Genomic DNA, 277927 nt, shown 5'->3' with positions numbered 1-277927 from the left:
GAGCTGTCCTGTGACATGTTCCGACAGGCCTGGGCAGTCCGAGACGGCTGTCCCGCTGGGTGCTTCCCCTTGGTGTGTGTGTGTGTGCGCGCGCGCGCGTGTGTGTGTGAGTGGCCAGGCAGAGGGCACAGTGGGCCTTCCCGGGTTCCATCCCTGGCACCCTGTGAGCAATCGCCGAGTCCCCCAGGAGCGATCCCTGAGCACAGAGCCAGAAGTCAGTCCTCAGCACCAATGGATATGGCAGCAAAACAAATTGCATGTGTGTTGCATGCACGTGTGTGTGTGTGTGTGTGTGTGTGTGTGTGTGTTTGGGCCCCTTCTTGTGGTCGCTCAAGGTCACTCGTGGGGGCATTTCGAGGCCCTGGGACTCTTTCTTCCCAAGCATGCCCTTAGCCCTTGTAGCTTCTCTTGGATTTTTTCCTTTTTAAAAAATTACTTTAAGAGCATCATTCTTGTTTTCCTCTTCGGCTTTTCGGTTTGGTTTGGATTCGGGTTGTGGGTGGTTGGTTTTTTTGGCCATACCCCACCCCGCGTTCCAGCCCTTAGAACAGCTCTTCCGCCCCTGTTTATTTTTTTAGCTCTTGTTTTAAGAGATCAGAGTATTCAACCATAGTACTAGCTACTGGTTTCTAAAGCACCCCTGAGAAGCTGGGCCCAGTATTTGGTGTCTTTGGTTCATCGATGCCCCATGGCAGACGGCAGAGGAAGCAGTTACCCTGCCTCATAAACTGGGATATGGTGCTGAAATTGTGGGGGCAGGGGTGGAGGTGGAACGGAGGAGGTAGTGGGGGTGCCCAGCTGAGTCGGCGCCTGGGGGCAGTGCTCTGCCCTCACACCCCGGCCACCGGCTTTTCTGGTGTTTGGCTTTTTGGGCCACACCTGACAGTGCTCAGGGGTTACTCCTGGCTCTGCACTTAGGAATCACTCCTGGCGGTACTTGGTGGGTGGAACCCGGGTTGGCTGCGTGTTTGGACGGCAGACACCCTCCCGCCTGTTCTACTGCTCCTGCCCTACCCCCTTCTTTCTTGCATTTCCTTCCTCCTTTCGTTCCTTCCTAACTGCCGCAGCGGTGCTCAGGCCTTACTCCTGGCTCTGTGCTCAGGGATCACGCCTGGCAGGGCTGGGGGGCCATAGGCAGCACCTCGAATCCAGCCTACGGCAGCTTAGAGCGAGGCCATGTCTTCTGCTGTTCTCTTGCTCTCCTGATGGACTTCCCTCTCACACCGTTCGAGGGTGGGACCAGCTCCCTCTGGGAGTTGCTGTCGCCCTGTGCTGGGTCAGGGAGGTCCCGCCTCCTGTGAGCCCAGCCCGTGCTGCCACTGCACCTCCCACCCGCCCTGGACACCCTCATTGCCAGCTCTGCAGGTTTTGTTTTCTGGGGGGGCCGCGGCCTGCAGTGCTCCAGGGCGGCTCCTGACGGCTCATGGGTAACTCCTGGTGGGGTTCGGGGGGGCCCTCTGCAGTGTCGGGGATCAGATCCAGGTCTGTGGTGTGCAGGCCAAGGCGAGTCCCTTCCCCGCATGCTGCCATGTGGCCGCCTCGCACGTTTCTGGGCCCCTTGCGGTTGTGTGGCTTGTCCTGTGTCCATAGGTGCTTCCTCGCTCGCTGCACCGGGGGCAGTGGCGCCCACGCTGTGGGCTCGGCTCGCTGGATTCAGAGCCAGCCGCCGTTTCCTCTCCTGTCTTCAAATGTGCCCCGGCCATGTGCATGGAGGGGGGAATAAGTCACTGGACAGCCCGACGCGTAACCCAGTTTGGAGTCCATGCTGAGAACTCGGACTTGCAGTGCTCCGACAGTGATCTAAGTGTGTGTGTTTGGGGTCCACACCCAGCAGCGCATGGAGGCTACTCCCGGCTCTGCCCAGGCCCTGTTCCTGGGGGGGCTTGTGGCACGTGGTACAGGGGTTTGCGCTGGGGGATGTGCCTTTGAGCTGTATCTCTCAGGTCCCTATTTCAAAAATATTCATAAATATTTGAGAATCAGGTCAGAGGGTTCAGCTGGGAGGGTACTTGCTTGGTGACTGGCATCCCATATGGGTCCCCCAGCCTGCCAGGATTGTTTTGTCTCTGCAGAGCCAGAGGTAACTCTTCAGTGCCGCCCAGTGTGGCCTCAAAACCAACAAGAAACCTTTGAATGCGGTGTCTCATCTGATAAAATAGCAACATAAAGAGGTTTTTGGTTTGTTTTGTGCCACGCCCAGCAACGCCCACGGGTTGCTCCCATTCTGCACTGAGTAGTCACTCCTGGCAGTGCTCGGGCAGCCATGTGGGATACCGGCCATCAAACCCGGGTTAGCTGTGTGCAAAGCAAATGCCCTACCCGCCGTACTATCACGCGGGCCTCCAGTAGCAATATAAAGGTGAGGAAATATTTGCCCCTGCAAATATTGCTCCCTCAAAGCAACAACAACAACAACACACCAAATAAAAGCCCGCCGACCTTGAAGAGACATCACGTGCGCTGCACGAGCAGGCCGACGCTGTGTTCCACAGCCTGGAGGTGCTGGGTGAAAGAGAACTGGCCCTCCCCAAGGGATCAAGCCCGCTGACACACCTCGGAGTCAGTCGGAGAGCCGTACTCGTGAGCTCCACCCAGCGAGCGGGACGCGGTGGGAAGGCCCTTGCCATACAGGCAGCTGGCCTGGGTTGGGTCCCCCGAACCCCGCCAGGAGTGAGCCCTGAGCCCTACCAGGTGTCGCCCGCAAACCAAAACACAGAAACCAAAGAAACAAAAATAGAATTACTGCAGATTTGAGGAGGAGCCAGACGCGAGTGTCTTTAGAAAAGTACCAAGCCCAGTACGGGCTGCAGGAAGGTCTGGGCATGCGTCTGCCGAAGGTAGTTCCATCCGGACAGGTGAGTCCAGTGTGGCTCACAGTCCTCAGGAAGGGAGGCGTTTCTGTTGTCCTCTTAAAAGTCATGGCAGCCAGCGGGGGCTGGGAGGCAGAGTGGGTGGCACTTGCCTGTGTGAAGCTTCCCTGGCTTTGATCCTGCCTGCTCCCTGCCCGTGGTCCTAAAAGCCCACAGGCGTCATCCCCTGAGCATCAGCAGATATGACCTCAAAACTTAGAAACCACAGCAGTAGGGCCCGAGCAGCAGTCCACGGGGGTCAAGCACTTGCCTTGCATGTAGCTTAACCTGGGTTAGGTCACCATCACCAGACACAATCCCCAGAGCACTGACCCCGGCATGAAGGGCCTCCTGGGCATCCGCGGTGCTCAGAGTCACTCCTGACAGTGCTCTGGGGACCATATGCTCTGGGACTGGCTGTGTGCAGGGCCGGCGCCTTCCCGCTGTGCTCTGTCTTCTAGTCCCGGGAGCGTTCATTTTGGAAATCCGGATCCCTTTATTCCACTGGCCTCGGCTGAGCGTGGAATCCCACCTTGGAGACAGTGTCAGGGTCTGATGGGCGTTTGCCTGTGTGGCAGTCTCAGCACACCTAAGAGCCCACCTCTCCCCGAGCACAGAGCCAGGAGTAAGCCCTAAGCACTACTGGGTATGCCTCCCCCCATCCCCCCAGACAAGCGAACAGACAAACAAAAAGAGCCTGGCTTCACCTTTTCACTTCTTGGGATTGCTTTGGCTCCCAGAAAATCCTTCACTTCTGCCCAAGTTTCCCAGTGCAGATGAGCCGCCGTGAAGAATTGGGCTGGGATCTAGGAAAGGCGCAGCAGGTATGCTGGGCCAGACAGACTGGGCAGCGCCCTCGACTGCAGGCCCGCTGCATGGCGGGAGAGGGGTGGAAGGCCGAAGTATCATTCTTCCTCCCCCCCCACGGGACCTGCCAGGTCTGCCCCAGGACCCTTTCACATGCTTCTGAGTGAATCTAATCTCTCGGCGTCTTCCTTCCAGCCGCTTGATGGGGCACCTGGGAATGTTTGGGGTGTGTTGGTTGATTTGGGCTGGGCCACATCTGGCGGGGCCCCTGTGCCGGGCCAGCGACCCTCAGGCTTCTGTCTCCCTGTCGCATCTCTTTAGGACGACGTGAGGCACAAGGTGCATCTGAACACCTTCGGCTTCTTCAAGGAGGGCAGCATGGTGGTCAACGTCAGCGGCATCAGGGTGAGCGACCCTGGAGCCATATCGAATTCTGAACAGGTAAGTGCCCACCCCCGGGCTGTTGCTCGGGATAGAGCTGCCCTGGGGGCCCCAAGCAGAGCCACCCGTAACAGCTTGAACAGCTTTAGCTGTCGGTGATTATTTTGTTTGACTGCAGCTTTATTCCAAGGATTAACACATAGCGATCAGGACTTTGGAAATCTGAGGGGAGGCCAGACTCAAGAGCCGCTGTGCTGGGCAGGAGGATGGCTGAGGGGTTCCGGCGCTGACCCCATGGGGTCCCCTGAGCATTGCTGGGTGGTGCCCGCAAGCCAAATAGACCCCACCGAGAACCTCTGTCCCGCGCTTTGTGCAATGGTGGCTGCGGGGTCCAGAGCCCCGTGGACATGTCCTCCTCTCCCTGCCTAGGTGGGGTTCAGCCTGGATCGCACGAAGAACGACGGCTTCTCCTCATACCTGGTGAGCAGCCCGCATTCCTGCCCTGACCTCGGGCCCGGCCCCTGGTCCCCGACCTCTGGCCTGCCCACCGTGCGCCTTCCTTTCCAGGACGAAGACATGAACTTCTGCGCCTTACAGAAGGCCGTGATCTCGGACACCCACCTGATCCTGAACTTCCCCAGAAGCGTGTAAGGACCGTATGGTGGCCACGGACGGGTGTGGGGCCAGCTGCAGGTACTGCCGGTGAGGCTGGGGCCGGAGTGTGGCTCCAGGGCCGGAGCACAGGCTCCGAGTGTGGGAGGCCATGGTCCACTCCCCACACCCTGTACTGTGAGCATCACCGGAAGTGACCGCCCCCCAAATTCCGAACATCCAGAAACCCATGATGGGAGCAAGGAGATCCGAGTTCATGGGGCATCTGGGTGAGTGTGGCAGAAGAGCAGCCACCACGGATCTCACGTGGCGATGCCCTGGATCCCGCACTGGGATGCCACGGATCCCGCACAGGGATACCACAGATCTCACATGGCAGTGTCTCAGATTCTGCATGATGGTGCCACAGATCCCACACAAGGGAGTATCATGGATCCCACACAGGGATCCCATAGGTCCTGCACAGTGGTGCCACAGATTCTACCTGATGATGCCACAGATTCCTCATAGCAATACCACACGGTGATGCCACACAGTGCTGCAACACAGCAATACCACGGATCACGCACTGCACCCTGCGGGAGTGTGGAAAGACTACAGAGGAAGGACCTCAGCAGGGGGCAGCCGCTGCCTTCCCGCCTCCCCCACCCCCAGTGGATTTTGCCCGGCAGAGGGGGAAGGACCGAGCCTTTCTGGGCCCAGAGCTTCCTGTCCCGGCAGGGCAGTGTAAAGGGGAGTGCGTGCCCTGTGGTGGATTGCGTGGCTGTCCCAGGCCTCGGGGTCTGAGGCACTAGCACTGCCCATGCAGTGGGAGCTGGAGGCCGCTGCAGCCTGAGCTCGAGACCCCGCCTTGGCCCGCGCCCTGCCCTGCCACCCTCCCTTGCCGTCACCAGCTCTGCCCCGCACACACGGAGGTCACTGTGCAGGACTCGCTGCTCAGCACTGTGGCACCTGCCACCCTCTGAGCCCCTGACCCTTCTAGGGACACCCAGTGATGGTCTGGTCTTAGGGGGGATCTAGGGTGACTTAGACCCCCAGTGGAGCTTGTCCTGCCACTGCCACGGGTCCCAGCTCCCCTCCGTTCTTTCTCCCGTTGGCCTGTGCGGACAGTGCCTGTGGCGAGTGGGCTGAGATGGGCCTGGACAGCGCGGCCAGTGATTGCAGTGACCATCGCCCACCTGATGTCCATACTCTGGCCCGGGCACTGCCCCTGGGGCAGCTGCGCCTCTCGGCCTCAGGGCGTCCCGGTGTCGGCGTCCCAAGGGGCTTGGGTGGCCACTGCGGGAGTGTGGAGGCCCCTCAGAGAGGCGATGAGCAGAGTGGGCCGTCGGAAGGGGAAGTGGTGGACGCGGGCCCCAGCAGGCCGGTGGCCTCATTTCCCTTTCCTTGGACATGTTAAGGCCCCTGAGGGCTGTAGGGGGGAGTATGTCCTGTTGTGTGGCGACCATGTTCCTTCACGTGAGATCTCGGGGTATCTCCCGGCCCCTCCCACCTGGGTCTCAGCATTTGGGGACCACAGAGTCTCCCTGCGGCCAGCAACGACCCCCTCAAGATGCTGGTGCAGGTAGGTCCCTGAGTGCCCCTGAGAACTTCTCTCCTCCCTTCTGGTTTATACATAGAGTGCAAGTGGAATCCCCGCCAGGAGCTGGGACTCTCTTACCCAGGATCGTCGTGAGCAAAGACCCGAGGGTGCTGGGCCAGGGCCAGGGGCCTGTCGCGGGCAATCAGACCGATGGAATGCCAGGTAAACTGAGGCAGCACTGTTGGGCTATCTTGCACCGCCAGGTCAGAACAAAACATAGAGGCTGGAGCCATAGGATGGTGTGGGGGTGGAGGGGTGCTTGCCTTGCATACGGCTGACCCAGGGTTGATCCCCGCCATCTGATAGGGTCCCCCGAGCCCTGCCAGGAGTGAGCCCTGAGCACAGAGCCAGGGGTGAGCCCTGAGCACAGTCAGGAATCAATCCTGAGCACAGAGCCGGGGTGACCCCTGAGCACAGAGCCGGGGTGACCCCTGAGCACAGAGCCAGGGGTGAGCCCTGAGCACAGAGCCAGGGGTGAGCCCTGAGCACTCAGCCAGGGGTAAGCCCTGAGCACTCAGCCAGGGGTATAGCCCAAGACCAGAGTGGGAGAGCAAACCAACCAGCCATGATCTCTGCGTTATTTGATGGCGAGGTTGTGTAGATGCTCCAACTCTTCCTTCCTCTGAAGACAAGTGCGGGCGCGTGGAGACGCCGGGCCGAGAACACGTTTCTCTTGTTCCCGCGTTCCACTGTCAGACTCGCACTGACTTCTGTGCTGCTCTGAGCTTGCTGGTGTAGTCGGGGATGCTGGATTCAGGGTTGTGCTCGGGGCTCTCTGGGCGCTCTTGCTGACTAGAGATGCTCCTTGCCCGTCACACACCCCAGGAAAGCTCTGGGGTCGCCACCCACCTTCCCTGGGGAGATCTTTCTGCACATCGAGGCTGTCAGAAGTGCGGCTGTCTCCGGCTTCTTTGTTCCCTGGGTCGTTTTTGTGTCTAAAACTTTCCTTCTGACAGAGTCCCAGCACTGGACTGTCTGGGTCAGAGTGACCCCTTGAGGATATGGATACATCTTTTCGATTCTGTACTAAACCAGTTTTTTTAATTTGTCCTTCCCTTGAAAATATATACAAAATATCCATAACGCCCCAGGTATGGTCAGTACTATTACTATGAACCAGATAGCAGTGATACTTTTTTTTTTTTTTTGCTTCTTGGGTCACACCTGGCAACACTCAGGAGTTACTCCTGGCTTTTCACTCAGGAATCACTCCTGGAGGTGCTCCGGGGACCATATGGGATGCTGGGAATCGAACCTGGGTCAACCGCGTGCAAGGCAAACGCCCTACCCGCTGTGCTATTGCCCCAGCCCCAGTGATACATACTTAAAAAAGACGTGTGTGTGTGCTTGTAAATTTTTTTTTGTTTTTTGGGTCACACCCAATGATGTTCAGGGGTCCCTCCTGGCTCTCTCTCAGGAATGACTCCTGGCAGTGCTTGGGGGACCCTACGGGATGCCGGGGATTGAACCCGGGTCAGCCACATGCAAGGCAAACGCCCTACCGCACTGTACTACTGTCGCTCCAGCCCCGGAAACTGTCTTTTTCTCTTTAAAAGGTATAAGGATTGGGGAAACTATAGTAGGTTTGCCTTGCACGGGGCCAGCCCAGGCTTGACGTCTGGCATCCCGTATGGTCCATGCTCATCCCATATGAGCACCAGCAGGAGTGATCCCTGAATGCAGAGCCAGGAGAGACCCCGGAGCATCACCAGGTGTGCCCCCCCCAAAAAAAATAGGAAGGCGAAGAGGGAAAAATAAAATAAAGCATAAAAAATGAAGCGGGAGACTCACCCTTCCCCCAGACAGACACACACTGAAGTGAGAGACGGAAAGTGGTTTTCGGAAAGTGGTTTCCGTTCACGCTTCCTCCCCAGCTGGCCCGCCAGCCCCTCCTCTTGCACTAAGCCCTTGGGCTGGGCTGAGGGCTCCCCCTAGGGGTGATTCACTAGTAGGTCTCTTGGATGTAGTTTTCTTTTCATCTATTTTTCCCTGTCAAAGTTAACGAGGCAGAAGTGTAAAAAGCCCAGAAATGCATTTCTGGCATGGTGTCGAGTTCTTTTGTTGCTTGCTCGAGCCTTACCTGGCCGTGCTCAGGGGGCTGTACGTAGTATTGGGGATTTGAACCCACTTGGCCACATGCAAGCTAGCTCCTTACCTGCTGTGATATCTCTGCAACCCAGTGTAGGGAGCTCTGTGTGTGTGTGTGTTGGGGGTCAGGGGGTGGGACAGGCATACCTGCTGGGCTCAGAGTCTGCTCTGGGTTCTGTGCTCAGGGGTCACTCCTGGTGCTTGGAGAATCATGAGCGGTAGAGATGGGCGGTTCCCTGCAGGCAGAGCTCACAGCACTGTCCCCTGGCCCTGGGATCTGCCACTCAGCACCGGCTGGTGGTCACCTGTCCCGGGAGCCTCAGCTCACACTAACTGGCCCGCAGGCAGGATAGTCATTTCCTTACTGTTGCTCTCTGTTCTCTGGGCCACACGGGTTGATGCCCAGGGCTACACCCGCTTCTCTGCTGGGGGCTGAGTAGATCATGGCGCCCGATTCCGAACCAGGCCTCCTGGGTGGTGCTCAGGACTCGGGACCATATGGGGCGCCCAGGACTGAACCTGGGTTCGCCACATCCAAGGCAAATGCCCTTCCCACTGTACTACCGCTCCAGCCCTGGGCCCCTCTTTACCTTTTGATTCTGACACTTGTTCCCTTCCTGCAGGACAGCTTTGCTCTCGTCCCCAACCTCCTTCCCCCGCCCCCACTCCCCCCGCGCAGACTGTCCGTGTCAGCCCAGGTGCCCCCGTGTGCCGTGGCACCACCCCGGGCAGTTTTAGCCACCTTGCCGTGGGAAGACAAGTCCGCTATCTGCTAATATTCGCTGCTGGTTTCCCAGCTGTGTCGGTGTCACGTGCCTGCCTGAGAGGGCCAGAGAGTGGGGAGGGCACGTGGCCGGCCCGGGTTCTAATTTCTAGCACCACCAGGAGTGAGCCTGATGGGTGTGTTCCTTCCCCCCCTCCCACAAACAAGCAAGCAAAGACCTCGGATAGTACGGCCCGTCCCACCGCACGGCGTGTCTGATCCCAGGGGGCGCACGTCCCTGAGGCTACTGACAAGCCACGTGTGTCTGGTCTCGAGCATGACGTGACGCACTCCCGATCCGTGCTCTGCAGCTGCCTGTGGGTTTGTGGGTCGGGTGACCCCAGGGTGACTCAGCTTTTTTGGGTGGTGACTCGGCCCTGGACAAGCTGCCGCTCGTGACAGGACATTGCAGTGCAGTGGCGGCCGACATTGCATAGTAACTCCCGTCATGTGTCTCTGCTTCTAGACAGCGAAGAGTCGAAAGGAAGCACAGAAGACACGAAGGTAAGGGCCGGCCACCTCGAGGCTCTGCTTCCTGGCCACGTGCGTCTGCCACTGAATGTGTGTGTGCGTCTGTCCGCAACCCCCACGCATGTCTACCCTCGTGTGGTGGCTCCGGCGCCCACTGGGGCGTGGGGACCGCAGCATCGACATGGAGACGATTGCAAAGGGGTGCTGAGGTGCTGAGCAGTAACACGGCGGGGAGGGCCCGGGCCTGGTATGCGGCTGACCGGGTTCCATCCCCGGCATCCCGGAGCCTGCCAGCAGTGAGCCCTGAGCTCTGCCGGGTGGGGCCCAAAAACTAACCGAAAAGGAAAGGCTGGCAGGTTTCCTTTTCCCAGAACTGCTGAGGATTGGTTGGGGTTTCAGATTTAAGAATACGGGGCTTGGGGCTAGAGATAGTACAGAGATAGTACAGCCACGCAGCCCGGCTTCCATCCCCAGCGTCCCAGATATTCCACTGAGCCCACCAGGAGGGATTCCTGAGTGCGGAGCCGGAAGTAACCCCTGAGCATCTCTGGGTGTGACCCCCCCAGAACAAAGAACGTGGGGTTTGGGGCAGGGAGGATATTAGTTTCCGGCGTGGCCCCTGACACAGGTGCTTCTGTCTTTCCAGGCAGTGGAGAGGAACGAGCTTCCTGTCTTCAGCAATAACGGGGCGCTGTCATTCCAGGTGTGTCTCCAGGAGCAGATGGGCTCCCGCCGTGCCGGAGGGTCTGGAGTGGGCCTGTGGAGGGCGGTTTGTCGGGCCCCTTGAGGACAGCAGCTGTCGCCACCACAGGCCTGCTGGGATGGGCTGCCCGTGCCCCACCAGCAGATCAGGAGATTCTGAAGTAGATGGAGGGGCAGGAGCCAGGGGTCTGGAGCTGAGTCTGAGCACTGAGCCCGGAGTAGCCCGCGGGCCAAGAGTGACACTGCAGTTGTGACCCTGATTCAGTCCCATTGAGAGAACTCGGAGCGCTGGCCAGGGTTGCACAGAGCCAAGAGTAGCCTCTGAGCACTGCTGGGCGTGTCCCCCCGCCCCTCCCCCAACACACACACCAGACTGAGAAAAAAAGCAAGAAACGAAGACCTGGATTTGGTTGGGGTTTTCTCTGAGGGGAGTGGGCACACCTGGCAGTGCCCAGGGTACCCTATGGGGTGCGGGGTTAAAGGTGGGTCGGCTGCATGCAAGGCCGTACTCCCCGCTGCGCCATGGCTCCAGCCCCTCCCTTGACCGCCACCCCTCACCCCCTTGACGCCTCTCAGAGACGCAGGAGCAGGATCTCCCTGGGCGAAGCGTCAGTGGTCATTTTGATCATGCCGTCCGTCTCACTATTGTTAGTTACGATTTATTTCTGCAGAGAGTCACCGGTGGTGCTCGGGGATGGCACCGGGACGGCCACGTCCCGACTAGTGCCCTGCCACCGCCCCGCTCTCTGGCGCTACCTTCACGTGCACGCAGTCCCGGTGGTACTGAGACTGTTGGCTGTGTCCTCAGCACCATCCCTTCCTGGGCAGCTGCCCACTGCCCACCCGGCGGTCTCTGCAAACAGGCCAGAGCTCATCCCCCACAGACCGCCTGCTGGCTGCTTCCTCCTGGCCCAGATGTCCCCTGCTCCACGGGGCTTCCTTCCCGCCCTCGCTCTCCGGCTCGGCCCCGAGACTTGGTCCCCTGTGCCCGCACTTTTGTTGGACGGGCAGGCTCTGATCTGTTGGATTTCTCGTGCGTGAGCGTCCCCAGTGAGGGAAGGATGCCAGGCGTGTGCCAGGGACTGATGGGACACCGTCACAGGTGTTGCCCCGCAGTTCCAGCCGCACGACTGGTACCGTCTGCTCTGTCAGTGGGCATTGCTTTTATTATTATTATTGTTGATTTTAGGCCACTTCTGACAGGGCTCAAGGGATAGTATGTGGTGCCAGAGGTCGACCCTGGGTCAGCTGTGTGCAGGGCAAGTGCGTCTGTATGTACCAGCTCTCTGGCTGCTTTACCTGTTTCAGTGAAAGTATCAAAGTTACTCTGGCTGGCCTTCAGGGATACAATGTTTCAGCACCTGGCCCTTCATGTGTCTCCTTCCCTCCAGGGGTCAGGCAGTCTTTTTTTGGGGGGGAGGGTTGTGGCCACACCCAGTGTGCTCTGGGCTCAGGAATCATTCCTGGCATGCTCAGGGGATCCTTTGGGGTTCCAGAGGTCAAACCTGGGTTTGCCGGGTGCACGGCAAACACTTTTCCCACAGTACCATGGCCCCAATCCATTTGAATTTTGTGTTTCCATCTTGTCCAGATTTCCTTTCCTGCCTGCCTTCTTCATTGTGTCCATGCAGTAGGGAACTGCAGTCCTGTTGAGTACAAATAGGATCAAACATCTTTGTAACCACCCTGGCTGTGACCCAGAAACCCAGGCGGCGCTCGTGCCTCCCCAACCTGCACAGGAGCCGCCCCTGAGGCGTGTCGGTGTGTCGGCAGGTCGTTCCCACACCGCTCAGTGGAGGTGACCCTTCCGGACTGGAGCGTCACCCAAGCAGTTTCCTTTTTACTGCCCATGTAGAACTTTTCTAGAATTGATCGGAGGCCAGAGTCTGGAATCTGATCCACGTATGTTATAAACTCTGTGTGTGTGTGTGTGTGTGTGTGTGTGCGCGCGCGTGCGCGCATTTCACTTTGTGTTGAACTTCATCTGAGGCCTGGAGACGGGAATCTAGCACAGTGGTCGCAGGCGTCCTCATAGGCACCTTTTAGCGGCTGGCGCAGCCTTAGCCTGGGCATCGGGAAGGAGCAGAGCCTGTTCCTGGGGGCCCTGAGCTGGACGTGGCCTCAGAGCCTGCAGCCCCCCCCCCCCCCCAGCCACTCCCCCAGGGCCTCAGTCTCTTCAGTAGCCCATGAGCTGCCTTTCGTTTTCGGGAGCAAATAGGAGTCGCCGTCAGGACTAGGTTCCGTTCTGGTCTGAACAGAGCCTCCAGATGGGGGGCCGTGGGCAGTAGGCCCATCAGCTACAGGGTCTGTACATGCGAGGGGCCTGTCAGCTGCAGTGTGTACACATGGTGGGGCTGTCAGCTGTGGGGTCTGTATTTGCGGGGGGGGGGGGGTGCCATCAGCTGCAGTGTGTACATGCGAGGGGCCTGTCAGCTGCAGTGTGTACACAGGGTCTTGTCAGCTTCTGTGTGTACGGGGGGCGGGGGGGGGCGCGGCGGGGGCCATGGGCAGCAGGCCTTGCAATGCTCAGTGTAGAATGTGGGATGGGGGTATAATGGTGTCGTGGCTGAATCTGCTCTTCCACTCGCTGGAAAATACTCAGATATTGGGGAATCCTAGAATATTAGACCATCTGCCAAGAGCCTCTTGCCCGGAGCAGTAGTACAGCAGGGAAGGCGTTTGCGTGGCACGCGACCAACGGGGGTTGTTCCCCAGCACCTCTTAGGGCCTCCTAAGCCCGCCAGCAGTGACCCTGGAGCTGACAGCGAGGAGTCAGCCCCGAAACAAACAAAACCAGCCAAAGCGAAGGACCCACTCTGGGCGGATTTGTTCTGTAGTCTGGTGTTGCTCCGACCTGGTTTCTTCCAGAGATTTCAAAATTGAGCAGCGGGTCTGAGGGTCTTTGAATTTTGTCCTTTTTCACTTTCAGTTTTATTTCAATGTCACCAACGATGACCAGGAAGGCCTCTACAGTCTTTATTTTCATAACTGCATCAGGAAGGTGCAGCCGGTTGGTGGCAGGAAGTTCTCGTTCAGTCTGGATGTGAGTACCAGGCAGGGACCGCTTGTGGGCCAGGGGTGGCCGCCTGGTGCGCTCTGCCGGGCCCGTGTCCAGGACAGAAGGCAAGGAAGGGGGCTAGGTCCCTTCCCTGCCCGCAGCCAGTCCCCAGGGAAGGGCCCGGGACCCAGACTTGGAAGGAACATGGAATTTCATATCGGTTTCAGATTAACATCAGAGAGAAAAATCCCGACAGCTTCCTGTCCGCTGGAGAAATCCCTCTCCCGAAATTATACATCTCCATGGCCCTTTTCTTCTTCCTGTCCGGGACCGTCTGGATTCACATCCTCCGCAAACGACGGTAAACCCTTGCTCCCGAGCTCTGGAGCCCAGAGCTCTGGAAGGGTGTCCCCTTCCGCCCCTTCCCGGGAGCGTGGGGGTCTGGGCACTCGCTCTCCGGCTCTGTCGAGGGCATCGTGTAGCAACACGGGCCCGTCCACTTCTGTGCTTGCTTTTGGAAGCAAGTATCTCTCTCCAGCCCCAGCGAGCACTGGGGGTGGGGGGTAGGGGGCACTGCCTTAGGCTCCCCTGGCAGCTTTTCGGTCCTGGTCTTGCCACTCGAGGGCGTCACAGCCCACTGTGGAGCTGGGGTGAGGCCACACCTGCAGCACCCTACTTGTTGCTGGAGCAGGTGGGCTTACTGGGTTTGGGCAGCAAGTAAACCACCACCAGCTCCCACTTCCCCTCGTGCCCTGGGGCCCAGACCGTGACCTCCCGGACTCCTCCCACTGGCGACGTGCTCTGAGTGATGTGCTCTGAGTGCAAAGCGTCGTTACCCTGTCGCTCCTGCCAGCCACCGGGGAACAAGCTGCTGCTTTCCTGGTGGAGGTGCCAGGTACTCCCTGGCATGGTCCCCCGGGCACCCCCAGGCGTCAGCCCCGGCACAGGACCCTGCACCCTGCCAGGTGTGGCCCCAAAAGTCAAAAGAGAAGAAAAGCAGATTCCCAAGATGGGACATTAAAGGATTTCCTTTTCTTCTTTTTTCTTTTTTCCTTTTGCTTTTTGGCTTACACACAGCACTGCTCAGGAGTTATTCCTGGCTTTGCACTCAGAAATCACTCCTGGGGGTGCTCGGGGGACCATATGGGATGCTGGGGATCGAACCCGGGTCGGCCACATGCCAGGCAAACATCCTACCTGCTGTACTATCACTCCAGCCCCAGAATTTTCTTTTCTGTCTGTGTTATTATTTGGGGTTTGCAGCTGGCAGTGCTCAGGGCCTGTTCTGGCTCTGGGACCAGACCCGTGCAGTGCTTGGAAGGAAACTGCCTCTGACGAGCACAACCTGGCGCCCCGAGCCAGCGAGCCGTCTCCCCAGCCTCCGTGTCAGTGCAGAGAGATTGGGCCAGGCCGGCAGTGCGTAGGGCTCTGCACTCAGGAGTCACTCCCGGTGGGGCCCAGGGTCCAGGTGGGGGCTGGGGATCGAACCTGGGTCGGCTGGAAGCAACAAGCCCCCTCCCCATTTGGCTTTGCCTTAATTGAAAGGCGAGAAGCGGGTGGCAGAGGCTTTGCTTGAGTGACTCTGCGGAGTTTCTGTGTTTTGGGGGATGGGCTGAAAGGTCTGGGGGTGGGGTGGGTCATTCCAGTGCTGAGGATGCCCCTCCTGCTCCCCCCCGGCCCTCTCTGACTGGCCCCTGCCTGCTCTGGACCCGGCCTGGGCCCTTCCCTGCTGGTCTCCGTGTTTTCTCCTGCCAGGCCTCGAGCCTCATTCCTGTCATCAGTGCCCACGAGGCCCCTCACCCGGGATGGAGCCGGGACTCCTGCCCATGCTACCTGTGTGTGTGTGGCGGGTGCTGGCCCTGCCTCCCACCCTGACCCAGCTCTCTGCTTCCATAGGAACGAGGTGTTTAAGATTCACTGGTTGATGGCGGCCCTGCCTTTCACCAAGTCTCTCTCCTTGGTGTTCCACGCGGTACGTAGCGGTGTCGGTCCCCGAGGGGACGAGTGGGGCGAGAAGGGCGGCTGCGTCCTCGTCTCCCCCGACACACACATAGACCTGAGCTTTTCTAGGACCCTTTCAAGTCTTTGGATTCTTTCTCTCTTTTCTATTTTGTTTTGGTTTTTGATTTTGGGTCACACCTGGCAATGCTCAGGGCTTACTCCTGGCTCTGCACCCAGGAATCACTCCTGGCGGTGCTCGGGGCCCTATGGGTTGCTGGGAATCGAACCTGGGTCGGCCGCGTGCAAGGCAAACGCCCTCTCTGCTGACCCGTCTCCCCAGCCCCTTCCTCGCATTCTTGCCCTTACTGAGCTTAGGGCACCGCCTGCGCAATTGTTCCCTCGACCTTTCTCCCGCATGTCCCCGGGAGCCAGTGTTCCCGTCCGAGGTGAGGTTCGCTGAGAATTTCTCTCGTTTGAGGAAAATTTCTCTGACGGTTGCTGCCCTGCAGCAAGGCTATGGCTTGTGGTGCAGGCCCAGCTGCTCTGCGGTGGGCTCTGGTCCCCGATGAGTCAAGGGGGGCTGTAAGTCCCCTTTTGTCAACCCGGGGCTAGCGGAGACATCAGACGGCGCCTCTGTGTCAGCTGGGGCCACGCGGCAGAAACTTCCCCTTCCTGCCTGCCTCCCTCAGAGGTGCCAAGGTGCCTGTGACAGTTTTTCCAAGGAGCGTTGCGGAGGCCGGTCCATGTGTCTGGTCCATCCAGCAGGTCACGATGCTCCCTCGCTTGGCCTCTGAGTGGGGCCCCGCCCAGTGGGAGTGTGGTGTTGGGGGCAGTCAGGGTAACCTCGGCCTACCAGGGGCAGTTCCCAGCCTTCTCCCCACACCCCAGTCCCTGTGGGGCGGGGTGGGGGGGCTTCCCAAGCTCCCTGACGTTTGTGGGTGCCTGCGGGGCTTCCCGAGAGTGGACAGTGCGGGGCAGTGGGCCGCCTCATGCTAGCCCCTCCACAGGGCTGCTCTGGGCCTCTCCTTGGCCTGCTTTTGGTTTTAGAGTTTTAGGGCCTCCCTTGGCACAGCTGGGGCTCTGCTCAGGCGTCGTCCTGGCCGGGCTCAGCTGGCCCCGCCCGCCCACTGACCAGCCGCTGTTTGCTCACAGATCGACTACCACTACATCTCCTGCCAGGGCTTCCCCATCGAGGGCTGGGCCGTGGTCTACTACATCACTCACCTGTGAGTACCTGGGCAGAAGGCCCCAGGCTGTGGGGGGACAGGGTGGGGGCGGTTTGCGCAGGCGGGAGACAGCCGGGCTCTGTGTCTCCTCCAGCCTCAAGGGGGCGCTGCTCTTCATCACCATCGCGCTCATCGGCACGGGCTGGGCCTTCATCAAGCACATCCTCTCTGACAAGGACAAGAAGATCTTCATGATCGTCATCCCGCTGCAGGTGAGGGCACAGGGGCTTTACAGAACAGGCCCTGGCACAGGGCGGGAGAGCATCTCTGCTGCCCACGTTGGCCCCGGGACGGGCAGGCTGCTGTGTCCAGGCCCTCTGGGGACCCGTTGAGGGGAGTCACCCCACACCCGTCCTGGTGAGGAAGCAGATTTTCTCTGCGCGCAGTTAGGGGTGAGGGGTCTGCATGACTGAGGCTGGGGCGGGCTGGACCCTGGGAGCCTCTGGCTGGGCTTTGCACAGTGACATGGTGCCCCGCTCCAGGGAGGGGGAACCCAGGTTGGGAGAACGCGGGGAATCCTGGGGTGGCCCGGGAGTGTGGAGGCGGCCCGGGCCCTGGGCAATGCCAGGAGCCCATCTGTGTCCTTGGCTTAGTGCATCCCGCGGCTGTGCTGGGGTGGTGGGTGCTCGCTGGGCCTCTGCTGCTGGCCACACTGAGGACACAGTTCCCGGCTGTCCGCGGAGCCTGAGGCCTCGGTGTCTGCTAAGCCCCAGCCTGAGGTCCCCCCAAAATGCGTACCTCAGGACCTCCCAGCCAGCCCCTCTCCTCCCGCCCTTCCTGGGGGTCGAACTTGGGAGAGGGACTTGGGGTCTCAGCTGTCTGGCGGGCTGGACTGGCGACCACCGTGAGGCCATCCTGGGCCCATCTCCTGGTTGGGGCTGGCTGGACTCTCTCTCACCTCGCGGCCCGACTGATGTCTGGAGGTGGCTGGGAGGTTCCTGTGGGCCTGCATGGCCGCATCGAGGAACCAGAGCCCACTGTGACCGTGTTGTTTGCTCTGCTGCTGTTTCATCTGGCTTGGGGCCATCCTGGGCCGTGCTCTGGGGCTGCCCCTGGTTCAGTGCTCGGGGATCAGCCCTGGGACCAGGGTCAGCCCTGTGAGCATCTTGGTTTCTCTGGCCTAAAACTGCTAGTCAGTGGGAGAGTAGAAAGTTCTGGAAGAGTAGATGGGCCTGGAAGTAGAGCTATGTCCCCCATGCTCCCCTTGATTTCCTGTGCTCCCCACTCAGGACTCTTCTGTGCTCCCCCTCTGGGCTCCCCCATGCTCCCCCCGGGCTCCCCGTGCTCCCGCTCTGGACTCACCCGTGCTCCCCGCCACTGTGTGCGCAGGTGCTGGCCAACGTGGCCTACATCATCATCGAGTCCACGGAGGAGGGCACAACAGAGTACGGGCTGTGGAAGGACTCCCTTTTCCTGGTGGACCTGCTGTGCTGTGGGGCCATCCTCTTCCCCGTGGTGTGGTAAGTGCTCCCGGATCCCTCTGGCGAGACGGCAGCCCGGGGACCGGAAGCCGGGGAGCGGGAGGATCCCCCAGGGGCCTTTTCCGGCCGAGTCCGTGGGCACAGGAGGAAGTATATGACCCCTCTCGCTCGCCAGCGCCCCCCCCCCCCCCGGGGCCCTGGGCTCTGGGAAGGGCCCCGTGGGTCTGTGTCCCCATGACACTGTCCCGTGCCCCGGGACCTGGGGGCTATCCGGCCCCTCCCTCTGCCACTGATGGGACTCAGTGCCGCCTCTGGCCCCTGGCAGGGAGCACTGCAGCCGCAGGGATGGCTGTGGAGCAAGCGTCTCCCTCTGTCGCCTGCAGCCTGTCATGGCGCGGCTAAGCTTCGTTTTCTCTAATTGTGTTTCAGGTCAATCAGACACTTACAGGAAGCCTCAGCCACAGACGGGAAAGGCAAGTCCCCTCTTCGGAACAGGGGGGTAGAGTTGGCTGGAGTTGATTCGGCACAGGAGGGGGATGTGGGGGCTGGCTGTGGTGAGGCGATGCCTGTCGGTTCCGGTCATGCCTCAGCCTCCTAAGGTGACCCTCATACCCATGAGGGTCACCTTAGGAGGCTGAGGCTGGAGGGCAGACCTGGAAAGTAGGGTCGTGTGCAGGGAGCAGAGCTGGGAAAGTGGGGCCATGTGCCGAGCTGGAGAGTGGGGCCGTGTGTAGAGCTGGAGAGTGGGGCCGTGTGCAGGGAGCAGAGCTGGGAGAGTGGGGCCGTGTGCAGAGCTGGAGAGTGGGGCTGTGTGTATACTGCTTTCCAGCTGACTAACACACGTCCAAAATAGCCATGGCCTGGCTCGTCAGAACCCAGTTTGCAAAGCGCTGGGCCAGCCTTTCCCAGGGGCTGCAGTGTGACCTGTACACCCTCAGCCCTGTGCTGCCCGGGGGTCCTTCAGCGGAGACTGGGGCGTGGCGGGTTCCTTCAGAGCGTTGGTGCATCTCGGGGGATTGCAGGCATGGTGGGTTCTGACCTCCCGTGAGACCAGCGCCTGGGAGAAACGGTTCCCTCCCTCCCGGTGCCCTTGTGGTGCCCCTCGCAGCGCCTGGGCCGGGCCACCGGGTTCCTCCTCCCTCAGATCCCCCATCCCCTGGAACTGCCCCCTGAGACCCTCTTCTCTGGCTGACCCCGCGCCAGGGCTGTGCTCATAGCTCGGTGCCACAGCTGCTACCTGGGGCAGGACCGGAGGGGTCCGGCGGTGGGTGTGGCGGCGGAGGCTGAGGGGGCTGGCCTGGGGGCTGCTCTCTGTGTCCCCCACTGGCAGTGGCTGGGCCCCTCTGCTCCCTTCTCTCTGCTCTCTGCGCTCACGTCCGGGGGACCAGCCGCGACCTGGGGTTGTACCCGGGGAGCCGGGGGCCCCGTTGGGGTCCCCCTTAACTCCCTGCGTGGCGAGGACAGACCCCCGTGCAGCTGCGTGCTCCTGTGTGTCCGTCCACCAGGTGGCGGCAGCGGCCCTTCTGCAGCGAGGGAGCCGGTGGCAGGAAGTGGGCCTGGCCCCTGGTCTGTGTCATCAGGGAGGAGGCGGGTGTCCTGTCCATCGGCCACCGAGCTGGCCCACACACGCACGTTTCTCTGGGTGCTTGGGCCAGGGGTCGTGCTGAGGTCGAGTGAGGGAGCTCTTGGGAGCAGTGTCCTGGCCTGCAGCTTGGGGTAGTGGGAGACCCCCCGACACACATACACACACACAGGGGCCCTGGGCCAGGCGCAGACACCCCAGGGCTGATTTCTGCACAGCCTTCCCTGTTCCATGGCTGAGCCGCGGCTTCAGGGTCCCAGGCAGAGGCGTGAGCACCCACAGCTGGGGTCGGGCTCGCTGGACTCCTCCCACCTGGTGCCAATGGCCCAGTGTCCATGTCCTGCCGCCCCAGCAGCACCCTGCACTCGTGGCCCTGGGAACCGGCAAGTACAGCCCGGCGGTCCTCGGTGGACGGTGAGCACTGCTTGCCAGGGGACCGGCCAGGGCTCGCCATGGCTACCAGGAGGGGCTGGAGGCGTTCTCTGCCTCTCCCCCGTTCCTGACCCGCGTGGCCGCTGCCCCCGCCCCACCGCAGGTGCCCGGGGCCCCAAGCCTGGCCACCCATGCTCCCGTCACCTCCTCTCTGCACCACGCACTTGATCCCCTCTTCCCGGCGGCACCCCTGTCCCGGGGGGTCCTGTCCCGGGTGTGCACACACATGGTCGTGCTCGAGGCCAGGGAGAAGGCTGTGTCCTGCCGGTCAGTGAGCCTCAGCTGTCAGACCCATTGAGCGCGGGTGCCGGGTGCCGGGTTGGGCGTCTCTGACTCAGGGTTGGGGCACCATCAGGCCTGGATGCGGGAAGGGTTTCCCGGAGTCCTGCTCATCCTGGCGCAAGGGGCAACGCCTGGAGCATCTTTGAGGAGGCCCAGGACCTCCCCGGGGGGTCTGTGGGCCCTGACCCGGCCGTCCTGCCCTTGCCTCGAAGACAGCAGCGTGGTGGCAGGACCCTCCCCCCGCACACACACACAGCGCAGAGGGGCGAGGCACCGCAGGCCTCGTGCCAGCCACGGGCACTGCCACGGGCATGCCGGGACACTGCCAGCTGCCACGAGACGCTGACAAACAGCTCGAGGCTGCTTCCAAAATCCACCCGCCACAACGCACATCATTTCCTGCCGCCCACGAGACTTCCGTTTCCAGGGCCGCTGCGGGGTGGGGGAAGGGGGTAGATAGGCAGAGCCCGCACAGCCGTGCCCTGCGCCTGCACACCCCTCCATGCTCGCTCGCCCGTGAGCTGCGGGAGCACCGGGCCGGGTGGGCGCAGCCCCTTGCTACCGGCTCTCCTCCCCGTGGGGGTCACGCTGTTGCCGTGGGGGTTGCGCTCAGAGAAGGAAAGTACACTTGCACTTCCGGGCCCAGCCTGCCGCATTCCTTGTGGGAATGGACTCCAAAGGCGTTTCTGTGTCGAGGGTCAGGCGTCTGCTGTCCAGGGGCGCCCAGGCTGGATTCAGGGCAGCCCTGCCAGTGTCACGGGCGATTCAAGTGTGGGGGGCGCCCTTCCTGATCCTGGTGCCCGGGACCCTCGGCCCTGCCTGGCAAGCGCTGTGAGCCCCGAGTGGGCAGCGCCCTGCTGGGGTCCAGCCTCTGTGGAGCCTCTGTTCCCACAGTGCCCTGGTCCCTCTGATGGCTGGGGGGTGGGGGTGGCTTCAATTCCCGCAGAGGTGCTCCGGGTAGGTCGCCCACCCACCTGTGGGCAGCTCAGCTGATCAGCCTCTCCCCTGCCCCTTCTCCCCAGCTGCCATCAACCTCGCTAAGCTGAAGCTCTTCCGGCATTACTATGTCCTGGTGAGTGGGAACAGGCCGGAACCTGCCAGTGCCGGGCCGGGGGGGGGGGGAGGGTGGAGGGCGTGCAGGAGCCCCGTGGCCGCTCAGCCCGGCTGCTGGGTGGGGCAGGGAGGGCCAAGCTTGCCGTGGGTGCCTGGGGAACCAGCCCAGACTGGTTGGGTATTGGTGGGGGGGGGACACACCTGGGGGTGATCAGGGATCCGCCCAGGTGGGCCATGTTCAAGGCAGGCCCCTTCCCTGCTGCACTGTCTCCAGCTCCAGGCTGTTTGAAGTGCAGAAATCATGAAATAGACAAACCCAGCTGACCTGCCCCTCCCAGCTGTCCTCCCCGGCCCTCCTGTCCCCGTATCCCCCCAGAAGTGTCCCCTCCAGCACTCCTTCCTCTCCCTTCTCTGGATTCCTCCCTGGCCTCTCCCCCACCCTGCTGTCCCTGTGACTTAGAGGGGGGGTCACAGCTGGATCAGTGTGTGTTCTGGCACCAGAGGCTGGCCTTGCCGTCAGCTGTTAGAAGGTTCTGGAATCTTCATGGTCTCTGGGCTTTGCAGGGAGGCCGCAGGCAGGTCGAGGGGCCAGGAGGGGCCACGGTGCCCTTGGCTGGGGTGGGTGGGGTGGGCATCGCTGGTCTGTGCTGCCAGAGGGACGCAGCAGCCGGGCCGGAAGCTCCTGGCCCGCTTCCGCCCGCACCCACGGCACTCCCCGGGGGTGCTCCTGGCCTGGGGCTTCCCGCGAGGGGAGGTCGGATGGCTGCTGTGGGGAGCGGGGCTGGACGCCCGGGTCCACGCTGACCACTGCTGTGCCGCCCTGCAGATCGTGTGCTACATCTACTTCACCAGGATCATCGCCTTCCTCCTCAAGCTGGCTGTGCCCTTCCAGTGGAAGTGGCTCTACCAGGTCAGCTGCCGGGCGCCCCAGGGCGAGAGAGGCCGCGGGCCAGGCAGGCTGGACACTGACCCTGGGGCCTCGGTTAGGGTGCCAGCCCCGCGCGAGCCGCTTCCCAGGGGCTCCCCGGCGCCCGGGGAAGAGGTGGACATGGGGGTGCCTGAGCCCCTCGGAGGCCGGTTCAGGGGCCCACACCGAGGCTCTGGCACAGTGGGGACAGCGCCGCAGGGTGTCGGGATGCGGACCCCCACGCTAGCTCAGCCCCCTCCTGGGGGTCTCGTTGGCAGCTTCTGGACGAGACGGCCACGCTGGTGTTCTTCGTCCTAACGGGGTACAAGTTCCGGCCCGCTTCCGATAACCCCTACCTCCAGCTTTCTCAGGAAGACGACGACCTGGAGATGGACTCAGTGTAAGGGACCCTCCCCTCTGCTGCCTGCTTGCCGCCAGTGCCCGGCAGGGCTGGCCAGGGGCATCGGCTTGAGGAGCAGGTGCTGCCTGCTGCCCCCGCCCCCTCCCCCCGGACAGTAACTGCAGACACGCCTGCTGGACCTTGCCCCGGGCGGCCCTGGTCACTGCCTCATCCCTCCCGGCGCCCCCATCATGCCCGGCCCACGCCCAGGCTCCGTGGTTGCCCTTGGAGAGGCCAGAGAGATGCATGGGTACCAGGGGCCGACCCGGTTCCATTCCCATCTCAGCCCCAGCGTCGCGGGCACAGCCAGTTGCCACTCCCCACACCAAACCAGCCACCTCCCAGGGGACGTCTGTGAGGACACGTGTCCACGGCACGGGGGCCATTCACTGAAGCACAGAGCGGTCCAGGGGGCTTTGCCGGCTCGCACGGTAGCAGGGGTGAGGCCCGGCCCCGGCTCCCCTGCCCGCGGTGCTGAGCTGCTGTCTCCTGCAGGGTGACGACGTCGGGGGTGATGGAGAGCGTGAAGAAGGTGCGGAAGGTGACGAACGGGGCCCTGGAGCCTCAGGGAGACTGGGAGGGCTCGGCGTGAGCCCGCTGGACTCACCCACCAGTGTTCCCGCCTGCCCGCCCGCCCGCCAGCCCCGAACCCTGCCACGGACCTTTGAAGAGACCCAGGCTGGACTCCGGCAGGGTGCGGGCGCAGGCGGATAAAAGGAAGGCTTTGTCTTTAATTTATATTTCTTTGTACTTTCCTTGGGGGCTCTGGAGGCTGCAGCTGTGGCCCGGCCCCCTGCCTGGAGCGGAGAGTGGGGGGCGAGGGCAGCTGGCGCGAGGCTGGGGAGAGAGGACGCGGACGCGGGGCTGCCACAAAGGAGCCTGGGGTCTCTCAGCAAGGAAATCAGCCCCTGCGCCGGCCCCGAGCCCAGAGCTGCCAGGGGACTTGATGGGTCCCCCCTGCTGGGCACCCCGCCCCCCCCCCCGCCAACGCTGTTTGGGGGGCCGGGGCAGACGTTTGCACACAGGCCGGGCACACCCCGAGACACAGCCCAGACGGAGGCTCTGGGCCCGTCCCTGCGAGGGAGCTGCGCCCACCTCCCGTGTGGTGCAGACCGCTTGGCCGCAGTGGTTCTCCAGGTTTTCGGGGTGCGTGGCTGGGGGTGGCCTGCTGCCGGGTGTGTGAGAATCCGCTGACTGGCAGTGCGGGTCCTGGGGGAGGCCAGGACAGGCCAGTCGGAAGGGGTCCCCGGTGTCTGCCGAGCTTTGGAAGTGCTCTGGTTTCGGCTGCCTTGGGGCTGTGCCCGGGAACCCCCCCCTCCAATCCCACCACCCCCAGCATTGCAGACACATCCTGTCCTGTGGCCTGCAGGGACGCTGCTGGCTGTGGGGGTCTGGGCCTGTCCCCAGCCAGGCTGGAGCCCCAACCCCAGGGCTCTCCCGGCCCTTCTGGCTCCTCCCACCGCTGAGTGGCCAGAGCAGGGTTCAGACTCACTCCCACCCCACTCCTTGTCCCTCGCCCCCCATCCCCCCACCCCTTCCCTTCCCCCACTCAGCCCATGTGGGTGCCCTGGGTCCCTGTGTGGCCTGCCCGCATTGGGGAGCGGGGGCACTGGGTCGGGTCCTGTGTGTGTGTGCCACACATGGCGACCTACCCCCTGTGGGCAACAGTGGGCCAAGGACTGCCAGCTGCCAGCCGGGGCGCGCAGGGGTCTGTTTGTCTGTAATAAACTGTGTATTTTGCCAGAAAATCAAGAACAGTCTGTGCGGTCTTCATCCGGCGCTGATCCTGGGCGGGGCCCCGTCCCGTGGACGGTGGCAGGGCCAGGGCTGGAGGCTGGTGTCCAGGCCGGGCACCGTCGCCTGGGCCCGCTGCTCCTCTGGGCTCCCCACGCAGGGCTGCCCCCACCTCCCTCCCCTGCTCCCTTGCCCCTCCTCATCCTCTCTCCCCCTCCTCCCTTCTCTTCCCTCCCCGCCTCCCTCCTCCCATGCCCCCATCCATCCTCACCACCCCTCCTCCCCCTTCACTCTCCTGGCAGCCAGTCGAATCCCCCCTTGATACTTAAGCATCTGCTGCTTCCCTGACCTTGTCCTCCCAAGCCATTAGCCTCCCCACCCCCGCCCCCTGCAGGGTGGGCCTCTCCCTCCTGCCACTGGGCCTGCCCCTGGCCCCCTTGCCTCTGCTGGGTGGGCACCCGCGGGGCTGCTGCCGCCCTTCCCAGTAGGGTCTGGCAGTGGGTTGGGCCTGGCCTCTCTCCACGACCACACGGTGCTGACCCAGGCCGCCAGTGTCCAGAGAGGCAGCCGGTCTGGGGCTTCGGGTGCAGGGGCCCTCTCTCTTCCATTCCCCAGGCCCAGCGGGGGAGTGTGTGGAAAGGGAAGGTGGGGGGGGGGCCTGTGGGGCCTCGAGTGGCCGTGACTGAGGAGGGGGCTCAGAGCGGCCCTCAGGATGCTGTCGTGAAGGCCCAGAGCCCTGTGGGGCACCTCACCCAGCGCAGGAGCACGGGCACCCGAGTGAGAGCTCGGGTGACCTGTGGGAGTGAGCACGCGGGTGGCACTCCCTGCCCAGCGCTGTGACAGGGACACAGATGATCAGGCCTTCCAGCGGGGACTGGTGTCTGCCTCGCTCCGCCCCACCCGCAGGCGCTCTCTGCACGGCCGCTCTTCAGAGAAGCTGCGGCTTGTCGCTCCAGCCCCCTCGCTGGTCTGATCCTGCCACTGCGTCCGGGAGCCTCGGCAGAGCACTGTGCTTGGAGGAGCTGGGCCATGCAGCCTCGCTCCCCCCACCCCACTGCTAGGGACCCGTTAGCAGTGTCGGATAGTCCCCTGCCCCGTCCCCGTTGAGCTGCCGGTCCTGCCGGTCCCGAGCATCACTTGCACGGAGCGAATGTCCCTTCTCTGTGGTTCCCGGGGCCCACACAGCCGGAGCCTGGCTGGGGGGAGGGTGGCCCCCAGGCCTCCTGACAGGGTCTTGGCGTCGGTCAGGGCGCAGGTACTGCCAGAGAACCCCCTCCCTTGCGGGACCTGGACCCCGGGGTATGTGAAGGGCAGTGGAGGTAGGGACGTACCTTCATGAGAGGCCTGGGGTGGGCTGACACTTGACCTTGACACTTGGAGGTCCCTGGGAGGGCCCCCAGCTCGTGCTCACACTGGCTCGGCAGGCTTCTGGAATCTTCTCCCAGCTGCCCAGTGCCCAGCGTTTTCCTGGCAGCCCCCATCCATGAAGCCTGACCCTGCACTGGTGCGGGATGCGGGGGCGCAGGTCCCCCAGCAGCCCCAGGAGTCAGACCCTCTCAAGACCCCCGCAGCCGGCCGCCCCTAGCCGCTGCTGCCGCCCGTCTCACCTGGCCACTGGCGGGAGCGACTGTTCTGGTTTGGGGCCACACCCGGCAGTGCTCGGGGTTGGCTCCTGGGCCTGCGCTTGGGGGGTCACCCCCAGCCGGTCTCAGGGAACCAGGCCGGGGATCCATCCTGGCTTGCCAGTGCACCAGGCCCGTGCCCTTCCCGCTGGTCCGTCTCTGCACCACCAAGCACGACCGGGCCTGGCGCAAACCGCGTCTCTTCCGTCCTTCCTCGTTGGTCCAGGCGCACGGCCAAGTTGCGGGAGCCCTTGAGGTGGATGCTCAGCCCGACCCAGATTCTCAGACCCCTGATCTGCGGCCAACCCCCCACCCCAGGGTCACCTTTATGTGTGTCTGTCTGACTCACAGAAGGCACGACGCCTGGCTGAAGGTCATAAATGTGCCCTCACCTTCAAATCCAGGGTCGCTGCCAACTCCACCGTGAACACGGGGAGAAGGAAGGGCCCCCGGGCAGAGAAGGGCCCCCCCAGCAGACCCTGCCTGGCACCCACGGGTGTCCTGGGCACTGGCTTGTTAGCCTTGAAGGTCCAGGAGCCTGTGGGGTGCTGGGAGACGTCCCCTCCCTTTCTGACTCCTTTTGCCCCCGCTAACGCGGCGCGGGGGGGGGGGTCTCCCTGCCTTGCAAGTGCTCCTGGCCCCCAAAAGAGGGAGCTGGGCGGTGGCAGTGGGTGTGGCCTCTCTCTCCCGGAGGCCACCAGGGGGCAGACTAGGATAACGGGCCCTGCCCCCTCTCCCACCTACAGGGCCCTTGGGCGGTGGGCATGAGGCCCTTGTCCCCTGCCTGGACCTGTGCGGGGGACTCAGGTGTTGGTGTGACAGCTGTTCCTGCCCTTTCTCTTCAGGTCCACTGACACCATCCCAAACCCCACTCAGACCCTCGGGGGTCTCTGCAGTCCTGGAGTAGTGCCCCCCAGGACGAGCTGGAAGCAGTCAGAACTGACCACTGGAGTATGCTTGCTTCGGTTTAGTCTGGGGGCCACACCTGCTGGTGTTCAGGGATCACTCCGGGCGGGGCTGGGGACCCTGTGGGGTGCCGGGGGGAGAACCTGGGATGGCTGCGTGCAAGGCAAGTGCCCTCCAGCTCTCTGGCCCCCCCCTGCTGGCCTATGCAAACCCCCAGCCCCCAGCCTCCAGCCCCCTAGCCCCTCCCCCCATGGTAGCCCCCCCCCCCCAACAGCCGGACTCTTGCTCATCTGTGTCTCATTGTTCTGTGACTGCCAGCGGCTCCGCAGGACCGTTTCTACCCATTGCCGCCCGTTTCTGCCCTGCTCCCCGGGCCCTCTCCTCCTTATGGCCTTTGTTATCAGGTTGATTTGGGGCTGCAAGGCAGCTGACTTGGGACACCTGTGAGTCCCCCCGCGGGGAAATGGACCTTTATGGCTGGGCACAGTGTGGGGGGCTGTGCCCCGCACCCCCCAGATACCTCAGGGCCAGGCCCACCCTGCTGCTGGCGCCCCCTGCTGGTGCCTGCCGGGACTCCGCGTGCTCCTGTCCCAGCTCTGGGCTCTGTGCCCCCAGTAAGTGAACCTCCCACCCACTAGGCTTGTCCTGGGCCTGGGCCCAGTGCAGCCTTCAGAGACGGTTGTAATGGGGGCTTGGAGGAGGGTCTTAGCGTCTGTCTGTCTCTGTCTCCAAGTCCGGGGCTCCAGAACCTAAGTTTAGAGTCACTGCCCGTGTGGTGTCCCCAGCTCCACCGGCTGAGTGTGCCTCCCCAGAGAGAGAAGACAGCCTGCCTTGGAGGAATCCCACAGACAAGCTGAATCTCGGGCTCGCTGGAGAGGAACGTGGGGTGCTGGGGGTCCTCAGTGGGCCTCGGCGCCTGCCTGGCCACAAGGAGGCCCTGCCGAGTCTGGTCGTGGGAACCTAGAGGCCCAGCAGCCCAGGGACAGGATTGGGCAGCGAGTGAGGCCTCCTGCAGTGCTCCAGTGTGAGCGGAGAAGGGTTGACCAGCTCCGGTCTCCATCTGATCCCAGTGGGCCTAGAGGCCACCTTCCCCGTGGGCCCCCCACATCCCACACTCCATGTGCTGGGCTGTCCCTACCCTGCTCCCTGCCCATCCACATTCAGTGAATGAATTGCATCCCCTGAGCGGGCTGCGGCCACGTGTCTGTGTGTGCGTATGTGTGTGTGTGAATGTGTCTGTGTCTGCATGTGTGTACGCATGTGTGTGTCTGCACATGTGTCTGCACGATGTGTGTGCGTGTCTAAGCATGTGTGCACGTGCGTGCGCTCCCACACCGGTGTCTGTGTGTGTGACTGCATGTGTACGTGCGCGTGTTTGTGTCTGCACGTGTGTGCACGTGTGTGCACGCGTGTGCGTGCACGTTTGCGCGCGAGTGTGCGTGTGTGTGCAGGTGTGCGCTCCCGTGTGCGTGTGTGTGCGTGCGCGTGTGTCTGCACGTGTGTGCGTGTGTGCACGCTTGCGCGCGTGTGCGTGTGCACGTGTGTGTGTGCGCGCGCGCGCGGGCCCCACGGCGGGCACCGGCGTTGGCGAGCTCCGGGGCGCGGGCCGGGCGGGTGCGGGGCGGGAGGAGGCGCCGGCGCTGAGTGGCGGCTCCGGGTCCAGCCCCGGCGGGTGCGGGCGGGAGGCGGGAGCGCGGCGGGCGGCGGGAGAGCGCAGCCGCGGAGCATGTGTCGCGGCGCCCAGTAACCAGGGACGACCGCGGCCGCACCGCCCGCCCCGCGCCCCGGCCCGGCCCGGCCCGGGCAGACAAAGGCGCGGCCCGGCCGGCCCCGCCGCGCGCCCCGCCCCGGCCGCGCCCGCCCCGCCGCTCCCGCTGGGCGCCCCGACGGGGTCCGGCCCGGGCGGCGGGGCCGCGGCGCCCACCATGGGCAAATCCAACAGCAAGTTGAAGCCCGAAGTTGTGGAGGAGCTGACCAGGAAGACGTACTGTGAGTGCCGCCGCCGGCCTTTGTTCCGGGCCCCTCCCCCACCGCCGCCGGGGCCCCCCGCGCGCGCGGGGCCGGTGTCCCCGGGAGCCCGCGCCCCCCGCCCGACTCTCCGCGCCCGCCCGCCGCCCGCGGGACCGGGACCCGGGCGCGGGGCGCGGGGCGCGGGGCGCGGGGCGGGGGCCGGGCCGGGCCGGGGGCCGAGGGCCCGGCCGGGGGGCGCTGCCTGCGCAGAGCCGAGCCGTTGCGGGCGCGCGGCGCGGCGGTGATTCACGCATCACGCTGTCGCTGCGAGCTTGGCCTGTCGCCCCCTCCTTGGCCCGGATCGTGTGTGTGTGTCGGGGGGGGGGGTGCGGAGGCTTGTCAGGGCGCCCGTGGCCGCGGTGACCGCTGTGAAGGTCCCAGGCTGCAGCATTTCGCCGTGGAGGCTCCCCCGGACCCCTGCCCGCCTTTCTCTCGCCCCGCCGAGAGCCGGGAGCCACGGGTTCCCCCAGCGCGGGCACTGCGGGCCACCGGTTCCGACTCCCCTGGATCCCGCTCTGGGGTCGCCCCCCCGTTGGCCGATGTCCAGCTTCCGGCCCCCTCTTGCCTTCATGCCCACGGAGCACTCCCTGCACCCTGCGCCCCCCACCCCGGAGCTGGCACGGCAGGGGTTAACGGCACTGGGTTCTGACCACACCGGTTTGGGGGGGGGGCTGTCCCATCTGCGGGGCGGGGGGGAGGTCACTGGCAGAGCCCATCCCTGGAAGCCCCCAGGGTCCAGCCCCCTGCACCCCTGCTGGGGACAGCAGATTGCCACCCAGAGCTGGTGTGGTGGGCGCGGGTGAGCCGCTGCCTGCGGTGTATTGCTGTGGACCCCACCCCACCCACCCACGGTCCGTGGGTCCTCTGGGCACCCGACATCTCTGCTCCAGCCCTGGCACCCCTCCGGCCCTCCCCCCTGTTCTGGGAACATGGAGAGGGGGGGCTTTCCCCAGCAGGGGCTGGTGGGCGAGACCCAGTCTCAGTGGCCGCTCCTACGGCCCCGCCTGGATCCTGACCCGCTTCCCAGGCGCCTCCAGAGCCGCTGTGGCGTCATGAGACTCACAGGTCTCTAGGCCGCCACCGCCGGGTCCCCTCTGTGGAGCAGGCAGGCCCCCACCAGCTGCTATGGCCGGCAACGCCAGTGGAGTTTCTGAACCGTTAGCATCGAGTACCACGTTTCTCCCCATTGCGGGAGCTGGAGACTGAGGCGCTGCACACCCACCGGCAAGGGTCTCCCAAGACCCTCAGGCTCCAGAGCCTCACCCCGGAAGCCCCTCAGAACGGGTGCTGCTGAGGGCTGGAGAGAAAGACCAGCAGGAGGGCGCTTGGGTTCGATCCCGGGCACCCCCAGAGCACAGCCAGGAGTCATTCTTGAGTGCAGAGCCAGGAGTTACCCCTGAGCACCACCCAGTGTCCCCCCACAAAAAAAAAAAACCCAAATAAAAATCCTGAAAGCAAAGAATTGCAGCTCGTTAATTCCCGCTGAGGTGTCAAGGGGTGTTTCCCCCTCTGGGGATGTTAGAGGGAATTGGGGACCCCCAGGTGTGCTGAGCTTGGGCCTATTGCCTGCCCGGGCTCTCTGCAAAGGCTCCGTAGATGGGGGTGCTTTCCGCTGAGTTAGTGGGGGCTGGTGGTGGTGGGGAGTCTGTGGGGATAGTGGGGTTCATTTGCCTCTGTCTCCCCGGCTCTTGCCAGCTGCATCTGCTCCGCGTGCGGGGTGGGTGCCTGTTTATCAAGTCTGGGCTCACTGGGGTGGGGGCGCGCCACACTTAGTGATGGTGCTCGGGGCTTTCTCCTAGCGAAGCTCGGGGGCCTTACGGGCTGATGAGGATGGAATCGCGTGGGCCGCGTGCAAGGCAAGCGTCCTCCCCACTGTACTGTCTGTCGGGCCCCCACTAGCCGGCTTCCTGTGATGGCCCCTCTTGGTTCGGGTTCGTGGTAGGGGCGGGGGTGCCAAGGGAGGTCTCCCCACCGGCGAGTCACTCGTGGGTCCCGGCTTGCCCCCGTGGTTCCGGCTTGGAATCTGCCTTCCCGTGGCCAGGGTCTCGTGCCTGAGTAGCTCCAGGTTCTGGGGTCCTGGCCTCGGCCAGGGGGAGCCCAGAGGCCGGCCCCGAGTCTGGGTGAGTGGATGCGCCACACCTCAGACCTGCATCCATCCGGCCGCAACCCCCTGTGTTGGGCCTCGTGTGACAGCCACCGTTTGCCCAAGAAGCGCTGACATTGCTGGCCCCAAGGATCCCCTTCGGGGCTCTGATCATATCAGGGTGCGGCGGGAGCCTCTGCGGAGGTGGGGGATGCGGAGTCCCCCATGCAGGCTTAGGGTTCGCGTCTCTGAGACTGGACCCACTTTGTTGCGGTGTGAGGGCCTCTTTTTAGCCCTCTGTGCCTGGGCACAGACTTCTGAGCCTCGATTTTACCGTCTGCAAAATGGGGATGTCTGCCCAGTGCCTGACTGTGAGGAGAGGGGAGGGAGGGCCCCCCTCAGGATATTACACAGTCATTGCTAGCACAACAGAGTCCCAGAGCACTTCCAGGAGCGGCCTGTGAGCACTGAGCCGGGAGTAGCCCCCAGCATCACCCAACTCCGTTGCAGGTTCTGGCTTCACCCGCAGGAGCTGCCCCTCTCCTGCCCATCCTGCACAAGCCCGCCTCATCCCCTCTGCAGGTCCACTCTGCTGGGCGGAGGGAGAGCAGGAACAAAGAGGGGACCCCTACCCACTTAGGCTGAAGACACAGTTTGTAGTGCCAAGGCACCAGCCCCCCGGGAGGCGGGCACCTCGAGCCTCACCTGTGGTGCTCACTTCCCTGGTCCCTCTGTCCAGATACAGGGGCTCACCTCCTCCTGGGTGCCCTCCGTTACTGCAGACCTGTCTTGACCTTGATGCCAACCTTGGGTCTCTGGCTAGTCCTGATGCCCCAAGCTTAGCAGTGTGTGTGTGGGGGGGCTCCTACTCGGGGGGTCAGGCAGCCAGAGTTGAGAAGGGGACCTCCCACCTGGATCTGGGGGCCACTGGGAATTTGGAGAGGGCACAACAGGCCCTTTCCTATGGGGCATTCTCTCATCAGCACCCCCAAGCTCTGCAGGGCAGTGCCACGGGGCGAGCAGTAGCTGGCACCCTTTGTGCTTTGAGGAAGGTGGGGTGTAGGGGGCCTGATTAGGCAAAGGGTAACCTTGCTTTTGGGGTGTAGCTGGAATTCCTCAGTATCTCATGAACACACACCCTGTGTGCTGCGTCCTGTGGACACGCACCCTGTGAGCACACATTGTGGGTACATGCACCCTGTGTACATGCATCCTGTGTACACACGTTCTGTGTACACACATCCTGTGTATATGTGTCCCGGGCACATGCATCCTGGGTACATGCATCCTGTGTATATGCATCCTGGGCACATGCATCCTGGGTTCACACACCCTGTGGACATTCATCTTGATTACACGCACCCTGTGGACACGCATCCTGCGGACACACATCCTGGGTACATGCATTCTGTGTACATGTACCCTGGGCACATGCATCCTGGGTACTCACATCCTATGGGCAATCATCTTGATTTTGTGCACCCTATGTACATGCATCCTGTGGACATGCCTCCTGGGTACGCACACCCTGTGGACATGCATCTTGTTTACGTGTATCCTGCGGACACGCATCCTATGTAATACATCTGATATACATGCATCCTGAGTACATATGTCTTGCATATGCGTCTGATGTAACGTGTCCTGTTTACACATACCCTGTCGATGTGCATCCTGGGTACACAATCCGATGTACTCGTATCCTGGGTACATTCACCCTATGTACATGCATCGTGTGTGCTGGGTGCAGTGTACATGCTCACTCTGTATGTGCACCCATATCCAGTGTGCCGCCTCCTGGCCATGGCCTGCGGGCTCCCTGCTGCACGCACACATGTGCTGAGAGTGTGTGCTGAGAGGCGCAGCCCCTTGTCCAACCGAGGCCGTGGAGGGGTGGAGCCACAGCCTCACCCAGGTGGTGCCTGGCAGGATACTTTGTTGTTTGTTGAGATGTGAGATGTATCTGCCCCCCCCCCCCCCGCCCCCGCTCTGACCTTGGGGAAGTAGGCCTATCTCTGCTCTGAGCCCAGGCCTCTGCCCCTCTCTGCTGCCCACGCTGCCCACGGGGCCTTGCACCAGGCCCGGGCGGAGCTGTAAGGCAGCCAAACCCTGTGTGGGGAGCAGACTCAGGGGCCTCCTCCCTTTTCTCCCTTTCCTCCCCGCTGCATTGCTGGGGCAGCCATGGGGGCTGGAGCACCGTAGGGGATGGGGGCTTCAGCCTGGGTACCACAAGGTCAGGGCTCCCCTCCTCATGGTTCTGCCCCTTTGCCTCCTCTGGTTTCTGTCCCCAGGGGTCCTCGCATCATGCAGGAGCTGCTCTCTGGGCCAGGCTGTGACCCTGAGCAGAGGTTGGGGGCAGCGGGGAGTGGCAGAGACACCCCAGGAGCCCCCAAGAGCACCCTGGTGTGCAGCAAATTCAGGAGTTGGTGATGCGAGGGGCCTCCGTGGGCTCCCAGGAGGGCCCATCTAGGTGATTTTCGGCTGAGGACCTGGTACAGTGGCTCCATTGTGAAGTTACAAAGTCAAGGTTGTGTACTCCCTCCCGCCCCCTCCCCATCCCGGGTTTGAAGCACCCACCCATGTGTGTGAGCAGCCGGGCTTTGGAACCCATCCCTTCCTGAGGGGTGGGGGAGACAGTGCCTGCAGAAGCCCCCGAGCATGGCCAGGTGTGACCCCCACAAACCAAAGTCATGAAGCCAGATTTCTATTTGAAGATCAAGACCCTAAGGTGGCACAGCCGCAGGCTAGGAACACGTGGCAAGGGCTTCTGCTGAGAAGTTGTTGGGCTGCTCCCGAGAAGGTGAGCTGGGGCCTTCTCCTGCCGTCAGTACTGATGGACTCTCTTTGTTCTCACCATCTTCAGTAGGTCCAGAGAAAGGCTGTTCCCGGTTCCAGCATCTATTCCTGGGGCCGACGGGGCGGGGCCTGCAACTGCTGACTCCTCCCCTGGGGCAGAACATGGGACTGCTGGCTCCTCCCACAGGGCAGGGGGCTGACTCCTGGCTCCGCCCACAGGGTGGGGGGCGCCTGTTGCTACTGGCTCCTCCCACGGGGTGGGGCCTGTGGCTGCTGCTCCTCCCTTGGGGTGGGGCCTGTGACTGCTCACTCCTCCCCCGGGGCAGAACATAGGACTGCTGGCTCCTCCCACAGGGCAGGGGGCGGGGCTATGCTTGCTGGCTCCTCCCTCAGGGTAGGGGGCTGACTGTTGGCTCCTCCCACGGGGTGGGGGGGCCTGTTGCTACTGGCTCCTCCCATAGGGTGGGGGCCTGTGGCTGCTGCTCCTCCCTTGGGGCAGGGCCTTGAGTGCTGGCTCCTCATGGGGCGGGGCCGGTGACTGCTGCTCCTCTCATGGGGCGGAGTATGTGGCTGCTGCTCCTCCCTCGGGGCGGGGCCTATGACTGCTGCTCCTCTCATGGGGCGGGGCCTTGAGTGCTGGCTCCTCCCTAGGGCGGGGCCTGTTGGTGCTGCTCCTCCCACAGGGCGTGGCCTTGTGGCAGCTGGCTCCTCTGATGGGACTTAGCTGGGCCTTGGGTGGGGATGCGGGTGTCTTGTTATGGAAATTGATTCTCATGTGGTTCATCTTGTCCTAAATATTTCTTCTTGGCACCAAGCCTGGGGTTGTTTAGGGGGCACAACTAGCTCTGGTTCAGGGATCAGCCCTGGTCGGTGCTTGGGAGAACCCTCTGTGGTCCTGGGGTCGGAACCAGGGTCCGCTGCATGCAAGACAAGAGCCTTGAGATAGCGTATCTCCAGCCCCGCGGTGTTGGGGTGGGGGCGGAACATGCCTAAGTGATGCCCAAGGGGTCTCATTGCCTCTCTGGTGACAAGGCTGAGGCCCCAGCAGTTCAGTGTGTGGACTTGAGGGTGGGGTGCTAGCTATCTGCGTCATGCTCTCCAGCCTCTGGGAGGGGGACTCTGCGGGGGGACGTGTGTGGACAGCCGTGCAGGGTGGGGGGTTCTCTGGTCGTCGCGATCACTTGCCGTGTGCTGGCCGCATGACCTGGTGAGGATGGACCTCGCTGTGCTCTGGGTGATGCTGACCCAGGGTCCGAGTTCTCACTGAGGGATGCTCATCAGCGTGGGGGTCACGGGAGCCGCGGCCCCAGTCAGGAGCATGGTGCCGTGGTCATCTATCCTGGGCTCACACTCACCCAGCTGGGGAGGGAAGCCTGCGTGGACGCAGCCTTGGAGGGCCGGAGACTGAAGCAGGGGCTGGCCCCTGGTGGCAGGACAGTGGACTTGACTTTTGTCCGGGGGAAACACCGGCTGTGCTCAGAGCTTCCTCCTGGCTCAGCACCCCGGATGCCGGGGATCGAACCTTGGCTGGAAGGTGCCCTGCCCGCTATAACATCTCTCGACCCCAGGACACTGGACTCTGAGGCCGTCAGTACTCTCACTGACTCAGTTTCCCTTTCTGTCCAACATGAAGATCAGCAAGAGGGCAAGATCCCGGGGTGAAGATCCTCCTTGGAACAGGGACCCCTGAGCCTGGATTTGCTGGGTTAAGGCCCTGCCTTGCATGCAGCCAGGCATAAGCCCTAAGGAAATGCAAATAACAACAACCCTGCCCCAAACACACACACACACACACACCACCACCACCACCACCACCACCACCAAAACAAAACAAGGAGAGAGCCGAAGGCCCTGCTCCTGCCTCTTGGCGAAACCTGGGACAGGCGTGGGCCCCGGCGGCCCCTCCCCAGCGCTGCTGCTTCTGAAATGAGACTGAGATGCGGGGGTCGGGGGGCAGCTGGAGGAGGCCCCCACCCACTGTGCGACTGGGGGCCATGGCTGGGTGGTGGGGAAGGGTCCAGGTGGGTGGAACTATGGCAGGGACTGGGGGTTGCTGAGCCTGCGGGAACATGGGTGCTGGGCGTGGGTGGGCGGGTGGGTGCGGGCGCAGGCGCCAGTTTCCGTGTGAATGCCAGGGTCGCCGTGCGGGTCAGGAGTGGGTGAGCCTTTGTGTGTGTAAATAAGGGGCAAGGAGGGTATGTACGTGTGTGTGCATGCGTGCATGGGGCCTGGCTCATGCGTGTGTGTATGTGTGGGGCCTGGAGTTTATGTGTGTGTGTGTGCGCGCGTGCCAGGGGCCTGGAGTGTGTTTGTGTGTGTGTGCGTGCATGGGACCCAGTGTGTGTGTACATGCACGTGTGTGCGCGTGGCAGGGCTGGGCGCATGTGTGCGTGCATGTGGGTGCATGGGGCCTGGCGTGTGTGCATGTGTGTGTGTGCGTGAGTGGGTTTTAGCATATGTGTGTGCATGTTTGTGTGTGTGAATGGGGCCTGGCATGTGTGTGCGTGTGTATGTGTGTGGACCCGCATGTGTATGTGTGTGTGTGAGTAGGGCCTGGCGTGTGCGTGTGTGGGGGGCGGTGTCGTGTGTAGGTGGGCCCAGCAGGCAGGGGCACAGACAGGCCGGATGTGTGGGCAGCAGGTGCCCTCTGCCCGGGGATGCCGGCTCAGCAGCAGGCACAGGGGAGGGAGGCCCGGCAGGCTCCGGGCACAGCCAAGGCCTCGCTGGGCTGGGCTGCACCTGTGTTGCCTCAGCGTCCTCAGCTCTCAGGGCTCCCGGGGAGGCAGGAGGCTCCAGGGACAGGGGCGGAGTGGGCACTGCTCAGGGAGCATTGTGGGGCGTGTGCCCGGCCCAGCTGGGGTGGGCGCCCCCTCGAGCACAGGGGACGGGGGGCCTGTGGCAGGAGCCACCCTGATGCAGCTGGGGGGACCCAGGGTGTTCCCCCCCCCACGTAGGTGAGAGATGAGAGACAGGCCCCTCCCCCACCACCTGGGGCGCAGGCCTGGGGACCCCCTTATCAGCCCTGCCCTCCAGGCTCCTGGGAGTGGAGCTGGGTCTCCCTCGGGTCCAGGGTCTGGGCCCTGCAGAACTCTGCTGAGGCTTTGGCTGCCCCACTCAGTGCCTCAGTTTCCCCATCGGTCGCCTGTTCTCAGTGCTTCCCCCCACGCACTGGGGACGTGCTCCCTGCATGCCCGGGAAGGGCAGCTGTGTTGTCCCCCCTCCCTGGCCCCAGGAAGCTGCCAGCCCTGCCATCATGGGGTAGGGAGGAGGGAGAGGAAGGAGGAGGGGGAGGGAGGAGGCGGAGGGAAGGGGGGAGGGAGGAAGCGGGGAGGGAGGAGAGGAGGGAGGAGGGGGAGGAGAAGGAGGGGAGGGAGGAAGAGGGGAGGGGGGAGGGGAGGGCGGGGAGGAATGCGGCTTTGAGGAATGTTTAACCCACAGCAGAAATAGCACTTGGCTTTGTCGCTTCTCCAAGGAAGCGGCTCCCGCCTCCCCGCCCCGCCGCTCCGGCCTTTTGGGGGCCAGAACCGGCTTCTCTCCTAAAGCGAAGGCCTGCCCTGGTGCTCTGGTGACAGGCTGAAGGCTGCGGTGTCCTGGGCCGCATGCGGGTCCCACCCACCTGGCTCTGCGGACACAAACCGCCACCCCCACTTCCGCTCCCGGCCTGGCCGCGCCCGCGCCCGGGGACACAGAGGACTCCTGGGGTCCAGCAGAGGCTCGGGAACCCGCCGGCCTCCTCCCTGCCCGGGATGGGCCCAGACCCGGGACTCAGCCACCGGGCCGGCTCTCCTGTCCGCAGACACAGCGCCACCCCAAGCCCGGCAGGAGCCCTTCCTGAGGGGCTGGCATAGTCTGGGCCCAGCGGGCGCCCCTCCAAGGGGGATCGGCCAGGACAGATGCGCTGGGCCGGCTGGGGGCTTGGGGGTTCGGCCTATGCCTCGCCTGCACCCTGGGACTCTCGGCCTGCCGGGGCTGGGCTCTCAGGGTCCACCGGCTGCCAGCGGCTTCTGCCTCACTGTGGGAGCCGACACTCCTGCGCCAAGGCGGGAGGTGGCTATTTTTGGCACAGGGTGGGGGTACAGAGCCTGGCCTCCCACTGCTCCAAACCACGGCCGGGCACTGGCACGGGGTGCGCAGGGCTCCAGGCAACCGCTTTGGCCTGTGGCCACCACCCTGCTGGCCCCCTCCCCGCCTCCCTGCTGACTCCCTCCCTGCCTCCCTGCTGACCCCCTTACCTCCTCCCTGCTGAGCCCCCTGGACCATGAGGCCCTGTGCCGGGCTGCTGGGCACACACGGAATTAAAACTCACGGTAGCCGTCAAAATAGACACGTTGACACCCCAGCGCGGGGAGCCATTGCCTCTTGCCAGCCCGGGGGCAGGGCCGGAGCACCCCCTCGGCCGCACCCACCAAGTGCAGCCCCTACTCCCTGCTTCCACTTTTTCGGGGGTCTCAGGATATGGATCAAAGGAAACCCACCCAATGTTCTCCATTTGGGAGCTGGCGGGGTCAGAGAGCAGGCCAGGCTGAGTCCGTCAGGACCACAGTGCTGTGGGGTCTGCCTGGTGTGGGGGCATGCTGGCAGGCTTCCTGGAGGAGGTGAGGAAACCATCCAGTGTTTGCCCCCGGCTCTGTTGGACTTGAACCTGAATTCGTATTTGCTAAGTTTGGGGGTGCTAATGAGGGAGGAGGTGTCGGGAAGGCCCAGAGTAGGGTTTTTTTTCCTGCAGGGGGTACTTTGGGGGCACAGTCCAGGGCTAGAGTCCCCCGGGACATGCAGGGGTTGGGGAGAGGGACCGGCAGGCGGGGGCCACAGGAGGGCAGTGCCATGGGGGCCCGTCCTGGCAGCGGGGTGACCTTGTAGCCGGGCTGGCCGCACCCTCAGCTCTTTGTCGTCATTGTTTGGGGCCACAGCTGGTGGTGCTTGGGGCTGACTCCTGGCTCTGTGCTCACGGCTCACTCCTGGCAGTGCTCGGGGGACACTATGGGATGCCGGGGCTGGAACCAGGGTCAGCCTCAGGCAAGGCAAGAGCCCTCCCCGCTGCCCTCATAGGTGTTGGGTCCAGAAGACCCGCCCCATGAATAGGTACCTCAGGTCCCCCTCAGCAGCGTCTGACCTTGTCCAGTACCTGGAAAGTGTGGGCGCCACGAGGCCAACCTGAATTTCTGGGCACTTGGCCGGAAACGTTTGAACATTTCTCCACGGGGGCCCCCCGAGAACCCCCACTTCCAGGTCGCCCTCTCCCTGGGTCTCAAGGAAGTGGAGTCTGTAGTTTCCTTCCAGGTTCTGTCTTCTGGAAGATTCTGAGACTGGCCACAGTGCGGGGCTGTGTGTGTGAGCCTGAGAGACAGGCAGACAGACAGACAGACGGAGGAGACAGGGGCTGTCAGCCTGGACCCAGCTCGGTTATTAGCCAGAAATAGCTGAGTTGTAGAAAGCAAATGTCGCCGTGGCCACCTGCCAAGCCGCCCCGACGGTTACACGACGCTCCCGTCCCCGGGTTGGTACACACAAGCTGTCACTGCGCACGGCCCCCGTTTCCCGCGAGGGGAGAGGCTGAGGTGGGGGGGGGCGGGCTGGCGACCCCCACAGGTGCAGGAGGGTGAGTGCCCCTGTTCAGGGTTCTGCTCAGGCACGTCGCGAGTGGGGCCGTTAATCTGGAGCGCCGTGGCCGGGGGACGGCGACGCTCGGGAGTCGGAGTCTCCAGGCAAGACCTGGGCCTCCCCGGTGAGACCAGTCGCCCCAGTTTTGGGCTCCGGCAGGCCCGGAAGAAGGTCACCCTCCAAACCCGCGTCTGCTCTAATCTTTTCGGTTCCGGCCTTTTCTCTTTCTGGCCACCCTTGGTGGGACTGGGGGGACCATGCAGGGCAGAGCTGCACCCAGCCCAGACTGTCTCTCGGATCCCATGTTTGTATGATTTGGGGAGGGGGCTGGGCCAAACCCTGTGGGATTTAGGGATCCCTCCTGGCTCTGTGCTCAGGGAACCACATGGTGCCGGGGATCGAACCCGGGTTGGTTGCATGCGGGGCCGGAGCCTCCCCTCTCTGTCTCTCGCTCCTCTTGGACGGTTTTTGCTTTGTTGGTTTGTTTTAGTTTGAGGGGGATCACTCTTGGCGGTGCTCGGGGATCGAACCCGGGTTTGCTGCGTATCGGGCAAACACCCTCCCGGCTTGGTGCTCTAGAGTGCTGTTTGAAGGTCACGGGCCTGTCCCAGGGGAGGCACCAACCGTGCCTGGGCTGCTGTGCCTGCAGCTGAGGCCTGCACCCCTCCTCAGGTGTCCCCTTCCGGCACCTGCAGCCGGGAGCTTGCTGGCTGGGGGGCGCCCAGCAGGAATGTCCCCTTCAGGGCAGGACCGGTTCTGAGCTGCCTCCTTGAGTCCTGCTGGACGTCTCCAGGTGGACCCGGGCCCAGCTCTAGTTGTTGTCGCTGTGATGGGCTCTCCCAGTCCATCGGAGACCTTGGGGTCTTCATCAGTAAAGGGGGTTGGGGCCTGGTAGGGACCCCTCTCAGCCAGGAGTGCCACATCAGCTTGCTACCATGCTGCCAGGTTCTGCGATGTCCCAGAGTGTTCGGGAGTGTTCTAGAGTGTTCTAGAATTCCAGTGGCTCCAAAGGGCCCAGTTGGGAAACAGACGGGCTCTGGGGAGTCTCTCCCTGTTGGGGTCTTTGGGGAGCTCACCCCTCTGCGCCCGCAAGTCTCCCTCTTAGCTGCCTGTGTTTTATTTATTTTTATTTTTGGGGTTTTGAGCCACACCTGGCAGTGCTCAGGGCTGACTCCCGGCTCTGCACTTAGGGAGGCTGGGGGCATCCTGCAGGGTACCAGGGGTTGATCGAACTGGGGTCACCCTCCCCACTATCCTACCGCTATGGCCCCGCCTCTGCAGCTCGAACCTGGTGCTGTACCCCAGGACACCAGCGTCACCCTGCGCCCGGCTCCTTCCACTCTGCGCATGCTCTGTCCTCCCTGGGTCTGTGGGCCCCTTAGCACCCCCTGACTGGGGCAGGGAGCCGGGCTCAGACCCTAGTGCCAAGGCCTCAGCCCCACAGTGCCGGGAACTCCTGAGCCCTGGGGCCGCCCCTGCTGGGAGTTGCAGGGGAGAGGGGTGCAGGGAGGAGGGGGAAAAGGAGGGAGGGATACAGGGAGGAGGGGGAAGGGAGGAGTGAGGGGTGCAGGGAGGAGGGAGAAGGGAGGAGTGAGGGGTGCAGGGAGGAGGGAGAAGGGAGGAGTGAGGGGTGCAGGGAGGAGGGTGCAGGAGTGCAGGGAGGAGGAGGGAAGGAGGAGAGTGCAGGGGTGCAGGGAGGAGGGTGCAGGGGTGCAGGGAGGAGAGTGCAGGGGTGCAGGGAGGAGGGGGGAGGGAGGAGTGGGGTGCAGGGAGGATGGGGGAGGGAGTAGTGGGGGTGCAGGGAGGAGGGAGAAGTGCAGGGAGGAGGGGGAAGGGAGGAGTGAGAGGTGTAGGGAGGAGAGTGCAGGGGTGCAGGGAGGAGGGTGCAGGGGTGCAGGGAGGAGAGTGCAGGGGTGCAGGGAGGAGGGGGGAGGGAGGAGTGGGGTGCAGGGAGGATGGGGGAGGGAGTAGTGGGGGTGCAGGGAGGAGGGAGGGGTGCAGGGAGGAGGGGGAAGGGAGGAGTGAGAGGTGTAGGAAGGAGAGTGCAGGGGTGCAGGGAGAAGGGTGCAGGGGTGCAGGGAGGAGGGGGAGGGAGGAGTGAGGGGTGCAGGGAGGAGGGTGCAGGGTGCAGACTGTGGGTATAACGGTGGGGGAAGGTGCTGGAGGAGCCAGGCCAGCTGGGTGACCCTGTGTGGGCCCCGGGGTCCCTGACCCCTCTGGAGCACAGCCTGCAGGCAGCCCGGGGTGGTCTGCAGAGGGCAGGGAGGCCTGGGGTCCTCTGGGAGAGGCTTCGCAGGCCGGGCCCTGCCTGCAGTCCCTGCCCATGTGGGAAGGGGAGCTAGTGCCCAGGAGTTGTGTCCGCAGGAGGGGCTGCTGCCACGGGCGGGGGGGGGAAGGGGCGATGGGTGCAGGCGCCCGGCTCGGGCTGGGGGCCGCGCTGCCCAGGGCTGCTGTCGGGGACTCAGGGCCCCCGGACCCAGGCAGGTGTGTGCGCTGCGTGTGTGGGGGCCACGGGAAGGGGGGTCGTGTGGGCAGCCTGTGCCCTGCGTGAATCCCTCCCACTGCTGTGTCTGGGAGCTGCTACCCCAGGGAGCTGCTCGGCCCACAGTGCTCCTGGAGCCTGCCCCCTCCACATTTGGGGCACCCCCCACAGTGTTCACCTGGCTCGGTGCCCAGGGAACCATGTGGTGCTGGGGGTGGAGCCGGGGCCTCCCGCAGGCCCAGGTGGGCTCCGGCCCTTTGAGCCTCATTACCAGAACCCCCCCCCCCCCCATGGTGGGCGAGCGCTGCCTACAAAGCACATTTTCTCTTTGTAAGGTTTGTTAGGCCACACGCGGCCGTGCTCAGGGGTTCCTCCTGGCTCTGCACTCAGGGGTTGCTCCTGGAGGGGCTCGAGGGACCCTATGGGATGCCGGGGATCGAACCCAGGTCAGCAGCGAGTAAGGCAAGCGTCCTCCCCGCTGTGCTATGGGTCCGGCTCCTACAAGGCACACGTTTGCCTGAGGCCAGGTGGCCAGCGCTGCCAAGAACCGGGAGCCTGAGCACGGAGACTGAGCCTCATCTCTGTCTCCCGGGGGACCCGGGATCGGGCCCCACCGTCGCCTCTGGGAGTTGGTGTACAGATGAGAGAAGGGTGTTGCCAGGAGCACTCATGGGGTCCAGCAGAGCCCACGCCCCTCCCTTGGGCCGGAGCTGGCTCTGGTCCCAATTCACAGACAGGCAAACCGAGGCTCAGAGATTTGTCTACCATGACCTGAATCTCTGGGCTGACCCCGGGCCTGGCTCCGGTCACTCTCTATCATGGTCCTTTCCCCACGTGGCCAGGAGGGGGTAGCATCCCTCCTACCCTGATGGGGGAGCCAACGGAGAAACAGCCAAACACTTTCCCCAGAGTGGGAGGGCAGAGGCCACACCAGGGACACTTGCCTTGCGGCTGACCAGGCACCCCCTAGGGTCCTGGAATGCTGCTGGGAGTGATTCCTGAGCACTGCCGGGTGCGGTCCCCCAAAACAGAAAGACGGGGGCCACCTGGGGCTCTCTGGGTTCAAGAGGGGCCAGGCGGGTGCTGGAGCACTGTGAGGGGTCAGAGTTGGGTTTCAGGCAGGGGCTGGCCCAGCCTGCACGGGGACCCCATAGTCGTCCGCCGCCTTCCTTCTCTCCGGGCTGACAGAGACGAGGGTGTCCCCTGAATGGGGACTGGTCACACTGAAGGCAGCTGCTCCCTTATGCCCTGTCCTTGCTCTGTGTCTGGGGGCTGGCCCAGGGGCCCAGGCCCCGGCCAGGCCCTGCCCAGGCCCTGCGGATTCCACTGCAGAGATCTCGGTCACTTTCCCCCTAATTTCTGGAACTTTCCCTGCCTCAGTTTACCTTCCATGGAGCTGGCCAATTGTGATGTGAATGGTCTGGGTGACCAGTCTGGGCAGGAGGCGCCATGCTGTCTGGGGGCTTCAACATCCTGAGGGGGGGGAGGCCTGCTCTTCCGTGGAGTGTGCAGAGCCTGCCCCCGCACACAGAGATTCCCAGGAACCCAGGGAGCTCACTGCAGGTGTCTGGAAGCTTCTCCAGGGCCCTTGTGTGTGTGTGTGTGTGTGTGTGTGTGTGTGTGTGTGTGTGTGTGTGAATGTGTATGTATTTGTGTGTGTCTCTGTATGTGTGTATGTATATGTATGTGTACATATGTATGTGTACATGCACATGTGTGTATATGTGTGTGTGAAAGGGGATGCCCCCTGAGCTTCTAGAAGCCTGGGGAAACTGTCAGGGCCCAGAGGGGGGCTGCAGCCAAGGTCCCTGCCTGGCCTCCCCGTGGTGGAGGCCTTGGGCGACCCTGCCCTGCCCTCCCTGGCGCCTGCCCCGAGTGCTGGAGCCCCATGGCTGCGCGGCTGCCCAGGGCGCTGTCCTGTCTCTGCTGCTGCCCCTCCCTGCGCGGCTCGGGCCCTGGGTGCGGGGGCGTCGCTGTCCCCTCCCCAGGACAGGTGCGGGCGGCTGGGTCTGGGGAGGTGGGAGGGTGGGTCTGGCTACCCAGCCTTGAGCTGAAAAGAGGCCGCCTGGGCCAGCCCATCCCATCCCGGCGCCCCCGTGGTTTGCGCTCCCCAGGTGGGACCTGACGGGAGGACCCACTTCCCTCCAGGGCCCACTGGCCCGCTGCCCCACGCCCTGGCCGCCCCGCCCCCTTCCTGTGTGCTCATTGGCTGACTCCTCGCTCCGGCCCGCCCTCGCCGGTTTGATTGACGTCGCAGACTGGCTCGTGGGCCGGTGCCCGCCGGCTGCTCTCGCGGCAGACTCCCGGGGGGCGGGGGGCGATGCCGGCGGCGCGGGCAGGGGTGGGCGTTGCGGGGGAGGCGGGGAGGGGCAGTGTGGGGGATGCGGGTGCGGGGCTTGGGGGGTTGGGTGTTGCGGGGCGGGGGACTCTGCAGGGGGGCGTTGTGGGGTTTGTGGGGGGGCGCGGCGGGGGCGCGGGGGCCGCGCGGGTGGGGGGCGGAGCTGGTGCAGTGCCAGCCGCGAGCTTCAGCGGTTCTCGGAAAAACACTCTGCCTGGTTGCCTGGCACCGCGCGAGGGGCTCGGCCGGCTGTGACTCAGCCCGGGGCGGCGGGGGGCACCGAGTCTGGGGGCCGCCCCCCAGGGCCGGCCCCTCCCGGGACCCCCACCCGCACGTGAGAGGGGGTGGCCCAATGCTGGCCCTGTTGGGGTGGACCCGTGTCCGTGCATCCGCCCCCAGGACCCCCGTCCACCCGCCCCCAGGACCCCCGTGCATCCGCCCCAGGACCCCTGTCCGTATGTCCCGGCTGCTCTCGCGGCAGACTGGGGGGGGGGGGGGCGGGGGATGATGCCGGAGGCTCGGGCAGGGGTGGGCGTTGCGGGGGAGGCGGGGAGGGGCAGTGTGGGGAATGCGGGTGCGGGCCTTGGGTGGTTGGGGGTTGCGGGGCGGGGGACTCTGCAGGACCCCCGTGCATCCGCCCCCAGGACCCCGAGTCCACCAACCCCCAGGACCCCTGTCCTATGTCCCGAACCCGGCCCTTCATCTGCCCCTGTCCCCGAGTCTGTCCCCGACCCCACCCCCATCCCGTCCCTGCTTGTCCCCCACCCTGTCCCTGCATCTGTCCGGGCCCATCTCTGCGCTAAAATCTGGCTTTTCTCTTTTCTCTTCCAGTCACGGAGAAGGAGGTGCAGCAGTGGTGAGTAGCAGGTTCCCCAACTTGGGCGTGGGGGCCCCAGGGTGGGCGCTCAGCGCAGGGTTGCGTGGCCGGGTGCCCCTTGGGTGGGTGGTCACAGGGCCCCGGGGGAGGGAGTGGCACTTGCTCCTTTAGGGAGCCCTAGGCTGGCTTCTGCGACCCTTCGTCCTGGCGGGCGGGTCGTGGGTTGTCTTCCAAGCGGGCACGGAGCCGTCTACGCTGGCTGCCACGAAGGTTCTGAAGCTGGTGTCCTGGGCCAGGAGCCGAGTGAGGGACCCTGGGTGTCTGTGGCGGGGTGGGGGGTGATCCCCCACCTGGACCCAGCCTCTGTGAGCCTGAGCTGGGTGACAGCAAGCCAGGAAATGAGTTAGGAAGAAAGCCCGCAGGGGCCGTACACGCAGGGCTGCGTCCCCCAAACCGCATGGGCCCCAAGCCCCACCAGGACAGACCCCTGCGCAGAGGCAGGAATATGTCTCACACAGCCAGGGTTGGTCCAAGGACCAAAAGAGAGAGGGGCTGGAGTGATAGCACAGTGGGGAGGGCCTTGCACACGGCCAACCCAGGTTCGATCCCTGGCATCCCATAGGGTCCCCTGAGCACCGCCAGGGGTAATTCCTGAGTGCAGAGCCAAGAGTAACCCCGTGCATCGCCAGGTGTGACCCCAAAAAAGGAAAATATATATATATATATATGTGAAGGGGGTCCAGAGTGCTAGTACAATGGGAAGGACACTTCCTTGAATGCGGCTGTCCTGGGTTCGATCTCCGGCATCCCATAAGTCCCCCGAGCACTGCCAGGAGTAATTCCTGAGTGCAGAGCCAGGAGGAACCCCTGAGCATCACTGGGTGTGAAGCAAAAAGAAAAAAAAAAGAGAAAGAGAAAGAAAGGAAGAACGACAGGGGCTAGAGGGCTCACCCCTCCCTCTGCTGACCCCAGGCCTCAGCCTCCCCCTGTCAGGAGCATGGTGCGCAGGGTCCCCTGTCCCCGAGTCCTGGCCGCGGTGCTGGCTGTGAGAGGCAGTCTTGGGGGACCGGCTCCCTGTCTTTCAGGGCCTGACCTGGCGCCGACCTCATTTTCCGCTCCAGAAACAGGCGGCCGCGTTCTCGGTCCCTGTGGCCTCCCTTCCCGGCCCTCGTGCCTGCCCTCATCCCCTGACACTTCCCACTCTGCGTTTCTGGGTCGGGCTCCCTGGTGCCACCTCCAGGAAGCCTGCCAGGACTGCCCCCCCCACCCCCGCCCCGTGGGGGCAGCCAGCAAGGACCTTTGTCCTCCAGCCTCAGCTTCAACCTTCCATGCACCGGAGCTAGGGGCACGTGACCCAGCTCAGCTACCCCTGACCTTTGCCCCGCCCTCCTCTGCTGGGCCCCCCACCCCCTTCCCCTCAGGCCTCCTCCAACTCCCACAGCCCAGTGTCCCGGCTGTCACAGGCCTGACCCCTCCCCCATCACCGCCTCATCCTCTGCCCCCCAGTTCCCGCTGGGGCTCCCAGCCATGGTGTGGGCACTCCTGAGAGTTGCCTCCCCTTGGGCCAGAGAGGGGGAGACTTCAGCCATCTGGGGAGGCATCGGAGCAAGGGCAGGACAGGGAGGGGAGGGGACGGTCGTACATGGGGCCGGCCTGGGTCTGACCCCCAGCACCCGTGCGTGATCCCTGAGTGCAGAGCAGGGAGCTTGTGACCTCTGAGTCAAATCAAATCCTTTCAGAGCGGGGTGTGTGGGTGGACCCCACCAGGTGGGTGTTCTGGGTGCCCTGGGGTCCTCTGAGCCTGGAGGGGTCCGTGGCCCCGAGCATAGATGGGTGGGCCTGAGCACCCCGGCAGGGACGGCGCCCTTGGGCTCAGCACTTCCTTGCTAGCACGAAGTCCCCCGAGCACTGCGGGGGGGCCCCCAAGAGAGGAACCACGTGGGGGCAGATCAGGGCAGCGCTGGGGGCCAGTCTGTCTTGCCCTTCCTGGGACCGAGTTCCTGCACGCCCGATTGTCCCCCGGCTGTCCCCCGACTGTCCCCTGACTGTCCTCCCGTGCCCACGGCTGGACTCAGCACGAGGTGTCACGGCTTCCGTTCAAGCAGCAGATGATCTCGAGACTGGAGCGCAGGGAAGGCCTTGCCTGCCCCACGCCGACCCCAACCGACCCCAGTGCCGATCCCTGACCCCGGCACTGACCCCTGCTCCAACCCCCACCGCTGACCCCCTCTCCGACCCCGGCGCCGACCCCCGATCCGACCCTGACCTCAGACCCTGGCACCCCGCTTGCTGGAGGAGCCTTGCCTGAGGGCAGAGCCAGGGAAGCCCCAGGCTCACGGCCTCCCCCGTGCTGCAGCCCGGGGGCTCCTCCTGGGGTGCTCAGGGCGATGGCGTGGGCCTGGCCCCTCACTCAGCAGGGGGGCCACGTGCTGCCCTGCTCTGCCCCAACCTCTGCCCCGACCCCGGCAGGGTAGGCATGCAGGCCGCGGGCTCTCGTCGAAGGCCAGCATCAGCTTCCTGGGCTGCCCAGCCCCCAGGGCTGCGGGGGGCCACCAGGGCGCCCTGCCGTGTGGATGACTGAACTGGGGGCCCCGCACGGGGCTGCGCGCTCAGTTCTGGGCACCCCCCTCCGGCTCTAGACTCCCCTCAGAGCCGTCCGTGGCTGCTGGCTGGGGGGTCTGGAAGCTTCTTGGCCGGGCCCTGTGTCTGCACAGTGCCTGGGAGACGGTGGGGGAGGCGGAGTGGGTGCGGCTCCAGCCCGGCCCCTTCTTAGATGCCTGCACAGACAGGCTCAAAGAGGTACAGTCACCTGGCTGAGATCACACAGCGAGGGCAAGGTCTCGATGGCCCCTCCCAGGGGCTGGGGGTGCTCCCGGCAGAGGGGGACTTGGCGTCTCTCTCCCTGTCCACCCCACCAGGTACAAAGGCTTCATCAAGGACTGTCCGAGCGGGCAGCTGGACGCCGCAGGCTTCCAGAAGATCTACAAGCAGTTCTTCCCCTTCGGGGACCCCACCAAGTTCGCCACGTTCGTGTTCAACGTCTTCGACGAGAACAAGGCGAGTGGGCCTCCTGCCCCCAGCCTGGCGGGCACCAGCTGGGAGGGGAAGGACCCCGTGTGCGCAGACACGGGAACGTCATGCATGTGCATACACACGCACACACAGGCTGGGTGCTCAGACACGTGCTCTAGCACACACGCCACGGGCAGTGCAGACGTGTGCTCTCAGTGTCCACACGAACACGTGTGCACAGACACATGATTCTGGTACACGCTACAGGCAGTGCAGACAGACGGGTTCTCAGTGCCACAGGACCGGACCATGTCCACATGTGCCCGTTCCCTCCCGGCCGCCCAGGTGGCTGGGACCCGTCCTTCACAAAGTGGACGTCCCCGCCCGCCCGCGGGGCCTTGGAGGGACCCCGGGGTGTGAAGTCCCAGGGCAACCGCGGGAACTTTCCGCCCGTCCACTCCAAGAACCAGATTTCCAGGGCACGGGGTGGGGGTGGTTCTTTCTGAGAGGGGGTGGTGGGCTCTGAGTTTGGGGACACCAGGTGCTCTCCTCTCCCCGTCCCTTCTCCCTTGTCTCCTGACCCCCACCACTGCAGCCCCTAAGACCCCACCCCGTGCCCTGCCCATGCTGGGTGACCCCAGGCTAACCGAGCCCCGTCCCACCAGGATGGGCGGATTGAGTTCTCCGAGTTCATCCAGGCGCTGTCGGTGACCTCGCGGGGGACGCTGGACGAGAAGCTGAGGTGTAAGTCCTACCCAGGGCTCTCGCGGGGGTCCCCAAGGCCCTTTAGGATGGCACTGACCGGGAGGCCTGGGGGTCCCGTGCGGCCAGACGGGCGGGGGGTGTGGAACCTGGCCGCCTGTGGGTCTGAGCAGGATGCAGGTGCCCTGGGCGGCTTTGCTGGAGAGGTGGGGCGAGGGGGCAGCGCCTCTGGTAAGCTTGCTTATTCGAACCTTCTGCCACCCCGCACCCCAACACACACACACACACACACACACACACACACACACACACACACGAATCATCCATGCTGGGTGGGAGGCCGGGCCGACCCTCTGGTTCCTGATGCCAACTGGTGTGGCTGTAGATCTGGGAACACGGGGAGTCAGGAGCTGGGGCTGAGATGGGGGCGGTGAGGAGAGGGGTGGGTGTGGGTGGGAGGGTTGTGGAGAGGTGGGTGGGAGGGGTATAAGTGGAACAGCTGTGCCTGGTGGGGGAGGGGCAGGGGGAGGGGGCAGGGGCCTGCGCAGAGCTGGAACAGAGGCCAGCATGGAAGGGACTTGAAAGGGGTCCCCACGGGGGGCCTGGGGGGCCAGCACCCGGGCTGGGCGGGGGTGGGCAGCAGCGGGAGCTCCTGCCTTTGCTTTTTTTCCTTGTTCCTTGAGGCCTCAAAGGGGGTTTTATTTCTGCAGGGGCTCCCCTGGCCCCGCCCTCATCAGTTTTACTTTCTGTGACTGCAGGGGAGCGGGCGTGAGGGTGCAGAGGCGGGACCCTGGGCAGGAGGGGGCAGCGGCCCGTAGATCCCGGCGCCCTCACCCTCCTCTCCAGCACCCCAACACCCTGAGCCTGGGTAGCTCTGGCTCTGGGCGCCATGCGCCTGGCCTGCGGCAGGGGCTGTTTGCTGCCTGGAGGAGGAGGGCTGTCCTGGCCAGCGTGGCCGCCGGGTGGGATCACCAGGCTGTGGATTTCAGGGGCCTTCAAGCTCTACGACCTGGACAACGACGGCTACATCACGAGGAACGAGATGCTGGACATCGTGGACGCCATTTACCAGATGGTGGTGAGCCTCTGGCCGGGGTCACTGCGGGTCACTGCCTGTGTCTGTCTGCCTGGGGGGGGGGGGGGAGGCGGGGAGAGCTTCCAGGGAGCGCCGCCCACCTGGCTGTCCCACAGGGGAACACCGTGGAGCTCCCTGAGGAGGAAAACACCCCCGAGAAGAGGGTGGACCGGATCTTCGCCATGATGGACAAGGTGAGGCGGGGGGTGGGTGCAGCCTCCCTGGACAGGCTTGGGCTGGTACACAGAAGCACAGGTGCCCACGCGCATTCACACATGTACATGAGTACACATCCATGCATATGCACATTTACACAACGTGCACGCGCCCCCCCCACATAACATGAACATGCGTTTGTTCATAGGCACGTGCACAGTGCACACACACATGTACACAGTCATGTACACGTGCATGTGTGCAGAAGTCACGTGTATGCACATGTGTGCATGGACACACACAGCCACACGCATGTGTATGGGGACAGGTGCACAATTAAACATGCATGTATACACAACTTCACATATGCACAAATCACACATGCACATGCATAGAGGCAACGCACGTACACTACCTCTCATCTGTATGCACAGACACACGTATGGTTTCTCGCACTTGTACGCACACACAGGCACAGGCATGTACACGGTCTCTCACACTTGTATACAGCGCGTTCCTTTGCTCTGCCGCGGGCCCCTTGGGCATGCTGGAAAGTGCTTCCAGGCACATTTCACAGTGATTTTGGTTTCCTTTTGGTGTTTGGGTTTTGGGCTGCACCCGGTGATGTTCAGGGCTTAATTCTGGCCGTGCTCAGGGGTGGCTTCTGGGGGGCTCGGGCACCCTCTGGGGTGCTGACGGGGTGCTGACGTTTGGCAGGCAAGCACTCTCCCTGCTCAACTCTCTCTGGCCTTGATAAATATGTCTTTTGTCTTGGGCCACAGCATACCGTGCCTGGGGGCTCTCCCTGGTCTGTGCGTGGGGTCGCACCCCGACGTTCGGGGGGCCCCCATTCTGCCTGCTCCGCCAGCTCCCTGCCCACGGAGCAGCGGCCCTGAGCACGTCGGATCCCTGCCCCAGAAAGGCCACTGACGGCCGGGTGAGGCGTGTGTGACGGGTGCTCCCGGGGGCCCCTCATCGCCATGTGAGGGTCCAGGGGCCAGGTGGGGTGCCGGGCAGGGCTGCGGGCATGCTGTCCTATGTCTGGCTTGGCCCCGGGGAGTTTGAAGGAGTCGAGCAGGGCTGGAGAGAGAGAGACAGTTCCGAGTTAGGGGCTTTGGGGCTCCACCTGGGGCTGACCCTGGTTTGAAGCTGGCACCTCAACCAGGTGTGGCCCTGAGCAGGTTAGCCCGGCCTGAGAACTGAAGGGTGATTGGCTGGAGACAGGATGGCAGGGAAGGAGCTCTCCTGCACACAGCCGACCTGGGTTCGATCCCGGCACCCCATATGATTCTCAGAGCCCTGCCAGGAGTGATCTCTGAGCACTGAGCCAGGAGTCAGCCCTGAGCACTGCCGGGTGTGTCCCCCAAAGCCAAAAGGCTGCACATGAGCAGAATTCAGGCTGGCCCTTGGGGCCCGTTGCGTGTCCAGAAGGAGGCCGTCCTCTTTGATTCCCTGGTGGATGGGCGCCTAAAGGGTCCGAAGGTGGAGAGGAGATCGCATCCTCAAAGGGCTGTTTTTCGGGTGCCAGGAGCCTGGCACCCCCTTCTGGGTGCCAGGTGCTGCCGCCCAGCCGAGCTCTGGGCCTGCCTCCGGGTCAAGAGGCGTGTGGGGGTGTCTCCAGGGCATTTGCTTCAGGGAAGCTCCAGCCACCGCCTCCGGGAGCCCATGAAAGGGTCCTGGGGTCTCCTGGGGCCCATTGCAGCCGCTCCCGCAGCGGCCCCGTGGAAATGCCTTGGAGATGGAGAAGCCGCTCAGCCGCACAGCCCTGGGGACCCAGCACCATTGACGGGAATTAATAGCGGATTAATGACCGCAGCAGAGGGAGGGAGGGAGGGAGGGAGCGAGCCAGCGCCGCGGCTGCAGGCCCAGATGCGCCCAGGAAGCAGCCCCATGGCCAAGGTCACCCAGCGAGGAAGCGCCCGGGGCTGATGCCCAGCTCAGGGAATGGCTGGACCGTGGCGGGTGTGTGTGTGTGTGTGGGGGGGGTGCTGGTGGGCCCCCGCCTGCCCGCCCGCCCGCCCAGCTGCCCTCTCTGCCCGCAGAACGCCGACGGGAAGCTGACGCTGCAGGAGTTCCAGGAAGGCTCCAAGGCCGACCCGTCCATTGTGCAGGCCCTCTCGCTCTACGACGGGCTGGTGTAGGCCAGGGCGCCGGCTGGGGTGAGTCAAGGCCGGCTGGGCGGGCGGGGCCAGTCACAGGGTGCTGGGGGTGAGGACTAGCCTGGGCCCTGGGGGTCATGGGGTCATGGGGTCATGGGGGTCATGGGGGCTATGGGACCCTGGGGGCTGGGGGGGATAGCATAGGGGACCGGGGCAGGGCCACCCAGAGTCTCCCCATTTTTGCCTTTTTTGTTTCGTTTCATTTTGGGGCCATCCCTGGTGCTCTGGGGGCTACTCCGGGCTCGGTGCTCGGGTGACTCTGGTGCTGGGGCCCACCCTGGGCCTCCCCCCACAGAGCGTGCGTTCAGCCTGTCTCGTTCTTGCTCTTGTTTCCTCTCGGTTTCTTTGGGGGCCGTACCCAGCACTGCTCAGGGCTTCCTCCTGCCTCTGCGCTCAGGTGTCACTCCTGGCGGGGGCCGGGGGACCCTCTGAGGAGCCGGGGATCGAACCTGGCTCAGCCATGTGCAAGGCAGCGCCCTCCCCGCTGACCTGTCTCTCAGACCCAGCTCAGCCGCTGTCCGGCCTGCCCTATGCTTTCCTCAGACCCAGAGGAGCCTGGGAGTTGACATGTGCAGACATCTCCTGGGTTAAATGCCTGTGTGCGTGTGTGTGCATGTATGTGTGGATGTGCAAGCATGCGTGTGTGTGCATGAGTGTATGTTATGTGTGCGTGTGTGTGCATGTGTGCATGTATGTGTGTGTGCCTGTGTGTATTTTGTGTGTACACGTATGTCTGTGTCTTGTGTTGTGTGTCTGTATGCATGCATGTGTGTGCATGCATGTTATATGTGCATGTGTGTATTGTATACATGCATGTGTGTGCATGTAAGTGTGTATCTATATGTGTGTGCTTGTATATGTGTGCATGCATGCATGTGTGTGCATGTGTGCGTGTGTGCACGTATGAGTGTGCGTGTGTGTGGATATGTGTGCACGTGTGTGCGTGCGTGTGTGCACACGTGTATGTGTATGTGTGCATGTGTGTGCATGTGTGTGCGTGTGCGTGTGTGTGTGTGTGTGCAGCACCCTTGCCCTTCCTTCTCCCTCCCTCCCTCCTCCCTTCCTGCCTCCCTCTGGGCAGTGCCCGGGAGGAGTGGGGGTGAGTGACTCCCTCCCATCTGCACTTGCGCTCAGGCGTCCTGCAAGGTCACAGCTGGGCTGGTCCGTGGGGGTCCCCCACCCCCAGGACTGGAGAGGGGCCGGCAGCACCGCACGCCCAGGCGCCGGCTGGCCTCTTCCCTCTGGGCTGGCCGTTAATCGCGTCTCTCCCGCCGGTCCTTGATTTTTCTTTTATTTTCTTCTCACCTCCCACTCAGTGCTCAGGAGGTCTGGGCACGCCCGCGGGTGATTTGTAGCCGCTTGGGCATCTGTTTGGTGCTCGGGCCTGAGCAGCTCAGTCACCCTGGGAACCTGTAAGCTGCCAACTCAGGGCCTGCCAGCCCACACCCAGCAACGCTTCGGGGACCCCGTGTGCCGGAACCTGCACCCGGCGGGGGGTGTGCGGGCCTGCGCCGCCGTCCCATCTCCCTGCTCCAGATGGTGTATTTTAATATCCCCTCGTGGGATGCGCTGTTGTGTTAACGCTCACTGCGTTCCGCATTCCACGGCTGCTGAGAGCAGACGGGAGTCTGGGGGGAGCAGGGGAGTCCCGCGTTAAGAAACCAAAGTCCCCTGTCCTGCATGTCCACCTTCTGTCAGGGCTGGAGCAATAGCAGAGTGGGAAGGACCCTTCCCTTGCACGCGGCCGGCCTGGGTTCAATTCCTGGCACCCCTGAGGCCGCCAGAAGTAATGCCTGAGTGCAGAGCCAGGAGTAACCCAAGTACCAGAGAATAAAAAGTAAATAAAAATTTTAAAAAGAGTCGCTTCCTATCCCAGGTCACTGGGAAGACCACCAACTGCTAGGGGTCATCCCGCAGCATGGCTGGGGACCCAGTTCCCAGGTCATTTGCTCGTCCTGGCCAACCTGGATGCTGCCTGTCCCTGTCCTGGGGTTTCCCCCTCGAGGGCATTTCCAGGGGGAGCCGAAAACTCAAGACGCCCTTTTCCCAAGGCCTGATCTTGGAGGCACAATTTCTTCCCTTCTTGGCCCAGGATGAGGGATCTATTTTGAGCCCTTTGCTTTTCTCTATAAATTTTCCTTGTCTTGGGGCCAGAGCGATAGCACAGCAGGGAGGGCATTCATGCCTTGCAAGCAGCTGACCCGGGTTCAATCCCTGGCATCCCATATGGTCCCCGAGCACCACCAGGAGTGATTCCTGAGTTCAGAGCCAGGAGGAATCCCTGAGCATCACTGGATGTGACACCCCCCCCCCAAATTTCCTTTATTTTTCTGGTGCCAGGGATTGACCCTGGGTCTCCTGCACATGAGTCCTGCCTGGCCATGGGGTCCCTCCCCACCTCCCTAGCCTCTGCCAGGATTTAGAATCGCATATCCACGCTGCTATTTGGATTAAACCAGGGTTAAGTCTGCATATTATTTGGGAGAAGAGGGGAATCTTTTGTTTGTTTGTTTTTGGGTCACACCCGGCAGTGCTCAGGGGTTACTCCTGGTTTTACACTCAGGAATTACTCCTGGCGGTGCTCGGGAGATCATATGGGATGTCGGGGATCGAACCCAGGTTGGACGGGTGCAAGGCCAACGCCCTCCCCGCTGTGCTATTGCTCTGGCCCCAAGACCGTCCTTTGGATGAGCAGCCCCTGGGGACTTCACGCAGTGCCTGTCCTGTCGCCTGGAGATTTGGTGCAGATGAAGAAAACGCACTTTGTGGCTAGCAAGAGAGGGTGGGACTGACCCTGGCTAGATCCCCGGCCCTGCAAAGGGTCCCTGAGCACTGAGCCAGGAGAAGGCTCTGAGCATCGCTGGGCATGGCCCCCAAACCAAAACAAAAAAGAAAAGCAAATTTGCTTTCCCTCCTCAGGGCGGTAGTGGGGAGGGTTGGGGTGTCCCACATGCCCAGCTCTGCCGAATCTCCAGTCCCGGCCTAACCTGAATATCTTTCACAGCGGTAGGGCATTTGCCTTACAAGCGGCCAACATGACCGACCCGAGTTCGATTCCTCTGCCCCTCTCGGAGAGCCCGGCAAGCTACCGAGAGTATCTCGCCCACACGGCAGAGCCTGGCAAGCTACCCGTGACATATACGATATGCCAAAACACAGTAGCAACAAGTCTCATGATGGAGACGTTATTGGGCCCGCTCGAGCAAGTCGATGAGCAATGGGAGGACCGTGACCGTGATCTGTTTTTTGATTCACCATAATATACACAGTCACAAAGTTGTTCACGATTGGGTTTCAGTCGTATCATGTTCCAGCACCCGTTCCATCACCGGTGCACATTTCCCGCCACCAGGGTCCCCAGTTTCCCTCCCCCCACCCACCCCCACCTCTATGGCAGACACTTTTCTTCTCTCCCTCCTCCCTCCCTCTCTCTCTTTCCCTCTCTCTCTCACTATTGTTTGTGATACAGATGCTGGAAGACCACCAAAAGACCTACTTTTTTTTTCTTTTTGGGTCACACCCAGCAATGCACAGGGGTTACTCCTGGCTCATGTACTCAGGAATTGCTCCTGGCGGTGCTTGGGGGACCATATGGGATGCTGGGAATCGAACCCAGGTCGGCTGCGTGCAAGGCAAATGCCCTACTCACTGTGCTATGGCTCCAGCCCCCCTTTACCTACTTTCAACACTCAGTTCCTGTCCAAAGTGTTCATTTCCAACTATTATTATATTGGTCCCTTCTCTGTCCTATCTAGGCCCATTCCATCTTTACCCTCCCCGTGACATCTCCTACAGAGTCACTGTCACTATCCTCCCGTTGTTCATCGATTTGCTCGGGCAGGCCCAGTAACATTGTGAGACTTGTTGTTACTGTGCTTGGCATATCGAATACGTCACGGGGAGCTTGTCAGGCTTTGCCGTGTGGGTGAGATACTCTTGGTAGCTTGCTGGGCTCTCCGAGAGGGGCGGAGGAATTGAACTCGGGTCGGCTCGGTCAGCTGTGTGCAAGGCAAACGCCCTACCCACTGTGCTATTGCTCCAGCCCTCCTACAGAGTTAAAATATAAAATAAAATATTTTTGTTTGGGGCCACACCCAGCAGTGCTCAGGGCTTCCATCTTGAGGGACCCCAAGGTTCCTCTGGGGTGCTGGGGATTGAACCCAGGTGGGCTGCCTGCAGGCAAGCGCCCTCCCCGCTGTGCTCCCTGTCTCGGTCTTGTGGAGCTATTTTGAAACCAGTTCCAGACATCATAGCCTTTCATGCCCGAACTCATCAGAATGTATGCTTCTTTAATGACGCTTAATGCCAGAATGCCCAGTGTGGGTCCTTAGCCTAAGTGCCCCCCCGCAGCGAGCGTACACCCTGTTACCCCATTTGTTGGAAGAGCCTGACACATGTCAAAAAACTGCTTATTTCTTGGACTTCCCTTTCACACTCGACAGTGCTCAGGGCTCGCTCCTGGCAGTGCTGTGTGTGTGGGGGGGGGGCCCTGAGGGGTCCCAGGGCTGAAGCCGAGCTGGTGGCATGCAAGGCCAGCACCCTCTGCTGTCCCCTCCCTGGAGCCCTGCTCCCAGCCTCCGAAACCTCGTGTGCATCAGCCCCACTTGGCATCGCACCTGACCTGCTTTGGGGGAGAAGAACGAGGGGCGCTGGTGGCCGGGCCTCCCGCCCAGCTGACCTCGGGCTCTTGGTGGGTCCAGCAGCAGTGGCCCTGGCCACGTGCTGGCCATTCCCTCTCTGTCCCCACTGAGCTGGGGGTCCTTGTGTCCTGCAGAGGGGAAGACAGGTGACGGTGATGCAGAGCTGTTGGGCCTGGAGGGATAGGAGGTGGGGGGAGGCACTTGACTTCCACGTGGCCGGCCCCGGGTTTGAGTCTCAGCAGATTCTTAAGCTTAAACCAGATGGAGAGGTGGGGAGCAGGCACCTTTTCCAGACACCCCCCACAAGGACCTCACTGATTCTCATTGATTTTTTTAAATTTTTATTAATGAAACACCATGAGGTACAGTTGTAGACTTACAAATTTTTGTGCTTGGGTTTCAGTTATACAATGATCAAGTACCCATCCCTCCACCAGTGCCCAATTCCCACCACCACAGATCCCAGTATCCCTCCCACTCCCATCCCCCCATCCCACTCTGCCTCTGTGACAGGGCATTCCCTTTTGTTCTCTCTCTCCTTTTGGGTTCTGTGGTTTGCAAGAGAGGCATTGAGTGGCAATCATGTTCGGTCTATAGTCTACTTTCAGCATGCTTCTCTCATCATGGGAGGATCCTCCCAGCACCCTTTATTTGGTGCTCCCTTCTCTATCTGAGCTCCTATCTGAGCTCCCTTTTCCTCTAGCATGTTTGGCTGGCCTCCAAGCCATGGAGCAAAATTCCTGGTACTAATCTCGGCCACTCTTGCGTGTTAGTCTCCTATTTTGTTACTTTATGTTCTACAGATGAATGCAATCTTTCTATGTCTGTCCCTCTCTTTCTGACTCATTTCACTAATTCTCGTTGATTTTTATTCGATCGGTTAATTTCTTTTTTATTTGTTATTTAATAAAGTCATTAAGAATTGTGACAAACTTGCAGGCTATCGAATGTAGCCTGCCCACAGGGCAGAGTCTGGCAAACTCCCCGTGGCGTACCCAATATGCCAAATACCAGTAACAATGATGGGTCTCATTCTCCTAAAGAGCCTTGAATATAATCTCAGGGCTAGGGTGAAAGAGACGTTACTGGGGCCTGCTCGAGGCAATCGACGAATAACAGGATGATGAATGAATTAAGAATTGTATTGATTCTTACCGACTTTCCCTCCAGCTCGGGTGCCCCGACCTCACCCGGCCCCTCCTGTGTCTTCCAGATGCCCAGGACCACTCACCTCCTCCCGTGCCATGCGGCCACCGCAGCCCACCACCACCCACCTCCGTTCCACCAGCCCGTCTTGGCACCGCCGCCCTGCGGGGGACCCTGCCACTCCCGCCTGCCCTGCACCCCCCGCTGCCTGAAACCGCGGCCCCAGTCGCCAGCCCCCGCGCGGGGAGCCAGGACGCCCGCCCGCCCTCCTACGCGTTTTCTTGTGTTTGATTTCTAGCCGACCCGGGGGTCCGCATGCACGCACACACCAACCTCTGCTCCGGAGACCGGGGGACAGGGACAGGAGGCCGCGGACGCGGGTGTGCGCTGTGGCTGCAACCGCCAGGAGCCATCGGGGGCCGTTGGGGACCATCTGGGGGCGTGGGGGCCGTTGGGGGGTTTTGGGGACTGTCGGGGGCCGTCCGGGGCGGGCTGACCCGGCTCTCCCTGGCTGGGATGTGTGTGTGCGTGTGTGCGTGAGGTCAGAGCCGTGTTTTCGGGAGTGGACACTCCTTCCCCCCCGACCCTGCGCCCCGCAATGTTGTTTATTTATTGGGGGTTCCGTGTCACTGTCCGGACCCGACCCGTTTACGCCGCCCGTGCCCCCGCCCTGGTTCCGGAGGCCACAAAGCCAAAAACTCTTTTTTTTCTTTCCAGATACTGTGCTGGGCATTCAGGGCGCGAATGTGCCCCCCGTTTCCTGCCCCTCCCCGCCCCCCGCAGCCCGATGCCTCCTCTTGGGGCCCATTTTCTCCGCAGCCCGAGACCGCCTGCTTCCCAAGTAGCCCTGGGCAGGAGCAGGGCCCATGTGGGTGGGGCTCTCGGCGCTTGCTTTGGTGTTTGCCAGGGCCCAGGGGTGGCGAGGCTGGTACTGACGAGGACACAGGCCAGTCTGGGCCAGAACCGCCGTTCCCCGCCTGGGGGCCTTGGAAAGGGGGGTCTCTGCTCTCCCCACTAGGCTTCCCTGCCTATGGTCCCCCAGGCCCTGAGTGCCCTCTACCCTTTTAGCTCGTTTGCCAGGAGGGCCCCACCCCACCCTGTTGGAAGCTTCTGGCTCCCAGAGTCCCTCCAGGACAAGGCCTGCAAGGCCCCTGGGACCCATGACCCCCGCCCCGGGTCGGGAAGGGTCTTGGGGGGTTCTGAGTCTGCTGAGCCTCGGGGTCTGGGGGGTCTGTCTGAGCCCCCGCTGCTCAGGCCCGTGTTCAGGGGCACAGAGTTGGGGTCTGCGGGCAGGGTCAGTGTGGTCTCTTCTTCCAGTGGGCCTCTCTGCCCCCTCCCCAGGCTCTGGCCTCTTTGGGGTCCCTCTGGAGGGGAAGCTTCGTGGGCCTGGGTCTCTGCTGGGTTCCGGAGAAGAAGCCTCGCTACTCCCCATCTGCTCGCAGCCCCCAGACTCCTGGTGCCCCCTGACTCCCCCCTCAGGCACCCCAGGGCCCTTATTTTCCTGGGTGACTTCGAAGCTTGGGGTCCCCTTCCCGGCAGGAGAGGATTTGGGAGGGATGCGGCAGAAGGGGGTCCCCGCACCCTTAGCTTCTCAGATTGCTGGGGGGGAGGGGGGCTGCCTCACTGCGTGGGAGGGGAGCTGGGACCGAGGGTGCAACAGCGCCCCCAGACACCCAGCCTAGGGCACCCCTGCCCCTTCCCGGTGGGGACGCTGGCACTTCCCTGGCCGCCCCCGCCCCCAGCACGGTCCTACCCCCCCACCCCGGCCCAGCCCCCCAGATGCTGCTGTTTCCCGGGACGCGGGTCTCTCCGCCCCTTCCCGCCCCGCCGGCCGCGCACGCGTCGGCCCCGCCCCCTCCCCGGAAACGCTTCGCAGCCCGACCACCGCCCCCCTGGGCCCCCTGGGCCGTTGTTTCTTCTGGGTGTCGGGAGGGGCGGCCGGGAGCGCCGCAGAGCCCCCAAGAGCGCGGGCCCCGCGGCCGTGTGGGCGCCCCCTGGCGGCGGCGCGCGGGAAGGCGCCCCCGGAGTGGGGGCGGCGCGTGGGGGGCGGCCCCCCCGCGGCGCAGGGCCTCCCCCTCCTCCCCCCACACCCCTTTTTGGGGCTTTTCCAGAGACAGCCGGTTATTCAGAGTCAGGGCGCTGTGACGGGAAGCCTGGCCCCCTCCCCCCTTTTTTTGATATCTGCGGAATAAACCCACTGGTTGATTTTTGAATGAATAAAAGGCTTTTGTTGAATAAACAGCTGTTCCTCTTCTGTCTCGGCCGAGGCGCAGACCCCCCCAGCCCCCCGCTGGACACCCGGACGCCGCCCCCCGCCCCGGCGCCCGTGCCCACAGTCTGTCTCCGCAGCGACACCCCCCTCCCCCACGGAGGAACCCCGGACCCCCAAGCCACCCAGGACTCCGGGCACGCCGCGCCTGCTCGTGGGGGCTGTCCGTGCTCGGCTGCTTCGGGGGGACACGCTGAGCCCGGCCCCCCAGGGCTCTGCATTGTGGGGGTCTCGGGGCTGAGGGTCCCGGACAGGAACGCTTGTTTGCCAAGGTCCCCGCGAGCCCGGGCGCTGTCCCCGGGGGTTGGTGACAGGCCCCGCCGGGGGGGGGGTAGGGAGGTGGGCTGGGGGTCCCCAGGCCAGGCCCCTCCTGTCTCCTGTATGTGCTCCTGTCGCCAATTAAACACGCTTCGGCCCAGGCCAACCCCTCTGTGACCTGTCGCTTCGTCTGTTTCTGTTCGTTTCATTTCCTTTCCGGCTTCCCCGCCCTCGCTTTGTCTGGCTGGTTCCCCCCCAAAGGGACGCGAGCCCCCTGGGAAGCTTCTGGGAGGACCCTTCGTGGGAGCACCCCACTCTGGGAGCACCCCTGCACCTCTATTCCCAACTGCTTTCTCTCCTGGGGGGCCTCCCGGGGCCCTCTGAGACCCCCACCCCCCAGGAGAAACACGGGGACGTCCCCGTCTGGAGCTCAGCTACTTAACACAGGGACCAGAGGTCCCGTCTGGGGTGGCACAGCAGAATGTGAAGGCAGAGCGTCAGGCACGCGCATCAGGTGTCTGAGCTGCTCCCAGCAGTGCCGGCCAGGTCACATCTCCCAGGGGAAGGGGTCACTGGGGATGGTGATCGCCAGGCACGCAGCTGGCTGGGGTTCCATCCCCAGCGCCCCAGAGGGTCCCCAGAGCACTGCCAGGAGTGGTCCCCAAGTGCGGAGCCAGGAGGAAGCCCTGAGCGGCGCCAGCAGGGGCCCCCAAACCAAACAAACCAAACACCAATATAGAGAGATGCATGAGAAAGGGTCATAAATGGGAAACGTTTAAGAAGCCAGGGGCTGCAGGGGCTGGAGCGATAGCACAGCAGGTAGGGCTTTGGCCTTGCACGCGGCCTACCCGGGTTCAATTCCCAGCATCACATATGGTCCCCTGAGCACCGCCAGGAGTAACTCCTGAGTGCAGAGCCAGGACTAGCCCCTGTGCATTGCCAGGTGTGACCCAAAAAGCAAAAAAAAAAAAAAAAAAAGAAGCCAGGGGCTGGATGCAAGGGTTGTGGGGGGGGCTCAAGTCCTGTTAGCCCCGGCTGGGGGGAACCTCTCCCCCAGGCTATCCCACTCATGAGGTGGGGACGGGGGTTGAGACTGGTGTGCTAAGCCAGTGCCCTCGCTTGGGAGCCCCGGGAGCTCTTGGCACTGGACTGACTGGACCTAAGGACAGGACCCCCCTCCCTCCATTCCCCTGGGGTTCAGGCTGATCCTCTCTCCACCTGGGGTCACACACACGCACACATACACATGCATACACATGCACGCACACACACGCATGCGCATCCATGATGCTTCCAGGGCTTGCCTGCTCTGCCAGGGTGTAGATGTGAGCCCTTAGCACCTGCCCAGAGATGCGATGGGCTGTGGGGGGGAGGAGTGTGGGGAGCGGGTTCCACCCGATCTGGATCCTGGGGTCTCAGAGTGGCCTCAGCTGCTGGAGGAGCTGCGGGCTTCCTGCAGGGGCTTGGGAACGGGGGTCAGGAGGGTTTCCGCCTGGTGGGGACGGAGCCCGTGGGCACAGCTGCTTGGGGGGGGGACAGACCTCCCTCTCCAGCTTGGGGTCACTTTGGACGGCTTTGTAGAAGAGAGAACATCCACGTCCACTCTCACAGGGGGCTTCTGCTTTGGGGCTGCAGCCGCCCTAACCAGGGAGCAGAGGGCCCCCCTGCACGGCCACGGGGGACCCCCACCTCGTACCCCATGCGGGCTGAAGGCCCGGAGCCCCAGCAGGGAATGGGGATGGAGGCCAGGGACCAGCAGAATCTTGAGTCAAATTCTGCCCAAGGGCTGGAGAACCCCCAGCCACCCAGGGCATCCCCCAACCCAGCCCTCAGCACGCCCCTGCAATCTGTCCAAGGGTCCAGCGCCCTCGGGCTGATGAATGGCTGTGGGATTTCCTTGTGGTCAGTGTGGGCCTGTCCAGCCTGGAGGGGCTGTCCCACGGGGTCTAAAGTCACAAGCACTCATGCTTCCGGCCCGTGCAGGGTCTGGCGTGGAGAATGGGGCATTGAATTCAGCTGCCGGGGCCAGGCGAGGGTCGCCCAGCCCTCGCCTGGGCCTTTGTGGCCACTGGAGGGGCCCAGGCTTTCCCTGGGAGCCCTCCACGGTGCCTGCCCAGAGCTGTGACACCCCCAGGAGCCCACCCCTCCCCCATGAGCACGAGTCCCAGCCCCACATCTGAGCGCTGGGAATCTGTCACTGCCTGAACCCAGCTCAGAGCAGCACCGGGCTTAGAAGAAGCAGGTGGGTGGGAGGCCCCCATCCTACTGGGGCCGCCTCCTTCCTGCCTTCCTTCTGGGGTGCCCACTTTCCCTTTGGCGGTGCAGAGGGACGGTCCCTGGAAACAGCCACTCCGGGTGCCTCGGTGTTATGACAACGAAGCCATGGGGCAAGAGACAGGCCCCTTCCACTCTCGGGAAGCCTGCCCGAGGTCAGCCTCTGCTCTGCCGCCCGGCGTTTTTGTGCGTGATAGAACAGCAAAGGCCAGACCTTGCAGGGGTGGGTCACGGGCAGGCTCACGCCACTCACCAGCAGCGCCCCCTGCAGGCAGGGTTCACACACTTGCGCCCACGTTGTCAGCAGCGCCCCCTGGAGGTGGGGTTTACATAGGAGCGCCCCCTGGAGGCGGGGTTCACACTTGTGCCCACGTTGTCAGCAGCGCCCCCTGGAGGCGGGGTTCACATAGGAGCGCCCCCTGGAGGCGGGGTTCACACTTGCGCCCACGTTGTCAGCAGCGCCCCCTGGAGGCAGGGTTTGCGCAGTGCAGCTGTGCTGTCAGCAGCGCTCCCTGGAGGCGGGGTTCACACGCCTGCGCTGGTGTAACTGCCCTTGGCCAGGGTTTCTGTTAGATCCAGGTCCAGGCAGTGGCCAGCTGCCTCTGGACTCCCCAGAGGCCTGGAGCACAGGGAGGTGCAGGTTTCAGGCCACACCCTGCCCAGCTGGGATGTGTGGGGTGCCGGGAGCTGTCCTGAGGGAGCGTGTGGGCAGGCTGGGGAGACCAGGGCTGGGGTTGGAGGACGAGGTGGAATGAAGGCGGTGGCTCCTGTCTGGAAATGGGGGCTAGTGGGGGTGTGTGTCTGGTGCAGAGCGAGAGGAGGGGCCCACTGTGGGTCTCACCTGCGGAGGCCAGGGCTCAGGAGCACTGCTGGCCCAGAGGGTGTCCCTGCTGTCATAGCTCCTCATTCTCGACTCTATCCATGACCCAGCAAGCTGCTTTCTGATACCCATGGGGGAGTCGCTGACTTTACCCCAGTGTTCAGAAGCAGAAATCAGGCCCAGAGAGGTTCAGTGACTTGCCTGAGGTCACACAGCTTGTCCAGCGGGAGAGCTGGGGCTTGAGGCCAGGGTTCCTCGCCCCACAAACTCTGTGAGCAGGGCTGCAAACAGTCACCTTCGGGGCTCCCCCTATGACACTGGGTGCCGTGTGACAGCAGGTGACAGCAGGTTCCTTACATTGAGGGACTTGAAAAAGCAGATGCCAGTGCTCCAGTCCCAGGCTGACGTCCCTGCTACGAGTGAGGGGCTTGGAATGAATGTGGCCCCTGCTTGGGTTCATGGACGGAGGTCTGAGCTCCCGTGTGAGGGGGCTGTCACCTGTGGGGGCGCCCCCTGGGGCAGCTGGGCTGCTGGGACCCCTTGGCGGGGAGATCTGGGATCAGCGGGTGTGGGGTCTGCAGCGTCTATGCCTGCAGAGGTTCTGTTGGCCGGGTCTGGGCCCCAGCAGCCCCTGCCCTGCCCTCCCTGCAGTGGCCGGTCTTCAGCTTCGTGGGAGCTGCCAGAGGGAAGTAGTTCCCATCTCCCTCCTGTCTTTGTTTTGTTTTGTTTCTTCTTCTTCTTCTTCTTCTTCTTCTTCTTCTTCTTCTTCTTCTTCTTCTTCTTCTTCTTCTTCTTCTTCTTCTTCTTCTTCTTCTTCTTCTTCTTCTTCTTCTTCTTCTTCTTCTTCTTCTTCTTCTTCTTCTTCTTTTCTTTTTTTCTTTTTTGCCTTTTGGATCACACCCAGCGATCCTCAGGGGCCACTCCTGGCTCTGCACTCAGGAATTACTCCTAGCAGTGCTTGGGGGACCATATGGGATGCCGGGATCAAACCCGGGTCGGCCACATGCAAGGCAAACACCCTGCCCGCTGTGCTATCACTTCGGCCCCTGTTTTGTTTCTTTTTGGGTCGATGCACAGGGGTTTCTCCTGGCTCTGCACTCAGGAATTACGCCTGGTGGTGCTCGGGGGACCACATGGGATGTTGGGAATCGAACCCAGGTTGGCTGTGTGCAAGGCAAACACCCTACCGGCTGTGCTATTGCTCCAGCCCCCCCCTTTTTTTTAAGTTTTCCATAATGAGCATATCTTGTTTTCATTCCACTAATTAGTTTGGGGGATGAGTGGGGGTCATGCGGGGTCTAACTGCAAGGGAAGGGGTGCTGGGGTTCGAGCCCCGGCCGGCCACTAGCTCTCCTGCTGCGGGAGAGTTTAGCAGCAGCCTGCAAGGAGGCTGCTGTCCCCTGCAGCGAGCCCCTCCCAGCCCGCAGAGCCCTCCCGGGTACCTGGGCACGCGGATCTCCCTGCTGCCCTTGGAGATTCCTGGGGATGCTTTGGGTCAGGGTCCTTCACAGGCTGTGGGGTTCCTTCCAGTTTCTCACACTCAGCCTGAGTCCTCTCTCTCTCTCTCTCTCTCTCTCTCTCTCTCTCTCTCTCTCTCTCTGTCTCTCTCCTTTCTCTCGTTAGCTTTTTTTTTTTCTTTTTTGGGTCACACTTGGCGATGCACAAGGGTTACTCCTGGTTCAGGTATTACTCCTGGCGGTGCTCGGGGGACCATATGGGATGCTGGGAATCGAACCCGTGTTGGCCGCGTGCAAGGCAAACGCCCTCCCTGCTGTGCTATCGCTCCAGCCCCTCTCTTGTTAGCTTTTGAAGGGGCGCCCCGAGCTGTGCCCATACGCCAGCATCCAGCGCCCTGCTACTCCGCCCTATGCTGCCAGGGATGCTCCTGACAGTGCCGTGGGGCCACCGCGGGACGCTGGCTGGGCCTGGACCCTCCTCCCCATCTGGACCCCGGCGGGGCGCCATGAAGCGCGCCCTCTAGTGGCCGCACTGGCTCCAAGGCTCTGTCTTCTTTCCCCTCTTGCAAGCATTTTAAAGTTTGATTCAGTGTGCAATTGGTGGGTGGCTGGTCTTATGGAGTGGGTTTTTTTGGGGGGGGGCTGCCTGAGAATGCACGGTCTGCCCCCAGGTCATGAGTATCTTCTATATTTATTTATTTAATTTATTTATTTTGCTTTTTGGGTCACACCCGGCGATGCTCAGGGGTTACTCCTGGCTCTGCACTCAGGAATGACTGCTGGCAGTGCCTGGGGGACCATATGGGATGCTGGGAATCGAACCTGGGTCGGCTGCATGCAAGGCAAACGCCCCACCCGCTGTGCTATCACTCCAGCCCCGTATCTTCTATATTTAATTAATTGAATTTTTGGCTTTGGGGCTACACCCAGCTGTGCTAGGGGATGACTCCAAGCTGTATCCCAGGGGAGTAACCTCTTGTGGGGTGCCAGGTTGGCAGCTTGCAATATAAGTACCTTAAACACTGTACTATCTCTACAGCACACTTTTTTTGGGGGGGATGTCTCACATCTGGCAATACTCAGAGGTAACTCCTGGCTTTGCATTCAGGAACCACTCCTAGCAGTGCTCAAGGGACCCTATGGAATGCCAGGGATCGAACCCGGGTCGACTGCTATCACTCTGGCCCCAGCCCAGGCACTTTATTTAATTTTTTTAAAGAGGGCTTCACTTTATTTTTTATTTTTATTTATTTATTTATTTTTTGTTTTTTTGGGTCACACCTGGTGATGCACAGGGGTTACTCCTGGTGGTGCTCAGGAGACCATATGCTGGGATGCTGGGAATCGAACCCGGGTCGGCTGCGTGCAAGGCAAATGCCCTACCCGCTGTGCTATCTCTCCAGCCCCAGCCCAGGCACTTTAAAAAAGCTAAATAGTGAGGTTCTCCCCTCCCCTCTCTTTCCTTTCTCAAAATTATCTACTTTTTCCAATTCCTTGGCTTCTTACCATACATTTTATGTGGTTTTTTTTTTTTTTTTGCCATACCTGGCGATGCTCAGGGCTGACTCCTGGCTCTGCATTCAGCGATCGCTCCTGGCGGGGCTCAGAGGACCCTATGGGATGCTGGGGATCAAATTCGGTCAGCTGCATGCAAGGTGCGCGCCCTCCCAGCTGTGCTCTGGCTCAGACCCCAGTCACTCTGCATCTTAGCATGGATTTGCTCATGTCTGAAGGCCAGCTGGGGCTTGTCCTGGGGTCGCTGGAGCCCCTCAGACACTGGGCGGGGGGGGGGCTGACGACTTTACGGGGCTGCGTTTCTCCATCCATAAGCACGGGCGCATCTCCCACTCAGTCTTCTTTGGGCAGCTGCTCACTGCTTTTGACCTGAGCCTCGTGGATGTTCTGTTGGTTTTATACCCAACTGGCTCGTTTGGGGGCGCTGTTGGAAAACTGTATTGTTCTTGAGATTTCCTCTGCTTTCTGCCTGGAGCCGAGGAAAAGGATGGATTTTATCCATCAGATGAATTGGCCTTGGTTCTGCTCCTCGTAGGCTCATGTATTAGTGCTGAGATTTGGGGGTGGAGATTTTTTGGCCTTCTCTATGTTACCGTGTCGTCTGAAAGCAGGGATGGCTTTATTTCTTCATTTTCACTTTTTGCCTTATTGCACTGAAAGGGGTGTCGGACCTGGAAAGAGAGCACAGGGGTTAATATCCCTCCATTTCAGGCCCCACGTAGGGTCCCCCGAACATGGCCAGGAGTGATCCAGAGCCAGGAAGAGCCCCAGGGCACCTTCAAGGGGCTCAACACCCTCCTCACCTCTGAGAAAAGGGGGACTCCCAGGGGCCAAGGGATAGGCCAGTGCACTTACCTTGCACGTGGCTGACTCAGGTTCAATCCTTGGCACCCTGTATGGTCCCCCAAGCTTCATCAGGAGTGATCCTTGAGCACAGCCAGGTGGGGCCCCCAAACCAAAAATTTTTAAAAGGGACATCCAATAGTGGGGGGGGGGGCTTCTTTCCTTGGCCTCAGTCTTAGTTGGTGAGAATTCTGCTCTCCCCACTAAGCGTGACGTTGCTGTTATTTTTTGTAGACTCCCGTTTTCTGGGTTTTGTTTTGTTTTTGTTTCTGGGTCACACCAGCGGTGCCCAGGGCTTCCTCCTCATTCTGAACTTAGGAATCACTCCGGTGATCTCAGGGGTGGATGGGGGAACCATACAGGATGCCAGGGATTGAAGCTGGGTCAGCCCCGAGCTAGGCAAGACCCTACCCACTGAGCTATCTGTCTGGTCCTTTGTCAGGTGAAGCCAATTCCCCCTCATTTCTGAGAGGTTTTTTTTTTTATCTGAATAGCTATTGAATTTTAAGAGTCTTTTTCTCCCTCTGAATTAAGTACTTCAATAATAAGGTGAGATTTTTTTTGGGGGGGTGGGAGTTTGATTGGACCACACCTGGTAGTGCTCAGGGCTTTGTGCTCAGGGATTACTCCTGACTTTGTGCTCAGGGATCACTTCTGATGGGGCTCGAGTAGGCCATATGGGGTGCTGGGGATTGAACCCAGGTTGGCTGTGTACAAGGCAAGTGCTGTACTATCTCTCCTGCGCTCTTTTTCCTTTTTCAGCGGGGAGGTTTGGGCTGGTCCTGGCTGGGCTGTGGGGATCATGCGGTGCCAGGGATGGAACCCAGGGCCCCCATACCCAAAGCATACGCAATAGGCCTTTGAACCTTCTCCACAGCCCAAATTTTTCTTCTTGTCTCTTTGTGTGGTGGGTTTATGAACACTGACCTGGTCTTGCATTCCTGGGAAAATTTGTACCTCAGTCTTGGTATATTATTCCTTTTATATATTTAGTTTGGTTCAGGGGCCACACCCGTGATGTGTAGGAGTTACTTACTCCTGGTTCAGTGCTCAGGGATCACTCCTGGTGCGGACTGAGGGACCCTATGGAGTGCTGGGGATCAAGTCCAGGTCAGATGCATGAAAGGCCATGTCCTGCCTGCTGGACTCTTGCTTCCGCCCTGATATAGAGATATGGACTCACCAGCATCCTGTTGAGGATTTTTGCATCTTTATTCATGAGAAATATCAGCCAGTGGTATTTCTGTTTCTTTGTTCTGGGGGTCACACCTGGCTGTCCTCAAGCCCCTGTTTCTTTCCTATTAGTTTATTTATTTTTGTTTTTGGAGCCATAGCTGGTGATGCTCAGGGCTTACTCCTGTCTCTGTGTTCAAGGACCACTCCTGGCGGTATTTGGGGACCATCTGGAAGCTGAGATCAAAGCCCGCTCGGCTGCATGCAAGGCAAGCGCCCTCCCCACTGTACTATCTCTCCAGCCCGTTTTATTTTATTTTCATTAAGTCACTGTGAGACACACATTTACAAAGTTGTCCATGATTGTTTCAGTCGTATAATGTCTGACACCTGTTCCTTCACCAGCATGTATTTCCTGCCACCAATGTCTCCAGTTTCCCGTGACCCCCCACTGGCTGCCTCTATGGAAAATACTCTTCCACTCCCCCCACCTCCTGTTTCTTATGTCTTTTACGTCTTCCAGAGCTGGGCATGAAAGCCTGGCAAAGACCCAGCCCTCAGGGCTAGATGATGGCACGCACGGAAGGCATTTGCCTTGCCCGCGGCCCACCTGGGTTCAATCCCTGGCATCCCATATGGTCCCCGAGCACCACCAGGAGTGATCCCTGAGTGCAGAGCCAGGAGTCACCCCTGAACACTGCCGGCTGTGACCCTCAAACAAAAACAAACCGGACAAAAGAAAAAACTCAGCAGTGATGTTCAGTGCCCTGACAGGGGCTTCCCGCTAGGAGCTGGAAGGGTAGTTTTCCTTATTCCTGACCAGAGCTCCCAATGCCCACAGGGGAAATTTACAAGAACACTCCGAGTTGAAATTTTTTGGATTGTGTACTACTGACCCTTTTCTGAGACCCAGGACCCAGTTCCCGCACTGTATGGTCCCCAAGCACAGAGGCAGGAGAAGTCACTCCCCCACGCCCCAAAAATATTTTTCAACTCTTTTTTGGGGGGGTTGGGTTGGGGTGGGACATACCTGCGGGTTCTCAGGGACTACTCCTGGCTCTGTGCTCAGGAGCAACCCCTGGTGTTGCTCCAGGGACCATATGCCCTTCCCCTCCTTTCCTCTAAACACCTTTAAGCTGTGAGAGAAAAGGGGCTATCGCCCCCCAGGAGAACATTCTCTGGTTATACCAGCCCCAGGAGGTGCTGCTGGATGCCAGATCAGCCCATGTACCCAACACAGGGCGGAGTGAGTACTTCTGGCTTATTCTGCCAGCGGCTTCCCAGTGCTCCGGGACATTCACTGTAAGTCAATTAACTGCCCAAGTGAAAAGAAAGACAGGCTTCTATGTGCAGCCGCTGACTCAAACCACATTTTCCCACTTTCAATACTTTGTTACAGATGGCAGAAACCTGACCCAGATGAACCCGTACAAGACAAGGGAGCTCGTCAGCTCACACAGAGTCTGTGGGGAGCACGGATGTCTTGGCTTCCCCCTTTTCCTCGCTCGCTCGCCCGTCCCTGCAGCCAGGCTTTTCCCTCCCGGGCGAGGGGGACAGGCCGAAAGGAGGCCGTGGTACCCGGTTCGCATCCTCTGGTAGAAACATCCCAGGGAAGGCCGTTGATTGGCTCTGCGTGGATCACATGTCTGCTTCTCGACCAATCACCGTAGCTAGAGAGAGGGATGCCATGGCCATGTCACTTGTGCCAGTGTGGATGCTGGAATTCATTCTCAGGGAGTCAGCGGCATTTTTAATCGTAGTTTAAATGTAATGGAGGGGCTGGAGCGATAGCACAGCGGATAGGGCGTTTGCCTTGCACGCAGCCAACATGGCCGACACAGGTTCGATTCCCAGCACCCCATATGGTCCCCTGAGCACCGCCAGGAGCAATTCCAGGAGGAGTGCATGAGCCAGGAGTAACCCCTGAGCAACGCCAGGTGTGACCAAAAAAAAGAAAAAAAAATTAAAATAAATGTAATGGAGCCGACCCGGAATCGATTCCCAGCATCCCATATGTTCCCCCGAGCACCGCTAGAGTAATTCCTGAGTGCAGAGCCAGGAGTAATCCCTGTGCATCGCCAGGTGTGATCCAAAAAGAAAAAAAAAAGTAATGGAAGCTCACATTTGCTGTGCCACCGGGTGCTCACAGCGAGCTGGGTCACCTTGTTGGCTCACCAGAGATAAACAGGTCTGCGAGTCTCTGTGTCCCTAGATCCGTGGCAGAGCCCGGCAATCTTGTTACCTCTGTCACCCCCTTGCCACCAGCTTCTGCGGCTCTGTGGGTCCAAACCGGACCACAGCCGGCATCCCGGTCCCCGATGGCTCTTCCTGACCAGAAATCATTTTCTTCAAGTGCTTTGCAGCCATTGTTCTTGGTGAGGCGCCTCTCTGCCATCACCTCCAAGACAGGCTTCCAGAGTCTTCTGGAAGACAAGAACCAGGCTGTCAGACAGCTCAAGCTCACATCCTGGTGGGGAAAGGATAAAGGACACGGTGTCCCAGCCAAGCACTCTCTCTCAGCCAAGTCCCTTCATGAGACCACTCAACACAGGAAGTGTTGCAAAGGGGGGGGGCATGAAGGCCCCATGTGGGGAGCAGAGTGGGACAGGCAGGTGGGGCTTGTAGATCGCACTTTTAATGACACACACAAACGGCCTAGTCCTGGGGGTGTGAGAGAAAGGACGCCTTTTCCACTGTTGGTGGCAAGCTCATCTGGTTCAGCCTCTGTGGATGGGATGGGATAGAAACGTCTCAAAGAAATTAATAATTGATTCATAAGCGAATCTCATAGCTTCATTTTTCAATCAATTCTTTTTTTTTTTTGATTTTTGGGTCACACCTGGCGATGCTCAGGGGTTACTCTTGGCTCTGCACTCAGGAATTACTCCTGGTGGTGCTCAAGGGGCCATATGGGATGCTGGGAATCGAACACTGGTCGGCTGCGTGCAAGACAAACACCCTACCCACTGTGCTATCACTCCAGCCCCTCGATCAATTCTTTGTTTTTCTTTTTGGGTCACACCCGGCGATGCACAGGGGTTACTACTGGCTCTACACTCAGGAATCACCTCTGGTGGTGCTCAGGGGACCATATGGGATGCTGGGAACCGAATCCAGGTCGGCAGCTTGCAAGGCAAATGCTCTATCAGCTGTGTTATTGCTCCAGCCCAATCAATTCTTAATTTTAAAAAAATTTAAGAATTTTTTAAATTTATTTTTTATTTATTTTTTGCTTTTTGGGTCACACCCGGCGATGCACAGGAGTTACTCCTGATTCATGCACTCAGGAATTACTCCTGGCGGTGCTCGGGGGATCATATGGGATGTTGGGAATCAAACCTGGGTTGGCTGCGTGCAAGGCAAACACCCTACCCGCTGCGCTATTGCTCCAGCCCCAAGAATTTTTTTAATTAATTTTTAAATGGATGGACATGGAGAGTATCATGCTGAGTGAAATGATTCAGAAGGAGAGGGACAGACATAGAATACCACTCATGCGTGGGATATAAAAAAAAAAAAGAAAACATAGACTGAGACTAGTACCCAAGGAGGTATTGGGCCAGGAGGATTGCTCCACGGTTGGAAGCCTCCCTCAGGTGCTAGGGGAGGGCAGTTGGGATAGAGAAGGGAGCACTATGGCAATGATAGTTGGAAATGATCACTCTGGATAAGAACTGTGTGCTGAAAGGAGGTAAAGGAACAAACATGATAACCTCTCAGTATCTGTATTGCAAGCCATAATGCCCAAAAGTGGGGGTGAGGTGGAGTAGCAGGAGGAAAATTGGGGTCATTAGAAGTGGGAAATGTACACGGGTGGAGGGACAGGTGTTGGAACTTTGCATGACTAAAATCAGATCGTGAACAGCTTTGTAACTGTGTATCTCACGGTCGCTCAATAAAATGTCACTGTTACTGTCCTCTGATTTGCTCAAGGGGCCCAGTAACTGTCTCCATTGTGACACTTGTTACTGTGTTTGGCACATGAATACATCACAGGGAGCTTGCCAGGCTTTGCCATGCAGGCGAGATACTCTTGGTAGCTTGCCTGGCTCTCTAAGAGGGGCGGAGGAATTGAACCTGGGTAGGCCAGGTCGGCCGTGTGCAAGGCAAACACCCTACCCACTGTGCTATTCCTCCAGCCAGCTCAATAAAAAAATTAATAAAATGTTATAAAAAAACAAGGATTGATGGGCCAGAGAGATAGTAGGGCAGGTATGGTGCTTCCTTTTCTGCCACCGACCTGGGTTTAATCCCTGGCACCACATATGGGCCCTGAATTCCTCTAGGACTGATTCCTGGCACAGTCAGGAGTAAGCCCTAGGAATCTCTGGATGTGGCCCAAAGAATCCCCCTCTCCACAAAAAACAAAAAACAAAAAACAACAACTCTATATGATCCACCGAAGGGCTGGGAACAGCTAGGAGAGGATCGAGAGACCTTGGTGTAGCTATAAACTAAAAAATAGGCATTAGGGGCTGGAGCAATAGCACAGCGGGTACGGCGTTTGCTTTGCACGCGGCCGACCCAGGTTCGATTCCCAGAATCCCATATGGTCCCCCGAGCACCGCCAGGAGAGATTCTTGAGTGCATGAACCAGAAGTAACTCCTGTGCATCGCCGGGTGCGACCAAAAAAAGCAAAAAAAAAAAAAAAAAAAAAAAGGTGTTGACCAGCCCTTCCAATATTCCCAGAGAGAGGCTGGAGAGATGGCTGAGGGGTAAGATGGGAGCTTCCGGTGCCCATGGCCCACCCCAGTTTGTTCCCTGGCACTGCACAGGGCCCTCAGCACCACGACGAGTGATCCTTGAGCACAGAGCCAGGAGTGTCCCTGAGCACCACTAGGAGTGACTTCCACCACCCCTAAAATCAGCCTCCAGGTACTCGGGATGAGCTGAGGAGAGCTGCCTGCAGCTCACGGCGTGGTCGGGAGAGCAGAGAGCCGGCTGTCTGCAGAAGGCACATTGGACCACGAACAGAGAACGCGCCACGGTTGGTTTAAGCGGGAAGAAAACACAGCGTTGGCCAGGGCGAGGCTTCAGAGGTGTCTTGGAACTTCAGGGGTGCAGGGCCTGTGTGGGCTCTGTGTGACTGGCATGTGTGCGGGGGGAGCTTTCACCCTGGAGCGCCTATTCCTGGGGTATTTATCATCTTTGTCCTTTCACCAATGAACCCTCTTTGGTTAGATTCTGTGGTCGGGGTGGGGTAGGAATCCACGTTCATTGTTTTTTTCCTTGACCTCCACAAAGACCTTCCTTTCGCCACTCTGTCCCAGGCGAAAATCAGCACCTTTGGGGTTCAGTTTTGGTTTGGGGGCAGCTACCACCAGGCACTCAGATCGGACTCCTGACTGCGCTCAGGGATCACTCCTGGCGGGCTGGGGGCACCAGAGAGGGTGCCGGGGACTGAAGCCGGGCTGGCTGCATGCAAGGCAAGCGTTCTCCCGCTGTATGGTCACTCTGGCCCACCGTTTCTCTTTCTCCTTGCCCTGTCTAGCTCTGCTGGCCTGCCCCTCAGCCCTCCTATGACACTTCTCTATGGCCACTCCAGGAAGTATCTGTCACCTTCTTCATTTGTACCTTTCCTGGGGACACCTCAATACACCTTCCTTTGCTTCCCATTAACCAGAACTGAATCAAATGGATGCACAACCACCCCTCGCCCCGCCTCACACAGACAGACAGACACAAACACACACACACACACACACACACACATCGCGCGCACACACACACACATCGCGCGCACACACACACACACACACGCACTCACAGCTGGCCGACTTGCTCCTTCTCCTTGGATGGGAGTTTTCACCTGAACCCGAGTGTCGCGGGGAAGCCGGGATTCCTGGCCACAGGGGCAGAGAGGCTTCTGGGTAAAAAGTCAGCTGTGCCTGTTAGCTCACACGAGCCCATCGAAGGAAAATCTTGATGATAAGCGAGAGGACAAGAGAGTGAAAGGAAGTGCCCGTCAACCTCCGCTCATCCTGGGCGTTTTTCCAGGCACCGATGACAAATGAGATGAAGATGATATCAGGGCCAACACAGGACAAATGGGAACAGTGAGCAAGACCTCCTGCTGATGAGGCGGGCTCCCCTCCACCCCGAAGTCAGCGGGGTTCAGTGCTCAGGGGCCCCATCTGAGGGGCGGGGGTCTGGGAACGGCCCAGCCTGAGCTGTTGACGGGGGGGGGGTGGGGGTTAGGTCATCCACTTGTTTGTTCTTGAAAACATGAGCATGGGCAACCATTCGTGTTCCCTGAGCGGCTTAAGTATTTCTTGGGATGGTCTCAGGCCATTCCTGATGGCCCACGTGATCCGGAGGCTGGCTTGGGAGTGGGCTGGACCCGCAGTAAATCACTCAAGTGCCTGGCCTGGGAACGCTGGTGGCCCCGCCTTAGTCCTCAGTAGCTCCATCTGGCCGGTTTGTTTGTCAAACTCTTCAGCTCCCTGTTAGGGCTGGCCCCCGGGGGGACCCAGAGAAGGGAGGGCCAGGCTCTGGGGGGGCTGTTACCCCTCAATTTCCACCTGCCTCGCCGCCTGGATCTCACTCCTTCCCCTCTAGCCCTACAGTCGGATGCAGTCTGGGAAGGACATGCCTCTTCACCGTCCCTGGAACTGCACGGTCATTCTGGAAGTTCTGCGGGCCGGGAAGCCTATCCAAACCACTTCAGCGTGTCAGAGAAAGTCTGGGTTCCAGAGCCAGGGAAAGGCAGACCCAGGCTGGCCCTTCTCTAGCTTGGGTTCTCTTACTGATGGCGGGAAGGGAAGACAGAGACCTTGGCCTTTATTTGGGGCTCACTTCACTTGGGCCAAGTGTCCAGTGCCTGGAGGTGTGCCCTCACCCGTCAGCTGCCCTTGGACCCCCTGTGCCCACACGGGCTGGATTCCCACGTCAGGGTCAAGAAGAAGATCCCAAAACAGCAAAACAGCGGCATCCTTCTTCCTCCCAACACAGCCAGGCCCACGGCGCTGTGCACGGCCAGCCTGTGTGTGGACTGTTAGGAAATAGAATTCCGCTGAGACCGAGGCTTCTGGAAACGGGGTGGGGGGGTGGGGGGGGGAGTGCGCATTATCACGAACTCAAAAATGCGGGCTCCCAGGCCGTCTGGAGAGGCAAGCTGGGAGGGGGGTGGACACTGGCTGATGCGGCCACGAGGCTCATCTGGGCCCCTGTTGCCCCGGCAACCATGATTCTGTTATTCTTGGGATACCCAGCCCAGGCCGCACCCTCTGGCGGATGAAGGATGCTGCTCCAGGCTCCTTTCCATGGCTGAGGGGGAGGCTTTAGTTTCTGGAGGTGATTCTAGAGGGAAGAGACCCCGAGAATCATCATCAGAGATCATCTTGGTAGCCCCCCTAGGTCTCACATATCCTAAGCTGGGGGAGCCAAGGAGCAGAGAGCAGGAGGGTCTTCTTCAAGGTCAGAGGCGATTTCAGGCCCCCAGTTCATGAATCCCCTTGACTGGAGCCCGGCCCTGCTCAGGTGTTCCCGGAAGTTGGTGTGTGACAACCCACTGAAGAGCGGTGGCTGATGGCACCTTCCTGGAAATGCAAGTTTCAGGGCCAACCTGGAGGCCGTTCCCGAGGGGTGCTGGATCACCAACGCCCCTGCTCGCCACCCCTCTCGGGGAGATGACGAAGGCTCTTCCAGGTTCTCATCATTGCCTCTTGCCATTGCCTTCTGGGAAGTGTAGTGCTTGCCACACACTCACACACACACACACCATGCATGCATGCTCTTGCATGCATGCACGCATGCACACACACATGCACTCACACACAAGTGCACACATGCAAGTATGCACACACACGCATACCATGCATGTATACACATGCATGCCCGCCATGCACATATGCACACAACATGCACATGTATACACACAAGCATGCACACCACGCATGCACACGCATTCACTCCCACGCACAGGCACTGCCTCTGTGCGCCCTGCCTTTGCATGTGCTGTTCCCGCTCCGCCATGCCCTTCCCCTCAGCTGTGGAGGCCCCGCGGCCTCCCCTGACCCCTTAGGCTCCTCCACTCCTTCCTCTGAGCTCCCTGAACTCTTGGTGGTTCCTCCATTAGCGCTTATCTCATTGACTTAGAATGATTTGTTTATGTCTCTGGACTCCCCTGGGCGGCGAGCACATGCCTGGCCCGGCACACACTGTCCGCGGTGCCTAGCAGCGAGCCGGCCCCCTGCCCAGCGCGGCTGCGTGTGCAGCCAGGGCCCGCGGGCCCGCTGGGCCTCCCCCGAGGTCCCTGGTGCAGAGCTGGGGCTGCCCTCGGCGAGCTGGGCCTGGCTCCCAGCCTTTGCTTCTGCACAGCTGCGGCCTCGGCTCCTCCAGGGCTGGCCGTGCTGGGTTCTGAAGCCAGTCGCAGCCCGAGGAGATTTAAAGACGCCGCGAGCAGCAGCGCAGGTGGAAGATGAGGTGCAGGGGCCCAGGCCTCGCCTGCAGGCCCGAGACCCGGGCTCAGTCCTCAGCACCCGCCACGAAGAAAAGGTCAAACCCAGAAGCGCAAGGGGACTTAGCCTGGCCGGCGGACACCTGAGACCTCGGTTCCCTGCAGGTTGTGGCCCCTACCACTTCCGACTCTGCGGAGGCGGGGCTCAATCCGGGTGGGAGGCCATGCTGACTGGGGACACTGGAGATCGGGGTGAGCGGAAGGAGCTCGGGGCCCTCGGGCCAGGGAGGCCGACTCAGCCTTCGTGGGTGGAAAGAGGAAGGACCGGGTGGCTTTGGGGGGGGACAGAAGGAAGGCCCCTCCCCCAACACAGCCCCCAAATCCCCCTCAGGTTGGGGGGCTGCCCACCCCGGCCTGGGAGTGTGGTCTGCTTAGAGGAGGGGGCTCAGGTGCCTTCACTCACGTGGATCCCCAAACCACGTTCCACCCACAGAAGCTGGTCCTAAGTGGCTAGGTAACATTCCCTGAGTTTGGAAAGGGCGGGGACAGGGCAGGGGTGAGAGGGGACCGAGGGGCTGTCCAGGGGCTCATAGGTGGGGCCAGAGGAGGTTCAAGGTTACCAAGGGGACCGCTAAAGGGAGCTGGAGTCGCCGAGAGAATGTCCCCCCACCCCCACACAAACCTTCCAAGTCCATTGTGGGTGTTTTTTAAACACTGGGGGGGGCAGCGCGTGGGCAAAGGGCACAGAGGGGCTCTTCTGGTTCTAGCCCAGGACCATGTCCCCACCACTTGAGAGCTGAGTGGCTCTGGGCAAAGGAGACCTCTGGGGGCCTCAGAGTGCTCATCTGTGAGATGGGTTTACTGCTTGCCCCGCCCTCTCTGGTTCAGACCACGCAGCGGGAATTAATAACTATGTGCAAAGGCTTAGCCCAGGGTAAAGGTAAAGGTAAAGGCCCTCCCGTTGATCGTCGATTTGCTCGAGCGGGCCCAGTAACGTCTCCATTGGAGACTTTGTTGTTACTGTGTCTGTAGGCGCTGGATTATGGCAGCGACCAACCATCACCATTAATGGAAACTCAGATTCCTGCGTGCATGTGCGTGCATGTGCGTACATGGCGTGGGCGTGTGTGCGTGTGCATGCGTGCATGGTGTGCGTGCACGTGCATGTGCGTGCATGCATGGCGTGTGCGTGTGCATGCGTGCGTGGCGTGTGCGCGTGCGTGGGCAGGCGTGCATGGCACGAGCGCGTGCGTGTGCACGGTGCATGGCGGTGAGTGCGTGCGTGGGCATGCGCGTGCATGCTGTGAGCGGGCGTGCGTGGGCGTGTCCCCGTGTGTGGTTCTAGGGGCTGGGTGGAGGCAGCCCCAAGCGCCGGCGCGTGGCTCCCGCCCTCCCCGCCCCCGCAGCGGGCGTGCCCGTCGTCGGGGCGGGCGGAGGCGCAGGTGCCGGCGGGCGGCGCGGGGCTCCTCGTCCCCATCCTCATCCCTCGCCGTCTTGGCCGCGGCTCCCGCTCCCTCCTGCCGTCCGCGCCGCGTCCTCCCCTAACCTCGGGTCTGAGCGGCGGGGCCGGGAAAGTTTGAGTCACGGCGGGGGGAGCGGAGGGGGCGGGCCCGTGACCCTGAGGGGGGTAGGGGGCGCCAGGCCCCGCCTCGGCTCCCGGCAGGGGGACCCCTCGGCGAGCCCCCGTCCCGCGCGCACCACCGGCTGCAGGCGCCTGCGCTCCCGCCCCGCGCCCGGGCCATGCCGCTCCTGCCGCTGCTCGTGGCGGTGGCCGCCGCGCTGGCCCGCGTGCCCGTCGCCGCGCCGTCGCCCCCCGCGGGGGGCGCCACCCTGGCCTTCGTCTTCGACGTCACCGGCTCCATGTGGGACGACCTGCGGCAGGTGATCGACGGCGCGTCGGGCATCCTGGAGCGCACGCTGCGCGGCCGCGCCGTCGCCAACTACGCGCTGGTGCCCTTCCACGACCCAGGTAGCGCCCCGCGTCCCCACCGCGCCTGGCGCCGGGACCGCGCCCCGGTGGCCGAGAGGGGGGCCTGGGCCAGGGAAACTGGCCGCGACCCTGATCCCCGCGACCCGCGCTGCAGCACTGCCTGTTTGGAAATTCCTAGAATTCGCTCCCGGCGCTGGGTTCCTAGGCCTGGGCGCCCCGAAGGCCACTTGTCCCCATCTCTTGTCCCTCCTTCGAGAAATCAGCGTCTTAGGGAGCCCCCGCGTTACCCCCCACCTCTCAATCCCCAGCCCCCCGCCCTTCCCTAAGGCGCCTGGCTAGGGGGTTAGGGGGGTCCTGAGAGGGTATGTTTCAGCCAGCAGCAGCTTCCTCATTTGGGGGTATCTGGAATATTCTTTTTTTTCCCAACAGATTTAAGTACAAAGTGGCTCACCCCAAAGCAAGGGGAAAAGGACAGAGAATCCCCCAGTTCCCTCTCCCCCCCCCATCCTTAGTCAGAAATCAGGGCTCTGTTGGGTGTATCTCCCCCCCCCCCAATCTCCAGCTAGACGGAGAATTTTATTAAGTCAAAAAATAAAACTAGGGCCAGAGACAGGACAGAGGTTAAGGTGCTTAACTGACATACAGTAGACCTGGGTTCGATCCCGGCACCCCTTATGGTCCCCTGAGTGCAGAGCCAGGAGGATTCCCTGAGCACTGCTGGGTGTGGCCCACCCCCACGTTCTCCCTCCCCCCAAAAAAGAAAAAAAATGGCAGATTTTTTTTTCCTGGTCCTTCTGGAAAGTTCAGAAGCTCATGATGACCCAGAGTTGCGTGACCTAGAAAACTCTCAGAGAGAAAAAATGTCTTCATCATTCACATCCTCACTCCGGGTAGCTGAGAGTCGGTGCTCCCCCCCGGGGCCAGGCTGAAAGTGTAGGGTCCCGGCTGAAGCAAACTCAGCCAGGAGGGCGCTTGCTTTACATGTGGCCGACCTGGGTTTGATCCCCGCCATCCCATGGGGTCCCTTAAGGCCAGTCAGGAGTGACCCCTGAATGCAGAGCCAGGAGTAACCCCTGAGCATCGCCGGGTGTGGCCCAAAAACACAAAGGAAAAAAAAATGTAGGGTGTGAGGATGTCTGTGGAGGTTTCCGAAGTCCCTTCTCCTCCAAGTCTCCCTTCCATGCCTGGATCTCGGGGTGGGGTGAGGGGCTACCCATGGAGCTTAGAGGGCACAAAATCTACCCACTTCTCTCACAACTGGAGAAACTGAGGCTCCGAGCCCCCCTGCCCTCATCCCCACCATGTCCTCAAGGCCAGTTTGACGTAATTTCTGATTCATCCTGGATTTGTCTCCGGCGTGCTTGGCCGCTGAGGCAGGGCAGGGAGGCAGTGAGACACAGTGTCCAGGGGGCCCCCACCCCTGCTGGGGCCCCGCCAGGTGGAGAGAATGTGTCCCCGGCCGGGTGCCCGCTGCTGCGGGTGAGAGCTGGGGGGGCGCACAGGAATCTCTCCCAGGTTGCAGCAGCCTCGAACACAAGAACCTGTGGTTGGGTTTTGGAGCAGGTGGAGTGGGGTTCTCCGAGCACGGGAGCCGGCTGGTCAAAGCCGGAGGGCGGGCAGTTTCTGGGGCTGACTCCAGGGCCAGGTGTGTGTGGGGGGAAGCGGGAGGGGCCTCCAACCCATTTCCTTCTTTTTGTCTTTTTTGGTCACATCGTGCTCAGGGTTCCTCCTGGCTTTGCACTCAGGAATTACTCCTGGCAGTGCTCAGGGGACCCTATGGGATGCCGGGACTCGAACCCTGGTCGGCTGTGTGCGAGGCAAACGCCCTCCGCGCTGTGCTATCGCTCCAGCCCCTGTTCTCGTTGCCTTCTAAGGGCCGGAGCGTCGTCGCTGGCTCGCCCAGCAGCCTGCAGTGTGGTTTAGATTTTCCTTTGTCTTTGGACGCAGCCCATGGAATTTGCTTCGTGGAAGAGACGGTCGAGAGGCAGCGATTGTCGGGGCCAAGAGATACGGCACATCAGGGAAGGCATTGGCCTTGTACCCTGCTCCTTTTATTGATTTTTTGGGGGGTCACACCTGGCGGGATACTCAAGGGTGATTCTCGGCTCTGCACTCAGAAATCACTCCTGGGGGCCAGAGCGATAGTCCAGCAACAATGGTGTTTGCCTTGCATGCAGCCGACCCGGGTTCAATCTCTGGCATCTCATATGGTCCCCCGAGCACCGCCAGGAGTAATTCCTAAGTGCAGAGCCAGGAGTAACCCCTGAGTATCGCTGGTGTGACCCGAAAAGCCAAAAAAATCAGTCCTGGTGGTGTTTGGGGGGACCCTGTGGGATGCTGGGGATCAAACATGGGTCAGCCGTATGCAAGGCAAGTGCCCCCTCACTGTGCCATCTCTCAGCCCCCCTGGATGACTCTGGTTCAGTCCCCAGCACCACATACGGCCCCTCTTTTCCTGTCAGGAGGGACCCCTGAGCACAGAACCAGGAGGAAGCCCTGAGCTCTGCGGCTGTGGTCCCCAAACTTCACTCCACATTCCCCCAAAAAGAAACGGGGATTGTAATTACAGGGAGGATAGGAGCAGCCCCTGGAGAGAGGCTTCTGGAGAAAATTAAAGAGGAAGATAAATAAGACCCTGAGCTTTTAGAAAGTTTTTCTTTTTTCTTTCTTTTTAATGGAAAGAATGGCATTGTTCCCAAAGGAGAAACTTAACAATTTACTCATGGCTTCATTTTGATGAAAATGTCAGTACTTTTCACGTTTCAGCAGCTAAAATGTGAGGAGTAAATCTTGTGTAAATCCTGATGCCTCTGCTTAGGGGTTGTGCTGATGAGGTTTTTGTCAGCGGGTGTGTAACATCAGCCCGGCTGGGTGCACGGCCCATGTCCTTCCAACCTCCCCCCCCCCACATCGTGCGCAAATGTTCCTCGAGTTTCGGTTTCTTCCAGAAACCTTCGAGGGCTTTGTCCCAGTCGATGCTGGAAATTAATTAGGAGAAAAAAAGCATTTTGCCGCTCTAATTCAGGAAACGGGACAACGGGACGTGTCGCTTGGCTTAATCTGAGGTTGAGAATCCTTATGTCCTGCTACAGGTTGTGGAGGACGAGGCCCCTTCAGAGAGTGTAGCAGATTGTACGGGGTGTGTGTGTGTGTGTGTGGAGAAACACACTTGCCTTGACACAGCAGACCGGGTTCCATTCCCGACACCTCACATGATCCCCAGAGCCTGGAGTGATCCCTGAGGATAGAGCCAGGAGCAAACCCCGAGCACTGCCTGGTGTGGCCCCAGAACCAAAAGAGAAAAAAAAAACGGTTCCTTTGTTCATCTTTCCAATGTTTGACTCTTTCTTTCTTTCTTTCTTTCTTTCTTTCTTTCTTCTCTTTCTTCTTTTGTTCTTTCTTCTTCCTTCCTTCCTTCCCTTCCTCCCTCCCTCCCTCCCTCCCTCCCTCCCTTCCTTCCTTTCTCTCTTTCTGTCTCCCCTTCTTTTTTCTTCTCTCATTCTTTTGTTTTTCTTTTTTTTTCTTTTTGGGTCACACCCGGCGATGCACAGGGGTTCCTCCTGGCTCTGCACTCAGGAATTACCCCTGGCGGTGCTCAGAGGACCCTATGGGATGCTGGGAATCGAACCCGGGTTGGCCTTGTGCAAGGCAAATGTACTATCACTATCACTGTACTATCACTCCAGCCCCTCTTCTCTCTCTCTCTCTCTCTCTCTTTCTTTCTTTCTTTCTTTCTTTTCTCCTGGTGGTCTTGGGGGAACACATGGGGATGCCAGGGATCGAACCTGGGTCAGCACTGTGAAGGAAAACCCTTTCCCTGGATTTGAGTGGTTTTCCAATCAGGCAGTAGGAGGACTTTATGGGGATGTTATTAACTGACTTTGGTTAGTATTTTTCTTGGTAGTTCGCCTTTCTGTACTGTTCATGTTTTCCGATGTTCTGAGATTTTGAATGCTCTTTTATTGGATATCTGTTGATTTTTCCTCCTTGTATTTTTTCACTTTCTGGTTTGGTGAACTTTTTTCATTTTATATCCCAAAATTAGACATCTAAGTATTTACACTTGTTTCCTCTTTCACTTTATATTTAATTCTTTAACTCAGGATTTTTTTAAAAAATGCTTTAAAAATTTTTTTTAATAGTTTACCATTCATCTTACATAATTCTGCTAGAACTGGGTGGTTGATAATCTAATCGTTTTTTAAAAATTCATTTTGATTTTCCCTTTTTGTCAAATTTACTTATGAAGAATATGTTGGGGGAGCAGGAGAGAGAGTACAGTGGGAAAGGTACTTTCCTTGGATGTAGCTGAACGGGGTGTGATCCCCGGCAGCCCATATGTTTCCCCAAACCCTGCCAGGAGGGATCCCTGAGCACAGCCAGGAGTAAGCCCTGAGCCCTTGCGGGGTGTGGCCCCAAATCGTATATATACATCTGGGTCTGGAGAGATAGTACAGAGAATAGGGTGTCTGACCTGCATGGGCCAACCCAGGTTCAATCCTCTGAACCCCATGTGGTACCCTGAACACCACCTGGAGTAATTCCTGAGTGCAGAGTCAGGAGTGAGCCCTGAGCACTGCTGGGTGTGGCCCCCCAAACAAACAAACAAACAAACAAATCTAGACTTTTCATTTTGTTTCATTTTAAGACAATTTTTTTTTCTTTTTGGGTCACACCTGGCGATGCACAGGGGATACTCCTGGTTCTGCACTCAGGAATTACTCCTGGTCGTGCTCAGGGGACCATATGGGATGCTGGGAATCAAACCCGGGGTTGGCCGCATGCAAGGCAAACGCCCTATCCACTGTACTATCACTCCAGCCCCTAAGACAATTATTTTTAAATTATATTTTAAAAATACAATTCTGGTGCTTGGAGTGTATTATATTCATTATTGGGTAGATAACATGTTGGAAATCCTCTTCTCATACTGTAGCACTGTCGCACTGTCCTCCCGTTGTTCATCCATTTGCTCGCTCGGGCACCAGTAACGTCTCCATTGTGAGACTTGTTACTGTTTTTGTCATACAAATACGCCACGGGCAGCTTGCCAGGCTCTGCCATGCGGGCTTTCTCATACAATTTTCTTAAAAAAATTTCCCCAGTTAGAGGGGTGTGGGTCCACCATGCCATACATGCGTGAAGATCTGGGTTTAATTCCCACACAGACACAATGTTCCCCCCAGTGTTACTGAGATTAAAAGACACAAAATAGCAGTAGGTTAAGGGCCTGGCCTTGACTTTTTACGTTTGAAGGTTGCAAATGGGAGCTCCTTAACTCCAGCTAATCCCTAGCTCCGTGCTCTGCTCCTCCGTGGTGATTTTCTTTGTGTGTGTGTGTGGTGAGAACACTTATGGTTTGTTTTGACAGTGCTAAGGGGGTGCGGGGGTGCTACTTGGGCCTCACATATCAGGCAAGGCAAGAGTTCTGCAGCGAGCAGCACCCCAGCCTCTGGGCCCCCTGGGGAGTACAGGTCATACTCTGGGAATGACTCTCACGGGGCCAGACACAGCACAGCAGACGGGGCACTTGCCTTACACACAGCCCAACCAGGTTTGGTCCCTGGCACCACAGAAGGGTCCCCAGAACACCACCAGGAGTCATCCTGCACACAGCCAGGAGTAAGCTTTGAGCACTACTGGATGAGCCTCCTCCCAGGACCCCCAGAAGAACAGAGTCCAGAGAGAGAAAGAGTCCAATGCGGAGGGTACTTGACTTGCACGCAGCTGACATGGGGTCCGTCCCTGTCACCCCATATAGGTCCCATGCCTTGTCATGTCCCCTTGGCTTCTCCTGGTTAATGATGGTGCCTTTGCATCCCATCCACTCCTGCGATGGCCACAGCTGTGATCTGTCCATTGCGCCTCCAGCTAGCCTGGGCAGCGTTAGATTGGGCAGTGCTAGGAGGGCAGAAAGTCTCACACCTTTCTCGTCACTTCTCTCAGTGCTCAGGGGGAGCCAGATGGGATTCTGGGGATTAAACCTGGGCCGGCCACGTGCAAGGCGAGTGCCCTACCTGCCGTACTATCTCTCCAGCCCCAAATGAATATCTTGAAAGGAGTAAAAAGAACAGGAGTAAATGCTGGCTTAAGTAACTTTGGAAATGAGTGTAGGACTCAAGGCAAAAGAATGGTAGTTTTGGGGGCTGGAGTGATAGCACAGCAGGTAGGGCGTTTGTCTTGCACGCGGCTGGACCTAGGTTCGATTCCCAGCATCCCATATAGTCCCCCCAAGCACTGCCAGGAATAATTCCTGAGTGCATGAGCCAGGAATAACCCCTGTGCATCACCGGGTGTGACCAGAAAAAAAAAGCAAAAAAAAAAAAAAAAAAAGGTAGTTTAGGGAGCTGGAGAGACAGCACAGCAAGAGGGCGCTTGCCTTGCATGAAGCTGGCCTGGGTTCGATCCGCGGCATCCCGTATAGTCCCAAAGCACTGTCAGGAGCGATTCCTGAGAGCAGAGCCAGGAGGAACCCTGAGCATCACTGGGTGTGACCCAAACACAGAGTCACAGAGTATTTTTTTTATGATGGCGGGGAGGCACAGTGCTTACTCCTGGTTCTGTGCTCAGGGATCACTCCTGCGGGGTTCAGGGAACCATATATGGTTCCGGGATTCAAATCCGGGTGTGTAGCATACCCCGATCTGTAGCGTGCAAGGCAGAGCTCAGCCAACTGGGTTATCGCTCTGACCCTTGTTTCAAAATATTCTTGAATATTTATATTTCTGGAAATAAAGGAAAATTAGTCACTCACTTCTCCCCCCCAAAAAAAATTTCTGCAGTGACTTGTCTTGGAATACTGTTAAGTCTTGATTTGGGGAAGCATTTGTATTAAAATATTCAAGTGTTTTTGTTCCCGGGAGTTCTGCCTGGTTCCACCGTGATTTACAGATGTATTTCTTTGGGGAAAGATTTATAGGTTGTTTTTCCTTACAGATCCCACCCTATAAGATTCTTTTCTAAATATTTTGTTTTTTGTTGCTATTTTGACCAGGCGATTGTTTTTTAATTCCCATCACATTTTTTACAAATGAGTATTGCGCGTCTGGTGGAAAGCAGAACGTTTTCATACATTTATCTGGTTTCCAACTTGCTCACTGAGTTGTTTTATTTGTTTATTTTTTGAACTACCAATTTAGGGGATTAAGTCTTCTAGAGTGACAACCATCCCGTCCAAATCAGAAGACAGCCCTCTCTTCTCTGAAACAGAACACTTGTTGGCAGTGTCCTGTTTGCTGGGATTTACCGCCTAGAACTTTCCACAGAGCGCTCGCTAATGGGATACTGGCGCCTAGCGTGAGGGTCTCTGTTAGCTCAAGGAGGAGGCTTTCATTCCTGATTTACTGAGGACAGAATCCTCTGGGATAAAAGAAGATTCCAGAGTGCCGGCGCTGACCTGGCAGCCAGGGCCTGTCTGGCCTGGGCTGACTTGTGGGTCGGGTCTTGCTCCCGGGCATCCACCGACGATCCTGTCTCTACTCTGGGCGTGAGCCGAGCCCAGTGAACCCTTCTTTGGAATCCTTCTTTGCTCCCATCACTGATCAGGCATGGGGAGGGGGGTCTGCTCTTTTTTTTGAAAGGCGGCGCCAGACTTCACTCTGTTAAGATGCAGAATCAGCCAGTGTCTGTAGAAGCTTCTCCCAGAGCTGTCTTTGTTTCCTTCTGGCCTCTGGGCCACACCTGACAGTGCAGGGCTACTCCCAGTTCAGTGCTCTTCCCGCTACTCCCATATCAGTGCTCTTACTGCTATTCCAAGACCAGTGCTCTCCCTGCTGCTCCCAGCTCAGTGCTCTTCTCGAAGCCTTAGCATCCTGCACACAAAGGATGTTCTCGTGTCACCTTTGAGTGGCCTTCGCTGCCCTGTGGTGACTCTGTAGAAAGGCCAGTTGCCTGTCCGATTCTGCCCCCCCCCATGTCTGTACTTTGGGCTGTCTCCCAGGGCATCCCGTCCCCCCAGACTCACTTGGGCTTAGAACAGTCAGCACTTTGGCGGGACAGCAGGGGGGTGGGGCTTTTAGCCCAGGGCCAGCCCTGCCTGGGCAGGGTTGAGGCGGGAGACAGGGAGGGTCTGAGGGACTCTTCTCGATGGGAAAACTTGTTAGCCCCCAGTGTCCTGCCCTGTCCCGCACATGGTGGGTCATGAACGCGCCCTTGTGCTGGGAAACTCTGGTGGTAGGATATCGGGATGGCGGGAAGAGGCTCTGATCTCGCCTTCCCGGGCTCTGCACGGCCATGGTGGGCAGGAGCGGAGTGGCAGAAACGAGACTCCACGCCCCAAGTTCTGGTTGACAATGTGGGGGCCGATCCTGCCCTAGAGCGGGACTGGTCAGTAGCATCTGGTGCTCAGAGCTGACTTGGGGGTCATTTGTGAGGGAAAGGAAGAAATCAGGGCAAAGCCATAGCACAGCGGCGAGGAACTTGCCTTGCCATGCAGGGGATCAAACCCAGGACAGCTGAGTGCAAGGTAAAAGCCCTCCCCGCTGTACTGTTGCACCAGCAAATCAATCTGGTAAGATTGTTTTAAAAAGAAAACAAAAGAAAGTAAAAACTAAAAAGAAAGACAAAACCAGAGGGAACTGATCCAGGTGACTGAAGTCCAAACTTGTATCTTACCAAGTGGAACCATGAGCTGGTTGAACCTAGGCCGTGGTGATACTCCCATGGAAGTGCTCCCATGACAGTGCTCCCATGACAGTGCTCCCTAAGCAGTGTCCCCATGGCCATGCTCTTGTGACGGTGCTTCTGTGGCAGTTATTCCCTGGTGGTACTCACATGGGAGTGCTCCCATGGCGGTGCTTCCTGTGCCTGTGCTCCTGCAGTCTTGACCCCAGAGCGCTGCTCCTATGGGAGTGCTCCCCTAGGGGTGCTCCAGAGGCTAGCAAAGTAGAACCTTCCCAGTGAGCACTCTTCTGCTGTGCTCACCTCCTCACCCTTCACCGGCCACTTCAGCACCCAGAGCCACTGGGGTGAGGTTGAACACCCCCCAAGAGACCAGGGTGGGGAGAGCTGGGTGCGTGGGCCCAACAGTGCCGTGTTCAGGGACCCTCAGGGGCTTGGGGGGTGGGACATGTGCTATTGGAGGGTGAGACACAGGGCCTCACACGTGCTCGGCAGATGCGTCCCCGTGAGCTGTTTCCCAGCCCTCGACAGTGTCCGAGCTGCCCCTGCCGGTGACCCAAGGAAGCAGCCTCGCCTCAGTGCCCGCATGCCGGAATGCCACGGCTCAGGGGATGTTCTCACGGCAGTGTTCCTCAGAGAACTGCACACCAGACGGGGCAGCTGGGCGGTCTGCTCGGAGACACTCACACGAAGGCCATAAAATGCTTTGCAGCCGTCGGAGCTCTTGGATGAGGCAGCTGACCTTCTGGAAAGATGTTCTCAACATGTCTCTTCAGCGCCGAGAATAGGTTAAAAATAGCGCGTCCTTTCTACTTCAATAGAAATTCCTCCTGAAAATAGGCTGCATGTATGCGAGATATATTTGTGTGCGTACGAATTGGCATAAACGTTTTGAAGGTGGAATGCAGAAATAGAAATGACTCCCGGGGTGGGGGGAAGCATTTCCTTTTATTTATTTATTTTTTAATTTTTTTCCCCTGTGTCAGCGATTTCTGTGCACACGTCTCAGGAAGCAGCTGGTCAGTGCTCAGATTGGGCACTAGCTGCGGGGCCACCCCCTGGCTGTGTGTGTCTGTTCTGCCACTCCTTGGAGGTGTGTCTTGGGGCACATTAATTGCCCTCTCATCTGCTCCTTTTCCCTTCTTTGTAAGAGCGGGTTAGGGGGCTGGAACGATAGCACAGCGGGGAGGGCGCTTGCCTTGCACGCGGCCGACCCGGGTTCAATTCCCAGCATCCCCTAGGGTCCCCTGAGCACCGCCAGGAGTAATTCCTGAGTGCATGAGCCAGGAGGAATCCCTGTGCATCACCGGGTGTGACCCACAAAGCCAAAAAAAAAAGCAGGGTGAGACCCCAACAGGCAGGGTCAGGGTGGTCTCTGGACATTCACCCCTAGGGAAGCCCCCAAAACCTGCAGGAGAAGCTCAGCAAGCACCAGCATCACTGGACGCCTTTATTTATTTTTTTTTGGGGGGGGGCACACCCTGTGATGCCCGGGATTACTCTGAGCTCTGCATGCAGGGCTCACTCCTTGCGGTGCTCAGGGCACCCTCTGGGATGTTGGGGACCAAGCCTGGGTCAGATGTGTGCAAGGCAAGTCGACCTGGCAGTGCTCCCATGGCGTGGCTCCTGTGCCGGTGCTCCCACAGTCATGCCCTCAGGCGCTGCTCCTAGGGAAGTGCTCCCCTGAGAGTGCTCCAGTAGCCACAGGTGGAGAACCTTCCCAGTGAGCACTCTTCTGCTGTGCTCACCTCCCCACCCTTCACCCGGCCAGTTCAGCACACAGAGACACTGGGGTGAGGTTGGGGGACCAGGCTGGGGAGGGTCAGGCTGCGGTGTGTGTGAGGAAGCGCATTCCCTGCTGTGCTTTCTCCCTGGCCCCAGTTTCTGACCACACACAGTTTGATGGCAAAACAGCCCAGGGCGGAGCGCAATGTATCCGGAGTGCAATGTATCGGCAGCCCTCGGGGGCCGTTCTGGGCTGGCCTGTTGGGCTCCTGGGCGTGTCCTGTCCCAGAGCTGAGCACAGACACTGGGGGGCTTCACATGGAAGGGGCCCCGGACCTCCCGGCTGCCCAGAATTCTTGGTGCCAGCTCCCCACTCAGAGCAGTAGTGAAAGGAGGAAACTGAGGCTGGGGTGGGGGAGGGGCTCAGAGAAATCCCAGCTGGTGCAGACCCGGGCAGAAGCCCCGTCAGCGTCAGGCCAGGGTGCTGTCTCCGTGTTAAGTCTGAGAATTTAAAAAAAAAATTATTAATTTGTTTGGTTTGTTTTGTTTTCGGGCCACACCTGGTGATGCCCGGTGGCTCTGCTCAGGGATCACTCCTGGTAGTGCTCCAGGGACCCTGTGGGGTGCTGGGAATCGAACCCGGGTCGGCCGCGAGGAAGGCAAGCACCCTCCCCGCTGTCCTGTCGCTCCGGCCCTGAGTCTGAGAAATTTTGAGACACTCAAGGGTGACGGGAGTTTAGAATTCCTCAACTCTCAGCGGGCCCCAAAGCGCTCACTGTGGCTCAGCCTGGGTTTCGTCCACACCTCGGGCTGGAGCTGCAGCTGCAGACGCCTCGCCTGTCCTGACAGCTGTGCTCCATGCGGCTCGGCTCTGCTGCATTCCAGAGATACACAGAGCGAGCAGACTTGCACGATGAACCCCATCTCCCCAGCACCCAGCACCCCCAAATCTCCTCAAGAATTTTATTCTTTCAGTCTAAGTCTCCTCCCACCCCCTCCCGCCACTGGGCACTCAGCTCTGTGCTAATAGTATTTTCTCCCCACTTGAATGTGGGAAATTTACATCCATTGAAATGTACAAGCCTGCATAGGCGTTTGCCAAGACGGGCTCAGGATATGGACCACTTGTGTCTTGGCAGCTCCTGCTCCTCTTCCTGGCCTTCCCCGAGCCCCCCCACCCCCCCAGGCCCCAGACAGCCTTTGTTCTGATCCCCCCCCCCCCCCCATGAGCTTTACCCATTCTCCAACTTCCTAGAAATGGCTCTGGAGGGGCTGGAGAATTAAAAAAAAATGTGATAGCATAGTGGGTAGGGCGTTTGCCTTGCATGTGGCCGACCCGGGTTCAATTCCCATTCCCAGCATCCCATATGGTCCCCCAAGCACCGCCAGGAGTAATTCCTGAGTGCAGAGTCAGGAGTATCCCCTGTGCATTGCTGGGTGTGACCCAAAAAGAAAAAAAAAAAAGAGAGATGGCTCTGGAGCGTGTGTGCCTGCCCCGTGCCTGTTCCCCTGTGCCCGTGGCCCCGAGACCCAACCCCGCATCCGTGTGCTCGACTGGCCCAGGACCCACTTGTTCCCTTGCCGAGTGGCCTTTGGATCTAGGAAATACCACAGTTGTTTATCTCCGCCGATGGACATTTGGTTGGTCTCCTCGTCCTGGGAGATCCTGAGTTTGTCTGGTCACAAATGTGGTTTTCTCGAGTAAACGCTGAGGAGTGGTGGGGACCATCGGTAGCCTTCTAGAAGCGTCTGTTATCTCCCAAAGGGGAGCATTGGCGACTGGCCCTGGGTGGATGCTTCAGGTCCTCCCCACCAACATTACCATTTCACTGTGTTCGCGTGCCCTGAGCTTAGCCCAGATGGACTTGCCAGGCAGTTTTCTCCTGTTGCTGTGTGGTCCCAGATAAGCTGTTGGCATCTCTGACGCTTGGGCGTCCAGAGTTCCGTTCCCACTGGCGGGGGCGTGGGGCGGGAGAGGAGGGTCCCCCGAGAGCCCTGTCACGAGAGCGGGACACAGCGGTTCCCAGAAGGAACTGGGGGCTGGTCCCTGCCCCTCCCCGCACCCAGTCCCCGCGTGAACCGCTGGGGTTAGGTGGGGGGCAGGCGGGGGCCTGGGGGGGTCTGGCCCTGGAGGCCCGGAGCTGTGTCCTCTCAGCTCCCCATTTCTCAGAGGCTCCTGCCCAGCCGGCATGGGGACCCCTCTCTCCAGTGCCCCTCCCAACAGGGTCTCCTTCTCTCCCCGCAGACATCGGCCCCGTGACACTCACGGTGGACCCCGAGGTGTTCCACCGCGCCCTGCGGGAACTCTCTGTACAGGTGAGTGGGGTCGCGGCCCGCCCCTCCCCAGTTGAGTGACACCCTGGCTCGGGTGGGGTCTGGTGTGATTCAGGAATCACCCCCGGAATCCCCAAGCCCGCACACTGTAGACGCCTGTGCAGGGGTGAGTGGAAGAGGGTGGGGATGGTGTGGGTGGTCTCTGAGGCATGCCAGGGTTCAGCTCAGACCCTCAGGCTGGCCCCAAACCTTGTCTGGGTCAGATTCCCACTCCCGCCCTCCCCGCCTCCATACGGGCCCCCTGTACCCCGAAACCACAGTGTCCTGAAGGCAGGGGGCGGGTTACAAGTCTGACTCATGCAGGGGGCCCTGGAGGGGGGTGGCACTGGCCAAGAGCCCACCTGCCCGTTCTGTCCCCTGCACAGGCTCTCCCTGGGGGCAGGAGGAGCCGTGGGAAGGAGCAGGGCCTTTGGACGTCCCGGCTTGGCTGGCATTAATGTGGGGGACCCGTGAGATGTCCCCCTACGGCACTAGGGGAAGGGACTGGGTGGCAGAGTTGGTTTAAGGCACTTGCCCTGCACCAGGCTCAGGGCCTGCATGTGGCCCCTGAGCACTGCCAGAAGAGCCCTGAGCACAGAGCTGCGAGTAGCCCCTGGGCACATGGGGCATAGCGTCCCCACCCCCGGAAACTGTCCTGGTGTGGGGCGGGGCTCTGGGTCCAGGGGTGGGGGTTCATGCCCCGCGTAGGGCGGGGCAGCAGCAGCTCCTGGCATGGCCCCTGTCCCCAGGGAGGCGGCGACTGCCCCGAGATGAGCGTGGGCGCCATCCTGGCCGCCGTCCGCGTCGCCAACCCCGGCTCCTTCATCTACGTCTTCTCGGACGCCCGCGCCAAGGACCACCAGCGCACGGGGGAACTGCTGCAGCTGCTGCAGCTCAAGCAGTCACAGGTGAGGCCTTGGCGGGGGGCGGGGAGTCCCCTGTGGTGGGGCCCGGCCTGGACCAGACCCCCCCCCCGCCCCCGCCCACGCCAGGCCTCTCTCTCTGCCCATCTCTGCTCCATGCAGTTCCCTGGGGTGGGGGGTGGAGCTGGCCGTGTCCACGTGCCTCCTGGGCGTCCTGGGCCTGGTGGGGTCCTTCGGGCTGGTCTCCCCCCACCCCCCGCATCCATGCGGGCGGGTGTCCGAGCTGTGGTGCCCGCAGGTGGTGTTCGTACTGACCGGGGACTGCGGGGACCGTACGCACCCCGGCTACCTGGCCTATCAGGACATCGCCGCCACCAGCTCAGGGCAGGTGTTCCACCTGGACAAGCAGCAGGTGTCAGAGGTGAGCATCCATCCTGCCCACTGCACTGCTGCGAGCACTGTGGGGTGAGTCCTGCTGCTACAGCTGTCCAGGCCAGAGGAATGGACGGGACTGGCCGGGGCTGGGAGAAGCGGAGCTGGAGGGGATGGCTCAGACTTGGGGCTGAGGGGAGCCGCCGGCCGGGATCCCTCCGTGCCTCATCGCTGCATGGCCCGTGCCCCCCGCCCAGACCTGGCTCAGGCGCCGCAGCCCCACCCGTTCCCCCCCCCACTCCAGCCGCAGAGCCCCTGCCCACGCCCCCATCCAGGTGGTGCCTGCTCTCACCCCTGCTCCTGTTTCCACTGTGATGCCTCAGTTTACCACCGCAGGGCCGTGGGCTCTCGGAGCCAGGTGTCACGGCCTGAGAGGCCCGCGGGTGCTGTGTGGCCCCCACGCTGAGGCGAGCCCCAGTGTGGGACCAAACCAGCTCACAGCTTGGACAGGCAATGTTTGTGCTTCTCGGGGTCACGTTTCTGCTCGGTTGTGGGGGGCGGCCTGTGGGAGCCAACGGCGCTTGGTCCCGGCTTGGGGTGACCGTTAGGGTGCATGCCAAGCCGGAGGTAGGATGGCCGCAGCGGGGGATGAGGTCCCTAGAGGCAGGAACCTGGGCCACATCCCCACTGGCCACGGGGCCCCCCTCTGCCACAGGGACCGGGGGGCCGTGTGGCCTGATGCAGGAGGACCCCCTGGCCGGGCTCCCTGGCAGGGACCTGCCCCCTCCGGCCACAGCCCTGAGGCCCCTTTAAATGCTGAGCCCCACTCCTTTGCTTGAGCTGTGGGAGTCCCCCGGGAGAGGGGGGCTCCTCCCAGCTCTGCCCCTGTTGGCTGTGCCCTCTCTGTGCTGGGTCTCAGTGCCCACGTCGGGTCCTGGCAACGAGCCGAGTCCCGGGCTCTGGAGCACTGGCTGTTCCTGGCTGGGCTTGGCCTGGTATGCCAGGAGCCCCTGCAGGTCCCGGTCTGCTCAGGGGTCGCCGGGGCCCAGCGCCTGTCCCCCGGGTGCCTGTTTCTCATCAAGACTTTCCTGGGGGGACTAGAGCAATAGCACAGCAGGTAGGGCGTTTGCCTTGCACACGGTCAACCCGGGTTCGATTCCCAGCATCCCATATGATCCCCTGAGCACCGCCAGGGGTGATTCCTGAGTGCAAAGCCAGGAGTAACCCCTGTACATCGCCGGGTATGACTCAAAAAGCAAAAAAAAAAAAAAAGGACAAAAGAAAAAGACTTTCCTGGGTCCCCCACCCTGCCCGATCCATGCAGTGTCCGAGGGGCTGAGCAGCCCCCCCGCCCCCTCCCTGTCCCATGACCCCCAGGGACTAGTGGTGCCCAGAGCATCCATCAGCCATGTGGGGACCGTGGCCTGGACTGTGAGGATGGCTCAGGAGAGAAAGTCAGGGCGGGCAGTTCCCACGGACCGATGGGCAACAGGCCCCAGGATGACCTCACCCTGGGCGAGGCAGCCACGCGCTGACTGCACCCCCGGCCCCCCCCCCCCCCCGCCTGCTGCAGCTAGCGGCTTTGGGCCACTCTGGAGCCGGGTCACCCAGGGAACTGCCCAGGGAACCCTGGCACCCGCCGGCCTGGGAGGACGAGGGTCCTTGGGTAGTGGCCCAGTGGGCAGGCGCGGGACCTCCACTCCCCTGCTCCGTGCTCCTGGTCCTGGGCATCCCCCCCAAGCCACCCTGGCTGTCAAGTGTCTCTGTGGGGGGAGCCGCGGGGGATGATTTATCAGGCTGTGAACGGCCAAACCGCCGCCATCTGGCTGGACAGAGACGCCAGATTCGGTCATTCCTTCCCGTCGGCCCGTCACGAAGAGCCGGTCCCGGGGGTCTGGGCGCATCTGGAAGCCCTCGAGGGGCCAGATAAACATGCAGATCTCTTGAGGGGGCCGTGTGTTCACCAGGCCACCCCCCCAGCCCCTCCTGCAGGCCTGGGGTCCTGCCCTGCGATGGCCACGCGCCTCCGTAGAAGGGGTCTGGCTTCCGGTTCGTTCCAGCCTCTTCCTGCGACCAGTAGCCTCAACTCCCAGGCGTTTCCTGCCCGAGAACATGCGAGAACAAGCTCGTAATGACAGCCGTGGCGCGGTGGGCTGGGCTGGGGGCAGTTCCACTCGGCCCCCGCCTCTCCCTGATGCCCAGCCCGGCACAGTGGTCACCCTCGAGGGGCCGGCTTCTGGGTGCCTCTCCAGCTGGGTTCGGCCTCTTCCCCCCATCCCCCCGCCCCCGGGTGGACAGCAGCCCTGTCCCCTCCCCCAATCCTTGGCGAACACAAGTGGGACTTTCTGAAGAGAAGCGTTGCTTAGATAGCGAGGCAAAACAGGTCGCCGAGATGCACATGCTCCCGAGCACGGAATTCTTTTTTTTTTCTTCTTTTTAGAATTGAATCATCGTGAGAAACAGTTACAAAGCTTTCACGTCTGAGTTTCAGTCATAGCACTGTATAGCACTGTCCTCCCGTTGTTCATCGATTTGCTCGAGCAGGCACAAGTAATGTCTCCATTGTGAGACTTGTTACTGTGTTTGGCATATCGAATACCTCACGGGGAGCTTGCCAGGCTTGGCCGAGCGGGCGAGATACTCTCGGTAGCTTGCCGGGCTCTCCGAGAGGGGCGGAGGAGTCGAACTGGGGTCGGCCCAGGTCGGGTGCATGCAAGGCAAGGGCCTTGCCACTGTGCTCTTGCTCCGCCGAGTTTCAGTCATACAACGATCAAACACCCATGCCTCCACCCATGCCTCCACCACCAGTGTCCCCAGTATACCTCCCCTTTCCAACCCTCCCCCTGCCTCTGTGGCAGACATTCTCCCCCATACCCTCTCTCTACTTTTGTGCATTAGGGTTTGCTCGAATTTTCCCACCACCATTCAAGCCTGCCTGCCGGGGGTCAGATGCTAGATAATTTATTTTCTCTTGCTTATTATGAATATCATGAGAGGTTGTGCGGCCGCGAAAATGACCGTGTGCTTCTAGAATTCTAAAATTGTAAGTGGTTGGGGTCCAGAGACATCTCTGTAGGGACCTGGTCCATTCTGAGATGCATCTGGGAGTCTCTAGATCAAGGCCGTGAGTGTGATGAGACAGTGTCCCGAGGCAGATCGTGGGTGTGACGGCCAGACCCCAAGCGGATGGATGGGAAGGACTGGCCCATCTCCGCTGCTGCCATGAGGCCTGGAGTCAGTCCTGGAACCCGCAGAGCTGGGTTTGAGCATGGAATTCTTCAGCTGAGATAACTGAGATCTTGCTGCGAAATGCAGGCATCTCAGCCGAGGAAGATGCATTTTCTTTTCTTTTCTTTTTTCTTCTGTTTTGAAGCCATAACCCGCGATGCCCAGGGCTGACCCCTGGCTCTGCGCTAGGGCATCACTCCTGGTGAGGGTGCCTGGATGGACCTGGCCGCGTGCAAGGCGAGCACCCTCCCTTGCCAGGCTCTCGCCTGCGCTCGGGCATGACCTGAGGGTTCTGTGATGGTGGCCTGGCGTGTGCCCCTTCAGTGCCTTTCCTCCTGAACCTGGGAGTCGATCATAGAGCGCTGAGTGCCTGGGAGCTGCCACTGAGGGCCAGAAGCGTTTTTCCCTGGGAAGGCGCTTCCGGGGCTTGGGATGGTGCCACTCGCACGTGATGACTGCCAGCTCGCTTCCTGGGCTGCAGGGCCACGTCAGACACATGGTGGGGGAGGGGGAAACACCAGGACTCCACGTGCTCAGCCCCTCCCCCCTTCGCCAGCTGCGGGCTCGGCCGCCCGCAGCAGCCCTGCTCCATCCGTTATTTCCAGATGATCTGGGAGCCGGCTGCTTGCTTCCACATTTGGAGAGTGGGCGCGCGTCCAAGATGAGTGTTGGCGGCTCTGCGGGCCGGGCGCTCTCCTCCACAGCCGTAATTCACCCTGGGCCTTCAGGCCTGAGAGGCCGCTCTGTGGGCCAGCGTCTCCCCACGGGGCAAATGTCCAGTTTCAGTGCTCCCTGGGGAACTGCTGAGGTGGCGTTTCCTAGTTTATCCTCTCTCTCTCTCCCTCTCTCCCTCTCTCTCCTTCTCTCCCTCTCTCTCTCTCTCTCTCTCTCTCGTCATTCTGGGCACATGGTTCTTGGTGGCACTTGCTTCCCTAGCTGATGCCGGTGCTCTGGAGGCTCCAGATGGCTCCAGGTGTGGCTGTCGGGGCTCCCGCAGGTGCCCCTTGTGCCCTTAGGTGGGTCCCCAATTCCCTCCTGAGACCTTCTTTGCCTTCTGGAATAATCTTCGGCCCAGGCTCACCTTGTTAAACCCCCCCCCCCCCCACCGCCACTCTCAGTGCTGAGGACCCGCAGGCCTGAGTCCACACGAACTGGGTTTTATCCACAGCTGGAAGAGCCATCAACCTCGCTTACAGCTGGCGGCAGGGAAAAGACACATTTGTTTTCGTATTGGGGGCCACACCGGGCAGTGCTCAGGGCTTCCTCCTGGCTCTGTGCTCAGGGATCATTCCTCGAGGGGCTGGGGGCCCTGGGGGTGCCCCCCTGCTGTGCTCCGTCGGTCCCATCCCCCCCCCCCCCCCCAGGTCTTGGAAAGCAGAAGCAACTTCCCTTCATTCTGCCTTCCACGGTGCCTGAAAACGTTTCAAAGTCCTCATCCTCCCTCCTGCCAACTTACAGACCAGGAAATGCAGGTTCCTCTATGGCTCTTCCTGTTCGCAGGGTGCCGAGGCAGGGTTCCAGCCCACAGGGGGGCCCTCACTCCGCTCCCTGGGGTGCCAGTGCCGACACAGGGGAACAGTCATGCTTGTATTGCCTTTGATTTCGGTTTTGGGGTTTGCTCTGGAAGCTTCCTGCAGTATCATGGCTTGGAAGGAGTTGGCCCTGATGGAAGGGTCCTCCTCTCCCCCTTCCCACTTGCAAAGCAGCGGGGCGTGCCCGGGGCTGTGGGGGGAAGCCTTTGAGGGGAGCCCTGGGTGAAGCCCCCATACCCGATTTAAACCCAGAGACTCAACCCTGCCCTAGCATTCGCTCTGCTCGGGGCACGGTAGAGGGGCCCCGGCATCATGACCCTCCAGCCTGGCTCCCTAAGGGTGAATAACAGGCATTTTCATAAGGGTTCCAGATCACTCTGCGTGGCGGACGAGTCCAGAAGAGGCTGTCTTGCCCCAGCAGGTTCTCTCTTCCTGCTGAGTGACAGGGTGGTCTGGTCTGAGACATCCTGGGGGGCGATGGCCCGCTCCATCAGAGCAGGGAGTGTTGGGCCTCCTCTAGGGACAGGAAGTACCAGGAGGGCTTCCTGGAAGAAGTGACAGGGGCCATAGAAGTCCAGGTGAAGAGTGGGGGTGCATTTCCCCCAGGGTGGGACGTCTCTCCCTCCCAGCTGACCCTTTTGGGCTCTCGCCAGGAGGATGAGGATGTCAGTCTGGGTGGCCGGTGAGTGGGGGGCTGAAATACACCAGCAGGCTGCCCTGCCCAGCCCGAGGCGGCCGTGTCCGTGGACCGGACAATGGCCTGCCGTTCTAACCTGTGGCCGTGTCCACGTCCCCCGCTGCTGCCCAGGTGCTGAAGTGGGTGGAGTCGGCCGTCCAGACGTCCAAGGTGAACCTCCTGTCCACGGAGCACGAGGAGGCGGGCGAGCACCTGTGGGACGTGCCCCTGGACCCCAGCATCCAGGAGGTCACCATCGCCCTGAGTGGGCCCGGCCCCGAGGTGGAGGTCCGCGACCCCCTGGGTACGTGCGTGTCCGGGGCTGCCGGGGCGGGGGGCAGGGAGGGATCTCCCGTGAGGCGGGGGGAGGGACCTTCGTAGGTGTCCGGGCCACCATGGTCCCCTCATGCGTCACCTGGACATGGTGACGAGCCAGCCCGGGCCTGCGGCCAGCACCAGGGAGGGGCACCCCCGGAGTCGCCTTCCTCACTTCTTCCTGGGAGCCGGGGGTCCCCTGGGCTCCTGGGGCCATTCTGGGCATCTCCTGGGGCCCCCAGGAGGAGATTGTTGACTGAGCAGACCTCGGGGTTCCCACAGGGAGAATCCTGCAGAAGGACGAAGGCCTCAACGTTCTCCTCAACATCCCGGACTCAGCCAAGGTGGTGGCCTTTAAGCCTGAGCATCCCGGGCTGTGGTCCATCAAGGTACGGGGATGCGGGTTTCAGGGAGGTGGCGAGTAGGCCTGCCCCATACCTTGACCATCTTCTCCCTACTGTCTGTCTTGGAGTTGGAGGGCTAGAGTGTGTACACGGTGGTGGCATGGGCATATCACTAGAGGTAAAGGGTTAAGAACAGAGGAGGGGATTCCGCCTTGCACCCCTGGGAGGGAGTGCGGAGGTTTGGGGCTCTCTCGGGAACATTTCAGAAGACTTGGTGGAAGCTTCCTATTAGTGCAGAGGGGAGTGATGGGGTAGGCATGTGCTTCTGACTCCATCCTGGGAAGAAGACCCCCGAACCAGGGACAGAGCGGGTGGCCCTGAGTGCCAGCTCTCGGTGATCAGTGAAGACTGAGCGCATGTGAGGCGCTGGCATTGGGCTGGGGGTCAGCCGAGAAGCAGACCCAGCTGCAGCATCTTGGGTGGGGGTTGCGGGCAGGGGGGAGGTGTGCAGGGCACAGACAGGCTGGCAGGGGTTGCAGAGGGAGTGGGCAGATGGCCTGGAGGCCCACCCAGCACAGTGCTGCCAGCCGGGCTTCCCTCCCCTTTGGGGGAGCAGCTGAGTGGCCCAGGGGTCTGCAGAGGCGAGGGAGCCACAGCCTGGCCTGGAGCTGGGGCCAGACGGCCTCGCGCCGTGGGTAGTGGGGTGAGGGTCAGACGCCCCCATTGCCCCCGTCCTTGTAGGTCTACAGCAGCGGCCGACACTCAGTGCGGATAACCGGGGTCAGCGACATCAACTTCCGGGCCGGCTTCGCCACTCAGGCCTCACTGGACCTCAACCACACCATTGAGTGGCCGCTGGAAGGTGGGCTGGGGTGGGTGGGGAGCTGGAGCCCACCATGGGGTGTGGTGGGGCAGGGCGGGGGGAGGGTCACAGCCAAAGCACGTGACCAGACAGTGCGGAGGGACGGAGCCACAGCACCGTGGGAGGTGGGAGCTTGCGCCCGCGGATGGTGACACAGGTTCGAACCCCGGCATCTCCGCGGGTCCCCCGTGCCTGCCAGGAGTGATCCCTGAGCACCGAGTCAGGAGTCAGTCCCGAGACAGCCACGTGTGCCCCCACCCCGCCCAGCGGACACCCACCCCATCCCCAGTTCCTCATGGTTTTGCCCCCACGTGCGCCTGGAGCCCCCCGCCCCCCCGCCTCTGCGTCCACCCACAAGACACAACTCAGAGAGGGGACGTGCCCTGAGGAATGGGGGTCCCCAGGGCCACGCGGGTGGGTCCCAGAGATGAGTGTGGGTGGGGGAATGCGGAAGTTGGAGGCGGGGCGGGGCTGGGGAGGGTCCACCTGCAGAGGGCTGCTCCCAGCCACCGTGCTCTGTGCCAGGACATGCCATCTGGCGGCCAGGCTGGTCCAGCTGACTCCTGGGAAAGTACAGCCGCTCCCCATGGGGCCTCTGGGGGGGTCATTCCGGGACCAGCTCCCCGAGACAGGAGGTGGGGCCCTTAGCAGCCGGGCTCACGGCGCGGCCAGAGGGTGACCAAGAATGCAGCATGTCCTCAGGTTTCCCCCTGTCTGTGGTGCCTGCCAGCCCCCAGGGGGTCACTGCCACAGCCAGAACCGCAGCTTCAAAGGGGGTGACTCGCTCAGTTCTGGGTTTGCCAGTAACAGCGGGGGCGGGGGAGGCAGGAGACTTCAGGTCAGGTTGAAGGGAGGGGAGGAAGCGGCTGTTTCCATGGACACATGATAACATTCTCACCACTATAGGCTGGAGTGATAGCACAGCAGTAGGGCGTTTGCCATGCGCGCAGTCATCCCTGCCGAGCCGGGTTCGATTCCTCCACCCCTCTCGGAGAGCCCGGCAAGCTACTGAGAGTATCTCGCCCACACGGCAGAGCCTGGCAAGCTCCCTGTGACGTATTTGATATGCCAAACACAGTAACAACAAGTCTCAAAATGGAGACGTTACTGGGCCCGCTCGAGCAAATCGATGAACAACGGGAGGACAGTTTTGTTTATGATAACATGTATGCACACATACACCCACATGCACACACACATGCCCAGGAGAGCATGCAGAAGCTGGAGCACATGCCCATGACCCAAGTTTGATCCCCGCTACGGCTTGGCCCCAGCACTATTGGGCTGAGCCAGAGATCCCCGAGCATGGCTGGGCCTGAGTAATTCATGTGACAGGTCATCAGACAGGCACCAGGGTGGTGGTGGGGAGGTCACATATCACCGGGTGTGACCCTGGGGCTTTGGGCACTGCTGGGGAGGAGCCTAGGGAAAGCAGGAGAGAGAGAGGGAGGGAGGGAGAAAAGGAAGGAGAGAGGGCAGGGGAGAGAGAGAGGGAAGGAAAAAAAGGGAAAAGGGAAGGAAGGGAGGGAGAGAGGGAGGACAGAAAGGAGGAAGGAAGCGAGGAAGGGAGGAGGGAGGAAAGGAAAGAGGGAGGGAGGCAGGAAAGAAGGGAGGGAGGAAGGGAGGAAGAGAGATAAGGGGGACAGAGGGCAGGGGGGAGGGCTCAGCAGGCGGAGTGCATGATGTAGGGACCCAGATTTGATCCCTGCTGCTACATGACTCCTGAGCACTGCAGGGAGAGACCCCGGCACCAAGCTGGGGGTGACTCCGAAACTAAAGTCAAATCAATACACTATGTAGAGACCAGTGGCATGCCAGCTCAGGAGGGCGGTGCGGGGGAGGGCCAGTGAAGTGGCTGCCATGTGTGTCAGTGGCAGGGGTGGCATGGGGCCCCCTCACCCTACCACTTGCTGACCAGGGAGCCTGCACACCCGGCTCCCTAGGGAATCTGGACTTTCTTGCTTTTTTGGGTCGTACGTGGCAGTGCTCAGGGCTTCCTCCTGACTGCACTCAGGAATTACTCCTGGCTAGGCTCGGGGGACCCTGTGGGATGCTGGGGAATCGAACCTGGGTCGGCTGCATGCAAGGCCAGCGTCCTCCCTGCTGTCCCATGTCTCGGGCACTTGAACCTGAGACTCTCCAGTGCCCTTCCAGACTGTTCCCTGATTCTCCAGAAGCCGGAAGGCGCTGTGGGCTGTTCCCGGCACACCCTGGCGAGAAACCCGTATGTTTGGAAAGAGGGGGCCAGGCGAGGTCCCCAGTCGGCCAAGGAAAAGGGGTCACCCAGACGCTGCTCTGGGCTCATGTGTGAACATGTTTCCCACACAGGGGAGAAAGCTGGGCGCGGCCCGCACCCCGGGAGGGCCCCAGGGACTCTCTGAGACACCCGGGGCTGCGCTGGGGGGGGGGCTGTCCTCTGAGCGCTGGGGCCGCGGGGCTGGTGGAAGGTGCATTTCAGGACCACGGACAGCTCTGGGCTGGCCAGGGCCAAGTCCCAGCCATCTGCGCTTCCCCTGCAGGGGTGCCCATCTCTCTGGTCATCAACGCCACCGGCCTGCAGGCCCCCGGCCGCCTGGACTCCGTGGAGCTTGCCCACAGCTCGGGACGGCCCCTCCTGACTCTGCCCACGTGGCCGCTCGCCAATGAGTCCACCCACCAGCTGTGGGCCGGGCCCCCCTTCCACGCCCCCCAGGAACGCTTCTACCTCAAGGTGAAGGGCCAGGACCACGAGGGAAACCCCCTCCTCCGTGTCTCCGGAGTCTCCTACAGGGGCGTGGTCCCAGGTGAGTGACCCCTAGTTCTGAGCCCCGGCTCCCTTGGGTCGCCCAGAGGCCTCTTCCCAGAAGCCTTCCCTGATTCCTCTGGGCTAGAAATGTTGGTGCATTAAGCTGCATGGCAGTGATCATGCCAGGTGTGTGCAGTGCAGCCTGCTGACGTGCCAAAGATGCGGCTCTTAGCTGGAGCATTTCACATGAAATAACTCATCTGCCCACTCGGCCAGCCGGCCACATATGCGCCTGTCCACCCATCCACCCACCCACCCACCACCCACCCATCCACCCACCCACCTATCCATCCAGTCACCCACCCCCACCCATCAACCACCCACCCATCCACCAACCCACCCACCCACCCATCCATCTGGTCAACCACCCACCCATCCACCCACCCACCTATCCATCCAGTCACCCACCCCCACCCATCAACCCACCCACCCACCCATCCATCCAGTCACCTGCCCATCCAGTCTCCCATCCGTCCCCCATGCCTCCCTCATGTATCCATGCCTGGTTCATGTGTCCAGTGTCCACCCATTCATCTGTCCATCACCCATCCATCTACTCCTTAGTTTACTCACCCACCCTCTCTCCACATACCCACCCACCCTTCCACACACTGACCCACCCACCCCCATCTGCCCAGCCATCCACCCATCCACCCACCCAGCCACCCAGCCACTCATGCACCCATCCTCACTCCCACTCATCCATCCACACCCCAACCCACCCATCCACCCATCCATTCAACACACTCACCCATCCCCCATTCGTCCACACCCCCACCCCTTATCCCCAACCCCCCATGTGTGCCGCCTGTGTGTGTGTGTGTGTGTGTGTGTGTGTGTGTGTGTGTGTCTGGTCCCCCAGGACAGAATGGGCAGGGCTGTAGCACGTTTTGTCCGTCCTCCTGCCCCCGCTGTCTGTCTGCTGTTCATGCCCCGCCCCCCCAAGCAGTTACGGCAGGGAGGAGGAATGCAGAGGTCCGGGGGGCGGGGGCGGCCCCCCTGCGCCTGTTCTCTGCGCTGCGTCCGGAGCTGTCAGCTTGGCATGTCGCTCGGGCTTCTGGTCTCCATCTCTGCACCTCGCTGTGAAGTGTGGGCGGGCGGGGGTCCCGGGGGGCTGCTCCCCCCTCTCCTTCCAGACCCGGGAGCTGGGAGTCTGGCTCAGATCAGCGTGGGCGGCTACGGGGTGGGGGGGCTGGCACGGGGTCCCGAGCCCTGGCCTATGTGCGTGGGGGGGGTGCAGGGATGTTGAGCAGTGGCCGTGAGCCCGTCTGGGGCTGCGGGTCTGACACCCCGGTCTCCAGGGACGTGGCAGGCAGCCGAGCGTGATGTCACCGCCGCCCCCGGCCCAGGCTCAGACGGGACCTTCTCCATCCCTCCACCCCCCGTCCCCCACCCACCCCCGGCTGCTGGGTCCAGTCGGGGAGAGGCCCAGAGGCCCGCACCCCCAGCGAGGAGAGAGAGGCCCATCTTGCGGCCAGCTCCCCCATTTCCCACTGACCTCACTCGAGTCCCTAAGAGGGGGTGTCACGGGGGGGGCGGGCGTCGAGGGCCCCTTCCAGGCTGTGAGCTCATCAGTGCCTGTTTCATCTCCAAATTGTGGGTCCCAGACCTTGCTCCAGCCTGGCCTGTGTGTGCAGAGCCAGGGTCACTCAAGAGGCCCTGGGCGCTGGCCCTTGACTGCCACCGAGAGTGACTCCCTGAGCACTGCCGGGTGTGGCCCCCCCAACAAACCAACCAAAGGTTCAGTCCTGCATCTTTGGGGAAACTGAGCCTGGGGGTTGAGGAGGGGAGCCCCCCCCACCCTCCCCACCCCGGGGGGGTCCGCTGGGCCGAATCTCACCAGTTCTGGGCTCTGGGTGCCAGCCCATGCCCAAGCCCATCTCTGGAAACTGCCGCCCTCTGGGTGGACGGACGAGGTGGACACGGAGGCTGGGGGGGGGCGCATCTCTCGGGCCCCTGGAGCTGGGTGGGGTCCCGCCCATCCCCCTGGGTCCTGAGTGCTGATCCCGGCTGCAGGCACCCCGCTGGTCAGCATGCCGCCCCGGATCCACGGCTACCTGGGCCAGGCCCTGCTGGTTTCCTGCTCCGTGCACAGTGCTCTCCCCTTCCGGCTCCAGCTGTGGCGCAACGGGGTCAAGCTGGGCGAGGAGCGGCACCTCCTGTGAGTGGCCGAGGGGGCCGGCGGGGGCGGTTGGCAAGAGAGCGACTTCATCCTCTGATCATCATCCCTGAGTGGCCGGGAGCGGGTGGGTCATTGCCCCCCAGGGAGCCCCGGGCCCTCCCCAGCCTCTGGGAGCCTCCCTGGGGGCGTCAGGGTAGGAAGGAGCCTCCTAGCACAGCCCTGGGATGGCTGGAGGCCAGGGCCCGAGAGATAGCACAGTGGGCAGGGCGCTTGCTGTGTACGCAGCCAACTCAGGTTCGATCCCCAGCACCTCAGAGGGGCTCTGAGCACCACCAGGGGTGATCCCTGTGCACAGAGCCAGGCGTCAGCCCTGAGCACCGCCAGGAGTCAGCCCTGAGCACAGAGCCAGGAGTCAGTTCCGAGCACAGAGCCGGGAGTGAGCCCCAAGCACAGAGCCGGGAGTCGGCCCCCAGCACAGAGCCGGGAGATGGCTCTGAGCACAGAGCCAGGAGTGAGCCCCGAGCACAGAGCCGGGAGTCAGCCCTGGGCATCGCCAGGAATGCTGGAAGTCCAGGCAGAGGGGGAATTTGCAGGGCCTGCACTGCAGGAATGGCCCCCCTCTCCCACCAGGCCTTGAGTGGGACTTGGGGGGTCTCTGTTCTGGGAGCTTCAGGGAGGGGCCCAGGGGCCAGTGAGGCTGGGGGAAGGAGCCTGGAGGCCCGGGGGGTCCAGGCTGGGTCCGCAGTCACATGACTGCCCGCACTGCTCCTGTTGCAGGGAGTCAGGGAACAGCAGCTGGGAGATCCCGCGGGCCTCCAGGGCCGAGGAGGGCACCTACGAGTGCGTGGCGGCCAGTGAGACCGGGACAGGCCGCGCCCAGGCCCAGGTCATCATCACAGGTACGACCCGCTTCCCTCCCGCCAACTTCATTGTCCTCCTGGGGTCCCTCCCCAAGGGCCACCTGCCACCAGGACCATCCACCCTGCTTCGCCCGCTGCCTGATAGCCGCCTCAGGCCTCCCTGTACCCCGCATGCCAAGGTGGCAGGAAGGTGACCCCCTGCTCAGGGTCAGCCCCCAACACTGGGAGGAAGGACAGGCATGACCTGGAATTGTGCCTCCCCGCTGGACATGGGTCCTGGGGTCACATTGCCCCTCTCCCAGCGCTGTCTGTTGTGCAGAAGGAAGCCTGTGTGTGGACCTGAGAGGCTGGGCAGGGTGACCGGCCCAAACCCCAGCACCTCGCAGGGTCCCCGGGCCCCGCGGGGGTGGCCCTGGTGAAAACATCCCAGTGTTGCTGGGCCCAAGTACAAAACTATCAGACCAGGTGAGACATCGCTGGGGTTGGCCCCGCAGAAACCAGGTCAAGCAAACACAGGAACAGCGAAGGTAGACTTTCCTGTGCAATCAAGCATCTAGGCACCCGTGAGATCAGAGCCCGAGGGACTGGAGCAAAAGCACAGCGGGAGGGCGCTGGCCTTGCCCACGGCTGACCCGGGTTCTATCCCCGACACCTTATGTGGTCCCCCAAGCCCCGCCAGGAGTGAGCCCCGAGCATTGCCAGTGTGGCCCCAAAACAAATGGAAAAGTCACAACTGCCTGCCGTTTTTTTTTTTTTTTGGTCACACCCAGCGCTGCTCAGGGGTTAAATCCTGGCTCTGGACTCAGGAATCACTCCTGGCAGTGCTCAGGGGACCCTATGGGGTGCTGGGACTCGAACCCAGGTCAGCCGCGTGCAAGGCAAACGCCCTCCACGCTGTGCTATCATTCCGGCCCCTGCCATTTCATTTCAGTTGGCCCAAGAGTTGAGTTTGGGTCCCTCAAAAGGGGTTCCCAGCCCCCGGGGTGGAGGCGGGCGAGGGGCTTCCGTGGGTCTCAGCGTTATTCCCGCGGGTTCTCAGCCCGCGTCCCAGCCACGCTGTGCTGCGTCCTGGCAGTGTCTCTGGCTCTTTTCTTGGCAGCGGCTCTGGCCCTGCTAAGTGTCACTCGTCTTCGTCACCCCCGTCCCCGGGGGCCTTTCCGGGCCTGTATTCCCCGGGGTGCAGTTTCCAGCACGGAGGGTGTGAAGTGTGGTGTCGCTTGGCGAGACCCTGTCGTGTGCAAACACATTCCCAGGCGGGGGGCCGGGGGCTGTTGGGGTGGCGCCACCCACATGGGGAGCAGATGCCGCCTCGCTGCCGGGCTGACAATGTGTCCGGGGGGCTGGCGCAGGGCGGGCCCATCCCCTGCCGTAGCTCCCCCGAGCCTCACTGTGTGGCCCCCCGCAGACCCCCCGCCGCAGCTGGCCCCTGCCGCCAACGTGACCGTGTCCCCCGGGGAGACGGCTGTGCTGTCCTGCCGCGTCCTGGGCCCGACGCCCTTCGACCTCACGTGGGCCCGGGAGGGGCGTGAGCTGCCGGCCGCGGGGGGCAGAGTCACGCAGCGGGGCGACCTGTCCCTGGAGCTGCGCGCCGTGGAGCCCAGCGACGGCGGCCAGTACCAGTGCGTGGCCAGCAACGCCCACGGGCTCAGCAGGGCGTCCGTCTGGCTGCTGGTGCGAGGTGAGGCTCTGTCTGTCCCCGAAGGCCCATCACGGGCACATCTCGTGGGTCCCTTGGGTGTTTCTGGAACCTTCTAGAAAGGACTCGGCAGCCTCCTCACCCCAGTCTGTCCTCACGGTCGCCAAGTCATGCCAGTCTCTCTTCATCCCCCCGGGGCGCCCCCCATCCCCCCGCCACCCCGCGTTGCCCTGTATCCCCCTCCCTCTCCCCCATGCCAGCACTGGAAACTTCTGGAAGCACCAGGATCCCACGTGCCAAGGGCCCAGCGCAGTGCTGATGGGGAGTGCCGTCCGGCCACCTGGGCGGTGTGGCAGTGGGCTCTGGGGGTCTGCAGGAATGGGGCATCTGGACTGGCCGTGTGGGGTGTCCAGGGCCGGATTCTGACACTGGACCAGCCTCTGCCGTGCCGTGGGCTCGGCCTGCTGCCGGGCCGGGGTGGCGCTGCCCTTCCTGGACCCAGGGGTCGAACCCTGAGTCAGAGAGTTTGTAGCTGAGAGTCAAGAGCTGGCAGGGAGCGGGGGCTGGGGGGGGGGCTGGAGCGATAGCACAGCGGGTAGGGTGTTTGCCTTGCATGCGACCGACCCCGGTCCAATTCCCAGCATCCCATATGGTCCCCTGAGCACCGCCAGGGGTAATTTCTGAACGCAGAGCCAGGAGGAACCCCTGAGCATCGCCAGGTGTGACCCAAAAAGCAAAAATAAAAATGCTGGCGGGGGTAGGATAGTCCTGTGGTCAGCGCCGGGAGGGCTGAAGGGATGGCTGAGCACAGGTGTGCATGTGGGAGGTCCCCTGAACACCACCTGTCACCCCCACACACAGGTGGAAGGTCCAGGACTCTGAGTCTTCTCAGGCCACAGTGCTCACCAGCCCCTGGCCTCTCTGGGTGGGCAGGAAGTCAGGCCCTGCTGGGCCGGGGCTGGGCCCCCGCTCTCTCCAGGACTCAGGCCTGGGGGGCCCTGACCGCGCCTTCCTGCCTGTCCACTCTGAGCCGTAGAGCCCCCCAAAGTCAGCCTCCGCACCACGACCCAGCGCTTCCCCGAGGGCATGGAGGTGCGAGTCAGCTGCTCAGCTTCGGGGTATCCCACACCCCACATCTCCTGGAGCCGCGAGGGTCATCCTCTGCAGGAGGACAGCAGGTGAGGGGAGAGATGGACCGGACCCCCCCTCCCCCTGCAGTGTTTGAATGACGGGAGGGAAGACTCAGCAGCCTTGCTGTGCCCTTCCAGGCTGTGTGACTTTGGCCAAGTTGCTCAACCTCTCTGAGCCTCGTGAAGTAAACCACGATATGCAGAGAGAGCCTTTTGCAGAGTGGGCTGCTGATGACTGGTCAGCTGTGAGCAATGACCAGGGCAGCCCCACGTGACCTGCCCTGCTCTGACTGCCTGTCACCTTGACCCCTGCCCTGTGCCTGACCCCAGGACCCACGTGGACGCCCAGGGAACACTGGTCATTCAGGGAGTGGCCCCAGAGGATGCTGGGAACTACAGCTGCCAGGCGGCCAATGAGGCCGGCACCGATGAGGAGACGGTCACCCTCTTCTATTCGGGTACGGGGGCCGCGGGCACCTGCTGGGGAGACCCTCCCCACTCACTCTCCGCAGAGGCTTGGGGCAGGAGGAGACGGGCTTCCTGTGCGGGTGCAGACACAGGGCAGGGCCGGCAGCTCCCCCCACGAGGCTTCCCGTAGTGGGTGGGGGTGGGGCGGGAGGGTGGGGACAGTCCAGGGGCCTGGGCATGACAGGCCTGGAGCTCTCTGGGGCTGCCCGCGGCTGGCCCCTTCCTGTCGTGTGTGTGGTTGGGGTTTCATGCCAGGTTCCGTGTGGAACAAAAACAACAGAGGATTTGGGCCCTGGCGCCCACGGCGGGGAGTGTCCAGTGGCCTCCCCAGGCCCTCTCCTGGGTCCTGCTGCCGCACCCCGTTCTCCCCACAGACCCGCCGTCCGTGTCTGCGGTCAGTGCGGTGGTGCTGGCCGCCGTCGGGGAGGAGGCCGTGCTGGAGTGTGAGGCCACCGGCGTGCCCCCGCCCCGGGTCATCTGGTACCGAGGTGCGTGTGGGCGGGAGAAACGAGGCAGTGGCAGGGTGGGTGTCAGGGAGGCAGCCCCGGGGTGTCACCTGGGGGGGTGTCATTCCCCCAGAGCAGATCCATACCCCGTCCTCAGCAGGAGCAAGGGAATGGCTGGGGTGGGTGTCCTGGGGCCAGAGGGTGGGGTCCCTGTGAGTGCATGTGTGTGTGTATGTGTACATGTGTGTGTGCGCATGTGTATGTGTGTGCATGTGTGCACATGTATGTATGTGTGTGTAAGGACCCGTCAGATGTAGTGTTCCCAGGCGAGGGGACTGCCACCGGAAGGGACCATGCGGGGTCTCAGTTCTGGTCAGCCGAGAGGTTCAGAGAAGCCCCATCTGGACCTGGGTCTGCTGACCACAGAGAATTGCTTTTGGGGGCTGGAGCAATAGTCCAGTGGGAAGGGCATTTGCCTTGCATGCAGTTGTCCTGAGTTTGACCCCCAGAATCCCGTAGGGTCTCCCGAGCATCGCCAGGAGTGATTCCTGAGCACAGAGCCAGGAGTAAGCCCTGAGCACTGCCTGGCGTGACCCAAAAAGCCAAAAATGATTGCTTTTCCTGGTAAAGGGTACAGAGGCTATCAGAAATCTCTTTGTCTTGCAAAACCAGCTCTTGGGCCTGTTCGGCACCAGGGACCCTGGGTGTGGGGGGCCACCTGCACCCCCAGCCCTCCAGCCCAGCCTGGGGGCCACGGAAGCGAGGGGCTGAGGCCTTGGCTTCCTCCTCTGGCTCAGGGGGACTCGAGATGATCCTGCCCCCTGCGGACTCCAGCACCGGGACCCTGCGGATCCCCGTCACTCAGGAGCGGGACGCCGGGGTCTATACCTGCCGAGCCCTCAACGAGCTGGGTGACGCCTCGGCACAGATCCGGCTGGAGCTCGGACGTAAGTGCACCCCGTGTCCACCTCCCAGTACCCCACCCTCGACCCCGGCTGCCACTGGTGACAGAGGAGACGGGATCCCCCAATGGCGGGGACAGTGTCCCCCCGAAGGGCGCTTGGAGGCTGGGCACGAACCCTGATTCTCCGAGTGCCTTTCCCCTGCACCCAGGCTTCCCATGGCCCCTGACCTGCAGGCTTTGCTTGGATTCAGGGTTGTGGGCGCCCGGGCCTGGGAGTGGGGGGGTGAGTGTGGGGGTGAGTTTGGGGATGGCACTGTGGGTGTGAGGGGTGCAGGGTGGGGTGCAGGTGTGGCCGCCCCGTGCCCGCGCCCCCAGGCTGCCCTTCCCTGACACTGCCAGGAGAGGCCCCGTGTCCCCTCCCCGCCCGTCTCCGCGGCTGACCGGCCCCTCCCCGCAGATGCCCCCCAGCTGGCAGAGCCGCCCCGGGACGTCACAGCAGAGCTGGGCAGGAGCGCCCTGCTGGGCTGTCGTGCCACCGGCCGGCCGCCCCCAAAGCTCTCGTGGCGCCGTGCAGACGGCCGGCCCCTGGGGCCCCGGCGTGGAGACGGCAGCGGCAGGGGCCAGCGCGACTCGGGGCTGCTGCTCCTGGAGAGTAAGAGCACAAGGGGCGAGAGTGGCGCGTCGGGGCCGGGTGCGAGCTGCCTGTGGGCGGCCGGGGGGCCAGAGCCGAGTCCTCGGGGTCATTGTGGTGGTCCAGCCCCGCCTCCAGCCCCCTTGAGGCTGGTGAGGGACACTGGGGCCACAGGCCGTTCTTATGGGTGTCGAGCAGAACCACCCTCCTCACCATCATCACCACCATCACGTCTCGGTGCGGTTATCATCCTGCCCCATCACTGCCATTATCACCATCACCATGGCTACCCCACCATCACCCTCATCACCATCATCACCATCTCTACAATCACCATCCCCACCATCACTATCACTCTCCACCATCCCCGTCATCCCCATCATCCCCATCGTCACTCTCATCACCATCACCACCTTCTCCACAATCATCATCATCACCACCATCCCCATCCTCACCATCCCCACATCCCCTCCATCATCACCACCATCATCATTATCCCCATAATCACCATCATCACCTTCTCCACCATCACCATCATCACCATCACCCTCATCACCCTCATCATCATCATCACCATCTCCAGAATCACCATCATCACCATCACCACCATCCCCATCCTCACCATCCCCACCATCTACCAACATCACCATTATTTCCGTCCTCACCATCATCACCTCCACCACCTTCTCCACCATCACCATCATCACTATCCCCACCATCACCATCACCACCATCACCCTCATCATCATCATCACCATCTCCACAATCACCATCATCATCATCCCCACCATCCCCACCCCCACCATCCCCCATCACCGTCATCACAATTGTCTCCCCATTGTCACCTTTGCCACTGCTCTTTCCTGCCAGGCCCCATGCCAGGCCCGCTCTGTGCCATCCTTGCCCCTCCCCTCTCGGGGCGTATCTGGGCTTTGCTGAGCCATCCCAGGGCCCCGATGGGCGAGCTGAGGCCCCTCCCGTCCCAGGCCCAGTGCCCGGCCCCTCTCTGAGCCCTCCCTGGGGGTTCGGAGCCTGGGTGGGGGGAGGGGGGCGTGTCCTGACCGCTTCTCCTGCCCCTCAGGCGTGGCCCCCGAGGACCAGGGCTCCTACGTCTGTGAGGCTCAGAACATCTTTGGGAAAGTGCAGGCGGAGGCGCGCCTGGCCGTGACGGGACTCGGTGAGTGGGAGACCCGGCCCCAGGGGTCCCTGTCCCTGGGGTCCAATGCCCTGGGCAGCCCCTCGAGGGCCCCTGTTTCCTGCTTTCCGGGCAGTACCCATTTTTTGGGGGGGAATTTGGTTCACACCCAGCAGGTCTCGGGGCTGACTCCTGGCCTGACTCCTGGCTCAGTGCTCAGGGGTCTCTCGGGGGGGGGGGCTCGGAGGACTCTATGGGATGCCAGGGATCAAGCGGGGTGGTCGCCTGCTGTCCCGTGGCTCGGGCCCCTTGGCCTTCCGGGATTCCCCGTCCCGATACTGACGCACTCATGGGGGGAGCGCGCGGTGACGGTCGCTGCCCCTCTCCAGTGCCCCCCCAGATCGCCAGCAGTGCCCCCACCGTCCGGGTGCTGGAGGGGCAGCCCGTGTCCCTGCCCTGCGTCATTCTGGCCGGGAGGCCCCTCCCAGAGCGGCACTGGCTCAAGGCTGACCAGCCGGTGAGTGGGCCTGGGTGGGGGGCATGGGGGTCCCGCCCTCCCCCGCCTCCTCTGCCACGACTCTCTCCTCCCTCTTGGTCCTGCTTCCTTCCAGAACCTTCTCTGCTAATGGCTGCCTGTGATGCCACTGTCCTGGGGCTGAGGGGGCAGCTCACTGGGGTGCAGATGTGAAACCCAGTCGCCCCCTGCAGGCTCCAGGCTGAGACGCCAGCAGGAGTCTGGGGTGCCCCTCCCCCCTCCACTCGCCACGCACTCGGCCCCTCTTCTCTGTCCCCTGGTCTCTCGCTTCTTCGCCCCTTATTTCTTTACCCTTTGGGGCCCTTGTGTCCTTGAGAAGACAAAAGGAGGCTGCCACCCCCTTTTTCTTAGGTACCCAGTGGTACCTGACACTGGTGACACCTGTGTGACCACCTTTCCTTTCCTCCCTCCCTCCCTTCCCTCCTTTCTTCTTTCCTTTCTTCCTTCTTTCCTTTCTTCCTCTTTCTTTTCTTTCTGTCTTTTTTGTTCTTTTCTTTTGTGTGTGTGTGTGTGTGTGTGTGTGTGTGTGTGTGTGTGTTTTGGCTCAGACCCGACGATGCTCAGGGGTTTCTCTTGGCTCTGCACTCAGGAATCATTCCTGGTGTTGCTTGGGGGAGGGGCAGTGTTGGGGATTGAACTGGGGTCAGCCACGTGTAAGGCAAATGCCCTTCCTACTGTACATCACGACGGCCTGTCTTTCTCCCTCCTTCCTTCCCTCCCTCCTTCCCTCCCTCCTGTCTCCCTCCCTCCCTCTCTCCCTCCCTTCCCTCCTTCCTCCCTCTCCCTTCCCCTGCCCTCCCTGATCTCCCCTCCTCCCAGCAGCTCATGTAACCAGTGTCCTGCCAGGATTAAAGGGTCAGCGGCCGACAGGCTGCACCTCACCCCTGTCCTCTGCTGGCCTTGTCTGCTCCTGCCCCCAGCACCCCCTGTGCTCCCCATCTCTGTCCTCCCAACCTCTCACCCCTTGAGCAGCTTCTGCCCCCGCGTCACTCAGACACGGCGCCTGGACTGGAAGAACGGGGGTCCACGGGGTGCACACACGCAGCCCTCCGCCCTGCCCTGGGGGATCAGCCAGGCCCCCCTTTCTCCGCAGCTGCCCGCAGGCGGCCGGCACACAGTCCGTGCCGACGGCAGCCTCCACCTGGGCCAGGCTCTGCGCGGGGACGCGGGCAGCTACAGCTGCGTGGTCACCAACACGGCGGGGTCCCAGCACAGGCGCGTGACGCTGGTGGTCCAGGGTGAGTCCCCAAGTGTCGGGGCCGCGGGAAGGGGAGGTCGCCGCCTGAGAACTGGGGAGAGATCACATGGGGGATTGCGTGGGGAAGGGGGATTGCAGGCTGCAGCCGGGGTCCGCACGGCTTCACGGCGAGGCCCTGGGTTGCCGTAAGAGAAATCAGGACTGGACAAGCTTCAAAGGAAAAAGGGCTGGAGCAATAGCACAGCGGGGAGGGCGTTTGCCTTGCACGCAGCCAACCCGGGTTCGATTCCCAGCATCCCATAGGGTCCCCCGAGCACCACCAGCAGTCATTCCTGAGTGCAGAGCCAGGAGTAACCCCTGTGCATCAGTGGGTGTGACCTGAAAAAGCAAAAAAAAAGAAAAAAGAAAAAGGAAACTTTGGTGGGAGCTATATAACAGCAGATAAGGTTCTTGCCTTGCACACTGCTGGCCCGGGTTCGATCCCTGACGTTCCCCTGTGGCCCCCTGAGCCCTGCCGGGAGTGACCCCTGAGCACAGAGCCAGGAGTAACCAACCCCTGAGTGTCACTGGGTGTGACCCAGCAACCAAAACAATAAACGAAAATAAAAGAAAGCTCTAACTGAGATCACCCCAGAAGCTAAGAACAACTAACACATCCTTTGACAATTTTTGCTTGTTGGTTTTGAGGCCAATACCCGGTAGTGCTCAGGGCTGACTTCTGGTTCTGCACTCGGGTTGAGAGGGGGATGCTTGGGAATTGAACCCGGGTGGACACTTGCAGGGCCAGCGCCCCGCCCAGTCTTACTGAGGAAACCCCGACCCAGAAGGGGGCTGTCGGGTCACCCCGCCCATGGAGCTGCTGCCGTCAGAGGCTTGTGTGTGTCTCCTGAGCTTTCGTGGTTCATGAGCCGGGGGGCGGGGCTTAACACACCCCCTGATGGCAGGGAAACTGAGGCTCAGAGGAGGAGGCAACAACCCGAGCTGGGAGGACCAGACTGTCCCAACGATGGTCCGACCTCACCTTTGACTCGCGGGAGCCAGGACAGGGTTGAGCAAGCACCCTCCCGACTGAGTTTACTCCCGAAAGCAGCAGCTGGTGGTGCCAGCAGAGCCCTTGGCACCAGCCCCCCCTCGCCCCGAATCCTCCACATCCTCTGCTCCCCCAGTCCTAGCGGAGACCCCCTCCAGGGATGCCTGCCTGGCTGGGTGGGGCTCGGGGAGGCCCTGACACGTTCCCTGCCACCTCCCGTCTGACCATCCCGGGGCACCAGGCAGGTGGGCAGGGCCGGGGCTCGACTTCCCACAGGTCGGGGAGTCTGGGTGCCGGGTTCCCTGCTCCACCCTGAGCCCCAGAGCAGAGACCCAGCCCTGCACTCCCGCCTCCACATCTGACATTTCTGTTTTCTCTGGACATTCCTTTCATTTTGACTGATTGGGTTCTGGGCCACACTCAGCGATGCTCAGGGCTTCCTCCTGGCTCTGTGCTCAGGAATCACTCCCGGCGGTGCTCGGGGGACCCTCTGGGCTGCCCGGGATCAAACCTGGTTTGGCCATGAGCAAGGCGGATGTCCTCCCCGCTGTTCTATTGCTCCAGCCCAACAGTTTATTTTTGTCTTTTCTTTTCATCTTTTTTTTGGGGGTGGGGGTCACACCCATCGATCTCAGGGGTTCCTCCTGGCTCTGCACTCAGAAATGACTTCTGGCGGTGCTTGGGGGACCCTATGGGATGCTGGGAATCGAACCCGGGTTGGCTGCGTGCAAGGCAAACGCCCTCCCCGCTGTGCTATTGCACATATAGGGGACCCTATGGGATGCCGGGGATCGAACCTGGGCCAGCTGTGTGCAAGGCAAACGCCCTCCCCGCGGTGCTATCCCTCCGGCCCCACAGGCCACATTTTGAGCGACAGTGGACAGTCCCCCACCCGCAGCCCCTCTGAACCCCGCTGCTGTGAGCTTAGGCTGCGGGGTGGGTTTGTTCTTTGAAGTGCCACCTCGGATCCAGCCCACGGCCACCTACCACGTCACCAACGAAGGGGTTCCAGTGGCTCTGCCCTGTGTTGCCTCGGGTGTGCCCACCCCCACCGTCACCTGGACCAAGGTACAAGGACGCTGAGCTGGCAGCGGCCCCGAGGCCCCGGGACGGGATGGAGCCCCCGGCCTCAGGGCGAGGCTCTGCTGAGCCGTCCTGCCGCCCCGCAGGCGGCCCACGCCCTCCCCCCCAGGGACCCCCGCTATGATGTCAGCAAGGATGGCACCCTGCACATCGTCCGGCCGGCCCCTCAGGACGCAGGGAGCTACGTCTGCACGGCTACCAACGTCGTGGGCTTCTCCAGCCAGGAGCTGCAGCTGGCTGTCAACAGTGCGTCCTGGGGCCCCCCGGGAGTGCCGGCATGGGGGGCAGGGCTGGGGGTGCCCGCCAGGGCCAGTCAGGGACCTCAGGGTCACTTCTAAGGATGCCCAGCCACTTGGCCAAGGCGGTCCAGTGCTCAGGCCTTGGGACTGGAGTGGGCGGCGCTGGGGCCAGTGATCGAACTCGGAGACTTCCACCCACTTCTTCTGCAGCCCTGGGCCCTGAGCCACGTCTGCTCGGACCCTCTGCCCTGCCCTGCGTCTTCCTGGCACTTGGGCGAATCACCCTCCAGGTTCTCCCCTTGGGAAGGGCACACACACCATGCCGTTCCCACTGGGAGTGCTGGTCCAGGAGCTTAGGATCACATGGACTGCACACACACATACACACACACACACACACACACACACGCGCGCGCGCGCACACACAGACATACATACACATTCATGCACACATACACACATGCATACACACATGCACACACACGCACGCACACACACACACACACACACACACCTGCTTTCTGCCTCCTTGTCACCCCTCTGTGGTCCCCGGCTGCTTGTCCTCTGCCTCCTTGCTCCATGACCTCCCGCCCATCCCATCTGAGCGGTCTCCATCCGTCACCTTCCGGAATGTTCCCTTCAAGGCCGCCTGTCCCACTGTGTTTAAACAGGGACCTGGGCATTGAGCTGTTTTTTCCCAGGGCCCCGTTGGTAGGCTGGGCTGGACAGGTTCAGTCTGGGCTGCAGACCCCTGGGGTGGTGATCACACACACACACACACACACACACACACACACACACACACACACACACACAGAGTCTTGTCCCGTTAGAGCTCCTGGGGGGCGGGGACGTGAGTCAGGCGGGGGAGGCACTGCAGCAGGTCCCTCTTCCCAAGGTGAGTGTTTGGGGGTGGGGCCTGTCCCCCGGGAGGGCAGGTTTGCAGGTGGCTGTGCGGGCCCAGCTGGCCCCGTGCCTCGAGGGGACAGAGGCCCCCTCAGGGGCCCCACGCGGGCTCTGACGTCAGCCTCAGGAGGGGTGATGAGTGTCCCCCGGTAAAGGCCAGAGCAGAGACACCCTCGGGACAGCAGTGCTGGGACCAGTGGAGGATGGAGGGGAGGGCTGTCCCCCCACCCCGTGCCCTGGGAGGGGACAGGACCGAGGGCAGCGGGAGGTGGCCAGGCCGTCGCGCCTAGGTGCCTCTGGGAGAGGGTGGCACCCCCAATCCCGCATCTCCTGCTGTAGCCAGGCCCACCCCTCTGCTCCTGGGGGCCCCGGGCCCTGCCCTGCTCACGGCCACCCCCTGGTCACCCACAGCCAAACCTGAGATCCACGTGGATGGGCCACGTGACTCGGACGAGCCGCTGAGCGTCACAGCCAGGGCTGGGGAGCAGGTGACCCTGGCCTGTGAGGCCCGCGGCTCCCCGCCCCCGCTCATCACATGGACCAAGGACGCCCGCCCCGTGCCCAGGGACAGGTGAGTCCCCTCAGGACGGCAGCACAGGCGTGGGGCGGAGGGGTGCTGGCCTGGGGGGGCCCAGTGGGGGCCCACATGCACTGCAGGGGTGGGGGTGCCGATTCCCAGGGGTTGGGGGTTCGTGTTTATTCCCAGGATGGGGGGGTCCCACGTACACTGCATGGCTGGGGGGGGCCTATGTCTCTTTCCAGGGCCGGGGAATCTCGTGTATATCCCAGGGTTGGGGGGCTGGCGTCTCTTCTTGGGGTGGGGGTCCCGTGTATATCCCAGGGTTGGGGGTCCTGTGTATATTCCAGGATTCCAGGTTTGGGGGCTCATGTCTCTTCCCGGGGTGGGGTCCCTGCACCCCCAGGGCGATGTGCCCCTGACCCGTGGCCCCCTGCATACACGGCCCCGGGTGCTTATCCTCGAGGCCTGCCACATCCTGTTCTCAGGGTTAAACGCTGTTGGCGATGGGGGAGAGGAGACCCCCTTACTCAGCCCCCTCCAGGACGGGGGGGCGGGTCACGGTCCCACGTTCCCACAGTCCCACGTTCCCACGGTCACACCTGCTCTGTGCTTGCCCCATGTGACTCAGCTTCTCTCCCTCCTGGGCTGGGGTAGGGGGAGGTGGGGGGAGGGGGCCCCAGACTTCCCTGGAAACTCTGGGCCCTGACCCTGTGGGAGGGGGGCGGCGGCTCTGCGGGGTGACATCAGCCTTGGCGGCTCCTCAGGGCCCGTGCGCGTCTCGGAACATCTGTCCGGCAAGCTCGGCCAGCCCTGGGGGCCTGTGCCCGGCGGGGCGCTGGCGGGCAGGCTGGGCCATGTGGTCAGGGGCCGGGGCAGGGAGGGGGGCTGAGGGTCATGGGCAGCGGCGAGGTTGGGGGTTCGGGAGCCGTGGACCCCCTGAGAGCCTGCCCCAGAGCTCGGGCGGGGGGGGGGCAGGGCGGGAGCGGGGAGCGATTATTTATAGCCTGTTTGCAGACCGGGCGCCCAGGGCCCATTTGTTCACCCTCGTGCTGATGGGTCAGCGGGAGCCAGGAATCTGGGCCGGGCTGACCACCCCCACCCCCGCCCCGTTCCTTCTCTGGCTGTGGCCACTTGGCCACTGTCCGGATCCCGAGGAGATGTGGGAGTTTCTGTCCAGGGGCCGCGGAATACGCACGGGGCAGGGGGCACTACCTGGCTCAGGGACCCTCTGTGCCCCTTTCTGGGGGCCTCCGGGGGCTGCTGGCTCCCCTCAGGGACCCTCTGCGCCCCTTCCTCTGGCCCCCACGGCCGGGCGGACCTCCATGTCTCTGGGACGCAGCATGGGGTGCATCACCCTGGGCCCCTCGCCCGCCCGACTGAGCACGGCAGCCTCCCGAAGCCGGAGCCGGGGGACGGCTGGACGTCACATGCACATGCAGGGTGTGCGGCCCGCTCAGAGCACGGCCCCGGACCCCAGACTCACTGAGAACCCCCAGTCCCCCCACCGAACTTCCCCCCTGCCGGGCCTCGCGGGTTGTTGGGGTTGAGGCCCAGCCACCTGGAGAAGGCGGGTGTCCCCGCTCCTGACCCCCGGCCCCCTTCGCTACCCTGCCCCCAGCCCCAGGGCTGGCATCTGCTCAGGCCTGGGGGTGAAACTACCCCCTGGTTTTTCTTGGGGGGTGGCCTGGGCATCACCCCCCCCCCACCTCAGGCAGAGAGCTGCCGCCCAGCCCAGACCACCAAGTTCCACAGCTCTCTGCCTCCCACTTGGGACTCAGCTGGACCACAGAGCCCAATACAGGCCGCAAGACAGTCGGCGATGGGCCAGGCGGGTGTGTACGGACACACACACACACACACTGAGAGACCCACAGACACAGACACACACACAGACAGACACAGACACACAGACAGACACACAGACAGACACCTTCATAGACACACACACACAGAGACAGACACACAGGCAGACACACACAGAAACAGACACACAAAGGCAGACACACATATAGATGCACACAGACACACGTAGCACACACGGACACACATATAGATGCACACAGACACACATAGCACACACGGGCACACACAGGCACACAGACACAGCATTCCCACAGATGCAGACACATAAGCACAGACAGACATGCAGAGGTGCACAGGTGCCCGCGCGCGTGCACACACACACCCACACACACACGCACACACACACAGGCGCTGGGTAGGGTTTGTAGGCGCTGGTAGGGTAGTACAGTGGGTGGGGTTTTTCCTTGCATGTGAACAACCATGGTTTGACCCCTGGCATCCCACAGGGTCCCCTGGGTCCACCAGGACTGAGCCCTGAGCACAGAGCCAGGAGTCAGCCCTGAGCACTGCTGTGTGTGGGCCCAAAACAGAAACACAAATGACCCAGAGACACACGTCTAGACGCACAGAGTCCACACAGACACACTATAGATACATGTACACACACGCAGAGATGCAGTACACACATAGCCCCCCAGACAGGACACATGTGCACACACACACGGCGACAGGCACAAACCCACCAAGAGCCGGGCCCAGGGCAGGCCTGCTGGCCTCTTCGCGCCCACCACTGGCACCAAGATTCTGCTGTGCCGGCCCACCTGGGGTCTCCGGGCCAGGCTGCGGGAATCTTCTGCACAAAACTTTTTCCTGGTCACCTGGGTCATTTTGCCTCCAAAATGGACAGTCAAGTCCATAGGCAGGAGTGGTCACGGGTCTCGGCCCCCAAAAGCCCCCTGGGGACACATGTCACACTGACTCGCTCTGCAGAGGGGCCACCGGCTCCGCGTCCCCGGAACAGGGGGTGGGTCCCGGCCTCAGCCCAGCGCGGCTTCACACAGTGGCTCGGAGCCAGACACACGTGTAGTGACGTCATGTCTGCAGGGTCCTTGGGGGCCAGCCCAGCTGCAGGCCCTGTGGGCAGGACCGACACCAGGCCAGGTGGCCACGTGGGTCACGGGAACACTGGGGAGGGGGGGAAGGGAGGGAGGACCGGGAAGTAGGGGAGAGAAAGGCCAGGAAGGGCTTCCAGGGACTCAGCCTCCCCCAGGGCATCTGGGGCAGGGTGACAAGATGGAGTGGCCGTGTTACATGCGGGGCGTGGGACCCCAAGACGGCCAGGGCCTGGCTTTGCCCACAGGTGGGGTGGGGCAGGCCTGGCCTCCAGGGACTCCCCTGGGCTCCCCGGGGTGGGCCCAGGACGTGGCGCTGACGTGGGCGCCGTCGATGTCTGCTAGTCTTCCTCGCGGGTGGGCTCTGGGCCCTTCCTGGGGGTCTCAGTGCCCGCCCTCCTCAGGCACGGCCTCCTCCAGTCCGGCTCCCTGCGGCTGGACCAGGCCCAGGCTGGCGACAGCGGCCTCTACAGATGCACGGCTAGCAACCCCGCGGGCGCTGCCTCGCGCCGCTACCTCCTCGGGGTGCAAGGTAGGCCCGGCTCAACGCCTGCCCCCTGCCCTGCTCCCTGCGCCTCGCCTCTGCCTCCTGGCCCTCCTCCCCGCTTCCTGGCCCTCCCTCCACTACTTCCTGCCCATCCTTACTTCCTGGCCTGCCTCTACTTCCTGTTTCTCCTTCCCCCCCCCCCACTTCCTGTCCCTCCCTACTTTCTCTCCCTCCCTCCCCCAACTTTCTCTTCCCTCTCTCCTACTTTCTGTCCCCCCCACTTCCTGCCCCTCCCTCTATTTCCTGCCCCTCCCTCCCCCTCCCTCTCGCCCCTCCCTCCCCGACTTCCTGCCCCTCCCTGTCCCTCCCTGTGCAGACACAGTGCCCCCCCCCCTTGGCTGTACTCTGGTCTGGGGCCCAGCTGGGACCATGTGCTCAGCCGGGGTTCGGGTCCCGGGTGCGGGCGTGGGGGGCTCCAACGCCCCTGCGTTGGGGGCGCGTACACAGCATCTCTCAGGCCGCACAGCTGCGGGCCAGCCCTGAGGCCTCCCTTGGCCTCTGGCAGGGAGCAGCCGGGAAGGCCTGACAGTGTTTTGCAACATGTGGGACTGACATGACATTCACATTTCCGCATCCATAAATACGCGCGCGTGGCTTCCAGCTGGCCCCGGCCGCTGCGTGCGGGCGCCGAGGCGGGACGGAGACATCTGCGAGGCTGGCGCGCTCCCTGGCCCTTTGCAGAGAAGCCCCACGACAGTTTCCCCATCTTACAGGTGGACAGTGGGGTTCAGAGAGGGGCGCCGAGGTTCCCAGCGTTTGCCCAGAGGAGATGAGGGCCAGGGCTGGGTTTGAATTCTTGCTGCCTCTGCTCGGCTGTGTGACCTTAAGCTAGTGACTTGGCCTCTCTGAGCCCGGTTTCCTCCTCCGGGGGTGCTGCAGGGACCCCCACCTTGGAGTGGTTAGGAGGGGGCGCTTGGCACAGAGGAAGTTGTTAGGGTATGGGGGTGGGTGGTGAGGGTCGCTCTGCTCTGGGGCAGGTTCCTCTAAGTGGCCCCCCCCAGCTGGGATGGAAGGAAGCTTGTCCCACGGTGGCGCCTGGACTCTGAGACTTCCCAGCCTGGAGTCCAGTCCACCTGTCCTGGTTCCGCCCAACCCCTGCTTGGCTTCTGGCCAAGTCATATGGATCTTTTTTTTCCTTTTTGGGTTACACCCAGCAATGTCAGGGGTTACTCCTGGCTTTGCCCTCAGGAATTACTCCTGGCAGTGCTCGAGGACCCTATATGATGCCGGGGATGGAACGCGGGTCGGCTGCGTGCAAGGCAAGCGCCCTACCCGCTGTTCTATCGCTCCGGCCCCACATGGACCTTTCTGAGCCTCAGTTTTTTCATCTGCAGAAGGGGCCTGGGAGGCCAAATGAGAGAGAGAGAGAAAGAGAGAGAGAGAGAGAGACCCCAGAGAGGGCAGGGCACAGGGGCGGGTGAGCCCGTGGAGCCCCAGGAGGGCTCTGTGACAGGAGCAGAAGGCGGTGTCTAGGGACTGTGGGGGACACTCGGGGTCCCCTGCCCCTTCCTGGCAAGACAATTCATGCTCCACCTGACTGCCCCGCCCCCCAGAGATGTCAGCTAGTTGTTGGCGTCAGGGCCCGGGGAGGCCCGTGGCCCGCTGGAAGCCTCCCACCCGCCGGTCCCCTGCCTTGACACCCCCCTCCTGTGGCCCTCTCAGTGCCCCCGCAGGTGCAGCGGGGCCCCCGGGTCATGAAGGTGCTGGCGGGGGAAGCCGTGGACCTCAGCTGTGTGGCCGAGGGGAGCCCGGCGCCCCACGTGAGCTGGTCCAAGGACGGGGCGGCCCTGCAGACGCATGCCGAGGGCTCTGTTCATTTCGCCACCGTCCAGGCCGCGGACGCGGGGCACCTACCGCTGTGAGGCCACCAGCAGCGCGGGGCAGGACGCCTGGGAGCTGGAGCTCAGGGTGCTGGGTGAGCCGTGGGGGGGCGCCCTGCTTGGCCCTGGGGTTCCCGGGGCTTGGGGATGGAGCGGGACCCACAGGCGTCACAGGCTGTCGGGCGGCCTCAGCTCAGGAGTGTCTGCAGAGAAAGTGTCCGGAGCCCCAGGTGCCCAACAGCTCTGGTTACTCCCGTCCAGCGCTGGAGCCAGTGGACAGGGCAGTGGGCTGGGCCCCTGTGCCCCCAGCCCAGTCGGCCCGAGTCCCGGGTCTGCCCCACACCCGCTGGGCCGTGTGTTCAGGGTGCCCTGGCGGGGGCCCAGAGCCCAGGGCCTGGTGGAGCGGTGGGCAGGGGGCCCGCTCAGCTGGGGCTCGGGGTCCCAGCACGCCTGTGTTCCCCCCACACACCCCGCAGAGCCTCCACACTGGGGCGCCGAGGCCAGTGACTTCGTGGCGCGCGTGGTGGGGGAGAACGCCAGCCTGCCGTGCCCAGCCAGAGGTGAGCCCGGCGGGGTGCCCGCCCCGGGGACTGAGGGAACAGCCTCCGCGCCCCCATCCTACTCAGCCCTCCCACCCTGCACCGGCTCATTGGCCTCAGTTTCCCCATCTGTGTGTCGGGGCTGGTCTGCAGCTCGGACCCTAGGCAGCGCTTAGGAGGAGCTGGGGAAGAGGCTGCCTCTGTTCCCCCCACCCCTCGGGGCTCCTGTGTGACTGGGGAGGCCATCTGTGGCCGGAACTCTCTACAAGGCTGGCTGGGGGTTCAGGAGCAAGTGGCAGCTGACCCAACGGGTTCTGGCCCAGTAGCGCCTGAGGCCCAGGAAGTCCTGGGCTGCCGGCAGGTGGGGGCTCCTAGGCGCCACCTTGTGTCCATGTCTGGGAACAGCAGGCAGCCGGGAGCAGGACTGGAGCCCATCTGCGCCCAGGGGCTTACCCCGACAGCCTGCAGCCGCCGCCCCCGACTTCCCCCGGCCGCCCACCCAGGGTGTGGGTCCCGGGCCTGGGTGGAAGGGACAAAGGGCTGAGCGGGCTCCTGGGCAGTCCCCACCTCACAGACACCAGACACCACACACACACACACACACACATACACACCACACACAACCACAGACCACACACACAGACACACAGGCACACGACACAAACCACACACAGACACACCACCCAAACCACAAACACACTCTACACAGACACACGGGCACACCACACAAACCACACACACAAACACCACACACAGACACACTACACAAACCACACACACATACCACACACATACATACACACCACACACAACTGCAGACCACACACACAGACACCATACAGACACGTGGACAAACACACAGACACACCACATAGACATACACAGATGTATGACAAAAACCACACACACACATACCACACACACAGACCATACACATACAGACACACCACACACAGACACACCATACAAACCACACACATACCATACACACCACACACAGACATCACACACATGACACACAGACACTCCACATAGACATACACAGATACACCACACAAACCACACACATCACAAAACACATACTGACACACTGCATGCATAGACCCAGCACATACCTACACCACATAGATATACCACACACCACGCACACACCATACTCACAGATACATTACATATACACACCACAGTGTCATACATATCACACAGATACCTACCACATATACCACAGACAACATGCACACTACACACATAGACGTCCACATATACACACCACACACTGTACAATCAGACAACACACCATATGCAGTGTACACACTGCATACTCATATCACATACAGACACCACACGCCACGTCATGCACACCACATACGCACACGCATGCTACACAGAACCACATATCACAGTCACGTTCAGCCCCCTCCAAAACACACCAGCACCCCTTACTCTCATACAGTGTGTGGCAGGTCTGACGTATGCATGACTCACTGTGACGCTTGTGTGTGAAGCGGAGTGTCGCCAAGGTGGGAGCAGCCCTTGCCAGGGCGAGCCTGCCTTCTCGCCCAGGAGGATTGGAGAGCGCGTGAGCTGCGCGGGGCGGCGAGTGGACCGTCAGCCGCCAGCCAGCTAGCCCCTAGGTTTGGGGAGCCCCACAGCTCTCCGCTACCTCCCTCGGGGAGGCCTCAGACAGGGCTGCCCCGTCCTGCAGGCCTGCAGAGCTGAGGGGCAGCCCCACCCCTCCTGAGCACTGCCCCTGGACACTGAGGGGCTGAGCAGTGGGGTTGGGGGGCTGCCCGGGGTGCCCTCTGCAGGCCAGCACAGGCGGGTCCCTCCCGCTCATCTCCAGTTTGGACCTGCCCGCAGGTGGGCATCCCTCATGGGGTGGGGGTGATGGCTGGGACCCCCAGGCGGAAGGACAGAGAACCCCACCGGGGGGTCAGTGATCACAGGGGTCTGCAGGGAAGGGCCCCGTGCCTGCTCACCACTTCACACCTGCAGGGACACCCCGGCCACAGGTGACCTGGCGGAAGGACCCGTCCTTGGAGCCCCTGCGTGGTGGCCCAGGGCTGGCGTTACTGGCCGACGGCTCCCTGTTCCTGGCCTCTGTCTCCCCCGGCGACAGCGGGGACTATGAGTGCCAGGCCACCAACGAGGCGGGCTCCGTGTCCAGGCGCGCCAGACTGCTGGTGTACGGTGAGTGGAGCCCCTGGCTCCAGAGCCCAGCCGGGCCCAGAGCAGAACAAAAGGCATATTCCTCCTCAGGCACTTCTGCCTCAGGGACAGTGGGTGTGGACTGATGATCCCAGGGACCCCAGCGTCTCACAGGCCCCCACGGGCTCCTCACATCAGCGCCTGGAGTGGGATGTGCATGAGGGTGTCCCTGCCAGAGGGCAGCAGGGACAGGGCATGTGGGTGGAGCTTCCCGTTTGGGGGCGGGGCGTGTTGGTGCAGTGGGTGGGGCCTCTCGGTGTGGGGGCGGGGCCTCGGTTGGGGCAGAGGGCCAGGCAGTCTGGGGGTGGAGCATGTAGGTCAGGGGCGGGGCCTCTCCACATGGAAGGCGGGGCTTGTCACATGAAAGGCGGAGCTTCTGTGCAAGGTGGTAAGGGGGTGGGAGGGTGGAGGGTGGGAGGGTCTTCGAAGGCCAGCAGCCTCTGTCCCTCTCCTGCCAGTCCCGCCCAGCATCCGGGAGGACGGGCGAGGGGCCAACGTGTCAGCCTTGGCCGGGCAGCCCCTGACCCTGGAGTGCGACGCCAGTGGCTCCCCAACCCCCAAGGTCACGTGGCTCAAGGACGGGCAGCCAGTGAGTGTACACGGGGAGGGGGGGAGTTGGGCGATTATAGGGGCAATTGGGGTGGTCCTGGCCTCTTGACCCCCTGTAGGTGTGTGATGGTGTCTCTGGGGCTCAGGGTGGTGGAAGCCTCAGCCCCACGATGAAAGCCAGGGTCCTGCACAACGCTTAGGGCCTCAGTTTCCCAGTTCTGAGAGTGGGGAAGTGGCCAGACCCTCACTCACCAGCTCCCCGGGGCCTCTTCTACCAGTTCCTGGAAGCCAGCGGCCACCGTGCCCAGGACGGGGTGCGGACTCTACACTTCCCTGGCGTCCGGGAGCAGGACTCGGCCATCTACTCCTGCCGGGCAGAGAACCAGGCGGGCAGCGTCCAGCGGGACTTCCAGCTCCTGGTGCTCGGTGCGTGCCCAGCCCCGCCACGCCCACCTGCCTGGCCAAGACCTGGGGGTCCATGCAGCAAGGGAGGGTTTGGGGTGGGCCCCAAGCTGACTCCTGTTCGGCCAGTGGCCATGCCCTGGGTTTAAGGAGTCCTTGTCCTGTGTCCCTCCAGTTCCCCCCACTGTGCTCGGGGCTGGTACTGCCCAGGAGGTGCTGGGCCTGGCTGGGGACGAGGTGGAGCTGGTCTGCCGGACCTCAGGGGTCCCCACACCCCAAGTGGAGTGGACCAAGGATGGGCAGTGAGTGCCCCCGGGGATGGCATGGAGGGTGGCCAGGTGGGCAGAAGGGCCGAGGGCAGTATGGGGTGTCCATGGCGCGAGTCCCCCAGTGACCCCTAATCTGGCCAGGCAAGAACCCCCCTTGCCCTGTTTGTGTGGAAAGTCTGGAGGTGAAATACACATCGTGTGGGACAAACCACCCTAAATCTCAAACTTCAGCCGCAACTAGACCTCCAAGAGAGGGAGCTGTTAGCGATGTCCCGTTCCAAAATGTTCTATCACCCCCCCAAAAAGGGATATCTGGTTGCCCTCGGCAGTCACTGCCCTGTTTTCTGTGCCCAGCCCCTGGCCTCACCCCTTGGGGACCCATAGCACCTCCTCTGTCACATGGACCTGTGACCACGCCCATGCGGGTTCGAGGGCTGTCTGTAGCCCAGCCTGGGGCTCCTTCCTGCTGCGGCCAGTGACTGACCCTCACAGGGACCCCCTCCCGGTGCCCGGCCCTGCCTCCCTCACGCCACTGCTTTCCTCCGGTCCCTTCTGAAGGCCAGTGGGCACGGGAGATGCCCGCGTGCAGCTGCAGGAGGGCGGCCAGCGCCTGCGCATCCCTGGCAGCCGCCCCGGGGACGAGGGTCAGTACCAGTGCGTGGCCTTCAGCCCGGCTGGGCAGCAGACCAAGGACTTCCGGCTCCGTGTCCTGGGTGAGCTGCCCCCCGTGCCCCCCGCCGTGGGGTCAGAGAGGGGTCCCCGGGGAGCCAGCCCCAGCCTCGCGCCTGCGGGAATCTGCCCGGGGCTCCCCGAGTCGTGAGGGTCCCGCCCACACCACAAGTGCTACGTGGGTCCTTTGGGTTGGGGCCCTGGTCGGCGATGCTCAGGGCTCACTCCGGGCTCTACCTGGGGTCCCCAAGTGGTGCCAGGGCTTGACTCGGGTGCAGCTGCATGCCAGACGAGCACCCCAGCCCCGTGCATTCTCCTCACCCATAAAGATCCTTCTCCGAGGCCCCTCGCTCCCATTTTCTGGAATATTCATCCTTGCGTGTAAAGTATTTCTGTGAAAGGGGCTTTACTGTCCAGCCCCTGGGGAGTCGGGAGGAAGTGGGGGGAGAGGGGGGAGGCTGGGCGGAGGGGCTTGAGTGGCCTCCAGCTGGTCTCCCCGGGGTTCGGGAGCCCCCATCCCCGTCTCTGGGAAGAAGAAAGGGCGTGGAAGGTGCTGGAATGGTCAGTGCTGCCTCACCAGTGGTGCCTTCCCAGGGCATGGGTTGGCGGCCGGCTGCTGGTGCATCAGGCGGTTCTGGCTAATCTCTGTACCCCCAGATCTTTGGGGGACCACCAGTGTGGTGGGACCCGCCCGTGGGCCCCCTCAGCCCTGCTCAGCCCCTCACTTCGCAGAGAAACTGAGGCTTGAGAGGGGACGTGACCTCCCCAGGCCTGCAGCAGCCCATGGCCAGGGCCACCCTCCGGGGTGGGGCCCCTGTGACGCCCCCTCTGCCCTCCCAGCGCCCCCCACCATCCTGGGCTCCAACGAGACGGCCGAGCTGGCGGTGATGGAGGGCCGCCCCGCGCGGCTCCTGTGCGAGGCCCGGGGGTCGCCCAGCCCCGACATCGCCTGGTTCAAGGACGGGGTCGCGCTGCCCCCTAGCGCCGAGGCGGCGTACGGCAGGGGCGGGCGGCAGCTGCAGCTGGGGAGCGCGCGGGGCGCCCACGCGGGCAGCTACACCTGCCAGGCCAGCAACGCCGTGGGCGTCGCGGAGAAGACCACCAGGCTGGAGGTGTATGGTGAGTGAGAGGGCAGCCGAGGGGCGCCGCCCTACCCTCCGGGAGGGCCTCAGCGGAGCCCGGGGGACAGGCATTGATGAGAACCCACATGCCCCCCTTCGTGGCTTGTGGTTCAGGGAGCCAGCCAGGGTCAGCCTCCACCGGGCCCCGCCTCCCCGGGCCCCGCCTCTCCGAATCCCAGCCCCGGGTCTCACCTCCCTGAGCCCCGCCTCTCCTGGGCCCCGCGTCTTCGACCACCCCCAGCCCCGCCTTCCCGGACCCCGCCTCCACAGGCCCCGCTCCCTGAGCCCCGCCTCCCCTGGCCCTGCCTCTTTGGACCCCGCCTCCCTGAGCCCTGCCTTCCCGAGCCCCGCCTCCCCGGGCCCCGCCTCCCCGGGCCCCGCCTCCCCGGGCCCCGCCTCCCCGGGCCCCACCTCTTCGGCCCCCCAGCCCCGCCTCCCAGGGCCACGCCTCTCTGGCCCCACCTCCATGAGCCCCGCCTCCCCGGGCCCCGCCTTCCCAGGCCCCTCCCCTCTGACCTCCCAGCCCTGCCTCCCCGTCCCCCCCTCCATGAGCCCCGCCTCCCCGGGCCCCGCCTCCCCCCAGCCCTTTCAGTTCTCCCGCCTGGGGCGGGGCCTGGGTCTGTCCCAACAGAGAAGCACTGTGGGCTGGGGGGCACCCCGCTCTAGAGGAGGGGACCCCTTTCTTCCAGGGGCTCTGGGCCTGCATCTCCATATTGGATGGGACCCGGGCCAACTCCGTGGTGACCCCAGCCCCTCTGGGAGGTCATCGTGGGTGTCTGCCCCAGAGGTGCTGGGCACCTGGAAGGGCCTGTGGCCCCCCTTCACACAGCTGGCGGAGGGGCCCAGCAGCCCACCCGCTCTCAGGGATATGAGTGGAAATTGCTCCTGTTTTGTGACCATTTCAGGGGCGTGTGGCTTCCCAGGTGGGCCTGTGTGTGTCCTGGCTGTGCTCACCTGGCTGTGTTCCCGGAGCCCATGTGGGAGAGAGAATGTGCCAGCCCCAGCCTGGTGCAGGGGGTGCTCAAGCCCACCCCCAATCTCTGGCTTCCTCAGACCCTGGAGGGGCCTCACAGGGCCACAGGCCTGGTGGAGACCCCTGAGTGTGAATATGGGGGAAAGGGAAAACACAGGTGATATGCAGGGAGGAAGACTTCCTGGAGGAGGTGGTCCAGGCTGGCCAGGAGGGGGAGGAGCCCCAGGACTGGGCTTTCAGGGGCCTAACTAGACCTGCAGCCCCTGAGACCCCCCCACCTCTTCCTCAGTGCCCCCCACCATCGAGGGTGCCGACGGAGGGCCGCTCTCGGTGAAGGCCGTGGCCGGGAGGCCCCTGACGCTGAAGTGTGTAGCCCGTGGCCGGCCGCCTCCCACGGTCACGTGGCAGCATGAGGGGCTGCCGGTGGCTGAGGGCAACACCACTCGGCTGGGGGCGGACGGCGCGCTGAGCCTGGCGGCCCTGGGCGAGGCGTCTGGTGGTCTATACAGCTGCGTGGCCAGTAGCCCTGCTGGGGAGGCCGTGCTGCGCTACTTGGTGGACGTGCAAGGTGAGCCTGGGTAGGGCCCCTCCTCCCGCTGGGGGGCTGCGACTTGGAGCTGGCATGTGGGAGCCCTCTGGGGGTCCCAGCTGCATGCAGGACCTGGGGGCAGGGGTCCCTGCAGCTCAGCCTCTCCTCGGCCTCCCGGAGGCTGGACCCCAGGAGCTGCCTGAGCCCTGAGCTGGACACTGGACACTGGTCTCCGGCTGGCCGGGTGGGACCCACTTTCTTATCCTGCAGACACTTCTCTGGTGTCATTTGGGCAGGGTCCTGTGATGTTGATGACAAATCAAGGGAACCCCCCGCCCCTACCACACACATACAGCAGAGACCTCCAGGGCATGGCACCCACCCACTTAGAGGGACCCTGGAAGGCATCCTGGAGGAGGGGCCACGGGGGGGGATTTGAAGGGCTGTGACTGGGGTGCTGGGAATTGGGAGGGGTTCTTGGCCCCAGATGCCCATTGGCGTGTCCTGCCTGCAGTGCCCCCGCAGCTCCTGGTGGCCGACGGCTTGGGCCAGGTGACAGCCCTCGTGGGACAGCCCCTGGATCTCCCCTGCCAGGCCTCGGGCTCCCCAGCGCCCACCGTCCAGTGCGTAGGGGCCAGGCAGGGCTGGAGCGGGCAGAGCGCGGGCTCTGGAGGAGGGAGGGACGGAGCTACGGCCGGGCTGCCCCCCCCCCCCGCCCTGGCCTCATGCCGCCGCTCCCCACTCCACCAGGTGGCTGCACAACGGGCGCCCGGTGGAGCTGCTGGCCGGGACGCAAGGGGCCGTGCGGGGGAACACCCTGCGCATCAACCACGTGCAGCGGGAGCATGCCGGCCTCTTCTCCTGCCAGGCCACCAACGAGGCGGGCACTGCGGGGGCCGAGGTGGAGCTGGCTGTGCACGGTGAGCTCAGCCCAGGGCTCCTGGACCCCAGGGCACCCCAGGGCATCTCAGGGAACCCCAGGGCATCTCAGGGCACCTCAGAGCACCTCAGGGCACCTCAGGGAATCCCAGAGTATCTCAGGACATCCCAGAGCATCTCAGGGCACTGCAGGGCACCTCAGAGCACCTCAGGGCACCTCAGGGAATCCCAGAGCATCTCAGGACATCCCAGAGCATCTCAGGGCACTGCAGGGCACCTCAGAGCACCTCAGGGCATCTCAGGGCACCTCAGGGAATCCCAGAGCATCTCAGGGCATCCTAGAGCATCTCAGGATATCTCAGGGTGCCTAAGGGTACCCTAGGGCACCTTGGGGCACCCCAGGACAGGACTCCACAGCCCCCAAGGCCACGGGCAGCTCTCAGCTGCTCCCACACCTGTCAGCTGTTCGGACCACACGCCCTGGCTCTCCAGTCTCCATGGCTCTCCACACCATCCACCCTCCTCACGCCTTCTCCAAGTCCACTCTCTTCCTCGGCAAAGACTGTCCGTCTGTGTGGGGACAGCCTCCTGCTCCCTTGGCCTGGTTTCTTCCTACCTCTCGGGTCCAGCTTAAAACACCCCTCCTCCAGGATGCCCCCCTTGATTCCAGTATGGCTCTGATCAGCACTGCCCAGTCTCTGGTGGCCAGTGTGGATGAACGATTGCTTGTCTGCTTGTCCATCTCCCCGTCCACTCAGTGCTCAGAGAGGGCAGCACAGCGGCCACATTTCTGTGCTCTGTCCCCCGTGCCAGGTGCAATCTGAATTACGGCGCAGCTGTCAGACGCGTGGATGAATGGAGGGCGGGGGGCGTAAGGATGGGCAGGAAGGAATCTACGAGAGCAGAAGAATGGCGGGGGAGGATAGAGAAGGGGTGGCAGGATGGGGAGGGAAGGAAGAGATTGGGGGGTTACTCCTGGCTCTGTGCTCAGGGATCACTCCTGGCAGTGCTCGGGGAACCATATGGGATGCTGGGACTCGAACCTGGGTCAGCTGCGTGCAAGGCCAGCGCCCTCCCGGCTGTATTGTCCCTCTGGCCCCAGAAGGAGAGATTTCTGTAGACCTTCTCTGCAGGCTCCCTGTCAGGTGCTCTTTGCCCTAAATGGAGTCCGGGGCACAGAGATGGAGGCTGGAGACCAGCCCTGCATGCCCTGCCTGTTCCCCGGGCTGGGGCCCCCTGACCTCTGGGACTCCCCCGCCCTCCCCCACAGAGCTGCCAGCAGTGACCATCGTTGGGCCTCAGCGCGTCACAGCCCAGTTCCTGCAGCCCGTGACCCTGCAGTGCTTGGCCAGTGGGGTGCCCCCGCCCAGCCTCCGCTGGTGGAAGGATGGGGTGGCCCTGGCAGTCATGGGTGGGATTCTGCAGGTAGGTGCCGGGTCCAGGCTGAGGGGCTGCTTTTAGGAGCCCAGGGACACCCCCCAGCCAGGGAGGGCGGAGCCGCCTCTGGGGTGCTGGCTCTGAAATGGGGGGCCCTTGGCTTCACCCCGACCTTGGGCTGTCATATGTCAGAGGGAGTTAAACAAGGGGGGCTGTGCCCGGCTTGGGGCAGGGGTCTGGGAACACAGCCTGGCCTTGCGCGGGGCGCGTTCTGGGCCCCGTGGTGCACGCTGCCCTTCCCCCATCCCAGATCGAGAAGGTGGACCTGAGGGACGAAGGCACGTACACCTGCGAGGCGGCCAACGCGGCCGGGGAGAGCAGGAGGGACGTGGAGCTCCGGGTTCTGGGTGAGCCTGGGGCGGGCGGGGGCGGCTGCCCTGTGTCCATCACGGGTCCCTCGCTGGGTGCCTCTGAGGGGGTCTGCAGGCGTGCGTGTGTGTGTGCGTGCACGTGTGCACGCATGTGAGTGTGCTCATCTGTGTGTCTGTTCGTGTGAGCGTGCTCATGCATGTGAGCGTGCGTGTGTGCATGTTCACGGGTGTGCATGCTTGTGTGTGTGAGTGTGCACCTGTGTGAGCGTGCTCACGCGTGTGAAAGTACTCATGTATATGTGCGCTCATGCATGTGAGTGTGTGTGAGTGTGCATGTGTGTGCTCACGTATGTAAGCATACTCAGGCATGTGTGCACTCGTGCATGTAAGCATGTTCATGTGTGTGTGCTCGTGTGTGTGCACTCGTGCATGTAAGCATGTTTGCGCGTGTGTGCTTGTGTGTGTGCGCTTTTGCACATGAGCGTTTGTGTGTGAGCATGCTCATGCGTGTGTGCTCGTGTGTGAGCGTACCCATGCATGTATGCTTGTGTGTGTGAGTGTGAGCGCGTGTGCACGGTGCTCGGTCCCCTTTCGCAGTGGCTTCTGCCTCACCCGTTGTGTTGCACAGCTGTCGAGGGGCCAGCGCCTCTGGGTGGGGTGTGCTGCTTCCTGGGCCAGAGGTCCCGAGCCCCTTGGGAGCCTGTCGGGGGCTGCGGAGGGGGGACATCCTCACTGCTCATGCTCTCCCGTCTCCCCCAGTGCCCCCCAACATCGAGCCGGGTCCCGTCAACAAGGCAGTCTTAGAAAACTCCTCAGTGACCTTTGAGTGCCTGGCATCCGGCGTGCCACCGCCTGGTAAGACCCTCCCGGCGCTGGCACGATCCCAGCTGGCAAAAGCAGCCTGAAGCTGGTGTCGCCTTAGCCGCGGCTGACAGGGAGCAGCCCCCCTTGCCCCCCGCCAAAGCTGCTTCTCCAGGCGCACTGCCTGCTGTCTGCCAGCCTAGCGGGCCCCGTGCCTCCGCCCAGTGCCCGGGACAGCCCAGAGCCCAGACACCGCACCTATCTCGGTGTGAGGGTTTGGGGGCCTGGTGGGCGGGACTCCTGGACCGCATCTGATACTGACCCTCCTGCCTTGCCCGGGTAGGGGGCCCGAAGATATTAGTCCTCACGTGGGGAAACCCCGCTGAATTCTGGGTGTCAGGAGGCTGAAGGTCGGCCAGGCTGCCGTGTTGGGGTGCTCAGTTCTAAAGCTCTGCCTTGGGGTGCCCCCGGTGGGGGCATCTGAGATGCTCCAGCTGCCTCCCGTGATTCAGCTCTGCCCACTGCGCCCCAGCAGCTGTGCCCCCCCCCCGAGTCTGGAGGGCCGGCAGGGCCCACACACATCTCCTCCTGCCCCCAGACATTGCCTGGTTCAAGGGCCACCAGCCTGTCTCTGCCAGCGAGGGGGTGACGGTGTCCGCAGACGGGAAGGTCCTTCTCTTCGAGAGAGCCCGGTTTGCTGATGCTGGGAGCTATCGCTGTGTGGCCTCCAACGTGGCAGGCAGCACAGAGCTGCTCTACGGCCTGCGGGTCAATGGTGAGCCGCTCTGGAGGGGTCCTGCTGAGCACTGTCTCATTTGTCTGCCAGTACCACAGATGCCCCGTCCACCAGCCCACCCACCACCCCCCTATGCAGGCATCTCTTGAGGCACCCTTTCTCACATCCATCCCTACCCACCATCTATCCACATCTCACCCATCCATCCATCCACCCATCCACCCACCCATCTATCCATCCATCCATCCATTCATCCACCCATCCATCCATCCACCTACCCATCCACCCATCCATCCACCCATCCATCCATCCATCCATCCACCCATCCACCCACCCGTCCATCCATCCATCCACCCATTCACCCATCCATCCATCCATCCACCCATCCACCCACCCGTCCATCCATCCACCCATTCATCCACCCATCCACCCACCCACCCATCCATCCATCCACCCATCCACCCACCCGTCCATCCATCCATCCACCCATTCACCCATCCATCCATCCATCCATCCATCCACCCATCCACCCACCCGTCCATCCATCCATCCACCCATTCACCCATCCATCCATCCATCCATCCATCCACCCATCCACCCACCCGTCCATCCATCCATCCACCCATTCACCCATCCATCCATCCACCCATCCATCCATCCACCCATCCATCCATCCATCCATCCACCCATCCACCCACCCACCCGTCCATCCATCCATCCACCCATTCACCCATCCATCCATCCATCCATCCATCCACCCATCCACCCACCCGTCCATCCATCCATCCACCCATTCACCCATCCATCCATCCATCCATCCATCCACCCATCCACCCACCCACCCGTCCATCCATCCATCCATCCACCCATTCACCCATCCATCCATCCATCCATCCATACACCCACCCGTCCATCCATCCATCCACCCATTCACCATCCATCCATCCATCCATTCATCCACCCATCCACCCACCCACCCATCCATCCATCCACCCATCCACCCACCCGTCCATCCATCCATCCACCCATTCACCCATCCATCCATCCATCCATCCACCCATCTATCCATCCACCCATCCATCCATCCATCCACCCACCCATCCATCCACCCATCCATCCACCCATCCACCCATCCACCCATCCATCCATCCACCCATCATCTCCCCATCATGGGCCTGTTGACCCGGTCACCGTTTCTTCGGTCCACGTGCCTGTCACCACCTGTTACTAAGCATCCACATTTCCTTCCGTCCGCCTTATCCCCCCACCCACTCACTCACGCGTGCACGCCTCTCTCCAACCAGCCTTCTCTTCCTTCCCTCCCTCCTTCCTTCCCTCCTCCTTTCTACCCTCCCTCTCCTCCTCTGCCCTCCCTATCTCCCTCCCTCCCCTGCATTCATCCACCCACCCGCCCACTCATCTGTTCCACCGCCACCCTCCCAACAAACCACCCGGCCCTCCATCCAGCACCTTCCATCCCCCGGCCTTTAGTAAGCACAGGCTGCAGGGCCACGGGGGCTGTCATGCAGCAGCAGAGACGGTGGCTTCTACCCCCTCCTCGTTGGTCCGCCCTGGGCCAGTGTCTTGCCCTCTGCTAGCCTCAGTGTCTCACCTTCAAAACCTCCTGGGTGAGCACTGTGGGACAGTATCTGCAGGGAGCGGCCGTTCCAGGCCGTGTGTGTGTGTGTGTGTGTGTGTGTGTGTGTCTGTGTGTGTGTGTGTAGGGGGACCCGCCTGCTCCCTGCAGTGATGCTCAGCTGACACCCCATGTCACTCGCCCGCAGTGCCACCGCGTATCACGCTGCCCCCCAGTCAACCGGACCCCGTGCTGCTCGGTGTCCCCGTCCGGCTGACCTGTAACGCCTCGGGGGCCCCCAGCCCCACGCTCCTGTGGCTCAAGGACGGAAACCCCGTGTCCACCGCGGGGACCTCAGGCCTGCAGGTCGGTGGGGTTGCCCCGGACCCCTGGAGGGGGAGCAGCAGGCGGGGGAGGCCGAGGGCCGTCCTGGGGCCTTTGGGACACACGGGCTCATAGGCAGCCACGCACGTCCCTTGTCTGACCCCGTTTGGCACTTGGTGGGCCCAGCAGTGTGCGTGAGGCCCCGGGTCCAACCCTGTCCCCACAAAGTCAGAGACTTCGGTTAAGGCTTCTTGGCAGCATCCTGGCGCCACCTGCTGTGAAAGTCAGATACTTAGAATTTTCTAGAGTCCGAGTTTCAATGAGTAAAAGGAAAAAAATAAAAACCCACAAAACACAACAGTGAATCAAATGTCCTTTGGTAGATTCTGGGGTTCAAACCTGGGGCTTCACACCCTAGGACAAGTGCTCTTCACCCAAAGCTGCTTCTCTTGCCATTATTCTAATCGTAGGGAGACACTTTTAGGGTGTCAGGGAGGTGACTCAGTGGTCAGCGTTGGGGGGATGGCTCAGTGGTGGTCAGCGTTGGGGGAGGTGGCTCAGTGGTCAGTGTCGGGGGTTGGCTTAGTGGTGAGCGTCGGGGAGGTGCTCAGTGGTCAGCATCGAGGAAGTGTCTCAGTGGTCAGCATCGGGGAGGTGCTCAGAGGTCAGTGTCGTGGAGGTGCTCAGTGGTCAGCATGTTCGTCCTGCTCGTGCTGAGTCCGCAGTTTGCTCCCTCACACCACATGGCCCCCAAGTACTGCCTGGCTGAGCATGGCCTTGTCCGGCTGGTCAGCGAGTGTCCCCTGAGCCCTGCCAGGCAGCCCTCCCCGCAGAGAGAACACTGAGCTTCTATCCACTCGGTCTGTCTGAACCTGGGGTGTTTTTTTTTTCCCAACAGTTTTGCGTTTTGCGTCTCGCTCTATTTCTTTTTTATTTTCTCTCTCGTCTTGGTTTTCGGGCCCTGAACTCTGTTGCCCGGCTGGGCCCCGAGGAGCGTGTGGGGCTGATGGAAGGTGGAAGGGCCCCGGGGTGGGTGGCGCCCGCTGGTCCGCTGCCTGGCGAGACTCTCTTTCCCATTCTTTCTGGCCGCAGGTCTTTCCCGGGGGCCGGGTCCTCAGCCTGGCCAGTGCCCGGGTATCCGACGCGGGCACCTACTCCTGCGTGGCCGTGAGCGCCGTGGGCGAGGACCGGCGGGACGTGGTCCTGAGCGTGCACGGTGAAGGGGCTGCGGGGGCCCCGTGAGGATGGGGGTGGGGGCCCGGCCCAGCTCCCCATCGGGTGGGAGGCGGGGGGGTAGCTGCAGCTAGACCCACCCTGGGGTCCCCCCAGGACGATGCTGGGGGCCCCCGCACCCTGACTGCTGAGCCCGGCCCACTCTGCCAACAGTGCCCCCCAGCATCCGTGGCGACGAGGTGAATGTGTCGGTGGTGGCGGGGCAGCCTGTGTCCCTGGAGTGCCACAGCCACGCGGTGCCGCCCCCTGTGCTGAGCTGGTGGAAGGATGGGCGCCCCCTGCTGGCTCGGCCTGGCATCCGCCTCTCCGAAGACCAGGCCCTGCTGGAGGTGCGTGACCCCAGCTGCTGGGTGAGGGCCTTGGGCAGGAACCCTTACATCTCCAGGCGTGCCCCGCCCAGGGCTCCCCCCCCCCAAACCTCTCATGTGGGGCCGTGGAGCCTGTTGTGCGGTGTCTGGGCCAGCAGGGCAGCTGTGGCCTAGGCAGGGGTGCACGAGTCTGCATGAGCCTTGTTGCTGGGAGGGCTGGAGCATTTGCAGAGAGAGAGAGAGGTGCCAGGGACCACCTGCCATGAAAGCGTGTGTGGGCCAACTGCCTCACCAGTGGTTAGAATGACTCTACTCTTAGGGCCCATGCTGCCCCCACCGTCACCTCCCAGCCCTCTACATCTTGTGATCTGATCTTTCCTAATAGCAAGTCTCCCGTGCTGGGTTTCCTTGGCCCAGAAGGCCTGTGCCCTCTGTCCCCTCACCGCTCAGAACCACAGCCAACCCCTGCCTACCACCCCTCCTTGGGGGGGGGGTCTCACCCCGCCTCTCTGTGGCCCCCGCCTTCTTCCCTGGTTGGTTCTGTGAGCTTTTCTCAGAGAGTGGGAGCCCAAAAGGCAGCGGGGGAGCTGCCCACCTGGCAGGGCTGGCCACCGTGGAATACAGTGGAGGGAAGCAGGCAAGGCTTCCCCCTGCCCCTCGGCTGGCCTGGGAGACCATGCAGGCACGGGCTTCTAGAAACTTCCATCCCAGGAAGTGCGGGGGTGCCCTCGTGGGGTGGGGCCGTGGAACTCGGTGGTCCCCGGCCTCTGATGGGGCTTCGCTCGGGTCAGGTGGCCAGCGCGGAGGAGCAGGACTCCGGCCACTACACCTGTGAGGCGCTGAACCCGGCCGGCCGCTCGGAGAAGCACTTCGACCTTAATGTCTGGGGTGAGGGCTCGGGACGGGGCGGGGCGGGGGTCACCCCGGCTGGGGTCTGGGGGAGGCCAGCTGGCCTCGCTGGGCCCCCCAACACTGTCTTCCTTGTGGGGTCCCACCGCCCCCGCTCACCTCATCCTGTGCTCCCAGTGCCCCCGGCGTTCCCTTTGAGGGAGCCCCACACGCTGACGGTGGCCGAGGGCCACCCCGCCAGGCTGTCCTGCGAGTGTCGGGGCATCCCCTTCCCCAGGATCGCCTGGAAGAAGGACGGTAAGAGTGCCGCCCCTGCCCCGAAACATTTGCCCTCCCCAAGGAGATGGTTCCAGTGAGGAGGGATTCCCCCACCCAGAGCCATGCTGAGATGGAGCGGGGCGGGGGGGGGGGGGGACATTACCATGTGAGGACCCGGGGGTCTGCACAGCCCCCTCCCTGCCCCTTCCCAGCTGTGACAGCTGGATGGAAACTCTGGTGTGGCTTCAGATGTCACTTCTTCCAGGAAGCCCTCCTGGATGAGTCCAGGTGTGCCGAGTGAGATGTCGGCCCATCAGGCAGTTCCGTGTGAGCGCCTGGGTCCCAGAAGGGAGATCCCAGCAGCAAGCCGGGGCCCCCTGCGAGACCCCTGCGTGGTCCTCCTCAGGGATGCCTTGCAGGGATCCTCACCGGGTCCTGGCGGCTTTAGTTTTCCAGCAGCTCTCGAACCACACTGTGTATGTGAAAGGGTCCCTGGGAGAAAGTGAGTCAGGGTGTGCTCTCCCGGGGGTCTAGTGAGGCCCTGTCAGTCAATCACTGGGGAAGTCTCCAGGGGCAGGGTCAGACTAGGCAACCAGGGAAGGCTTCCTAGTGGAGGTGAGGTGGAAGCAGACGCTGAAGGGTGAGCAGGAGTTTGCCAGGATGAACGGGGGAGTGGGGAGGGGGGGACAGCGCCTTCCAGGCAGGAGAGCCGGGCCTAGGGGCTTCTTTCTCGCGGCACCCAGGTCAGCCCCTGCCCGGGGAGGTGTCGACCGTGGGGCGGCTCCTCTACCTCGCCGAGACCCGGCCGGCCCACGAGGGCACGTACACCTGTGAGTGCAGCAACGTGGCAGGCACGAGCACACAGGAGCAGCGGCTGGAGGTGCACGGTGAGCCCCGAGGACCCCGGCCCGGCGCCCCAGGCCCAGCCACAGGCTAGAGCAGGGACGCGCAGAGCACTGTGGCTCCTCCTGGGAGCATTCGAACGACGGGCCCTGCCCAGCAGAGGGGGAGTCGCGCCCCCACTGTGCCCCAGGCCCCCCCTCCCGCCCCGGGACAGAGCCCCACGAAAGGGAACGTCCAGTATCCAGTTCCTCCCTCAGGGACCCGGGAGGCCAGACGCTCCATGGGTGACCGGGTGCTGAAGGCCGTCTCTGTCCCCCAGTGCCCCCGCAGGTCGCCGGCCCTCAGGAGCCCCTCACGGAGGTCTCCGTGGTGCAGGACGGGGCGGCCACTCTGGACTGCAACGCCACGGGGAAACCACCGCCCCGGGTGACGTGGATGCGGGCCGGCCAGCCGCTGGGCGAGGAACCAGGGCTTCAGCTCCGGGACCGGGGACAGCGTCTGGTCGTGGCGCCGGCCCGGGCAGCCCACGCCGGCCGCTACCACTGCGTGGCCGAGAACGCGGCCGGGAGGGCCGAGAGGAGGTTTGCGCTGTCCGTGCTGGGTGAGTACCGCTGCCTGCGGGGAAAGCCGAGCGGGGTGACCGGCTGCTGGACCCCAGCCCGCAGGGACCCCAGCTCTTCCTGGAGGAGCGTCCGAGCAGCAGAGCCCCCCACATCAGCACGGCTCCACAGGGCCCCCAGTCCCAGCCCCCCTCCTACCGTTCTTGTCCTCGTTTCTTCTCCACATGCTTGCAGGGGCCCAGCCGGGACTGCAGTCCCCGAGCACTGTCAGGAGTAGTCAGGGCAGCCTTCTGGAGGCGGTGATGCCGTAGCTAAATTGTGCAGCCTGAGGAGGTCCCGGGTTAGGGGAGAGCGCGGGCATGTGGGCCTGGAGGAGAGCGGCCGGGGCAGCGGCAGTGTCCCCTTGGCTCATACAGGGTGGGGTGGGCTGCCAGAGGTGGGGCGGGAGCAGTGGGGTTCCCCACGTGCGCCCTGGTCCCGGCTGTGTCCCCGGCACTGCCCAATGCCGTGTGCTCTGGGCGAAGCCTCCCGGTGTCCCCGAGAGCCTGGGGAAACTGAGGCACGTGTGTCAGTCCGCCACCTGCCCCCGTGGCCTCTGCACGCGCCTGTCCTGGGGGGCCAGCTCGCATCTCCTTCCTCTGCTCCCCAATTCTCCCGCGGGGGGGCAGGTGGAAGCCCCTGCCTCCCCCTGATACAGCCACTTCTCCGTGCCCAGAGCCCCCCCAGTTTGTAGGCGACCTGGAGCCCCTGACCAACATCACTGCAGCCCTGCACAGCCCTGTGACTCTGCCGTGTGAAGCCACGGGCATCCCACCCCCAGGGATCCGCTGGTTCCGGGGGGACGAGCCCGTCAGCCCCAGGGAGGACGTCTATCTCCTGGCAGGTGAGGGCCAGCGCAGGGGTGCCCGGGACTCTGCCTCTGACCTGAGTGGCCAGTCCTGGTCAGGAGAACTGTTCCAGCACTTGGTTCCCTAAGGCCACCCCCACCCCCAAAAGCCAACCTTGTGGGGAGGTCCAGAGAACAGCCGGGTCTCAGCACGTTTGGGAAGGAAAGTCCTTCCTGCGAACTTCCGGCACCTGCTGACCATCTTGGGGACAGACCTACTGCAAAACAGCACAATAATAATTCCCGGGCCAAGAGTATGGTGGCAGGGTGCTTGCTTGGCACTCAGTCAACCTGGGTTTGACTCCTGGCACTGCGTGTTGAGCCCTGAGCACCGCTAGGAGTGACCCCGAGCACAGAGCCAGGAGTCAGCCCTGAGCCCAGCTGGCTGCGGCCCCAAAACCAATATTAAAGAATTCTCCTGGGGGGGGGGATCTCCTGGGGCTGAGCGTTTGCCTTGAATGAGGCCAACCCAGGTTCGATTCCCAGAATCCCATATGGTCCCCTGAGCACCGCCAGGGGTGATTCCTGAATGCAAAGCCAGGAGTAACCCCTGTGCATTGCTGGGTGTAACCCAAAAAGCACTGTAGCACTGTCCTCCCGATGTTCATCGATTTGCTTGAGTGGCCACCAGTAACATCTCCATTGTGAGACTTGTTACTATTTTTGGCATATCGAATACGTCACGGTTAGCTTGCCAGGCTTTGCCGTGTGGGCGCGATACTCTCAGTAGCTTGCCAGCTTGCCGGGCTCTCCGAGAGGGGCAGAGGAATCGAACCAGGGTCGGCCCGGGCTGGCTGTGTGCAAGGCAAGTGCCCTACCCGCTGTGCTATCGCTCCAGCCCAAAAGGCAACAACACAACACTCTCCTCCCGTTGTTCATCGATTTTGCTCGAGCGGGCCCAGTAACATCTCCATTGTGAGACTTGTTGTTACTGTGTTTGGCATAGCGAATACATCACGGGTAGCTTGCCAGGCTTCGCTGTGCGGGCGAGATACTCTCGGTAGCTTGCCGGGTCCTCCGAGAGGGGCGGAGGAATCGAACCCGGCTCGGCCGGGCTGGCTGCATGCAAGGCAAATGCCCTACAGCTGTGCTATCGTTCCAGCCCAAAAAGAAAAAAAAAAATTCTCCTGGCACAGAAATTGCAGCCCACCTTTGGGAGGGCTCCCGCCAAAAAAACAGGCATCCACTACTCATGGGTTGTGGTGGTTCTTGATGATGTACAGAGGGGGAAACTGAGGCAGAGGTTTCAGGGCTGTGGAAGCTATGGGACGGCCATTGATGGGTGATGTCTGCCCTGGGCGTGGGCTGGGAAAGCCGGGCAGAGGCCTCTCCCCAGCAGGGGACAATCACGTTTCTCCCAGTGCATGTCTGCCGCCCGGGGAGCAGCTCCTGGGCCTCAGTCTCCCTGTCTGAGGACTGGGCATCAGGGGAGCAGTGGCTTCGCTGGGACAGAGGCTGTGCCCCAGCCACCCAGAGCCCCCCCAACCCTGTCCCCAGGCGGCTGGATGCTGAAGATGACCCGGGTCCAGGAGGGGGACCAAGGCCTCTACTCGTGCGTGGCGAGCAACGAGGCCGGGGAGGCACGGAGGAGCTTCAGTGTGGAGATCCTGGGTGAGCCCCCGGCCTTCCCCTCCCACCGGGCGCCTCCAGGAGCCCCAACTCAGGGCCCGGTGTGGGAGGGACGGACCGGCCAAGCCTGGGCTTTTGCCTTTTCATTGGAGCCTCCTTAGTGGTGCTCAGAGGCCAGGGGACACCCCTGGTGATTCTCAGGCAACTGAATCAGATGGGTCAGTGCTGGACGCTGGGCAATACCCGCCCAGTGCACCCATGCTTGCTGGGGCCCGGGCTGTCCCTGGCGATGCTCGGGAGACTGCAGGGTGCCAGGGTTACTCCCTAGCACTGCTGCTGCCCTCGGCCAGCCGTAGGTGCCATCTGGGTTCACAGCCTGGACTAGCAGTGGGGGGCGGGCGCAGCAGGCCCAGGAAAACGAAGAGGCGTGCTCAGCACCCTGCCCTGTGGACCAGCCCAGTCAGTTTCTGCCCATCCCCCTGCTCCTCCAGTTCCTCCCAGTATCGAGAATGAGGACCTGGAGGAGGCCATCACGGTCCCTGAGGGGCAGCCAGCCCACCTGCTGTGCAATGCCACAGGTAAGACTCGGGAGAGCACCGAAAAGGACGACTCTGGGATTCTGGGAGCACCGTAAGGAAAGTTCTGGGATTCTGGGAACACCAAGAAGGAGGACTCTGGGATTCTGGGGAGCACCGGGATTCTGGGAGCATTGGGAAGGAGGACTCTGGGATTCTGGGGAGCACCGGGAAGGAGGACACTGGAATTCTGGGGAGCACCGGGAAGGCGGACTCTGGGATTCTGTGGAGCACCGGGAAGGAGGACTCTGGGATTTTTGGGAGCACCGGGAAGGAGGACTCTGGCCACATCCTGCCGTCCTGCTGAGGCTCTCGCTAGTGTCTTCCACTTGTGCTCCTGGACTTCAGCCCTGTCCCCCCTCAGGGGGGACCCCTGTCCCCCCGGCCACAGATCTCGGCTTCGCACGTACTCCTACAGGGTCCAGCCCTGAGCCCACGTGCACGGGGCTGCCTGTCCCATGCAGCCCCCTCCAGGCACTGGCCACAAGGGACCAGCATGGCCTGGCATCACCTCTATACCTCGGCTGCACTCTGGGCACCCAGAGATGGCTCTGTCACCTTGGTTTCCTCTGGGCATGGCTGTCACCCCCAGCTAGTGCTCGTAGGCACATACAGGTGGAGGGGTGGGTGGGAATGGGGGTGGGGGGACAGATGGGTGAAGCCTCTCCTTCGCCCAGGCCACCCCCAGCCCACGGTCACGTGGTTCCAAGACGGCCGACTCCTAGCCAGTGGCGATGCCCACCATGTGTCTGCAGACGGGACCCGCCTGCAGGTGCCCCAGGCCAACCTGTCCAGCGCCGGACACTACGCCTGCAGCGCAGCCAATGCTCTGGGGGCCAAGACCAAGCACTTCCAGCTGAGGGTCCTGGGTGAGCACTGGCCAGGGAGAGAGGGGGGATGCTGCTCTGTGGATCTCAGGCCGCTTCCCTGGGGTACATGCCACTGCTTGTCGCTGGGTGCTTGTCCCCGGGGCCAACCCGACAGCAGGGACAGCAGCTGTATGAGCTGAGGGGTCGCAGTGACAGTAGCAGAGTGGGGGTCTCCAGGGGCCGGGCAGCACCAACTCCAGCCCCTGAGACGTGAGAAACGGGGACCCCAGAACAACAGGCTCAGACTCGTCTGGGGAAAATGGAAAATTCTGAGAGAGGAAGCATTAGCTCAGAGGAGGTGGGATTCTGCCAGGTGGGGAGCAGGACCCCCTCACCTCCCCCACCTGAGCTCAGGAGGAGTCTTGTCTGCAGACTCAGAAGGCCTCTGAGACACGGATCATCAGGATTTTTGGGGCCCTTTGGGGAAACTGAGGCAGCTTTGTGGCATTGCTCAGTGCTGGGGCAAAGTCTGGGCTCTGGGTTCCTCAGGACCAAATCCAGGCCTGGTGGCTTGTATGGGTGCCCCTGAGCCGCAGGGTCCCTCTGTGTGACAGCGTTACACACACACACACACACACACACACACACACACATTCAGGTGTGCTCACGGGCTCTGTCCCTGCCCCCTCAGTGGCCCCCACCATCCTGGGAGAGGCAGAGAACGGCACAGACGAAGTGACGGTGACCATTAACAACCCCGTGTCCCTCATTTGCGAGGCGCTGGCCTTCCCGTCACCCACCATCACTTGGATGAAGGACGGGGCCCCTTTTGAGGTGTCCAGGAACGTGCAGCTGCTGCCAGGTGATGCCCTCGGGGGCAGGACTGAGGCCAGGAGTCGGGATGTCCCCACATGGAGGTGACCCTGGCCACTGTCCCCCCAGCAGGCACGCACGGGCTGCAGATTCTGAACGCCCAGCAGGAGGACGCAGGCCAGTACAGCTGCGTGGTCACCAATGAGCTCGGGGAGGCGGTGAAGAACTACCACGTGGAGGTCCTCGGTGCGTGGGTCCCAGGCCACATGCATTCTCGGGCAGAGGACACCACCGGGAGCCACGGGAAGGGGGCTCAGCCACGCGGACGCCCACTCTCCGCCCGCCCTCCCCTTTCTGCCCCAAGCCAGCATTTGAGGTCCCCAGCATGCTCTCCTTCCCGTCCTTCCCGTCACACCCTGTCCGTTTACCCCCACGTCTCTGGGACCAGGCTCGGTCTGTTCCTGAGACCCCTTTGTGCCCCTCAGTGCCCCCCTCCATCTCCAAAGACGAGCCCTCAGAGGCGGTCAGCGCGAGGGAGGTGAAGACCAAGGTCAACAGCTCGCTGACCCTGGAGTGTGAGTGCTGGGCAGTGCCCCCGCCCACCATCCGCTGGTACAAGGATGGGCAGGTGAGCCGGCCCGCCCCGCCCCCAAGCAGGCCCCGCCCACCCTACGCGCCCCGCCCCAAGACGGCCGCGCCCCTACATGCCACGCCCCAGCTGGCACGCCCCACCCACCCGGCAGGCCCCACCCATGCTTCCAAGCCCCGCCCTCCCAGGCCCCGCCCCACCCTCCCCGTCCTTCTCTGGTATGCGGTTCTATTGAGTTGCCTGTGATGTTCATGCATTTCCCTGTGGTGCTCCCTGGTGTTCCTGTGCTCACACACCTGGCTGCAGTGCCGTGCGCGGCACCCGGATCCCAGACCACGGAGCTGCCAGGCGGCAGTTCCAGCTTTGGACCTCAACACCTGCGAGCAGGTGCTTTAGCCACTGAGGCTGCCCCTGGCGTGCCAGTGCTTTGTCCTACGCATAACGCTGAAGGGCACTGGGGGCCCAAGCCATAGGCCCGCGGGAAGGGCGCCTGCTTGCACCTGGCCGACCAGGTTCTATGCCCGACACTGCATGTGGTCCCCTGAGCACCATCAGGAGTGATCCCAGAGAACCCCTGAGCACCGCCAGCTGGCCTCAAAACAACAACCAAAAAGAAGGGCAGTGGCTGATGACTCCCCCCTCCCTGTTTCGGTCCCTGCTCCCCTTTTCCCCCTCAGCCTGTGACCCCCAGCCAGCGGCTCCGCATCCTGGGTGAAGGGCAGCTGCTTCAGATCCAGCCCACACAGCTCTCCGATTCTGGCCGGTACCTGTGCGTGGCCAGCAACGTGGCCGGCGAGGATGACCAGGACTTCAATGTGCTCATCCAGGGTGCGGGGGCGGTGGGGCCAGTGGGCTGCGGGTGAGGACTGAGGTGACAGCAGGGCCAGTGGGCTACAGGCAGCACCCCGGGGGCCATGGGGCTGCGATGGGGGTCACAGGCGGCAGAGCCCAAGGCGATGTTAGGGTGCAGTGAGCTCAGGAGTGGGGGCCGAGGTGTGGGGGCCGAGGTGGGGTCCAACATTCGGGTCCCGGCTCCTTGCGTCACCGAGTGCAGGTCAGAGCCCTGCCCGTTAGTGCCGACACTGAGGGAGACACTGTCCACGGGCGGGGGGTGGGGAGGGAAGGGGATGGCCACTCCCAGGCATGGGCACTCCCAGGGGCGTCACCCATAAGACTCATCTGCACACCCAGGGAGGGGTGGCGGGGCCCCAACCTTGACCTTGTGGGTGGTACATAAGAGTCCTGCCCCCATCTGGGCCAAACGGGGCAGAGCTGCACCTGGCCCAAATGTGGCTGAACCAGCCCTGAGGCTGCTGGACACCGCTCACTGCTTTATCCAGAATCTGGAGTTTGCTCTAGAACATTCCAGGACTAGAGAAGCTGCAGAACGGGGGAAGGTCCTTTCCTGCTTCTGCCCTTGAAAGAAAGGGACAATGGGGAAGGAGGCAGGGAGGCAGGGAGGCTGAGCCGACCCTGGAGGATCTTTCGAGACCAGGTTCTCCCAGGCCCCAGTTTAACACGTGGCACACAGGGTGACCTGGCGAGACCACTTGGGGTGCGGGACCCCCACATGTCAGGCTCAGCATCCCCACTGCACCCTGGACCTTCGCTGGCCTGGTGGGGACCAGATCAGGTGGCTCCAGCCCCCTCCAGGGGACAAAGCCAGAAATAGCCTGCCTTCCGGTACCCCTAAATGCACTCTGGCCGGAGCTTAGACCTGGGGTCCCTGAGACAGGGGGTTTCCCCACCTCTGTGGGGGGCTTGTGAGGGGCCTTGAAGGAGGCGGTGGGGGTCCCTGAGCAGACACGCCCCCGCCCCAGCTCTGGGCCCTCATGGCTTTGTCTCCCCCACAGTGCCCCCCATCTTCCAGAGGGTGGGGGACGCCAGTACGACCTTCGAGATCCTGTCCCAGGAGGAGGAGTCCCGGGGGGAGGTGACGGAGTACCGAGAGATCCTGGAGAACACCTCGACCTATCTGTACTGCGACACCAATGCCGTGCCGCCCCCCCAGTTCACATGGTACCGGGAGGACCAGCCCCTCTCGGCCGAGGATGGGGTGTCCCTCCTGCAAGGTAGGCAGGGACAGACCCCCCGCCTGCCTTCAGCACAAGCCTGTGCTCTCTGCGCTGGCCACCGCCCCTGACCGCCAGCCCCCGCTTTAATCCCTGCCTCAGCTCACAATGCTTGTGATCGGGAGCAAACCTTTGCACTGGCCCTGAGCACGGGCCTTGAATTTCAGCCCACCCTGAACCACCATCACTGCCCCTGGCTCTGTGTGGAATGAACTTCCTTCTAACTGGGGTCCCCAGCCTGGCCCTCTCCCTGCCCACTCACAGAGGGACCCCGGGAAGATCCCCCAGCGCCACATACAGGGGTGCTGGGTTCGCCCTGAGGGTGCCCCGGAAGCCCAGATCTAGAGGGCGGGATGCCCTCCCATGCCACACGTGACCCTCAGGACACTGGAAGCAGGCTGAGCCTGGGGTGTCCTGGGTGGCTGTGGAAGCCCCCCAACCTCTGCTCAGGCCTCTGTCCCCGTGTCGCCTCAGGGGGCCGCGTCCTGCAGATCCCTCTGGTTCGTGCAGAGGATGCCGGGAGGTACTCCTGCAAGGCCGCCAATGAGGTGGGCGAGGACTGGCTGCATTATGAGCTGCTGGTGCTGAGTGAGTGGCGGGTCCTGGGGTGGGGCCAGACTGGGGGTGGGGCGTGAGTACAGTCCTGGGCGGGGTCAGAATGTGGGCGTGGCTTTCATGAGCACAGTCCTGGGGCAGGGCAAGGATGGGGGCGGGACTTTCATGAGCACAGTCCTGGGGTGGGGCCAAGCGGGACCTGGAGGAGGGACCAACTCAGTAGGGGGCGTGGCTGTCCTAAGCACCACCCCAGGGCGGGGCCAAGGTGGCGGGAGGGCGTGGCTAGGCTGGTGATCAAGCAGGAGTCCTGTGCTGGGGGCTCTGAAACCCGATAGGAACCGTTCACAGCCCAGCCGCGTGGCCTCTTTCCTGTGTGACCCTGGGCACCTTATCCCCTCTCTGTGCCAGACTTAAGCATCAAGGCCTGGCAGGGTGTGGGGAGCCACTGCAGCCAGCCCCCAGTCCCCGCGGGGGACCGCCCTCATCCTCATCTCCCCTTACCAGCCCCACCTGTGATCCTGGGGGACACGGAGGAGCTGGTGGAGGAAGTGACCGTCAATGCCAGCAGCACCGTCAGCCTTCAGTGTGCAGCCCTGGGCAACCCGGAGCCCACCATCTCTTGGCTGCAGAATGGGCTGACATTCTCCCCAGGCCCCGGGCTGCAGGTCCTGGAGGATGGCCACATCCTGCAGGTCAGAGCAGGGCAACCGGGTCTCCCCGGGTGAGCAGCCGCAGCTGCTGGGGGTCAGGACTCACTTAGCCTGGGAGCAGAGCGACCCCTTGCTGGAGCCCTGCTGGTGAACTTGACATTTCCTCCAGCCCTGGAGCTCTGCAGGTCTGGCGAGCATGTGTGGGGCTTCATGGGGTGCAGACGCAGGGACCCCCCAGGGCAGCCTTGGTTGGGGTGAGCTGCCTTGAGCCCCGGAAGCTGGGGCAGAGGCATCTGAGGGGCCGTGCAGAACCCCCGTCCACGTCTCCGCAGTCACTTTTATCACCCTTGCCCCGGAAGTGCCAATCTCTGGGGAGAAGCTTGGCCGCAACTAGGGGTGATTCCCATTCGAGAGGAGAAGCCTGCTGGGGTCCCTGGGGCGACCCCACACACATCTCTTACCAGTCACAGGGCCTCAGCTGCCCGGGGACCGGTCTAGGGGGGCCCACAGAGCTGCCCTGTGCCCCCAGGTGTCCATGGACGAGGTGGCTGACGCTGCTAGCTACATGTGTGTGGCTGAGAACCCAGCGGGCTCCGCAGAGAAGCTTTTCACCCTCAGGGTGCAAGGTGAGGGGTCAGGCTGTCTGGGGTCCCGCTCACAGCAGGGAGACTGCTGGGACCTGGGACCAGGCACGGAAAGCCCAGCAGTGGGGGTGTCTGGGGGCGTCGCCCCCGAGACTGAGGTCGCTGTGGAGCATGCTTGGCTTGGGGGGCCCCAGCCCCAGGATGACCCCACCCACCACCTCAGAGCCCCACAGGCAGCAGGTGTCCTACCTCCATGTTCTTGTCTGTGGGGGTGACTGGGTCTTCTGGGACGGAGGGGTGACACAACAGCCCATGTGGCCCCCCTCTCTGCTGGCCTAGCCCCATGTCTCTGAGCAGCATGGCACAGGGGGGAAGGGCCGGTGGTGCTCCTGGGTTCCCCAGTTGCCCTCTGCACACATACCCACACATCTGTCTTTGTCCCGGTGGTTGCGGGGACAGTCCCCCCTCAGATCTCAGGCTTGAACCCGGAGCACATCAGCGTCACCCTCAATACCAGTGTGACCCTCCCCTGCGACGTCCACGCACAGCCCAGCCCCGAAATCACATGGTTCAGGGAGAGCCAGGCCGTGCCCCTGGGGGAAGGCCGCTTCCTCCTGCCAGGTGGGTAAACTGAGGCTGGGGGCCCAGCTCAGGGGAGGGGGGGGCGCGGAGGGGACAGTGGGGGCCGCGAGTCGCTTCCCTGAACCTGAAACCAGGCTGGAGTCTGGAAGAGCTTTGGGGGACGTGGGGGGATGGTGGGGCTGATGGCTGGCATGAGGGCCTCGACACCCCCCCCAGGCACCCATACGCTGCAGCTGGCGCGGGCACAGCTGTCGGATGCGGGGACATATGTGTGCGAGGCCCTGAATGCCGCTGGCCGAGACCAGAAGCTGGTGCAACTCAGCGTGCTGGGTATGTCCTGTCTGTTCCTCGTCCTGCGGGCAGCTGGGAGGGCCCAGAGCTCCAGGGGAGGCTCCTGCAGTGATGGTGTCAGAGAGACTGTCAAGCTCAGTGCCCAAGTCCAGCGGTGCCCTCGTGTGCTGTGTGGCCTCGAGCATGTCACTCTCCCTCTCTGAACCCCAGCTGCTCATCATCAGACAGCAACTAAGGATGGCATGCTGGTGCCTGAGCAGCTGGGAGGGGTGGAGGGGTTCCACGGAGCAGGCTTCTGGGGTTCCCCCAGACATCAGCATCTGGGGGAAGCCGGCCTGGAGGGGTCGCTGGGTCCTGTGCTTCAGTGAGGTGCCATGCATGTCCTCATTGGGTGCCGTCTGCGGGGCTCTCCAAGGGGACAGGAAGGGGCTGCCCCATGCAGGAAGGAGCCCGGCAGGGCTGGGGGCGCTTTGTGGCCAGCCTGGACTCCCCATCCTTCTGGGCTGGGCTCTCCGCAGACCCCAGGGGTGCCCGCCTCACCCTGCTGTCCCCGGCGCAGTGCCCCCCACCTTCAGGCAGGCTCCCGGCGGCCCTCAAGACCCTGTCCAGGTGCGGGCCGGCGACATGGCCACCCTGAGCTGCGAGGTGGATGCGCTGCCTGAGCCCACTGTGACCTGGACCAAGAATGGGCAGCCCCTGGGGGCACTGCCCACTGGACAGACGCTGCAGATTCCAACCGCCCAGGTGAGCTGGGGTGCCCGCCTGCACCACAGGACCCCAAGTTCCCTCTCCTGACCGATTCCATCTGGGGACTGAAGACTCCACGTCCAGCTCTGCAGTGGACATCCCCGTACCTCAGTTTCCCCAGAATCTAGACACTTTCTCCAGACACTTCTGCCTCCCTCCCCAGGGGATGAGGCCCTCTGGGGATTGGGAATGGCTGCACCCTGAAACCCCTCCGGACCCCCTCCCTCCCGGACACCACTGCTGCCCCCTGCAGGCTGGTGGGAGCACTTCTCTTGGGTGTTTGGGGGCCATAGGGGGAGCCCCAGGGCCCCCTGGTCACCATATCCTCCCTCATCACCAGGTGTCAGACACGGGTCTGTACAGCTGCAAAGTCCAGAACACAGCCGGGGAGGCCATGAGGACGTTTGTCCTCACTGTGCAGGGTGAGTGGGGACCCAGCACTACTCAACTAACCCCCCAACCCCGCCCCCTCGCACGGCTGCAGGCACCGGGTGAGGGGACCCAGACGATGAGAGTCAGCCTCAGTGGGGCTTGCTCTGTTGTTCCTCTGAACCCCAGTGTGTCTGCAGGAAATGAGGCTCAGTGCACCCTGTTTTCGCTTGGCACACAGCTCTCACCAGCTCTGAGGGGGTGTCCAGTGCCGAGCACTGGATCTGGCTCACGAGCACTGGGCTGGGAGTCCTCAGGGATCAGACATCCTGGGGGTCTCATCATCACTGTCCTGAGCTCCGAAGACAGAGCAGAGGTGTCATGTAAAGATGGGTCAAGGGTCGTGGGTGGGGTGGGGAAGGGGAAAGGGTGGGGGCCTGGGGTCAGTGTTATGGTCAGGTATAGACTTAGTTGCAGAGCAAAAAAGCCAAAATCCAGCCTGTTAGATGTCAAGGAAGGGAAGTATGTTCCTTCACCCCAAAGCCCAAAGGCAACTCATTTCCACGTGGTTACTACAGCCCCAGGATTGCCCTTTTTTTGTTTGTTTGTTTTTTGTTTTTGGGTCACACCCCGGTGATGCTCAGGAATTACTCCTGGTGATGCTCCAGGGACCATATGGGATGCTAGGAATCAAACCCAGGTCGGCCGCGTTTGACCTGCTTGCTACCTAAACCTAGGGGTTTCTGGGTGCAGAAACGCCCTACCTGCTATGCTATCACTCCAGCCCCAGGATCGCCCTGCTTAATCTGCCAGCCCCGCTCCTGCCCCTGTCCACACTGCACAGGCCCACCCGCAGGAAGCAGGAAGGGGAAGTGGGGCTGAGCCTTTCACTGTAAGTGGGGAATGCTGAGTCCATCAGAGAAAACTTCAGCACAGCAGCTAGAAAGGAAACTCATTTTCCCACTAAAACTGCCGAGCCGGGAGCAGGTGGGGATGAGGGGGGGTGCACAAGCTGGGGGCAAACCACACCTAGCGCCCCCACCAGGCAAGGCATGCAGGGCGCCACTGCTGAGCCAGCTGATCCCTGTTGGAAAGTATTGATTCCAGCAAAGGCTTGAAATTCCCAGCCCCTTCACAGCCCTTCGTGGCTTCCTGGAGAACACAGGGCAGGAGGGACCGTCAGGTCCCTGGGCCCACGATGGTTCATTCTGAGCACAGTCATCTCTATTCCACTGAGCTCAGGAACCTAGAATACAGGACGTCTGCGGCTCTGGGTTCTGTGGGTGACATCTGCTTGGACGCAGGCTCTGGGATCTAAGGTGATGCCTGCTGGGGCAAGGGCTCTGGGATCTATGGGTGATGCCTGCCTGGGACAAGGGCTCTGGGATGTATGAGTGATGTCTGCCTGGTCAAGAGCTCTGGTATCTATGGGTGATGTCTGCCTGGGCACAGGCTCTGGGTTGTATGATGATGTCTGCCTGGGCCAGGTCTGGGCTGCTGGCGCGTGGGCATCCTGGGGAAGCAGCATGCAAGGTCCAGGGCTGAGCAGATGGGGCTCTGCTTTGTAAATGTTTAAAAATATTTACATGTTTTAAACTCAAGTGTTTGAAGGAGCCAGCTGTTGGTTTTTTCACCTCTATGAGTAAGTCGCCCACATCTCATCAACACACACAGAGCCTGGCAGGATCACCCCAAGCCCGGAAAGGGATTCTGGGGCCTCTCTGATTTGCCTGCCGGGAATTCGGGGCAGAGTCTTAGCGTCCTGGGGTTCTTGCTTCTCTCCTACAGAGCCTCCAACATTCGAGAACCCCGAGTCAGAGACAGTGAGCCAGGTGGCAGGGAGCCCCCTGGTGCTGACCTGTGATGTGAGCGGGGTCCCGATGCCTGCTGTTTCTTGGCTGAAGGACAGCATGCCCGTGGGTGAGTGCTGGTGTCCTTGTCTGTTCAACACTAGGGCCCCTCCTTGCAATGGACGGTAAGAGAAAGTGGGGGGCAGGGCTGGTTGCCAATTTGTCCTTCAGTGCTACTGGCTATTGTAACCCCAACGTGGAGGGATGGGGTTAGCGCCTGCAGTCAGTCCCTGGAGAGAGTGGGGTCCAGCCTCCCACAAATGCCTTAGCACTGAACCTTGGGCTGCTCTCCAGTCTCTTGGTGCTGTCCTCTCCCTCCCTACCACTCTGTTCCCTGATCCCTCCAAGCCGGCTGCTTCCCCCATCCCCCAGGGCAGCAGACTGGGTGGTTCCTGGCCCCCTATGCCTGCAGAAGGGATCTCACAGTCCCTGTGTCATCAGTGGCTAAAAGTTCTGTGGCCAAAGCAGACAGCAACACCCCCCCCCAAAGGATTTACTGAGATAGAAGTGCTGGAATAGCATCGCTTCACTCAGCGTCACTGGGGGAAGGACACAGACGATGAGACTCAGGTCTCACGCCCCTCGGTGCCCGGAAATGCTTGTTTTTTTTTTTTGCAGCGATGAGAAAAAGCTAATCTGGTCACGGTGGAGCGAGAAGCCGTTACTCTAGGCGCAGTTCCATTCTGTCGCTTCACTCTAAATTGATCAGCAGCTTGATGGCTGGGGTGGGGGGGTGGGGGATGGGGGGCAGAGGGAGACTGGTCTGCTGGACTGGCACAGGGGACAGGCCCCTGCCTTGCAGTGAGTGGCTGATGGAGCTGGATAGGGGGTGACAGGGGCTGGGGTAGAGGCTGAGGGTCTCATGAGGCAGAGTGGGAAGCTCTAAGGGAACACTGGGGAGATGTGACCCAGTGGACAGAGAAAAGGGGCACATAGAGGTTCTGACCAAGTTGAAAGTGGTCCTGCCCTGTCTGGGCCTCAGTTTCCCCTGGAGCGCAGAGGGTGTGTGTGGGGGGATTCCAGGGTCTCTCTTTGCTTTTCCAACCTCGGGGTGTGGGTCGCGTGTCTTTGATGTCTGTGACCCTGGTGGCGCCTGGCAGGGCAGCTGTTCCAGGTGGAGGTCTGTGACCCCTGGTGGCTCCCGGTGGGGCTTTTCCAGTGGGGGGGGCAGCGCGGGTGACCCCCGGACTCTCCCTTCAGAGAGCAGCGTGGTGCGGGGCGTGGTGGCCCGCGGGGGTCGTCTCCAGCTCAGCCGCCTGCAGCCGGGACAGGGGGGCACGTACACCTGCGTGGCCGAGAACGCCCAGGCCGAGGCCCGGAAGGATTTCCTGGTGGTCGTCCTGGGTGAGTACTCGCCCTGCACCTCCGGAGCGCCCCCACGCCCCCCAGCACTGCGCCCACCTCCTCCCACTGCGGGGGGTCTCCCTCTCCGCAGTGCCACCCCGGATCCGGCCCTCGAGCGCCCCGCAGGAGCTCAGCGTCCTGGAGGGGCAGGAGGTGCGGCTGGACTGCGAAGCGGACGGGCAGCCGCCCCCCGATGTGGCCTGGCTGAAGGACGGGCGCCCCTTGGGCCAGGGCAGCGGCGCCCCGCACCGGTAAGGCCGGCCTCGCCAGCCCCGCGCGACCCAGGCCCCAGAAGCCCCGCGCCGCCTCTCACCCCCGGCCGCCCCGCAGGGTCCCCCCGGCCGGCGGCTCCCTGGTGCTGACCGCGCTCCGCGCCGCCGACTCGGGCGCCTACACGTGCTCCGCGCGCAACGAGGCGGGCGAGGACGCGCGGCTGCACACGCTGCACGTGCTGGGTGAGCCGCGGGGCCCTGGGCGGCCCGCAGGGGCAGGGAGGTCGCGGCTCCGGCCCGCCGCCCGGAACTCCCCCGCCCCTCTCGTCCCTGCCGCCCGCAGTGCCCCCCACCATCGAGCGCGGCCCCGCCGGCTCCGAGACGCTGCTGAGCCGGCCCGGGGAGCAGGTGCGCATGGCCTGCGCCGCCCGCGGCTCCCCGCCCATCCACCTGAGCTGGCTCAAGGACGGCCTCCCTCTGCCGCTGTCCCAGCGCGCCCACCTCCACGGCCAGGGGCGCACCCTTAGGTGAGGGACCGCGGGGCGCGGGGACAAGAAAGAGGGGAGCCGCGCTCAGGCGCCGCGAGCAAGGAAGGCGGGGAGAGGGGGCGGGGCGTAGTGGGAGGAGCCAAGGACGGGTGGGCGGGGTCCGGGTGGGATAGGGCCGGGCGGGAGTGGGGCGGGGCCTGGTGGGAGCCAGGGCGGGTGTGGGGCGGGGTCAGTCAAGGGCGGGTTTGGGCGGGAGTGGGCGGGGTCAGGGTGGGTGAGCTGGGAGGGAGTGGGCGGGGACTGAGGGGCGGGGCCTGGGAGCAGGAGAGAGGGGCGGGCCCGGGTGAGAGCCTGGGCGGGCGTGGGGCGGAGTCAGCCAAGTGGGGGTTTGGGGGGAGTGGGCGGGGCCGGCGGGAAGGGGGCGGAGTCGAAGTGGGTGGGGCTGGCGGGAGTGAGGCGGGACCTGCTGGAGGGGGCGGGGTCAGGATGGGGTGATACAGGTGGGAGTGGCGCGGGGCCTGAGGGCGGGACCTGGGAGTAGGAGAGAGGGGCGGGGTCGGGTGGGCGGGGTGGCTGGGTCCAGGCGCTTGGATGCTGGGCGCTACTGGTGAGAGACAAGAAGGAAAAAAAAAGGACCATTTCCACTGAGCTGCCTCTTTGTTTCTTTATGTCTCCATCCCCTTTATGTATCCTTTATGTATCTTTATGTATCCTTTATGTATCTTTATGTATCCATCCCTCCATCCTTCTGTCTGTCCATCCATCCTTCCCTCCATCATCTACTGTTCCATCTCTTCCCGCTCCTCTCTCTCCCATTCCCTCTCTCTCCTCTCTCCCTCCCCGTGTCTGTCCCCACACTCTGTCCCTTCTCTGGAGCAGGATTTCCCAGGTGCAGCTGGCCGACTCCGGCACATACACCTGTGTGGCCGCAAGCCCCGCCGGAGTGGCCGACAGGAACTTCACCCTGCAGGTGCAGGGTACGGAGCTGGAGGGGCCTCCGACATGGGGCCAGCCCCCCACCCCCCTTCTTTGTCTCATGGCTTGCTCATCTGTGTGACTCACACATGCTCATTGCCATGGGCAGGCCTGAGATGTTCCAGTTCTGGGCCAGCAGAGGTGTCAGAGAGGAAGCCGGGGAGCCCAGGGGTGTTGAAAGGGCTTCCTGGAGGGATGAGGGGAGTGGCACTCTGGCCAGTGGGCTCAGCATGTACAAAGACCCAGGCTGTGCTGGCCCCGGGGACCCTCTGATCAGTGCCCACCTGTCACCCGCAGAGCCCCCCATCCTGGAGCCGGCCGAGTTCCAGGCGGACGTGGCGGTGGTGCGTGGTGCCCCCGTGGTTCTCCCCTGTGAGGCCCGGGGCAGCCCCCTGCCCCTCGTGTCCTGGATGAAGGATGGGGAGCCGTGGCTGTCCCAGAGCCTGGAACAGGGGCCCGGCCTGCAGCTGGTGGCAGCCGAAGCCGGGGACGCGGGGACCTACTCCTGTGTGGCCGTGAGCACCGCGGGGGAGGCCCGGCGAGATTTCCGGCTGACAGTCATGGGTGGGTCTCGTGGGTCCTACACTCTGGGGGGGGGGGGGACATGCAGGGGCCGAGGGGTGATGGGAAAGATGCTGAGGGCGGGAGCTCCCCCATCTGTCCCGCCTAGGCCGGGAGCTGCCTGCTGGGAGCAGAGCCCAGGGTACAGGCAGTTCTCTGGGACCTGGTCCTGGCTTTGGGAACAGGAGAGCTGGGGTACTCCCTCCTCCAGTGGACAGTGCTCACTCCTATCCCTGGATCCTCGGGGAGCACGGACAGAGCCCCTGAAACATGGGGCCCCGCTGAGCTTTGGGTCTTGCCCATACGCTCCGCTGTTGAAGTCCCCCCAGGGGTGGGGGTGGGCACTGAGGTTTTCAGGCCCTCATTTGTGTCCCCCTGGACCATCAGCATCTGGCTGGCGGGGGACGGGAGTGGACCCAGTTCCTGGCACTCTGGGTCAGTCTACCCCAACCTACATGGGTATCTTGTAGACCCACCCTCCATCGAGGACTTGGACCTGTCGGCAGAGCTGTCCCTGAGCCCTGGCGCCCCCTTGGAGCTCCGCTGTGACGCCCGGGGCTCACCCCCGCCCACCATCACCTGGTATAAGGATGGGCAGGCGCTGGGCCGGCCGGAGCACAGTAGCGGGGCCTGGCACTCGCTGCGGGTGGAGAGTGTGCAGGTGCCTGGGCTGAAGCTGGACGGGACACTGGGGAGGGACCTGTCAGCACTGGCGAGGTCTGAGTCTGGGGAGGTGGGAAGGATGCCCCTGGCGGAGTCCTGGGGGTGCAGAGACCCTGTAACTCCTCAGCCTGGTGGTGGCAGGGAAAAACTGGTACAGTGATGGGGTAGGGGCAGGGGGGCCTTCTGGAAGAGGCAGGCTTTGCTGCAGGGGGTGAGGGGGACTGAGTTGTTGGCAGTGGAGAGCCTGGCTGGGGACTGCTCTTCGTTCTGAAGGAAGGAAGTCAGACTTGGGAGTAAGGGGTGCACAGGTGGCCAGAGCAGCTGCTCACGGGCATTATCCTCAGGTGGGTGATGCTGGACTGTACACTTGCCTGGCCCAGAGCCCAGCAGGTGAAGCGGAGAAGAGCTTCCGGGTCAGAGTTCAAGGTAGGGGTGCCAGGGTGGGGGAAGAGAGGGAGGGGGGTCAGGACTCCTCTCATGTGTTCTGTGTCTCTGTTCCAGCTCCCCCTCATGTGATCGGGCCCCGAGGCCCCCGCTCTGTGGTTGGCCTGGCCCCAGGGCAGCTGGTTCTGGAATGTTCTGTGGAGGCTGAACCGGCTCCCGAGATCGAGTGGCACCGAGATGGGATCCTGCTGCAGGTGGGACACGGCTGGAGGCATGGGGGCTCCGGAGTCCCATCCTGACCTGGGGGCGGGGGAGGGGTTCCCAGGGCCTGTCCACTCCGGCTCGGCTGATACCGAGTCAGGCCAGTGTCAGCTCCCGGGGCCCTGACTGGAGCATGAGGGGTCTCACACCACCCTCGGCCCCATTGTCCACAGAGCTCTTGGGGCTCCGCTCTCCGAGGACGGACCACTCTCTCCGCAATTCACCCATGCCTGAGTGGTACTGACCACTCTATGCAGGACACCTGTAACCGGCAGTACTGACCACTGTTTCTGCAGGACACCGCACTCAGACAGTGCTGACCACTCTCTCTGCAGGACACCCATACCCGGGCAGTACTGACCACTCTCTCCGCAGGAGGACACCCACACCCAGTTTCCCGAGCGGGGCCGCTTCCTCCGGCTCCAGGAGCTGAGCTTGGCCGATGGCGGTGACTACAGTTGCACGGCCCGCAACGCCGCGGGCAGCACCAGCGTGGACTTCCGCGTGGACATCCACAGTGAGTGCCCCCACCCCCCTTCCTCAGAGAGACAGGATTCCAGCACCCACTGCCTCTGTGCCCCCTCCAGCGGTGCCCACCATCCGGCCGGGACCTCCCGCGGTGAACGCCTCCACCAACCAGACGGCCCTGCTGCCCTGCCAGGCGGATGGGGCGCCCCTGCCCCTCACGAGCTGGCGCAAGGACGGGGAGCCCCTGGATCTGGGGAACCCCAGGTGGGAACCGGAAGGGCAGGGCCTCAGGACGTGTATGCATAGGGGGTAGGAAGGGGACAGTGTCCGCAGGCCCTCCGGGCAGGCGGGCACTCCACTCTCACTGGGGGGCCTTGAGGACCCTCAGCGGCCATCTGTTGGGCTGCCTCTGGTTGATGTAAATGTGGGGGATCCTTGCTCTTCCCCCCCCACCCGTGAACACCCGAGTTTCACTCCTGTCTGCGCATCCTGGGCCAAACTCCCAGGGCGGAGAAGGCCATTGGCTCGTGGGGTCACGTGTTCTCCCCCCCACCGTCTGATTGGCTGTGGCTGGAGGCGGGCTTACGCTGTAACCCGGGGCGCTCAGATGGGGGGGGGTTGCAGAAAGAGTGGGGGTGCTGCCGGCTGCTGGCTTTCGGGGAGAGGCTGGGCCCGGCCCCTCTCACCCTTTCTGATGCCCATCACGATTGCCCCGCCAAGCCCCGCCTCTGAGGACCTGCTGGGGAAAGGGGGGTGGGGAGGGTCTTGCCAGACACCGACCCTCTACCGCCCAGGCTGCAGATCCTTCCAGACGGTTCCCTGAGGATCCAGCCGGTGGTCGCCCAGGACAGCGGCCACTATCTCTGCCTGGCGTCCAACTCTGCGGGCTCCGACCGCCAAGGTCGTGACCTGCGGGTGCTCGGTAGGTGCCTGTGCGTGTCCCCCGGGTGCACTGACCTTCCCGGTGGGTGCTGTGCGGCGCGGCGCGGAGTGAGAGGAGAGGACACAGAAAGGGGATCCGGGCGCCCTACCCTTCCTCCCACTCCCTCCCGGACCCCCCTGCCCCAACCTCCCGGTTCCCGTCTCTCCCCAGAGCCTCCAGCCATTGCCCCCAGCCCCTCCAACCTGACGCTGACCGCCCACACCCCCGCCTCGCTACCCTGCGAGGCCAGCGGTGCCCCCAAGCCCCTGGTGGCCTGGTGGAAGGACGGACAGATGATGGACTTGCGGCTGCAACAGGGCACCTACTGGTAAGAGCCTGTGTGTGTGTGGGGGGGTGCCCCAGCCCCCCAGGAGAAAGGGCAGGATGTGTCCAGCGGTCTCTCACAGCTGGCACCGGCTCTTGAGCCTGGGAGGGCACCGTCTCCACACTGGGCAGCCCGGCACAGGTGGACCAGGGACAGTCAGATGGACAGATCACGTAAAGCTTGTGAAGCCTGCACAGTCCCGGCCGCTCTCTAATGCAGTGGCGGGTCTGGAGCAGTGGGCTTGTCTCCCTGGTTCGATCCCGGCATCCCATGGGGGCCCCTCCAGGAATGATCCCTGAGCACAGAGCCAGGAGTAAGTCCTGAGCCTGCCGGGTGTGGCCCCAAACCGATAAATAATAAGTGGTGGCAGCTGCCCCGACTCCCACTCCCAACCCCTGCCCGATGCCACGGATAAGAGGTGACAGGAAGGATCCATCCCTTCCGTCCCGACTCAGTCCCCAGATTCTGGGAAGTCCCGGCTCCGGCACGGCCCTGGCACGGTGAAAATTCTGTAGCTAAAGCGGGTTTCTGGCCAACCGGACGCATCCGGTCAGGGAATCGGAATGTGGTTCCCGCCACGGCTGTGACCCGAGCAGGTGGCTGCAGGGGCAGGAGAAGCGGAGCAGACCTGGGAGAGCCTGAGCTCGGGCAGGGGCGGCTACAGGAAGGGGAGATAGTCATGAGGACCCCCACCCATATACATACACACATACACACACAGACGTATGCATGCACACACACACACACACACACACTGATATACACACAAAAACACAGATATATGCATGCACATGCACTTTTACACATATGCACATACATACAAAGACACACAGCACATATGTACACATAGATACACTCCCACACACACACTCCCACTCCCCAACACAGAGTCCCCGGGGCAGAAAAGTCACGGCCAGCTGCCCAGCCGGCCACTCAGCAGCCACGTGTCTATCTGTCCGCCTGTCCCTGTCTGTCTGTCTGTCTGTCTGCCCAGGCTCCTGCCCTCTGGCTCTCTGCTCCTCCTAGCCCCCGGCCCCCAGGACTCGGCCCAGTTCGAGTGCGTGGTGAGCAATGAGGTGGGCGAGGCCCGCAGGCTCTACCAGGTGACCGTGCATGGTGAGTGGGGGGTGATGAGGAGGTGGGGGTGCACAGCCCCATCCAGTGCTCCCCGCCCCTCCTGCCTGGACGTCCTGCAGCACCTCCTCCAGGAGGCCCTCTCTGATTCCACGCTGTCCACGCTGTCATCACCTCACCCCAGCATGCCCCCCACCCGCCGGGAGGACAGGCCTTGCCTGGCTCTGGAATGTTCTAAACCCAGACCTGCCTGCCTGGCAGCTGTGAGCAGGTAACACCCAGACCCGAGGGGGTCACTGGCCGTCTGTCTGTCTCTCTGCCCACATCCCCCTGCCCCCGCTCCTCAGCTGGCCCCCCACTGCCTTGTTCCGGCATCCGGCTATGCGACTGAGTCTTGTTCCTCCCACAGGCCTTTGTATTTCTGTTCCCCCTGGCCTGAGCACTGTCCCCTGCACCTGCCCGATGCACACCTGTTTAAATCATTTTCCAAATCTCGTGTTTAACGCCTCTCACCCTCTGAGCCCCCACAGAGCCCCTTCTCTTATGACACCCCAGGATGCCTAGCAGCTGCCCCCCAGGAACCTTTGCTCCTGAACCCAAGGCCAGCTGGGCCTGCGCGGCCTCCCCCCGGTCCCGGCTGGTGGGCCCAGCCTCTCTGTGTTTCAGAGCCGCCCACCATCGCGGACGACCAGACAGCCTTCACCGTGACCCAGATGGCGCCCGTGGTCCTCACATGCCACAGCTCTGGGGTGCCGGCCCCCACCATGTCCTGGAGCAAGGCAGGCACCCGGCTGGGGGCTCGGGGCCACGGCTATCGTGTGTCACCATCCGGTGAGGAGCGTGGGGCTTGGAGGGCCTTGGGGGGCCTCGGGGAGTGGGCTGGCTTGGAGGAAAACCCAGCTAGAAAGTTCCGGCGCCCCTGCCATCCCCTGCTGTGTGGTCCCGAGAAGCTGCTTGGCCTCTCTGGGCCACGCCTCTCTCACGTGCCAGACTGTGGCTGTCTGAGATTGCCTGATACCGGCTGGCAAGTGTGGCCCTGGGACCGTCACCGTGTCCCTCAGGCTGCCCGTGCCACTGTGGGACGGCCCGCACCAGATCACACATCTCTGTGTCTAAAAAGCCACTTTCAGCAAGTCAGTGCTCGCTGCAGCTTTTCTATGTCTCTGTTGAAGTGAAAAGGGCTCTGCGGGGGGGGGGGTCCCCAAATTCAAAGGGGGTGACTGAGATACAGTGAAAGGAGGAGCTTCTGGGGAGCTTCCAGACTCTGGAAGGACAGAGGAGGCAGTAATCCAAGGAGGCTTCCTATAGGAGGAGAGTTTGAGGCTAGCATGGGGAGGGCCTGTGCAGACCAGTGACCCAGCCAGGAGTTCAGGTGGGGCCAGCAAGTCGCAGGACATCATGCGTAGGAGGGTCAAGAGTCTGGTTCCGGGGCTGGAGCCATAACACAACAAGTAGGGCATTTTCCTTGCACACGGCCGACCTGGGTTCTATCCCCTGCGTCCCATATGGTCCCCTGAGCACTGCCAGGAGTAATTCCCAAGTGCATGAGCCAGGAGGAACCCCTGTGCATCGCTGGGTGTGACCCCCCAAAAAAAGTCTGATTCCTCCTGGGGGAAACTGAGGCACAGAGCACGGAAGAGACACGTCCAGGTGTGGGGCAGCAGATGCAACTCTTGTGCCTGGGCCCTGCTCCATGCCTTGGAGGGACCCCAAGACCCGTTCTGGCCCCGGCCCCTGGTCCCCTCACTGTCCCATGCCCGGCCCCGCCCGCAGGTGCCCTGGAGATCAGACAGGTGCTGCCCATCCACGCAGGGCGCTACACCTGCACCGCACGGAACCCCGTGGGCACGGCCCACAAGCACGTGTTCCTGAGCGTGCAGGGTGAGGCACGGCCCGGGGGCGGGGGGGGCTGGAGGGGCGGGGGAGCTGGGTGAGGTGTGGCCCGGGGACAGGGGCAGGGGCCTGGAGGGTCAGGGGACCCCCGTTTCCAAGGCCCCAGAGGGTCCATCCCATCGCCTCCCTGACGGGGCTGCTGGGGGAGGCGGCTCAGCCGAGGCTTCCGGAAGTTTCTGCGAGGCCTGTCTCCTGGACGCGGGAAGGGCATCCCAGGCCGCTGCAGCCGTTTCCCCCACAGCGTCCCCGGTGGTGAAGCCACTGCCAAGCGAGGTGCTGGCCGTGGCGGCGGCCGAGGTAGTCCTGCCCTGTGAAGCTGCGGGCGTCCCCCGGCCCCACATCTCCTGGCAGAAAGAGGGGCTCAGCGTGCCCGTGGGTGAGTGTGGCAGCAGGAACGGGCCCCGGGTGGGGCAGCTGGGCCTGGGTCCTCTTCCCGCCCAGCCTGAACTGACAGCCCCAGGGGGCCCCGCCCCGCCCCCACTGTCACTTCAGAGCCGAGTCCGGCTGGGTCGGGCAGCCTGGCTGGGCTCCGGGTGGCTGGTCAGCGGTCAGACCCATCCCAGAGGAGGACCAGGCGCCCTCCTGCCCACTCCCAGGCCCCGGGTTCCCACCCCCCCCCCAGGAGCTGGCACCCAGGTGCTTCCCAGAGGGCAGCTGAGGATCCTCCGCGCCAGCCTGGAGGACGCCGGGCACTACCTGTGTGTCGCCCAGAACAGCGCCGGCAGTGCCCTGGGTAGGACGCGGCTGGTGGTCCAAGGTGGGTCCGGGCAGTGGGTCCTGGGGCCTGGCTGCAGGGGTAGGTGCCCGCCTCCCCTCTGGCCACTGGGACGCTGGTCCTCATGCCGGCTCTGTGCCTTTGAACAACCCCTGTCTCCTAGGATAAAGGGAACGTGGGAAGGGGGGTGTGGAGCGATAGCACAGCAGGTGGGGTGTTTACCTTGCATGCATCCAACCTGGGTTCGATTCCCAGCATCCCATATGGTCTCCCGAGCACCACCAGGAGTGATTCCTGAGTGCACAGCCAGGAGTAACCCCCGTGCATTGCTGGGTGTGACCTTCAAAGCGAAAAATAAATGATAAATAAATAAATTAATAAAAACAAAGGGGTTGTCGACCCGGGACTGAAGAGATAGGACAGCGGGTAGGGTACTTGCCTTGCACATGGCCAGTCCTGGGCACCCCATAGGGACCCCTGAACCCTGCTAGGAGTGATTCCTGAGCACAGAGCCAGGAGTCAGTCCTGAATACTTCAGGGGACAGTCCCAAAACGAAAGGAACAGTGAGAGAGGGTAGGGCCCAGATGGCCAGGGCCTGGTCTCTGGGTGTCTCGGCAGCCATCCCTAGAGGGCTGAGGTCACAGTTCGGGCGAGCTCCATGGGGCCCTGGCTCTCCTGTTCCCTCTCCCTGTTACCAGAGCCAGACCTCCACCTCCATCCTGTGCCCGCACCCCTCCCAGAGCAGGCAGAACGGGGGCACAGGTGCCCCAGTGGGACATCCCCCAGAGAGGTTGGGAGCCTCTGCCCACAGCTCTGTGGGGGTCTCGACCCGAAACTCGAGTCCTCAGTTGCCCAGAGCGCAGGGACTGGCAGGGGCAGATGGGCACAGCCCGAGCCTGAGCGGCCCCTCTCCACAGTGCCCCCCGCCATCGAGCCTGGCCTCGCGGACCTGGCGGCCACCGAGGGCACACACGCGCTCCTGCCCTGCACAGCCAGCGGCAGCCCCCAGCCAGACATCACTTGGGAGAAGGATGGGCAGCTGCTGTCAGCTGCAGGGGACAAGTTCAGCCTCCAGCCCTCGGGGGCGCTGCTGGTGAAGCACTCAGAGGTGAGGCCTGGTGGGGCGGGGGTCCCGGGAGACGGGCGTCCGCATCCCAGCGCTGAGGAGGGCTGCGAGGTTTTGAGCAGCAGTGAGGCCTATGCCAGAACCCGCATGGCCTGGCCCTTGGAGTGCGGGTGGGGGTCCTGGGCTGCGGGGCTGTGTGACCTTTGGCCTGGGCTGGGCGCTCCGAGGGCAGTGAGAGTCCTTGAGGGGGCCCCGGGTGGTGTCCACCGTGTGACCTTGGGTGAGTCCCTCGACCTCTCTGCACTGGGAGCTCTGTGGACAGTGAGTGTTGGTGAGAGGGCCCCGGGTGGTGTCCGGGCTCCGTGTCTGGAGGACCAGCAGATCCCCAGAGCCGCCACGTCCCCAGAGCCAGGACGCCGGCACCTACACCTGCACCGCCAAGAACGCCCTGGGCCGCGCCCGCCGCCGCTTGCACCTCAGCATCCTGGCGCTGCCCGTCTTCACCACCCGGCCCGCTGACCGCAGCCTGCGCCTTGGGGACCGGCTGTGGCTGCGCTGTGCCGCCCACGGCAGCCCCCCACCCCGCCTTGGCTGGACCCTCAACGACAGGGAGGTCACAGGTGGGTGCCCGCCGGCGGGGGCAGGCAGGGTCCAACTGGGCCAGGGTCTGTCCTGGCCCTCCCTCCCAGGCTGGGTTTGTGGGACGGCCCAAGGCCGGAAGCACTGGCCACACAGCTCCCTGGACACCTCCAGGTTAGGGGCATCCCTGCCCGGCACTGCTGCCTGGTAACTGGACGTGGGGTTTGTGGTCAGTGCCTCCCCCCGGCTCCGTCCTGCTCAGCACCTCCTTGGTCACAGCTGGACGTAGCTCCTGGCCTGCTCGGGACCAGCCACATGCTGACCCTCTCTCCCTATCCTCCCTCAACACCCCCACTCAGGCTATGGGCCCGGGAGTGTGTCCCCCTAGAAACTGCCCCATTGGGGTCCACCTGGCACTCGGGAGGGGCCACGCCTGGGCTCTGTGTCTTTCTTGAGCACCTGCTGGATACCCCAGCGGGATCTGGGGTTTGGGTAGGAGCCCCCTGCCTCCCCCCTGGGGCATGTGTCTCTCGGCCACAGAGGGGGTGTCGGAGCAGGACGGAGGGAGCACGCTGCAGCGAGGGGCCGTCACCCGAGAGGACAGCGGGACCTACGTGTGCTGGGCTGAGAACCGAGTGGGCCGCGTGCAGGCCGCCAGCTTCGTGCACGTCCAGGGTAGGGCTTGCCCCGCCTCTGAGCCCACTTCAGCCCCCGATTCGCGGCCCTGGCTGGGCCCCGGGCGGGGGGGGAACGCTTCCCTTCTCTGTCAGGGACATGGGGACAGGATGCGGGCAGAGAGCCAGCCCTGGGGCCTGCCTGGAAGGAAGTCCAGCTCACCTGGTGTCCAGAGCAGCACAGGGGCACTCAAGTCCAGCACCTGTCTGCAGCCGCCAGCGAGTGTCGCATGCTCCCCACTGGCCGGAGCCGGACACACCTGGTCCACCCAGCCCCTCTGGGCCCACTGGGTTGCACTGGGCAGAGCTCTCTGCGTCCGTCCGTTGTACTGGGCTCGACACTGCCAATCCCGCGGGTTGCCGGGCAGGCTCTGGGGCGAGAGGGGGCGGGTGCAGGGGACGCTGAGCTCAAGGATGCCTGTTTGCTGCCCCCATCCCGTGTCCCCCGCCACAGAGGCCCCGACGCTGCAAGGGGAGGCCTTCTCCTACCTGGTGGAACCCGTGGGGGGCAGCGTCCAGCTGGACTGTGTGGTCCATGGGGCCCCCGCCCCCGCCATCCGCTGGGCCAAGGACGGGCTCCCACTGCGGGGCGGCCGCCTCCGCTACCGGCTGCACAACGGCTCACTGACCATCCGCAGGACCCAGGCAAGCCCGGGAGCCCCCGCAGCCCGTCACTCCCCTCCCTGGGCTTGGAGCGGCCCTGGGCTTTACAGGGACACAGAAGACCTGCCCGGGACAGCCAACTGCAGACACCACTGACCAAGACGTTGGAGCCGTCGGGGGTGGCAGGGATGGGACTCAACAGTTACGCTGGCCGGTGAAGCTACACGTGGGCAGAGGGCACCCTGGGGTGTGGCAGAAGACACAGGGCTCCCAGAGGACCCCCAGCACCACCCAGAAGCGGGACCCCTAAGCCCCCCAGTTCCAGGTCCTTATCCAGGGCCAGCCCAGCTCCCCTCTGACTTGGCCCCCATGATGAGAGCTGTTGCCCCTGGCATTCACAGGGGGGCTCCTATGAGGGTCCCGTGCTCTTCCTCCCTGCTGGGCAGAGGGGCCTTGCTGACCACATGCCCCTGTGTCCCCCGCAGAGGGCTGATGCTGGCCAGTACCTGTGCCGTGCGGAGAGCCATCTGGGCGCTGTGGAGAAGCTGGTGGTCCTGGTGCTGCAGAGTGCGTGTCCCATTGCAGGCGGGGCCCCGGGGGACCAGCTGGGGTGGTCACCCCTGGGAGCAGAGGGCATGAAGGGGCCTGGAGCCGGCTGGGGGTGGTGGTGGGGGACACGCGGGAGCCACGGCCGGGCCAGGTGGGGAGGCTTTTCCTCGGGATTCCCCTGCACCGGGACAAATCCAGGCTTGAGCTAGGGCCCTGTTTATCACTGCATCCCCCATCCCAGGAAGATCAGCGTCCCCCCGAGACCCCATCCCCACCTTCCAGACAGCCTCCCGCCCCATTGCCCAAGGAGTCATTGCCCAAGAGTTTTGCCCTTTAGGGTGGGGTTTTGGGGGGGGGAGGCCCACTCAGTGGTGCTCGGGGGCTACTCCCAGCTTGGTGCTCACGTCCCTCCTAGGGGTCCTTGGGGGGCCATGCCATGCAAAGCTGGGGACCGTACAGGACTTCCCTGAACCCCAGACTGCTGCACGCAAACCATACGCCACAGCTTGTCAGGCTGCCTCTGCGACCCTCCCGGCTTTTAGGTCTTTTCTCCTCAAAATGTCCCGTACGAGGGCGATTCCGCATTTCGGGAACAAGGAAAGTCTCAGGGCTCATTAGGGGAGAGAGAACAGGGGAAGGTGCTTGCCCCGCATGCAGCCAACCTGCTTTAAATCCCTGGAATCACATAGCCCCCCGCCACCAAGCCCCTCCAAGAGTGAGCCCCGAGCCATGCCGCCCTCCCCCACCTCCCGCTCTGCCCGTCCTAGTTCCGGGGTCCAGGCTCCAGGCCAGACATGCTGAGAGTCCGAGGCAAAGCAAAGCATTCCCGGGTTTCCCCACCCCTAGGGGTCACCGGCGAGTGGCCACGTCCACCTGCCTGTGCCCTTTTCCCCTGACACGTGTCATTGTGTGTTGAAACCGCCCGAGTGTCCCGCACACACAGTCCTGCCACGGACCGGCACCTGCGTCTGCAGTGGCCAGGCCGTGGCGTGGTGGCCGAGCACAGGCCTTGCACGTGTGAGGCCCTGGGGTCGGTTTTTGGCACATTTCACCCTGAGCTTCAGGGGAGGAAATACCCCAAGCGCTGACCCCAGGGGTTGCCCCTGAGCTCCTCTGGGTGTGACCCCAGATCAAACATTAAGAAGGACTGTGGCCATGGCAAAACCCACCACCCTGCTGCCTGGGGCGTCTCCCGCTGTTTCCCTGTTATGGGGTGTCCCGTTTCTCCAAACACCTTTCCCTGCTGCATTGAACGTGCGGCTGTGACTGGGGTGACGTGCAGTTCGCTGTAGATCTCTACGGGTCAGCCTCGGCAGCTGTGTGCCCGGCTGGCAATACAAATGGCATGGCAAAGTCCTGGCATGCGTTAACAATGAAGAAAAGGGGGTGGGGAGCTGCCCCAGGGGGCTGGAGCCCAGGTGGTTCCACCCCCCACCCCTCACAGTCCCCAAGCACCGCTAGGGTTACCCTCTGAGCTCTATTGGGCATGACCCCAAAGCCAAGAACAAAGAAGGGAAGGATGGCCGGGAGCTGGCCCGAAGCATGTGCCGATCCAGATTCTGCCTGCAGGGGCCGGAGCCATAGCACAGCGGGTAGGGCATTTGCCCGGGTTCAATCCCTGGCATCCCGTATGGTCCCCCAAGCACCGCCAGGATTAATTCCTGAGTGCAGAGCCAGGAGTGACCCCTGAGCATCGCTGGATGTGACCCAAAAAGCAAAAAAAAAAAAAAATTCTGCCTGCAGTGTGGGAGGGGACCCTAGTGGTCCCCAGCACAGCTGGGCCTGCACTGGCTCTTGACTCAGTGGCAGAGCTGGACCCCGGGGGCAGCCGCTCAGGGCCAGCTTGAGGCATTCTCTGAGCTGCGTGGGCCAGGCGGGACTCTCCCTCGCTGCCTGTCCCGTGGCCGGCTGCCGGGCTGTGCACCCCAGGAGAGGCTGAACCACTCCTCACAGCTGCTCTGGGCTCCCACAGGTGCGCCCGTGTTCCAGGTGAGGCCCCAGGACGTGACGGCGAGGTCCGGGGACGACGTGACACTGCAGTGCCAGGCCAGTGGGGAGCCGGTACCCACGGTGGAGTGGCTACGGGCCGGCCAGCCCCTGGTGGGCAGCCGGCGGCTGCGGACACTGCCGGACGGGAGCCTGTGGCTGGAGCAGGTGGAGGCCGGGGACGCGGGCGCCTATGAGTGTGTGGCCCACAACCTCCTGGGCTCGGCCTCTGCCCAGGCTGTGCTGGCCGTGAGAGGTACGCAGGAGCCCACCCGGCACGCGCCATGGGACGGGTGGCAGGTGGTGACTGAAGGGGACAGGGGCACAACCAGCAACTGGGGGAAACAGAGGCTGTGGCTGTGTGCAGCCATCTGTGCCCCCTGCCCGGCGCCCTGGGATTCCCCGAAGGTCGCTGAGTCGTTGCGGTCCCCAGCATCACTGGCCGGGGTGGGTGGTCACTGGCCAGTGCTACTTGCTGGTGCTTCCAATATCTACAGCCAGAGGCCCCGGCAATAGGAGCCCCCTTTGGGGATGGCCACACTTGGAGAGAAGAAAAGAACATTCCTGGGAAGCCCCAGGGGACCATCCGGGCGGCCCGACACACTCATGAGGTTATTTCTGTGCCTGTGTGTACCTGGGCCGCCTCAAGGCCCGCACCCAGGCAGACATGGCCAGTCGATCCCGCACGCAGCTGCCCTGTCTGGGCCGGGCAGAGCTGGAGCCTGACTCTGTTGGTGCTCGAAAGTCCCTGTCCACCAACTGTGGGACCCTGGTGGTCTGACCCAGGAGGCCAGATCGGGAAGTCTGTGAGTGTGAATCTGGGGTCGGAGTGAGAAGACAGTGGGGGTGGCATTTGCCCTGCATGTGCCCGACCCAGGTTCCTTCTCCAGATTCCCGTGTGGTCCCCAGAGCACCGCCAGGAGTGATCCCAGAGTGCAGAGCCAGGAATAACCCCTGAGCATGGCTGGGTGTGACCCCAAAGCAAACAAAAGTCAGCGGTCCCCTGGGGCAGAGCGGGCCCCTCTCTCCCTGAGCTCGGCCCCTTTTCTTCCCTCGCCTGGTCCCCACCCCCGGAGCTTTTGCCATGACTTCCTGTGCCACCCCCAGCTGAAGCCACAAATCAGGCACAAACGTTCAACCAAAAGAAACGAGTTTCCCACCCTGGCGCCTTCAGGCCCTTGGGTGAGGTCCAGCTATTCTTCTAAGGTCTGCAATGGGCACCCTGCCCCACACCCTCCCCAGCATCTGGGGGTGCTAGAGTGGGCATCACCCCAATCTCTGTCTTCCTGTGTTCCTTTAGAGACAGATGCTGCTTCTGTCTCTAAAGATGGACCAGGTGGGGCTCCCTGATGGCCTTGTGGTGACCCCTGGCCCCACCCATATTCCAGCGAGGTCACACCTAGGGACGGTGGCTGGTCCCAGCATACGAAGGGCGGAACTGTTCCGCCCAGGACCACCGCCTCCCTCTGGTTCTTGGAAAGAAACTACTATTTCCTTTGCATCGTTTATAATTCACGCAGGAGACAGGATCATTTAGCAAAAGCTGTGAAAGAGAAGGCCGTTATCAAGGGGCTCCCCCATTCGATGGCCTGAGATGGGGGTCACTGTGAGGGGGGAGGGGCTAGGAGGGGCTTCTCTGAGCATAGATGATAGTCTCTCTCTTTTTTTTTTTTTTGCTTTTTGGGTCACACCCGGCGATGCACAGGGGTTACTCCTGGCTCTGCACTCAGGAATTACTCCTGGCAGTGCTCAGGGGACCATATGGGATGCTGGGAATCGAACCTGGGTCGACTGCGTGCAAGGCAAATGCCCTACCACTGTGCTGTCGCTCCAGCCCCTAGATGGTAGTTTCTTTCTTGGGGCTGCACCCCTTGCCCACCCCCCTGAGCAGACAGTGCCCCTCCTTCCCCATGGCACCCCAGACCCCTTTTTCCCCACGTTCTCTTTTTGTTCTACGGGGCCATCAGCTCAGCTGACGTTGGCGCTGCAGAATAAATCACGGGTCCTTGCGTCACCTGCAGAGACTGTGGCTGCAGCCCGAGGTGCTGCTGGTTGGAAATTCCTTCCGGGGGCTGGGGGTGTAGGAAAAGGCGCCCACAGGCTTCCCAGGCCCAGCCCCCCACCCCACCCCCGACCCGTCTTCCTCCTTTCCACTCGCTGCCGCCTGGCTCCGGCGCTGAGTCACCGCCTGTCTGGGGAAATTTTCCACGACCGGCGCGCTCCAATTTCCGCAATCAGCCGGGCTCTGCAGAAGGCCACGGGGGTCACGGCCTGCTCCTGCCCCGGCTGTCGGCGGCATCGCGGCAGACGGGGACCAGAGCTGTCTGGGATGGGCTGCAAATCGCATCAAAGCTCTGTGAGGGACCGCGGGGATGGCTGCTTCCTGCCCTCCGCAGGGCCCAGCCGGGGAGTGTTTTCTGTTATCTTTTCACCAGATCTGCACAATTTGTGGTTAATTTCCCCCGAGGGCCGGTGAGCAGAGGCAGCTCTGGCATGCTGTGCCCTGGAATGCCATCTGTCCCAGCCAGACAGCGCCCATTAGCCTCCTGTGCTGAGTCCAGCCCGTCAGTGTGGGAACAGGGGGGGGGGGGCTGCAGACAGGCTGGCAGCTGCCAGAAACCCAGACCCCCCTCAAAAAAAGAAAAGGAAAAAGCAGAAGTCCTACTGTAGGGCGGCTGGAGCCGGACCCAGGAGGCTGGGCACTTCAGGTGCCACTTCCCATTCCTGCCGGGGGCCTGGTACCCGCTGGTCCGTGACGCCTCTCGGGGCCCTCCACCCACTCCCACAACAGCCCATGTGGGTAACCTGAGGGCCTGACTGGCTGGGTTTCTGGGTAGTCCCAGCAGAGAGAGAACCCTCACCCTCTGTTGCCTGAACCCTCACCCCTGCAGCGCCCCAACTCCTCTCTGGGCCAGGATGCCCCTGAGTGATGGGGGTCCACTTCACCTCCCACTCTTTCCCCCATTGCTGTGTGCCCCGAGGCAAGTTGCTTGCTTTCTCTGGGCCTCCGTTTACTCCTTTACAAGATGGGACAGTGCCATGCGTGGGCACCAACACTCACTGCTCCCCTCCTCCTCCTCCTCCTCCTCCTCCTTCTCCTAGGGGAACCCCGGGGGAGCCGGGGCAGCATGGTCGGGGTGATCAATGGCCAGGACCTGGGCGCGGCCACCCTCAACACCAGCGTACAGCGACGGGAGGCGGAGGCGGGGGCCGTCACCCTCCTCACCAGCATCGGCCACGTCCCGGCCACCGTGGGTGAGTGGAGCCCGGGCCAGCCTAGCAGACCCCTCGCTCGGTCTTGAACCCGAGAACCAAGTTCAAGCCCCAGCACCAAACGGGCCACGCCTGCCCCCAGCACCTCCAGAGCACAGAGCTGGGAGGCAGCCCTGAGCAGTGCTGGGCATGGCCCCAAACACCAGGAAACTCAGTAAGATCAGCTTCTGAGAGCTGATGGGACCAGACCAAGCCGGGGTCCCTCACACCGTCTCGTCAGCTCTGACAGGACCAAGCACGTCCAGGATGGATGGTGCTTCTGAGCAGGCGGCAGTGGCCTTCAGTTCACGGAGACGGGCCCCAGAAAGCAGACAGAGCGGGCCAGAGAGGGGCTGGAGCCACAGCACAGTGGGGAGGGCACTGGCCTGGCACATGGCTGACTCGGGTTCGAGTCCCAGCATCCCCTACGGTGTCTGAGCTCTGCCAGGAGTGACCTCTGAGTGCAGAGCCAGGGGTGACCCCGAGCGCTTCTGGGGCTGGCCAGAAAACAAAAGAAAGAAAAGTAAAGCAATGAGGGGCGATGGTCTAGGGCTGGGGTCCCAGGGGAGGGCACGGGGAGAGGGGACCAGACCCACAGCAGCGAGGAACATGCGCGTTCGAGCTTTCATGCAAGAGGTGGTGAACAAATGGAATGTTCTAGACATGAGGCGGCCGGTGGGCTGCGGACCCCGCATTCACCAAGGGGTCCAGGGAAGGAGGACGCAGTGTTAGTGGGGGGGGGGGACTTCAAGCACAGGCCCATGGGGATCTCGGGGGTCAGGGTGGGGGTCGCTCGGAGCTGGGGCGGGAGAAGGGCGTGGTCACTGTCCAGTGGGAACCGAGGCAGGAGAGGCTGAGGAGGAGCTGCCCGGCCCCACGATGCTGTTTCCCGGGAACTCTGGTCTCCCACCCCCGAAAGGCCAGACCAACCTGACCCCAGCCGAGACGAGGGAGGGTAGGGCCATGGCCGGTCGCAGCCGGTCGTGGCCCTCGTCCTAGTCCGTGGTCAGGGTGCCTGGAGGCTGTGCACGACACGTTTCCGGCAGATCAGCCACACTGGCTGCTGCGTCCAGCTTCCTGGACACCCTCCGGGTTTGTTGGGTTGATTGAGCAGCGTTTGCAAAAGCTGCCACCACTCCCCAAATCGTGGGTGCCAGGAAGCCCCGGCCTGGTCAGGGTCGCCCCAGAGACCCTCTGAGCCTGGCCGCTACCTTCACCCCACTCAGGACCCCTGATGCGAGTGCTGGTGGTCACCCTGGCCCCCACCTACTGGGCCCTGGCGGGGGAGAGCGGGGATACCCTGAACGGCCACTCGCTGACCGGAGGCCGCTTCCAGCAAGAGTCCCATGTGGAATTTGAAACGGGTGAGCAGGCAGGGCCAAGCTGAGGCCATGGGGGGCAGCCCCCTAGACCCCTCAGTCACTCTGGGCCGGTGTGGCACCGCAGGGGACCAGCTCACCGTGACCCAGGTGGCCCGGGGCCTGGACGCCGACGGCTTCCTGATCCTGGACGCAGAGGTCCATGGGGCTATCCCTGAGAGCCTCACCGAAGCTGATCTCCAAGTGCAGGTGGGTACAGAGGGAAACCGGTTACCAGCCCTTGGGGGCCGAGCCCGCAGATCTGGTGGTCCATCTGGGCTGGGAGCTGGTCACGGGAAGGATCTCATGATGAACTCATGGACCCAGCTTTATATATATATATATATATATATATATATATATATATATTATATCATGGTCACGGTCACGGTCCTCCCGTTGTTCATCAATTTGCTCGAGCGGGCCCAGTAACATTGTGAGACTTGTTACTGTGTTTGGCATATCGAATACGTCACGGGAAGCTTGCCAGGCTTTTTACTTTATAAAATAATTCACAATATTTCATTATATGTAATATTCAAACACCAATCCCACCACCACATTTCAGATGCTTCCATCCCGAACCCCAATCCCTGCCCCAAAGCAGAATCAAAGTAATATATTTTGGATTGTTATGAGAAACCGCTGAAAATGTTACAAAAAAAAAAGTATTCTTAGATGAAAGAATGTGGAGCTTGTTGTATTTCACCCAGGGGCCAGTAAGCCCTTCTATAAGCGATCACTAACATGTTGTTAAAGGTTGAACCTTGTGTATTTTTTATACATATATCTGTAAAAATATATGGGGCTGGAGCGATAGCACGGCAGGTAAGGCGTTTGCCTTGTACGTGACCGACCTGGTCGGACCAGGTTCGATTCCTCCGGCCCTCTTGGAGAGCCCGGCAAGCTACCGAGAGTATCTCACCCACATGGCAAAACCTGGCAAGCTACCTGTGACATTCGATATGCCAAAACACAGTAGCAAGAAGTCTCACAATGGAGACGTTACTGGGCCTGCCTGAGCAAATCGATGAACAATGGGAGGACAGTGCTACAGTGCTATATCTGTAAAACAAAAGAAAAATGTATATTTCCCACTAAGATTAGTTGCCTCCTACTTTGAACTCTATTGGATGTGGCGTGGTCATCTTGGAGTAGGGGGAGGGTGTGTGGTTTGTTGAAGTACCGCGTCGCTGCGTTTGCGGCTGCGCCAATGGCTTTCGGGAGGCCGAGCCATCTTCCCCGTCCCCTGAGGAGCAGGCAGTGAGGGGTGCCCCTCCCCCCATCTCCCTGAGTCGGGTGCCCCATGCTTTCCCCGCAGGACTTCGGGGAGCAGTACCTGCAGACGGGCCCCGGGCAGCTCTCAGGGGCCTCCACGCAGCGCTTCCTGCAGGGCCGCGTGCCCACGTGGGCGCGCTGTAACCACAGCATCCGCTACGACGCAGAGCGCGGCCCACAGCCCCAGCTGGTGCAGCACCTCCGCGCCTCACACATCCGCAGCGCCTTCGAGCCCGACGCCGAGGCCCTGCACTTCCAGCTCACCACGGCGCTGCAGGCTGGTGAGCCCCACCGCCCTGGCACCCAAGGTCCTTGCTCCCCGCCCTCCCTCCACACCCACCCCAGGGCACAGAGAGGGACGTGCACGGGAAAACCCTAGTGTGTGCAGATGCCCTGGGCCAGAATGGGAGCTGCGGAGGGTCCCCTGGGCCAGAATGGGAGCTGCGGAGGGTCCCTGGTGCCAAGTCCCACACTGAGGCCACAGCCTTGGGACACTGGATGCCCAGAGGCCCGTGGGCAGCCCACAGAGGCTCCGAGGAAAGGGAGGATGGCTCCGGGGAGCCACTGTGCCCCATTAGCTGAGGGTCCCACGGGTTTTCAATCTGAACACGGGAGGGAAGGGGGAGCCCAGCAGGAGGGGGCAGGGGGACACAGGGGTCCGGCTCTGAGCCTCAGTGTGTCCATCTGTGAACTGGGCGCTCTTGCCCCGCCGAGCAGGCTGGCGACAGCCATGAGGGCAGCTCCTTCGGCAAGAGGCATCTGTGCTCACGGGACTCGGCTCCGGGGTCCTCCCAGCTCCCCCTCCGGCCCAGGAGAACACAGTCAGGGGTTCCCAGGCACCGCCGCTCTCTGCTCCCCTGTGTGTGTGGGGGGGGCGCAGGGCACAGGCACCCCTCCCATCTCTGTGTTTCTCTTCTGCACCCCCGGGCCCAGGGCCACCATGGGGGCCACGTCCTGGGCCTGGGCCCGGCGTCCTGAGCTTGGCTTGTCTTGTAGAGGAGGGTGAGCCCAGCTGCCCGGAGGGCTTTGAGCAGGACCCTGAAGGCACATATTGTGTGGGTGAGTCTCCCCAGACGCCCGGCCCGTGGGGTCCCCTGGGCTCTGTGTTGGGAAGGGGGTGTGTGGAAGAAAGAGCTAGAAGGAGGGTGGGGGCCCATTCACGGCAGCCCTGGCCCTTGGGGTGGGGCTGCCTGGGCCACAGTGGGGGTGTCGAGGTGGGTCCGGGTAAGCGCTCACACAGTCCCCCGGCCCCCAGATGTGGATGAGTGCGCCTGGGAGCCGCAACTCTGCCCGGAAGGCCAGCGCTGCGAGAACCTGCCGGGGGCCCACCGCTGCCTCCCGGGCTGCGAGCCCGGCTTCCGGCTGGCCGCCGATGGGGCGGGCTGCGAAGGTGATGCTTGGGGGGGCACCGGACACAATCCCGGGGACCAAGCCATGGGGGCAGGAGAAGCAGCAGGCCTGTGGGAACTGAGTAGGTCCTGGAGTGCTGTGGCCAGGCTTGCTCTTCCCTTGGGCTCCCAGAAGGGGGTCGCCAGGCCTGAGGGGCTCCAGGCAGGGCTGGGTCCCTCTAAGGCACTTCCCTGGTCAGTGCCATACCGCCACCTTGGCCTCTGCGGGTGCTGCATGAGGAGGAGACGGCGCACGGGAAGAGGGGGATCGGGCCCTGTGTGCCCCTTTCTTCTTTCTCACCAGTCCTGGGGGCCATGCCAGGCTCCAGCCCCCACCCCAGCCCCACCCTCTATTCCCTTCGGACCCCCAAACTCTCATATACTGCAAGTCCTCGGCAACTGGGAGGTGGGGGGTCCCCCGCCTGATGGCGACTCTAGAGTAAGAGGTGTGGGGAGTGCGGGCAGTGTGGAGGGGTATGTGGGGGGGTCTGGGCTCAGCTCCAACCATCCCCCCAGATGTGGACGAATGTTTGGAGGAGACCGATGAATGCCACTACAGCCAGCTCTGTGACAACACCCCGGGCGGGTACCACTGTGGGTGCCCCCGCGGGTACCGGACCCAGGGCCCTGGCCTGCCCTGCCTAGGTACAGGGACCCTGCCCCCACTTTGAGACCAGGATCGTGCTGGGTTCTGAGGGCTGGGTTCTGAGGTGCTGGGTTCTGAGGTGCTAGGTTCTGTTGTGCTGGGTTCTGTCGTGCTGGGTTCTGAGGGCTGGGTTCTGGGGTTCTGAGTTCTGAAGGGCTAAGTTCTGTGTGGCTGGATTCTGTGGTGCTGGGTTCTGTGGTGCTGGGTTCTGAGGGCTGGGTTCAGGGGTGCTGGGTTCTGAAGAGCTAGGTTCTGTGGTGCTGGGTTCTGTGGTGCTGGGTTCTGTCATGCTGGGTTCTGAAGGGCTAGGTTCTATGTGGCTGGATTCTGTGGTGCTGGATTCTGAGGGCTGGGTTCAGGGATGCTGGGTTCTGTTGTGCTGGGTTCTGTTGTTCTGGGTTCTGTCGTGCTGGGCTCTGAGGGCTGGGTTCTGGGGTGCTGGGTTCTGAAAAGCTAGGTTCTGTGGGGCTGAGTTCTGTGGTGCTGGGTTCTGAGGGCTGAGTTCTGAGGGTCTGGGTTCTGAGAGGCGGGGTCTGAGGGGCTGGGTTCTGAGGGGTGGGTTCTGGGGTTCTTGGTTCTGAAGGGCTAAGTTCTATGTGGCTGGATTCTGCGGTTCTGGGTTCTGAGGTGCTGGGTTCTGTGGTGCTGGGTTCTATGGTGCTGGGTTCTGTCATGCTGGGTTCTGAGAGCTGGGTTCTGGGGTTCTTGGTTCTGAAAGGCTAGGTTCTATGTGGCTGGATTCTGTGGTTCTGGGTTCTGTTGTTCTGGGTTCTGTCGCGCTGGGTTCTGTAGTGCTGAGCTCTGAGGGCTGGGTTCTGGGGTGCTGGGTTCTGAAAAGCTAGGTTCTGTGGGGCTGGGTTCTGTGGTGCTGGGTTCTGAGGGCTGAGTTCTGAGGGGCTGGGTTCTGAGAGGTGGGGTCTGAGGGGCTGGGTTCTGAGGGGTGGGTTCTGGGATGCTAGCTTCTGAGGACTGGGTTCTGAGGGGTTGGGTTCTGGGGTGCTGGGTCTGAGGGCTCGGTTCTGTGGTGCTGGGTTCTGAGGTGCTAAGTTCTGAGGGACTGGGTTCTGTGGTTCTGGGTTTTGAGGGGCTGGGTTCTGGGGTGCTGGGTTCTGTGGTGCTGGGTTCTGTGGTGCTGGGCTCTGTGGTGCTGGGTTCTGCTCTGCCACACTCATGACCCCACAGTCTCTCCCCCTGCACTCTGGGGCGACCCCTCCTGGGAGCTCTGAGGAGGAGGCTGGAAGGGACTCAGAGGCTGAGAGGGTAGAGAGGGCACCGAGGGGCCGGTCGGCAGAGCTGGGAGGCCCAGTGCCCTGCCTGCTCCTTTGCAGATGTCAACGAGTGTGTGGAGCGGCCCCCGCCCTGCGCCCACCAGTGCCAGAACCTACAGGGCGGCTTCCGCTGCCTGTGCCCACCCGGCTACACGCTCCTCCCGGACGGCAGGACGTGCGTCCCCCCCGAGCGCGAGTTCAGAGGCCAGAACGTGACCACCGTCAGCTCCCGGGGCCCTTGGCTGCGGCCCCGCGGCCCCGGGGGCTCCTACCATGCCTGGGTCTCCCTCCGGCCACGCCCCAAAGTTCTGGGCAGCGAGGGACGGGCCTGGTGCCCGCAGGGCTTCATCCGGCAGAATGGAGTCTGCACTGGTAAGGCCAAGCCCTCTTCCTGAGTGTGGGGGGGCACCCCAGGCAGACGGGACATGGGGCAGCACCAGCGGAGCCCAGGGGTGGGTTCCCGAGGGGCGTGGCGGGCAGGTGAATGGAGCATCCATTGGCGTGCAGGACGCTTTGGTCCAAGGGGGACTTTCTTGGACAATTGTCCCGGTATCCCACTAGGAGAAGCGGGTACCCTTGGCACTCAGCAGAGGGGTCAGTCAGGGAAGGAAACATTCAGGAGCGAAGAATGTTCCAGGCTGACAGGGGCCAGGGTGAGGGTCAGCCCAAGTTCCAGGCTGCGAGTGTGGGCGGGGAGGGGGCTGCCTGGAGGTTGGAGGCACCTCAGCAGAGGTTCCCTCCTTAGCCCCTGGGTCTGGCAGGGGTCCCCAACTCCAGGGTTGGAGGGGACACCATCCTGTCTGGAGCCTGGCCAGCAGGCATGGGCTCACCTGGGCAGCACTGACTCAGCGGGCATCTCCCCCCCCCCCCCACTCCCTGTGCTGGGCAGACCTGGACGAGTGCCGCGTGCCCAGCCTGTGCCAACATGCCTGCCAGAACACCGAGGGCAGCTACCGGTGCCTCTGCCCCGCCGGCTACCGCCTCCTGCCAAGCGGGAAGAACTGCCAGGGTGAGCCCCCGCCCGGGCTGCGTGGGACGGGCCCACTTCCGGCCCTCGCATGCCCTCAGCAGCCCCTCAGGGCCGGGAGCAGCACCAGACACCCACTGCCATCTGGCGGGGCTTCTGCTCTGAGCTGGAGCTGAGATTGGCAGGTGCAGGGACCATACCAACGTTGCCATTCCGGGCTGCACCCGCTCCCTCAGCCCCCTTGGGTCGGGGTGCGTGGGGGTCAGGGCCTGGTGGATGTAGAAACAGGTGGCTTCACCTGGCCATGCTCAGAGCCATGGGATAGCCAGCAGCATTGCCCACCCCAGGGGCTACTTCCTGTCTTGGGCTTGTGGGGGGCAGGGGGCATCTTTGGGGGCCGACTGGGCACTCTAACCCCACACACAACTGCCTCTTTTTTGGGCTTCCCCAGACTCGAAGGCAAGAGGGCCCTCATTGCTGGGCTGGGGGGGGGGCGGTCAGGTGAGCTGGGATGCGAAGGGCACTGCCCAACACATGAACCCCCTGGGGGCATTTCTTGCACCCCCCCCCCATTTATTTTCATGGAAACCTACTTGCTTGTCACTGATGCGTAGCTGATGTGGCCACATGGTAAAGGTTTAAGGTGCCCACCCCGGGGGTTGTCTGTGCCCCTGCCCCATTTGCACCCCCTGCCCGCCTCCAGACATCAACGAGTGCGAGGAGGATGGCATCGACTGCGCCCCTGGCCAGATGTGCTTTAACACCCGGGGCAGCTACCAGTGCGTGGACACGCCGTGCCCGGCCACCTACCGGCAGGGCTCCAGCCCCGGGTAAGGGAGCTGCTTTCCACGCAACACCGGGGCCCTTGTCCTGCCTGACCCCTCCTCCAGGAAGGCCACGTGGGATGACCCAGAGCAGGGGACCTTCCTGATGTAGAGAGGGGAGGTCTGGGACTTGAGTGATAGCACAGTGAGTAGGGCGTTTGCCTTGCACGAGGCTGACCCGGGTTCGATTCCAGCATCCCATATGGTCCCTGAGCACCGCCAGGAGCAACCCCTGTGCATCGCTGGGTGTGACCCAAAAAGAAAGAAAAAAAAAGAAGGGGGGGTGTCTGGGGGAGAGGCCAGAGCTGGGAGAGAAGCGGGGACCCGGGGCCCTTCATTCGCCCTGCCACACAGCGCACGCCGGCCCCTCGGCGCGCCCCCACACAGCCCGCGACACGCAGACACTCGGGGCCGGGAGGGGGGGGTGCGCGCCCGTGGCCTGTCCCTGCGCGCGGTTCCAGGCGCCCGTGTCCACGCAGGACGTGCTACCGGCGCTGCTCCCGGGACTGCCGCGCGGGCGGGCCCTCGACGCTGCAGTACAAGCTGCTGCCGCTGCCGCTGGGCGTGCGCGCCCACCACGACGTGGCCCGCCTGGCCGCCTTCTCCGAGGCCGGCGTGGCCGCCAACCGCACGGAGCTCAGCGTGCTGGAGCCCGACCCGCACAGCCCGTTCGCGCTGCGCCCGCTGCGCGCCGGCCTGGGCGCCGTCTACACCCGCCGCGCGCTCACCCGCGCCGGCCTCTACCGGCTCACGGTGCGCGCCGCCGCCCCGCGCCACCAGAGCCTGTACGTGCTGCTCATCGCTGTGTCCCCCTACCCCTACTGAGGGGACCCGGACCCGCCCCCACACCGGGCCCCGCGAGGTCAGCGCGCCCGCCCTCCTCCCGTGCGTGCGTCACGGGGCCTTGCGTCAACAGGACCCGGGCACAGCCTTGACCAGGGGACACTCACCCCCTGCTCAGGTGACAGTGGGAGGCGGGGTTGGAGGGGAGCCCGAGGAGACGTCCCCTGGGGTCACCCCCACGCGCACCTTCCCTACCAGGCCTCGCTTGTGTGGGCCATAAAAACCTATTTTTGAACCGACTTTTGAGTCCCGTTGTGCTTTGGGAAGGAGGGGTTTGGGCTGAGAGGGAGCCGCCAGCCCTTTCCGCCTCCGAGCACTGGAGCAGAAGTCCAGCAGCTTGGGCTCAGGGGGAGGGTGGCCCAGGAAACCTCTGGGGACCACTCCCCCATCCTGAAATTGAAATGACCCTAGCACCCCGCATGAAATGAGAGGGAAATGCCCTGCGACGGGCAGGGGAGCCCAGGGGGCTCCTAAGGTGGCTTTAGCAGTTCAGTCATTCACTGGTCAGCAAAGCAGTCACAGGGACAGACCTCATGTTGGGCACCCAGGGCTCAGTGGTTGGAACCCACGTGGAAGGGGCTCCCGGGGGTGGATGTGCTGAGAAGAGATGCTCTGGGGAGGTGGGTGGGTGGGGGGTCGCAGGGTGGGACAAAGCCAGGTGGACATCGGGGGGAGGTGTCCCTGCCAAAGGCATAGCACTAAGCTCAGGCCCAGCTCCACTGAGGGGCCGAGTGGAGCAAGAGAACGTGGCAGCGTTTCCAGCGGGCAGCCAGGGGCTGAGTCTCAGGGTTCAGCCATGGAGCCCCGAGCCCTGGTGGTCTGGGAGCAGAGGGTCCCCTGCACCACACGCCACAGTCACCTCCTCTTAGCCCCCGGTTCTCGAGCCCAGGCCGTGAGAACTGCTGCCAGTTATTTCTGTCCATCAGATGCCGTGGCTTCCTGGAGACAGAACCCTCCCAAAAGACTAGGGAGCAGAAGAAAAGATCTGCAGGGCCCCCTTCACAGGTGGGGAGGGACCAAGAGAGGGGAGACGCCTGGTGGAGCTGCCTAGTGGTTAGACCAGGGACTCCTGCCTGCCCCCTGGGAGCCCCGACCACGCCTCAGCACCCGAGTCCTCCACTTGGCCTTTGGACTCTGGTGTCTTTGAATCCAGGGGCTCCTTGCACATAGGAGGTGCCATCACCACACGGTCCCCCAGGAGCAACGCCAAGTACAGAGCAAGGAATAGCCCCCGAGACCCACTACCCCCCCCCAAACAAAACCAGAAAGTGCTTTCTTGGAAGGACGGCAGAAGGGGCCGCAGGGCCCTTGCACAGCCTGTGGCCTGTGTCAGCCGGGGAGCCCGGCCCTGCTGGCGCCTGCGGCCCAGGTCCAGCTCTGCTGCATTTCAGGGCCTTTGAAGTCCCTTTGATTGTCACATTCCTTTGATTTTTTTTTGCTCCGTCTACAAATGCCAAAACCACTCAACTTGCAGGTTGTACAAAAACAGGCGGGACCAACTAGGGTTAGAGCACAGAGGCCACTTACAGCCACCTCTCAGCTGGCAGGGGGAGAGAGCGAGGGGGGGAGTGGAGGAGGGGCTCCCAGCTCCCCCCAGCCCCCGCCGTGCCTCAGGGCCTCCCCGGGGCTGATTACCCCTCTTTGTGCAATGCTAGGGGCCAGGGGTCACCCCTGAGCCCTGCCCTTGCCTGGCCTGTTAATTTTTGATGGACTCGGGGACTTTGAAGCAGGGTCCGCGCCGGGCCCCAACCTTGCAAGCGTGAGAGCCCGAGAGGAGCAAACACAGCACTTGCTCTCGGTCCCCCTGTACCTCCCTCTCCTCAGCCTCATCCTGCCCTGCTCAGGGAAAGGCTTGGGGTCGCAGGGTCTGCGCTCCCAGGGGGCTCTCCTGCAGGAATCAGACTCTGTTTCCCCACAGAGGATATGGGGTTCAGAGAGAGGGTCCCTCTGCTCCCAGGCCCCTCAGCCTGGCAGAAAACAGCTCAATGCTGGGGGTTGGTGCGATAGCACAGCAGGTAGGGCGTTTGCCTTGCACGCGGCCGACCAGGGTTCAATTCCCAGGATCCCATATGGTTCCCCGAGCACCGCCAGGAGTGATTCCTGAGTGCGTGAGCCAGGAATATGTGCATCACCGGGTGTAACCCAAAAAAAGCAAAAAACAAAAAAACGAGCTCAATGCTGCCTCCAGAGATTCCAGAGACCTGGGGCTCCGAGCCCCAGCTGCCCCCCATCCCTGCTCCCCGAGGATGGGAGAGGGGAGGGGGCAGGAGGGACGCTGGAGTCAGGTGTGGGCCATGGGGCCGGCCCACCTGAAGTCTGGGCTGGGGTTCCTGCCATCCACCCCCCAGTCCCCAGGACAGTCCCCAACCAGGACGCCCTCAGGGAGAGGCAGCGAGAACCAGCTCAAGGGGAAGAGTTTCCTGTAGCCCGTCCAGCGGCCACCCTCACCAGCCCCATCCGGCTGCCCAGCCCCGTGCTCTCTGACCCCTGGGGTGGAAAACAGCTTTGCAGGTCACTCATTAAACTCCCTGATGTGACTTTTCCAAGAAGACAACAGCCGGACTGCGTGTTCCCTCTGGGCAGGGCCTGGCAGGTCGGGGGCCAGCCCAGAACCACTCTCTGTTCCCGGGGACCACAAGGGAGGACTCTAGGGTCTTACACCCAGAGCCCTGCGTGACGTCAGGCCCAGGTGTCCTGAGTACCAGAGGGAGGAGAAAGACAGAGTCCAATCACGGGCCTGCTCAGTGGGGGACTGGGGGTTCCCTAGGCAGGACGACTGCGGGTCCCCCAGAGGTGGAGGGGACGGCCGGGGGCCGAGCCTCCGTCTATGAGACTTTAGCACATGCTGGCGGCAGCATGAGAGCCGGTATGTCACGGGAACGAGTTGGACAGGGATGACGCAGGCCCGTCTGGGGAGGACAGAGGGCTGGTTCCTGAGTGTGACAGGCCTGCAAAAGCCTTTGAATCAGTCCGAGTCAGTGGTGATCCGGGACAAAGCTGAAACCTTTGAAAAAACAAACCCTGAAAAATCATTCCTAGGTCTGGGGACCGAGAGAACTCAACCTCATGAGAGCAAGATCTGCGTACAGAAGGCTGCTGCTCCCCAAACCCTGCTGCGAGTAGCCCCTGAGCACTGCCCTGACCCCAAAATAAGTTAATTGATTGATTTGCCACATCACACACAAAAACGTCAGTACTGGCCCTCCAGGGCACTTTGTCACTACTCAGGCTGCCGACTGCTCAGAAAAACTTAAAATAAAAATTCAAGACCCAGGGTCGGAGCAATAGCACAGCAGGGAGGGCATTGACTTGCACATGGCTGACCCGGGTTCAATACTCAGCATCCCATATGGTCCCCAAAGTAATTCCTGAGTGTAGAGCCAGAAGGAACTCCAGAGCATTGCTGGTGTGACTCATGGTCACAGTCACGGTCCTCCCGTTTTTCATCGATTTGCTCGAGCGGGCCCAGTAACGTCTCCATTGGAGACTTTGTTGTTACTGTGTTTGGCATATCGAATATGTCACGGGGAGCTTGCCAGGCTCTGCCGTGCGGGCGAGATACTCTCGGTAGCTTGCCGGGCTCTCCGAGAGGGGTGGAGGAATCGAACTCGGGTCGGCCATGTTGGCTGTGTGCAAGGCAAACGCCCTACCTGCTGTGCTATCGTGACTCAAAAAGAAAAAAAAAAATTCAGGACTCAATTAAGGGCTACATCCCTATGCCTCCTTGGACCAAGCTCCCCAGCTGTCTTTTTTTTTTTTTTTCAGAAAAATTCAAAAGTCAACTTCATTGATGTGTTTATTCCTTGGGGTATTAGTATTCCAAGTCTTCCAGGGAGGTGAAGTGGGCCTGACATTCCAGGAGCCAGTGTGTCACCACCTTTGTAATTTAAAGAAGCCCCATGAAGATTTTGGTCCATGCAGACAAAGAGTTTGACAGAAGCCTCTTATTCGCAGTAACAGGAGGCACGGAGATCTGTTCTCACTAACACTGTATTGTCCTTCCTTGGTCTCCCGATAAGGCAAGAAAAAAAAAAGGCACAGAGATAATAAAACGAAAAGCAAAACTGCCTCTTTCTGTGAGGGTCCACATAGAAATCAAAGACACTTTGGACTAAAAATCTAAAACATCATTTACAACATTTTTTTAAAATTTCGAAATACTTAGAAATGCACTTAGAAATGTGAAGAAGAAACTTAGCACAGCAGTAGGGCGTTTGCCTTGTGTGCAGCCGGCCCACTGATCCGGGTTCAATTCCTCCACCCCTCTTGGAGAGCCTGGCAAGCTAGCGAGAGTATCTTACCCACACGGCAAAGCCTGGCAAGCTCCCCGCGATGTATTCAATATGCCAAACACAGTAACAACAAGTCTCACGATGGAGACGTTACTGGGCCTGCTCGAGCAAATCGATGAACAACGGGAGGACAGTGCTACAGTGCTACAGAAATGCACTTGCCAAAAAATAACAAGAGTCTGGGGGCTGGAGTGATAGCAGAGCGGGTAGGGCGTTTGCCTTGCACGCGGCCCGACCCAGGTTCAATTCCCAGCATCCCATATGGTCCCCCGAGCACGGCCAGGAGTAACCTCTGAGTGCATGAACCAGGAGTAACCCCTTGTGTATCGCTGGGTGTGACCCAAAAAGCAAAAAAAAAAAAAAATAGCAAGAGTCATGCCCTGAAAACCATCAATGCCTGGAGACAGGGGCCCCTGTGGACCTTTGAACATGTCCACTGACCTGGGGACTCCCATACTACATGCCAAAGCATCCCCTCCTGCCAGGCCTTCTCTGCACAGAACACCTGGGTGCCTGCATGCAGAGGGTCTCAATCTGGCAAGTCGCCAAGGGGTACCAGTAAGGCAAACCTCTCCAGACTGTGACCCCAAGAAGCCTTCTCTCTTCAAGTACAAAACACTGATACTATCAACCCTGACCTCTCACATAACTGTCACATTTTTTTTTTAACCAACGTGGTGGGGATGGGGCATTCTCCAGCCCCAACCTGGTTCACTTCATCCCCTGCAGGATCTATGGCTCTGCTGTAAATCTAGACCCTAAAAATGTTCTCAAGCTGGGGATGCGACTCAGTGGTAGAAAACTTGTCTTTTATGTGTGATGTCTTGGGTTTCTTAGGCAGTACTGAAAAAAAAAATTCTCATTTGGGATTTCATATCCAGTAAAGAAGTTCCACAGATGTCTGGGCACTAGTATTGCAACACTTCCTCGGAGATACAGCTCAGATTTAAGAGAAAAGTTGAGGGCTGGAGCAAGAGGTGAGGTAGGGCACTTGCCTTGCACACAGCCAACCCAGGTTCTATCCCCAGCACCAAATATGGTCCCCTGAGCCCTGCCAGGAGTCATCCCTGAGCACAGAATTAGGAGTCAGCCCTGAACACCGCTAGTTGTGGCCTCCCCGCACAAAACAAAGTTGAAGCCCCTACAAATGAACACCCTCCCACCCCCGAAATGTAGCCTCGACAGGTGAACAGGTTTGAGTTTCTTAGTCATAGCTCATGGAATTAGCAATTAATGCTTTTGAAGAAATGGCCTTTTTGTGGTATTTTGATTTGGGATTTGGTTTGGGTTTGGGGCTACCCACCCAGCAGTGCTCAGGAGCTACCCTTGACTCGGTTGGAGGGAACTCTTGGCAGTGCTCAGGGAACCAGGAGGTGTCAGGGATCAAACCTGGGCTTCCTGGAAGACAAGCCTTACTCCAGCCCCTTGAGATAGTGAAAAGTCGTAGACTTCACCCCGCACAAACAGAAGGTCAGAGACAGGTAAAGCGAAGAAACAGGAGAAATTATCGGGGTGCGCCCCTGGGCAGACCCTGCGATCTCTGGTGAGTCTGGGCTAGAGCTGAGCCCTAAGCAGGATTTTAAGTTGACTTGGGCGGGGGTGGGGGGGAGGGGGGGAAGAACAGAGACCAGTGGGGGTGGTACCCTTGTAAGGAAACATGGACTGCAGCCTGGGGGTAGCAGGCTGGGGATGCCCAGATGATCCTTGATTCTGGGAACGTGTCGCTATTATGTGTCGCTATTTCATCAGCCAGAAGCATTCGGTCAGAGTAAATCTTACAGATAATCTCTCCAGGCCTTGAATAAAAAGTTTGAAGATGTTTGCTTGTTTTTTGTTTGTTTGTTTGTTTTTGTTTGGGGGCCACACTCAGGGGTGCTCAGGGTTTACTCCTGGCTCTGTGCTCAGAGATCACCCCTGGTGAGCTCCAGGCACCACATGGGGTACCAGGGATCGAACCTGGGTTAGCCGCATGCAAGACAATGCCCTCCCTACTGTACTATCACTCCAGCCCCCCAGGTGTTCTTTTTTTTTTTTTTGCTTTTTGGGTCACACCGTTGATACTCAGGGGTTACTCCTGACTCTGAACTCAGGAATTATTCCTGGCGGTGCTCAGGGGACCATATAGGATGTCAGGAATCGAACCCGGGTCAGCCACATGCAAGGCAAACGCCCTACCCGCTGTGCTATCGCTTCAGCCCCCCCTTTTTTTAATGATGGAAATGTTAAGAAGATAAAAACAAAGACTTTAGCATGCTCAGAGACGAAAGAACTCTGTGTTGTCTCCCTTCCCAACTCCCTGATGTAGAGATTTATTGTAACGTCAATCCCAACAGGCTTTTTATACAAAGTAACTAACTGCTGTTACAATTGATACAGAAACCAAAGGAGCTGGACCTGCTCCGATACAGCTTGGAAGCAGAGAACGTTTGGAAGATGCCTGACTTCGAGGCTTGCTCCAGTGGCCGGAGAGAGAGCACAGCGGGGAAGGCGCTGGCCGTGCCCATTGGCCATGCTGGGTTTTATCCCCCGCATCCCAGATGGTTCCCCAAGTCCCACTAGGAGTGATCCCTGAGCCCAGAGCCAGGACTCAGTCCTGAGCATAACAAGTGTAGCCCTCAAACGTCAAGAAAGACACCTGACGCTCTCTGCAACGAGTGGCGTGGAATTAGCGCTGATTCCTAACAGATGGGTCTGCGCATGCGCCACCAGGAAGGGACCGTGTTCAGCTGCTGTCCCCCCCACCCCCCAGCCCCAGAAGCGGGTAAGGAGGAGAAACGAGTCCTGGCCCTGAAGGGCGGTGACGCCACCTTGCAAGAAGCTGTCGCTGTTGGCCGGGCCGGGACAGAACGGGAGGAAGTGAGGAATCGAACCAGGAGGCCACTGCTACAAGCCGAGCCGAGGAAAAGGGGTGGCAGGCCAGAGTAGGGGCGCGGGAGAAGGAGGAAGGGCTGTGCGGGATCACGGTTAGAAGATACAGACTCTCTTGGGGCTGGAGTGATAGCACAGCTGGTAGGGTGTTTGCCTTGCACGTGGCCCGACGCGGGTTCGATTCCCAGCATCCCATATGGTCCCCCAAGCACGGCCAGGAGTAATTCCTGAGTGCATGAACCAGAAGTAACCCCTGTGCATCGCTGGGTGTGACCCAAAAAGAAAAAAAATAGAACAGTAGAGAAAATAAAATTCAGAATTAATATTAAAAAAAAAAAGATACGGACTCTCGACTCCAGGGCCTCAGTTTCCCCATCTTCAGCGGTGCCACCCCGGGGTGTGTGGTGTGTGGGTACAAGGGAGGATGTAACAGTCTCAGGGGAGGGAGCCCCTTTGACTGCGCCCCATGTGGGGGGACAGGATGCATGCACTTGGCAGATGTTGGGGGTCAGGTGCCCACAGAAGACAGGTCATCCAGGTGTGGCACTGTCACCTTGATCGTGCCCTGGCAGCCCTGCCGGTAGCCCTGTTTTTCATCCAAGACAACTGTGACCTCACAGCCCTCCTGTCCCCAGTGGCTGTACGTCAGGAAGGGACAATTCCCTGGGCTGGAGCCATCTCTGCCGCAGGGAGTAAAGGTCCCCCAGCCCGTGGCCCTGGGGCACTCGGCTCCCCCTGCCAGAGCAGTGGGCAGAGGCCACAGAGCCTGGACACCCACTACCAGTGCCCCCTCCGCCTCTCTGTGCTCAGGAGAAAAGCGGGGCTGACGGGAATGGTCACCTCCAGCCAGGGCAACAGAAACCCCTGAAGGAGATGCAAAGGGTGGGGCTCAGGGCGCAGGGCCACCCAGGGGTCTGGGGAAATGCTGATCGTTCGCCACGCCTCCCCCACCCCAACTAGGCTGGCAAGGCCCCAACTGCCTCCTCGATCTCTTCCTAAGTCTGGGGAATGGGGCTCCTTGGGGGTCACTGCTGAGTTTGGAGAGCTGGGGGAGGAACATCAGGCCTTACGGCCTCAGTTTCCCTCACAGGGTAGAGTCTGGCAAACTCCCCTTGGCGTACCCAATATGCCAAATACCAGTAACAACGATGGGTCTCATTCTCCTAAAGAGCCTTGAATATAATCTCAGGGCTAGGATGAAGGAGGCGTTACTGGGGCCTGCTCGAGGCAATCGACGAATAACAGGATGATTTCCCTCACCACCATCTCTGTAATAATTCCAACGGGGGGATCCCCACCCTTTCTATTTGGACCTCCCCAGCTTTCTGCAAGGGCAGTGGCATCCTGAGAGCCCGGCATGAAGGCAGGAAGAAGGCCAGGGAGATGGGGTGAGGAGCGGAGCTTGCATCTGGGAGACCCGGGTTGGGTCCCCCAGAGCACTGCCAGGAGTAACTCCCAAGCACTCCAAGTAGGACTCCCTCCCCAAACCAACAAAAGGCATGAGGGGCTGGGAGTTAGCTCTGAGGGTTGGAGAGCACACGTGGCACATGGGAGGTCTGGGACTGAACCCTGGTACTGCATGGTTCCTGGAGCAATACGAGCACTGAACTGGGAGTAGCTCCTGGCCCAGAGGGAGCCTCGGAGTGGACAAAGAGGCAGGGGGACCACACCTACTAACTCCTGGTAGAAAGATGTCTGCAGGTGCCCAGCCCTGTGGGTCTCATAGGGGACTCCCACCCTCGTGGCCCCTTCTGCGGGTCAGAGACCAAGGAGCGCACTGGGACTTCGACCTGATCTTGCATTGGCTCTGGGGAGTTTTCTCTCCATAAAGGCCCTGCAGAGGGGGGAACTGACCCCTAAAGGAGAGAGAGGGGACACAAGAGGGGGATGGGGGAGTGGTCAAGCCCAAACCCAGTGACCCCCGCAGCTGGGTGCTTTCCCCTGGCTGCTCCCCAGTGCTGGAAGGGTCTCAGGACCCTCGCTAACAACCCCCTTCTCCAAGATGGGGGAAGGGCAGACCAGATGGCTACCTCAGAGTTCACGTCGAGGCTCTAGAAGTCCCCTCGCTTGGGCCAGAGGCAGCCCCATGATCTGTCTGGCAGCAGTTTTACTGGGTCGAGTTTGCAGCCCCGACTGGTTGGGGCGTGAAAGCTGATCTGGGGTGCAGGGGCAGGCAGGTAGAGCCTTCTGGAGACCCAGTGGGGTCACGACTTCTGCTCTGGTGCCAGCAAGAAGCTGCACCCGTGAGCATCCCCCTCCCGCGTCCCTAGTCTAATAGTCTTATTGGGGAAGAGTCCTGCAGGCGTGGGGGGCTTGTGAGTGTGAAACCCTGCCTTCCGGAGCCGCCTCCAGCTCCGGTTTCTCATTTGTACCAAAGAGTTCGGCTCGCGGGCTGGCGTGGGGGTAAAGGAGGGACTTTGAGGCCTTGCCAGCACCCCCAGGGCCCGACAGCCAGTTCCTGCCCGCTGCCCAGGGCTCAGTCACTCCGAGGCGCGGCCACAGGGGCCCCCTGCCAAGTGCGCCCTGGGGAGGGAGGGTGCGCCGGCCCTTGGGACGGGGCGTGGGATGGGGTCGGGGAAGGGGCGGGGCCTAGGCGTCCAAGCTCCGCCCACCAGCCGGGGCCGCGGTCGCTGAGCGGCCGGGCCGGGGGCGGGGTCGAGGGTGGGAAGGGGCGGGGCATTCAGGCTCCACCCACCCCGCAGCCGCGGCCGCTGAGCGGCTGGGCCGGGGGGCGGGGTCGAGGGTGGGAGGGGGCGGGGCGTCCGGCCTCCGCCCACCCCGCGGCCGCGGGGCGGCGGGGCGGCGGGGTGGGGGCGGGGCCTGACCGCGCGGGGCCCCCCCCACGTGTCCCCGGACCGGCCCCCCGCTCGGTGCTTATAACCCGGGCTGCGCGCAGCCAGCGGCCCTGCTGCGTCGCCTGTCACCGCCTCCCGCGACCCGGTAAGGCGCCCCCGGGCGAGCCGAGGGGCCCGTGGGGAGGGATCGGGCGAGCCGAGGGGGCCGTGGGGAGGGATCGCGCGCTCCGGGCCGGGGACGCGGCGGGCCCGTTGGCGCAGACGCTGGTGGCCGGCCCGGCAGCAGGTCCGCTGCTGGCCCCCGCGCGCCCCGAGCTCCTCCTGGGCTCCCGCCCCGCTCCGCAGCGACCCCCACCCGCCGGGCGGAGAGCCCGGCCCTCCTCTTCCTCTGCCGAATCCAGAATTTCAAGCCCTCCTTGGCTCCGGGGTTTGGGCCACCCCAGCCTCAGTTTACCCCGCACTGAGGGGCTCCTCTCGGGGCTTGCAGAAGCGGCGGCGGCGGGCAGGACGGGTCCCTGTGCCCAGGGCGATTGCCGTCCGCACCCCGGAGAGGTTCGCTGGCCGCGAAGGAGGCGCGTGGCACGAGGAGGGAAAGTGACCCGCAGCACTTCAGTGTTCCCATCCGGGAAGTGGGGCGTCGCCGGGCCCCGCAATCTGGCGGCCCATCTCGGGCAGGAACAAACCTGTTCTTCCCCCCAGGTTGGATCAAATAGGCCCTGGCCTTTGATCCCGCCACCTGCCCAGGTGACCGGAAAGACGGTCGGAGTCCAGCAGCCAATGCCGCCCCCACCCCCATGGCCAGGCTGGGCCCCCCTTTCTCCACCTGGCAACTGGCACAGTTCGGGCTGCAGGAAGGGCTGTGCTGGAGACCCGGTCCATTCACTGCTGCCCGGGCCAGCCTCACCTTGGGGTGCAGGGGGTTGGGGGGGCCCTCTCGCTTTAGATCCTGTCTGGAGAGGTAGACGGGCAGTAAATGCCCCAAATGGGGAATTTTGGGTTGTTGCTTTGGGGCCACACCTGGTGGAGCTCAGGGGCTCCCCCGGGGCCCATGTTGGGGGAGCCCGTGGCTAAGGCTGCCGCACGCACCCCCACTGGGGGCTTTGGCCTTGCCCTGAACTCACCTAAGAAGTTCCTGCGGGGGCTTAGTACAGGAGGAAGGGTGCTTCGTCCAGGTCTGACCCCCCCACACTCCCATAGTCTCCTGAGCACCGAACCAGGAGTCGTCCCTGCGTACAGCCAGGAGTGGCACAACGGCCCCCAACACTAGGCGAGGGACCCACTCCAGGCAGTGCTCTCGGGTCTGAACCATGAGGTTCTGGGGATGGAGTCCAGGGCATTGCCCACACCTGGCACTGTTCTGAAGCCCCTCCCTCTGCACCAGGGGCCGCCCCTCTGGGCAGAGAGCCTGGACGGGGGCTGGGGGTGGGAGCACCTCTAGGACCGCTGGCTTCGGGGCTGAGCCTCGGGTCTGCAGAGCCCCCACCTGGAGCACGGCTCCCTGGGCACCCACGTGCCCTGCTCTGGCTGGGCGGGTTCGGGGGACGCATCCACACACTCAGACCCCACACCCACGGTCCAGACTCCTCGGGCCTCTTCCTGGGGGGCAGGGGGCGTCTTTCATCTCAGCCGTTGGGCAGTACTGGGCCTCCCTCTCTCCCCTCCCCTCCACCCGCCCCCCACCCCCACAGACTCGTTCTCCAGACCCGGGACAATCAACCAGTTCCCGGACCTGCTGGCTGCGTGACGCGCGCCCGCCTGGCCTCGCCGTCCCCCGCCGACCTCAGGGCCTTTTCCTCCCCCTTTCTTTCTGTTTCTTTTTTTAAGAAGAGTGTTGGCGCTACAGGGCTCACGCCTGACTCTGCATCGAGGGTCACTCCTGGCAGGGAGCGGCCGCGGGCAGGGCCGAGGCTGACCCGCCCTCAGGGCCTTCTCTGACGCCTGGGGCGGGAGGGAGGGTCCCTCCCTGCCGGTGGGTCTGCGCCCCCACCCTGAGCCGGGCTGACGAAACGCCCTGCCTGGCCGGCGTCAGCCCAGGCGGGTCCTGACAGCGGCACCTCCTGGACGCAGCTGGAATCTCAGCTGCGCTCTGCTACCCGGGTGCCGGTGAGCCAAGCAGTGCCGAGGACTGGAGAGCACTCCTAGGGCCTGGGAGGGTCCACAGGGCCTGTGAAAGCCAGAGTGAACGGGTCAGCACCGGGGGCGGACAGAGGTGCCTCAGATGACCACAGCCCGGAGAAGGCTGGGGATTACACTGACCCTGGGGGATTCGATTCTGATTTCTGGAAAGAGCATAGAGAGAGATTCAACCCCACCACACACACACACACACACACACACACACACACACACACACACGCTCACTCATACTTACACATACTCTCACACACACACTCTTGCATATACTCTTGCATTACACATTCACACATACACACATACACACACATACACATTCACGCACACTCACACATACACACACTCACACACTCATACACACACCCACACACACCAGGAGATCAGCGCTCAGACCCTTCAAGAGCATGTGTCTGCCGTCAGCCGTGGTTGCCTTTACCAGCTCCGGGCTGGGCAAGTGCCCCCACCTCCCAGGCCCCCCGCCACCCCGCCCAGGAGATCATGGCCACCGGGGGAAAGGCCACAAGCCTCTTGAGCATCCTCCACGCCCTGCTCATTGTTTCTGGGGTTTTCCTAGTGCCTGGGCTGCCCTGGCATGTTTGCTGCGGCTGGGGTCTCTGCCACCTGCTCTGCCAACCATGTCCAGCCACGTAGGTACCTGGCACCTGCCCGTCCTCCCGGCGGCATGTCTCTCTGCAGGATGGCTGGGCCAGTGCCAGGAGCTGTGTGGCTGGCAGGGCGTGGCCGTCTGCTCTGCTCTGCACGGCGCCACACCCTTCCCCCCAGCAGGAGGCAGGTCCTGGCATGGTGGGCTGGAAGGGTTCCTGTGGTGTGGCTGTGAGGGTCCTGAGAGCCGGAGGAGAGTGGGCCGGGACAGGGGACAGGTTGTGCCCCGCACTTTGCAGACGCTTTGCTGAGCAGATGTTTCTGTTTCTGCTTCCCTGTCCCCAACCCCCACAAAGCTCGCAGCCTCGTTCTCCTTCAGCTCGGGCTGCAGCTTCGGGGTCTTGGAAATTCTAGTAGCAGATGCCTGGTTTTCCAGAACCACACACACACACGAGCATACATGTATGCACACACTGCACGCATGAGTACACACATGTACACATATGTACACATGTGCACATGCAAATGCATGCAGAACCCATGCACACATACAGGCAGCACACATGCACACAGCACACGTACACACATGCAGCACACGCATGCAACACACATGCAGCACCCATGCACACACATGCACCACAACGCACATACACACATCACATATATACCCACTCCACATATACCGACATGTGCACGCATGCAACACACTACGATGCACTGTGCACATACAACACACGGGTGTGCATGGCCCAAGTGCACATGTATGCCCACATTCATGCACACATCCACATGTGCACACCTGCATGTAGCCGTGAAGGCTGGGCAGAGGCCCGTGCAGGCCACTGAACTTCTCCCCTTCTGCAGGGTTTGCTGAGCTGTGAAGACCGAGTCCGGGCACCGGAACACCCTCCGTCACAGGTACAGGGTTCCCTGGGAGCCAGGGAGGGCAGCGTGGTGGGCACCGCAGCACCGCCCCGACTCACTGTCCACTCAACATTCCCTGCCTGGTCCCTAGTGGGCAGGACCAGCGGCCTGGATACTGGGCACCAGGGTCACCAGCTGTCCCCACAGGCCCAGGCCCTGGTCACTGTGGTGTAGACGGGCCTTTGGGGCTCCTGTGGATCTGTGGGGGGAGCCCACGGCCTTCCCCAGCCCGCTCTGACTCAGTGCCCCAGGAGGGCAGGGGTGGGGGGTGCCGGAGGGGGCTACTCTCTGAGCACTTGATTGAGTGTCTCACGGTCCTCTCTGAGGTGTTGGCCTGCGGACGTCTGGACATGCCCAGTGTGGCGAGGCTCAGCGGCCCAGGGAAGGGGGAGATTTGGGCTCTGCCTCTGACCCCCCCAGGCTCCCACAAAGACCCCCACAAACAGACACGGACAGACACCCACACAGACACCCCCAGACACAGACACCTCATCCAGACCCCACAAATATATACACAGATCCCCCAAGACACACACACAGATCACAAACTCTCAGGCCGATGCCCCCGCAGACACACACACACACACACACACACACACACACACACACATACACACACACACAGAACCCGCAGACTCACAGATGCCCCCACAGATGCTCAGACACCTCCAGATACTCAGATGCCCTCACAGACACAGACACCCCACACAGACGCCCCCACAGATGCCCAGATGCCCACACAGATGCTCCCACAGATACACAGACACCCCCTCAGACACCCAGATGCTCCCACAGATGCACAGACGGCCCCTGCAGTTGTGCCTCTGCTCGGCCCCCAGCCCACAAGGCCCCTCTTCGTGGGTCCGAGGGCGGGCTAGGAGGTCCGGGGGGCTGTGATCTGGTGTCCAACACCCTCCTGTCTTGCCACTAGCTCTGGGCCCAACACTGTACCCTGACTTGGGGGATGCAAGTGGGATCTGACCCCCCCCCCCCGCCTGGTCAGTGTTCTGGGACACCCATGGGCAGGGCTGTGCACGTGGAGTGCAACCTGGGGCAGGGGTGCGGTGGCTGGAGGAGCGGCCGGCCGTGCCCTGCTCGCCCCAACGTGCCCCCTCCCTCACACAGACATGTCGGGCAAAGGCTCCGTGGTCCTGGCCTACAGCGGCGGCCTGGACACCTCCTGCATCCTGGTGTGGCTGAAGGAGCAGGGCTATGACGTCATCGCCTACCTGGTGAGCCCAGCCCGGCTGTCCCCCGCCTCGGCCACCGTGGCCCCTAGGGCCTCGCCCCTCCTGGCGCTGATGGTCCTCCATCCGTTCCCCACCCCCCAACCTCCTCCACGAGCTGCCACCAATCTGAGTGTCCTCACAGACACACATGCACTGGGGCTCTGGAAGCTTCCAGCACAGCATCTGCCAGGGAACAGCCAGCAGCCAGTGAGCCCAGGACCTGGGGCAGGGCCGGGCGCCAAGTCACGGGCCAGCCTGGCCCCAGCTTTGGGGGAGCGGGCGGGGAGAGACAGATGAACTGGAGGGGAACTGCCCTCCAGGGTAGTGCCGGTGTGGGACTCACCGGGCAGCGGGGCCCAGGCCACCCTAGCTCGTCCTTAGAAACCGCTCCGGGTCACGCAGCTGAGCCCCAGGGCTCTGGAGAGAGACCTCGGCCAGCCGTGCCCTCTCGCCTCCTTCCTTGGGTGGTGGCTGCCAAACTCGGCTCTGGGGTCCCTCCCCGCCCCCGCCTCGCCCCCTCTGACTGGGCCTCTGCTTCCAGGCCAATATCGGCCAGAAGGAGGACTTCGAAGAAGCCAAGAAGAAGGCGCTGAAGCTTGGAGCCAAAAAGGTGTCCGCTGGGATGGCAGGGGACAGGGGGCAGGGGCAGGGCCCCAGCAGAAGCGATTTTGTTACCTTGTTTTGTGGTGACCAAGTGCCGTCACCCAGGCTGGGTCAGCAGGAGGGGCCACCGGCCCACTGGGCATTCCCAGGCCCTCCTGGCAGTGCCAGGGCCCCGAGGGCGGTCCCCAGCGACAGTGCCAGGGATTGATTCGGGGTCAGCTGCGTGTGCCTTACCTTCCCCCCCACCCCGGCCCCTTGCAGTGAAGCCTCTGATCTGGGAGGGGGCGTTTCTGCAACCCCCTCTCTCGGGTCCTTTTGCTTCCACAGTTTGGGTCCACGACCTCCTGTGGCGGGTGCGGGTGTCCTCATGCCAACCCTTCGCTCTTCTGCTGCCCCGTCGCCAGTCTCCATCCTGCACCTCCTTCCTGCCCACTCTTCTCGGCCCCTCTCTCCGCCGTTGATGCCTCCATGCATGCGAATCCGCTCCTACCTCAATGACCCCCTCTCCCCGCACCCCTCCTCTCTCTGGCCTTCGCCCAGGCTCCCCCGCCCCCGGCCGTCCAGCAGGACCAGGAAGAGCCGCTGAAAGTCCATGCCTGGCTTAGAGCTGAGCTCATGCAGCTGACAGGGTGGGGTCCACGTCAGGGTCATGGCCACTGTGGGGAGTGAGGGCTGCGGCCCGAGAAAAGTGGACAGGGACAGCGAGGAGGTCACCCGCTCGCTCACCTGCCCTGCCGGAACCGGTTCCTTCTGTGGGACGGTTTCTGCCGGGTGGCTAAGAGCTAAGACAGGACCGAGGCAGTGTGAGGGCGGGAAGGTCAGCGGAATGCTGGGTGGCCTGCCCCGGCAAGGGGGAGAGGAGGACTCCCCAGGACCCGAGAGTGGGCGAGGAAGAGGGAGACCCTCCACGTGTTGTGCAGGGAGGGCTCGGGACCAGGCCGGGAGGACAGTGGGCGAGGGTGGACCAGCACCATCTGCTGGGCTCCAGGAGGGCCGCAAGGTGTGTGCTGGGTCGATCAGTGATGTCTGCTGGGATCCAGCCTTTCTGGGAGCTGGCCAGTGTGGGCCTGGGGCAGAGGAGGGGGTTTCTGTCCTGCTGATATCCCGCTCCTTCCCCCTCCAGGTGTTCATTGAGGATGTCAGCAAGGAGTTTGTGGAGGAATTCATCTGGCCTGCCGTGCAGTCCAGCGCTCTGTATGAGGACCGCTACATGCTGGGCACCTCTCTCGCCAGGCCCTGCATCGCCCGCAAGCAGGTGGAGATCGCCAAGCGGGAGGGCGCCAAGTTCGTGTCCCATGGAGCCACAGGGAAGGTGAGGCAGAGGACGGGCGTGGTGGCGAGGAAGGGAGGGATACCGGTTCTGGGGTCCCGCAGAGCAGTCGCCGTGTTGGCGGTGTGACGGGGAAGAGCAGCGTGGCTGCCTGTGAGCTCTGCGGCGTGGCCGTGTGTGTGTGTGGCGGAGGGGGGGGCACTGCATGTGCGGCCCGTGGAGGCGTCCACCCTGTTCACACTTGGCAGTGAGGACTGGACGGCTCGGCCAAGGTCACGGTGAAGTCCAGGCAGTGCCCAGGCCGCCACCCTGCTGGGTCGTGGCGAGATTGGGTCCAGCCGCGTGGCCTTGTGCCCCGTCCCCTTTTCCCGAGTGCAGAGCGGGAGGTCCCTGGACAGCTTCCCGGGGCGGGACCAACTATGGACTCAGGGTCCAGGGCCTGGCCTGCCATGAGGATCACGCAGGGCCAGGAGGCCACTGGAGGGTCCGATGCGGGCTTGGGGTCTGTCCAGGGTCCTTCTAGGCTTGTCCTTGGGCTGTGGATGCAGCCCTCCGACCGCTGCCCTTCCCTTCCTTCCTCCCCTCCCTGGCGCCGTCCCTGGGCCCCCCCCATTCCCTTCCTGAGAATGCATTTGACCCTCAGGTCCTCGCTCAGTGAGTCCCCGAAAGTCCAGCCCCCGACCCCCGGCCCTGTGTGTCGGGGGGGTTGGGGGAGCGCGAGGCGGGAAAGACAAGAAAGAGGTGCCAGCCACTGCACAGAAAGGGCCCGGGGAAGCAGGACGGGCTGCACCTAGCGGTCACTGCCTTCTCCCCGGCTGGGCGGGGCCAGGGTGAGGGCCGTGGTGGGGCGGGGCTTAGTGTGGCCGCGCCCACGCCCCGTGTCTCCGCCCCGCCCCTCAGCTCCTTGGTCCAGAGCAGCGAGGGGCTTTGCTAGGCATACCCCAGGGAGCCTGTACCAGAGGGTGCATGCCAGGGGAGCTTCGGGGAACCCTTAGCTGGCGTGGGAAGGGCACGCGGGGCAGAGGGGCAGTCAACTCGTAGTGCCTGGTCTCCGGGCGCGGCTGGGCCCATGCCAGCGGGGGTCAGCTCCTTCCTGAGGGCAGCCTTAGGGGGTGTGGGAAGGCCCGCAAGGCCCCCAGCTCTGGCTGTAGCCCGTCCTCACAGGCCTGGGCTGGCGTTCACTAATAAGCTGGCATTAGCGGTGTGAGCGGAGTCGGGGTGGGGGTTGGCTGGGGCCCTCCTGGGCTGGGCAGGGGGGCCCCACCTGCTGTGGACTGAAGAGGGGGCCGGGAGCCCAGGGGCGGGGCAGTGCCACCAGGTTCTCATGCTGGCTCCTCACTCCCCCTACTACCCCTGCGGCCCCCACCAAGTCTCCAGTGCCCCTTCTGCTGAGTGTGAGTGAAGGGCAGGGACCCCAGCGAGTTCCCCGTCCCGGGGGGGACTCAAGCTGAGTCCAGGAGATCCTGGTTGTGCAGGGACCCCCACAACTGGAGAAGAGGCTGCTGCATTTCGCGCAGTGGGTGTGTTCTTGTCTTGGGGGTTCTGGGAGGGGGTCCCAGGCAGGCCCCTCTGGTCCCCCAAGGCCGCCGGAGAGCTGCACGCACTGCTCATTTTGGCCACCAGAGGGCGCACGAGGTCTGGGTTTGAGCCCTTGGAAGGCTGATGGCCCAGGGACGTTCTGGGGGCGTTGGCGGCGCCGCCCCACCCTCCCCGCCCCCACCCCTCCTTGTTCGCAGGGTCCTTCACTCTGAGAAGAGCATCTGTGGTCATTTGGGACTTGGGGATGTCCCCTTGGTCATGCTAAATATGTGGGGGGGATGAAGGGGGGGTGGGGTCAGACTTGGGGTCCCCTGCCTGGATTTGCCACCTCTGGGATTCAGTGGACAAGGCTTACTCCCATGCCTTGCCTCAGTTTCCCCTGCACAGTTCCTGAGAGCACCTTTAACAGCCTTTAGAGACAATTTCCGAGACTCAGGGAGGGCCTGGCCTGGGTGGGGTCCAGAAAAGTGCAGTTTGGGCTGTAGGTGGGGCCTGGGGGGGGGGGGGGTTGATGGCTTCAGAGCAGAGTCTGGGGGAACCTGGGCAGCGTGGGGAGTAGCCGCAGAACTTTCCAGCAGGGGTCCCCAGGAAGAGGGAGCCGGGTAGAGTCAGGTGGCAGGGCCTGGGGCCTAAGGCTGGCCTAGCTCCCCTCCCGGCTGGCCCACAACTGGGCGGCCTGGGCCAGGGGCACCCTGGGGAGCAGGAACGGGGGCGCCCAGGCTGTAGGCACAGGAACCCACATGGAAGCTGGGGTCCACCCCTGCCCTCTGGCCAGAGCGCCGCCCCACCACACCCCAGTGTGGAAGGGGGACTCAGTGCAGGCACCATCTAGGGGGACTGTCGGGGGGCTGTGGTGCACTGGGGTTCTGGGGAGGAAGCACAGCTGGGATGGGTGCTTATCCCGAGTCTGAGCCACGGACCGTCTCTGGGAGGGTCTGTGCATCTGGGAGAGATGGGGGTCCCCACGCTGTGGGGACAGGCGGCCCCTCCGGCCCCCTCCCCGTGGGGGGAAAGACGGCCGGACCCAGAGACACGGAGCCAGTTCTTGTTTGTCAGGGGATGCTCAGGGCTCACTCCTGGCTCTGCACTCAGGGATCACCCCAGGGACTCAGAGAACCCTAAGTGGTGCCGGGGACCAGAACTCGGGCCAACCCCATGCAAATCAAGCGCCCTCCACGCTGTTCTCTCTCTCCAGCCCCAAGAGCCAGTTGTTAAGGCCGTGAGTTAGCCCCAGGGCTCCTGACTGGGGGTTGCACCCCCAGACAGGCACTGAGGGGCCCCCCTGTGCCCCAACTCAGACGGGGTCTCCTAAGACCCTACCTGGTTTCCTGGGGGCAGGGTGGGCCTGCTGCTGTGTGACCCTGGCAGAGTGGCCTCACCTCTCTGAGCTTCACTTTCCTTCTGCAAACTGGGTGGAGTTCCTCCCTGGATGCAGATGCTCCCAAAGGACCTCAGTGTGGGGCCTTGTTCCTGGGCTCCTTATTCTGGCCCCTGACCAGACTCTTGAAAATAGCAGGTTCTGGGCTGGAATGATAGGACAGGGGGAGGGCACGAGCCTAGCATGCAGTCAACTTGGGTTTGATCCCCTGCATCCCCTGAGCACAGAGCCAGGAGTCAGCCCTGAGCACAGAATCAGGAGTCAGTTCTGAGCACAGAGTTGGGAGTGATCCCTGAGCACAGAGCTGGGAGTGATCCCTGAGCACAGAGCCAGGAGTCAGCCCCGAGCACAGAGCCAGGAGTCAGTTCTGAGCACAGAGCCAGGAATCAGACCTGAGCACAGAGTTGGGAATGATCCCCGAGCACAGAGCTGAGAGTCATCCCTGAGCACAGAGCAGGGAGTGATCCCTGAGCACAGAGCTGGGAGTCAGCCCTGAGCACAGAGCCAGGAGTCAGACCTGAGCACAGAGCCAGGAGTCAGCCCTGAGCACAGAATCAGGAGTCAGTTCTGAGCACAGAGCCAGGAGTCAGCCCTGAGCACTGCCAGGTGCCAGGTGCCAGCAACAACAAAGAATCCTCCCCCTGCCCGGCTCCTCGCCATCGGTTCTTGCAGAAGGCACAAGGCTCTGTCATTCCCACCATGCTGGTGACCAGGCAGGCCAGGGCCAGCACCTCACACCACACCCCGATTACTGGGTCCAGGGGCGGCTGTCTCAGTGGACACCGTCTCAGAGTGCAGAACAACCACACCGTGAGCCACGCCAGGCCGGGCTCCGCACTCGGGCCAGCCCTCTGCTCTGCGCCTCAGCCTGCCTGCAGCGAGTGCTCAGGGTCTCGGGCACAGATCGGGAGACAAGTGCCCACCTGGGCAGCCCCCACGGCTCCGGCCTTGCACGCGCTGCCCTTGGCACTTCTGCAGGGTGCTGCCGACATCCTCCCACGCACACAGGAGGGTCAGGGCGGGAGGGTGGGCACCCTCCCACCATGCCTGTGTCCACGCAGCACCACGCCCTACCTTGGCTGGAGCCCTGACTGCCCATGGAGCAGTTTGCTTGAGTTACCCCCGAGGCCCCCCCGCATCCGAGCACCCCCCACCTCGTTCTGCCCATGCCACCCCTTCGATGGGCTTCTGTGTTCCTCTGGGCGCTGCCACCCTCAGCCCGACCACAGCCGTTCTCACCTCCATTTCTGTGTTCCAGGGGAATGATCAGATCCGCTTCGAACTCACCTGCTACTCCCTGGCGCCCCAGATCAAGGTGAGGTGTTAGTCCTTTTTCGTGAGGGGCTGGGCGCTGGGGCCCAAGTTCTTTGGATAGAAGCGTGGAGGTTCTGGAAGCTTCCACAGTCAGGGACAGTGTGCACAGGACACCCCACATGCTGGATGGTGCCCCTTGGTCCCCCCAGCCCTAATCATCGTGTGTCTTTCCTGGACCGATCGCCATAATCCGTTCGTCTACTGATGCACCCTTCATCCATCTGTCCATCCATCCATCCGTCTGTCTGTCTGTCCATCTATCCATGTACCCATCTACCATCTACTCATCCGTCTTCCTGTCTCTCCATCCACCCACCCATCATTCATCATTTATAAGTTCATCCATCTGCCTGTCTGTGCATTCACTCATCTCTCCATCCAACCTCCCATCCTTCCTTCTCTCATCTGTTCATCTGTCTCCCCATCCTTCATCCATGCATCTCTTTATCCATCCTCTGCCCATCTGCCTACCCACCCATCATCTGTCCATCCGTCCCACTCATCACCTACCCATCTGCTATCTCTACCTGTCATCTAACCATCACACTCCTCTACTCACATGCCCACCCATCCTTCACCTCTGTACCATCCACTTATCCAACTGTCCATCCACCCATCGATCCAGCTATTCATCTACCCACCTTTACCCATCTAGCCATTCATTCGCACATCTATTCACCCATCCACCCATCATCCATCCACCCATCATCCACCCTTCATCCATCCATCATCCATCCATCTCTCCATCCATCCATCCATCGATCATCCATCCAGCATCCATCTATCCATCCATCCATACATACATACATCCACCCAGCATCCATCCATCCATCCATCCACCCATCCACCCATCCATCCATCCATCCACCCACCCACCCACCCACCCACCCACGCACCCACCCATCCATCCATCCACCCATCCATCCATCCACCCACCCACCCATCCACCCACCCACCCACCCACCCACCCACCCATCCATCCATCCATCTATTATTGTAGGGGACCAGACTGTCTAATTTCTAGTCTTTGTCTTCAGAGGCTGAGCCAGGGGTGGTAGGGTGGGGCCCCCCCTAGTCAGATTGGGACCAGAGAGCATTGGTTCTGGGGGCTCTAGGTCTGGGGCCCTTTCCACCCCCATTAGCTGCACACCCCCATCTGACTGTCGCCGTCACCAGGGCCTGGGCTCCGTGGCCAGACAGGGTTTCTCTGAGCGGCAGGCTGGGACTCGAGTACTGGCGGGGGGTTCAGCAGCATTCAGGGGGCTGGGGGGTTCCATGCTGGGCTCAGAGACGCAATGCCGGCAGACCAGGGAGTGCTGCCCCCACCAAGCCACGGAGAGGCGCTTGGGACCCTCCAGGGCTGCACCTGGCAGTGCTGGGGCCCAGGGCTCTGCTCTGGAGCAAAGGTTCTGCCCCCTGGCCCCTGACCCCCAACTCCCCGCAGGTCATCGCTCCCTGGAGGATGCCTGAGTTCTACAACCGCTTCCAGGGCCGCAACGACCTGATGGAGTACGCCAAGGTAAGGTGGGAGCCCGGGGTGTCAGCCCCCCAGCACCCCTGAGCATGCACCCTGTCCCTGTCCCAGGGGCAGGTAAGGCGAGCGGCCCGAGCAGACAAAGGCACAACAGCCCCTGGGAAGTGCAAGTCGCAATCACACATATTAGAAGTTTTGCCTCCAGATCCCTACAGCTCCCCAGGGCACCTTTCTTTTTAGCGACTCGATGTCAACCCTTGACAAACAGCCTCAATCAATCAGACGGGGGAAAAGCCGCTTGGTGCACGCACCAGAAAATTGCTCAGGGTTTTAAATAGCAGCCAGTAGCGCGGGCCGCGCTCTCCCGGCAGCCAAGGTGCCGCGTGGCGGGGGACGCGGCGGGGACGGCCCCGGCCCCTGCGCCAGCATCCCATTAAGACCCCGAGTGCGGCGGAAAGCGCCCCTCCACCATCTGTTGTTTTATTCTTCGGAGGGGAGTTTTCAGGAGGTGCCCATATGTTGCCAAACAAACCGGCAGTGAGCGGAGCTATTAGGGGCACTTGCGGCTGTTGGGGGGGGGCGCCCTCTCGGCTCCTTGAGGGTCCAGCGCACAGAGCGCGTTTCCTCCTGCGGGGGATGAATCGGAGGAGCGTCCACTCTCTCTCCCCGCCCCCGTGTCCTGCCTGCAACCGGGGCTCAGGAGGGCCCCCTCCCCCCACACACACACCCCACAGCCTCCTTGATTCCGATTCCCAGCAGTTCTATTTCAGGGTCGTGTCTGGGTCCCTGGGAGGTGCTTCTGGGCCAAAGAGCCTCCAGGAGAGGAAAGTTAGGGGAAGGCGAGAGTGGGGTCCCCTCCTGCCCCCCCAGAAGGCCAGCACGGAGCCCGGAGCACCCTTGAGGACTGGGGGCGCCCAGACCCTGCACCCAGAGTAATGTGCAGCTTCCGAGACCCCGCCCAGACTCAGCACGGACACAGGGTGGTCTCAGGTGAGCGGGGTTCTGAGAACCCTGCCTCCCCCCACACACAGACTCGGCAAAGAAATGCACGCCCTCCTGGCAGGTTTGGTGGGTCCCCGAAAGGGGCCGGTCTCCCACCGCCCCCACCCCCAAGAGAGGCTCTAGCTCAGCCCCAGCCACGCCCCCCACAGGCCCCCTCCTCTGGCCGCCTCCCCCTGACTTTGGGGGCACAACTGTTCCCCAATTTTGAGTGGCCTCTACTGCCGTGCCCCCTACAGCCCACGGGGTTTAGCTGCAGAGTAGACGGATCCTGGAATTTTCCTTAGAGAGTCGGTTTCCCCCGAGGTCTAGGGCCCGGGGGACGGGGTGGGGGGACCAGGCGTTCTTGCTTCATGAGTCTGAGCTGCAGGAAGGCTCTGGGGTCTTCCGAGGGCAGGAGGATGGGGTAGCCAAGGCTGGAAGTTCTGCAGAGTCTGCGCGGGGGAGGCCGTTGGTGGTGTCCCCACCCCACCCAGATGCCTCCAGCACCCGGAGGGGAGGCTGAGCCCCGGTGGGCGAGTCACTCAGGACCCGGCCTTGGGGGCGCTGGGCTCGGGTGGGCGTGCAGGGCTGCGGTGCCCCTTGGTGGTGGCCGGGGGTCTCTCTGGGACTCGATCCTTCCCCAAGGTCGGCCTGTGGGGTCTTGGGTGCTGCCCTGGCCCACCCTCGACAGACCCTCACACTCCAGGGATTTGGGGTGTTGGAAGGTTCCGGAAGGAGCCGCACGCAGCCCCCAGCCCGCCTCACCCCCATCGGTCTCCCCACAGCAACACGGCATCCCCATCCCGGTCACCCCCAAGAGCCCCTGGAGCATGGACGAGAACTTGATGCACATCAGGTGAGCTGGCCATCCCATGGGCTCAACGCTGGGCCTCCCACCACGTCCCCCCCGCCCATAGCAGGCTCCAGGGCCTGTCTGCCTGAGTGGGGGGAGGGAGTCCTGGCCCCCCCCATACCCAGAGGAATCCAGGAGGGCTTCTGGAGGAGGGGGCATCTGCCAGCAAAGCCCCCAGGCAGAGCAGGGACTGGCCAAGACCAGCAGGCTGCCAGAACATCCCTGCTCTTCCTGGACACCTGTTAGTGCCACGGCCATTCGAGTGGGCACAGCCCAGCCCAGCAGGGACCCGGCGAGACAAAGGGGCAGACCGGCTGGGGACGGGGCATAGCTGGGTCCCTCTGTCCCCTCCTGCTGACCCCCTGCCTTCCCCCCACAGCTACGAGGCTGGGATCCTGGAGAACCCCAAGGTAAGCCCCATGCCTCGGCGCATCTGGTGGGGGGCTCTGTGGCAAGGCCTCAGCCGACGTCTCTGTAGCCTAATTTGAGATTTCACGGGGGGGCAGGGGCGAGCCTGCCCCTTGGGGCCCCTCGGAGTAAGTGGGGGGTGGGAGCACAGCAGTGGAACTGTGGGAGGGGGGCGCCAGCACTGATGTGTCCCCCACCCAAGCCCGGGGCCACCCGCAGCATCAGGGAATGTCCCCCGGGGGCCCGCCTGGGGTCCAGCTCTGCCAAGGGCAGCCTCAGCTCTTTGTCCCTAAGGGAATGTGCCCCCTTTCCTGGGCCCACCGCCCTGCCGGGGGTGCTGAGCAGCTGGGCCGCTGGCGGAACTGGGGGCCGGTCCAAGAAGACCAGCTGGAGGCTGCCGGGTAGTTTGGGTGCCGGTGGGGAGAGCTGGAGACCCCCACCCAGTCCTGGGTCCCCCCGAACGGATCCCCGAGGGACAGGCTGGACCCACCGCCCTGGGTGCCCCCCAGTCCCAGCCCCGCTGGCCCCCGCTCTCGTCCAGGCTAGGAGGGGGCCCGCGGTTGGAGCCCAGGTCTCCCCACTGGCCCCCCCGCCCCCCGCCACTGTCACTCACCCTGGCCGGCACCCTGTGCCCCCGGGGGGCTGATGGCCTCGCGGGCTGCCACCTGCTGGCCGCGGGTTTTCCAGTTCATGCTCTGCTGACCCCGTGGCGCTGGGTCCAGCCACCATAATTAGCCAGTCAGTCAGCACAGGGGCAGCCCCACACGCCCCCCCATGCCAGAACTATTCCCAGAAACCCCCTCAGGGGCCCGGGGCTCCCTCCCTGGGTGCGGAGCAGAGCAGAGGCAGGTCCCTCCGCCCCACCTCGAACAGTCTTGAGGCAGTGGCCATGGCTGTGGCCTCACAGGCAAGAAAGACCTGGGCACAGCCCCATCCCTGGGCTCCGGGGGATTGTCACTCTGTGAAGGGCAGACATGGGAAAGCTGAGTCGAATCCCTACTTCTTGCTGTGCATCCTTGGGCGAGTTGCTCAACCTCTCTGAGCCTCCTTGTGCAGCTGCGTCCTTTTCTTGGGTAAGACCTGGGCACCTTAGTACTCCCCCAGCCCCGGGGTACCCAGTGGGGTCCTGGAACCCGGGAAAGGGCCCCCTGAGCCAGAACTCAGCAGCCCCTGACTGCAGGCTCCATCCCAGGGGACTCTGGTCCCCGGGTGCCACCTCCTGGGGGGTGGGGGGGGGGTTGGCCCTGCTGGTCCCCCCAGAAGGATCCCGGGAGACAGAGCTCAGGGACGGGGGTCCCCTCCCCCTCTCCAAAATAAAACCCCCGGGACCTGCCGGGAGGTTGGGAGGCAGATGGTGGAGCCATTTTCTGCCTCCGTGGGGCCGATTGAAGGGCAATGAGGCAGCTAATGTGGAGAAAGAGAGAAATTTACTTGCTCTAACTTCATTCGCCTGGTGACAGAGCGCATTCAGCCCGGCCTACCTGGGCCCGGAGAGCGGGCATCGATCACGCGCGCCCGCGTTCATGGGCCATTGGCCGCGATTTCCCCTTGGCCTGCCTCAGGGTCCCTTCGGCCGCCTCCCTCTGCGCTTTCTTCCCTCCCCACCCCCCGGCTCCCCGTCCCCCACCCCCAGATGACATTGGAAGTGAACCTCTGGGGGCGCTTAGAGACTCTTCTGTCTTCTGAGCCGGGCACCGGGCACCCTGGGCAGAGCTGGCATCATTTCCCCCCGGGGCCCCGGAGAGAGACGCGTCCACGCATGTGTGGGAAGGCTCCCCCTGAGACCCCTGGGGGTGGGAGGTGAACGCCAGGCGCTCTGGGCACAGGTGCCCCAGAGGTGGGCTCGAAGGGCAGTGGGTCACCCTGACATTCAGCAGAGACTCCTTGCCCGGCCTTGTTGGCCGTCGGCAAAGGGTCCCCCGGGCCTGTCTGGGCCCTGGTTGGCTGCAGGTGGTGCCCGGGCCCTGGGGACCGAGTCTGGTGGACTCACGTGCCAGGCCGCTGGGGGCAGGGACGCGTGTGGTGGGAGGCAGGTCTGGTCCTGTGCCCCTGGGACACGCAGCCGGACAGGTCCTACAGCCCTCAGCTGGGGTCTCTGGACGCTCCTCGCGGGGTGTCCTGGGCCCAGGTTTGGGGCCCTTGTCCCTGTGCCCTCGGGGAGGCACCTGGACACAGCCCTGCGCTCTGTGGGCCTGGGGAGGGTCCGTAGAGCCAGGGGGGAGCTCTGGGACCCCCTTTCCCAGAGAGGCCCTGCTGGTACTGGCTGTAGGCCTCCCCCAGCATTGTCGGGTTCAAAACAGGGAGAGATGGTTTGGGTTAAGGGCCGGCTTTGCACCCCAGTGACCACCGCTGTGAATTCAGGGGTCACTCCTGAGCACAGAGCTGGGGTGCAGCCGACACCCCTCAAAAAAGAAAGACGGTTCATGGTCCTGGATGCCCAGAGCTGCCTGGGTGGGGTCCTAACGGGATTTGGGGGCGCAAGTCTGTAAGCCCCCCAGCCTGAGGGCTGGGATCCCGGGCCCGGGTCCCCCAGGTGCCCTGCCGCCAGCCTCCCCTCCCTGGGTGGCCCACAGACCGGCCCCCTCCAGCCGGCTGTGGGAATCGCCGGGCGCTGGCAGATGCAACCCCCCCCCCGCACGCCCCCCCCCCCCGCCGCCTCAAAAGACATTTTCCCAACGCACCCGAGAAAAAATATACATAAAGGTTGATGCGTTTTCAAATGGGTTTTTGCTCGGCTTCTCTTCCCTCCCCTGGGAGTATTAACCTCGCAGACCCCGGGGACGGCTCGGCCCGCCGGAGCACCTGCTGGGGTCACGCGCAGTCATTAGCTTTGCGGTCAACCCCAATTCCCTGCCGCCGCGCGCCCCGCGCTGCTCCCGGCAGCCCGCGCCCCAAAGTTACACTTTTCCTGCCTGACTTGCTCCTCTCCCGCTATTCTACCTCCAGCTGTGGGGGCGTCGGAGAAAAAGATGAGATCAAGTTGAGGGGAAAAATTGTCTGATTTTCCATCCTTTGTTTCCCGGGCCCTGGCAAGCGAGGCCGGTGGAGGGGGGCTGGCGGGGGGCCCGGGGGTGCCCACAGGACCGCGCCAGCTGGGGCCGTGCCTGCAGCCCGGGCTCCTGCCGGGGTGGGGGCTGCCCGGGGCCTGGCCTGGCATGACTTGGCGGTGCTCGCCTCGGGACCCCCTTCCTGATCCTCCCGCCCTTCTGCAGAACCAAGCGCCTCCCGGCTTGTACACGAAGACCCAGGACCCCACCAAGGCCCCCAACACCCCCGACGTCCTGGAGATCGAGTTCAAGAAAGGTAGGTGCCCTCCCGCCCGCCCGGTACCTCGTCCCCCTGGCCCTGTGTGCAGCCGCCCCTGGTTCCAGAGGAGCACTGCTGCGGGGGAAGGCTCCTCTACTCGAGCCTCAGTTTCCCCATGTGTCCGTGGAAGGCCGGGCACTGGGCAGCTCTTAGGCCTCCTCTCTGCTGCTCCCTCTCACCTTTCTGCCCACCTGGCAACCAGATCCCTGGCGTTTTGGAGGGTCAGTGACATCAGCTCGGGATGAAATTGGGATGCCAGGAGGAGACCCCTCCAGAGACTGACTAGATGACTGGGAGGCAGGGCAGGAGCTGGAGGGCCAGCGAGTGTGGACAAGGAGGGACGTGGGGAGGGCAGGGCCAGCAGGACAGGTGTGAGGAGGGGAGCTCATGCCTCTGCTTCCTGCCAGGCAGTGCAACCTTGACGGGTGAGCTTGTGTGGGCCACAGGAAGGATGCCCACATATGCCCACAGACACCCACAGATGCCCACACCCACAGACCCCCCCACAGACGCCCACAGACACCCATAGACACCCACAGACCCCCACAGATGCCCATAGACCCCCCACAGATGCCCACAGACACCCGTAGACACTCACAGATGCCCACATGTGCCCACAGACACCCACAGATGCACACAGACACCCAGAGATGCCCAGAGATACCCACATATATGCACAGACACCCACAGATGCCCACAGACCCCCCACAAATGCCCACAGACACTCACAGATGCACACAGATACCCACAGACCCCCCACAGATGCCCACAGACACCCACAGACACCCATAGCTCTTGGTGCCTGGCCTGTTTCCCCACATTCGCTTCCTGTGCACCCCCATTCAAACCCTGAATTCCACCCCCCTCGGGGACCAAGTTCCCCCTCAGGATACCCGGGGACCTCTGAGGTTGGGGACAACGAGCAGCAGCCCGCGGCCCGGGCTTTGGCCGTAGAGGCGGGCAGGAGCAGAGGGCCGGGTGCCCACGCCGGCCGGCCGGGCGGAGCCGTGTGAGTGATTTGGGGGCTGTCTGGGCAGAAAAGAAGCGAGACGGGCGGACCCCTCCCCACCCACTCCCCCATTCATCCCCTAGTTAATTTATTTGAAGTTTTAATCTAATTATTAACTATTTTAAAGGCTAAGAGGCTTTCTGCGCGAGCATCAACAATGTCGGTGGCTCTGGGGGGCCCCGGCGGGCCAGGGCCAGGCGGGACCATAATAGGCCCGGGAGGAGAGAAAGGGAGAGGCGAGGGCGGGGGAGGGGGCGGCGGGGCTCAAGGTTCATTATTGGGCCGACTTACATTTAATAGCAATTTACAACCAAGTTATAAAACCCCTGGAAATGGGGGTGAAGAATGGCCGGGCCGCCGTGCGGCCCAGCCCCGGCAGCCGCGATAAAGGCTCTGAGGCCCCATTGAGGCCTGATTGGCACCAGCACCGGCTCCATGGTAATGAGCTGGGCAGATGGGTGGGGGATTAACCGCCAACTTTGAACAGCTTTTCTTTGTCATTGTTACAGCTCTTGTTAGCCCCTGATACATTTATTGCTCATTTCACACCGCTCCAGAGTGCCCCTTGGCTATTCAGAGTCAACCCCAAACCCACCCATCCCCCCCCCACATCACACCCGCACCCCCCCTCGGCCCTGCCCTTCTCCACCCCAGCCTCCTCGGCCTGTCCAGCACCTCGCGGGCCTGCTGGCCGAGTGGACGCCGGGTCACCCCACCGGCCGGGGGGCTGCAGGCGGGTCCGGGGTGCGGGTCTGGGGTGCGGGTTCGGCCTGCCAGACATGCTGGGGTGGGTGGGGCGGGGCGGGGGGGGGGGGGCCGCGTGTGTCTGCACTCGGTGCGCTGCGGGCCCGTAGCTGGTGGGACAGAAGGCCACGCGGGCGTAAGACAATGGTGGAGCGTGAAATTCAATTAGTTCGGGGCCTGGTTCCAATTTCACGACCCCTAAATGCAAAAGGGGCCGAGAGAATGGGCAGGGTGGGGGGGAGCGTTTTTATTGCGTTTTCCCTTTCATTCTGGGGGGCGGCCTCCCCCCCGCCCCCGCGGGCCCCCCTGCACACGGGGCTTCCCGAGAGTCATTTGGACCCCATATCTGTCACATCCATTTAAGGTGTTGCAGGCCAGAGAGGGGGCGGGGGAGGGGAGGGGAGCCGGCCCGGCCCCTTGGCTGAGCCCGGGGCCCCCCTGCCTTCCTAGGGGTCCCTGTGAAGGTGACCAATGTCAAGGATGGAACCAGCCACCACACGTCCTTGGAGCTCTTCATGTACCTGAATGAAGTTGCGTGAGTATCTGCAGATCTGGACTGTCCCCCTAACCCCGCCAGGACCCCTGGGGCCAGCCGGCCGGCACAGCTGGGTACTCCTGGCAGCCTGGCCTCAGCCCCATAGGTGGGGGCCACTGGTCTGGGGAGGGGCCCGTGACAAGGTTGCCATGCCCCCCCCACCCCGCGACACCCAGTGGGAGCCCCAGGATGGTGGTCTTGAGACTGTGGCCACCCTGGCCCAACCCGGCTCTCCCACCTGCACCGAGACCGGCCGGCCACTGGGGGGCGTCTCACCCACCCCCATCTCTCCCCCCTTCAGGGGCAAGCACGGTGTGGGCCGCATCGACATCGTGGAGAACCGCTTCATCGGGATGAAGTCTCGAGGTGGGTCTATGGGCCGAGTCACCTGGGCCTGGCTCAGACCCCCCCATGCCCCCCCCTCAAGGACGGAAGGGCTGAGTGGGGAGGGCCGGCCCCAGGGTCTCAGAGGCAGCAGGTGGGGACCCGGCCAGGGATGGGGCAGGTGCCCCTGGCCGGCGTGGACAGTGGGGTCTCTGCCCACCCGTTGGAATGTGCTCGCAGCCCTGACCACAGACCTGAGGGCGCCCCAACCCCCCCAAAGATCTAGGGGGCGCCTGTGAGTTTGCCCTTCCCGGTGGGGGAGGTGCATCTGCCGACGTGCTCAGCCCCCTTGGGGTTCCCGCGACTGCTGGGGGGCCGGATATGGGGCCTTCATCCCCCATGGCCTTGGCGAGGTCTCTGGCCTCCATCCCTGTTCCCCCCCTCCCCGCACTGGGAGGCATGGGGTGGCATCACTGCATCTTTTGGATGGGGGGGGGGGGCTTTTATTTTTGCCTCTTCCTGGCGGATTTGTGCCCAGCCATTGTCCCCCAGAAGCCTGATTGGAACTCCCCAGGGCCCAGGGACAATGTTGCTAATTAGCTGCTCCATTCATCTTCCCATCCCCACAGCTGACTCAGCGTCCCTTTGTCTCCTGCCCTTGGGAGCTGCACAGTGCTGCCCCGGGAGTGGGGTGGGGTGGGGGATGGCACCCACAGACGGAAAAACTCAAAGGCAGCTCCCAGCCCGGCAGCGCAGGGGGCCACGGACCCCGAGTCATGTAGGGTGCAGGACCCCCGCACAGGGAAGGCAGCCCTGAGAGGGAAAGGCGGCCTCGGCCCCTCTGAAGCTGTGGGTCCAGGACCCCCCTGTGTCCAGGGCAACGATCGCTGAAATCGTAGATGTGTCTCAGATGCTATCAGGACCCGCTGGAGGGACATGGCTCCTCCCCCATGGCAAAGAGAGGGACGAGACCCTGTGGAAGGGCACCTGCAGGGTTGGAGACAACTCAACACCTGAGCTGAGAGGGGTATGAGAAAAGCCTGGGCAGGGCTATCCCAGGAAGACTTCCTGGAGGAGGTGGCAAGTGATTGGGTTTCATCTGGCGGTGTGAGGACTTGAGAGGGGGGAGCAGGGCCGGCTGGGAGGTGTCGCAAAGGGGTCCTGAGTGGGGAGACTTGAAGACTGGTTCTGAAGGCCGTGTCCTGGCAACAGCACACTGGAGACAGCAAGTGAGTCTTTCCAGCCTGTCCAGTGGCGGTGACCTCCCCTAGGGGGCGCCCCACCCCAGAGGGAGGCTCTGTCCCCAAGGAGGACTGAGGTCCCTATGCACGTGAGGGGTGTTCAGCCCAGTCCTGGGGCAGGTGATCGGAGTGGTCCCTCTAGGGGCTGAGTCTGCACTGACCTGCCATGGTCAGCTGGACCCAGGCGACGCCTTGTTTTCCCCTGCCTGCGTGGGAAGGGGGCATAGGTCTCCACATGACAGAGCTTGTCACCGAACTCCTGAAGGGCCAAAGGGCTGGGTGGGGTTCCCTGGGGTGCAGGGGCGTGGGTGGGTTCCCGGGGTGCAAGGGCGTGGGCCAGAGCCGGCAGCTTGGGCCTGGGGGTCGTGGTGCGGCCTTGGGGGCGTCACCAGCAAGGCAGGGCCAGGGTCGCAGGTGGACAGGTAGGGGGGTGAGGGGGGACTGTATTGTAGCTATTGGGGGGGCCGGCTAAGTGATGTAAGTGCAATCAGGGGGCGTGGGGGCATCTCCCCTTCCCCTGCACCCCTGCTCCTGTCCCCAGGCCTGTCTGCAGTGACCCCCTCCCTCCGTGTCCCCCCTTCTTTACACCCACCCCACCCCTCCCCCGTCCACCTTCACCCTCCCCCTCCCTCCTCCTCTCTGACTGGGAAGGACTCCGCACCCACCTGCCACCCTCCAGGCCTCCCAGGCTCTGTTCAGATGGAATGTTCTAGAATGTGGAGGGAGGGCAGGCTAGTGTGGAGCGGCCCAGCACGGAGACCCCCCTCCCAGGCCGGGTCTGCACGGGCACCTCAGAGGCTCCAGCCAGCGTCTCCCCGCCCCCCGCCCCACCACCACCACCAAGGCCGGGCCTCAGCCCCCCGCGCGCCCTGGCGGCCATCAGGCCTGACGGGCTGACAGTGCCGTCGCTCCCTGTAAACACGGAGATGAAAATAGACACAAGCCCCGAGAGTGTCGAGAGTGTCGCTGCGGCCCCGCTCAGCTGTCACGGCCCTCTGCCGGCTGCCACCGCATCTGGGCCGCTCGCAGCCTCCCTGTCACGGCGCCTTTTTTCTAAGTCCTATTTCTTTTTTTTTTCCCCAGAAGAAACAGAAATTATCTCTACCCGCTCCCCCTACTCTCGTGGAGAGGGGAGGGCCGGTCTTGAAGGTGCACCCCTGGGCCCCCGACCTCAGCCCTTCCCAGCTGCTGGGGTCCCTGACACTGCTCGAGGTGCAGGGCTGGGGTGCTCCAGGCCATGGAGAGTCAGGGAAAAGGGTGACGACTCGGGAAACACAGTTTTTCCCAAGGAGCCTGGGAAGGTGCATTTCCAGCCCCCCAAGGGAGGGATGTGCTCACTCGTGACATGCATGTTCAGGCCCTGATTTCCATGGCTGACCCTTCACTTCCATGGTCAATCTCTGTTCCGTGGCCAGCCCCTGACTTCCGTGGTCAGCCCCTGATTTCTGTGGTCAACATCTGTCTTCCGTGGCCAGTCCCTGTCTTCCGTGGTCAGCCCCTGATTTCTGTGGTCAACATCTGTCTTCTGTGGCCGGCCCCTGCCTTCCATGGTCAGCCCCTGTCTTCCGTGGCTGGCCCCTGACTTGCTGGGATCCATAGGATATTCTCTGAATCTTGGTTGTTGTTCCTTGGGTGGTCAAGAACTCTGAGGTTCTCTGTGCCCGTAACCCCCCGGCCCCTCGTGTGCCTCTGTGAACAGACGCTAATGTCTGGGCCTTTTTCTGGGGCCCAGGGTCACAGCCTGGTCTCGGCAGAGCAGCTCCGTCTATCAGTGTTCTCAGTAGCTCGGGAGTCTGCCCTCGGCCACCCCCACCCCCATTTCCGTGTCTCCTCAGGCACCCTGGGAAGGGGGGAGGGTCGAACTGCCTTTGGGGCTGGTCAGGGCACCCCCAGAAGCTCGGGTTGGGTTTCCCACGTCAGCCTGGGGACCAGGGTGTTGTCTTCCCAGGGAGGCTGTGACCAACCCGAGCCTGGGCTCTGGCTGGGCTGACAGGGCTGCCCTCTGCCCCTTCGTGGACACCACCCCCCCAGTGGGGAGGGGCCTCACCGGCTCTGGGCCCCCTGTCAGATGAGCGGATGCTGCCCAGAGGCATTCCTGGGGCCCAGACATTCCTGTAGCTCCCGACTCCCAGACCAGAGGCTCTCACGGGAGGGGGTGTCTGTCCCCCAACCCACCCCCAGACCTAGGTTCTGAAAGAACTTTTTTTAGTGTTTGGGCCACACCCAGCAGTGCTCAGGGGTTCCTCCTGGCTTGTGTTCAGGAATTACTCCTGGTAGAACTCAGCCATATGGGATGCCAGGGATCAAACCTGGGTCAGCTGCATGCTAGACCAACGCTGTCGTCCACCAGACTATTGCTCCAGCCCTTTTGGTTGGTGTTTGCTTTAGCATTTTGAAAATCCTGGTGAAGTAGGCCTGGCAGTTGAGCGGCTGTGGGGGTGCAGGGACCCCACTCCACCTGCCTCTCCGCCCTCCCACCCCCGCTCTGTCCCCGCCCAGCTGGGCTAACACCTATGGCCGGCGGTGCCCTGCAGAGTGGCTCTTCCTGTGTGGGCGGGCATTGTGGGGGGCTGCAGGGACCCCCGGTCCACAGGGCGAGGAGGGGGTGGGTGTTAGGAAGTATCAGTGGGGGGAGATGGTGCGTTTTCAGCCTCAGTGATACCTCACCCCTTGATGCCAGGCTCTGGGGGGCAGGCAGGAAGGACGTGCAGGGCAGGGCTGAGCGGCTTGCCCGGGTCCCGGGGAGTCCAGCTGTGCACACGCAGCACCGCTGACCACCCCCTTGCACCCGCGGCCCTTCCTGAGCCCGCGGGCCAGCCCCGGTGCTTGGTGGACAGAGGCCGGGTCTGAGCTGCTAGGAGGAAGTCGGGGTCCTCTTTGGCCTGGTCAGCTGCAGAGGCCCCAGTCAGGCACCCCCAGACTCAGCTTCAGGTCCACCGTAGGCCAGTCCTCCGGGGGGAGCCCACTGGCCTCCAGCCTGCCCAGGACTCTTGTTTCTCGGCGGGCCCGGGGCGGTGTGCGTGCGTGTGTGTGTGTGTGTGTGTGTGTGTGCGCGTGCACATGTGTGCATGTGGACATGTGTGTGCAGCCCCTGACTCCCGGGCGGGCGGGAGGAAGGGATCGCCGAGATGCCGGGCTCCATCGACGTCGGTTTAATTACAGGTTTTCAGGCGCGGGCCGGTGGGCACGCGTGGGGGGGGAGGGGGCGCAGCGCCGAAACCCTGTCATTTCCCAGCGCCTGAGGGCCTCTTCAAAGGGGGGCATCTAGACATTTTCTCCGCAAGCCGCAGAGTGGACTGTAGTGGCCCCAGCGTGCGCGTAATGACAGCGAGCTCGGCGGCAAGCTGGGCCTGAATGGCCCGGGCGGCTCCTGTCAGGAGTGCCGTTATTAGTAGTTTTTTTTTTTTTCCCTTTTTGTCATTTGCTGACAGTTTGGGTTTCACGCGTCTCTCTCTCTCTCTCTCTCTCTCTCTCTCTCTCTCTCTTTTTCCTCCTTGTCCCCCTGCCTGGAAAAATGGCTAGGTATCTACGAGACCCCCGCGGGGACCATCCTGTACCACGCACACCTGGACATTGAGGCCTTCACCATGGACCGCGAGGTGCGCAAGATCAAGCAGGGCCTCGGCCTGAAATTCGCCGAGCTGGTCTACACGGGTGCGTGGTCCCGCGCCGCCCCTCCGCCGCCCTGCCCCAGCCCCCATCCCCCCCCGGGACTCCCTGCCCAGTATCCCCCCCAACCCCCAGCTCTCGGGCACCCTGCCCAGCATCCCCCATTCCCCACCCGCCCGCCAGCCCTGTCCGGGACCCGGGCAGGGATGAGTAAGGGAGGGGTATCAGGGCTTTCAGAGAAGGTCTCCTCGGTGCCCCGGCCCCCTCCTTCATCTGACCCCTGGGGACCCTGCCCAGCTCTTGGGAGTCCCAGAGGCCAGGGAGTTTTGGGGGCCGTGGGGCAGGCAGCCCTGGGAAGTATCACAGAAGGCCCAGCAGTGCCGCGGTCAGGTCTCCTGAGCCACACCCACCTACCTTCCCCTTGTAGAACGGGGTGGGGGCTCCCCAAATCTGGCCCCGTGTCTAGTTCTGTTTGGTCCAGGAGTTGAAACTAATATTTACTGTTTTATTGTGTGGAGCGGGGTCACAGGAGGTGCACCTGGCAGTGCTCAGGGGTGAGTCCTGGCTCTGTGCTCAGGGATGACTCCTGGCTCAGTGCTCAGGGTTGACCCCAGGCTCTGTGCTCAGGGCTGACTCCTGGCTCTGTGCTCAGGACTCACTCCCGGCTCTGTGCTCAGGGCTGACCCCAGGCAGGGCTCAGGGGGCCCTGTGGGGCTCCGAGATCGAACCCTAGCTGGCCGCAAGCAGGGCGGGTGCCGTCCCCCCATAGCTGGAAAGGAGAGCAGCGGGCAGCTCCATGTCCGGCCATGGCCAGAGTGTGCCGGGGGTGCAGCCCTCCGACATACGCTCTGGGGCAGGCAGAATCCTGGTGCCAGCACCACCTCTCTGCCGCCCCTCATCTTCCTCACCTGAGAAACAGGCGCCACTGCCAAGCTGCTGGGGGGAGGCTGAGATTTGGTTCTTGTGCAGAGCTCCTCCTTGCGGGGGGGGCTCCCCTTGGGGGGACTCCGGGACTCTGGTATTGGCTGGTGTCACTGCTGCCCTCATCGTCCCCAGTGGTGCCCCCGCCCAGGTGCGGGCAGGTGCGTGAATGCCATTGTCACCTGATGTGCCCCCTCTCAGCGGATCCCAGCACAGGCCTGGGGATTCCAGAGTCACTGCAAGCACCGTGCTGGGGCGGGTGGGGGAACCAGGCTGGGCCGGTGCCAGGAAGCAGAGGCTTGTCCAGATCCCAGGGCTGAGGGGGACACGGGGCCGTGAACTGAGAGCAGCTCGGCAGGTCAGGGGGACGGGCGGCACGGACTCTGGGGACGGTCCTGTCCCAAGACCCCCAGATGCAGTGATGTGCTTTCAAGGAAATCAGACCTCGGCGGGGCTCCCGCCGCATAGGGACTAGCTTGACTGTGTTTCTCTGTGCCTCAGTCTCCACATCTGAGGTGGTCCAGGCCATTGCTCAGGACGGCCAGTGCTCAGTGAGTGAGCCACCACTCCTGGCCCCAGGAGCAGGGAGGGGGCTGCCTGGCCCCACCCACAGCGCAGCCATGGCCCAGGTCACCCCATGGCATGCCAGCCCGCTGCTTCCGCCCCAGGCCTGGTGTGCTGGGAAAGTCGAGGGGAAGGGAGGTGGATTGGGCTGGGATAGGGTGGGGGCGCCCTTCTCTGGCTCCATCTCTGGCCGGGGGACTCAGTGCTCTGGTCCCCCAAGTCCATCTGAGGGATGGCAGGGCCTGGCGGGATGCGGTTCACCAGCATCCTCACTCGCGGGGAGTCTGGGGCCCTGTCGGTCAGGGGTCAGACTCAGGACATGCTCTCCTGGGGGAGGGGGGCCGTCTCCCCAAATGCAGTGAGGGGCCGGGGCATCCCTGAGCTTTAAACCAAGCACAGAACACCCGGGGCTCTGCCTATCAAGCCCCCCAAAGCCCAGGGGAGGGGTTAATTATCCTGCACAGGGCCGAGGCGGGGGTGGGGGTGGTGGCTATGGCTGGCGGGTGCAGCCCCCCTTTCCCACAGAGCCCCTTCCCAGGTGCCCCCACGGGCGTCTGGCTCCTACAATAGCCGCAGAGCTGACCTGACCCTTAGCGGGGACATCTGGCACCATCTGGCCCCCAGCTGCCCAGGTAGCTCACCTTCCTGGAGCTCCTCAGGAAACCTGACCCGTGCCCCGGCAGCGAGGGTGAGAGGTCAGGCTCAGGACAGGCCGGGAGGGGTGCGTTTCCCAGCGCACCCCCCAGGCGCTTCCCAGGTGGACTCCAGGGGTCACATTCCAGCCCCCATAACTGCTGTGACATTGGTGTTCCCATTTCCCAAACCTCCCCCGCCTCCCCCTGACAGGAGAGACTGGGGGTTCTTCCAGGCAGTGTGGATGTGGGGGGCAGCCGCACCCCCTCCGCAGGCGGGGAGGTGACTCCCGACTTCACGCCACCCAAGTGCTCCCCCGAGGCCCCCTCCTCTCCTCCTGGCCCTTGGGAGGTGGCCGCGCCCCAGGGACAGAGACAGACACCCCTCCCCACCACACGCAGCCCACCAGGCCCCCCGGGCCCCCCACCCTGGCTCATGGGAACCCCGCTGTCCCCCACGCAGGCTTCTGGCACAGCCCCGAGTGCGAGTTCGTCCGCCACTGCATCGCCAAGTCCCAGGAGCGCGTAGAGGGCAAGGTGCAGGTGCAGGTGTTCAAGGGCCAAGTGTACATCCTGGGCCGCGAGTCGCCGCTGTCCCTGTACAACGAGGAGCTGGTGAGGTAGGTGCCCCCCCAATGCGGCGCCCCCTCCCAACGCGGCGCCCCCTCCCATGCTGTGCCCCGGGTTGGGGCCAGGAAGCGGCCCCTGGCCTCGAGGAGGCCTGGCGGGCATCGCAACCGGGCTGCGGAGAAGCTTCCAGGAGGCAGTTCTCCTTAAGGGGTCACAGAGAGTTTCTCGGGGGCTGTCAGGTGCCGGAGAGCCCAGAAGGTTCCAGAAGCTCCAAGAACAGTGGGGCCCAGTGCGGGGTCCTCAAGAAGGTGGCTGGTTAGATCGTGCATCCCGAGGGTCTGGAGACAGAATTGGAAAGAGGTGGGGGCCGGGCGCTTGGAGCCCATGGCTCGTGGCTCATAGTCCGTGGCTTGTGACTCATGGCCCGTGACCCATGGTGGGGGCTGGACCCCGGTGTGCAGCCTGGGCGTGGTGAGGAGCAGGTGGGCTTGATCAGTATTCCGGAGGTGGCATGTCAGGGTTCGTGTCAGAAGGTGGAAGGGCCCAGGCCCCCGAGGGGCCCTCCCTGAGCCTCGGGAAGGTTCTGGAGGAAACAAGATGTGTGTGGACGCGGGCACCGTGGGGCCCTTCCCTCTGAGAGACACCAGCACGTCCGAGTTCTCCGGGATGCCTCGCACTGGGGGGCTGCAGCCCCGTGTCCCTCTGGGTGACGAAGGTCCTTCCCTTCCCGAAAGCCAGGAGGAGGAGGAGGAGGAGAGTGGCTGGGCAGGCAGCGGCACCCTGGGGCTGGGGCCGAGGGCGAGGCTGCAGCACCTGCCCGGCCCGAGAACCGGCCCGGCATCCCTGCGCCAGGCGTGCGGGCGCTCGGCGCCAGTCCTGGCTGGAGTCAGCGTTATTTTCTTCCTGGCCGTCTCTCTGCCACGTTGAGTGCCCCCCACCCCCTCAATCTTTCTAAACACTTTATAAGCCATAAATATAACCGAATCAGTTTGGATCAGTCGGGGTAAATGTCAAATTATCTTCTCTCTTTCTCTCTCGGGCTCTCTCCTCCCTCCCCCTTCAAATCAACAGTCGCTAATAATGCGCCCAACCCCTCATTAAGCCTTACAGTCGCACTCGGGGAGATTAAATGAATAAAGTAAAAAGGGAACGGGGAAAAAAAGAGAGAAAAGCAGGAGCATTTATTCTCACTGTGTCTCCGACCATTTCCCTTTTCTTTTTGATTTCTACATCGCTGGCTTGAAAGGCCTTGAGTGACAGCCTCGCGGGGACCAGCGAGGGGGCCGCGCGAGGGAGCAGGAGTGGAAATGGCGCACGCAGTGGGTAGAAAGTAACGTAATTATAGAGCAGGTCAGAGCCACTCCAATGAGCAAAAATAAAAGCACAGAGGTTTGCTGCGGGCCGTCAGGGGAGGGAGAATCATTGGAAACTCTTTTTCCACCCCCCTCCCGCCCCAAACACACCACGCTTTTTTTTGAAAAGAGGATTTTTAGTTCTGAAGAAACATGCCCCGGAACTCTTGGGTGGCTACACGGGACGGGGCGGGGGGTGGGGGGCCGGGGGCGGGGGAGGGATCTCGGCGTGGGGGCCCGGGGGTGCGGGTTTGTTTGGACACGTGAGAGACGGTGGGAAAGGGGCCAGTGCAGTCGCTGATTTGGGGGGGTGGGCTGGGGATTCTGCCGAGAGCCCCGGGCAGAGACCCTTCCAAAGGACCCCCGAGCTGGGTCTGTGCGGGAGGGTGGTTGGTGCCGGCTCGAGCCACTTCTCACTCACTCCAGGGTGCTGGTGCTTTCGGGGGGATCCCCGGGGACAGGGACTGTCTCTGCTCTCCCGAGTCCCCGTCAGCCCCTTGCTGATGTGTCCCAGGGTCTGCGGGACCCGAGGCCCAGCCTGCAGGGCTAAGGGGTGTTGGGCGCAGGGGGGGTGCACTGCGCCAGCTCTCAGGACCTGGGAGGTCAGAGAAAGGGAATGAGAGCACCGTCCTCAGCAACTTGAGGGCGGGGGGGCATCGTCAAGTGTCCCCGGGCTGCTGGGGCCTGGCCCTCCCTCCCTGGCTCACCTCTAGGAAGAGGCTCCTGCCGGGACAGGCCACTGCCTTGTCACTTGAACCTTGAGACGGCTTTGTGCTGAGGCTGGGGGCTCCAGCCCATGGAGACAGGGGCTGATTTAGGGTGGGAAGCGGCCAGAGGGGACCCCCCCCCCAGACTGGCGTCTGAGCTGCAACCACAGGCTTGTCCTGGAAGAGCCACCCGGCTGAGTCTGGGGCAGATGGGAGATGGATTGCTTCTGCCTGTGCACCCCCACCCCTACTCCCCCCCCCCCCCGCGCCCTGGGGCTCCTGCAGGGGTCAGAGGTGCCTCAGGAACACCTGAATGAATGAATGAATGAATGATGGTGGAGACAGAGTCCAAGGTTTCCCTGGAGACTCTGAGCGAGTGAGAGAAGCTCAGCCCTGGGGGGGTTGGGGTGGACCCTGGAGCCCCACTTGCTGGCCCGCGATGGGGGGTGACCACCGGGGTGGGGCTCCCGAAAGGATGTGTTGTCTGGGGCCTCTGTCATGGGGCACAGGGGGGCGGGGAAATGGTGACTGAGGCCAAATCTTGAATCTCGGGAACCCTCCCGGTGTCAACACCGTCAGGGAATCCGGCTGCTCTGGGCTGGTGGCGGGCCCGGGCCCCGGGTGCTGACCAGGCCCCTCTGTCCTTACAGCATGAACGTCCAGGGTGAGTACGAGCCCATCGACGCCACCGGCTTCATCAACATCAACTCCCTCAGGTGAGGCGCCCTGGAGCCGGGGGTGGAGGTGGGGCAGGCCTGGAGGGGATCTCCACAGCCCAGAGCCCCCTGCCGTCCCTCCCCACGAGCCTCCGTCCACTGCCCTCCTCAGTGTGGCCAGCAGGAAGTGACTGGCAGTTTCAGAGCCTGCAGCTCCCACCATGTCCCCTCCAGCTTGGGAGGGCACTTGCCTGGCATGCGGCAGACCCATGTGCCATCCTGGCACACTGTATGGTCCCCCAAATCTGCCGGGAGTGATCCCTGAGCACAGAGCCAGGAGTAAGCCATGCACACCACTGAAGGTGCCCCCTATCCCCCCAAAACGGGGGGAAGCAGCTCAAGGGAGCAGGGTGTGGCCTGGCCAGCCCGGCCTCCAGGACAGTGTCACTAAGAACAGGGCCATTTGGGCATCCAGCTGGCCACGTGGCTCCCCATGGCCCCGGGAGGTGGCATGTGTCGTCTGAAGTCACTCCCAATCCTGGCCCCACACCGCGGCATCCCTCCGGGTGAGGGAGCTCCTGGGTGTGGGGGGCTTCCTGCCTTGCTAGCCGCTACTGGAGACTCTGCAACTTGCAGGCACTGTCCTCACTTTGTCCCATTTCATTCATGCCCCAGAGTGCCCCCTGGAAGGCAGAGCAGAGTCCAGCTCAAAGAGTGGCCCATAGCCACTCAGCGGGAAGCCATGGGGCCACGCTCAGAAGCGCCTCCACACCCCCTCCACCCAAACCATCACTCACTCCCCAGCTTCCTTCTCTTCTCTCCCTGACCACATGACCTGGACACTAGTCCCAGAACCAAGTCTGGACAGACCCCGAAGCTCACCATGCCGCCCACCTGGGCACGAGCGTGGCCCACCACACCCCCGACCCCGCCTACTTGCTACAAACCTTTATTTTTTTTTTTGAAATTACACAGTTTTTGGGGCTGGAGCGATAGCACAGCGGTAGGGCGTTTGCCTTGCACGCAGCCAACATGGCCGACCCGAGTTCGATTCCTCCGCCCCTCTCGGAGAGCCCGGCAAGCTACCGAGAGTATTCGATATGCCAGACACAGTAACAACAAAGTCTCCAATGGAGACGTTACTGGGCCCGCTCGAGCAAATCGATGATCAACGGGAGGGCCTTTACCTTTACCTTTACACAGTTTTTATTTGGAAGTTTTGAAGGGAAGGAGGGAGATAAAGTGGGAGAGAGTGGAGAGTAACCGACTCAAAAAGGGGCCCGGGCTTCTCCAAGGGCAGAGAGAGCCCTCACTCACATCTCAGCATTAGACGTGAAAACATGAAAGTACACATCTCAAGAGGGGAGATGCGGGCGACACATGTGCTCAGGCAGCAGCATATGCACCTATAAACCCTTTTAAGCAGCTCCAAAACACCAGGTTTTTCTAATGGCCTCTTCACGTCTCCCATTGCCAATGAAATGCTTTGTCTTCTACAATGACCCTGCCTGCACCCCCACCTCCACCCTCCAAGGTAAATGAATGACGCTGTCCTGGTCGCAGGGGACAGGAATAGAGGAAGGGAGAAAAGAAGTACCTCCACGCCATCTCCCCAACCCTGGCCCCCCCACCCCACCCCAGCTCCGGCCGCGCTGGTCAACTGCAGGCATGCGAACGTTGGGAGTTTATGTTGGTCTTTGTTTTGAATCTGGGTTACAGGCTCAAGGAGTTCCATCGCGTCCAGAGCAAGGCCAAGTAAACAGCCCCTCAGACAGCGCAAAGCTGGGACCCCGCTCTCTCGCGATCTCCCGAGCCCCGGCGCTAATTGTTGTGATCATTTGTAATTGTGACTTCTCCTCCAGCCTGGAGGTCTGGGGTGGGGTTGGGGGAGGGGGCCAGACCCCATCTTTGTTCCCCCAATCTCCTTGAGCCTGCAAAACAGGAAGGGAGATGTTGGGGGCAGCTACAAGGGTGAGCTGTAAAAATGACAATAAAAAAAAACACACAAAGATATGTGGATCCTTTGTTTATTTCTGCATTGGGATGGGGCCCATGGGGACCCTCTTGCACTGCAGTCAGACTAATGTGTGTCTTGTCAATCATGCTTTTCTTAGACCAACCTTTGTGTTCTCCTGTTTAAGTGCTTCCGAAGGCCACCTTTTGCCAGGGAACCTGTTTTTCTGCAGGAAAGACCCTCTCTCTTCCAGTTAAAAAAAAAAAAAAAGGACTGCTAAAGTGCTCTTGAATCAGCAGCCTGGGGGGTTGCTCCCAAGCTAGGACGTTATCCCTGGGGCTCGTGAGTTCTGGGAAGGCAGGGAGGGTGCAGGGACCAGCAAGGTGACGGGGAGAGGGCCATGACTGGCACACTGGCCCCCCACCGTGCCTGGTGGCCTGAAAGCAGCCAGAACTTCGCTTAGGTTTTTTTTGGGGGGAACCACACTCTAATGTGCCAAGAATGGTGGGGGGATGCCCCCATTGGTGCCCAAGGTGATGCTTGAGGAACTGCTGTGTCAGGGGGAATTCAGCACTCCTGGGGCCAGAGACGTAGGTAGGGATTGAAGCACTTGCTCGCAGGTAGCCAAGGCCAGGGGGAATCCCAGCACCCTAAATGGCCGACCTGAGATGTCAGGTTTCACCCCCAAACAAAAATACACACAACAACCCGGCCTCCAGCACGTCAAGCAAGCACGCTCCGCCCAGTGCCCAGGCAGCCTCCTCTGGGAAAGAGGAATCCCGGAGAAGTACAGACGCGGGTCTCTGGGAGCATTTTGGAGGGAGTCCTGCCCTAGGTTCCCCTGGGGCGGGTCCACAAACTAGAGCCCAAAGCCGCTAGCTTTGTGCTTTGACTCCACCCCTTTGGTCGAATCTGATTGGACACTTGGCCACAGCCTGACCAATCAAAGTGGCCTGAACCAAAGGCCAGAAGTACGCCAGCGGCCGCAGGATGGGGCATCCACCCCAGGCGCAGTGTGGTCAGTGCACGCGCCTCTGATGCGCCTCAGCTGACGGCGGCTTCACGGCCACCCTCGCAAGTCTACCCTCATTCTGTCCACTTTGCACAGGAGGCAACTGAGGCACAGGAGAGGGGAATCACCCCAAAGTCCCTCATTTAGCAGGTGGCCTAGCCAAGAACCGACCCGTGGCAGCCACGGTTGGCCCAGAATTCTTGACTTTCTTTGCTTTCAAAGGCTGCATCTTACAGAGAAAGAAAGAAACGCTGTTCTGTGGGGGCTGGAGCCACATCACAGTGAGGAGGGCGCTTGCCTTGCACGCAGCCAACCTGGGTTCAATCCCCGGCATCCCAAAGGGTCCCCAGGCACCGCCAGGAGTGATTCCTGAGCATCGCTGGGTGTGACTCCTGAAAACATATTTAGGAAAAAAAGAAAGGCGGTTCTGTAAGAAATGTGGGTTCCCAGGCATCTCACCACGTTGCCAACTGCACAGTGCAGAGACCACGACGCTCTGCCGTGGTTTTTGGCACCCCAAGAGCAGAGGCGCTGGGCTGGGTTCAGGCACATGGAACAGTACTGGGTCCAAGTTCTGGGGTCCTCCAGCCCTGCCCTGCCTCCTGCCCCCTCCCCAGTTCCCTGGGTCGTATTTCTTTTAGTTGAATTCTTCTAGTGTAAGTATTTGGAGAGGTTTGGGTTTGGAGACACGCGGCCGTGCTGGGATGGCTACTCAGCTTGCACTGTGGATAAACTGATGTTTCAGTCCTTAGAAAAACCACTCCTTGGGGCTGGAGTGATAGGACAGTGGGTAGGTTGTTTGCCTTGCATGCAGCCAACCTGGGTTCGATTTCCAGCATCCCATATGGTCCCCCGAGCACTGCCAGGAGTAATTCCTGAGTGCATGAGCCAGGAGTAACCCCTGTGCATCGCTGGATGTGGCCCAAAAGGAAAAAAAAAAAAAGAAAAACCATCTCTTGGCCCTTATAAATATTTTTGCAAAGTTGTTTAAGTTAAACTATTTTGCTGTTATTGTTGTTTTGGGGTTTTGTTGGGGGCCATGCCCAGTGATGCTCAGGTATCACCCCTGGTGGGACTCAGGGGAACATAGGAGGTGGCAGGGGTGGGACCCAGGTCAGCCATGTGCGAGGCAAGTGCCCTACTGACTGTACTGTTGCTCCAGCTCCTGCCCAGTGTTCCTATATAAAGCTTTGAAAGTAGATTGTCAAGTAGACTGGAGCAAGAGTACAGTGGGTAGGGTGTTGGTCTTGCATGCATCCAACCCGCGTTTAATCCCTGGCAATCCATAGGGTCCCCCAAGCCTGCCAGGAGTGATCTCTGAGCTCAGCACTGTAGCACTGTCCTCCCGTTGTTCATCAATTGCTCAAGCGGGCACCAATAACGTCTCCATTGTGAGACTTGTTGTTATTGTTTTTGGCATATCGAATACGCCATGGGGACCTTGCCAGGCTCTGCCGTGCGGGATGTGAGGGTGATCTGGCTGCGACATCTGTCACCCCATTGATTGCCAGGTTTGATTCGGCTGACCTGGCTGGTTAGGCGGGGCTCCCCTTTCTCCCTCACGGCTCCTTGTGCATCCCTCCCAAAGCTGCGCACTCAGTCAAAGAGGACCGCCTTCCCCAAAGAGAGACAGACCTGTCTTTGGCTGAGTGTATACAAGTAGCTGCGTTCCCCTGCTAGAACCTCCAAACAAGCTCTCAAGGTCCTGAGCTCAGAGCCAGGAGTAAGTCCTAAACACTGCTGGGTGTGGGTCAACAAACCAAAATTGCAGATTGTCATTAAAAAAAAAAATACTGTAAGGATTTTATTAGGATTATATTTAGCCTTGCACATGGCCGACCCGGGTTGGATTCCTCTGTCCCTCTCAGAAAGTTTGGCAAGCTACCGAGAGTATCCCGCCCACATGGCAGCAGAGCCTGGCAAGCTCCCCGGGGTGTATTCGATATGCCAAACACAGTAACAACAAGTCTCACAATGGAAATGTTACTGGTGCCCGCTCAAGCAAATCAATGAACAATGGGAGAACAGTCCTACAGTGTTACAGTGCTACATTTAATCTATAAACTTGATAACTCATTACAATAATAGGTTTTATTTCATTTCCCTTTGCAAATATTTATTATGGTTTTGTTGTTTGGTTGGCTTTGGGCCACACTATCAGTGCTCAGGGCTCACTCCTGGCTCTGCACTCAGGGATCACTCCTGGTTCGGGGATGCAGGAGATCAACCCAGGTTGAATGTGTGCCAGGGAAATACCTTACTTGCTGTACTATTTTTCTAGCCTCTATTATAGTTTTCTTTTTATAGTTTTTAAAACAAACTAACACCCATTACATTTCTTCCAAAGAATTTTGTTCTGCTTAAATGAAGTTTTTTTTTTAATGTATGGTTTCTTAGAAATTTAATTGACTTTTTTGTGGTACATAGAAATTTAATTGACTTTTCTGTGATGACCTTGTATTCTATAACCTTACTGAATTCACTTATTCTTGTAATATTTTTGTAGATTTCTTAGGGGTTTCTACATATGTGCCTTACAAATAAGGCAGTTTTATTTTTCTCTTTTCAATATTTATGCCTTGGTGTTGTTTTTTTCTTGTCTTATTGCATTGTCTAAGACCATCTGTTACAAAGAAATGATTAATAGGGACATTTAAATTAAATTCTGATCGTCAGTAGAAAGTACTGAATATTTTGCAATGAGTTTGATATTAGTTGCATAGATTTGCAATGGAGAAAGATTCCCTTCTGTTTTTAGCTCACTAAGAGTCCTGCTTGTTTTATTTTGCTGTGTTCATATCACGATTGAGCATTGAATTCTGTCCAAAATTTTTTCACATCCTTTGAGGAGGTTATATGGTTTCCTACTATATTCTGTTAATGTGATGACTCAAATGATTGACTTTTGAATGTTAAGCCAATTATGCATTTTCAGGGCAAGCACCATTTGATGTTGCTTTGATCATTTTTGTGTATCACTGAATTTGATTATAATTTTCGGTCAAGATTTTTGTACCCATGTTCACATGGAATAGTGGTCTATCATTCCTTGATGTAAATCTTTTGGCTTTTTCTGTGTGACCTGATACAAGTGGTTTCAAAATCCATTCAGAAGAATCTCCTTACCTCCTCTACTTTCTAAAAATGATTGTATAGAATTGGTAATATTTCTTTCCTAATTGTATGAGATATTCACCGGTGAAGTCATTTGGTGAAATCAGAATCTAAAATTTTCTTGGTGGGATAGTTTTATTTTTGGTGGGAAGGAGTTTGGTCCACATCCAGTGGTTATTGTTATAGGCTAGGCACCCCCAAATGCTCCCCAAAGTCAGAATTTTGTCTCAAATCAAGAAACATTTACTAGCTGGCCAGCAGCTGCTCTCAAGCCCAGCCTGGATGAGAGAGGCAGCCCTGAGCATAAAACAAAAGGGTTTGGGGCTGGAGCAATAGCACAGCAGGTAGGGCGTTTGCCTTGCATGTGGCCAACCTGAGTTTGAATCCCAGCATCCCATAAGGTCCCCTGAACACTGCCAGGAGTAATTCCTGAGTACAGAGCCAGGAGTGACCCCTGAATGTTAAATGTGCATCACCAAGTGTGAGGCCAAAAAAAAAAAGCAAGTTTTTTTTTTAAAGGGCCAAACCACTTCTTGAATTTCACTAAGCAAGCAAACAAATTTATGGAAGCCAAAAACCTTAACTAAACAATCCATTGATTAACACAGACACCAAAAATAAAGTAGTTAAACAAGAATTAAAATGTAAGCAGTTAAAGTGTCAAGTGGTTGAGTAGTTAATAAAGTAGTTAATAAAGAGTTAAATGGTTAAGGGATTAAACAGAGTTAAGTAGCTAGACAAGGAATGTGATAATTAAACAGAGTAAAACAAACAGCAATAAGATACTCAAACAATGGATTTACTGGTGCAAGAAAAAAAATGGGACAGAAAATGGTTAGCTGCATTCTATTACATGGTTAGCTACATTCTACAACATGGTTAGCTACATTTTGTAACATGGTTAGTTACATTCTATAACATGGTTAGCTACATTCTGTAACATGGTTAGTTACATTCTATAACATGGTTAGCTACATTCTGTAACATGGTTAATTACATTCTGTAACATGGTTAGTTACATTCTGTAACATGGTTAGCTACATTCTGTAACATGGTTAACTACATTCTGTAACATGGTTAGTTACATTCTGTAACATGGTTAGCTACATTCTGTAACATGGTTAGCTACATTCTGTAACATGGTTAGTTACATTCTATAACATGGTTAGCTACATTCTGTAACATGGTTAACTACATTCTGTAACATGGTTAGTTACATTCTGTAACATGGTTAGCTACATTCTGTAACATGGTTAGTGATATTCTGTAACATGGTTAGCTACATTCTATAACATGGTTAGAAGCTACATTCACTCTTTAACATCCTTTGTTGATTCACTGGAGTTTTGCATTTTGTCCTTCTGTCAAGTGAGAGCATCCATTATTCTGGATCCTGAGGTCAAAAATAAGTAATTGGTTATTTTTCTCAAGGGAATTGTGTCAGTCTTCCACAGTACTCAGGAGCTGGTCCTAGCACTCTGGAGTCGCTCGAGGTGGACAGGGGCCTGTATGTGGTGCGTGGATCTGAGTCAGCCCACGCATGACTAAGGCCCACCCCGATACTCTCTCCAGCCCCCAGAAATGTTTTCAGTTTCTTTGATTTATGCATGTAGTATAAATTGACTATTTCCTCTTAAGTCATCTTTGAGGGATTTTTATCCCTTAGGGAATTTGTCCCTTTCACTTGGGTTGTCAATTTGATCAATATTGAACTTCTTTTTTTTTTTTAGGTCACACCCAGCAATGCTCAGGGGTTACTCCTCATTCTGCACTCAGGAATTACTCCTAGAGGTGCTGAAGGGACCATATGGGACGCTGGGGATCGAACCCGGGTCAGTCGCATGCAAGGCAAATGCCCTACCCGCTGTACTCTCTCTCTGGTCCCTCAATATTGAACTCTTCCTGTTTCCTTCTTTCTTTTTCCTGTCACAGTGACAATATCCTCCTTTCACTGTTACCGCAGCGTCTGGGTATAAATGCACTTCAATATAACTAAACACATCATTAAAATTTTTTTTTAATTGAATCACCATGAGCTACCGTTACAAAGCTTTCATGATTGAGTTTTAGTCATTGAACACACATCCCTCCACCAGTGCACATTTCCCACTACCAACGTTCCCAGTATTTCTCCTGCCACCCCCACCCCATCCTGCCCCCTGCCTCTGCTGCAGGCACCTCCTCTCTTACTTTCTCTCTACTTTTGGGCATTATGGTTTAATGCAGATATCGAGAGGCTATCATGTTTGGTCCTTAGTTTACTTTCGGCACACATCTCCCATCCTGAGCGATCCCTCCAACCATCACTGACTTGGTGATCCCTTCTCTATCCCAGCTGCCTCCTCCCCCAGTACATGAAGCAGACTTCTAAGCCACGGAGCAATCCTCCTGGCCCTTGTCTCTACTGTCCTTGGGGAAACACATCATTTTTGTTCCTCTCTATGAAATGTCTCTTTATCTACCTGTTTAGCACCATAGCACTGTCCTCCCGTTGTTCATCGACTTGCTTGAGCGGGCACCAGTAACGTCTCCATTGTGAGACTTGTTGTGACTGCGTTTGGCATATCGAATACGCCACGGGGAGCTTGCCAGGCTCTGCTGTGCGAGCAGGATACTCTCGGTAGCTTGCCGGGCTCTCCGAGAGGGATGGAAGAATCGAACCCGGGTCGGCCGTGTGCAAGGCAAACGCCCTACCTGCTGTGCTATTGCTCCAGCCCTATCTACCTGTTTAATTAATTTTTTTGGCAGAGGTTTGGATCCAGCCCGAAGTCTCACACAGCAGGCCAAATTGCTGGCCCTTTATCTGTTGTTGTTGTTGTTTTGTTTTGTTTTGGTTTTGGTTTTTTTTTTTTTCTGTTTTTTTTCAGGGCTTTTGTTTGTTTTGTTTTTGGGTCACACCTGGAGCTACTCAGGGCTCCTCCTGGCTCTGCACTCAGGAATCACTCCTGGCAGGCTTGGGGGGCCATATGGAATGCTGGGGATCGGACCCAGGTTGGCCATGTGCAAAATGAGCACCCTCCCCACTGTCCTGTTGCCCCGGCCCCATGACCCCATCTTTACGTAGGACTAAGCCATCTCTGCTTCTGCGGTATGCTGTTCCCTGGGCTCGACTTGGTGACACACTTGCTGGGGTCTCCCAGCTCGAACGGGGAGACACTTAATTCCTGCTCCTCTTTCCTTTCTTCTGTTTTCAGCAAGACTGAAGAGAATGGTGCCTACCCCAGAGGCAGACAGAGCCCCTCAAGGGGTTTGACCTAATACTCCAAATCATAATAATTTTAGAAATGAGCAGTTCTTCCTGTAATGGTGCAGGTGATGCCTTGGGAAGGGGCTCAGAGGTGTGTGGCCCATGTGGGCTCTCCGGGGGGGATGGGGCAGGCCCCGCTCAAGGTGTACAGACGCTTCTACATCCTTTTCCTTGCACCGAGACAACTGGGCCAAGGACCTCATCTTCGAAGCCTCAGTTTCTCCAGCTGTAGGAGGGAATCAGTGTGGGTTCTACCTCCCGGGCGGAGCAGAGGTGCTGAGCACAGGAAGGGAGGTGTGGGGCAGATCCCACTTGGCCAAAGGAGCTGGGAGCTGGGCTGAGCATTTGTTGAGCCTGTGGTCGGCTCTGGGTCCCTGAGCACCAAGCAAGGAGTAGCCCCTGAGCACTGCCAGATGTGACTCCCAAACTGAGCGAAAATAGCTGCCTTTCCGAAGCGTTCTGGGCCCTTGTGTATCTGTGGGGAGCTTAGCCGTGATCCCGGGAGGTGGGGATGGAGGGCCCGTCTTGAGGTCACACCTGCGTTTGAGGCTGGTCTCTGCCACTTCCCAGCTGGTGCCGGTGGGGGTGGAGGACACCGTGAGCATTTCAGATCTGTCTCGGTGTTCTTGGCTCCTGGCCCATGCTGTCCACAGTGTCCCCCTGAGGGATCTTTGCAGATGGCTGTGCTTGGGGACAAGCAGGTGGCAGGGCCTTGGCACTCAGGGCTACTGAGACCTTGTTCCCTCGGGCAGTGTCCCCCATGGACAGTGTCCCCCAGGCTCAGCTGGGCACATACTGCTGCTCCCCCTGCCTCCCTCCCTCTTCGAGCCCCCCTCTTCCCTCTCCTGCACCCCTGGCTTCCTCATCTGCCTCTTTCTACCTGGGAGCACTGAGGGACCCCGTCTCTGTCTGCACCGTTGCCCAGGGACAGTTCATCTGCTGGCAGAGGGACTCATGCCCAGCACAGAGTTGGTGCCCACCCTTGCTGTCCTGGAAACCCCCAGTGTCCTGGGGGAAGCTGCCGATGGGGGTGGTGTGCAGGGGAGGGCTTCAGTGTTCCTGGACACGTGCATGATGGCTGGCTTGCCAAATGGCTGTGGGTGCCCCTAACGCCCAGCCACTGCTCAGAGCTGGCAAACCCGGCTGGGTGAGGGGCAGTCTTCAGCTTCCGAGGGTGCAGCTGCCTGGCCAGCCCTCCCTGCCCCAGCCCTGCCTTTCCTGGGAGGGGTCCGCACAGCAGACTGTAGCCCCTGCGTTCCACATCCTCATCCACCCACCTTCTCCTGGCACTCACCAGCGTGGCATGATCTCTCCATTGCCTGCTTACTGCCCAGCTTTCACAGACCAGGTGGGCGCCTAGAGACAGGACCCTAGCGGGAAGGCTGAGTGGGGGGGCCAGAGGAGCCCCCCACAACACCCCCACCATCCCACCCCACCTGCATCCTGATTCCTGGGAGGAAAGAAAACATTCCTGTCAGATGCAGCCTGGAGCCAACACACAACACATACACATGTGTTCTCACACATGTGTGTGTACCCATGCCTGCATGCATGTACACAGACACACTGTGTGCATACGTGCACCTGCAATTGTGCATATATACATGTGTGAATGCATAGGTACACAGAGATGACTCATGTGTGCCCATAGGCAAACCTATGTACACTGGTGCATATAATATACACACATACATGTGTCTTCACTGGCACACATGTGAATGCAAATACTGATGTGTGTGGGCACACACATTTGTTTGTATGCATACTGTGTACATTGTGCTTGCACTTGTATATCTACCTGGGTACCCATGCATGTAGGTATATTTACATTACATGTGTGTACAACCCTATATGTACATGTGTGAACATAAGTGGCACCCACATGCACATGAATGTCCCTACACACGCAGGTGTGGATGTGTGGACACACATGTCTGGGCATGTGCACACATGGGGCCAACCGTGTTGGTCTCAGCCAGCATGACAGGTTTCCTCCACGCCTCCATGCTCAGCGACAGAGAACATTCAGTCCTGGGGTTCCAGAAGGTTCCGAGGTGACGCTGTCTGGAATCCCAGGATGCAAAGGAGAAAGGAGAAGGAAGTGCTTCGCGGTTGAACAGCCGCTTGTGGGCTGGGGTGGGGAGCATGAGCCCTGGCACTGCCCCTGTTCGCGGGGACCCCAGTGGGTGCCCGGCATGTCGCCATCATGGGACAGGCCGGGCCACCAGAGCTGCAGTCAGGCCTGAGCAGAGCCACTTCTCTGCCCTCCCCAGGTCCCCTTGTTGTTTTACTGTTTTTGTTTTGTTTTGTTTTGTTTTTTGGGCCACACCTGGCGGTGCTCAGGGGTCACTCAGAGGACCAGCTACAGTGCTGAGGGCAAACCCGGGTCTGCCAAGTACCAGCCAAGTGCCCTCCCCGCTGTCCTCTCTCTTTGCGCCCCTTTTTGAGGGCAACGCACACAGGGACTTAGGTTTAGAGACGGACCGGGTCCCTGGCACCTCACACGGCCCACCTGGTGGGGCCCGGGGTCTGTTTCGTTGGATCCGCGGCTGCGGCCGAGGCCAGGCCCCGAGCTGCTGGGCACGCCTCTCAGGCTGGGGAAAGGGCTCGCCTGGGGTCAGCGCAATCGATATCTCATCTGCGGCTCTCCTAGCGGAAGTGATGGCTATTGGAGCCTGTAATGGGTGTTGTCTAGTGGAAGAGAGCAATCTCCCAGCTGTGGAGGGCTCTGCAGGTGGCCTGCGCTGCCGCTGGCCGCTCGCACTTTTAAAGCCGCAGTCCTGGTTTCCCTTGCAGCTTTCCCAGCACACACCGAGGAGGTGACCCCAACCTGGTCAAGATTGGAAGACGGGAGGCCGATCCAACAGACAGGCTGGCACTAACTCCTGGGGTCTCCGACCAGCCCTGGGCAGACGCTGGCCCCAGACAACCAGGTTCACCCAAAGTTGGCTTTTGGGTCCAGCAGGGGTTTCAGCCCGACGCTTCTTGAAACACTAGAATTCCAGTGCTTCTAGAATTCCAGTGCCCTCCGTTTTGGCTGCAGTCCCCACTGTTCCCTAATGCCTCCCACCCAGCCAGCATCACTCATCACTTGTCTGACCTGGCATCTGCACTGTAGCACTGTAGTACTGTCGTCCCGTTATTCATTGATTTGCTCAAGTGGGCACCAGTAATATCTCACAACTAATTGTGAGACTTGTTGTTACTGTTTTTGGCATATCTAATACGTCACAGGTAGCTTGCCAGGCTTTGCTGTGCGGGCGAGATACTCTCGGTAGCTTGCCGGGCTCTCTGAGAGGGGTGGAGGAATCGAACTGGGGTCGGCCTTGTCGACCGCGTGCAAGGCAAACGCCTTCCCTGCTGTGCTATTGCTCCAGCCTGGCTTAGACCTGGCATCTGAGAAGCAGAAATGTTGGCCGAAGGGAGTAAGAAGGGTAAAAATCAGCTGTACTCACTCCCCCTCCCTGGAAAGTGGGGCCCCCTTCCTTCCTGTCTTCCTCCGGTCTGTAGTCCAGGAGACCCACGTTCATGAAGATGAGGCCTGTTTTGCCGACCTCAGACAGAACCAGGGCCGGGCCCTGGGGAGCAGCAGTCCAGGGAGCTCAGGGTCACTGACCAATTTATTTTTTTATTTTATTTTAATGAAATTTTTAATTTTTTTTTCTTTTTTGGGTCACGCCCGGCGGTGCACAGGGGTTACTCCTGGCTCTACACTCAGGAATTACCCCTGGCGACGCTCAGGGGACCATATGGGATGCTGGGACTCGAACCCGGGTCGGCCGCGTGCAAGGCAAACGCCCTACCCGCTGTGCTATCACTCCAGCCCTAAATTTTTAAATTTTTAAACATTCAGTTTAAAATAATTATGTCTTTTTGTGTCACACCTGGTGATGCTCAGGGGTTCCTCCTGGCTCTGCACTCAGGAACTACTCCTAAGCAGTGCTCAGGGGACCATATGGGATGCTGGGGATCAAACCCAGGTCAGCCATGTGCAAGGCAAATGCCCTCCCTGCTGTCCTATTACCTTGGCCCCCCAACTTATTTTTAAAAAGTGCTGGGGCCAGAGTGATAGTACAGCAAGATCCTGAGCACAAAGCCAGGAGTAAGCCCTGAGCACTTCAGGATGTGGTCCCCAAACAAAAACTACAACAAAAACAATGTTGACATTGTGCTTTGGCTTGGGGGCCATATCCAGGGGTGCTTCAGAGATACTCCTGACCCAGTGCTCAGGGGGCTCTCCCTGTGGTTCTTGGGGGAACCATGTAATTCCAGGGCTGAACCCAGAGTTCTTGCAGATTAAGACTGAGAGCGCCTATGTGGGACGCAGGCTGGCCACCCCACTTTAGGGATCTTGGGTCGTTCTAAAGCAACGCTACCTGGGCTGATGGTGGGTTTCTATGAGGGGGCCTGTAGGGGGTACATGAGGGGCCTCCATGGCGGTGCATTTGCCCTGTATGCAGAAGGCTCTGGGTTCAATTCTCAGCACAGAAAAAAATTATCCCCACTGTCTGAGGTGACTGGGAGAGCCAGGCAGAGGCAGTGAAGCACCCCCAAACCCAGGCCCTGCTCTCAGTCAGACCCTCCCTCCCCCTCAGCCCAGGCCCGGGGTTCAGCAAGGCCAGTGGCCCACTCCTGGCCCCATGTACCCCAGAGGATCCCCTTGAGGGAAGGGTCTTCCTGGGGGTGGGGTCACTGCTTGCCCCGAGATCTGCAACAAGGAGGCTTTGTGTGCAGCCTGCTCAGCCCGCAGGGGCCCTGAAAGGCGCCTTTATGTGTGTCCCAGCCCTGACTCCTGGGGCCACAGACCCCCAGAGACCTGGGGACAAAGGGGTGCCGGGGGGAGGGGTGCCTGTCCACACCCCCCTCGGAGGAAGACTAGAGGTCTCGGATCCCTGCACCCCATGGCAGAGCCGCTCACAGGGGCCTTTGTGTCTCACTCGCTGGGGAAAGGGAGGCAGGTAAGACCCCACCTGACCTTGGAGCCTGTAACCAGAGCCGCCCGCCCCCCCCCAGTCCTGGGAACAGCCCTGGATGAGGCTTCCTAAAGACGAAGCTGCTTCTGAGTCAGAATCCAAGTGCAGAGGAAAACTCTCAGGAGGGGAATTTTGTGGGTCCACCGGAGTGTGGGGTCCCCCCAGCGGCTCTGGGCCCAGCTGGCACAAACACAGGCAACAGGGTTCCAAAGACTCCAGGCAGGTGGGGAACAGCAGCCCCTCCTGAAATGGCTGAGAGACGCTGCCTGCCCCCAAGGTCCCAGCAGGGAACAGTGCCAGGAGCTCGGGGACCAGAGCCGAAGCTGGCACCTGCGGGGAGAAACACCCCCAGCCCCCTGACCTCTGATGGTCCCAGATGTAAGAGTCTGGGGAGACCCCAACATCCAGATCACTGGCCATTCTCCTCTTACAGGGCTACCCCTCTCGAAAGCGAATTTAAAGGCTGGCGTGACAGGACAGCGGGGAGGGTGCTGGCCTTGCACAGAGTTGACCACAGTTCTGTCCCCAGCACCCCGTATGGTTAATGAGCCCTGCCAAGCGTGAGCCCTGGGTGCAGAGCCAGGGAAGGCCCTGAGATCTATCAGGTGTGGCCCACCTCCACCCCCAAAAGTGGGTCTATAGGGGCCAGAGAAAGAGGTCAACAGGCTTTGCATGCAGGAGGCCCGGGTTCGATCCTCAACACCACACGGCCCCCTGGGCACCATCAGAAAGGACCCTTGAGAATGGGGCTGGAGCGATAGCACAGCAGGTAGGGAGTTTGCCTTGCATGCGGCCGACCCGGGTTCGATTCCCAGCATCCCATATGGTCCCCTGAACAATGCCAGGAGAATTCCTGTGTGCATGAGCCAGGAGTAATCCCTGTGCATCACCGGGTGTGACCAAAAAAAATAAATAAATAAAAAGGACCCTTGAGTGACCCCCAAGCATCACCAGATGTGACCCCAAACTGAAAAGTAAAAACAATCAAGTGAGCTTATTAACACCACTGCGCTGGACCCGTCAGCATGATAATGGGTTACACTTATAAATTGATAATTTAACAAATTTAACATTAGGTTCATTTGACATCAATTAAAGAGAACTTGGGGGTGGGTGGGAGGTGGCACAGCAGTTGGGTGCATGCCTTGCATGCAGCTGACCCGGGTTTGATTCCCAGGAGTAATTCCTGCCTGCAGAGCCAAGAATGAGGTCTGAGCACTGCCGGGTGAGGCCCCCAACAAACAAACCATACATAAAAAAAAGCGTGGGTCCTGTTCCCTTAAGAAAGAAAACAAATGGCTTTATTTTTGGTGTTGGCACCCAGAATGTGTAAATTCACCCGGCAGAAACAAGGACTCTAGACACAGGTGGATCAATAGAGTGTAACTAACCATTAATTTTTTTTTTAACTACTTTAGTCTTTGTTTACCTACTTTATTTTTTGGTTAACTACTTTAGTCTTTGTTGAACTACGTTATTCTTTGTTTAACTACTTTGTTCTTGGTTTAATTACTTTATTGTTTGTATATATACTTTATTTTTGTTTAACTACTCAACTCTTTGTTTAACTACTTTATTTTTTTTTTGTTTACCTACTTAATTCTTTGTTTAAACTACTTAATTTTTGGTTTCTGTATTAATCAATGGATTGTTTAGCTAACCGCATTTTGGGGCTTCAGTAAACTTGCCCACTTAGTGAAATTCTGAGATGTGGTTTGGCCCTTTGATATAAAAATTCCCTCACTTTTACACCCTTTCCTGAGAACCCCTAAGCCCCAGCCCAGCCACACACTCCAGCTGGGTTTAAGAGAGCAGCCTGGCCAGCTAAGAAAGACCCCTAGATTTGAGACAAAACTCAGACTTTGGGGAATATATATATATATATATATATATATTCACCCAATATGCCAAATACCAGTAACAATAAAGGGTCTCATTCTCCTAACTCTGAAAGAGCCTTGAATATGGCACTTTTTAAAAAAATCTCAGGGCTAGGACGAAGAAGACGTTACTGGGGCCTGCTCGAGGCAATCAACGAATAACAGGATAGTTGTGTTATATATATATATATATATATATATATATATATATATGGGCTGGAGTGATAGCACAGCAGTAGGGTGTTTGCCTTGCGCACAGTCAGCCTGGTCAAGCTGGGTTCAATTCCTCTGCCCCTCTCAGAGAGCCCGGCAAACTACCGAGAGTATCTCGCCCGCACGGCAAAGCCTGGCAAGCTCCCCGTGACGTATTCGATATGCCAAACACAGTAACAACAAGTCTCAAAATGGAGACGTTACTGGGCCCACTCGAGCAAATCGATGAACAATGGGAAGACAGTGATATATATATATATATATCTTTTTGGGTCACACTTGGCTATGCACAGGGGTTACTCCTGGCTCATGCACTCAGGAATCTCAGGAATTACTCCTAGCAGTGCTCGGGGGGACCATATGGGATGCTGGGAATTGAACCCGGGTCGGCCACATGCAAGGCAGCCTACCCACTGTGCTATCACTCCAGCCCCTGGGGAATATGTTTTGGGTGCCTGCCTGGCCTATAGCACCCTGTGGCTCAGGGGTACCCACAGAACGCTGCTGGGGGCTGCTCCTGGCAGGCTCAGGGTATCGCGCGCTGCCAGGGATCAGCCAGTATGCTGCCTGCCAGGCCTCCGTGGCCCAATTTTGAAAACTGCTTACATGTTCGAATGAACGCTGAAGAAGGAAAGGACTGAGGCACAAGACGAAGCGGCTCCACAGGGCCCCGGGGCTGAAGGGCACCTTGACGGCTGGTTCAGTCCTACAGGTGAGAGGCTGCCCGGCCACCCCCCACCCCACCTCACACACCGCCACCCACTGTGCAGCTCAACCACAGTCAACGGGCAGGAAGGACACTGAAAGTTCTGTTCCTCGCTCTGGGCCCACCGTTGGCACAGACACAATTTCCAGCGACCCGTAGGGGGCTTCTGAGAAATGCCCATCACCATACAAATAGGGAAACTGAGGCAGGGGGAGAAAGGGTCTGCGATCTGGCTGCTGCCTCTCACTGCAGGGCCCAGGATGGGTCAGCTGTGGGGGAGGGGAGTCGCCAGCCCCACCCTGTGCTACATCTGTGCCCTCAGCCGTGGGGGGTCGGGGATCCCCAGGAACCTGGCCTGTGAGTTTCCTCCACAGCCCCCGCCCAGCCAGGAGAGCTGGGGTGTCAGAGGCGAGGGTCTTAAGGAGGTGTCCAGGCCCACTCTTCTCCCTGGCCACTGCTCACCCTGAGACACTAGCTGCCATAGGGATGGGGAAACTGAGGCACAGAGTGGCTAAGCTACCAGACCACACCCACACGGCCAGTCAGGGCAGAGGGGGACCAGGTGAGGAAACTGAGGCACAGAGCGGCTAAGCCACTAGCCCACACCCACATGGCCAGTCAGGGCAGAGGGGGACCAGGTGGAGAAACTGAGGCACTGAGCGGCTAAGCCACTAGCCCACACCCACATGGCCAGTCAGGGCAGAGGGAGACCAGATGGGGAAACTGAGGCGCAGAGTGGCTAAGCCACTTGCCCACATAGCCAGTCGGGGTGGAGGGCGGCCTGGGACTCGCTCTCCAGAGTCTGGGAGCTTCCAAGTGCATATTTGTAAGATGTGGGGGGCCGGGAGCCGGCCGAGGGGCGCCCAAGCCCTGTCGCCTTTATACCCCCCAAGCTCCCCCAAACGGTTCCACGCTGTTGGTGAGCTTTCTAGGACCCTGACAGTAACAGGTCCTGCCCTCTGCCCTGAGCCTCCTCCTTGCCCCCTGGGCCCTTTCCCCTTTCTACTGGAGTGTCTCTGGATTCTGTGTCCCCAGCCCTGGGCGAGCCTGGAAGACACCCCAACACTGAGGCACTGGACTGGAGAGCAAATGGAGCCACATGGGCCACCAGGGAGCCCAGTGTCCCCCCACAATCCCACCCCGCAGAGTGCGGGAAGGCTGTGGATCCCACCTGATGGCAGACAAAGCGGGCTGGCTAAGGGACACTGGACACCTCGGCCTCAGCTGGGCAGCTCCCCCCACCGCCCTGCCCTGGGACCCTCCTCCCTCACCGGGACTTGTGAAGATCAGGGTTGTGGCCACCTCGGAGGTCAGCAGGTCACGGTATTTCCCATCGATCTATTTGCCCCCCTCCCGGCTACAGGCCTTGGGCCCCCCCGGCCCCCTGACCCCCAGAGACGTATCAAACTTCAGCCTCTCCGCTCTCCAGCCAGGCCCAGAGGAGCCCTGACCCCAGACAGGGCCTTAAAACACCAGCCCTGGGCGCTTTACCAGCTGGGCTGCCAACCCCTGACCTCGGGAGGCCGAGCAATGCGTCTCCCTGGTTCAGAGGGATCGATGGCGTGTGCAAACCCAGGTGGCCAGCTGGGCAGCGGAGGCCTCTTCCCGGCCCTTCCCTGAGAGCCCCTAAGCCCACGCCTGTCCACATGCTCCAGAAATCTCAGCTCAAACTGGCGAGAGCTGGGATCACCAAGCCTAGCCTTCAGCGGGTCAGTGGGGAAACTGAGTCTGGGTGCTCTTGAAGACCCCCACCCCCGGCATCTGCCCTGGGCGGCAGTGCGGCTGTGGGTGGAGGGGCCTGTCCGGGGCTGCGGGGGTCGCGGGGGTCGCGGGCACCCTGGAAAGTGGAGCTTGTCCCTGGCACAGCCAAGCCTTCTGCAGGCCCCCCACCGTGAGCCTCCGCGTGTGGCTGCCGTCATTCCCCGGGCCCCCAAAACTGGCCCTCAGTATCTGCTGGATCGACTAGAACATTCTTAGGCCAGAGCCATCGCTCAGCGGAGAAGGAGCTCACCTTGCATGCAGCCAACCCGGGTTTGGTCCCCAGCATCCCATATGTCCCCCAGCACTGCCAGGAGTGATTTCTGAGCACAGAGCCAGGAGTCAGCCCTGAGCATCACCAGGTGTGGCCCCCAAAACAGAAACAGAAACAAAAAGAACAACTCCTGGTGCCTCATCTAAGGAAAAACAAAGCAAAAGGGAGAAAGGCATCGGAGAAGGCCGAGACACAGTGAGCCCAGGCTGGTGGGGAACTGGCCCACCCCAAGGATGCAGGGGGTCAGGTTCCAGGTGCGTCCTGGAAAGATGGCCACTTTGGGGGCAGGGCACCTTGTAGGACTCAGGAGGTGCTTCGGTCTGTTCAGGGGACTCTGCGTGCCGGGGTAGAAGTTGGGGTTCCTACAGCAGTGCATGAGCCCCGTCTGGGACAGGGGGGTCTTGTTGGGGTTTTCTTTTGTAGTTATTTCATTTGTTTGCTTTTAGGTCACACCAGCAGTGCTCAGCACTTACCCCTGGCTCCGTGCTCAGGGATCACTCCTGGAGGGCTTGGGGGACGCTCTGGGGTGCTGGGAACCAGGACCAAACCTGGGGTCAGCTGCGTGCAAGGCAAACGCTCTCCCGACTGTACCGTCACTCTAGCCTGCTCCTTCCTTCCTTCCTTCCTTCCTTCCTTCCTTCCTTCCTTCCTTCCTTCCCTCCCTCCCTCCCTCCTTCCTTCCTCCTTCCTTCCTTCCTTCCTTCCTTCCTTCCTTCCTTCCTTCCTTCCCTCCTCCCTCCCTCCTTCCCTCCCTCCCTCTTTCCTTCCCTCCTCCCTCCCTCTTTCTCTCCCTCCCTTCTTTCCTTCCTTCCTTCCTTCCCTGCCCTCCCTCCCTCCTTCCCTGCTTCCTTCCCTCCTCCCTCCCTCTCTCTCCTCCATCCCTCCCTCCCTCCTTCCTTCCTTCCCTCCCTCCCTCCTTCCTTCCTTCCTTCCTTCCTTCCTTCTTTCCTTCCTTCCTTCCTTCCCTCCTCCCTCCCTCCTTCCCTCCTCCCTCCCTCTCTCCTCCATCCCTCCCTCCCTCCTTCCTTCCTTCCCTCCCTCCCTCCTTCCTTCCTTCCTTCCTTCTTTCCTTCCTTCCTTCCTTCCCTCCTCCCTCCCTCTCTCTCCTCCATCCCTCCCTCCCTCCTTCCTTCCTTCCCTCCCTCCTTCCTTCCTTCCTTCCTTCCTTCCTTCTTTCCTTCCTTCCTTCCTTCCCTCCTCCCTCCCTCCTTCCCTCCCTCCCTCCCTCCTTCCTTCCTTCCTTCCCTCCCACCCTCCCTCCCACCCTCCCTCCCTCCCTCCTTCCTTCCCTCCCACCCTCCCTCCCTCCCTCCTTCCTTCCTTCCCACCCTCCCTCCTTCCTTTCTTTCCTCCCTCCCTCCCTCCCTCCCTCCTTCTTTCCTTCCTTCCTTTCTTCCTTCCTTCCCTCCTTCCCTCCCAGCACACCCCAGTGTGCTCAGGGACTATTCCTGGCTCCATGTTCCAGACTGACCCCTGCTGGTGCAGGTCCCACATGCAGTGGCAGGATTTGAACCAGGGTCCGCATGCTAGTCAAGTGGCCTCTACTATCTCTCTGGGCCCTTTCACTTAAAAAAATATCATTTTAACTTTTATAGCCCTTAAGGAGAGGTGGGTAGAGCAGTGTTAAAGCATACGGCATTGGGGCACAAGCACTGCACCCCACCACCATCGGCCAGTGTCCCCAGGCCACCTTAGCCTGCCCCCCATTCCTCTTCCCCCGCTTGACAATTGGTTTTGTAATCTGAGTATTGGCCAGCTTTTTGGTTGTTTGTTTGTTTTTGGTTTTGTTCTGTTTGGGGGAAGGGGAGGGGCCACACCCGGCCATGCTCAGGGGTTGCTCCTGGTTCTGCGCTCAGGAATCACTCCTGGCAGTGCTCCAAGAACCCTATGGGAAGAAGCCCAGGATTGAACCCAGGTCGGCCGTGGCTGTGTGTAAGGCAAGCGCCCTCCCCACAGGCCTATCTCTCCAGCCCCCTGGGGTTTGCCATTGTTTGACAATATCTCAAGACCCTTTCTGGTCTCGTTATAACAGAAGAGTGACATCATTCGGTTTGTACTTCCATCTTATTTTTTTGGTTTGGTTTTGACGTCATCCCCAGTGGTGCTCAAGGATTACTCTTGGTTCTGTGCTCAGGGGATCTTATGAGGTACCAAGGACCAAACCCGGATCAGCCATGTAAATCGAGCACCCCATTCACTGTCCTTATCTCTCTGCTCTCCTAAATCTGATTTTTTAAACACGATAACCTCTAGTTCCACCCACGTTGCAGTAAACTGCGTGATTTTGTCTCTTCTCACAGCTGTGTAGTATTCCACTGTGTCTAGACCAAAAAAACAACAAAACCCCAAAACACCTCTTTATTCATTCAGCTGTCATTGGACATATGAGTTGCTTCCAGACCCTAAAAATTATACTAAGTATTGTAATGATCATGGGTGTGCTTGTAATGAACATATGTCCTGAGGATTAAGTGAGCTCATATATGAATGTCACTGTCACTGTTCTCCCGTTGTTCATCGATTTTCTCGAGCGGGTCCAGTAACGTCTCCATCATGAGACTTGTTGTTACTGTGTTTGGCATATCGAATACACCACGGGGAGCTTGCCAGGCTCTGCCGTGGGGGCGAGATACTCTCGGTAGCTTGCCCGGCTCTCCGAGAGGAGCGGAGGAATCGAACTCGGGTCGGCTGTGTTGGCAGTGTGCAAGGCAAACGCCCTACCCGCTGTGCTATCGCTCCAGCCCAATGAACATATGTATATAAATAAAATTATATGGTAAAGGTAAAAGGTAAAGGCCCTCCCGTTGATCGTCGATTTGCTCGAGCGGGCCCAGTAACGTCTCCATTGGAGACTTTGTTGTTACTGTGTCTGGCATATTGAATACTCTCGGTAGCTTGCCGGGCTCTCCGAGAGGGGCGGAGGAATCGAACTCGGGTCGGCCATGTTGGCCGCTTGTAAGGCGAACACCCTACCCGCTGTGCTATCGCTCCAGCACCAAAATTATATGAAGCACTGTAATAAACATAGGTGTTTTTAATAGGGCTAAAGTGAAAACATTGCTTTCATTTGCAGGATAGAGACCAAGAAGTGAGTTGTTGGACTGTATGCAGTTCTCACTTTTTTGGAGAAACCTTTGTTCTGCTTTCCATAGAGCCTGAATCATAACATCTTGGTTAGAGGATGTTAACCTTTAACATAATCATAATCCAGAGCAAGAGGCCTCAGTGGTATCAACACAAACACATCCACCGAAGGGGCAGCAATGGTTATCGATCAGCTGCCAACATTCCTGAGGAACTGCATTGACGACAACACAACATCTGGGAGAAACTATCCACTGGACAGATCCACCAGACAAAACATCAAGAAGGAAACAAGAGCCCTAGAAGCTGGAGAGAGAGCCCAGCAGGTCAGACATTTGCCTCGCATTCAGCTGGTGTGGGTTCAATCCCTAGCACTGCATATGGTCCCTCAAATACCACCGAGAGTGATCCCTGAGTGCAGAGCCAGAAGTAGATCCTAGGAATTGCTAAGTGGAGGAGGAGGAGGAGAAGGAGGAGGAGGAGGAGGAGGAGGAGGAGGAGGAGGAGGAGGAGTGAAGGAGAAGAAGGAGACGGGGAAGAAAGAGAAGAAGGAGAAGGAGGAGAAGAAAGAAGAAGGATGAGGAGAAGGAGGAGAAGAAAGAGAAGAAGGAGGAGAAGAAGCAAAGAAGGAGAAAAGAGAAAAGAAGGAGGAGGAGAAGGAGAAGGGGGAGGTGGAGGAAAAGAAGGAGGAGAAGAAGAAAACAGGAGGAGGAGAAGGAGAAGGAGAAAGAAGGAGGAGGAGAAGGAGGAGGAGAAGGAGAAGGAGGAGGAGAAGGAGAAACAGAAGAAGGAGGAGAAGGAGGAGGAGGAGAAATAGAAGAAAAAGAAAGGAGTAGAAAAGAATTAAAATAACTGGGATTAATAGTTTTGTACAGCCCGCCCCCCGCCAACAACCCCCCCCCAGCCCCAAAAGCCAAATGCAAATTTTTCTCCAGTGCACATGGAACATTGTTCAGAATAGACCACATGCTGGGACACAATTTGAGTAGCCATAAAGTCATGAAAATAGAAATCAGATCAACCATCTTTTCAGACCACAATGCCATAAAGGTATAAATTAATCATTTAAAAAAAATAAAAGAGCTGAGGAGAGCGCCAGCACTTGGATAGTCAACAACATACAGTTAAATGATCAGTGGGTCAGCGCGGGAACCAAAGAAGAAAAGAGGCCTCCAAACAAACGAGAAAAATGACACAAACATCCCTGCCTGTAGGACGCAGCGAATGTGGAGGCCTCGCATTGGGAGCTGAAAGAGAGAAGCTGCAGCTCCGATCAATGACCTCGCAGCTGGAGCAGCCAGAAAGAACAACAAAACAACAAAAGCATCCTTTCTCCGCTGCACCTCCGTGGAGGTGAGCGCGGCCCCTCCCTCCTGCGGCTGGTACCCCTCGGTGATGGGGCGGGAGCCCCCCTGCAGCAGCTAAACTCCGTGCCCTCCTCGAGGCCTGTCCCGTGCCACAAATAATTCATAACGATAAAGTAGAGGCGTGGCAAAGTGATGCCGAACTGAGGGAACAGAACTCGGAATGAAGTCCTTGGGGATTATGTGACTAACTTGTGTTGCATTGCCTGTTTTCGTTCTTCTGATTTATATTGTGGATGTTAATTTTTTTCAGAGCTATAGAAAGTGCAGTGGGGGTAAAGTTACTAAAAATGACGAGGGCATGGGCTGGAGCAATAGCACAGCGGGTAGGGCGAATCGACCCGGGTTCGATTCCTAGCTTCCCAAATGGTCCCCCAAGCACCACCAGGAGTAACCCCTGAGCATCGCTGGGTGGGACCAAAAAGCAAAAAAAAAAAAAAAAAAAAAAAAAAGATTTGGGCTTCCCAAGAGACAGGACTGGATACAGGACTGGAGCAATAGCACAGCGGGTAGGGCATTTGCAGTCAACCCGGGTTCGACTCCCGGCATCCCATAGGGTTCCCTGAGCATCTCCAACGGTGATTCCTGAGTGCAGAGCCAGGAATCACCCCTTCAGCACTGTTGGGTGTGACTCAAAAACCAAGAAAATAAAGAAGACTTGGAGGAGTTTTCGTAGAAGACACTGTAGCCTCTCACTGTGAGGGGTCTGGGAGCCAGTTTGTGGCCTGGGTGGCCGCTGCCACATGGTTTGAGAGCCTTCCTGGAGAAGCTGCCATGGGTGTGCGCTCATCTCTGGGTGGCAGAGCCGTGCATGAATAGCTTCCCTAGTGGGGGCACGGGAAAGGGAGTTGCCCGTTATCCATACCATAGGGAAAGAGACAGGGCATCTCCGGAGAAGACCAGACTACATGTCAAAGGATTTGGAGAACATTATGAAATTTTTTCTTTTTGGGGGGGGGCAGCAATGCTTGGGGACCAGCTGGGATGCCAGGGATGAAACTCAGGTTCGCTGCATACAAAGCAAATGCCCTACCTACCTGCTGGGCTATTACTCTGGCCCCCTAAAATGTTGCTTCTACTCATCTACTCCTGCTAGAAGTATTCTAGATCCCTTAACGCATGATGTAGTGCTTAATTGAGCACTGTAGCACTGTCCTCCCATTGTTCATCGATTTGCTCGAGTGGGCCCAGTAATGTCTCCATTTTGAGACTTGTTGTTACTGTGTTTGACATATCGAATATGTCACGGGTAGCTTGCCAGGCTTTGTCATGTGGGTGAGATACTCTTGGTAGCCTGCCGGACTCTCCGAGGGGTGGAGGAATCGAACCCAGCACGGCTGGGCTGGCTGCGTGCAAGGCAAATGCCCTACCACTGTGCTATTACTCCACCAGTGCTTAATTTTTTTTTTTAAGAAGGGCTTAGGGTCAGAGTGATAGTACAGCAGGTACAGTGGGTAGTGGCTGACCCGGGTTCAATTCCCAGGGCTTGTATGGTCCCCCAAGCACTGCCAGGAGTGATTCCTGAGTGCAGAGCCAGGAGTAGCCCAGAACACCGCCAGGTGTCCCCCCCCCAAAAAAAAAATATAGGGCTGGAGCGACAGCACAGCGGGTACAGTGTTTGCCTTGCATTCAGCGACCCGGGGTTCGATTCCCAGCATTCCATATGGTCCCCCGAGTGCCGCCAGGAGTAATTCTTGAGTGCAAAGCCAGGAGCAACCCCTGAGCATCGCTGAGTATGACCCCAAAAAGCAAATAAATAAAAATAAAGAAGAGCTGCTTCAAACCCAGACCCCATTCCTCTGTCCACCCCCGACCCCCACTGTCCGCCCCCGCGGCCCCCAGTCGCAGCACCCCTCCAGCTGGGCCGCTTTATTTCCTCTCCCTCTGCCTTCCCCCAGCCCTGGGCCGGGGCTACCCAGGAGGCAGGTCCTTTGTCCCTCCTCCACCCGGTGGGGCTCCCCGCTCCCCGCTCCCGCTCCCGTCCCTCGCTGGTGACTCTTGTCCTTGGATCGTGTGCGGGGTGAAAAGGCTTCCCTGGCATCTGGGCAGCCATTAGGCCTCGCAGACGCGTTCCCCGCACAATAGCGGCCCATTCAGGATTCGGTTTCACCTGAAGCCGCTCGCAGCCGAGGCCCTGGAGCCGAGCGAGCGGGGCCCCATCTGGCCGCCGCGCGCCCGTCCCTGGCCTTTGTGCGTCCCGAGGCCGGCGCGCGGGGGGCGAGGGTCTGTCCGCCAGCTCCGCGCGCGCCCTCGGCTCTTTACCCTCCTCCCGGGCCCGAACAGACCCCGCTTCAAAGAGCGAGTCAGATGTGTGGAAACAAACCCAGGAGCCCTAATGCACTGCCTCCCTTTGTGTCTGCGGGATCGCGGCCGGCGGCCGCGCCGAGAGCCACTTAGAGCGCATCAGCACCAACTCCGCAGAACGGCCACTTGTTGGCTAATTGCGCTGGCGCGGGCGGGGGCGGCGCGGGCGCCCGGCTGGGGCCGGACGCGCCGAGAGGCGGGAGCGTCCCTGCTCGGAGCGGGCCGGGGCCTGGGGGTCTCAGCAGAGCACCACCGTCCGCCCGTCCGTCCGTCCGTCCGGAGCCTTCTGGAGTTGGGGGTGGAGGCACGGAGGGGAGGGGAGAGAAAGGCAGGCTGGGGTGGGCTCGGAGACAGAACCCCAGCGGAGGTCCCGCCTCTAAGCCTCGGACCCCCGATCCAGCCCCTTCAACCCTTGAGCGGTTTGGGTTGTGGTTTCTGAGGGCTGCCTCACGGGAACAGGGTTCAAATCCTGGCGTGCTACAGATGGGGCGGGGGCGGGGGGAACCCACAGGCCTTCCTCCAGGGGCTGCAAGAATTGATATGAACCCAGGAAATGATGGGTTCAGGCCCCCCCTTGGGCCTCAGGAGTGCAGTCTGAGGGCGGAGGCTACCGGGCCTCCATCAGCTGGCCCAGTGGAAGGAATTAAGCACAGGTTAAGCTGAGGTTGGAGGGAAAGTGGGCCAGGACTGAGCTAAGGAGGAAAGGAGGAAACACAGTGATGTGCAAAGGCCCTGCGGTGAGGCGGTGTTGGGGAGGACACCTTCTCTGGGGGGGGGGGGGGGCAGCTGCAAGGAATCCTTTCTCATTTCAGTTTCTCTTTTTCAAAGGTCCCTCCTGGCCTTCAGGGGCAGGGGTGCAGAATCTGCAGGAGCTTCCCTTGCGGGGGTATAGACAGACAGACAGACAGACAGATTGACTGACTGACTAACTGGGGTTGGGTGCTGGCCACCGCACTTGCTCCCTGGGAAGGAGAGCGGAAGAGCCTGGGAGCGGGCGGCCTGGGGAGGCAGGGGTTAAGCTCCGCGGTGGCCCGGCAGAAATCAGAGGATTACAGGTTTGCCCGTGGCCTGTCCCTTCTGTCACACGAGCACGACGCACCCCGCTATCTCCGGGCTCAACTGTCACCGCGGTGCACTGGATCAGGACTCCATTAGGGAGGTCCAGGTGGGCCCCCAGCTGTCAGGCCGGCTGTCTGGGCCCATCGCCCGCCCTAGCGGACAGCGCTGGCCCCTGGTCAGGGCCGCAGCCGCCTCCAGAGGGGAAGCGCCGGGGAGGGCAGCGCCGGGCAGCGCAGTTCTTGCAGCTTCCAGAGCCTGGACCTCAGATGCGCGGTCAGACCCTCCAGGGCCGCGTTCCCACGTCTGCGCACGTCGAGGAGATGCTGGGCGCCCGCCCGCCGCCGGCCACGCCCCTGCCCCTACCCTCGCCCCCACCCCCCACCGCCGCGGATTTTTCTGGCCTGGTCTTCGGAAGCTCCAAGTCAGAGCCGAGAACTGAGTCCAAATAACTCGCCCTTCCCAGGCGCTCGGTGTCATCACCGCCCCCTCCCCGCGGGCTGCAGATGCGCCTCCCGCCCCAACTTTATTTTTCTCCACCACAACAGAAAACAAAGCAACAGCCTTGCAAACGCCAAGCACTTAATTGCTTTTTTAGATTTGTCAGAGTAAGGCAGCGCGTTAGGAAAAAAGCCTAGAAAGGTTGGGGGAGAACAGGATGTCCGTGAAGCGTCCTCAAGCAGAAGTTGTTACCAGGTTGGAATAACAAACTGGGGTGTTCTGCGCATGTCTGCCTCCCAACCCCACCTGGACCCCCTTGGCGGCCCCCCACCCAAGCCCTCCACCCACATATGTATGCCCCACCTCCTGGACCTCAGATTCTAGTTCCTCATAAGAGCTCCCTGCACTTGGGGGAGGGGGATGCCCCTCCACGCAGCCCTGGACCCAGAGGAACCAATGAGCACTGTGCGTGATTTTGGTTTGGTTTGGTTTGGTTTGGTTTGGGGTGTTTGGTGCAGGGCCATGCCTGGTGACACCCAGGGTTACTCCTGCCTCTGCACTCAGGAAACACTCTTGGTGATGTTGGGGGACCGTATGAGATGCCTGGGATCAAACCTGGGCCCGCCCCGTGCCAGGCAGACACCTTACTTCAGCCCTGTGCTGTGCGTTCTTGGTTCCTGCCCTGCCCCCAGGTCTCGAGTTTTTCCCTGGCTCCCTGAGGACTCCCACCTGTCTGTCTCTGTGGCCCGGTCACCACAATCTCCTGTCACCTGTGGGGACCTCATAGCACTGGATGTGCCTTGCGGACACCACCTTGGCCGTGGGAGATGGGCATTGTTGCTTCCACTTAGCGAAGGAGAAATCCAAGTTCATCTGGGGGCTACGGGAGCTGGGATCTGAACCTGTCTCTGAGGCAGAGGCTAGAGTTCCGAGTTCCCACACAGCACTTCCTTCTGCCTGGAACAGTTCTGGGACAGCACAGAAGCAGGTGACGGAGGTTCTCAGAGAGGTCCAGGGAGGACCTGGGACAGGAGACCATCACTGGCCTCTGCTGCAGACTGGGAAGACTTCCTGGAGGAGGTGATGCTCGGCTGACTTCAGTTCAGTCTTCCTCTTGTCTTCCTGCTCTGTCTGTTGCGAGGACCAGGGTTTACACGCACACACTCGCTGTGAGGGTCTTTCTTGCGTTTCCTGGTTGAGGCATTGTTAGGGGGTCTGCCTGGCACAGGGCGGGCCCAGGTTTGATCTCAGGCATCTCATACGGTCCCCCAACATCACCAATGCAGGGGTCGCTGCGTTGCATGTTGGCCTTGGCCTCCTGGCCCAGGTGCTCAAACCCTGCTCACCCACAGGCAAGCCCAGATGAACAGGGTTGAAGAGAGAGGGCTGCAGGGAATTGAGGAAATGAGAGGGGGGGGGGGTCAGGGTCCAGGGGGGCGGGCTCTTGCCCTGCACTCATCTGGCTCAGACCCAATCTCCTGAGCACCACCGGGAGAGATCCCTGAGCACAGAGCCAGGAATAACCTCTGAGCAAGCCAAGAAAAAAGAAGGGGAGGGGCTGGAGCTATGGCACCGCGGGGAGGGTGTTCACCTTGCATGCGGCCGACCTGGGTTTGATTCCCAGCATCCCATATGGCCTCCCGAGCACTTCCAGAAGTGACCCAAAAAGCAAATAAAAAGAAAAGAAGGGGAGCCAGAGAGGTAGTAGAGTGGGTGGGCGTTAGCCTTGCGGGCAGCTGACCCAATTCAACCCCCAGCACCCCATAGGATCCCCCGAGCACTGCTAGGAGCAATTCCTAAGTGCAGAGCCAGGAGTAACCCCCTGAGCATCGCCAGGTGTGGCCCATAAAACAAAACAAAAATAACCAGAGAAAAGGCCAGGGGTCAGGGGCTAGTGGCCTTGGGAACTGTCCTTCCTGCTCAGTCGTTATGGCTCTGATTCTATCTTCGTGGTGGGGAGAAAACAGTCTTGGATCTCGTGCCTAACTAGTAGCTGAATCTCCGTGGCTAAAACCAAGGGCTTATGGGAGGGTCTCAATGTTCTGGGGCAAACATCCCTGCCGATACACAAGCACAGCACATGCGCCCCAGTGGCTCTCCATGCCAGCTCCAGATTTCTGGGTTTTAGGGTTCCATTTTCTGCCCATACTGCCTTTTCCTTTACTCTGTCACTGTCTCTCTCTGTTTCTTTCTCTGTCTCTGTCTCTCTATCTCTCTTGTTTTCTTTGGGGGCCACACCCAGCGATGCTCAGGGGTTACTCCTGGCCCTTGCATTCATGAACTACTCCTGGCAGTGCTTAGAGAACCATAGAGATGCAGAGTACCAATCAAATCTGGGTCGACTGCATGTGCAGGGTAAGAACCCTAACCACTGTGCTATCTCTTGGGCCCCTCATTCTGCCTCTCTGAACCCTTATTCCCCCACTATCTTTAGTCAGGGCATTAGCATACACCCGGGGAGGGGTGGGGGTGTGAGAGCTAGAGACGGATCTCCCTGTTGTGGCCCCTGAGGACCTGAGAGCAGGGCTACAGGGACCCCCCCCTGCAGGGGGGCAGCACCGGGATCCAGCTCGAGGGTCTCACATGAGCAGGGCACTGAGCTCCTTTTGCCACTGAGCCGTCGCAGTGGCACAGGGGCGGGGAGGGGAGGCATGCAGTGAGAGGATGCGGAGGGGAGGCATATAGTGGAGGGGGGTTGGGGGGAGGCATGCAGTGGGGGTGGGGGAGGGAAGGCGTGTAGTGGGGGGTCAAGGACGCACTGGCCGGGCGCTCTGCTTTGTACATCCCAGCCCCAGGGCTGCTCGACGCATGGAGGACAGAGGGGTTGGTCTGGGGGCACATCCAGAGCGCAAGGAGGGGTTGGTGGGTCAGCCTGAAGGCGTGAGTTGGGGGGCTTCTGAGTGGTGTCAGGGGGCATGGGGTGGGGCAGGATGAGAGGCGGGGCTGGCTGCCCAGTGAGAGAGGCCCCTGCACCCCCAAGGCATTGGGCTGTGGCCTGCAGCTCAGACGGAGGGCCTGAAGATCCTTTCAAGGATGCTCCAGGACAAACTAAAGGGAGGTGACCGGCCCCCCACATGTACATACACATACACACACGCATGCACATGCACACACACACACACACACACACACACACACACACACATGCCTTCCAGCCTCTCTGCCCTGCAGTTCAGATTTTCACTGAAGATTTTCAGGGCTGTGGAGCGAACGTGTTCAGAGCTGCCCCTGCAGGCTTCGGGCCTTTGGGGACTCAGGTTTGCGAGAGCACCTGGGCTGGGCCCCACACCCCTTTCCCCACCCCCTCTCAGGGGCTCAGGGCATGTGTGGGGCTGGGTCTCACCTGGGGATTCTCAGTCCCAGGCATTGGCTGCCTCAGGCAGAACCTTCCAGAAAGAAGAACCCTGGGAATTGGGAACCACAGATAGCCCTTCCAGTCAGCAGTACTTCACTGGCTCTATTCTCTCTCTCTCTCTCTCTCTCTCTCTCTCCCCCCCCCCCCTAAATCCCTGTCTCTCTGTCTCTCTCTGTCTCTCTCTCTTTCTCTCTCTCTCACACACACACATGCACCCATTCTCCAGGTGGAAGTACTGACGACCCCTGGCAGGGAAGTATCTGCCAAAGAGCAGCCAGCTGGGGAGGGAGACCTTGAATCCAGCCCCAAAAGCTGCTGCAGAGTTGGCCTTCACAGCCCCTGGCAGAGACAGGCAGCGACAGGGCTCCACGGGGCTGGTTCCCTGGTAGAGGGTGCCCCCCCACCATGAGATAAGCCAGGAAGGATCGTGGGCACGGGGAGGGGTGGTGTGAATGCGGGAGTGGGGACAGTGTGGAGATGGGGTTGGTGCATCTGGGGTCCCTGAAGCCCGTGGACAGGGCGCTTGGCCCCGCCCCAAGCTCTGCGGGACCCTCCTGCGAAGTCTCCACATGTCACGCAGTGCAGGCGTGATGCCGCGTTAAGCAACACAGTCCCCCGTGTGAGTGTCACGGGCGGAGGCAGCCCCTCTCTGTGGCCCCTGAAGCCTTCGTTCCCATCTCCCCTTTTGAGGGGGGAAAGAGCCTGGTGGAGAGCGGGGGTCACTGCTGACCCGGGTTCAAACCCTGCACCCTGCATGGGCCAAGCCCCATCCTGAGTAGTCCCAAATGAACCAGTTTTCCCTGCACCGTTTGAGGCCCTGAGAATGCAGGGGGCCAAGCCCTGTAGGCACCTCACCCCGGCTCAATCCCCAGAACAGCTCAGGGTGCCCGAGAGCCACCAGGAGCTTCCCCTGAGCACAGACTCAGGAGTAAGCCTCGAGCACTGCTGAGGTTGGCCCCTGAGCTCTCCCAAGGAAAACCAGAGCACCAAGCAGGAGCACTAGTGCAGCCAGCAGGGGGCTTGCCTTGCGTGCAGCCAACCAGTTCAATCCCCGGCACCCCATAGGGTTCCCCGAATCCCACCGGGAGTGGCCCAAAAATCAAAATAAATAAAATAAAGGCACACCGGAGGGGGAAGAGGCAGGAGGTGGAGGGAGGCCCGAGCAGATGCGCCAGTCTCTGGCTGTCTGTCCAGGCTGTCTTGGGAAAGGGGGTGCAGGGAAGTGACCTTGAGTTGCACGGGGAGAAGGCGGAAGTGGTGTTGGCTGGTGTCCCCAGGGGCTGGGACCCTCCGCTTGAGACCCAGAGGACAGGACCTGAGCAGGAAACAGATTTGGGGTGCTAGGGCTTGAAATGCGCGTCGGGGGGGGGCAGGACATCAAACCTAGAATGAGGCCGCAGCGATGGCACAGCGAGGAGGGTGCTGGCCTTGTGTGTGGCCGACCGGGGTTCGACCCCCAGCGTCCCATCTGGTCCCCAAGTGTCAGTAGTGATTCCTGAGTGTTGAGCCAGGTATGAGCATACCTGGGTGTGTCCCCCCCCCCCAAATAACACAGAATGACTCCTGAGGAAAACTCTGGGAAAACTGCGGCTGGCAAACTGCCACCACTGTAACCCCACAGTGAAAACTGGTGCCAATCTCTGTTCCAGTTTCCCTCCCGAGACCCACCCTGCCCTGCCCTGCAAACTGATGTGTGCGGGTATAGGACCCCCCACCTGCAGGGCTGAGGGGGCCAGCCTGGGGGGAGCAGGAAGTGACCCTGAAGTGGTGTGAGAATCAGATGGGCCGAGAGAGGCAGAGCAGGTGGCTGGAGGGTCCCCAGCTGCAAAGTTTCAGGGTAGGAAGATAAGAGAGGACAGCCCCTCCCCAGGAAATGGGGGAGCAGGGTGACATGCTGGACCTCGTGGGCTTGGGAAGAGGAAAGGCTTGATTTGAAAGGGACCAGATGAGTCAAAAGGTGGTTCTAGATGAAGGGTCCAGGGGGCAGGAGGAAAATGAGAAGGGGTGAAGTCCAGAATCAGGGCCCGGGAGGGGCCGGAGTGATAGCACAACGGGGAGGGTGCTTGCCTTGCAGGTGGCCGAACCGGGCTTCAGTGCTCGGCATCCCGTGATGGTCCATGAGCACTGCTAGGAGTGATGCCTGAGCACCGGGCGAGGAGTCAGCCCTGAGCAGTGCTGGGCATGGTCCCCAAACGAAACAAAACCCCAAAACCAGAATCAGGAAAGTGGGGAGAAGGGAGGCATAGCTCAAGTAGGCAGGGTCACCCCTGGGTGGACGGGTAAGCATCCTGCATTCACCCTGAGTAACAGGATCCTGGGGCCCAAACCCCACTCCTCCGCTCTGCTCTGAGAGAACTTTCTGGAACGTGTGCAGGTTCAAGGTACAGACTTCTGCCTGGCAGGGCGGGAGGAATGAGTGCCATCGCGCCAGGCCTGGCTCCCCAGAGCGCCAGTTTGGAAAATGACAACCCGAGCCCCAACGGGAAGGGTAGGAGAGGGACCCTCCACGGCCTCGTCCATTGCGGGGTTGAAAATTGCCGAGATAGAAGGAAAGCCAGTCGAGAAGGGGTGCCTGCTGGGCAGAGAAGAGGCCGGGGGGGTGCTGGACCCCCAGGGGCCAAGGAGGGGGAACCCCAGGAAAAAGGGAGTGAAGAAAAGTCACCGTAGTGGCCAGATGGCAGGAGAGACGCTACCGACAATGCTGAGAAGGGGTGCGGGGTGCAGGGGAGCAGAGTGGGGGCTTCATGGAGCAATTTAAAAGCCTCCAGCCCCTCTACCCCATCTGAGCGCCCCTCTTCTCTCTTCACCCCCTCCCCAAACACAAAAAAAAAGAGAGAGAGAGAGAGCAAGAGAGAGAAAGAAGGGAAACAAAATATCTACAGTTGTCGAGACAAGAGGAGAAAATAGAGGCAAAACATCCGTAATTTTCTCTGTGGGGCTTTGCGGTAATTGAGCCATTTGGATAAAAATAAAGGCAGCGGGCCCCTTAGGTAAGGCTCGCTCTTGCAATCTAAGAAGCTTGAATTATGCGTCTTGTGTCACTTGAAATCCCCCCCGACTCCCCCTCTCCCTGCGACCCAAACCACTTTCCCTTTTCTTATTATTTTTTTTAAGTACCCTGTCAAATGTTGTCTGTAGAGCAGAGAATTTCAGCTGTCACAACTAATTTCAATTTTTCCGCGTGCACTTCCCCCCCCTTGGGGTCCCAGGGGAGGGGCCTGGCTGAGCCCCCCTCCCCCCTTGCAGTCACTCACTGTCTTAGCTATCATTATTGTTATCATTTCAAAACCAGATTTACATCATCAGTTTGTGTGTTTGTGTGCGTGTGCGTGTGTGTGTGTGCGCGCGCGCTTGGGGGGGTGTTTAAGGACTGTGGTGAGCTCTTGGAGGAGGTGGGGTCTGGCCCTGTGTGCTCCCATGGCACCCACTAATCCCACTCCAAGCCCTTTCGCCCCCCAAACCCCCACCCGGCTCTGCATGGTCCCTCTTCGTTCCACATCCATCACCAACTTCCGCCAGGAATGAACTAGATCTCAGACATACTTGGAGGGTCTTTATTTGTTTGTTTGTTTGGGGGCCACACCAGGTGTTGCTCAGGGGTTACTCCTGGCTCTGCACTCAGGAATTACTCCTAGTCGGGCTCAGGGGACTCTGTGGGATGCCGGGGATCGAACCCAGGTCGGCCATATGCAAAGCAAATGACCTCCCCTCTGTCTTATCACTCCAGCCCCTACATGGAGGTTCTTTGAGGTTCTCTCAGAACCACCCAAAATGGAAGGTTCCCTGAAAGAGAGGTTCTGAGGGAAGGAGTGACCCAGAAGCCACTGGCTTAGATGCAGGAATGGTGGGAGAGCAGACCCGGTGAACATCTTTAAAACTGTATACCTCAGGGTGGTTCATTTCAGAGGGGAGGGGTGGCTCTCACCCCTTGAGGCTTCGAGAGAGAGTGGGGAAGGTACCTGCCTTGCAGTCAACCTGGGTTGGATCCCCAGTACCCCAGGTGGTCCCCTGAGCCCACCAGGAGTGATACTGAGAGCAGAGCACAGCTGGGTTTGACCCCAAGACAAAAACACACAAGCCCTAAGCCCAGTGTCTGGGGGAGCAAACAGGAGGATTGTGGGAGCCCCTGGTGATGGGCTGCCCATCCCATGCGACTGGGGGCAGAGACAGGACAGTGGGCAGTGTTTGCCTTGCACGCCGCCAGCCCCAGGTCTGATGGATCCCTGACACTATATATGCTCCCCTGAAAATATCACCAGGCGTGATCCCTGAGCACAAAGCCAGGAGAAGACCCTGAGCATCTCTGGATGTGGCAAAGAAAAGTCAAATATGGTTTTTAGGGGCCGAGAGATAGTGCAGGATTCCGGGCGCTTGTCTTGTACCCCACCGTCCATCCATCCTGTTTGAATCCCCGGCACTGCATGTCATTCCCCAAAGCCCCGCTAGGGGTCACTCCTGAGTACAGAGCCTGAGCCAGCCCTGAGCACAACGGGTTGTGGCCCAAAACACAAAAGAAAAAACAATTAAAAACCTGTATGGGGCTGGAGCAATAGCACAGCGGGTAGGGCGTTTGCCTTGCACGCAGCCAACATGACCAACACAGGTTCAATTCCCAGCACCCCATATGGTCCCCTGAGCACCGCCAGGGGCAATTTCTGAGTGCATGAGCCAGGAGGAGTAACCCCTGAGCATCGCCGGGTGTGACCCAAAAAGCAAAAAAAAAAAAAAAAAAAAAAAAAAAAAAAAAACAAACCTGTATGGCTGAGGACAATGGTGCAGAGAGGAGGCCGCTGACGTGTGCGTGTGACTAGAGCAGGGCATGGTGCAGCACCCACTTTGGGTACACACACACACACACACACACACACACACACACAGAGGCCCGTATCCCTGCAAAACCACGGAGCTGGGAAGCAGCAGCGCGCTCAGAGCTTGCAGTGACCCTGATCTCAGAGTTTGGACTCAGGAGCGGGAGCCAGGATGCGCCGGCAGCTGAGGGTCAGTGGTTAGCGACGTGTCCCCGCGGGCCACTAGCATGCATGTGCTTGGGAACAGGAAGCAAGGCCCAGGACTGCGTCTGTCCCTCGCAGCCCCAATCGGTCTGTCCTCCCTTGGTTGAGCCCCCCACCCCCCGCCGGGGGCACACCTGCGGGAATGCAAGAGCAGACGCTGCAGAAGGAACAGCACCACCGACGGCGGGGGGGCGCTGATTCCAGAAAGGCACGCAGCCGGACCCCAGACCTCCCGCTTCCAGAGCACAAACGCTGATGCTGCCCACCGACTGAGAAGCCCCTTCTCCGCGCCGGCCCCCGCCACTCCAGGACTACATTTCCCAGGCACCCCTGCGAGAACCATGTGACTAGGTTCCGGCCAATGAGATTTAGGAGGACGTGCTCTCGCGCGCTCTCTCTCTCTCTCTCTCTCTCTCTCTCTCTCTCTCTCTCTCTCTCTCTCTCTCTCTCTCTCTCTTCCCCCCTCTCTCTCCCCCTTCTCTCTCCCCCCCTCTCTCCCCCCCTCTCTCCCTCCCTCCCCCTCTCTCTCCCTTCCTCCCTCCCTCCCTCTCCCTCCTTCTCCCTCTCCCTCTCCGTCTGTCCCTCTCTCCCTCTCTCCCTCTCTCTCCTTCTCTCTCCCTCTCCATCTCTCCCTCTCTCTCTCCCTCTCTCTCCCCCTCTCTTCCTCTCTCCCTCTTCCTCTCTCCCTCTCTCCCCCCGCCCCCTCCTCCAGGCCTGACTCCCTCAATCTTCACCTTCCCTGGCCTGGGTGACTTGAGTGGAACAGAGCCTGGTCAGCCGCAGTGTGTGAGCCGGAAACGAACATTTATGGGGTCTGGGCCACATTCCCCTCCAGCTCTCAGCGCCAGAGATTGGCTCTCCAGGGACTCCGCACCGACCCCAGTGCCCCTAGCTGGGGTAACCCACATCCATGATTTATTTGGGGGAGGGGGGTGCGGGGCAGGGGAGAGACAGACCTACCGATACTCAGGGCTTACACTCAGGAATTACTCCTGGCAGTGCTCAGGAGACTCTATGGGATGCCGGGGATCGAACGCTGGTCGGCAGAGTGCAAGGCAAACCGCCTCCCCGCTGGATCAGCACTCAGGCCCCTAATCCTTGATTTACTGCTCTATCTAGCACAGGATCCTGCCAGAGAGTGAACGCCAAGGCCTGGCACAGACCCAGCACAGGTGTGTGTTCCCATTCCAGACCTCTTGGATGGGGGGCTACTGGGGGCATGGGGAACCCCAGGCTGGTGGTTCCTTGTAACGACAGAGACTCATCCCGCGTGAGAAATATCCACCAGCCCCTTTTGCAGAGACAACCCTCCGCTGCCCTCAACCCATGGCCTGTCTTACACCGTGGCTCAGAGTTCTTATGAGGGGTCTAGGGGGTCTCCTAGGACTTGGTTTAAGAGGTGCCCTCCCTCTCCCTCACAATAGAGCTCATCTAAATGTTGACATTTAGAAGGAAGCCATGGGGTTGCACAGTGGGTAGGGTATTTGCTTGCACATGGCATCCCATAGGATGGGGTTGATTCCCAGCATCCCATAGGGTTCCCTGAGCACTGCCAGGAGTAATTCCGGAGTGCAGAGGCAGAAGTAACCCCTATGCATCGCTGGGTGTGACTCAAAAAGAAAAAAAATAGGGGGCTGGAGCAATAGCACAGTGGGTAGGGCGTTTGCCTTGCACACGGCCAACCTGGGTTCGATTCCCAGCACCCCATATGGTCCCCTGAGCACTGTCAGGAGTAATTCCTGAGTGCAAAGCCAGGAGTAACCCCTGAGCATCACCGGGTATGACCCAAAAAATGAAAACCAAAAAAAAGAAGGAAACCATGAGCTCTTATGGCCGTGTCTCCTGGCGCATAGAACTTCTTGGTGTGATTAGAGATCTTTGACCTCCCTGAGCCTTCCTGTAGCGCTCTGCTACTGCCGGGCCCAGCGGCTAGCCACGTGCCCACACTGGCTGCCCCAGGATGCCTGGCATTGTTGTCCGACCCAGCCTCCTCACGCCAGCAGACTCGGGAGGATGAGACTCGAGCAGGGGGACGCTCGCGGGTTTGACGTCTCCTGCCACAGCAGCAGCAGCATCGAGGCTGACCTGGGCCGGCGGCCCCAGCACGCCACAGCCCAGCCTGGGAGTCATTCAGCGAGTAAATGGCTCGGCCACCAGCCCGCGCCTCGAGCTGCGCTACCATGAGGGAAATTGCCCTAAATATGAATCCAGCGGCCGAGGCCGGGGAAAGCGATTTGGACGCCGCGAGCCGAGAGTGGTAGTCCTTGAGTGCACAATGTTTTCAGCTTGTCTGCCTTCCAATCACTCCTAAATAATATGTTTTATCTGGTGTGACTGCTCACGGGGGCCCTGCTCCACCCGGCGCTGGCAGCCGGAGCCCGACACTTAAAATCGCATCTGCTTTTCATTTGTAATGAACAGAATGGGTTTCGGATTCTGCCGCCAGCTCACCCCACTGTGGGCTGCTCCAGGCCACTGGCAGGTGTGTCATTGAGTAGCCCCCGGGACTGCCCAGGCTCCAGGAAGGGCTGGACGGGAGGGCCAGGTGCTTTCTGCCACTGCTTCGGCTCTGCATCTTGAGTCCGCTGCTTCCTGGCTGTGTGACTTCAGACCAGTTGCTTGTCCTCTCTGGGCCTCTTAAACTCTTTGCCAATTCCAGCGAAGCACCAGTAGTGGCAGTTCTTACCGCCCCCCCACCTGTCTCACCCCAACAAGGAGTTCAAAGGTCAGTTTCTCTGTATGTTCACCCCTTTCTAGATCAGTGTTAAGGTGCGAAACAGTGGAAATGATAATTGGATGGGCTGCAAATACTAGGCAACCAGTCTCGATTAAGAATATATTAGCCTCGGGGTTAGAGAGATAGCACAGCGGGTAGGGCGTTTGCCTTCCATGTGGCCGACCCGGGTTCGATTCCCAGCATCCCATATGGTCCCCAGACCACCGCCAGGAGTAACTCCTGAGTATAGAGCCAGGAGTAACCCCTGTGCATCGCCAGGTGTGACCCAAAAAGCAAAATGTATATATATATATATATATATATATTAGCCTCAAGTTTTGGGGGTCTGGCCAAAGGCACAGCAGCAATTTTGGGGTATCTGAAAGTCTGACGTTGCCATCAGGCTGCTGGTGCACTCACCTCACAGGTACAGATTGACCTGCTGGTGGCACCATATGATTCTCATAACCAGCTATAGAAAGCAAAATATTTCATGATGCCTTTTCAGCAATTCTGATTGTTGGGGGAGGGGAATTCTAAACAATAATGGTGCATCTTTTGTCGAAATAGTGAATGTAATCAATGTAGGGAAGAGTTAAGTAGAAATCATCTGCCTCACAGGCATTTGGAGGGGTGGGAGGGGGCGTATACTGGGGTTTTTGGTGGTGGAGAATAAGTACTGGTGAAGGGAGAGGTGTTGGATCATTGTATGACCAAGACTTAAACCTGAAAGCTTAGTAACTTTTCCCACAGTGATTCAATAAATAAATATAAAAAGAAAAAATAATAAAATTTAAAAAAATTAAGGTGGAGTTCATGCCCAATTCAATCAGCTAATCAGTGGCTGAATAAATAGCAGTACTCCTACAAAAAAAATAAAGAATATATTAGCACACAAGGCTTAACCTGTAACATGTTAGTAATCTCTAATACAAGGGCTCCAGGGTGAAATACAATTACCTTCACACACTTTCTTCTAAGAAAATCTTTTTTGGTCATTTTTAGTGAATTATTCATAATAAGCAATACAAAATAAAATTATTTCGCACCTGCTATTGGGGTAGGCTTGGATGGTGGTTGGGAAAATTGAAAATAATGGTGATGAAAAGGTATAATGATGGTGGGATTGGTGTTGGAATATTGAATGTAATAAATCATCATGAGCAATTTTATTAAAAAGAAAATAAAGTTAAAAATTAAAAATAAACAGTGAAAATGTCCACATGTGCCCTAACGGAATATTATTTAGCCATTAAAAAGGAGAGGAGCCAGAGAGATAGTGTAGTGGGTAGGGCACTGCTTGCATGCAGCCAACCCAGGTTCAATCCCCAACACCCTATAGAGTTCCCAGAGCACCACTAGGATCCTATAGCCCAAACCTCCCTGTAAAAGTATTCTCTATTCAAAGAAATTTCCCAGGCACTGAGAGTTTCTATAATTCTAATTCTAAATATATAAAAATTTTTTTGGTGCCACACCTGACAGTACTCAGGTCTTACTCCTGGGTCTGCACTCAGGGATCACTCCTGGCAGGCATGGGGGACCATACGGGGTGCTGGGGATTGAACTTGGGTTGGCCATGTGCAAGGCAAAAGATTTACTCACTGTACTATGGTTCCAATCCAGATTCTATCATCGTTTTTTAAGTTTTGAGGAGCTCATGCCTGGCTATGCTTAGGACTTAACCCTGGCTCTATGCTTAGACATTGCTCCTGGCTCAGAGCTCAAAGATCACTCCTGGTGGGGTTCAGGGACTCATTTGTGCTACTGGGAATTGAACACAGGTTTGCTGTATGCAGAACAGGCACCTTACCTCACTGGCCCAGCCTTGAGAGTTTTGTCCACATTGTTTCAGACAATGTGAATTAGATAACCCCAAGATTCAGACTCAGGCAACAGAAAAAGGAGAGGAAGACTCCTAAGATACTTGGTGTGACTCGGAAAACATCGAGACTGAGTGATAACACAGACAGCCCAGAAAAGAGTCACAGGCTGGGGCGAGAGATAGTACAAAGGTTGGCGCCAGGGGGTAGGGCTCTTGCCATGCATACAGTTGACCTGGGTCAATTGCCAGCAACCATATGGTGCCGGAGCCCACCAGATGTGAGAACAGAGCCAGGACTGCACTCTCAACACCCCTGGGTGTGGCCCCAACGAAAACAAAAACAGACATCAAGGGCCAGAGAGATAGTACAGCAGGCAGGCATTTGTCTTGCACGCAGCCAATCCAGGTTCGATCCCCGGCACCCCATGTGGTCCCCTGAGCCTGCCAGGAGTGAATCCTGAATTCAGAGCCAAAAGTAATCCCTCAGCACCACTGGTGTGGCCCCAAAGCAAAATAAACAACAACAACGAAACCCCGAGATCGTACAGGGGTTAAGATACTTTTTTGCATGTGGCTGACCCGGGTTCAATTGATGATCACAAGAAGACTCCAAGTGCTGGGCTAGAGAGAGTACAGCACCACCAGGAGTGATCCCTGAGTGCAGAGCCAGAAGCAAGTCCTGAGCATAGCTGGTGTGGCCCCCAAAATCAATTATTCCCCCCCCCAAAAAAAATCCCAGGAGAGCACAGTGGAAAGGGTGCTTGCCTTGCACGCAGCCAACCCAGGCTCCATTCCCAGCATCCCATATGGTCTCCCGAGCACCGCTGGGAGTGATTCCTGAGTGTAGAGCCAGAGTAACCCCTGAGCATCACTGGGTGTGACCCAAAAACCCCAAAAAAATCCTCGGGGGGGGGGAATTCCCTAGGCCTAAGTCAAGGGTGCTTTTCTTGCACTTGGAATTGTTTATTTTTATTCTAGTTATTATTTTGTTTTGGGATCACACTCGGCAATGCTCAGGGGTTCCTCCTGGTTCTGCACTTCGGAATCACTCCTGGAGGTGCTCAGGGGACCATATGGGATGCCGGGATCGAATCCAGGCTGGCCACGAACGAGGAAAACACCTACCTCGCTGTACTCTCTCCAGCCCAGCCTTGGAGTCTTCTTGGGATCATCACCGAGAAAAACCAGAAAGCTGCTTGTGACTGCTTAGCGTGAGCCTGACCACAGCCACTTGCACTTGGGCCCTGGACCAGATCCCCTCCTGGGGCTGCGTCACAGCCTGGTTCTTGGGAGACTTTTAACTTCGGGGCCACCACTGACTTTGTCTCAGAGAAGAAATGCCCTTCACCAAGGGGCGACAGCTCGGTGAAAATGCTGCCGGTCACTTCCTGCAGCCCCTGACGGTGGAATTTTCTTTGGAAGCTGTAGGGTTCTGCGGGCTCGCGGCTGCCCCACTGTATGAAGCAGCCATTGTTCCTCTCTCTGGGCTCCGGGGTCCCGAGCTGAGCCAAACACAACAGTCAACCCTCAGAGTGGAAAGCTCCTGGTCCAAAGACGAGCCGGGAACAGAAGCATAACACCTATGTGACCAGCAGAGGGGCGCCCACCTGCCCCTCCTTTTCAGACGTTGCCAGAGTCACCCTCACACTCATGCACACCTACATGCACACGTGTGCACCACACATACACGATGGGTAACAAATGCAGCAAACTGCATGACAGCGACTATTCCATACTTATACTCAATTTTTTCTTCACAAGTCGCTGTGTGGCTCAAGACAGTCAATACAGGGGCTGGAGTGATAGCACAGCGGGTAGGGAGTTTGCCTTGCACGCAGTCGACCTGGGTTCGATTCCCAGAATCCCATATGGTCCCCTGAGCACTGCCAGGAGTAATTCCTGAGTGAAGAGCCAGGAGTAATCCCTGTGCATCGCCGGTGTGACCCAAAAAGCAAAAAAAAAAAAAAAAAAGAGAGAGAGAGAGAGAGAGAGAGAGAGAGTCAATAGTCAATATAGCATTGTTATGTTTTGGTTTTGGTTTTTGAGTCACACCCAGTGATGCTCAGGGGCTACTCCTGGCTCTGCACTCAGGAATCACTCCTGGCAACTTTCAGGAGACCCCATGGGGTGCTGGGGGTCGAACCCGGGTCGGCTGCATGCAAGGCAGGTGCTTTACTCCCTGCAGTATAGCTCTGGTCCCTCAACACAGCATTGTCCACGTGCCCTGCACAATCTGTGGACTTGACTCTCCTTCCGGTCACAGACTCCGGTTGTAAGCTCTTTCCATGATTTGTGATGATCTTATGTCCTTAAAGTCTCCCCCTAGATTTCATTTTCAACACATACCCTAAGTTTTTGTTTGTTTGTTTGTTTTCTGATATCGTTCCTTCTCTTGAGGAAGACTAATGACGGCAAGAGACTTCCAAAAATTCTGGAACAAATATCCCATCCACAGGAAAAGCTTTGTTGGAAGGATGTGGGGTGGGTAGATGAATGGAAGAAGAATGAATGGGTGGGTGGGTGGATGGATAAGTGGGTGGATGGGAGGATGGCTCGGTGGATGACTTTGTAGGTGGCTGGCTGGATCACAGATGGATCAGTGAATGTGTGAATCGATGGGTGGTGGTGGCTGGATGGGTAGGTGGGTAGATGGATTGATGGATGTGGGTGGATGGATTGGGGAGTGGATGGACTGATGGGTGATACCTGGCTCTGCACTCAGAAATTACTCCTGGGGGTGCTTGGGGGACCATATGGGATGCCGCAGGCTGTGTATAAGACAAGCACCCACCCACTGTAGTATCTCTGCAGCCCTGTCCCATTCTCTCTTAAATACCTACTTCCTCTCTTTCTCTCCCTCACACCTTACTTTCAATTAAAAACTATAAAATTTTAAAAATTAGCAAACAACCTTTCAATAGATACATTTTTATTTTCTTGGGTAAATACACAGGAATGAAATTTGTCACTTAGGGGCTGGAGAGATAGCACAGAGGGTAGGGCATTTACATTGCATGTGGCCGACCCGGGTTCGATTTTCAGCAACCCATAGGGTCCCCTGAGCACTGCCAGGAGTAACTCCTGAGTGCAGAGCCAGGAGTAACCCCTCTGCATCACAAAAAGCAAAAATAAAAATTGTCACTTATCACTTGATCACTTGATATCCCGTTACTCATCGATTTGCTCGAGCAGGCGCCAGTAATGTCTCCATTCATCCCTGTTGCGTGCTAACGTAGCCCAGTGGCATCTACTCATTCTAGGAACATGAAGAGCCTCAAACCGATCATTCAGGGTCTTGACGAAGAAGTCTGATCATCTCGTAGGTGGGCGTCCACGTGATCTTTTGACATCCCATGGAATCCAATTGGTAATGGCTCTAGTCCAGTGGTCGTCTCTAAATCTCATTACATGTCCAGTCTATCGGATTTTCGATGCCTTGGCAAATAAGACAGCGTCCCTGATTCTTGAGCGTTGAAGGAGGTCAGAACTCCGGATTCTATCTCTCATTTGATAGATGCATGATACTCCGAGCATAGCTCTTTCGATTCCTCTTTGAGAGACCTGAATAGCGTTCTCATCCTGTTTTCGTAGGGCCCAGGTCTCTGAGGTGTATGTTAATGCAGAAAGAACAGTGGAATCGAAGACATGTGCTCGGAGCTGGAGGTTCTTCATCCTCTTAGTTATTTCTTCCACACTCTTGAAGGCATTCCAAGCCACTCTCTTCCTCCTGCGCAATTCAGGTGCCAGGTCCTTCGTCATGTTGACTTCTCAACCTAGGTATACATAACTGTTGCATTTGGAGATGGTTGTTCCGTTGAGAGTGAATGAAACGTCAGGAACAAGACTGTTTCTCATAAACATTGTCTTTGTGAGATTCAGCTGTAATCCGACCTTTCCACACTCACGGTCGAAGTCGGTCAGCATTTGTGCCGCTTGACTGATGTTTGGTGTTATTAGAATGATGTTATCAGCAAAGTGGAGGTGTTATAGTTGCCGACCATCTATCTTCACTCCCATTCCTTCCCATTCCAGTCATCGTATGACGTTCTCGAGGGTGGCACTGAAGAGTTTCGGTGAAATAGTATCATAACCCTGCTGAACCCCTCTCTTGACGTGGATGATCACTTCTTTGTGAATGGTGAGATCCTGGTAGTGAATCTGTAATACAGCTCACGGAGGATCCTGATGTATTGAGTTTGAATGCCCTAATTGGCTAGGGCTTCGATGACTGCTTCCGTCTCAACAGAATCAAAGGCCTTCTTTAAATCAATGAACGTTAAGCAGAGCGGCATCTTGAACTCCCGAGAAACCTCAATGAGCTTGGTTACCGTGTGGATATGGTCGATGGTGCTGAATCCTTTGCGAAACCCGGCTTGCTCACATGGTTGTCCTTCATCTAGTGTTCTGCCAATCTTATTCAGGATGACTCGAGTGAAGAGCTTGTAGATGACAGACAATAGGCAGATTGGGCGATAGTTGCCAATGTCGTGGATGTCTCCCTTCTTGTATAGTCCTGCTGGTTTTCCATTGGGATGGAACCTTGCATTCAGACAGGTAGCGTGTGAAGAGCCGAGCCAGTGTATTGATGATGTATTGATTGTCACTTATAGGATGGACTTTTTTTTTTATGGCTTTTTCGGTCACTCCTGGCTCTGCACTCAAGACTCACTCCTGGCGATGCTCAGGGGACCCTATGGGATGCTGGGGATTGAACCTGGTTTGGCCACGTGTAAGGCAAATGCCCTTCCTGCTGGACAATCTCTCCAGCCCCAGGTTTGTTTTTAAAGCCATTTCCAGATAAAGCATGCAGCTGACCTGGATCCATTCCCCAGCACCATCAAGAGTGATCTCCAAGTAGAGTAAGCCCTGAGCACTACTGAAGTGTGCTCCCTGCCAAATTATTCTTAAAAGACACAAATAATCGCTGTTAATAGCCACGAGCTTCTAGAAGCAAAAACCCAGGTACGCGGGTTCAAGGACTAAGACTCCAGGCCACATGGCAGCCGTGGAGATGGGCTGTCCCCTCCCACCTCCCTGCCCGCCTGGAGTCCTGGCTATCATGCCCACGATCTGCCACCTGGCGCCATCTCAGCGCATCAACCACCAATGGCCTTGATCCAGAGACTCACAAATCAATCTCAAAATGGATTCGCTCCCTACAGAGATGTCTCTGGACTCCGGCCATTTACAGTTTTGGAATTCCAGGAGCCTGGGGCTGCTTATGATATTCATAACAAACTGCACTGCACTGTCCTCCCATTGTTCATCAATTTGCTCGACCGGGTCCAGTAACTTCTTCATCGTGAGACTTGCTGTTACTGAGTTTGGCATATCAAATACACCACAGGCAGTTTGCCGGGCTTTGCCGTGTGGGTGAGATACTCTTGGTAGCTTACTGGGCTCTCTGAGAGGGGTGGAGGAATCGAACTCGGGTCGGCCGCATTGGCCACGTGCAAGGCAAACGCCCTACCCGCTCGGCTAGAAAATAAATTATCCAGCATCTGCCCCTGGCAGGCAGGCTTGAATGGTGGTAGGAAAATTCGAAATAATGGTGGTGGGAAGGTGTAATGGTGGTGGGATTGGTGTTGAAATATTGAATGTCATCAATTAATGTGAACAACCTTATGAAAATAAAATTAAAAAAAAAACCAACTAAGATTTAAAAATGGAGACTTTCCACTCCTCCTGGAAAGAGGGTGGATACTCTGTTTGTGGGCCACACCTAGCGGTGCTCAGGGCTTCCTGCTAGCTCTGAGCTCTGGAGTCACGCTGGGCTCATCCTTGTCGGCTCATCCTGGATCGGGGATTGATTGAACCTGGGTCAGCCACTTGCAGGGCAGCGCTACCTACTGGGCTAAGGCTGGGGCCCCAGATGCTCACCATTTCTCCATGCTTGATCCGCGTGTGGCGTTCCCGCTGCCCCTGGACCCCGTGGACGTGGTTGTCATCGTCACGATAACCACGCAGGTGAGTGTTAGCAGCTTTAATCTGTATTTACCTAATGACTAAGCAGGCTGACCATGTTTTCTTCTACTTAAGGCCATTTATTATATTTCTTTTTTAAAAAAATTTAATCACAGTGAGGACGATTTCATTGTTACTGTTTTTGGCATATCGAGTATGCCACAGGTAGCTTGCCAGATTCTGCCGTGCGGGCGGGATACTCTCAGTAGCTTGCCGGGCTCTTTGAGAGGGATGGAAGCTTTGGGGGCAGCCTCTAATCACCTTTACAGGTGTTCCCAGTCAGGCACATATGCGGGCAGGATACTCTTGGTAGCCTGCTGGGTTATCTAAGAGCAAGAACTAGAGGGGCTGGAGTGATAGCACAGCGGGTAGTTCGTTTGCCTTGCACGCGGCCCGACCCAGGTTCGATTCCCAGCATCCCATATGGGCCCCCGAGCATGGCCAGGAGTAATTCCTGAGTGCATGAACCAGGAGAAACCCCTATGCATCGCCGGGTGTGACCCAAAAAGCAAACAAACAAAAACAAAAACCAAGAACAAAACTAGACAATAAGAGGTCGGGAGCTTGGTTTCATAGACTCTGGATCTTAACAGGGATGAATGGAGATGTTACTGGTGCCCGCTCGAGCAAATTGATGATAGTGATAGTGATGGTGATTTAATCACAGTGAGATACACAGTTACAAAGTTGCTCATGATTGGATTTCAGTCATATCATGTTCCACCAGTGGTTCCTTCACGAGTGTACATTTCCCATTACCAATGTCACCAGTCTCCCGTTCACAACCTCCCCCCCAACCCCCGCAATAGTCCAGCGGGGAGGCTCTTGCCTTGGACACAGCTGACCTGACTTCAATTCCTGACACCTCATATGGTCTCCCAAGCGCTTCTCTCCCTCCCTCCCTCCCTCCTGCCTTCCCGCCCTTCCCGCCTTCTCTCTCTCTTTCTCTCTTTCTCTCATTATAGTTTGCAATACAGATACGAAAAGGTTATCATGTACGTTCCTTTACCTACTTTCAACACTCAGTTGTTGCCCAGAGTGATTATTCCCAAGCATTACTGTTACACTGTATGGTCAAAGAAAATTGTTATTGAAATATTAAAATTAATGTTTAATATCTGCAATCATTTGATTAAAATTTTATTTTAATATTAAATTTTCCTTTGCTATTTAATACTGTTTCGCCAGACTGTCATGAGGTTTTTTCAAACTGTAAAGTGGCTAATTGGTCTTCCTAGAAAATGAAGATACGTTTTGGAAAAAAAAAAGTAAGTGAAGATACATTTTGAAATAACTTTGAATGTTATCATCAAGTGTTTAAGTACATCTAGTCTTTTTTTTCTTTTTTCCCCCACCCCCTACACCTAGTCTTGATTTTAAAACATCTATATTTTATTTTCAGTTCAAAAATCTTTGGTTAAATGGGTGGCTCAGTGTTGTTTTGCTTTAGGAGATTGAATTGCATCAAACTAAGAAAAGGAATTACACCAAGTGTTTTTAAATTATGGAATTAAAATTGAACCAAGAGAATGTAACATTACAAATAATTTGTGTATTTATTTGACCATACAGTTTTTATGGCCTGGACTCCATGCCAGGCTGTTTTCACTCAGGGTGCCCCAGAGTGGGGTGGGTGAGCGGCCTCCCCATCCCAAAGGACCCAGCCCCTGGCAGCTGACTTCCACTACCCAACCACCACCACGCTCCAGGCCACTTTCTGGATCATGTGACACATTATAGGACACTTTCTACCCATTTTCTATAATTGCCACACCATATTTGATGGGATTCAGGCAGAAGGCAACAAATCATAGAGATAAATATATAAATATATGCCTCTCGAAGAGCCTGGCAAGCTATGGAGAGTACCCTGCCTGCACTGGGCAGAGCCTGGCAAGCTCCCTGTGGAGTACTCGTTATGCCAAAACCAGTAATGACAAGAGGTCTCATTCACCTGAGCCTGAAAGAGCCTCTAATTGTTGGAAAAAGACGAGTAAGGAGAGGCTGCTAAAATCTCAGGGCTGGGAGGAATAGAGACATTACTGGCACCCACTCCAGTAAATCGACAAACAACGGGATGACAGTGATATAGAGATACTGTTACACTGGTCCCTTCTCTATCTTAACTGCCCTCCGCTCCACACACACACTGTAGTAGCATCCAACCATTGGCCAGGCCTACTGGTCTCTGTTTACCCTAAGACCATCTTTCTTTATCTAAAACATTTTGGGGGGCACCACATCCAGTGGTGTTCAGGGATTATTCCTGGCTCTGCACCCAGGAATCACTACTGGTGGGCTCACGGGACCATATGGGATGCCGGGAATTGAACCCAGGTTGGTCGTGTGCAAGTCCCCTGCCACTGTGCTCTCTACAGCCCTTTAAAACATGTTTTTTTTTTACCGCATTTCATTGGGTGTTCGGTCTTCTCCTTGAGTTGTTGGACGTGGTTGTCTATGGTCAATGCCAGCTTGGGTCGGATATGTTCTGCAAACGTTTTCTCCTTGTCCATGGCTGGATTTCTTATTTTCTTTTATTAATAAGCAAAGATCAATTGCAACTGGATGCCAGCAAACCGAAGTGGTGAGGGCTTCTCCTGCCTCCTGTGTTCTTTATGGAGGGTTTTATGAGCATGGAACCAGGGTCAATGTTAATTAGTACATCTCATTGCCAAGGCCACGGAATTATTCCAGGCATGGCTCCATGACCCAGGGAAGTCAAGAAGTCATTTTCCAGGAATGCGGAGACAAAAACAGACACTCTTGGACCAGAGCAATAGTCCAGCAGGGAGGGCTCTTGCCCTGGACTTGGCTGACCTGGGTTCAATCCCTGGCCCCTCATATGGCCTCCCAAGCACTTTAAGGTGTTACCATCCCCACCAAGTGTGTTCTGAATGTCTCTTAGCCTCTATTTTATTATTATTATTACTATCTTGAGCTTGGGGCCACACCAGGCAGTGCTCAGGGCTTACCCCTGACTCTGTGCTCAGGGACCACTCCCTGGGGGGGGGGGCTCAGGGGAGCTTATGGGATGCCAGGTTGGAACTCATGTAAGGGAAGAACCCTATCCACTGTGCTATCTCTCCAGCCCCAGTGCTTTGAGGGCTAAAGTAAGAAAATCATGGGCAACTGGGGAAGTAGAAAAACAGAAAACCATAGACGCTTGGAGTCATTCCGGATGCCGGCCTCAGAGCTATAGTCGAGTGGGAAGGGTGCTGACCTTACACATGACCAATCCTGTTTCAATCCCCAGCATCCCATACGGTGCCCTGAGCACTGCCAGGAGTGATTCCTGAGCACAGAGCTAGGAATGATGGTTTCTTTGGCTTTATGAAGGGAGAAATGGAAGGGGATGAGGCAAAGATGGGAGGGAAGTGGCCGGAAGAGAAAAGTGGGGCCAAGGTTGATTGCATTTCTGGAGAACTCTGCGAGCGGAAGGAAAGCTAAATAGACTCGGTTGTTCTTTATTCACTTTGTTGTTCTTCATCCCCCTTCTAAACACAACAGCAACACCTGGTTTTATAAATAGCCTCAGGAATACTTCATGCAGAAAATTAAAGTTCCCTGTGTTCCAAACTCCAGAAATTCACCAGTAAATATTCTCTGGGCCCTGTCGCGTGAGTAATACCAAGGTCAGCTGTGAACCCACGTACAAAACAGGAGCTTACAGTTTTGTAAAATACAGAGTAGGGGTTGGAGCCATAGTAAGGTGTTTTTTATTCCCCCTTTCCATTTGAATAAAATGTCTTTTAAAAGGTCTGCAAGCATGGGGGCAGGAGAGATAGTTCAGGGGGTAGGGCGCTTGCCTGGCACTTGGCCAATCTGGGTTTGATCCCCAGCATCCCACATGGTCTCCTGAACACCACCAGGCATGATTACTGAGTTCAGAGCCAGGAGTAACATCTGAGCATCACTGGGTGTGACCAAGAACAAATGAACAAACAAAAAATCTGCAAGCACTATAGCCGGGCTTGGTTGTGACCCCCGGCCATTGCAACCATAAGGACACCAACAAGAAAGGGTCAGGAAGGAGGGAAAGGATAATAAAAATGAAATTAAACCAGTACTTTGAAAATAATTCTTTAACCTTTTATTATACTCCTGGCGATGCTTCTTGGGGGTTACTCCTGCTCTGCACTTAGGAAATGCTTCTGGCCGGGGATTACTTAGGAATTACATATGAGAAGCCAGGGATCGAACCCAGGTCGGGTGCATGTTAGGCAAGTGCCTTACTCATTTACTCTATCTCCAGCCCTTAAAAATCGTACCGTCTGTAGCACTGTCCTCCTGTTGTTCATTGATTTGCTTGAGCGGGCACCAGTATCGCCTCCATTGTGAGACTTGTTGTTACTGTTTTTGGCATATCAAATACACCACGGGGAGCTTGCCAGGCTCTGCTGTGCGGGCGGGATGCTCTCAGTAGCTTACAGGCTCTCCGAGAGGGACAGAGGAATCAAACCTGGGTTGACCGCGTGCAAGCAAATGCCCTACCTGCTGTGCTATTGCTCCAGCCCCCTTAAAAATAATTATTTAAAAATATATGTGTTGGGGCTGGAGCGATACTACAGCGGGTAGGGCGTTTGCCTTGCATGTGGCTGACCCAGGTTCGATTCCCAGCATCCCATATGGTCCCCTGAGCACCGCCAGGGATAATTCCTGAATACAGAGCCAGGAGTGACCCCTATGCATTGCCGGGTGTGACCCAAAAAGCAATATATATATATATATGTGTGTGTGTGTGTGTGTGTGTGTGTGACTGGGGCTGGTAGCTTAGTGACAAAGCACTTTCCTTGCAGATGTGAGTTCCTCAGGTTTGATCTCCAGCACAACATAAATTAAACAAAAATATAGACATGACTTGGAATCAAAAATCATAATAGATCTGTGTATACAATACCTCTGATAGTTCCCATATAAAAAGGAATGGGGCTATGCGATTGTAAGGTATCTACATTTTGCCGAAAGTAATCAAATATGCATTCCAGGTAATGCTCAGGGGTTACTTCTGGCTTTATTCTCAGGAATTGCTTCTGGTGGTGCTCTGGTGAATATTTAGAATCCCTGGGATCAAACCCAAACTGGCCACATGCAAGGCAAATGCCATACCCACTGTATCCCCTAAGAATGTATATTTTAATTCCCAGAGAAACCCCTAAAACAATAAAAGTATATAGCCTAGAAACTATATAGAAATAAAATACTGGTGGCTGGAGCAATAGCACAGTGGGTAGGGCGTTTGTCTTGCATGCAGCTGACCCGGGTTTGATTCCCATATGGCATCTCATATGGTCCCCTGAGCACCGCTGGGAGTAATTCCTGAGTGCAGAGCCGGGAGTAACCCCTGTGCATCACTGGGCGAAAAGAAAAGAAAAAAGATAGAATACTAATATTTTTTAAAAAGTCATCAAAATAAGGCAGAAAAAGAAACTAGTGAGCAAAAAATAGAAGAAATGAACAGAAAAAAGAAAAAAAAAACACTAAAGTAACCCAGTTCAAACCAAATCAATGATTATATGAGGGCAAAGAGTCTAAACACACCAGTACACCACTGGAAATAGCAAACTTTTTGTTTGTTTTTTGTTTTGGGACCACACCTGGAATTGCTCAGGGCTTGCTCCCTGCTCTGTGCTCAGGAATCACTCCTGGCAGGTTTGGGGGATTGGGTGCTGGGGATTGAACCTCGGTCAGCTGTGTTCAAGGCAAGCACCTTACTTGTATTCTCTGGCCCTCGACAGGAAGTTTGAATATAGTTTTTGTTTTTTCTTACTCCTGGCTCTGCACTCAGGAGTTACTCCTGGTGGTGCTCAGGGGACCATTATGGGATGCTGAATATAGTTTTAAGTCATAGTTTAAAACCTCTTCACCACAACAAAAGCACCAATTTAAAGGCCAAGGGACTGATTTTTTTTTTTTTGTCATCAATCCAAGAGAACTCCATGGAAGAGGAATCATCCCTTTTATAATGGTGATGAAATGGGCCAGAGTGCTAGTAATTTCTGAAAACTCTGGGTGTGACCCCAAAACAGAGGTGGTGAAAACATTGGAAATTCTTCTTTTGAGGAGGGGGTGGCATATCAGCTGTGCTAAGGGCTAACTCCTGATTCTGTGCTCAGGGGTCATTCCTGGCTCAGGGACCCATATGCAGAGTTGGGGATTGAATTTGGGTCATGCAAAATAAGCACCCTACCTGCTGTACTGTCTCTGACCCCTGGATATTTTTATGAAACAGAAGGAATCCGACCCATACCTCACTCCTGGTGCAAACGTCAGTTCATAATGGACCATAAGTAGAAAGTCTAAAACTTCTGCGACTGGGAAAAGCTTTAGGAGAAAAGGGTTTTCACCTGGGACTATGCAATTTCATTTGTTACACACCCACATGCATACACACACACACACGCACACACACACACACAAATGTCAGCTCCTCAAAAAGAATAAGACAAGGGGCTGGAGCTATGGTCCAGTGGGTAGTGTGTGTGTCTTGCACACAGCCAATCCGGGTTCAATCCGCAGTATCCTAGATGGTCCCCTGAGCCCTCCAGGAGTCCAGAGCCAGGAATCAGCCCAGAGCACTGCCTGGTATGTCCCAAAACAAAGAACCAAATAAAAGAATGAGACAAGTCCCTGCTGAAAGAAACGCTTTGCCAATCTTATAAAAGGTGTATGTAGAAGGTACAAAGATTCCTAGACATTTATTTCTGATTGTATATTCACAACCCCCCATTTTTTATATTGAAATTCTAGACCCCAAGGTGGACCCCTGAGAGGGTGTGGAACTCCTCTACATAGAGTGAGTTACTCTTTCATTGGCGGTAAGACACAAAGGAAGCTTTCTAAAGTTCAGATTGTTTAACATTACTCCTCCCCACAAGACACAGAAACACTCATTCAAATGGACATATGTACACAATTATTCATTGCTGCACTCAGTACAATAGCTAAGATCTGGAATCAACTTAGGTGCCAAACGACAGATGGATAGATTATGAAGATGTGGTATATATACACAATGGAATACTATGCAGCCACAAGGAACAACGAACAATGAAATCATGCAATTTGCTGCATCGTGGCTAGAACTGGAAGCTATCATGTTGCGAGAAATAAGTCAGAAGAAGAAAGACAAACACAAGATGAGCTCACTTATCTGTTCTAAACAGCATAACTGGATGAGGAAATGTACTGTGGCCAAGTAGGGATGCCTATAACACCCTTAACCCCTGTGTTTAGAGAGGAGGACAGAGAAGAAAAAAATTCAAGAGGAATAAAGAGAAGGTGGAGAAATAGGAATTTCCCCATAGGCAGGGGGGCGTTTGCCTTGCACATGGCTAACCTGGGTTTGATTCCTGGCATTCCCTATGGTCCTCTGAGCACCGTCAGGAGCAACTCTTGAGCACAGAGCCAGGAGTAAGCCCTGGGCACAGCTAGGTGTGGCAGAGAGAGAGAAGGGAAGAGAAGAGAGGAGAGGGAAGACGAGAGAGGGGAGGAGAGGAGAGGGGAGGAGATAATAGGTGAACAGTGAACAGGGTTGGGGTTTTATCTATACCGTGATTTGGGTGAGTGGTGTAGTCATAGATCCAAAACACAGACTCAACAACACCGAAAACAGGAGATCTAAGCTGCTAACACTGGGATTTTATAAGATGTCTGTCAAGGTGACAGGTGGGGCATGGAGCAGGGGTTGGGGTTGGGAGGGAATATGGGAACACGGATGGATGGAAGGTAACACTGGTGGTGGGACTGGTATTGAAACGTTATGAGCCTAAAATTCAACTATCAATCACTTTGTAAATCACAGTTTTTAAATTGAATAAAACATACTAAACAAGCATTGCTTGTAGTAGCACTGTTATTCCCTAGTCAGTTCTGGAGAGGCTTTTTTTTTTTTTGCTTTTTTGCTTTTTGGGTCACACCCAGCGATGCACAGGAGTTACTCCTGGTTCATGCGCTCAGGAATTACTCCTGGCGGTGCTCAGGGGACCATATGGGATGCTGGGATTTGAACCTGGGTTGGCCACGTGCAAGGCAGACGCCCTATCCGCTGTGCTATTGCTCCAGCCCCTTTGTTTTGTTTTAGAGCCACACTCGGTGATGCTCAGAGAGGTTACTTACTCCTGGCAGTGCTTGGGGAAGCATATCAGATGCCAGGGATCGAACCCAGGTGTGACAGCACAGCACCCTACCTGCTGTGTCGCTGGCAAGTCTTTTAACTTTTGGGGGGAGGGGGGAAGGGGCACACCTGGCAATGCTCAGAGATTACTCCTGGCTCTGTGCTCAGAGATCACTCCTGGTCATGCTCAAGGCACCTTAGGGGAGATCGGAGACGGAACCTGGTCAGCTGAATGCGAGGCAAGTGTTCTCCCCACTGTACTAGCACTCCTGCCCCTTTAGTTCTCTTTCATGTCTGGGAATCTTCTCTGACTGACTTGGGTCAAGTCATTCTCATTGTTTCATTTCACAAATACCAAAAATCAACAGAATCCCAGGCACTAAGCCAGGTGCTGGGGAGAGCAAGAGAAGCTGCAATTATGATCCCTGTCTCGGCTGGAGTTTTAGTCCTAGGGAGGTGGCAGAGAGCGCTGATCATGAGTTCAGATCAGTAGTGATGAGTGCAAAGCTAAGGTAGAGTAGAACATCGAGAGTCGCCCAAAGTGGGTTGTTCTCCTCCTCTTCTCTGGCCCCAGGAGCAAGAGGCCCTCCAATGACTCAGTTAGCATGAAAGGGAGAACCAGAAACTTCTTTCTCTGTGGGCCTTGTGCGGTCTTTGGATTCTACCTTGGAGCGTGCCTTACACGTGAGCTGATAATCCCATGGTCATTATTTACACTCAACGGGAGAGTCACATGTCATTTAGATGAATCAACATAATCTATCACTGTTCTCCCGTTGTTCATCGATTTGCTCGAGTGGGGCCCAGTAACGTCTCCATTGGAGACTGTGTTGTTACTGTGTTTGGCATATCGAATACATCACGGGTAGCTTGCCAGGCTCTGCCGTGCTCTCCGTAGCTTGCCGGGCTCTCCGAGAGGGGCAGAGGAATCGAACTCGGGTCGGCCATGTTGGCTGCATGCAAGGCAAACGTCTTACCGCTGTGCTATCGCTCCAGCCCGAATCAACATACCTCAAAGATTTTTTAAAAAACACATCCTAAATACAAGTATCCTCGGCATTAGGTTAATAGGATCATCCTATTCCTGAAATTTTGAAGTTTTGCCTTGATTTTTTTGCAAGTAGAGCCAAGTTTAAATGCTTGACACCCCCAGGTTGGCCAAAGAGAAGCGCTGGTGTGGCTCAGTCTTGCTTTTGGTGACGCTTCTTGATGTTGTGAAATGTGAGCTTTGGAAACATTTGGAAACATTTTCTCTAAAAGTGACCATCTTCCACAGTGCAACAGTATACTTTGGTTAAATACTTTTATGCAGGCAATAGTGCAACTCTGTCAAGTATATTTTCTTATATTACTGTAGCCTAGTGAGTATTCCAATTAGTATTTTTTTTAAAAAGCTTCCTAAGCACTTACTATGTGCCAAACTCAAAGAATGAAGGAAAAGTAAGACTCAATCTCTGCAGATCATAAAACAAAAACGATTATCAGGGGCTTGAGAGATAACACAGCCAGTAGGGTTCTTGTCTTGCACACACGTGGCCAACCTGGTTTGATCTCCCGCATCCCATTTGGTTCCTAGAGCACCTCTGGGAGTAAACCCTGAGCATCGTTGGGTGTGGCCCCCAAACAAACAAATTCCACCCTCAGCTCACACTTCTTCCAGGCTGACACGAAGGATCACAGAGTGAAGCCATGCTCGATTTGATTTATTCCCTAACCACCTCCATCAACTCAAGATGGTTCCATTGAAACCCAATTCCTTGGCAGCAAAGGGCTTCGGGACTCTTAATCACGGGGCGGTGTTGCTAACCTCCTAGGGGAACCCTCACTCGTACCTGCCACTAACAAGACTAACAAGACGTGCCCTGAAAGCCCCAAAGCCCTGGTCCTTCTCCGGGAAGTGGGCGTTGTTGGCCCATTTATAAAAGATTCACATCCAACACTCGAGCATGCCCCAGCTCAGTGTCCACCCCCTCGCTCGGCAAAATCGCTACCTCGTCGCTATTTTAAGGTCGTCTTTAAGCTTTCCGGGCAAGTCCTCTTTGCAATCCGCCCGGCGGCAGGTACGGAAGCAGGGATATTCGCGCGGTATTTCCTGCTTCCCCGGAGTCCCCGGGCCGGTGACGCAAGGTGTAAGGGGACACAGGCCGGCCCGCGGCGGGTCGCGTCCTCCCGCGCCGCGTTGCTAGGCAACCCCAGGTGTGGCCCTTGCCCGTCCGCGTGCAAACTGATGACGGCGCGAGAACTCGGGCCCGGGACTCTGCACATTCTGTGCTGCGGTCCCGCGTGCTCCTGCCTCCCTCGGCGCCCTCCCGGTACCAGCCCCCCTAGTAGTCCCAGCCCTGGGCGCTGCCTGGGCCAGTTTTGGGGTGCACA

At 60.4% G+C, this 277927-nt stretch overlaps 4 protein-coding genes across 4 annotated transcripts in view; all 4 read left to right on the top strand.

Moving 5' to 3' along the window:
* The window catches only part of GPR107 (G protein-coupled receptor 107), a 27348-nt gene extending 3115 nt beyond the window's left edge, over positions 1 to 24233 (top strand). Inside the window, exons 2-18 of the mRNA XM_056108886.1 lie at positions 3978 to 4097; positions 4467 to 4517; positions 4605 to 4684; positions 6269 to 6393; positions 9549 to 9586; positions 10200 to 10256; positions 13185 to 13298; positions 13481 to 13614; positions 15150 to 15225; positions 16347 to 16420; positions 16515 to 16632; positions 17750 to 17880; positions 18271 to 18314; positions 21160 to 21209; positions 22017 to 22100; positions 22376 to 22497; positions 22993 to 24233. Of these exons, the coding sequence (XP_055964861.1) occupies positions 3978 to 4097; positions 4467 to 4517; positions 4605 to 4684; positions 6269 to 6393; positions 9549 to 9586; positions 10200 to 10256; positions 13185 to 13298; positions 13481 to 13614; positions 15150 to 15225; positions 16347 to 16420; positions 16515 to 16632; positions 17750 to 17880; positions 18271 to 18314; positions 21160 to 21209; positions 22017 to 22100; positions 22376 to 22497; positions 22993 to 23089 (1515 nt within the window). The 3' untranslated portion in view covers positions 23090 to 24233. The remainder of the gene's footprint in view (positions 1 to 3977; positions 4098 to 4466; positions 4518 to 4604; positions 4685 to 6268; positions 6394 to 9548; positions 9587 to 10199; positions 10257 to 13184; positions 13299 to 13480; positions 13615 to 15149; positions 15226 to 16346; positions 16421 to 16514; positions 16633 to 17749; positions 17881 to 18270; positions 18315 to 21159; positions 21210 to 22016; positions 22101 to 22375; positions 22498 to 22992) is intronic.
* Positions 24234 to 28621: 4388 nt separating this feature from the next.
* NCS1 (neuronal calcium sensor 1) lies at positions 28622 to 58372 on the top strand. Its single transcript, XM_056108922.1, has 9 exons — positions 28622 to 28748; positions 44901 to 44925; positions 47805 to 47943; positions 48564 to 48642; positions 49590 to 49678; positions 49792 to 49869; positions 51874 to 51990; positions 57844 to 57947; positions 58359 to 58372. Exons 1-7 carry the CDS (start codon positions 28685 to 28687, stop codon positions 51970 to 51972), a joined length of 573 nt encoding a protein of 190 aa, XP_055964897.1. The 5' UTR covers positions 28622 to 28684; the 3' UTR covers positions 51973 to 51990; positions 57844 to 57947; positions 58359 to 58372.
* A 20152-nt stretch (positions 58373 to 78524) lies between these two features.
* HMCN2 (hemicentin 2) lies at positions 78525 to 180541 on the top strand. Its single transcript, XM_056108910.1, is given in 98 exon segments — positions 78525 to 78753; positions 91304 to 91374; positions 92121 to 92279; positions 92533 to 92655; positions 98175 to 98346; positions 98640 to 98746; positions 99443 to 99563; positions 102083 to 102346; positions 104365 to 104509; positions 105248 to 105369; positions 106736 to 107008; positions 108003 to 108144; positions 108427 to 108554; positions 108939 to 109052; positions 109808 to 109957; positions 110372 to 110566; positions 111627 to 111722; positions 112070 to 112197; positions 113309 to 113453; positions 115399 to 115511; positions 115613 to 115772; positions 117083 to 117242; positions 120511 to 120638; positions 122316 to 122503; positions 122505 to 122568; positions 122950 to 123033; positions 125008 to 125202; positions 125679 to 125809; positions 126048 to 126195; positions 126347 to 126473; positions 126999 to 127153; positions 127950 to 128228; positions 129493 to 129771; positions 130247 to 130355; positions 130483 to 130652; positions 131882 to 132036; positions 132299 to 132395; positions 133119 to 133214; positions 133759 to 133935; positions 135681 to 135838; positions 136889 to 137012; positions 137183 to 137379; positions 138150 to 138225; positions 138364 to 138483; positions 139188 to 139331; positions 139607 to 139888; positions 140563 to 140730; positions 142231 to 142344; positions 142794 to 142880; positions 143555 to 143746; positions 144378 to 144548; positions 144632 to 144745; positions 144985 to 145127; positions 145766 to 145916; positions 146942 to 147160; positions 147635 to 147748; positions 148220 to 148407; positions 148895 to 148991; positions 149409 to 149570; positions 149748 to 149861; positions 150382 to 150566; positions 150910 to 150991; positions 152727 to 152858; positions 153989 to 154132; positions 154224 to 154383; positions 154463 to 154587; positions 154688 to 154871; positions 155712 to 155809; positions 156105 to 156371; positions 156839 to 157029; positions 157376 to 157457; positions 157533 to 157669; positions 158052 to 158193; positions 158264 to 158408; positions 158939 to 159066; positions 159238 to 159394; positions 160386 to 160507; positions 161132 to 161296; positions 162239 to 162346; positions 162600 to 162734; positions 162981 to 163115; positions 163992 to 164182; positions 164547 to 164760; positions 165260 to 165394; positions 165848 to 166038; positions 166482 to 166563; positions 168518 to 168787; positions 171634 to 171786; positions 173010 to 173147; positions 173230 to 173351; positions 174463 to 174700; positions 175416 to 175478; positions 175675 to 175809; positions 176324 to 176452; positions 177782 to 178093; positions 178611 to 178730; positions 179392 to 179518; positions 179992 to 180541. Coding segments are annotated over 98 exon segments (15024 nt in total). The 3' UTR covers positions 180338 to 180541.
* A 9837-nt stretch (positions 180542 to 190378) lies between these two features.
* Positions 190379 to 223196, top strand: ASS1 (argininosuccinate synthase 1). The gene is made up of 16 exons (XM_056108921.1): positions 190379 to 190455; positions 193911 to 193964; positions 195096 to 195202; positions 195741 to 195809; positions 196926 to 197114; positions 201248 to 201304; positions 202748 to 202822; positions 204544 to 204614; positions 204991 to 205021; positions 208232 to 208322; positions 210529 to 210613; positions 210915 to 210979; positions 215701 to 215832; positions 218368 to 218524; positions 221184 to 221249; positions 222909 to 223196. Exons 3-16 carry the CDS (start codon positions 195098 to 195100, stop codon positions 222946 to 222948), a joined length of 1233 nt encoding a protein of 410 aa, XP_055964896.1. The 5' UTR covers positions 190379 to 190455; positions 193911 to 193964; positions 195096 to 195097; the 3' UTR covers positions 222949 to 223196.
* Positions 223197 to 277927: the final 54731 nt, after the last annotated feature.

This window comes from Sorex fumeus, unplaced genomic scaffold, assembly GCF_029834395.1.
Source record: "Sorex fumeus unplaced genomic scaffold, SorFum_2.1 ptg000233l, whole genome shotgun sequence".
Classification (NCBI taxonomy): domain Eukaryota; kingdom Metazoa; phylum Chordata; class Mammalia; order Eulipotyphla; family Soricidae; genus Sorex; species Sorex fumeus.
This window is presented reverse-complemented; position numbering and strand designations above follow the sequence as displayed.

Excerpts from the sequence above, each read along its gene's own strand:
- NCS1 (XM_056108922.1), top strand. The coding sequence starts at position 28,685 with ATGGGCAAATCCAACAGCAAGTTGAAGCCCGAAGTTGTGGAGGAGCTG. Across the intron at positions 44,926-47,804 it reads GAGAAGGAGGTGCAGCAGTG|GTACAAAGGCTTCATCAAGG; the intron begins GTGAGTAGCAGG and ends CCACCCCACCAG. Across the intron at positions 49,679-49,791 it reads ACGCCATTTACCAGATGGTG|GGGAACACCGTGGAGCTCCC; the intron begins GTGAGCCTCTGG and ends GCTGTCCCACAG.
- ASS1 (XM_056108921.1), top strand. The coding sequence starts at position 195,098 with ATGTCGGGCAAAGGCTCCGTGGTCCTGGCCTACAGCGGCGGCCTGGAC. Across the intron at positions 195,810-196,925 it reads TGAAGCTTGGAGCCAAAAAG|GTGTTCATTGAGGATGTCAG; the intron begins GTGTCCGCTGGG and ends TTCCCCCTCCAG. Across the intron at positions 204,615-204,990 it reads GAGAACTTGATGCACATCAG|CTACGAGGCTGGGATCCTGG; the intron begins GTGAGCTGGCCA and ends TTCCCCCCACAG.